This window comes from Aotus nancymaae, unplaced genomic scaffold (assembly GCF_030222135.1).
Source record: "Aotus nancymaae isolate 86718 unplaced genomic scaffold, 86718_ANA_hifiasm-v0.15.2.pri h1tg000076l, whole genome shotgun sequence".
In the NCBI taxonomy this organism is placed as follows: Eukaryota; Metazoa; Chordata; class Mammalia; order Primates; family Aotidae; genus Aotus; species Aotus nancymaae.
This window is the reverse complement of record NW_026988491.1, coordinates 24375389-24625486: the sequence shown is the minus strand read 5'-3', so window position 1 is coordinate 24625486 and position 250098 is coordinate 24375389. Positions and strand designations below refer to the sequence as shown.

The window sequence follows — 250098 nt, the reverse complement described above, 5'->3', positions numbered from 1 at the left end:
TTAATCCCGTTCATCCCCCACTGACTCCCAAATTTCTGGCTTCTAAATCCAGGCTCCTGAACCCAGCTCCTGATGACAATTCTAGCTTTAACCGCCCAGCTCCAGGCCATCCCTTGTTCCTCCCTAAGTAAATGCACCACCAGCTGATCCCCAAGCTTGGAGCTATCCTTGATTCCTCTCTGTCTCCCACACCCCAGATTTAATTCGTCAGCAAGTCGTGTGCATACTACCTTCCTCATTTTTCCCGAATTTGGCCACTGCTCGCCTTCTCCTCTGTTACCATCCGAGATAAGCGCCTACTATGTCTCACCTGGGCAGCAGGTACAGTGGGGAATGAAGATGAGTCAGCTTGGACTGTGACCCCCCAGGTGCTTACAGGTGCTACTAGGAGACACAGGGCCTCTACACCACCAGATGCAGCTACATTTAGGCAGATGGGGATCAGTGATCTCTCAGGAAAGATCAACTTCGAAGTCAGACACTTGAGTTGGAAGGTTCCTGCACTTCAGTGAGCCTATGTATCATGGTTCCCCTGACATGAGGATGTCTAGGAAAAGCTCAGCATTATTGGGACAGGATCTTTGAGTCCATGTGAGCACCAAAACACGGGTAGAAAAAATAAGTAATAGACCTCCAACACTTTTTAAGCTATTGTTGAAATGTTTGTGGATGCTGTTGGGTTCAACCAATACATTATTGAATTGATACTGGCCTCCTGTAGTTACAGGTTTTCTATGACAAATCCTGAAAATACATATAAGGAGGCCACCTAATCTCATGTGGAGAAGGGGTCCTCCTCCTCCGTCGTTGTTTAAAAGAGGCGGTAGGGCCAGACACGGTGGCTCACGCCTGTCGTCCCAGCATTTTGGGAGGCTGAGATGGGCAGATCACCTAAGGTTGGGAGTTCAAGACCAGCCTGACCAACATGGTGAAACCCCGTCTCTATTAAAAATACAAAACTAGCTGGGCATAATGGCGCATACCTGTAATCCCAGCTACTTAGGAAGCTGAGGTGGGACAATCACTTGAACCTGGGAGGCAGAGGTTGTGATGAGCTGAGATCGTACCATTGCATTCCAGCCTGGGCAACAAGAGTGAAACTCCTTCTCAAAAAAAGAAAAAAAAAAAAGGTGGTGGGATGATACCATGGTCAAGAGCCCCTCCCTCCCTCCCTCTTTCCCTCTCTCCCTCCCTCCCTCTCTTCCTCCTTCCCTCCCTCCCTCCCTCCTTCCCTTCTTCCACAGGGTTTTGCCATGTTGCCTAGGCTAGTCTTGAACTCCTGGCCTCAAACGATCCTCCCTCCTCAGCTTCCCAAGGAATTGGGATGTCCGGTGCTAGCCATTTATCCTGGCATGAGCAGAATTTTCACACTGGGTCTAATTTGGCTCCACTCCCCATTAGCCGTGTTACCCTGGGAAAGTCACTGAGTCACCGAACCTCAGTTTCCCTATCAAAGGGGGCCAACATTCATTTCCTCCATTCCTGGGTGATTGTGAGGACTAAGATTTCCATATCTAAGAGGTATTCAGTAATATTTGAAGAATAACAGCTCATATTTATTGAGGATTTGCTCTGTGTCAGGCAATTTAAAAAGTACCATCTCATTTTAATCATCACTCAGCCCTGGATCATGGAAATGGAAATTAAGGCACAGAGAGGTTAAGAAATTTATCCATAGTCGCACAGTCTCCTTATCTGTGTAATGGTCCTCCTAAGTGAGGATTTTTAAATAATAAATGACTGAGGCAGGATTTAAGTCCAGTTATGAGAATCCAGAGTCTGAAATACTACTAACCACAGCTTCCCAAATAAAAAGCTATTGTTTAGGGTGGACCCACAGTCCAAAAAGGGTCAGGCAAAGACCAGCCCCATAGGGGCATCTAAAGGAGCAGAGGACCCCACAGGCTTGTCCTCAGAGGGGCTGATCTGATCAAACATTTCTCCATTTTCTGGAGGAGAGAGTAATAATAACAATTGGAGGCCAAGATGGAAGGATTGCTTGAGGCCAGGACTTTGCGATCAGCCTGAGCAACATAGCAAGACCCCATCTCTACAAAAAACAAATTAGCTGGGCACAGTGGTATGCACCTGTGGTCCCAGTTACTTGGGAGGCTGAGGCAGGAAAATCACTTGGGTTCAGGAGTTTGAGGCTGCAATGAGCTATGATGGTGCCACTGCACTCCAGCCTGGGTGACTGAGCAAGACCCTGTCTGTTAAAAAAAAAAAAAAAAATCAGAAAACAACTGGAGCTAACAGCTTGAATGCTTGGAAGTTGCCAAGTACTCCATCTCAGATAATCCTCATGCTTACACCCACTTTACAGATAAGGAAACTGAGGCACAGAGAGTCTAGGTCTTTTGCCCACAGATACACAGCTAGGATGGGCGGGCTCTGGTCTTAAACATTTACACACCCACCACCCAGGTGGCCACCCACTGGCGACTCTGCCCCTACTCTATTCCCAGCCAGTGTCGGTGACAAGGCATTGCCTGCTGGGAGGGAGGCGGCTGCATTTTTTTGCCTTGTCCAGAAATGTCAGTGCGTCACTGTCACACAAAGTCCTGCCTGTTCACTCCTGTGATTCCCAAGGCACTCTAGACAAGAGTCCCTGCTCCCAGGGTGTGGGGTGGGGGAAGGAGCAGCAATGGGAGGCAGGTTCAAAGCACACAATTAAAATTCCTAAGGGGTCATATGGAGTCTTATTCCACATGTAGAACATTCTTGGTCTCCATATGGCACTGGGAGCTGGACTTTAAGCCTCTTGCCACACCTTCTCCCATCCCATGTAACCCCTGACGTGCTACTGGGTGGAATTCTCTGTGTCCCCAAGACAGCTGGCCCCTCCCTCCCTCCCTCCACCCAGCAGGGCTGCTTGGGATTCCTGGCGCTCCTCTGGGGGCAGGCATGAGTGTGGGCATCCATGGGCCACAGAGCCCTGGACAGCCTGAGTCAGGGCTATCCAAGGGCCTGCTGGCTCAGGCCACACACCTCGTAGGTCAGCACCTGGCAGTGTGTGTGTGTGTCCTGGGAGGGAGCATCCACGTCCACGGCTCCTGGCGGCCCTGGGCTGTTGATGGTCTCAGAGGATAAGGGAGACCAATCAGCTGAGGTTGTGAGGGAGAGAGAGCCGCCTTCACCAGGGGTGTGGGCCCCCTCTCCCGATAAGGGGCTGCTCTTATCTAGGAGCTGAGAGCAGGTAAGGGACTGTCCTTATCCATGAACCGAAAGGCAGATGAGGGAGGACACCAGGAGTGCCAAATCCAAGGAGTCTTCACTTTGGGTCACTTAAAGTTTTTTCTCTTACCTCTTTTTTTTTCTTTTTTATTTTTGAGACAGGGTTTCACTCTGTCACCCAAGCTAGAGTGCAGTGAGTGGTGTGATCATGGCTCACTGCAGCCTCCAACTCCTGGACTCAAGCAATTCTCTGCTCTCAGCCTCCAGAGTAGCTGGGACTACAGGGCCACAGGCATGCGTCACCATATCCAGCGAATTTTGTTTATTTCTTGTAGAGACAGGGCCTCATTCTGTTGCCTAAGCTGGTCTCTAATTCCTGGCCTCAAGTGATCCTCCTGCCTCAGCCTCCCAAAGTGCTGGGATTGCCAATGTGAACCATGGTGCCTGGCCTCACTTCACTCTTAATGGTCTGGGGGAAGGGAGAGGGGAGCAACTGCCCAAGGGCACATGATCTCCAGTTGGTGTGAAAATGTTTTGGAACTAGATAGAGCTGATGGTTGTACAACATGGTGAATTCACTGTGAATATCCCTGAACACTTTAACATAGTTCATTTTATGTTAAACTAATTTCACCTTGATATATTTTTTTTTTCTTTTGAGATGGAGTCTCACTCTGTTGCCCAGGCTAGAGTGCAGTGGTGCGATCTCAGCTCACTGTGAACCTCTGCCTCCCGGTTTCAAGTGATTGTCCCACCGTGTGATGTCTGAAGCCACTCTGCCTGGATTTAAATCTGGGTTCTTCGGCTCCCCCTCTGAGTGCCTTTGCAACTCACTTAAACACTCCAAGCCTTGGTTTTCTCATCTGTAAAATGGGGACAATGATAATAGTCTCTACTCATAAGAGCTTACTTAGCAAGGGTTATTTGGGTGAATGTATATGAAGTCCGGGCCACAGAAACTGGCACACAGCAGGCGCTCACTAGTGGGTCCTGCTTGCCTAGAAGCTGTTAGTGACACCCTGCTTCAACACGGAGAGCTTCCTGGCAGGTGGGAGACCCTGCAAGGGCCTTGTCCACATAGGACTCCCTGACTTGCACTCAGATTTAGCAAGACAGTGGTGCATGCTGGGTGAAGGGGGCTTCTCACTCACCGCTGCTCCTGGAATAAGAGGAGGAGAAGAGAGTTTGAGGACCCCAGAAGGGTGACCAAGACAGCAAATGACCCTTGGAATGGAAGGATGCAGAACACACTGTTGGGATCTGACCCTCTCCCTACACACCTTCCCACTGGTTTCTCAGAAATCCCAGTGGACTTGATTTTTTTCGAGAAATGGAACCAAAAGCAGTATCATTAGTTTGCAGGGTGGAGTTCATTCTGTCCCCAATCCCCATCTATTTTCCCTGGATTCCAGGAATTTGGTTTAGGAGCAAGCATTAACTCTAATCAAAGAGGAGATAACGAGGCTGGGTGGGGAAAGTCTGGCTGCTGCAGAGGTGGTGAGATGGCAATTCAAGAATTGTAGGCGGTCTGGCCCCGCCCCTCACTGTTGTATGCAAATGAAGCCACTGCAGCTGGGTCCCTTTGCAGGCACCACGGCTGCCACACCCCTGTGCAGACCTCAGGCACCTAGCCAACTCTGTGCCAGCCCAGCCCAGCCCACCGTGTGCACTGCCCACCTGCTCCCCCCACTGCCACTGCCTCCTACCCGCCAGCCTCTGCGAGACTGAGAAGCGGCTGGGGACCCCCTTGTTCCCCATTTGCTCCCCTAGTCTTTGGAGCATATGAGGTGGTGGTGGGAGTACGGGGCTGAGTCAGGTACAGGGATGAGGACCCTGCCCAAGGGGCCGCTCCTCTGAACGCCCCATGGCCATCTTTTTGCCAGGTGATCCCTTCTGGGCTGGAGTGGGTGGGTAGAGTATGTGTCAGGATTGGGGGGAAGTCCTGATATCACCTTCTGGAGAACAAAGGGGATGTTCTTGGTTGGAAGGCCAATAGGTTCCCTAGGGGGTGCCCACCCATCACTGGGTCTGAGGGGATGCTGAGGCAGACACAACCGCTGGGAGATGCCAAAACCTACTCTACAGCTTTCTGTCTGCCAAATCCGGGAGAGGAGCCGAGGCCAGGCCTCCAGGCCACCTGGGCTCCCCCTTCTCCCTCTGCCAAGGCCCTAAGAAGCGGGCTAGCCAGGGCGTGACAGGAAGAGGGAATTGGGAGAGGAGCCTGATTCTGCCAGAACCTGGCACGGGGCCTGTACAGCTCAGTACAGGCATCTGCTGAATGAGAAACCTTTTGAAAACAACAAGCAGAGCAGGCCTCTTGCACGAAGCCTTCCCAGGGCTCTCCAGGGCTCCTAGGATAACCCCTCTCCAACTTCAACTCACACCCACCTCTCCAGCTCCCCCTTACTCCTGAGCTGCTCTTTCCCACCCCAGGGTCTTCACATGTGCTGTTCCCTCCTCCCGGAACACTGGTCCCTGTCCCACCTTCCTTCCCCCAGTTCACAGCTTTGTGCTAAGGTCACAGCTGTCAGTCAGTTTCCCAGGAAAGCCTTACCAGATCTCACTGATGGGTCCTCTCGGCTTTTTTTTTCCCCAGTCCAGTAGGTTTCCTTTCCTTAGGATGCAGTTTGCCAAACTGCCTTGAAAATAGAGTCATATGAAATACTATGTTTTAGAAATACAGATTCCTTGATCCTTTCCTATCCCTAGAGTCAGAAGCTCCTAGAGAGGGAGCTGGGTGATATTGAATCACCACCATGGGCTGGCAGCAGAGGGATGCCCCTACCCTAGATTCTGAGCGCCAGGAGGTGGGCACCGCCATTTCTTTATCATTGCAATCCCACCTCCAGCACAGTGTCTGGCATGGGATCCGGCTCAAAACATATTTATTAAGTGGATACATGGCTATAGAATGAATGAGTCACAGTAACTAACTGATTTAATTCCGAGCATACTGTACTTCTTACCCTGCCTACACAAGACTAGCCCACAAGAAGAATGCCAAGGTAGATGATGTGGGCGCCAGGAATCGGAGCTGAGAGAGAGTGGACAGGATGTCAATAAAACCCAAGTGGGGTCCGGGATAGAGGCGAGTATGGGAAGAGGACTCAGCCTGCATAAGGAGCCCTGAGCGGAAGACAGAAGTACCTGATGTATGTAGCTGGACTCACCTCCCACTGGGAGAGCATCTCTCACCTAAGTCGGGTGGAGGCAGAGAATCCGTTACACCTGTGGGGAACTGAAGACCCAGACAGGACAGGGTAACAGCAACAGCAATGAAGATGTACCTTTTGGGCATCTGGATAATGCTAGGCACTGCTTTGAGCGCTCTGCCTGTCAGGTCCTGCAGTCTAGTAGCTGTACCTGCTCCCTCGCTCCCTCTCAAGTTCCTGCCATGCACCGCTTTCCTCTCTTTTCCCTCCCTCTCCAGTTCCTCCAAATGTGAAACTTGGAACTGAAGTATCTCCTTCCACCATGGTATGTCCTGGATTTCAAACAGCTCCCCTCTCCCTGCCAATCTCTGCATCAGAGCCCCTCTCTGTCTGTATGTGTTGATTTCGGGTTCTGCTCTGGGGGCTAGGTGTGGTGGTGGGGCTCCTCCATCTGCTGTGAGAGTGTAGGGGTGAAGGGAAGAGGGACAGGAGTAGCAGAGGGAGCCAGCCTGTTTCCCCAGCTCTCCTGCCTCTTGGCTTCCTACTCTGCAGCCAGGCCGGCACCCACGAGAGACTGCAGCCTGCATTTCAGGATTTCAAGCTTGGCAGGGCGCCAGAGGGGGCCGGAAATGGAAAGCGAGGGTGGGAGGAGCCAGAGGCTTTCCCAGTGCCCTGCCCAGGCTGGGATGGACAGTATCTCTGAGATCAAAAAACCAACTGGCCCACACCCTGCAGAGCAGGCCTAGTCCCTGCCCCTTAATAGGAGGAGAGGGCTGGATCTGCAAAGTCGGAGGAGTGGGAGGTGGGGGCGCTAGCGAGCTGGTGGCCCTTGCTGTCACCGCCCCCCAGGGGTTACTGTCAGACCCCACCCCCGGGAAGACAGAAAGGACGCATTTCAGAGCTGGGTGGGCTGTGCTGATACTGAACGCTTGTTTGTCTGCTGCCCACACTCTCTGGGAATCGCCTTTGTAGCTGGGCACCCCAGGCAGGGGTTGCCACTAACACCAGGCCTGTGCCCATCAGTTCCTCTTCCCCAGAGGGGCAGCTCTGAGAGTGCCCCAAAGGACAAAGGATGGGACTCTGGATGGTGACCTTTGGGGCAGGACAGGGAGAGACCAGGGTAAGCCAGAGCCCTGAACTTTGCCAGGCCTGGTAAACAAAACACCCAAAAGATTTAAAAAAAGGCTCTGAAATCTCTGCCAACCTCTCCCCCTCCCCCCCAGGAGAGCGTGGCCAACTGGGTGACTTGAGGGTACAGGGGGAGTGGGTGAGAGTGTTGGACAGGCCAGGGCTCGCCCCTGCTACTGCGGGGTCCCTGGAGCAGGCGTCGCAGGAAACCAGAAATTCTCAGTCCATTCCTGAGCGCAGTTCTCAGAAGCAGTCTGAGCTCTGCCTTTGCTTTCTCCAGGCTTGGCCCCCAGCTCACATGGGGCCCAGAAAGAAGCCCCCAGCTCCCTGGAAATCCTGGACCCAGGATTTCACAAGACAGCCAGTATCAGGGCTCTACAGAACATTTCCTGAAGCTTTTTTTTTTTTTCAAAATGTGCCCCTGGGTTGGAATTCTCTAGGGTTAGAGAGTTGAGATGTATTCTCAGCCAGGAGGTCACGACACTTCTGACTCTGATGGGGTGGAACAGATTGGGTAGTTGGCATCCTGGATTCTGACTTTGCCCTCTTAATACATGATCTTATTCGAGGCTGGTTTCATGGACATTCAACCTGTACAGTAACACATGGGCCCACCTTCAGAATCCACCTGCACAGTCACACGGGGGCCCACCTTCAGAATCCACCTGCACGGTCACACGGGGGCCCACCTTCAGAATCCACCTGCACGGTCACACGGGGGCCCACCTTCAGAATCGACCCGTACAGTCACACAGGGGCCCACCTTCAGAATCGACCTGTACAGTCACACGGGGGCCCACCTTCAGAATTGACCTGTACGGTCACATAGGGACCCACCTTCAGAATCGACCTATACGGTCACACGGGGGCCCACCTTCAGAATCCACCTGCACAGTCACACGGGGACCCACCTTCAGAATCTACCTATACAGTCACACAGGGACCCACCTTCAGAATTGACCTCTACAGTCACACAGGGGCCCACCTTCAGAATCGACCTGCACAGTCGCACAGGGACCCACTTTCAGAATCCACCTGCACAGTCACACAGGGACCCACCTTCAGAATCGACCCGTACAGTCACACAGGGCCCACCTTCAGTAGGGCTTCAAACTCTATTTGGTGGGTACCATAATATTGAACAAGAAGCTCTGTGTTTTAATTTTGCACTGGGCCCTGAAAATTATGTAGCTGATCCTGGTCTTAAAATACAAAAGGCCGGGCATGGTGGCTCACACCTGTAATACCAGCACTTTGGGAGACCAAGGCGGATAGATCACCTGAGTTCAGGAGTTCGAGACCAGACTGACCAATATGGTAAAACCCTGTCTTTACTAAAAACACAAAAATTAGCTGGGTGTGGTGGCATGCACCTGTAGTCCCAGCTACTTGAGAGACTGAGATAGGAGAATCCCTTAAACCCAGGAGGCAGAGGTTTCAGTGAGCTGAGATCATGGCACTGCACTCCAGCCTGGGCAACAGAGCGAGACTCTGCCTCAAAAAAAGAAAAATTAGTGGCTCTAAAATTTCTATTTAGGAGAAGCTTTGAAGTAAAAGTCTCATTAGAAGTGAGGTCTAGACAATTTATTTTGAAGCTGTACTTGGATAATAAATAATAACAGCATATTCTTAGAGCACTTATTATGTACCAGTCACTATTCTAAATGCTTTATGTGGGGCCAGGCTCAGTGACTCACACCTGTAATCCCAGCACTTTGGGAGGCTAAGGAGGGAAGATACTTGAAGTCAGGAGTTAGAGACCAGCCTTGCCAACATGGTGAAAACCCTGTCTCTACTAAAAATACAAAAATTAGCCGGACATCGTGCTGGGAGCCTATAATCCCAGCTACTCGTGAGGCTGAGGCAGGAGAATCTCTTGAACCCGGGAGGTAGAGGTTGCAGTGAGCTGAGATTGTGCCACTGAACTTCAGCCTGGGCGACAGAGCAAGACTCCTTCTCAAATAAATAAATAAATAAACAAATGACTTTATATGAGTTAGCTCATTTACTCCTCTTTCTTAGCATATCAGTTACATTCTTTTTCATCAGAACTACTTTTCCCATTTTACAGAAACGGAAACTGAGGCATATTAAAATTAAAGAAATGGCCAGGTGTGGTGTTTCATGCCTGTAATCCTATTACTTTGGGAGACTGAGCTGGGAGGATCACTTGAGTCCAGGAGTTTGAGACCAGTCTGGGCAGCAGAGTGAGACCTTGTCTCTATAAATAAAAATCAAGAAATTATCCAGGCATGCTGACGTGCACCTGTGCATCTGTAGTCTCAGCTACTTAGGAGGCTGAGGCAGAAGGATTGCTTGAGCCCAGGAGGTCAAGGCTGCAGTGAGCTGTGATTGCACCGCTGCACTCCAGCCTGGGTGGCAAAGCAAGACGCTGTCTCAAGAAAAGAAAGGGAGGAAGGGAGGAAGGAAGGAAAGAATTAAAGAAGTGGCCTGATAAATCCTAGGCAGTTTGGCTTCACAGCCGTTCACCTCTGCTAGCACTCCTGCTTGTATTTAAAGTGGGTTTCTTGTGGACAACACATAGTTGGGTCTTGATCTTTCTAGTCCATTCTGAGGTCTCTGTCTTTGATTGGTGTTTTTAGACCATTCACATTTAAAGTGATTTTGATGTAGTTGGATTAATACCTACCACATTTGTAACTGCTTTGCATTCAGTGCCCTTTTTTTTACTTTTAAAAAATCTTCTCTTTTTCTGCCTTCTCTTGTTTTCAGAGTTTTATGTGATTCCATATTCTCTCCTTTCTTAACATATCAATTATACTTTTAAACAACTTTTTGGTGGTTGACCTAGAGGTTTTACAATATATATTTACTATCTATCTATAAGTAATCTGAGTCCCTTTTCTCCCTTCCTTTCTCTCCCTCTCTTGCCCCCTCCTCTCCTCCCCTCTCCTCCCCTCTCCTCCCCTCCATTTCCCTCCCTTTTTCTTTCTTTCGAGATGGAGTCTCACTCTGTTGCCCAGGCTGGAGTGCAGTGGCACAATCTTAGCTCACTGAGACTTCCGCCTCCGGGGTTCAAGTGATCCTCCCACCTCAGCCTCCTGTGTAGTGGGATTACAGGTGCTCGCCACCAGGCCCGGCTAATTTTTGTATTTTTAGTAGAGACGGGGTTTCACCCTGTTGGCCAGGCTGGTCTTGAACTGCTGACATCAAGTGATCCTCCTGCCTCGGCCTCCCAAAGTGCTGGGATTACAGGCGTGAGCCACTGCACCAAGCCCTGAGTCCACTTTCAAATAACACTCTAGGGCTTCACTGAGTATGCGCAGTGCCTCCCTCCCTCCTTTATAATGTTGCTGCCATTCACTCTGCATGTGCTGTCATCACCCATAAGCACCGAATACATTGCTGCTGTGATTGTTGGTTTACAGCAGTTATTCATTTCTTGAATCTTCACACAACCATCTTAGGTGGAGACAGTCCTCAGCCTCATGTTACGGGGGTCTATGGACGAAGTTTCTGCAAGTCACAGGGTCACACAGTCAGCGAGTGGCAGAGCTGAGCTTTGAACCCAAGCATCCCTCACACTGCAGGCAGGCAGCCTGCTTTTGTTTAGTTGAAATGCTACCTGTCTTTCAACAGAGCAAAGTTTACTAAAGAGAATTTTGATTCCCCTCCTCTCCTTTTATTTTGAAGCAGGGTCTCACTCCGTCACCCAGGCTAGAGTGCAGTGGCGTGATCTCCACTTACAGCAACCTCCGCCTCCTGAGTTCAAGCAATTCTCCTGCCTCAGCCTCCTGAGTAGTTGGGATTAGGCACCTACCACCACACCCAGCTAATTTTTTTTTTTGATAGGCACATGGTTTCACCTGTTGGCAGGGCTGGTCTCAAACTCCTGACCTCAGGTGTTCTGCCAGCCTTGGCCTCCCAGAGTGCTGGGATTCAGGCGTGAGCCACTTCACTAGACCTAAAGAGAGTTTTAATTTCCATTTCCTGTGGTGTTTTCACTTACTATTGTTCTGCTCAGCATATTATTACTATGGGGGCTTTATAGGGACTGATGGAGACGGAGGGGGCAACCAAAAAAGAATTGGGGTTCTGACCTCATCCACTGACTCCTCCCAGATCACATCCTCATCCTCTTTCTTTTTTTTTTGAGGCGGAGTCTCGTTCTGTCACCCAGGCTGGAGTGCAGTGGCGTGATCTCAGCTCACTGCAACCTCCGCCTCCTGGGTTCAAGCAATTCTTCTGCCTCAGCCTCCTGAGTAGCTGGGACTACAGGCTCATGCCACCATGCCCAGCTAATTTTTGTATTTTTAGTAGAGATGGAGTTTCACCACATTGGCCAGGCTGGTTTTGAACTCCTAACCTTGTGATCCACCCGCCTCAGCCTCTCAAAATGCTGGGATTACAGGCGTAAGCCACCGTGCCCAGCCCACATCCTGATCCTCTAAGGCTCAAGAGTGAGAGGGAGGGGCTCACTATGCCCACCCTGTGGCATGAATCATCAAGGGTTGGGGCATCCCCATGTAGAAACACAGGCATCTGTTCTCCAAGGTGAACACTCTGGGTCTGCAGTCTGGCCTGTAAACCTTTCTCTAGATAAGCCTGATCTGTGGATTCTCAGGCTGTTCCCTGGTGACCCAGGGATTGGCTGTGGGTCTTTGGCAAGAGGCCAGAAGGGGCATTCCAGGGACCTTCCCTGCAGTAGCTGAGCAGGGCAGCACGGCTTTTGGGGGAGGGCAGGAAGGAGCCACTTTCTGTTTGTAAACAGCATCCATATCCCACTGGCATCCTTCCTGAACTCTGCTCCTTTTGGCAGAGAGAAGCAACGTGGACAACGTCTTGGGGCAGGAGCAGGCAGAACTGTCCCACCCAGTCTCTCTGGGGCTGAGTTTCTAGGCCAGTGGGGACCCCCCTGAAAAGGCATCTGGAATCAGACCTCAATTGATTTCTTTTCTTTTTTTTTTTTTTTTTTTTAAATAGAAATGGGGTTTCACCATGTTGGTCAGGCTGGTCTTGAACTCCTGACCTCAGGTGATCCACCCGCCTCAGCCTCCCAAAGTGCTGGGATTACAGGCTTGAGACACCACACCCAGCCGATTTATTTTATTTTCTTTATTTATTTTTTGAGATGGAGTCTCGCTCTGTCACCTAGGCTGGAGTCCAGTGGCATGATCTCGGCTCACTGCAACCTCCACCTCCTGGGTTCAAGCAATTCTCCTGCTTCAGCCTCCTAGTAGCTGGGATTACAGGCATGTGCCACCACGCCCGACTAATTTTTGTATTTTTAGTAGAGACAAAGTTTCACCATGTTGGCCAAGCTGGTCTCGAACTCCTGATCTCGTGATCTGCCCCCCTCAGCCTCCCAAAGTGCTGGGATTACAGGCCTGAACCACTGCGCCTGGGCTAAAGATGATTTTTCAAATGGCATTTTTAATTAGTGGGGAAAGAGTGAATTGTTTACAAAATGGAACAACTGGCTACACATTTGGGGGGGTGGAAATTAAGTCAGACCCCTTCCTTGTATCACAAAAAGATTCCAGTTACATGTAGGAAGTATTAAAAAGTGGACATGGTGAAAGAAAACTCAGCATAATACTTTGTCATACACTTGAGAGTGGGCAGGACTTCCTTGGCATGCCACTAAGTCCAGAAGCTACAAATGGAAAATACTTGCAGATTGACTTCCTGAAAGCAGAAACCTGTATAGCCAAAGACAGCATAGAGCAAGTTGAAAGGCCAACAGTGACTGGGAGAAAAGATTCACAACATTGCAATGGACAGAGGTAAATACTCCTAATTACAGAAAGAATTGACCATCAATAAGACAAAAGGAAAAACCACTTATGCTGAAACTGGGCAAAGGACATGAGCTACCAAGTCACAGAAAAATAGTCAGATCATTGTTCACCCCTAGAAACACTGATCAAAAGAAGCATCCGGGGGAAGGGATTAGAAGTGATGTCATGCACAGAATTGTTGAAGGAATGGAGAATATTTAGTGTGGAAGGAAACAGGTTAGCGCAACACAGTCCAATAAAAACTCTGCCTCAGCCTCTAGAGTCTCATGCCTGTAATCCCAACACTTTGAGAGGCCAAGGCTGACAGATTACTTGAGCGCAGGATTTTGAGTCCAGCCTGGGAAACATGGCCTCTAGAGGCTGAGGCAGAAGGATCACTTGAGCCCTGGGGGTTGAAGGTACAGTGAGCTGTGACCACTGCAATCCAGCCTGAGTGACAGAGCAACACTGTCTCAAAAACACCTAAACAAACAACAACCAAATAGCTGGCATATAGAAAAGGAGTTAAGCCTGCTAAGCACAGTGGAGGAAAAAAAAAAAAGATTGACAGATAAAAATAGCAGGGAGTTACATTTTCATTCAGCACAAGAAAAAACGATAATTTACACTTGTACTATGCAATACAGCAGCCATCAGCACCAAGTGGTCACTGAGCACTGGTCTAGCTGGTCTCGTTGAGAAATGGTGACATGTAAAATACCAGATTTCTAAGATTTAATACAATAAATATGAATGTAAAACATCCCATTCAATTTCTGAGTTTTTTTTTTTTTCTTTTTTTTGAGACTGAGTCTCACTCTGTCACCCAGGCTGGAATGCAGTGGTGCCAACTCAGCTCACTGAAACCTCCACCTGTCAGGTTCAAGAGATTCTTCTGTCTCAGTCTCCTAAGTAGCTAAGATTACAGGTGCCCGCCACTAACCCCAGCTAATTTTTTGTATTTTTACTAAAGACAGGGTTTTACCATGTTGGTCAGGCTGGTCTGGAACTCCTGGCCTCAGGTGATCCATCCGCCTTGGCCTCCCAAAGTGCTGGGATTACAGGCATGAGCCACCTTGCCTGGCTTAAATTTCTTTCTTTTTTTTTTTTTTTTTTTTTAAAGACAGAGTCTGACTCCATCACCAGGCAGGCGTCAGGCTGGAGTGCAGTGGCACGACCTCGGCTTACTGCAACCTCCGCCTCCTGGGTTCAAACAATTCTCCTGCTTCAGCCTCCCGAGTAGCTGGGACTACAGGCGTGCGCCACCACACCCAGCTAATTTTTTTGTGTTTTTAGTAGAGACAGGGTTTCACCATGTTGGCTAGCCTGGTCTTGAACTCATGACCTCGTGATCTGCCAGCCTCAGCCTCCCAAAGTCCTGCCTAAATTTCTAAATATTGATAACATGTTAACATGATCATATTTTAGATCTATTGGGTAAAAGAAAATATTAAAATTAATTTGACTTGTTTCTTTTTACTTTTTAAATATACTTTAAAAAGTAATGTTAACATGTTCACATTATATTTCTGTTGGGTAGCACTGATTAAAACCTCTGTCACAATGGGATAGAATGCTTTGTGGAGTAGTGAGCACCCTGTCCTGAGAGCTTTTCAAGCAAGGTTGGATGATTGGGAAGTAGGGACAACACATGATGACTTCAGAGTTGAGAACTCATAGGTTTCTTTAGCTCCTGGGTCTCTTCGGTGTGCAGGGGCTTCTGGGACCACAGCTAAGTGCATAGCTAGAGGGCAGCTGATCGTCTTCCTGGCAGTGGCCTAGAAAGCAGCTCTCATCCCACACAGCAGGATTCATCTCTTCTTAACGGGAATCCAGCATGAACTACTGTTGGTTCAGGGGGCAAGGACTGGCCGAATGAGAGCCAGACCCTGCCTGCCTTCTGTGCCCTTGTGGCTTAGTCCAGGTCTAGGGGCAGCCCCATGAGGCCCCCATTTTCAAATGCTCCCAGATAGTGTGCAGAGGGAGGACCCCTGATTCCTCTCTGCTCAGCTCCAGGTCCTGGGCAGAGCTCCCACACAGGAGAAGCTCTTGGCTGCCTGAGTGTAGAGAGGCCCTTAGAGTAGGTAGCTTAGCAGATGCAAAGCTGGAAACAGCCGCTTCCCATTCCCTACTGGCTAGACTGTTTCCTCCTTGCAATCTGTGTCTCATTGAGCAAGGATCAACCCAGCACCCCAAGAGTGGGCTGACCAGGCCCTAATGCAAGCTGTGCAACCGAGAACCAGTGTGCATTTTAGTTAATAATAGAAATCCATGAGCAGCAGGATGGCATGGCCAAGGCTCAGAGCCTAGAGGCTCTATTCTGGCCCTGGTGTTCCCCATTTACAATGAGACCTTGGGAAAGTCCCTTCTCTTCTGCTCATTTGTCAGACAAGGGAGGGGGACCCCAAGTGGGCTTCCCAACTCTGAAATCCTAGGATCATTTGATGAATCAGCAGCAGCTCCTCATAGCTCTCCTCTGTGGCATTCTCTTATTTCTCATTGCTAAGTTTATCTGTCCCAACTGGATGAATGCAGGCACATTTGTCAATTGCAGCTCTGGTGTTTTTTTAGTTTAGTTTTGTTTTGTTTTTGAGACAGAGTCTCCCTCTGTCACCCAGGCTGGAGTGCAGTGGAGCCATCTCAGCTCTCTGCAACCTCCACCTCCTGGGTTCAAGCAATTCTCCTGCCTCAGCCTCCCAAGTAGCTGGGACTACAGGCGTGTGCCACCATGCCCGGCTAAGTTTTTGTATATTTAGTAGAGACAGGGTTTCACAGGGTTAGACAGGATGGTCTTTATCTTCTGACCTTGTGATCCAAAGTGCTGGGATTATAGGCGTGAGCTACTGCACCTGGCCTGCAGCCCTGTTTTATTTGCATTTAAGTTATCCAGTCTTCCGGACCACTTTATGAGGTCGAGACCATTATCTCTGTTTTATAAAGGCAGAAACAAAGAACTGTCAACTCCTTATGTAAGTTTGCTATGACTGCCATAACACAGCACTGGGTGGCTTAAACCAGCAGTCCCCAACCTTTTTGGTGCTAGGGACTGGTTTCGTGGAAGACAATTTTTTCACAGATGGGGGCGGGGGGGATGGTTTGGGGATGATGCAAGTGCATTACATTTATTGTGTACTTTATTCCTATTACCATTACATTGTAATATATAATGAAATAATGAGACAACTCATCATAAGGTGGAATTAATGCAAGCCCTGAGCTTGTTTTCCTGCAACTAGATGGCCCCATTTGGGGGTTATGGGGGACAGTGACAGATCATCAGGCATTGAATTCTCATAAGGAGCACACAACGAGAGGGAGTTGGGGGCAGGGGAGGACGGAAGGTTAAGGGGTCCTCCTCAGGGTTCCCAGGTCCACTCCATAGTATGCAGCCAGGGGCTCAGACCCCTCTCTGCCCTTTTGTGGTGCTGACAGCTAGATGAGGGAAATGGTTAAGTGAACAGAAATGTCCTCCTTATCCTGGAAGAGCATGACCCCACTGGAGAGGTCAAGAGGCTTCCTGGAGGCCGTGTCATGGGAGGACGAGAATGCAGCCAGGTGAGAGAGCTTTCTGAACAGAAGGAGCAGCTAGTGGGCATGAGAGCATGTGTTTCGTGAAGGGGCTCCAGGCAGCATCAAGTTCAAAGCTGGGAAGAAGGTGGCAGTCAGCAGGGGCAACCAGGAAGGTCTTGAATGCTAAGGAATGTGCTTAGGAGCTAGGTATGCTGTCAAGCATGGGAGTGCAGCCCAGGGAATTTATCATGAGCAGGAGCTTTGTGATAGAGTGTGGGGGTTGCACCAGGTGGGTGGGTCATCCAGAGCCTTCACCCGCTTGCTCTGTGTTCCCTGCCATGCCTCTAACTCACTCACATCCCTTTCTTCCTCTTCCCCTGGGAAGCCAGGGGGTCCCTCTCATCTATTGTTCAGCCAAGACCCTGAGCCATTCAGCTTCCCAAACCTTGATCTTGAACAATCACTTTGCAAACATGATTTGGAGGAGGCTAGGTCTTCACCACACCAAAACCGTGATGTAATCTCTGTCTTTATAAGTACCTTGCTGGGACCCCCACTGACTGGTGAGGGTGGGTCAGGAAGAAGGATCTCCTCTGGCTGAGTCTCCATAGGAGGCGGCGAATCCAGGAATGCAGTAGGAAGCCTGCTGGAGGCTCAGAGTGGGCTAAACTTTTTTTTTTTTTTTTTTAAAGAGTTTCACTCTTGTTGCCCAGGCTGGAGTGCAATGGCTGGATCTAGGCTCACTGCAACCTCCACCTCCTGGGTTCAAGTGATTCTCCCAGCTAGCTGGGATTACAGATACGCACCACCACACCTGGCTAATTTTTTTTTTTTTTAGATTTTTTTTTAGTAGGGTTTCTCCATTTTGGTCAGGCTGGTCTCAAACTCCTGACCTCAGGTGATATGACTGCCTCAGCCTCCCAAAGTGCTGTGATTACAGGCATGAGCCACTGCACCCAGCAGAGAGTGAGCTAAATTGAGAATATCCTGTAACACAGAACATCCCCCCTTCAAACTGCTTTGGTTAATAATAATAATAATAGCTAATATTTACTGGGCACTTACTTTGTGTAAGTGAATTACAAAATTAACTCATTTACGCAGTAGGAACTATTATTGTCTCTCTTTTACAAATGAAGAAACTGAGGCATAAAGCCACTAAGCCACTTCTCGAAAGTCACTGGTTGAACTAGTCAAATAAAGGAGAATGGGAATCTTTTGCTGAGTATGGAAGATGAAATCTATCTACAGCTTGGAGATAGTTACACCATCAGGTTTTGCTTCATAAAATTAGTGCAGGCTGGGAGAGGTGGCTCACGCCTGTAATCCCAGCACTTTGAGAGGCCGAAGTGGGTGGATCACCTGAGGTGAGGAGTTCAAGACCAGGATGACCAACATGGTGAAACTTCATCTCTTAAAAAAAAAAAAATTAGTGCAAACTGGTATCTTCAGTTTTTCCACACAAACCTTAAAAAATTAAACATCAGATGCTACTGTTTAAATTGAGATATTTGGGCAGGGAATAGTGTCTCACATCTGTAATCCCAGACCACTGGGAGGCTGCAGAGGGAGGATTTGCTTGAGCTCAGGAGTTTGGGACCAGCCTGGACAACACAGCAAGACTCCATCTTTACAAAAAATTAGCTAGTCATGGTGGCATGCACCTGTAGTCACAGCTGCTTGGGAGGCTGAGGTGGGGGAATCACTTAAGCCCAGGAATTGAAGGCTGCAGTGAGCGATGATTGCACCACTGCACCCCAGACTGGGTTACAGAGTAAGACTCTCCTTCTGAAAAAAATAATAAATGAAAATAAAATTAAAATTGAGATTTTTTGATATAAAAATCTGGCTTTTGGGCATTTTTCTTGGAAAACCAGAAATTCTGGTGCCCTGGGCCAGTACATGGCAGTAGTAGTCTAAAGGAAACGGCAGCTGCCCTCCTTACTGGACAGACACATCCACACTCCACTGGGTTCACACTGCCTGGATTGTGCACACATGCAGCAGCTGCCCTCCTTACTGGACAGACACATCCACACTCTACTGGGTTCACACTGCCTGGATTGTGCACACATGCAGCAGCTGCCCTCCTTACTGGACAGACGCATCCACACTCTACCAGTAGATTCACACTGCCTGGATTGTGCACACATGGTGCCTTCCTGCCCTGGGGGACATTGAGTTTTTCTCCCCTGGATAAATGCTGCCATGGAAGGTAGGGTTAGAAAGCCCTTTAGAAATGGACTTTGACGACTTTGACTTTTTTTTTTTTTTTTTTTTGAGATTGAGTGGCCCTGGCTGGAGTGCAGTGGTGCAATCCTGGCTCACTGCAAACCCCGTCTCCTGAATTCAAGTGATTCTCTTGTCTCAACCTCCCGAGTAGCTGGGACTACAGGCACATGCCACCACACCCAGCTAATTTTTGTACTTTTAGTGGAGACGGGGTTTCACCACGTTGGCCAGGATGGTCTCGTTCTCTTGACCTCGTGATGCCCCACCTCAGCTTCCCAAAGTGCTGGGATTACAGACATGAGCCACCGTGCACAGCCTGACTTTTTTTTTTTTTTTTTTTAGCATACATGGAAGTTGAGCCCCAAGAAGATAACCATCTGTGATCACACATCAAATTACATGCAGAAAATCTGTGTATTTTTGTATGTAAAATGTCAGCATGCTAAAGATCACTCTGGGGAACTAGTTATAGTGCAGCTTCCTAGGCCCCATCCCCAGAAGTTCTGATTCAGTAAGTTTTCCCTGAGGCTGGAGTGCAGTGGTGCAATCTCAGCTCACTGCAACTTCCACCTGCCAGGTTCAAGTGATTCTTCTGTCTCAGTCTCCCAAGTAGCTGGGACAACAGGTGCATGCCACAATGCCCAGCTAACTTTTTCTATTTTTAGTAGAGGTGGGGTTTTACCGCGTTAGCCAGGATGGTCTTGATCTCCTGATCTTATGATCTGGCTGCTTGGCCTCCTAAAGTGCTGGAATTACAGGTGTGAGCCACCGTGCCCAGCCAAATCTTTGTTCTAACAAACATTCCCCCAACCCTGTCCCCTCAGTGCGAGAGAATTCTCTCACTGGTGATCCTGGGACCACACTTTGAGAAATATTACTTTAGTCCCTAGATACTCAGAGTAACTGTATTGTGCATTAGTCAGCACCATTGGACTGAGGAGCCCAAAGACTCAAGTTTTCTCTTTGATTCAGAGTGACCATGGCCAAATCTGTCTTCAACTTATTAAATTTAAACATCCCCCAACACCAAGACTATATTTGGGGGCTTTGTTATTTTTTTCTGGAGCATTCAGCTAAGCCTCAGTCACCTGGATCTGGGCCTGAAAACTTGATGGGTGCCTCAGCTCTTCCCTACAGCTGACAGTGCCAGGTCTGTGTGGAACCTGTTTCTGTGCTTGCTGCACAGGTTTGGATGAAACAAACTTCAGGGTGGGATGGGGTTTTAAAGGAGGCAACTTGGCATTCAGTTCTCCCCAGAGCCCAGCTGGACACAGCCCACCCAACCCTCCACCACCCCCTCATGACACAGAGGGCTGGTCTGTGATCATGTACAAAGGCTTGCAGGTAAGCAATCCGACTTACCAGCCTGCCCAGGCAGCGGCTGGGCGACTGCTCTTACAAGCATGGAAAGGGAATTGTCCATTCCCTACTGGGCAAAACACACCCATTTATGAGGAATCAAATCAGGGGTGTGAGTAGGAATATGCTGGGTTGCAAATTCCTTGAGAGGTTGGGTACAGCAGATTGGTCCCTGGTGTCACAGCACCTGCACATGATCACCATTTGTCACCAGAGACGGAGTTTCGCTCTTGTCACCCAGGCTGGAGTGCAATGGCGCGATCTCGGCTCACCGCAACCTCCGCCTCCTGGGTTCAGGCAATTCTCCTGCCTCAGCCTTCTGAGTAGCTGGGATTACAGGCATGTGCCACCATGCCCAGCTATTTTTTTGTAATTTTAGTAGAGACAGGGTTTCTCCATGTTGGTCAGGCTGGTCTCAAACTCCTGACCTCGGGTGATCCAGCAGCCTTGGCTTCCCAAAGTGCTGGGATTACAGGCATGAGCCACCACACCCAGCCTTATTTTTACTTTTCAAACTTTTTGATAAAAATCAAGATGCAAACACATACATTAGCCTAGGCCTACACAGGGTCAGGATCATCGATATCACCGTCTTCTACCTCCACATCTTGTCCCACTGGAAGGTCTTCAGGTGTAATAACATGCGTGGAGCTGTCATCTATGATTAACAGTGCCTTCTAGAAAACCTGCTGAAGGATCTATCTGAGGCATTGTACAGGTAACTTTCTTTTAGAAGGAATACATTCTAAAATAATGATTAAAAGTACAGTAAATACATAAACCAGTGACATAGTCATATATTATCAAGTATGTACCATACATAATTGTATGTGCTGTGCTTTCACACAGCAGGCAATTAGCTGGGCATGGTGGCTCACATCTGTAGTCCCAGCTACTTGGGAGACTGAGGCAGGAGAATCACTGGAACCTGGGAGGCGGAGGTTGCAGTAAGCCAAGATCGCGCCACTGCACTCCAGCCTGGTGACAGAGCAAGACTCCGTCTCAAAAAAAAAAAAAAGATTCTGCTCCTAACTGTAGGAGAGAATTTGGTGCCTTTTCCACTTTTTCCACTCTGGGGCAAAGTTGATGAAAGTCTTTTTTCCTTTTCCAAAACCCAGCCTGAACCAGTTCTTTCTTGAGACAGACTACACTGAGACAAGTTGTCACCAGCAGAGGACAAATACTATGACCTTTATTAACAAAGCTGAATTAACCAAGAGGGTATTTGGAGACCCCAAAACTTTCTGTGTCTGGGTACCCTGTGAGTAGGCCTGCAATTCCTGCCTTCACTGTGTGCATCCTCTGTAAGCTAGCCAACCTATGTGGTGAAAATGCACAGGAGCTTGGTGGTGTTTACCTGCTGCTCCGTTATCACCTCTTAGGTTATATCCTTTAATTTCCAACCTTTTAGATGAGTTTCTGTAACAGAACCAGTGAATCTGGAATGAAATCCTCAAAGTACTTCAAGTGATAATTGTTTTGCTTTTGTAATAGCTTAACACAGAAACCTAGGTTTTCTATATTACAAAAACATAAATGCTAAGAGGAAAAGTAAGTGGAGAGACAAAAGGAGGGGTGGGTAGCAATTTCAGACAGTGGCAAAAGCAGGTCTTCCTGATTGGGGTCCTTTGACCACAGGCCTGAAGGCGATGAGGAGCAAGTCATGTCTCTCATGTTCCATACCTAAGGGCAGAGTATTCCTGGCTGAAGGGACAGCAAGAGCCAAAGCTTTGAGGGTGGTGCCTGCTGTGATGAAGGATGTGGCCAGTGTGGAGTCAGGGATGGAAGAGCAGGAGGCACAGCTAGATCGGGGTGACAAGGGTCTCATAGGCCAGATTCTGGACTTTCTGAATGACAGTGGAAGCTGTTGGGCTTTGAGCAGAGAGTGATATAATCTGTCCTAATTTTAAGGGAATCACTGGCTAACCAGGGTGGTGTTAGAACAAAGTAGGACGCAGTAACAGTGGAAACCAGGAGACCTGTTGGAAGAGTGCTCATGGTGGTGGTGGAGCTGGAAGAAATGAATGGCTTAAACTAAGGCAGTGCCATAGGAAAGTGGAATGAAGGAGCGTGGGATGTCAAATGTAGGACTCACAAGTCTAATCAGGGGGATTCAACGATAACTCATGTTTTCTATTATGGGTGATTGGGTGATTAAATTAGATCTTTTAATGTTGAATTTGACTTGACTATAAGAAATAGCTTTGAAAATGTCTCAGACTCTTGAAAATATAAATTAAAACCTAAGGAGAGATCTGGGGTCCTTAAAACAGTTTTAAAGATAGTTAAAACCTTGAAAGCACATGAGAGGGTTCCCAAGGCAGAGGCTCTTCACCTCTTTCAAGTCTTCATGAGCTTGTAAGAGTACGCCTCTGCCCACAAAATGTTACATTCTGTATCAGAGCTTTCTTCAGCTTCCAAAAGTCTTTTCAGAGACCTCTGCCTGTTTGGGTACCAGTGAAGCCTCCCCTGGGAAAGTGCCTGGGTTTTGGTAGGTTTCTGGGGACATCAGCTCACCCCATACTGAGACAGCAGTGAACAGAGTTTCTAACAAGCTAGCTTTTAATTAACATCAAAATTAGCATTGAAGTTCTTTTATCTGATTTGTTCTGGGTTAAAACAAGTGAGTTGAGGAACAACAGTGCTAAACTGGGGTATAAGCCTCTGGTAACTGCTGGGCATGGTAGCTCGTGCCTGTAATCCCTGTACTTTGGGAGGCCAAGGCAGAAGGACTCCTTGAGCCAGACCAGCCTGGGTAGCCTAGTGAGACCCCATCTCTACAAAAAAATTTTTAAAAATTTGCCAGGTATGGTGGCATTTGCCTGTGGTCCCAGCTACTTAGGAGACTGAAGTGGGAGGATTACTAGAGCCTGAGAGATGGAGGCTGCAGTGAGCCACGATTGACCTACTGCATTCCAGCCTAGGTGACAGAGTGACATACTATCTCAAAAAATAAAATCTCTGGTGACAACCCACCAAACCCCACTTAGTTCCCCTGTGTCCCACAGGTCTGCATTAATAAAGGCTAGCAGCCATACATATATCCTAAAACCTCATGGCTCAACCCAATAGAAGTTGGACTGTAGAGGTCAAATATAATACAGTTGGCTGAGATGAGGGCTTTGCTCCATACTGTTATTCAAGGATCTATGGTGACAGAGGCCCTGACTTCAGCAGGTAGTTCTCAGGCTACCTTGGGCATCAACATCCTAAGTACATGGGGAGAGAGCGGGGGCCACTTGTGGGAGGCTTTGATGGCCTCAACCTCAAAGTGATACACAGCATTTCTCTCCACACCCTCTGGCCAAGACTTGTATTTCAAGAGAACTCGAGAAGTGGAGTCTAGCTGTGTGTCCAGGGTGTAAAGGAAACATTTAGTGATAGTTAGTTGGTCTCAGATACACAAAGGCATGGAAAGACCAGCCTGACATCTGGGGCTTCCCAAGAGCCGGTGCCTTCACGGACTGGAGTTTGCAGGGTGTTTCAGGTAACCCACCTGCAGCTCCTGAGCAGGGTACTCAAGAGCCCACACATTCCAGCTCAACTGACACTTTCCTGAGTCTTCTCTGTCCCTTACCAAGAACGCTGAGCCTAGAACACACTCACCATTCCCCAAAGGAGGCAGGTTGAGCCACACCCTTGCTTTTGCCCTAGATGGACCTTCTGCTTGGAATCCTGTGCTCTTTCTCCTGTTCTTCCTGCAAGCTGTCTTCATTAGCCATAGGAATTATTCCTGATTTGGGCCTGGCACAGTGGCTCACGCCTGTAATCCCAGCACTTTGGGAGGCTGAGGTGGATGGGATCGCCTGGGTCAGGAGTTTGAGACCAGCCTGGCCAAAATGGTGAAAGCCTGTTTCTACTAAAAATACGAAAACTAGCCAGGTGTGGTGGCGGGCACTTGTAATCCCAGCTACTGGGGAGGCTGAGGCAGGAGAATATCTTGAACCCGGGAGGCAGAAGTTGCAGTAAGCCGAGATCATGCCACTGCACTCCCTCCTGGACAACATAGCAAGACTCCGTCTCAAAAGAAAATGTATATATATTCCTGATTCATGTTTCTCTGGGGTGCAGTAACAGAAATTGGCTGTAGGCTGTATAAGCAAATGGAATTATGCAGAGCAGCTCACAGGTGGAAACGGATTGCCAGAAAACCGGGTTTGACAGGGGCAGGAACCTGGCAGCTGGGGGATGGAGTTTGGCCCAGGCAGCAGCCTCCTCCTCAATAAACAGGCCAATACTCACTCCTTGCCCAGAACTGTCTGGCTCAACTCCAGCCATTTTTCCTCCTGGAATCATACTGCTAAGAATCAGAATCCCCGAGAGAAAATTCAGGAGGTCTCAGGTTTGTCAGGATTCTCAAACACACAGGTGTTCAAAATCAAAGTTAACCTCCCAAGCTGGCTTCTCTCCCACTCTTCCGCATCTCTGCCAGTGGTATCACCCCGGCAAGAACAGAAGCCCGTTCTTTCTTCCTCCCTCCCTCCCACATTACCAAGCCCTGTCAAGTCGACCTTGGAATGGCTTTGACCAGCTTCCTCTGACCACCACTCAGCCAAACAGCAGCAACGGCCGGCTCCGTCACCACCCGCCTGGGCAGCCGGAGACCTCTTACCACCCTTCCGGGGTGCCCATGGCCCTCCCAAGAAAAGGCTGAGCTCAGACCGGCCCCTGGTCAGCCTCCTCCCAGCCAGAGCTTTCTGTCACTACCCCTCTAGGTGCTGAGTGGTTCTGCTTCCAGTTCTTGCCTGGAGACCAGGAGCGCCCGGGAGACCCCAGCCCTTTCCAGGCCGCGAGGACCTGCGTGCGCCTCTGCCTCGCCTCCCTGAGTCTGGGCTGCCTCCTCTGTAAGACACATGCCGGCCACACAATGCCGGCCACACAATGCCGGCCACACATGGTCGCTGTGACAGTGGAAATAGCTGGGCGTTCAGCTACTCATTCGACACATTTTTACCAGCCCCTTTGGTACCAAGCGCTGTCCTACACACTGGGCAAACAAGGCCCTGAGTGGAAGTCCTCAAGCTCAAGAAGGAGGCGGGGGCAAAACTGTCAGGCCCGGAAGCTCCTCATCTCCGCCGGATTCTCCCTCAACCTCAGGACGTCCCCAGCACCGCGCCAGCCAGTCCCAGACCCGGACGCCGCCGACCTTCAGGAGCGGCCCCGCCCCTTTTCCCGAGGACACCCAATGAGAGCGAGAGGCCACTTCCGGGGCGGGTCTGCTAACCGCAAGGGCGGGGCATCGCTCCCGCGGAGCGGCCTTGTTCCTCAAGCGGCCGCTGGAGGCGCCAGAGCACGACCGGAGCGTGGGCCAAGCCGGAGGTGAGCGAGGCCGCGCCGTCCTGGGCCCCTGCCCTCCTGACGCGCGTCCGGGCTGCCCCTGACCCTGTCCTAGCGTTCGCGGCAGCACCCAGCTCAAACCAGACCCTTGAATCCGACCCACCACCCTTCACCCGACTCCACTCACCCGACACCCCGTGCCCCCTCCCCCAACGCCCCTCACCCACCTCGCCCCTCGCCCCTCACCCGCCTCGCCCCTCATGCCTCATCCCTCACCCCTCACCCACCTTACCCGCCTCGCCCCTCACCCGCCTCGCCCCTCACCCCTCACCCGCCTCGCCCCTCACCCCTCGCCCCTCACCCCTCACCCGCCTCGCCCCTCACTCCTCGCCCCTCGTCCCCCGCCCCTCACTCCTCGCGCCTCGTCCCCCGCCCCTCACCCACCTCGCCCCTCACCCGCCTCGCCCCTCACCCCTCACCCGTCTCGCCCCTCACCCCTCACTCGCCTCGCCCCTCACCCCTCGCCCCTCACCCCTCACGTGCCTCGCGCCTCACCCCTCGCCCCTCGCCCCTCACCCGCCTCGCCCCTCACCCCTCACCTGCCTCGCCCCTCACCCCTCGCCCCTCGCCCCTCACCCCTCACTCACCTCACCCCTCACTCACCTCACCCGCCTCACCCCCGCCCCTCGCCCCTCACCCCTCACCCGTCACCCCTCACCCCTCGCCCCTCACCCCTCGCCCCTCACTCACCTCACCCGCCTCGCCCCTCACTCACCTCACCCGCCTCGCCCCTCACCCTCACCCCTCACCCCCCGCCCCTCACCCACCTCGCCCCTTACCCGCCTCGCCCCTCACCCCTCACCCGCCTCGCCCCTCACCCCTCACTCGCCTCGCCCCTCGCCCCTCGCCCCTCACCCCTCACCCACCTCGCCCCTCACCTCTCGCCCCTCACCCCTCACTCACCTCACCCGCCTTGCCCCTCACCCGCCTCGCCCCTTACCCGCCTCGCCCCTCACCCCTCGCCCCTCACCCCTCACCCACCTCGCCCCTCACCTGCTTTACCCCTCAACCGCCTCGCCCCCACCCTCACCCGCCTCGCCCGTCACCCCTCGCCCCTCACCCGCCTCGCCCCTCACCCCTCACCCCTCACTCACCTCACCCGCCTCGCCCCTCACCCCTCGCCCCTCACCCCCACCCCTCACCCACCTCGCCCCTCACCCGCCTCACCCCTCACCCATTTTACCCCTCACCCGCCTCACCCCTCACCCCTCACCCACTTCGCCCCTCACCCCTCGCCCCTCACCCGCCTCGTCCCTCACCCCTCGCCCCTCACCCCTCACCCCTCACTCACCTCACCCCCCTCGCCCCTCACCCCTCGCCCCCACCCCTCACCCACCTCACCCCTCACCCGCCTCGCCCCTCACCCGCCTCACCCCTTACCCCTCACCTGCCTCACCCCTAACCCACCTCACCCCTTACTCCACCTCACCTCTCACCCCTCACCTGCCTCACCCCTCACCAGCCTCGCCCCTCACCCACCTCAACCCTTACCTCACCTCCCACCTCACCCCTCACTCCACCTGCCTCACCCCACTTTACTCCACCTCACCCCTCACCCCCCTACCCCTGGCCCCACCTCACCCTTCACCCCATCTCAACCCTCACTCACCTCCCACCTCACCCCACCTCACCCCTCATCCCACCTCACCCGTCAACCCCTCTCCTCACTCCACACCCCTCACCCTACCCCTCTTACCCCACATTTCTCACCTCAGTCTCCCACCCCCTTACATCTCACGTCCATCTCCTCACACCATACGTGCCGGGTCCTGAACTCTATGTACCCTGGGCTTTTCATTCCACACAGCATGGCCCTCTTACCCTTCTACCTCCCACACCTGGGACCCCAGGAGTCCACACCACCTCACATCCCAAGTTCCCAAACATTCTGGCTTCCTCCCATCTGTACTTCAGGACCGGCCCAGACTTTTCATAGCCCTAACTCCAAAACTTCCCTCCCCACATCACATGCACATTCCCTTCCGGAGCACATCTCTTCACCAAGCGTCCCTCTCATCCCCTCACATTTCTTATTCTGAAAGGGATCCCAGACTCTATTAGAAACTCTTTGTACCAGGCAAGACACTCAGACCACAAACCAGACTCTTGGCTCTGACTTCCTGAACCCACGTCTTTCACACCCAAAGTGATACCCAACCCAGACCCCCACACTCCTGCCACCTATCCTAAGCCCTGTTCCACCGTGCTTTGGTGCGAGCTCAGGCCTCTTTCTCCACCCAGTGCCAGTCATCCCAGACAACCTCATCAAGGAAGAAATTTCATGAATTCTAATCCTGTGGCTGCTTCCTCTACATCAGCTCTCACACCCTCTCCCTGGATATACTTTTCAGATCTCTCCCTCCTCTGAGATCCAGTGCCACTCTGGCCACAGCCTCCATCCTTCTAGCAGTCTCATCTTTACCCCCAAATCTACTTGGGGCCACCCCAACGCCCCAATTATAAAGGATACATGTCTTTTATTTCTTTTTTTTTTTTTTTTGAGTCAGTTTTGCTCTTGTTGCCCAGGCTGGAGTGCAATGGCACCATCTCAGCTCACCGCAACTCCGCCTCCCAGGTTCAAAGCAATTCTCCTGCCTCAGCCTCCCAAGTAGCTGGGATTATAGGCGCGTGCCACCACACCCGGCTAATTTTGTATTTTTAGTAGAGATGGGGTTTCTCCATGTTGGTCAGGCTGGTCTCGAACTTCCAACTTCAGGTGATCCGCCCACACTCAGCCTCCCAGAGTGCTAGGATTAGAGACGTGAGCCACTGCGCCCAACCAGGACACATGTCTTTTCTATGTCTCTGCTTAATCCCAACCATGATCTTAACCACTCCTTAAACTACTCTCATACTTGTGCCCTCAGTGTCCATCCACTGCATATATGTCTACGTTCCCAGGCCTTCTACACTCCATCCATTGTTTCTGTGCCGTCCTAGGGTCCTGAGGACACTAGCCATGTGGCCTCAGCCACATGCCTAAGTGCCCCTAGGGAGGCATACAGCTTCGCTAAACCCTTATCATTCTCCTCAAACCAAGAATGTCTGTTGTCACGAGAAGAAACTTTTCATTGCCATTTATGAGGGAGTTGAATTCCCCTGTTGCCATACTACCTTGACATCTACCTACCTTACTCTATCCCTACCTCCTTACCTTCCCTTACCGTCATAGGTTAAAACGACCCGGGCCGGGCACGGTGGCTCACGCCTGTAATCCCAACACTTTGGGAAGCCGAGGCGGATGGATCACGAGGTCAAGAGATCGAGACCATCCTGGTCAACATGGTGAAACCCCGTCTCTACTAAAAAATACAAAAAATTAGCTGGGCATGGTGGCACATGCCTGTAATCCCAACTACTCAGAAGGCTGAGGCAGGAGAATTGCCTGAACCCAGGAGGCAGAAGTTGCGGTGAGCCGACATCGCGCCATTGCACTCCAGCCTGGGTAACAAGAGTGAAACTCCGTCTCAAAAAATAAAAAATAAAAAATAAAAAAAACGACCCTTTACATGTCAGAGACCAGTCCACCATCAGCTACCCTTTCTCTTGATTCTTCAGGCTTGTCTTTTTTTTTTTTTTTTTTTTTTTTTAAGATAGAATTTTGCTCTTGTTGCCCAGGCTGGAGTGCAATGGCATGATCTCAGCTCACCACAACCTTTGCCTCCTGGGTTCAAGCGATTCTCCTACCTCAGACTCCCAAGTAGCTAGGATTACAGGCATGTGCCAACACGCCCGGCTAATTTTGTATTTTTTGTAAAGATGAGTTTTCTCCATCTTGGTCAGGCTGGTCTTGAACTCCCAACCTCAGGTGATCCACCTGCCTTGACCTTCCAAAGTGCTGGGATTACAGGCATAAACCACCTCGCCCAGCCTCTTTTTGTTTTTTTTGAGACAGTCTCATCCTGTGTCATCCAGGCTGGAGTGCAATGGCATGATCTCAGCTCACTGCAACTTCTGCCTCCCGGGTTCAAGTGATTCTCTTGCCTCAGCCTCCTGAGTAGCTGGGATTACAGGCGAGCACCACCATGTCCGGCTAACTTTTTGTATCTTTAGTGGAGACAGGGTTTCACCATGTTGGTCAGGCTGGTCTCGAACTCTTGACCTCATGAATGCCTGCCTCGGCCTCCCAAGTGCTGGGATTACAGGCGTGAGCCACTGCGCCTGGCCTCTTCAGGCTTTTCTATCCAACTAGCTCTTTCCACACAGACTAGAAACATGAAGAATTAAAAAATCAAAAAACCTTCACTCTGTACCACCTTCTAGTTCTCTGGTTTTTTCTATCCTTCCCATCTAAATCTGTATACACTATCCATTTTGTCTAATGATCCATTAATTATTTAATTCATGGAAATCTTTTTACTTTTATGGCTCTCCTGAAACATCTCACCAAGTTGACCAGTTACACCCAAATCAAATATCCTGAATTTACTGAGCCTTTTTTTATTTTGCAGAGGAGATCTTGCAGATCTTGCTCTGTAGCCTAGACTAGAATGCTGTGGCACAGTTGTCCCACCTCAGCCACCTGAATAACTAGGACTGCGGGTGTGCATCACCACACCCAACTATTTTTAAATTTTTTTGTATAGACTATTGTCCAGGCTGGTTTCTAATTCCTGGCTTCAAGCATTTTTCCTGCTTTAGCCTCCCAAAGAACTGGGATTACAGGCATGAGCTACCGTGCCTGGCCTGCCATGCCCAAATATTGTACTCTTTGACACTAGTGTAGTATCTCCCAACTTAAAACAAAATACCTCTGTGACTCTACATTACATTCCAGGTACTGGCATGTTTCTCTGCTTCTCTTTGAAGCAAAACCCACTAGTTTCTACTTCTTCCCTCTCTTTAGAAACATTTAAATCAAGCTCTTGTCCCAGCCACTCCATGAAAACAGCTCTTGTCACGATTGCCAGTGTGACCTCCAGATTGTCAAATCTGGTGGTCACTTTTATTATTATTATTATTATTATTATTATTATTATTTTTGAGACAGGGTCTTGCTCTGTTGCCCAGGCTGGAGTGCAGGGGTGCCATCTTGGCTCACTGCAGCTTCCGCCTCCTGGGTTTAAGTGATTCTCCTGCCTCAGCCTCCCTAGTAGCTAGGATTACAGGTGTGCACTACCAGGCCCCACTATTTTTTTTTTTTTTTTTAGTAGAGATGGGGTTTCACCATCTTGGCCAGGCTGGTTTTAAACTCCTCAACTCAAATGATCCACTTACCTCGGCCTCCCAAAGTGCTAGGATTACAAGGCATGAGCTGTCGTGCCCGGCCCAGTGTCACTTTTTAATCCTAATACTACTTGATAGGCAACACAATTTATTACTTCTTGTTTACTTTCTTCACTTGACTTCCAAAACATCAGTCTCTCCTGGCTCAGCTTGTACCTCACTGGCTGCTGCTTTTTTGTCTCCTTTGCTGGTTCCTCTTCATCTTCCCAGACTCTAAATATTGAAGAGCTCAGACCTCTCCTCCATTTACCCTGATTTCCTAGGTGATCTCAACTAGTCCTGTGGCTGTAAATGTTATCTATACTCCAATAACTCCCAAGTAAGCGTACTTAACCAGGCTTTTCGCTGCACTCCACATTCATATTTCCATTTGGATGTCAGCAAATACTATCGGCTCTGTTTTCATAACATATCCAGAATCTGTTCACATCTCACTACCTCCACTTCCTTTTTTTTTTTTTTTTTTTTTTTTGAGAGGGAGTCTCACTCTGTTGCCCAGACTGGAGGGCAGCGGCATGACCTCGGCTCACTGCAACCTCCGCCTCCCAGGTTCAAGTGAGTCTCCTGCCTCAGCCTCCTGAGTAGCTGGGGCTACAGGTGCATGCCACCATGCCTGGCTAATTTTCGTATTTTTACTTGAGACGGGATTTCACCATATTGGCCAGGCTGGTCTCAAACTCCTGACCTCGTGCTCCCCCTGCTTCAGCCTTCTAAAGTTCTGGGATTATAGGCGTGAGCCACCGAGCCCAGCCACTACCTCCACTTCTAACACTGATCCAAGCCCCATCATCCCTTACCTGGAGTTTTGCAGCTACCTTCTTTTTTTTTTTTTTTCTTTTGTACCCAAGCCTCCATTACCTGAAGCAGCAGCTACCTTCTAACTGCTCTCCTTGTTCCACCCTCTCCACCCATAAGTCTATTCTCATAAAAGCCAGAGTGATCCTTTTAAGTCGTTATTCAAATCATGTCACCTTTGTCAACACCTTTTCCATTGTTTCCTCATGTCACTCAGAATAAAAATCAAAAGTCCTGGCCAGGCACGGTGGCTCACACATGTAATCCCAGCACTTTGGGAGGCCAAGGCAGGTGGATTACCTGAGGTTCAGGAGTTTGAGACCAGCTTGGCCAACATGGCAAAATCCTGTCTCTACTAAAAATACAAAAATTATCCAGGCATGGTGGCAGGTGCCTGTAATCCCAGCTACTTGGGAGGCTAAGGCAGGAGAATTGCTTTAACCTGGGAGGCGGAGGTTGCAGTGAGCCAAGATCACACCACTGCACTCCGGCCTGGAGACAGAGTAAGACTCTGTCTCAAGAAAAAAAAAAAAAGAGTGTGTATTGCAAAGAGAAGGGGCTGAAAGGACCCTCCCTTGACACATTAGAGCCAGCAAAGGAGAGAACCAAGAAAGAACAGGGAAGGAAATACCAGAGGTGGACAAAGTTTGAAGAGAACAAGGTTAAAACATCAAGAGAAGAGGATTTTGAGCAGGAAAAAATGGCCAAATGTCAATGCTGCAGAGAAGTGAAAGAAAAGAAAGACAGAAAGTTCCCTGAGAGTGCCAGTTATTACTTTGGTGAGAGCATTGTCAGTGAGTGGCAGAGACAGATGCCAAATAACAGTGGAGTAAGGAAGACAGGCAAATGTGTGAGGCCTGGCTGGGTAAGGAAGGAGAGGGAATAGCTATAGGAGAGGATCAAGGAAGGTGTTCCAGACATTTCTTCCTCCCATCACCCTCTATTAGCCCCCTGCTGTGCCACCTGCCTATACCTCCCCACTCACTCTTAGCAAATTATTCCTACTTATCGAAAAGCAGGACGGGGTCCCTGCGTATGGAATGACTCCATGCCCACAAAGGTAGCTCCTTTTTAGATCCCAAAAGACCATACACCCTGCCCCTGCACCCTTGTTCTCAGATCTGACTCTCAGGCCTCCTGGAGAGCCCTTTGCTCCTCCCTCAGAATCTCTACCCTTAACAGGGAAGATGGCAAGAGGGAAAATATCATAATTTTCTTTTCTTTTCTTTTCTCTTCTTTTTTTGAAATGGAGTTTCACTCTTGTTGCCCAGGCTGGAGTACAATGGCATGATCTCGGCTCACTGCAATGTCCGCCTCCCGGGTTCAAGCAATTCTCCTGCCTCAGCCTCAAGTAGCTGGGATTACAGGCGCCCACCACCATGCCTGGCTAATTTTTTTTTTTTTTTTTTTTTTTTTTTTGAGACGGAGTTTCGCTCTTGTTACCCAGGCTGGAGTGCAATGGCGCGATCTCGGCTCACCGCAACCTCCGCCTCCTGGGTTCAGGCAATTCTCCTGTCTCAGCCTCCTGAGTAGCTGGGATTACAGGCACGCGCCACCGTGCCCAGCTAATTTTTTGTATTAGTAGAGACGGGGTTTCACCATGTTGACCAGGATGGTCTCGATCTCTTGACCTTGGGATCCACCCGCCTCGGCCTCCCAAAGTGCTGGGATTACAGGCTTGAGCCACCGTGCCCGGCCTAATTTTTATATTTTTAGTAGAGATGGGGTTTCACCATGTTGGCCAGGCTGGTCTTGAACTCCTGACCTAAGGTGATCCACCTACCTTGGCCTCCCAAAGTGCTGGGATTACAAGCATGAGCCACTGTGCCTGGCCAAGATCACAATTTTCTTTTAGAATTAGAGTTTTACAATAGTCCTTTATTCAGCCAACATTTATTAAACACTTGCTATTTTCCTAGCCCTGAGCTGAACCCTAGGAATAGTTCATTGAAAAGATAGCCTCTGTTCTCCAGGACCTCACAGTCTAGTTGGGAAGGTAGAGAGTCCACAATCACAATACCAGCTAAGAGGTACCATTATGAGGGAGGCCCAGGAAGTCACAGGAGAACTGAGTGGAGGCCTCTAACTCTGAATTAAAGGCCAGGAAGCTTTTCCCCACATGTACAGTGGGAACAATGCCACAGTATCTGTGGCCCATTCCTCCCTATTTTATGCTTATCTGGCTCATTCCTTCACCTTCATAGGGTTACAACTTCCCTGACAGCTCTTACAACATTATTAATCTATTTCTCTTCTTTCTTACTCGTCCTTGTATATAAATAGGTAATCATCAAATATTAACAGAATGAATTAATGTATATTAATAAAGATTAGGAGAGGATCTGGAGCGATTTAATTACAGTTCAATATTTTAAATAACAATAGATATGATTTATTAAGTGCTCATTATGGTAAGTACTGTGCTGAATAGTATATAATTTATTTCAATTAATCCTCACAAAACTCCACAAGATATAGGTACCACTAATAATTCTTTTAAAAAATGCAAAACTTGGCCAGGCGCAGTGGCTCACGCCTGTAATCCCAGCACTTTGAGAGGCCGAGGTGGGCAGATCACCTGAGATCAGGAGTGAGACCAGCCTAACCAACACAGAGAAATCCCATCTCTGCTAAAAATACAAAATTAGCCAAGCGTGGTGGTGCATGCCTGTAATTCCAGCTACTTGGGAGGCTGAGGCGGGAGAATCACTTGAACCTGGGAAGCAGAGGTTGCAGTGGGCAGAGATCACGCCATTGCATTTTAACCTGGGCAATAAGAGCAAAACTGCATCTCAAAAAAAAACTTGAAAAAATCATGAAAAATTTGTTGAGAAGATGTATAAAGTTGCCAAAGGTAACACTGCTGATAGGTGGTGGAACCAAGGTTTGAACCCAGGCAGTTCTGTTCCAGAACCAGGACAATCTCTATGGGGCACTGCCTCTAATGCCCAGGAGAATTCTTCTGGAAAGTTAAGAATTTTTAACAATTTTTTTAAATGTGTGAATCATTTCATTTTTTAAAATTAAACTTACCCTCCTTCAGGCTCCCATAGCTTGATATCTGTAATTATTACATTAACTGCTATTTATCTATCTGCTTTTGCATCTGTCACATTCTGGTTTGTCATATGCTATGTGTGACTTACTCCCATATTGCACAAGAAATTCCTTAGGTGCAGGGATTATATCTTTATAACATATCACCACAATAGCTTGCATCTTAGTGGGTACTCAATACAGTTTTGCCAGAATTAAATTCCACTGTTATGTTAACATTATGGCAGACTTTTTCCCTTATGATGATGAAGATATTTTCTGCGTTAATCACTGCAGCCTTCAGCTATGTTTGTATGGCAAGGATGGAAGAAAGGGGAAAGACAACTTTTATGTGCCAAAAGCTATGCTGGGCTCTTTAGACATGTTCCCATTTAACTTTTACAACAGCCCTGTGGAGTAAGTGGTATTGTCTGAATCTGAGAGAATTCCTTGGAGAAATCACTGAGTTATAACCAGTGGAGCTGGAATTGAAATGTGGGTCTGTCTCACTGCAGCTTCTGTGCATTCCCTAAATGGCTGATGCTGACCCCGAGGAAAAAAACTACAACAACATGCTGAAAATGCTGTCAGATCTGAATAAGGACTTGGAAAAACTATTGGAAGAGATGGAGAAAATCTCAGGTAGGATATGTGAACCCAGAAGTATCTGAGTTTCTGAGATAGGTCTCAATCAATTTAGAAAGTTTATTTTGCCAAGGTTAAGGATGCGCCTATGACACAGTCTCAGGAGGTCCTGAGGACATATGCCCAAAGTTGGCAGGAACAGCTTTTTATACTTTCTAGGGAGAGAAAATACATCATTCAGTACCTGTCAGATATAATAGTTTTAAATACTAGTGATAATGGATCATAGAAGTAGAATACGGTATTGTTACAGGAAAAGGGTCCCGATCCAGACCCCAAGAGAGGGTTCTTGGATCTCGCACAAGAAACAATTTAGAGTGAGCCTATAACGTAAAGTGAAAGCAAGTTTATTAGGAAACTAAAGATATAAAAGAATGGCTACTCCATAGACAGAGCAGCCCTGAGGGCAGCTGGTTGCCCATTTTTATGGTTATTTCTTGATGATATGCTAAACAAGGGGTGGATTATTCATGCCTCCCCTTTTAAGACCATATAGGGTAACTTCCTGACATTGCCATGGCATTTGTAAACTGTCATGATGCTGATGGGAGTGTAGCAGTGAGGATGAGCAGAGGTCAGCTCTGGTCACCATCTTGGTTTTGGTGGGTTTTAGCCAGCTTCTTTACTGCAAACTGTTTCATCAGCAAGGTCTTTATGATCTATATCTTGTGCTGATCTCCTGTCTTATTCTGTGGCTTAGAATGCCTTAACCATCTGGGAATGCAGCCCAGTATGTCTCAGCCTTATTTTACCCAACTCCTATTCAAGATGGAGTTGCTCTGGTTCACACACCTCTGACAGTCTGACCTGATATAATAGGCAGTTGTTTAAGGGATGAGATGGAGTCAGGCCTACGGTTTAATCTAAAACAAAACATCCCTGATCAGATCTATTTTGTGAGCTATCACAATCCAGGTCTTTAATTGTGCCTTTTCCTTTTGCTGTATCTGGCATAACATTTACAAGACATATATAATGCTAATACAGTGACAGATGTCATAACGATAGTGAAAAATAGGCATCCAAGAAGGTTATAGGCAGAATCAGAGGGCAGTAAACAACCCAACTAGCCAAAAAAAAAAAAAAAAAAGCCTTGCATACATCATCATATTCTTTGATCAGACTCACAATGTGTTTACCCTCCTTATCAAGGGTTATCTGAACCTTATGATAAATCTTATTTAAGGATTGTAGGACTGACATTAAATCAAAATTCAGGCTGAGGCAGGAGAATCGCTTGAACCTGGGAGGTGGAGGTTGCAGTGAGCTGAGATCGTGCCACTGCACTCCAGCCTGGGCAACAGAGTGAGACTCTGTCTCAAAAAAAAAAAAAATCAGAATCCAATAAATTTAATCTCTCTTTCGGCCAATTTGTCTCCATAAGTATAAAATGCTGAGGAGGGTACAAATCAAATGCAGGGAATATCCGGTCCTCAGTATCTAAATTGTCATAGGACTTGTTAACAGTAGACAAATCTATTTTTCCCACCACTTTTATATGCACCTTATACTGTTATTTGGAGGAGAAAAGGACGTTTTGTCACAGGAGAAGTCGTATAATTTTATAGTGTCATTTTTTTGTCCCTCAGCAGGACTCCCTATGGCCAAGGGCCTTAAGAATCAAAAGACCTGTAGCCAATTAATTGTTCTAGGCCAGATAGGAATGGAGGTGAACAGGCATTCATTACCTCTTAAAATTATTATTTTAAATAAAAAGCCAACAAACAAAACCAAATGCAAAGTTACAAGACTGACTTATTTAGAACTTCTATGTATTGAGCTACTGTAAGCTTGTTTTTATTATAGACTTATAGCAATTAGCTATAAAAATATGAGCATTGTTCTGGGCTGGGTGCAGTGGCTCACACCTGTAATCCCAGCACTTTGGGAGGCTGAGGTGGGTGGATCACCTGAGGTTCAGAGTTCGAGACTAGCCTGGCCAACATGATGAAACCCCATCTCTACTAAAAATACAAAAAAAAAGAAAATAGCTAAACTAATTAGCTGGTGTGTGCCTGTAGTCCCATCTACTTGGGAGGCTGAGGCAAGAGAATCACTTGAACCTGGGAAGCAGAAGTTGCAGTGAGCCGAGATTATACAAAAGAATGAGACTTATTCTGGTCCTAGGCGCTTCAGGAACTGCGGCTTAGGTGCAGACATGGCCAAGTCCAAGAACCACACCACACACAACCAGTCCCGAAAATGGTATCAAGAAACCCCGATCACAAAGATACGAATCTCTTAAGGGGGTGGACCCCAAGTTCCTGAGGAACATGCGCTTTGCCAAAAAGCACAACAACAATGGGCCTAAAGAAGATGCAGGCCAACAATGCCAAGGCCATGAGTGCACGTGCCGAGGCCATCAAGGCCCTCATAAAGCCCAAGGAGGTTAAGCCCAAGATCCCAAAGGGTGTCAGCCGCAAGCTCGATCGACTTGCCTACATTGCCCACCCCAAGCTTGGGAAGCGTGCTCGTGCACGCATTGCCAAGGGGCTCAGGCTCTGCCGGCCAAAGGTCAAGGCCAAGGCCAAGGCCAAGGATCAAACCAAGGCCCAGGCTGCAGCTCCAGCTTCAGTTCCAGCTCAGGCTCCCAAAGGTGCCCAGGCCCCTACAAAGACTTCAGAGTAGATATCTCTGTCTGCCAACATGAGGACAGAAGGACTGGTGTGACCCCCTGGGGCTGCCATCTGCATGGGGCTGGGGTCCTCCTGTGCTATTTGTACAAATAAACGTGAGGCAGGAAAAAAAAAAAAAAGAATGAGACTCTGTCTCAAAAAATAACCCATTAATGATTAGAAATAATAAAACGAGGCTGGGCGCAGTGGCTCACACCTATAATCCCAGCACTTTGGGAAGCCAAGGCGGGTGGATCACGAGGTCAAGAGATTGAGACTATCCTGATCAACATGGTGAAACCCTGTCTCTACTAAAAATACAAAAATTAGCTGGGCACGGTGGCACGCGCTGTAGTCCCAGCTACTCAGCAGGCTGAGGCAGGAGAATTGCTTGGACCCAGGAAGTGAAGGTTGTGGTGAGCCAAGATCGTGCCACTGCACTCCAGCCTGGGTAACAAGAGCAAAACTCCATCTCAAAAAAAAAAAAAAAAAAAGAAATAATAAAATGTAGCAAGGTGACTGGATATAAGATCAATATACAAAAGTTAACTGCATTTTTAAATACTAGCAGCAAAGAAATAGAACACATTATTTTAAGGACCATTTACATGCAGTAACAATAGTAGTACACATACACACACACACAAAGTCTATAGATTACCTCAAAAAAATTTAATAAGAAATGTGCAAGGCCTGTGTACAGAAAATTACAAAACTGACTAAAAGATATTCAGACAAAAATAAATGAAGCAATAGCTACATTCACAATAGAAAGGCTTAATGTGTCAGTTCTTCCCAAATTTCATCCAAGGGTTAAAAGTAGTTCTAATCAAAATCCTATTAGCATTTTTCATGGAACTTGACAGGTTGATTCTAAAATATTTATGAGAGACCTAAGAGTCAAAAATGGCTAAGATACTTCTGAGGAAAACAAATAGGACGGGGGATGTACCCTGCAATTAACAACATTTATTATAAAGCTATATAATTAAACTATAAAGCTCTATATTGGCTTAGGAACAGACAAGTTGAATAACAGAATACAGCACAGAGCAGAGAGGCCAGAATCAAATGTACACATACACATACACAAACACACATTTTTACTAGATGTATATATAAAATAAGACTCCTCCCACCCTATTTCTCTGTTACCACATATACGGTTTATTTCCTTCACAGCATCTTTCACAATCTTGTCTTATATTTTTATTATCTGTCTCCTCCCACTGCAATTGGGATGGAAAACTTCACAAGGGCAGAGTGTGTCTCTCTTGCATACTACTGTATTACCAGTTCTGGCCTAGGAAAATACCAGCACTAAGTGGTGTTCAATAAATATGGAATGAATGAGTTAATTAAAAACGCAAGAGACATATATTTCTGGTGAATTTTATGAGGATGATGAGTCCTTATTTTATGTATTCTAAATTTTTTTCCTTGTATGAAGTGACAAGAGGACTCTACACTTGATTGATAGAGAGTTTTGGTGTCTGATTTGAATTGCCTTTTTGCCCTGTGCTTTGATGCTATGTTACTAGCTTTCTTTTACCAGTGATCACAACTACAGACATAGAAGGACCACCTTGTATTTAAAGAAGGGATATGATCAAGGTCATTTTAAACTACATTATACAACTCTCATAAGCAAGACACATAGGAAAGTTTTCTCTTAGGATAAAAGTGTTTTAAACATTTGATTTGTTTTTATCTTATGATCACTGAATCTGATAACTGAGCATGTTTTCTTTTCTTCTTTAGCCTAGGAAACTCAGAATTCCAGCTGCTATATAGGATTATATGAGATTCATTTCTGTGTATTGCCTTTTCCCTGAATTTTTGCCTTGGGCACCCAAACTCTTTGCCTTGGGTACCCCAATTATTTATTTTATAAGAAGAGTTTATTCTTTTTTTGAGCAAATCTCCTCACTAATATCCAATTTAATTGCCCATAAGTTCTACCTTCTACAAAACACCACTAGAACATGAACACAATTCAGCCAAGCTCTTTACCATTTTATAACAAAAATCACTTTTCCTCTAGTTTCCAATAACATGTTTCTCATTTCTGTCTAAGTCTTCATCTGAATGGCCTTTACCATCCATATTTCTATCCATATTCTGTTCATGGTTAATTATATGTTCTTGAAGAAGATGGAAGCTTTCTCAGCAAATTTCCTCTTTTCTTTCTGAGCCCTCACCAGACTCACCATTAAAACATGCTTCATGGCAGTATCAGCTTCTCATAGCATGCACTTCAGAACTCTTCCAGCCTCTATTCATTACCAATACCAAAGCTGCCTCCACACCTTTCAAGGTTTATTACAGCAACATCCAACTTTTGGGGATGCAGTAACAAATTACCATAGACTGCGTAGCTTAAAAAACAAACATGTAAGCCGGGTGCAGTGGCTTATACCTGTAATCCCAGCACTTTGGGAGGCTGAGGCGGGCAGATCATGAGGTCAGGAGTTTAAGACCAGCCTGGCCAACATAGTAAAACCCTGTCTCTACTAAAAACACAAAAATTAGCTGGGCGTGGTGGCACGTGCCTGTAATCCCAGCTACACAGGAGGCTGAAGCAGGAGAATCATTTAAACCCAAGAGACAGAGGTTAAAATGAGCCAAGATTGTGCCACTGCACTCCAGTCTGGGCAACAGAGCAGTCTGTCTCAAAGAACAAACAAACATTTTGGCCTGGTGCAGTGGCTCATGCCTGTAATCCCAGTACTTTGTGAGGCCGAGGCAGGTGGACCCTGAGGTCAGCAGATTGAGACCATCTGGCCAACATAATAAAACCCCATCTCTACTAAAAATACAAAAATTAGCTGGGTGTGGTGGTGCATGCCTGTAGTCCCAACTACTCCGGAGGCTGAGGCAGAGGAATTACTTGAACCCGGGAGGCAGAGTTGCAGTGAGCTAAGATCACGCCAGTACACTCCAGCCTGGCGACAGAGTGAGACTACGTATCAAAAAAATAAAAAAATTTTTAAAAGCACACATTTTGGGCCGGGCGCGGTGGCTCACGCCTGTAATCCCAGCACTTTGGGAGGCCGAGGCGGGTGGATCACGAGGTCAAGAGATCGAGATCATCCTGGTCAACATGGTGAAACCCCGTCTCTACTAATACAAAAAAATTAGCTGGGCATGGTGGCGCGTGCCTGTAATCCCAGCTGCTCAGGAGGCTGAGGCCGGAGAAGTGCCTGAACCCAGGAGGCGGAGGTTGCGGTGAGCTGAGATCGCGCCATTGCACTCCAGCCTGGGTAACAAGAGCGAAACTCCATCTCAAAAAAAAAAAAAAAAAAAAAAGCACACATTTTGGTCAGGCATAGTGGCTCACACCTTTAATCCCAGCACTTTGAGAGGCCAGGATGATCACTTGAGGTCAGGAGTTTGAGACCAACCTGGGCAACAGAACAAGACTGGTCTCTACCAAAAAAAAAAAAATTATTTTTTAAAAAGTAGCTGGGCATGGTGTTGCATGTGTCATCCTAGCCTCTTGGGAGGCTAAGGTGAGAGGATCGGTCAAGCCCAGGATTTGGAGGCTACAGTGAGCCATGATTTTGCCACTGTACGCCAGCCTGGGCAACAGAGCAAGATCCCAACTCAAAAACAAAACAAGACAAAACAAACATTCATTTTTGGAGGCTGGGAAGTCCAAGATCAAGGTGCCAGCAGATCTGGTATCTGGTAAGAAGTCTCTTCCTGGTTTGTAGGTGGTCACCTTTTTTTTTTTTTTTTTTGAGTAGTTGGAACTACAGGTGCACACCACCACACCCAGATAAATTTTGTATTTTCTGTAGAGACAGGGTTTCAACATGTTATCCGGGCTGGTCTCGAACTTCTGAGCTCAAGCAGTCTGCCCACCTCAGCCTCCCAAACTACTGGGATTACAGGCATGAACCACCTTGCCTGCCCAGTTACCTTCTTGTATTCTCACATAGAGCCTCACATATCCTCACATAGAGAGAGAGTTAGCTCTCATGTCTCTTCTTTAAAGAATACTAATCCCATTCATGAGAGTCTACCCTTAGGACTTAATCATCTCCAAAAGATCCAGCCTCCTAATACCATCACATTTGGGGTTAGGATTTCAACAGGTGAATTTAGGGGGACACATTCAGTCCATAACGTGTGCTAGGCAGTTTACATAAATCATCCAATTAATCTTCACAGTAAGCCATGAGATTGATAGAGTCTCTAAAGATGAGGAGACTGAGATTAATATATATAAGCCACTTGTTCCAGGTCACATAGTTGGCAGGAGGAGAGTCGGGAGGCACACTCTGCTATGGCTCCCAGGTCCCTGCTGCACCACTGTCTGGGTGGTCTGCAGCCTTCCTGTGCCAGAATGATCTGGGATGCTTGTTAGGATCTAAGTTCCCAAAGTGTCCAGTACTTTTTACCTCCATGAAGAGGAACTTTAAGGGGATGTGTTTGCTACGTATGATTGGGTGTTATGCAAAGGGGAGATGACCTTTGTTCTGTATAGTTGTAGAGGGCAGAACCACACCAGCAGGTGGACTATGCAGAGAAAAGGTTGGAGGTGGGATTTCTGCACACTTCGAGTTCACACAAGAAGCATATATTCACCTATAGGCCCAGGGAACGCTACCTTCAAGTTACTCTCAGAGGGAAAGAGCAAGAGAGTCAGTCAATGCATGGATAGATGGTGAAGGACACCTTCCCAAGAGGAGAAGCCCCAGGCCTGGGCCTCAACAAAAGCATAGAGGTGCCCAGGTGGAGGTGGGCAGGCCTAAGGTGACATGAGACTTGGGCCTTGCAGGACTGGGAACCAGCTAGAGTAATTGGGTGCCTCAGCAGGGTCTTGTCCCCCAGATGCTGAGCACAGCTGGAGGTATCTGACTCTTCTGGGTGCCCCAGAGCTGCAGCCCCTCCCTGTGGCCTGACCACACCTGTCTGCTTGTTGCAGTGCAGACAACCTGGATGGCCTATGACATGGTTGTGATGCGCACCAACCCTATGCTGGCCGAGTCCATGCGCCGGCTGGAGGACGCCTTCCTCAACTGCAAGGAGGAGATGGAGAAGAACTGGCAAGAACTGCTCCATGAGACCAAGCAAAGGCCATAGGCCCCACTGGCCCGCCACAGTTGCCATGCCACCATCTGCCTGTGTGACAAGGTCACTGGGGGACGGAGCTGGTGCCCACATGAACAGCTGTATGCACTGTACTTGTTTCTTAATAAACTTATTTTTAAGCACGACCCGAGGACTTATCTTCTGTGCCGTGATCCACCCAGCTGCATATTAAACCTCGTGAACAAAACATAAGTGCAAGCTGCAGATGCTTTCAGTGAATTAAAATGTATTTGGTGCCAGTGGCGCGGAGCATATAATAAAAAACAAAGCAAAAAAAAGAGGGCCCGGTCAGGGACACCCAGGCTGGAGGTTGGAGTGGGCCACAGTCAGATTTATTCACTTCTCTAACATGGGTTTCAAAGTGTGTAAGGGGAGAAAACGCATCATGGATTGTGCTGTGTGTCCTGGACACCATGCGAGGTGTTCACAGCTGCGATCTCATCTCCCACAACTCTCCTGGATGACAGATGTCCACTGTCCATATTTTACAGAAGAGGAGAAAGGGAAGTTGAATGTCTTATCCAAGTCCACACAGCTGAAAGGGGCAGAACTAGGATGATGCTGAGGCTTCATTTAGAGCTGGGGGGTTGGTGAGAAGTGGGGTGAACTTGAGGGGCTGGGAAAGCCCCAAGGCGGCAGAGGGTGGTGAGCCTGGAGTGGGCCTGGCCTGTTGTGGGCTGGGAGTATAGACAGGGGCTGCAGACAGCAGGGCAGCACCAGTGGACCCAGTTTCAGAGGCAAAGGTTCTAGGTCCTTGAGAATCCACAGTGCCAAACAGACCCAGGTGGCTACGTATGGCGTCTGGACAGGCAGAAAATCCCAGAGGCCAGGAAGTTGCCTGGGGACTTTCTTGCTCCCTGTCATGCTAACAGGGCATAGGAAGTCTGAATGGTTTCTACCCCTCTCCTCTCTCGGCTCAGCAGAGCTCCAGTGAGCCAAGTCCTTGTCTGTGGGGTCATATCAGTCCCTGGCTCTAGGGAATGGGAAGTTCCAAAGACAGAGGGGGGTGTGAACAAGCTGAGTGGGTCTGTAAGCAGGTACAGAATTGAGTCAGGAAACAGGATGGATGTGGAGGGATGGGCAGAAAGGAGTCTGGGCTTCAAAATAATTGACAACCTTTAAAGCAGAAGGTGAAAGTCGTCCAGAAACAAGAGCAGGAAGTTCTGATCCCAGCCCCCTCCCTGAGCCCCAGCCTCTCAGATCCACCCCACAGGGTCTCCCTGGAGAGCAGTGAAGCAGCCCTGGTTCTCTGCCTGCCACTCAGAGTGAGGTCTGCAGCCTGTCCTCAGGGGGCAGAGTCAGGATGAATGGACTGAGGACCCCTGTGCTCCCCAAGGGAAAGGGCTGCAGCTCCTTGGCCTGGAACTGGGCAGTTCCCCCAGAGACCGTGAAGGTGGCAGTGACCTGTGGGTTGAGGCAGTAAATGGTGTTGCCCAGGGTGGTGCAGCGCAGGGGTGTGGGGGTGGGCAGGGGCAAGGAGGCAGCCCTGCTCCAGGAGCCGGTCACCGTGTTGTAGCGCATCACGGCAGCGCCCACGCCCCGCAGCAGGTCGAAGCGGTACAGGAAGCCCCCCAGCGCAACGATGTCGCTGGAACGCCGGTGGCTGGCACTGTATGGACACTCGTCCCAGGCATCCTTCACAGGGCTGTACCTGAGCAGGCGGTAGAAGAGGTGACCCCCGGTGACGTAGATGTCCCCACGGCAGGCCACAGCCTCGTGGGCCACAGGGAAGGTGCCTGCAGGGAGGGGCGCCCGCAGCGTCCAGGCGTCTGTGCGCGGGTCGTAGCACTCCATGCTGTACAGGCACTCGCCCCCGATGGCGTAGAGCAGCCCGTCCAGGGCCACCAGCTTGAGCTGGGCTCGGGCCTGCTGCATGGGCCGAACCTGGCTCCAGATGTTGGTCAGAGGGTTGTAGCAGAAGACCTCGTTGGAGCAAACGGCCTTGGCACCGGAGCCACGGATGCCCCCCGCCAAAAACAGGTAGTTGTACATGGTGCAGAGACCGCAGCCCCGGAGCGGGGCCTCCTCGGGCACCTGGGTCAGGGGCCGCCAGGTGTTCTCCTGGGGGTTGAACACGTGCAGGTGCGTACGTGGAGACAGGAGCACAGGGGCCACCACAGGAGGCTCCTCGCCACGAGGGCCCCTGGGGAGCCCTGAGCGACCCCCCTGATAGAGGCTGGGCAGCACGATGACGCCCAGCACCGCCTGGCCCCGGCAGGTCCGCAGGCTGAGGATGTGCTCACGGTCGGCCGCGCTGAGCCGGCGGTAGAGGCGTGGGTCTCCCAGCACTCGCAGCAGGTTGTTGCTCATCAGCGCGTAGGTTTCCTGCGCCAGGCCAGGCTCCCCGTGCTGCTGGGCGAAGGCCAGCACGTCCAGGCAACTGCCCAGGTCCAGCTGCCGTCTCAGGACCGCTGCCGTGGTGGGCGCCAGTGCCCGTAAGCTGGGCTTCTGGGGCCCTTTTACCACCCCCCAACTCCCGGGCCTCTGCAGAAACACCATGAGTTTCCGAGCCTCCTTCTGCTTCTCTGTGAGCGCCCCGCTGCAGCCGGCAGGGCTGCCCACCGCCGCCGGCACCTCCTGCTGGGGGTCCCCTGGGGCGGCTGGCCTGACTTCCTGCTCTGAGGTCCCGGTGATTTCACACCTGCTGCGTTTCCGTGGCTGGGGCACCGGCTGTGAGTGCCTCACAGAGGGGGAGGCCACAGGGCCAGACGGCCTCTGCGCAGGGGGCTGTGCGGAGTCCCTGGGCGTTGCGGCTTGGGGCAGCAAGTCTAGACTCTTCTCCCTGGTTCCCTCTCCTCTTAGGCCTGGGGAAGGGTCTGGGCTGGGCGCTCCCTTGGTCTCGGAGCTTCTTGGCCGTGGCTGACCTCCAGCCTCAACCAGGGCCCCTGTACCTGTCCCCATCACCGTCCCCACTGAAGAAGAGGAACCATGTCTGTCCTCAGAGTGTGTGCAAGTGCTGGGATCCACAGAACTCCCAGGAACCGCCCTTGGGACACTCCCTTGGGGCCTGTCTTGCCTGGGGAAGGGATGGCTTCTAAGCACCATGGCAATAAGGTTTCCCCAGCTGGCTGAGACCTGACCCTCCTGGTAGCGCCTGGGGAGAGCCACACTCTCCTGAGATACAGCCCTTGACCCGCCAGCTGGGGCAGGGGATGTGGCTGGGATTGGGGCTGAGGTGGGGGATGGGGTTGGCACTGAAGTTGGAACTGGGACTGGGGCTGAGGTGAGGGTAGGGACTAGGGCTGGGGCTGGGGCTGGGGCTGGTGCTGGAGTTGGAGTTGGGGCTGAAGTTGGAGCTGGGGCTGGGGCTGAGGTGGGGGTTGGGGTTGGTGCTGATGTTGGGCACGAGGCTAGGGATGGGGCTAGGACTGAGGTTGGAGCTGAAGTTAAGACTTGGGCTGAGGCTGAACTTGGGGCTGGCGCCGCTCTGAGATTTTCTCCCACAGAAGGACCCTGGGTAACCCCCAGGGGCAAAGAATCTGAAGGAGAGGGGGTCGGGAGAGTCAGGGCTTCAGGTGAGACCCCCGGGCCGGGAGTCCCAGGCAAGGAGGCAGAGCGCGGGCAGGGCTTACGGCTCGGGGAGGAGGCGCGGTTGCGGCGGACTGCTGCCGTGGGCCCCAGGTCAGTGGCCCGACTGTCGTCTCTGGAGCCGTAAGCCCCGGCCTCGCCCGCAGCGTAGGCCCCTGTAGCCCCCCGCCCTTGAGAGGAAAGTGAGAGTCCTTGAGGCGGACTCTCCAGCCAGGGGCGCGTGGATCCTGGGGCCGGGCGGGAGCTCCGGGTGCCGAGGACCTCCCTCCTGGCCCAGGGCCAGCCTCCTCCGGGGACGGGGACCCCCGGAGCCTCCCTGCTCCCGCCAGCCTTGGCCCCAGAGCCCTCCGTCTGGGACCCAGGCTGCTGGGCGCAGGGTGCGGGCTCCTGAGCGAGCGGGGATCCTGTGGGGAGGCCGGGCGCGTGGGCGTCCAGGGCAGCGGCCTCATCCACCGCGTCCCACACGCTCTCCGCGGCGCCCAGGCGGAGCTGGTCCAGTTTCCGGGGGCGGCGGACTCTGTCTCCCAAGCCAGCGTCCATCCGCCGTCGCCGGCCCCGGCCTCTCCCCAGCGAGCCCGAGGGCCCCGCGCCCGCCTGCCAGGGGCCGGTGTCCTGTTGCCCCGCAGGGCCCGCGGCCTGGCCAAACGGCGCCTTGACATCACCTGCCTCCGCCTGCGCCTCCGCTTCGCTTCCAGGGTTCCGAGGGGTGAAGTGAATCAGGACGGGGGCTGACATCCCCCCTGCTTCGCTCTTGCCCAGGAGGGCAGTGCCTGGCCTGGGAGGCTGCTTTCCTTCAGCTCGGGGGGCCATGGGGATGGCGCCGCCCCGCTGCTGTCCCAATACCCCTCTACGGGCCTCCTCGCCGGCTGTCTTGAGTGGAAGCGTGGCCATGGCGGCCAGGCCCCCGCCAGGCGCTGCAGCAAGGGCAGGGCTCTGCTGGCTGCGTCCTGGAGGCTCCTGCTTCCCCTGCCCTGGGCTCTGCCCCTCGCTGTCATCACTGACCTTAGACTTCGGTTGCAGGGCCGGCTCAGCTCTTCCTGCCTGATGAGGTTGAGCCCCGAGGGCTGTGGACACTGGTCCTGCCACCTCTTGGTCGCGCCCGGAGCCAAACCAGTGTAAGGCCAGCGCTGTGGCAGCCACCACAGCCAGCGCCAGGAGGGCCAGCACAGCACTATCCCAGTCATTGTCACCATCCCAGTCCCAGCCCCAGAGGGGACTGTCTGGCTCCAAGGTACCCTGGACCATGGTTTGGGGCTGCAGCCCACTGCAAGGGGCCCAATGGCAGGCTGGCAGTGTGTGCAGCACAGAGGCCTGGGCTGGGGCATTGGCCAGTGTCCCGCCCCACAGGCTGCCCAGTTAAGGTGGACCAGTTCTCCAAGGCCTGGGAATGATGGGTCTCTGCTTGCACCCAGGCTTGGAGGTGTCTGTAGGGCCTGGCTGTAGATATCAGGAGACAGCAAGGCTTACAGCAGGACAGGAGCCCAGGGTCTCCTCAAGCCCCCCACCAGCTCCTGCCCTCTTCTCCTCCTCTTAGTCTCCAGTATCCAATGGCCGCATTTCTGAGCTCTGTGCTGGCATCACAGCCAACCTACTTCTTCCTGGTAGACCCTCACACCCCTAAGTTCATCCCACATCCCAGAGTCTCTCCTCTCAGCCTGGGTCCAGCTTCAGGGGGCTCTGGCAGGGAAGGTTTACCCACAGGGAGATGTTATCTCTAGCTTTAGCAATGTGATGCAGCCCTGATGAAATTACCAGAAACCGGAGAGGCTGATTCCATTGTGGGCCAGCAAGGGAGGGGTGGGGGCCATGCCTGATGGTGATCTCTCAGACTGAAGAGGAAGACCCTGGGGCATGGGTCCTGGCAGTGAACATTGTCATTGCAGGGAGGTAGTGAAGGTTCGCATCAGGGCACAGGGAGGGGCATAGAAGGGAGGCTGAAGCTCCCACAGCTCCTCCAGCAGCTTCTGGACTTTCCTTACTCTGGGTTCACTAGACCTGGGATAGGGTTTTCAAGTCGAGAGTAAAAAATAAATGAGATAAATAAAATCCAAACATATTTCTCTCTTCATGACCAGGCTTATTTCAACCCATCTAGACCTTCTAGGACCTCCTGGACCCCCTGCACGCATCGTGACTGTTGTGACTGTGCAGATGAGACTCTCACTGTGCCCGTGGAGAGCCCCAAGCTCAGCCTGCCCCCTACTCCAGTTACTGCATCAGCTAGCACCTGGTATCCCCCCTGTGGACCAGTTGCTCTATTAGCCAGACTTCTGGGTGTCTTCATCTCAATCCTGAGCTGAGGACTTGCCCTTGAGACCATATCCTGGCTGGTACCTCCTTGCCCCAGCTCAGGCCGGCATGTAGGTGTTTCTGCTGGGTGTGAGCACTTGGTCCCTTAGGGAGGAGGCTTGGCTCCTCCATCTGCTTCTCACTTAATCCCATCTCAGGAGTGAGTCTTGGGACAGGTGCCAGGTGGGGCCCAGACATGAAAAAGAGCCTGGAGTCCCTGAGACAAAGATAGGGCTCCCTGGAAAGTACTGTGTGTGTTTCCTCCCTCTGGGACACAGTAGGCCCGGGGATTTCTCCCTTACTCAAGCAGCAAGGAGATGGACTAGGAGTGAGTGTCCCTGGCACCCAGCCTGAACTCTACTGAGCGTCAGGTAACTTGCCTCCCAGCTCCACCCCCCACCCCCGGGACTATTAGATGACAGTGAGAGGGTGAGGATGGGCCCCATACCTTAAGGTGGACCTGAAGTTGGGGGAAGGCTTTCTAGACCCTGCCCTGATTCTCTGTCCCTGTCTCAGGCTCTCCCTCTTGGTTAAGTTTAGGGTGCACAAACCTTCAGAGGATGGAGATGACACCCTCCACCTGCACCTTCTTATAGGCCACTCAGTGCTCATAAGGCAACTCCACCCAGCTTCTGGAGACCCCAGGCTGCTGTCAGAGGACAAGGGCAGTGTCCAGCATGTGATGCCTTAGGACCCCATGGTAGGAGAAACCAAACAGAGGAAGTCATCCCACCAGACTTACCAGGCGCGAGGATGGCAAGCAAGGATGTGCTCAGTCCCATCTTCTGTGGAAGGGAAATGCCTCACTTTGTCAAAATCCAGATCAAGGGCATAACTTTGTCCTTCATGGGGAAATTTCCTATCAGGAAGGTGACTGAAGACATGTCACCTCCCTGAAATACAGGAGTTTTGCCCCCTAACTTCCTAGAGAATTAAAATGTGGCATTCCCAGGCAAAGTGGCCTGAGTAACATAGCAAGATTCATCTCTTTAAAAAGATCCCCCCACCAAAAAAAAAAAAGAAAGAAAAAACCCAAAACCCAAAAACCCCCAATATAGCTCTGCAAAGGTGGCAGGACTTGTAAAGCACAAGATCCCTGGCAGCAGCTGCGAAACACGACTCACTGTTCTGCTTGTGCTATGATAGTATAAATATCACAATTTACTACCAAGCAAAAAAATTAAAATCAAGAAAATGGGCCGGGCGCAGTGGCTTACGCCTGTAATCCTAGCATTTTGGAGGCCGAGGTCGGTGGATCACGTGAGGTCAGGAGTTCAAGACCAGCCTGGCCATCATGGTGAAACCCCATCTTTATAAAAAAAAAAAAAAAAGAAAAGAAAATGGGTCCCAGGAAGGTCGGTCCAACCTTCAGCAGCCTCCTTGGAGCACCCTTCTGATTGCCTGCGGAGGCAGCCCAGCCACTGGAGGAAAGAAACCCTGTCCCAGTCTCTCCAAGGAGAGAAGGACTTCTGCCTAAGACCTAAAGCTGCTGTTTCCTCAGAGACAACACAAGCCGTCAGGGATTGGCTCCATCTGCAGCACGCGCCCCAGGACCACGCCTGGAGGGTTAATAGCAATTTGCGGGTGAAAAATGTGAACCAGCAGCACCTGGGCTGGGAGCGCAAAGCTGGAGACAGGGAGGGCGTGGGGAGCGAGTAAGCCCTCGCCAGCCCCGACAACTTCAGGAGCGAATTTCTCTGCATTTCCAACTGTGACCGCAGGAGGAGGCTGGGATCTAAAACCGGCAAAAAAGTGGGACACCAGGGCCAAGGTGTCGGATCACCTCGAGGTGGAAGGCCGAGTCTGGCAGATCCCCTGAGGTCAGCAGTTCGAGACCAGCCTGGCCAACATGGAGAAACCCTGTCTTTATCAAAAATACAAAAATTAGCCCGGCATGGTGGCGGGCACCTGTAATCCCACCTACTCGGGAGGCTGAAGCAGGAGAATTGCTTGAACCCAGGAGGCCAAGGTTGCAGTGAGCCGAGATGGTGCCACACCACTGCACTCCAGCCTGGGCGACAGGGTAAGACTCCATCTTAAAAAAGAAAATAGAATAAAGGCTTTTATATTTCAAAATCTAAAGACAAATCACTGTAGTTCAGATACTGGAAACTTTCATTTTATTTTAACGTGCAACATTAGACAATTTCAAGTTGTTTTAGGTACTGCACTTGTGTCTTCTTAGGCTTTCTCATCCCTTTTCACCTCCGGAGCTCAGCATCTTCCTCGGCAGCACTTCATTTCATCAGCCCCATGAAATCAGCCTGACTCAGTTTCTCAATAACATGAAATGCAATAGACCACCGCAACCTTCCAGAAGCTCTCTCAGCTGTTTCCATTCTCCCACAGTCCCTTGGTTCTCATTTTACCTCACCAGTTGCTATTCCTCCACTTTGCAGCTGAAAATGTGCCTGGGGCCTGCTTACACAGTGCAATTTCCCATGAATGATGCCCAGTCATTACCATGAGCCTGTGGCAAGCCAGCAAGGTGGCCCTGGTGACAGAAAAAGAAACTGCACCAGGAGCTGGATGTAGATCTGAGTCACATTCCTTACTAACAGCATGTTTTACAACCATGTGTGAAAGAAAAATCTGACTCACAATAAAATTGTCGAGTTTATTTGAGTAAGAAGCAATTTTTGAATTGGGGAACACCTGACTGAAAGAGGTTTAGTATTCCAGAGACAAAATAGCAAAAGCAAGTTTTTATTGGGAAAATGTGGAAGCACAATAAAGAAATCATTTGATTTGTTACAGTTACACAGTTCCTTTCTTTGGTTTATCCTGTTGGAAAGTCAGTAGTTACATAACCATGTTAGTTGGTTACTATGATGCAGTAGGGTTAAAATTTATCTCTATCTAATGTAAGCATTTATCAGAAACGATTCAGCAGGGCATGGTGGCTCATGCCTGTAATCCCAGCACTTTGGGTGGGAGGCCAAGGTGGGTGGATCACCTGAGGTCAGGAGTTCAAGACCAGCCTGGTCAACATAGCGAAACCCCCATCTCTACAAAAATACAAAAATTAGTTGGGCTTGATGGCAGGTGACTGTAATCCCAGCTACTCAGGAGGCTGAGGCTGGAGAATCACTCGAACCCAGGAGGTGGAAGCTGCAGTAAGCCAAGATCGTGCCATTGCACTCCAGCCTGGGTGACAGAGAAGATTCCGTCTCAAAAAAGAAAAAAAAAGAAAAGAAATTACTCTTGCCTGTAATCCCAGCACTTTGGGTGTGAGGCTGAGGCAGGGTAGATGGCTGGTGTTTGAGGCCAGCCTGGGCAAGACCTTGTCTCTACCAAAAACAAAAAACAATCAAACAGACAAAAATGACTCAAGTTTCACTTATGTTTTCAATTTAAACAAGCTTGAGGTCACTTACAAGGCCTAAATTGTTTTGTCTGCTTAGGGATTCTTCAGGCCTGGTCTCCATTTTAATTAAACAGGCCGAGTGCAGTGGCTCACACCTGTAATCACAGCACTTTGGGAGGCCAAGACGGGTGGATCACCTGAGGTCAGGAGTTTGAGACAAGCCTGGCCAACATGGTAAAACCCTGTCTCCACTAAAAATACAAAAAAAAAATTAGCTGGGTGTAGTAGTGCTCACCTGTAATCCCAGCTAAACTTGGGAGGCTGAGGCAGGAGAATCACTTGAACCTGGGAGGCAGAGGTTGCAGTGAGCCGAGATGGTGCGACTGCACTCCAGCCTGGGTGACAGAGTGACTCTGTTTCAAACAAACAAAAAAATTTACTTAAACAAATCCCCACTGGGCAAGCTGAGAGGCTGACCAGATGGTAGAGCTTTACTCTCCATTACCACTGAGTGATGCAGTCACTGGAGTGAAGAGTCGTTTAGAGTAATCACCATCAGCAGTTGCACTGGGGCACAAGGTCACATAGCCATTATTATCCACATCACAGACTACAGCGGATCTGATCTGGACGGCCTTCATGCCTGCTGCCAGGTGGGCCACCTGGAGAGCTCATCAGAATACTTCCTGATGACATAACCAGGGCCATCCAGACGCAGTCTGCTGTAGTGATTGTTCTGAAATTTAAATTTATCTACTTTCAGTTTGCAAGGCTTTGGAAAAGGGAAGTTTTAGTTTTCAGTGAAACTAGGGAAAGTCAGGATTCAACCCAGTTTACAGGGAGAAAACAAAACCTCAAAAAAATGAACAGGACTAGAATTTGATAATACATGCACTGTAGTTTTCTACTGAAATACAATCTCTTTTATGGTCATTCCCATTTTTACCAAAAATAATCACAGTTAATTTTTTTTTTTTTTTGAGACAGAGTTTCGCTCTTGTTGCCCTGGCTGGAGTGCAATGGCATGATCTCAGCTCACTGAAACCTCCGCCTCCTGGGTTCAAGTGATTCTCCTGCCTCAGCCTCCCGAGCAGCTGGGATTACAGGCACCTGCCACCACACCCAGCTAATGTTTTGTATTTTTAGTAGAGACAGGGTTTCACCAGGTTGGCCAGGCTAGTCTCAAACTCCTGACCTAGCAATTCGCCCACCTCAGCCTCCTAAAGTGCTGGGATTACAAGCATGAGCCACCGTGCTTGGCCCTGTTTGTTTCTTTCTGAGATGGAGTTTGACTCTAGTTGCCCAGGCTGGAGTGCAATGGCATGATCTCAGCTCACTTCAACCTCCGACTCTTGGGTTCAAATGATTCTCCTGCCTCAGCCTCCCAAGTAGCCGAGATTACAGGTGCAATTTTGTATTACGCAACTGCCAAGGAAATTTGACTGTTTTGATACAACACTTTAAGATAACAGAATTATGAGTGATACCAGAACATATCAGATTTTTAGAAATTAATTCTGGGACATTTCTATTAATATGTATCAATATAAATGTAACCTAAGAAAGTTAAACATTACCTGTATTTCAAAATGCTTATCATGCAATTTAACATATCAAATAAGCCTAATTAGTTTAGCATCTCTCCTTCATTTATTTTTATTTTTATTTATTTATTGTTTTTTTTCCTGAGACAGAGTTTTGCTCTTGTTGCCCAGACTGGTGTGCAATGGCACGACCCTGGCTCACTGCAACCTCTGCCTCCCGGGTTCAAACGATTCTCCTGCCTCACCCTCCTGAGTAGCTGGGATTACAGGCATGTGCCACCACGCCATGTAGTTTTAGTAGAGACAAGGTTTTGCCATGTTGGTCAGGCTGGTCTCAAACTCCTGACCTCAGGTGATCCACCCACCTGGGCTCCCAAAGTGCTGGGATTATAGGCATAAAAAAGAGAGATTGGCCACACTGGGCCCGGCCAATCTCTCTTTTTAGAAGGGGAGAAAATAAATTCATCTGAGATATTCCAAGGACCCTTCTGGTACCTCCCAAAGTCAATTCGAGGAAAGCTGTGAAAAATGCAAAAGATTTACAACCCTTGAGTAAATAGGATCACAAGCCACTGTGAAACAATACCAAAGTGATAAAAGACTTTAAAGGCAAGTACAGAAAGTTACCTACCTGTAAGAAAAAAAATACTCTTTTTTAATATTGAAAAGATTCACTTTTTGGAAAATAATCAAAGACCTAATAAAAGATAACATAAAGCATAAGAAATTATCTTGATAGGCTGGGCATGGTGGCTCTTGCCTGTAATCCCAGCACTTTGGGAGGCCGAGGCAGGTGGATCATGAGGTCAAGAGATCGAGACCATTCTGGCCAACATGGTGAAACCCCATCTCTACTAAAAAAAAATATATATATACAAAAATTAGCTGGGCGTGGTGGCTCGAGCCTGTAGTCCCAGCTACTCGGGAGGCTGAGGCAGGAGAATGACTTGAACCCAGGAGGCAAAGGTTGCAGTGAGCTGAGATCACGCCACTGCACTCTAGCTTGGTGACAGAGCGAGATTCTGTCTCAAAAAAAAGAAAAGAAAAGAAATTATCTTGATAAAACATGACATCTTTGTTTTCTAGGCCAACTACTTAAAGAAAAAAATCTTGGCTGGGCGCAGCGGCTCACGCCTATAATCCCAGCACTTTGGGAGGCCGAAGCGGGTGGATCACGAGGTCAAGAGATCGAGACCATCCTGGTCAACGTGGTGAAACCCCGTCTCTACTAAAAATACAAAAATTAGCTGGGCATAGTAGCGCGTGCCTGTAATCCCAGCTACTCGGGAGGCTGAGGTAGGAGAATTGCTTGAACTCAGGAGGCGGAGGTTGCAGTGAGCCAAGATCGCGCCATTGCACTCCAGCCTGGGTAACAAGAGCGAAACTCCATCTCAAAAAAAAAAAGAAAAAAATCTTTTATAATCAAGAGTAGACTAACACTCCAAGAAAGCTTCGCCCTTTTAACAGAAAGAAAACCAAATTCTAAGCTAGGTGGGATAGTGCATGCCTATAGTCCCAGGTATTCAGGAGGCTGAGGCAGAGGGGTCACTTGAGCCTAGGAGTTCAAGGCTGTAGTGTGCTATGATTTATGATTACACCTATGAATGTAAACAGCTACTGTACTCTAGCCTGGGCAACATACAAAGACCCAACTCTAAAAAAAGAAAACTGAATTCTAACTTTGTATGAATACATTACTGAGCTTATTTTTTAATGCTATGAATAAAATACCTAATCTTAGTAGTTTGACCACATACAAAATTCCTCCTTCACAGATCCACAACTTTCTGTATCTGTTGAGTTTTTGTCTTACTCATTTTCTTCTTTTTTATTCTAGAACGGTCAGTCATCTTGCTCTAAAACAAAATTACTCATTATTCTAAGTCAATTAGTGCAGGAACAGAAAACCAAATACCTCATGTTCTCACTTATAAGTAGAAAGTAAACACAGGAGTACTGGTGGACATAAAGATGGCAACAGTAAAAATGGGACTGCTCGAGGAGGGGGAGGGAGAGAGGCTCAAGGTTTTCAAGGCTGAAAAACTATTGGGTACTATCCTCAGTACCTGTGTGATTGGATCACTCACACCCTAACCCTCAGCATCATGCAATATACCCAAGTAACAAACCTGCACACATACCCCGTATCTAAAATAAAAGGTGAGAAAAAGACAAAGTGCTGCTTTTCTTAATGCAAACATATACCTTGTATACTTTCCCTGTTAAAAACACATCTTACTTTCTCCACATATCTTTCACATTTATATTCATTTTTCATATACAGTTGTTTCCTTTTACCCTTACTACTTGTAGTTTTAATTACATATATTAATTAAATGTCTTAACCCTTAGGAACCTAATATCTAGTGAAAATTAGGAAGCAAATCACTGAAAATGATTTCGTAATTTTTTTTTTTTTTTTTGAGACGGAATCTCACTCTGTCGCCCAGGCTAGAGTGCACTGGTGCTAACTTGGCTTACTGCAACCTCCACCTCCTGGGTTCAAGTGATTCTCCTGTCTCAGCCTTCTGGGTAGCTGGGACTACAGGCCCATGCCACCATGCCTAGCTAAGTTTTTATATTTTTAGTAGAGACAGGGTTTCACCATGTTGGCCAGGATGGTCTCCATCTCTTGACTTTGTGATCCACCCCCCTAGGCCTCCCAAAGTGCTGGAATTACAGACGTGAGCCACTGCGCCCTGCCCCAGGCAGACATATTGTAACATTCAACAAAACTGTGTTCATCTCAGTTTATTTTTCTTGTTGACAAATTTTGTAACAAATATGAGTTTGATTAACAAATCTAGGTAGAATATCCATTTTTACTAAATCACCAATATTCTTATTTATTAAAGATTAATCAAGCCAAATGAACTTCAAAAGTATTTGGGTTACTTTTTCTCTGAGAAAATACTTTAAAATACTTTTTTTTTTAGACTGAGTCTTGCTCTGTTCCCCAGGCTAGAGTACAGTGACTCAATCTTGGCTCACTGCAACCTCCACCTCCTGGGCTCAGGCCATTATCCTGCCTTAGCCTCCCCAGTAGCTGGGATTACAGGCCACCACACCCAGCTAATTTTTGTATTTTTAGTAAAGACCACTTTTCTCCATGTTAGCCAGGCTGGTCTCCAACTCCTGATCATAGGTGATCCACCCACCTCTGCCTCCCAAAGTGCTGGGATTACAGGCATGAGCCGGCCATAAATACCTATTTTTCTCTGGCCAATGACAAAAATGTCAGAGATAAGTATTTGTCTATTTGTTATTGGGAAAACGAGGAAGCACACTGAAGAAATCACTTGATTAGTTACAGTTATGCTGCTGCCTTCTTTGTCTAGTTGGGAAGTCCCTAGTTACACAATCAAGTGTTAGCTGGCTGCTTATGATTGGCTGGGCTTAAGTTCTGCTTCTGCCTAACATAACCATTTATCGGAAACGACTCCAGTTGTTTCACTTGTTTTCCATTTAGGCAAGGTTGAGGTCACTTCCGACGCCTAACTGATTTTGTCTGTTCAGGGATTCTTCAGGCCTGGTATCACTGTAATATTTAACCCATGAAAGGTAATTATGCTGGGGTTTCACAGTAATCTTTTATAGTTGGGAAATTAAGTCTTCCTGCAATCTGACAGGACCTCACTGCAGATGTCAAATATGAGTCCACCAACGTTAAGGGTCATTGGTGAGGACGACAGAAACCTGAGAAGCTATATTCATCAAACATTCCGCAACCTGCTAACTCACGAAAGTTAGCTGAGAAGCTAAGTGCTGAGCACAGGAGACTGTCGCTGGCTTACGATCAGCGTATCAGAGTGCTTGTTTCTGCCACATCTCCAGCCCAGGAGTGCTGCGGTGCCCTGGAGCTCTTTACCCACGTACACACTCTCAGTCAGGGGCAGCAAAGTTTTTGTGCAAAGAGCTGGATTCTAACTGTCTTTGCCTTTGCAGGTCATATGGTCTCCTGCCACTACTCGAGTCTGCCATTGTAGCACAAAACCCACCTTAAAAAATAGTAAACAAAAGGATATGGCTGCATTCCAGTAAAATTTTATTTACAGACACAGGAGGTGGGCTGGACTTGGTGACCCCTGCACTAAGCGGCCCCATCCATTCCTGTGGCTTGTGCAAGACTCGCAGGTCGGCATCTCTAACCTGGACACAGGAGGTGGGCTGGACTTGGTGACCCCTGCACTAAGCGGCCCCATCCATTCCTGTGGCTTGTACAAGGCTCGCAGGTCGGCATCTCCAACCTGGACCTCTCTGCCGCATCTACCATTTAGCGTCTTCACGGGGTAGGAGAAGACATCTCAAAACTGATGCGCTCACATCAGGACTCTTGCTTTTCCATGGTGCTGGATGTGCTCAATTGTATTCAGCTGCCATTCTCACCTCCTTTTGAAGTTTATTTTCCTGTATTTTAAAACCTAAAATACAAATGCTGCAATGCTATGTTTTGCAGAGTCCCTTGCGGTCAGAGTTCTGGGTGAGGCTGTTGGATTCAGGGCAATTGTGTAACATGTGAAAAGCAGGAATGACCAGAGGCCTCTGCCCTGTGCTGACTCTGCTGGCAAGCAGGGCTGTGGAGACTCAGCCACTGCTGAGGGAGGCCTGGGCACTTTTGGGGTGCTGCATCAGGATCCCCGGCAGGTTCCTGATCTCAGAATCACAGCTACCCAGGTCTCCTCTTAAGCTCAGAAGTCCCAAGGGCCATCTTTCAGTTATTACGCCACCAATTCATCCAGGGATTCTGTAATATTCCTCATAATAAATCCATTTTGGCCGGGCACCGTGGCTCACACTTGCAATCCCAGCACTTTGGGATTACAAAGTCAGGAGATCGAGACCATCCTGGCTAACACTGTGAAACCCCATCTCTACTCAAAATACAAAAAAATAGCTGTGGTGGTGGCACGTGCCTGTAGTCCCAGATACTCAAGAGGCTGAGCAGGAGAATTGCTTGAACCCGGGAGGCGGACATTGCAGTGAGCCATGATTGCACAACTGCACTCCAGCCTGTGCAACAGAGCAAGACTCCATCTCAAAATAACTAACTAAATAAAAATAAATCCATTTCTACCTTAAACACTTCGAGTGGTTTCTGTTATCTGCACAGAATCCTGACTGATATACTCACTGAACCTCTGTTGTCCTCACCTCAGAAAATCTTTATCATAACAGAGTTAGTTCCAATCAGAAGGGAAAACCCACACCAGGAATGTGAACAGGAGAAACATTAACATAGAGAATCTCTACCTAGTAGATGAGGTTAACAGCAGAAGTAGAGAAAAAGAGGACAGAAAGGGATTCAGAGCAGCAGATACAGAATGTTGCTGCGATGGCCAGGCTTCATGAGCAAGGAAAGGTCCAGGAATGCACAGAGCTGCCCCCAGCCCATGGCCCAGCCAAGCTGATGCATCAGATTAACCACCCCATATGGCTTAATATCTAGAAGCCCTTTCATTCTTTTCCTGTTTTAGAATGAACTTTAAATTTGTTTTCCTATTTTTAACATTGGAAATCTAACTGGAATTAAATATTTATATTCACTGAGGAGTTTCTTTCTTTGTTTGTTTGTGACAGAATCTCGCTCTGTCCCCCACACTGGAGTGCAGTGGTGCAATCTTGGCTCACTGCAACCTCCACCTGCCGGGTTCAAGCAATTCCTATGCCTCCGCTGGGATTACAGGTGCCTGCCACCACACCTGGTTAATTTTGTATTTTTAGTAAAGATGAGTTTTCACCATGTTGGCCAGGCTGTTCTCCAACTCCTGACTGCAAGTGATCCACCTGCCTCGGCCTCCCAAAGTCCCGGGATTACAGGCATGAGCCACTGCACCCGGGCTTATCTTCCCATCTTGTTCAGAGGACTACCAGTAGGGTAATGAAAATCTTAAAGTTTTAGCCATCTGAATTGGTAACCTTAACTTGTTCTATTTTATCAAAAACATAATTTAAATCCAACTGTCCTTTTATACACTGGTGAATTTAAGTGTCTATGTTTTACTGTTTTATAACAAAGAATTTCAAGTGAAAAGCCAGAAAAGGTTTGTGTTGTCTATGTTTTTATGTCTATATGTTATTTTAATTTACAAAGAGCTCTGTTTAATTGGCATAAAGAAAAAAAGCAGTTAAATTAAGTAATTTAAGAGCATACAGTTTATACCATTTTTATACTATATGTAAGAAACACAGGACAAACTCAGTGGCTCACGCCTGTAATCCCAGAACTTTGGGAGGCCAATGCAGGAGGATTGTTTGAAGTCAGTTTTATACCAGCCTGGGCAACAAAGCAAGACCCCATTTCTACAACAACAACTGAAATAGCTGAGTGTCTCTATTAAAAGGCAGACAGACAGAATAAAATAAAATAAAAAATCATTATGCCTGTATGATCCTTTTAAAACCCTGCACCTGTCCGACCTCTGCGAAAGTACAACTCCTAACAAATAATGCTGGCGCAGCACTTTGACATGATAGCCAACACCTGTGAAATCAATAAAACGAAACTTAATAATTAACTCCAGGCTGACTTTACCTGACAGCTACTCCTTCCAAATCTCCTTCCAGCTGCTCAGATGTGGTTCAAATGGTTTTGACACCGATTTGAAATTCCTGGCCATTCTCCCAACATGGCACCAAATCAACCTGGACAGGTCCATCTTGGCACCAAGGGACAATCAAAACCTAACCAGAGGATAATTGATCAGTGATGTCTTCAGAGAAAGATTTTTTTTGTTGGGTTTTTTTTTCACTTTTTCTTTAGATTGAGTATCACTCTGTCACCCAGGCTGGAATGCAATGGCACAGTCTCGGCTCACTTCAACCTCTGCCTCCTGGGTTCAAGTGATTCTCCTGCCTCAACTTCCTGAGTAGCTGGGATTACAGGTACACAGCACCACACCCAGCTAATTTTTGTATTTTTAGTAGAGACAGAGTTTCAGCATGTTGGCCAGGTTAGTCTCCAACTCCTGACCTCAGGTGATCGCCCGCCTCAGCCTCCCAAAGTGCTGGAATTACAGGTGTGAGCCACCACACCCAGCCTCAGGAAAAGATCTTCATCAAAAGGAGGAAATGTAAAAATTGCCAATATCAAGATGGAGTTACTTGTGTCAAACCGAAACAAAGTAAGAGGTTAAGAAGGGGTGGGGTCCTTCATGCACACATGCCTATGAGAAGAACCATTACAAAAGTCTCTGAAGGTCTCACATACATATACCTGTAAAAAGAACTTTTTTTTTTTTTAAAGAATCTTGCTCTGTTGCCCAGGCTAAAATGCAGTGGCGTGATCACAGCTCACTGTAAGCTCCACCTGCTGGGTTCAAGGGATTCTTCTGCCTCAGTCTCCCGAGTAGCTGCAATTATAGGTACTTGCTACCATGCCCACGTAATTTTTGTATTTTTAGAAATCGGGTTTCACCATGTTGGCCAGGCTGGTCTCAAAGTCCTGACCTCAAGTGATCTGCCTGCCTCGGCTTTCCAAAGTGCTGGGCTTACAGGTGTGAGCCACCATGCCTGGCCTGTAAAGATAACTTTTGACAAGGATTTTCCAACCTGCACCTTGCTACATGAGTCACAAGGAAGGCTAGCCAGATGTACAAAGAACAGTTGGCTGACACACTGTCTCCACTAATAAACTGATGTCAACTCCTGCAATAAGCCCCTGTAACCAATGTTCTCTTTGCTTCACAACAACTTCTGTGGGCTGGGCACACTCATGCCTGTAACTCCAGCACTTTTGGAGTCCACGGTGGGAGGATCACTTCAACCCAGAATTAAAAACCAGCCTGGGCAACATGATGAGACCCTATTCTACAAAAAATTTTTTAAATTAGCCAGGCATGGTGGTGAATGCCCGCAGTCCCTGCTACTCAGAAGGTTGAGGTGGAGCCCAGAAGGTCGAGGCTGCAGTGAGCCATGATCATACCACTACACTCCAGTCTGGGCGACAGAGCAACACCTTGTTTCAAAACAAATAAATAATAATAAATTTTAAAATAAACAAAAACGTAGGCCAAGGCAGGCAGATCACCTGAAGTCAGGAGTTCAAGACCAGCCTGGCCAACACAGTGAAACTCTGTCTCTACTAAAAATACAAAAATTAGCTGGGCATGGTGGTGCACGCCTGTAGTCCCAGTTACTTGGGAGGCTGAGGCAGGATGATCACTTGAACTCGGGAGGCAGAGGTTGCACTGAGCTGAGATAGCTCCACCTCCCACCTCAGCCCTCAACTTCATAGCTGGAACTACAGGTGTGCACCATCACGCCCAGCTAATTTTTACAAGTTTTTTGTCAAGATGGGGTCTCACTGTATTGCCCAGGCTAAGTTTCTTCTTTTTTAACATTTTGTTTGCTTAGAATTGTATTCAATTGTAATCAAATCATGTGTCATATCATTTTTTCAACTTCTATGCTTATTTTGTGGCCCAATACATGATTGTTTTTTGCAAATATTTCATGGGCTTAAATGGATGTAAAATTCCCTACACACAATTAAATTGAGTGTGTGGTTTGCATTATTCAATTCCTTTATTCCCATCCTTGCTTTTCACCTGCAGATTTGTCTAATTCTAGAATGGTTATACTGAAGCTTGGGTAAGGGTGAGGCTAGAGTTCTGGATGCCCCAGCCTACTGTCCTGCCCATGCCACAGAATCCACGGAGAAGCCCAGCGGCGGCACGGGACGGGGGAGGCGGGGGGGCGGAGCCAGGTTAGGGATAGGGAGGCAGTCAGTCTGGTTGCCAGGAAGCGGGAAACGGCCACAATGGGGTCTGGGAGGTGGGCGGGGCGGAGCATGGGTGTCCAGCCACGTCGCTTTGTTTTCCCACACCAGGAGCTACCACCACAGGTCAGTGCATCTCGGGGCCTCCCCTAGGGGCACCAGGTCCCCCACGCCAGGCCCTCCCCGGGGCACCTTTTCCCAACACCATGAAAATCTCCTGCCCGCCCCCGCTAGGTGATTCCCTTCCCAAAGTCTGGGTCTAAACTTGTCCCCAGCCAGTTCACGACCCTACCTAGCCCTCCCTGGAGTCAGGAGTAGGGTGATGGCCTTGAACCCGCTCCAGCCCCACGCCCATCAGAGCCGGGAAGGAAGCTCCTGTTGGTTTTGCCGGCGCCAGGGATACCGACCAGGCCCCGCCCCGCGCTAATCCGAAGGTTGCGGGAAAGTGCGCTCCCCAAGAATCTGGGGTGGAGGGGCCGCTGCCACCGCCCTCTGTCCACAGGTGCTGCGAGCTGTAAGCGCCTCCCACCCGCGATATGGGCTCGGACTCCTGGGTGGGCCCTTGGCGGCCACACCGGCCTCGCGGTCCCATCGCGGCGCACTACCGAGGCCCTGGGCCCAAATACAAGCTGCCGCCCAACACCGGTAGCAGGGGCGGGCCCGGGATTGAGCGGGTGGGACGGTGCCCGGGGAGGGAAGGGGGAGTGACGGGTGAGGTCTGTGCTCGGGGCCGAACGGGGCCTGAGAGCGGGGAGAGGGGGGGTCTGTGCCGGGGGAGGGTCCGTGTTCCACGTCGGGGTGGGGCTGGCCTGGCCCGGCCCGGCGCGGCGCTGACTCGGATGCTCCCAGGCTACGTTCTGCATGACCCGTCGCGGCCCCGAGCCCCCGCCTTCACCTTCGGCGCGCGCCTCCCCACGCAGCGGACGACTTGCGGCCCCGGGCCCGGCCACCTGGTGCCAGCCCGCATGACCGTGCGCGGCCCCGACAGCGCCCCCGCCTACTCCATCTACGGCCGCCCGCGCCACTCAGCGCCCTTCCCCACTCCGGGACCCGGTCAGCACCCCCAGGACCCTGGCCACCCCAACGCCGAACTGCCTCCAGGGAGGCCCACCTGGGAACCCCCCACCTGAACCCCGAGTCTCCCTCGGATACCCTAACACCGCATATTCGGTACCCCCATATCCGGATCTCAAATCCCCAACCTCGAGCCCCGCGGGGCTTTGACAAATAGTAGCTCAGATTCCCCCCTTAGTCCCAGGGGCACCCACCAGGCCCCCACCCAGCTCCCGCCCCCACACCCTTGATCCGCCTGGCAGGCAGGTACTTCCCGGAGCGAGCGGGGAACGCGACGTACCCCAGCGCGCCTCGGCACACCATTGCTCCCCGAAACTGGGGTGTCCACGCGGAGCAGCAAAGCCCAGGTGAGGCCAGAAAGGCCCATCCCAGCACTAGGGGCCTTCCCACTCCAGGCCGGGGGTCACCCCGCGCCTGTCCGCGCGGACCCACTAGCCCCGAGCCCCGGCTCCTCTCCAGGTCCGGGGGCCTATACTGTGCCCTCGCTCTTGGGTCCGCGAGTCGTCGGCAAAGTCTCCGCTCCAACTTACTCCATCTCCGGCCGCAGAGCAGCGGGCAGCTTCTTCGAGGACCTCAGCAAGGTGGGGGACAGGTGGGGCGGACGCAGGGTGTCCCTAGTCCGCCGCAGTGAAGGCGGCAGCCAGCACCCTCTGCCCTCCCGCAGACCCCAGGCCCCTGCGCCTACCACGTGGTGAGCCCGGGGGTCTACAAGTCCCGGGCCCCCCAGTTCACGATGCTGGCGCGGACTTCGCTCCCCCAAGACAGCACGAAGAAGCCGGGGCCCGCAGCTTACAACGTGGACCAGGTGGCCTGGAGTCCAGGGTCAAGGGTCAGAGGCGGGGCGGGGGGGGGACTGAGGTCGGAGTTATGGGATCAGGGTCCCCGGCGCGGAGGGGACGCCGGTCCCGCGAGCTCAGCGGCGTCTCCGGACCCGCAGCACCGGAAGCCCCGCGGCTGGAGCTTCGGGATCCGGCACTCGGACTACCTGGCCCCTCTGGTGACCGACGTGGACAACTGACCCGCCGGGCGGGCGCGACCCCACACTTGTTTGCTTAAAGTTTCAAAGCCCGCATCGTGTCCACCTCTCTCTCTCTCTGCGCGTCCCAGGGCGAGGCCAGGGGCGGGGCCGAGTCCGAACTCCGAACCCAGCGGGGTGGGGCCCGAGCGGCCGGCGAGGCCCAGCCCCGCGCCACGTCCGAACGTCGAGACCCCACTGAGGGCGGGATGGGCGACGCTCGGGCGCTACAGACACTGAAGGGGCCGCGACGGGCGGGACAGGCCAGTGGTCGCGGCCGCCGACGGCCCCGGGCCGGGAAATCCCGCGTGTCCGGGAGCATCTGGGGATCGGCCGGGACGCGGCGCGCAGGGGTTCGCGGGCGGAGGCGACTGCCGAGCCCCGCCCACCAGACGGCCCCACCTGCCCTCTGTCCTGGAGTGCCGCCGCCCTGCCTCTGGCAGTGCCCCGCTGTGCGCGAACCTCGCTGTGCGCGAAGCCTGCGGTCCCGACTCGTGGACAAGGCAGGGTATCCCGGGCTGGGATCCGGAGCAGGTGGGCGAGGGCAGCTGTCCTGAGCAGGTACGGGCCGGGCTCAGGTCGTGAGGCCGGGAAGCGGGAGCCAGACTCGGACCAGGGCGACACAGACACGGGACCGAGGGGCGGACACCAGGGAGACGCGGAAAAGGGTTGAGACGGGAGCACGCGGCTCAGACATCAACACCGCTCGGCCGCAGGTCCCAGACGTGCCAGGCATCCCCGCAGGCCCGGAGCGATGGCGGCCTCGATGACCCGGGGAACCCGGGCCCCACCCAGGCCTGGTGACCTCTCCAGGGAAGGGACCCAGGGACTTCCCGACCCCTCGCCAGAGCCTAAGCAGCTTCCAGAGCTGATCCGCATGAAGCGAGATGGAGGCCGCCTGAGTGAAGCGGACATCAGGGGCTTCGTGGCTGCTGTGGTGAACGGGAGCGCGCAGGGCACACAGATCGGTGGGTGGGGAGGGTTGGGTGCCCCGATCCTGGCCGGAAGGTCAACCAAGACTGTCGGTCCCTGGGGGTGTTACAGTGCCCCACCGCTGTGGGCTGCCACCCTCACGCATAACCCCATATACCAGGGGCCATGCTGATGGCCATCCGACTTCGGGGCATGGATCTGAAGGAGACCTCGGTGCTGACCCAGGCCCTGGCCCAGTCGGGGCAGCAGCTGGAGTGGCCAGAGGCCTGGCGCCAGCAGCTTGTGGACAAGCATTCCACAGGGGGTGTGGGTGACAAGGTCAGCCTGGTCCTGGCACCTGCCCTGGCTGCGTGTGGCTGCAAGGTTAGAAACCACCTCCTTTCCAGACCAGAGCCTAGGACCCGAGTCAGCAACCAGGCCATCCACAGGCAGCTCCCAACCTCAAGCCTGGCCCAAAGACCCCAAGCCAGGACCGAGGCTTCTCCCCACCCCACTCCCCAGCACAGAGCTTGGGGCCCCTCTGGCTCCAGACCAGGCCCCCTTGGAGCAGGCAAAAGATCCACTGATGGAATGCGGACCCTTTCCCCTTGGGTCCCCAGACAGCTCCCCCAAGGGATAAGTAAGGACTTCTTCCCTCTGCCCCAACCCTTGTTTCCCCCAGGGATGGGTACCAACCTCCTCCCCTACTGACATTTCTCAACCGAGAAAACTTCCTTCCCATTCCCTCACTGGCTGGGAACCCCTATAGCTGCTTAAATACTTTCTAAATCCAGCTGAAGTCCTAGCCAGGGAAGGTGAGGGGATGTATGGGGGTGTGGGGGAGGAGTACCGTGCAGGGTACTCAGCATCCCTGCCCTCCAGGTGCCAATGATCAGCGGACGTGGTCTGGGGCATACAGGAGGCACCTTGGATAAGCTGGAGTCTATTCCTGGATTCAATGTCATCCAGAGCCCAGAGCAGGTACGGGGGTGGGGGGTGCTGATGAGTTCTTGATCCGGGTTGATGATGAAGACATGACACTGGCCAGGATCACTAAAGGATCACTGGTGGATCATTAGGGTCACTATTGAGGTTATCCCTCAAAGTTGCTCATGTCATTGGACCTGGGTCAAAATCATCAGTGGAACTCATCAGGATCATAAACGAGGAGTTGGTCAAAATCACAGATGGTTGGCCGGGCACGGTGGCTCACACCTGTAATCCTAGCACTTGGGAAGGCCGAGGGGGGCAGATCACTTGAACCCAGTTCAAAACCAGCCTGAATAATATGGCAAAACCCCATCTCTCTACAAAATGAAAAAATTAGCCTCATGTGGTGGTGCGCCTGTGATTCCAGCTACTCAGGAGGCTGAGGCAGTAGGATCACTTGAGCCTGGGAGGTCTAGGCTGCAGTAAGCCGTGACCGTGGCACTGCACTCCAGCCTGGGGAACAGAGTGAGACACCCTGTCCCAGCACTTTGGGAGGCAGAGGAGGGAGGATCGCTTGAGCCCAGTTGGAGATGAGCCTGGGTAATATAGTGAGACTTCATCTCTACAAAAAAGAAGGGAGGGGGGGAAAGGCCATTGTGGTGGTGCATGCCTGTAGTCCCAGCTATTGGGAAGTGGAGGTGGGAGGATCACTTAAGCCCAGGAGGCAGAGGTCACAGTGAGCCGAGATTCTGCCAGCTACTCCAGCCTGGACAACAGAGCAAGACTCCTTCCCGGGGGGGGAAGCTGCTGTTACCAGAGATCACTGAGAATAGGGGGTGTTTGATCAGATGCAAGTGCTGCTGGAGCAGGCGGGCTGCTGTATCGTGGGCCAGAGTGAGCAGCTGGTCCCTGCAGATGGAATCCTATATGCAGCCAGAGATGTGACAGCCACCGTGGACAGCCTGCCACTCATCACAGGTGACCTGACTCCATGGCCTGCTTCTGCATGTTACAGGCCCCTGATCTCTGACCTCACAGTCAGGGTCCTCTTGGTCCACTTGTTAGGAGTCACCTGACCGTGTGCCTGCGGGCCCCCCCCCACAACAATCACAAGATGCCTGACCACCACCTTGTGGGGTGGCCTGATACACAGCCCACTAGGTTCTGCCACCCCCATCATAAGGGACTTGACCCTCAATGCTCAGGGCCCCTGACCTCAAAGTCGGCATCCCCCAAGTCTCCCAGGAAGCTCCATGCTCTCCATTGTCTCCAATTGCCTCTACCTCCCCACAAAGCCTCCATCCTCAGTAAGAAGGTCGTGGAGGGGCTGTCCGCTCTGGTGATAGACGTTAAGTTTGGAGGGGCCGCCGTCTTCCCCAACCAGGAGCAGGCCCGGGAGCTGGCAAGGACGCTGGTGAGTGGTGTGGCCTCTCCCTGGGGGTGCGTCTTGATGTGGGTCCAGCCTACCCTTCACCCCTCCCGTCCCCACTGCCTCCCTCCACTCAGCAGCCCTGACTGACCCCAGACCCACCCTTTCCTGCCCGAAGTCCCTCCCTCTCTCATGGCCCCCGAAACTCCTGTGACTTTGGAGGTCAAGGCTGCCTTGGCCTGGGCCTGGGGAAGCCCTCCGTGGCGCCCCTCCCCCAGGCCAGGTAGAAGGTCCTCCTGGCCCCAGGTAGAGGTGTGGCACTTCGCTCGCTTCTGTTCCCCACCCCAATCCTTTCCTGATTTCATCCTGGGGGGCTGGCAACCCCCAGGTTGAAAGGTGCAGAGGAGCTGGAGTTCGATGAAGAACCGGCTGCAGGAGGACCCACTATGTAGGGTCCACACTGAGCCTCTCTCCACAGGTTGGCGTGGGAGCAGACCTGGGGCTTCGGGTCGCGGCAGCGCTGACCGCCATGGACAAGCCCCTGGGCCGCTGCGTGGGCAACGCCCTGGAGGTGGAGGAGGCGCTGCTCTGCATGGATGGCGCAGGCCCGTCGGACCTAAGGGACCTGGTCACCAGGCTCGGTGAGAACGGGGAGCAGGGGAGGGGGGCTTCTCGCCGGGGCCGCCCCCGCCCGGCCGCGCCTAAACCCCGTCCCCGCCAACAGGGGGCGCCCTGCTCTGGCTCAGCGGACACGCCGGGACCCAGGCCCAAGGCGCTGCCCGGGTGGCCGCGGCGCTGGACGACGGCTCGGCCCTTGGCCGCTTCGAGCTGATGCTGGCGGCGCAGGGCGTGGATCCCAGCCTGGCCCGAGCCCTGTGCTCCGGGAGCCCCGCAGAGCGCCGGGAGCTGCTGCCTCGCGCCCGGGAACAGGAGGAGCTGCTGGCGCCCGCGGACGGTGAGCGTCGAGGGAACCCCGTCATCCCGCCTCCGCCATCCCCTTCCCTTCCCCAGCCCCTGCCCCTGCTCCTTCCCGAGCCCCCGTGTCTCAGGCCCTCTCCCCGCAGGCACCGTGGAGCTGGTCCGGGCACTGCCGCTGGCGCAGGTGCTGCACGAGCTCGGGGCCGGGCGCAGCCGCGCGGGGGAGCCGCTCCGCCTGGGGGTGGGCGCGGAGCTGCTGGTCGACGTGGGTCAGAAGCTAAGCCGTGGTGAGCGCCGCCCCCGCCCTGCTGCCCCCGCGCCGCCGACCCCGACCCTGCTCCGGCCGCGCGGCCTCTGACGCCCCTTGCCCTGCAGGGACGCCCTGGCTCCGCGTGCACCGGGACGGCCCCGCGCTCAGCGGCCTGCAACGCCGCGCCCTGCAAGAGGCGCTCGTGCTCTCGGACCGCGCGCCCTTCACCACCCCCTCGCCCTTCGCCGAGCTTGTCCTGCCGCCGCAGCAATAAAGCTCTTTCGCTGCGAAGCCTTGTCCGTGTCTGGCGCGCCGGGGCGGGAACCCAGGGATCCGGAGCCGCGGGGCGAGGGGTGGGGGGGCCGTCTCGGCGAACACGTGAGCTCCAGCGGGCTGCACATTCCGCGCACGCGCGGACCGCCTGTCAGCAGCTGCGCAGGGCGGCTGCGCCCATCTGCGCATGCGCGCAGCTCCGGGGACGCCTATGCCCTGGCTGCGGGTGTGTGGCGCGGCGGATCCCTGAGCCCACGAGGAGTTCGCGGGGCGGAGCGCGGGGAGTCGGAGGCCGGCGCCGACTCCTGGGCCTGGTCCACTGACGCGCGACCCCGCCGCGAGGTGTGGACGCCGGGGCCAGGTTGGGGCGGGAGGGGAGGAGTTAACCGCGGGGACACGCTGGGCTCCGGTTTCCCAGTTCCGGCTGCTGCGTGGGGCTAGCGGGGCTTACCCCGGGGGGGCGCTGGAGAGAGGGGAGAGGCTCCGAGCAGGCACCGGTGTTCTCGCGGCTGAGAACAGTTCTAACGCGCGCGCGGCGCTTCGTGTGGTCCTGGGACCTTTCTGGCCAAGAGGGCGCTGGCTTTGGTGGGCAGGGGACAAGCCCAGAACCGCCCGGGCGCGGTGGAGGGCGCAGTTAGTCCCGAGGAGGGTGCCCCTAGCAGGACAAGCAGTGACGGGGAGTCCTAAGACTTCACCTAGCAAACCTGCCGGGGCCCGTGGAAGGGCGCAAAGGTCACCAACGCAAAGGCAGGGCGTCGGCAGCGAGCCCGGAGAAGCTGCTGGGAAGCCTGGATGTGAGGACAGTGCGGTTTTGTGGCGGGTAGAAGTGTCTGCGAGGAAACGTTAAATACCGGAGGCACGCAGAGTCCGAGCTCCGGCGTAGGTGGTGCAAGTTTTCTGCTGGGAGTGGGGAGAACAGCTATGGTTAGAGGTGGCCCGAGGTGACAGGAAAGTGCTGGAGGAGTCGGTTGCTCTAGGGATTGCAAGCCAGAGTATTACCCACCTCCTTTCAATAAACGGGTTTATTGCAAATAACATGGTCAAGAGTCCAGGCGACGCAGCACTTGGAAGCTTTCAGTCAGCAAGAGGCACACCTGCTGAGGCACAGGTACAGGGCTGGGTGTGGTGAGAGGCTAGGGATCCCAGGTGGAGGACCGGAGTGAGAGGTGTGGTTGCCCAGGTGTGGATGTTTGGTGGCATTCTGAGCTCAGGTGAGCAGTGACTGCCTGTTAAGCCTGAACATGGGCTGGGTCCTTCAAATGGGTGGCTGGTCTCCAGAGTGGCAGGGGCAGCCCAGGTGCCATCTTGGGCCTTCCTTTCTGGCTGCTGACACCTGTGTTTGTTTCCAGGAGCATCAGATCCATGCTGCTGCTGACTCGGGGCCCCATGGCTTGGCACAGGCTCTCTCAGCTCAAGCCCTCAGCCCTCCCTGGGACCCTGGGAGGCCAGGCCCTGCATTTGAGGTCCTGGCTTTTGTCACGGCAGGGCCCTGCAGAGACAGGTGGGCAGGGCCAGCGCCAGGGCCCTAGGCTTCGAACCAGGCTGCTGATCACATCCGTATTCGGAGCTGGAGTGGGTGGGGTCTGGCTGGCCCTGAGGGCTGAGAAGGAGAGGCTGCGGCAGCAACAGCGAATGGAAGCCCTGCGCCAGGCAGCCGTGGGCCAGGGCGACTTTTGCCTGCTGGACCATAAAGGCCAGGCTCGCTGCAAGGCTGACTTCCGGGGCCAGTGGGTGCTAATGTACTTTGGCTTCACTCACTGCCCCGACATCTGCCCGGACGAGCTGGAGAAGCTGGTGCAGGTGGTGCGGCTGCTGGAAGCAGAGCCTGGTTTGCCTGCAGTGCAGCCTGTCTTCATCACTGTGGACCCCGAGCGGGACGATGTCAAAGCCATGGCCCGCTACGTCCAGGACTTCCACCCAAGGCTGCTGGGTCTGACAGGCTCCACAGAACAGGTTGCCCAGGCTAGTCACAGTTACCGCGTGTATTACAGCGCTGGCCCTAAGGACGAGGACCAGGACTACATCGTGGACCACTCCATTGCCATCTACCTGCTTAACCCTGACGGCCTCTTCACCGATTACTATGGCCGGAGCAGGTCGGCTGAGCAGATCACAGACAGTGTGAAGCGGCACATGGCGGCTTTCCGCAGTATCCTGCCTTGAGCCCCACCATTAAACGGGGCACCTTTAATCTGCACGTGTGTGATCTGTACCAGCAGCCCATGGGGGCTGGACAGCCCTCTTCTCTGCACAGACTAGGTGTATGCAAAGTGGCTTTTAGGGGGAAGACGAGATGGCAACATTGCTTTATTAGGCCATGCCAGCCAGGAAGAAACACTGGAGTGAGCAGACACATGGCTCCTCAGTACACATCCCCCACCCCTGCCTCGGTGCTCTCCACTCAGGGCTGGCTCATGGAGGGGGCAGCGTAGGTCTGGAAACGCTTGTGGGCTCGCTGGTGTGTGAGCAGTCTCAGGGACATGGTGTCCACGGCTGTCTCCAGCCCCGGCTGCTGAGTGATCTCCACTGTGTAGTCATTGGCCTGCAGGGCTGGGGTGTCAGCAGGGTCTGAGACTGTTCCCCCGCCCCACCCCACGAATCCCAGCTACTCACCAGCTGCAGGGAGGCCAACATGGAACGGCATACCTCGAAGGCCGGCTGGCCAGCCACCAGCTCCGCAAAGGGACACCACACATTGAGGTGGGCGAACCGTGAGACTACCTGGTCTCCATAGGTGTGGATGTCAAAGGGCACGTGCTGCTCCTGCACAGGGGAGGGGCGCATTGGCTGCAGAGAGAGGCATAGGCCTGCAGCAGGCAGCTCCCGTTCCCAGCGGCCCCGCCTCACCTGCTCCTGGAGCATAGGCTGCACGGTGTCCTCCCAGTCCCTGATGCGCTGGCTCAGCTCTGTCTCCTGGACAAACTTCTGGGAGCTGGCGATGAAGAGCTCCTAGGGGAGGATCAGCAGGAGCTACTGCCTCCTAAGCAGGAGCTTGGGTGCCTCTCACCTACCCCCACCCCCTCTAACCCAGGCCTACCACATTCCTTCGAACCAGCTCCTCATAACTCAGGGACACCGGCACTGCGTCTGGGAAGGGGCAGCTGTGAGCTGAGTGGCTGAGGGGCCACACTCCCCTGCCCCCAACTCCAGTGGCCCCTCAGCACTCCTAGCCCACTGCCCACCTACCAAGGTCAGCAGCTTCTTTGGGGTCTGCTCCCTTGGGCTCCACATACTCCTCAGGCTCTAGAAAGTCATCTGCTGGGAGGTGGGAGTGAACAGCACACAGGTGGCAAGTCAGCTGGCACAGGTGCTGAGCCCCGTTCCACCCCACCCCCTGGTAGGCACACACCTGCTGCCCCCAGGTCTTCCAGGGAATCCTCCAGGTGGTCCTCCTCTGCAGGCCACAGCTCCTCCTCAGCCCTTGGCAGCCACTGCTCAGCCACCTGTCCAGAGAAAGCATCTGTGAGGGACACTGTCATCTCTCATCAGGGCCACCACGGGGTCCTAGATCACAGCTGAGCAGCTGAGACTTGCCTCCCTCCTCTGCAGCTTCCGAAGGGTTTCCAGCTGCTCCTTCACATGTGTCCAGTACAGGACCTCCATGTCTGCAGACAAAGGCCTTCTGAGGGCTCCCTCATCCTTCCCAGGCCCCGTACCAGTCCAGCCAAGGCTTTGGGTGACACCAGGTGGAGGTAGAGATAGGGGAAGGAGAGTAAAACTGTATTCCCTAAGGACCTCAGCCTCACCTGCAAAGGATGGGCCCTTTCGCCGGGACCTCCTACTGTCAGCATGGTCAGCATCTGCGAAAGAACATGGTCAGCATAACTAGGCCAAGAGCTGCCCACAGCATTGGGGATCCTCTTCCACTGGCCCTGGCCCGGCTCCCAGGGACCCAGAGTGTCCAGCACACTCACTCACAGGCTGCCAGGTACCACTGGTGGAAGTCCTGCAGCTTGGCAGCACCCTTCCTCTTGCGCTTCTGTCCTGGAGCCTCCTCCACACAGGGGGGCACAGAGTAAGGCCTACCTGGGGGCAAACGGACTGTCTTTGGAGCCGCCGTGGGATCAGGGTGCAGAGCCCACTCCCATTCCCCTACCTCATGCCCCAGCAAACCCAGCCGGGGATACCTGAGTGGAGGTATCCTCCACCCAATTACCTTTCTTGAAGGGCTTAGAGTCCAAGGAGTCAAAGGGGTCCAGGCTCTGCCAGGGGTCTGGAGTCTCCTGGGTACAGAGCACAAGCAGGCGCTGAGGGAGTTGGGGGTGCACAGCCATCCCTCCCAAAGCCCAGACAAGTACAGTGACAGCCTGGGGTAGGGCCAACCACACTCAAACCCTGGATCACAGAGGGGAACATTCAAGGGAGGGAAGGAGGGAGCCCAGAGCTGAATGAGGGAGTCTTTAAGAGAGCAAGTGTAAAGGGCCACAGGCTGGGAACACTGCAGGGCAGCAGGAGCAAGGGCACAATGGGAGGGCAGCCAGTCCTCAAATCCACCCTTGACAGGGCCAGGGCCCTAACACTCCTACACTCCTACCTTCACATGGGACGCAGGCTCTGGGGCCCCCTCTCGCTCCCGCAGCATGTACCTCCTGGGCAGGGCAGCATTCTGCAAAGACAGTCACAGAGTCCCCACTTCTCCCTTTTCTTTTTTTTTTTTGAGACAGAGTTTCACTCTATCGCCCAGGCTGCAGTGCAGTGGCATGATCTCGGCTCACTGCAACCTCCGCCTCTCAGGTTCAAGGAATTCTCTGGCCTCAGATCCCCTAGTAGCTGGGACTACAGGTGCATGTCACCACGCCCAGCTAATTTTTTGTATTTTTTAGTAGAGACAGGGTTTCACAGTGGTAGCCAGGATGGTCTCCATCTCCTGACCTTGTGATCTGCCTGCCTCAGCCTCCCAAAGTGCTGGGATTACAGGCGTGAGCTCATTTCTCCCTTCTCTACTCAAGGCTCTGGGTACCCCAGAACTCCACCTTGGGTCAACATCAAGAACCCCACAGGGGCCAGGCACAGCAGCTCACGCCTGTAATCCCAGCACTTTGGGAGGCCAAGGCAGGTGAATCACCTGAGGTCAGAAGTTTGAGACCAGCCTGGCCAACATAGTAAAACCCCGTCTCTACTAAAAATACACACACAAAAAAATTAGCCAGGCATGGTGGCATACACCTGTAATCCCACCTACTTGGGAGGTTGAGGCAGAATTGCTTGAACCCAGGGGACGGAGGTTGCAGTGAGCCAAGACCATGCCACTGCACTCCAGCCTGGTTGACAGAACAAGACTCTGTCTCAAAAAAAAAAAAAACCTACAGGGGCCAGACATGGTAGTTGGTACCTACAATCCCAGCATTTTGGGAGGCCAAGGCAGGAGGATCACTTGAGCTCAGGAGTTCAAGACCAGCTTGGGCAACATAGTGAGACCCTGTCTCTACAAAAAAAGACAAAAATTAGCCAGGTGTGGTGTCACACGCCTGTAGTCCCAGCTACTCGGGAAGCTGAGGTGGAAGGATCACCTGAGCCTGGGGAGGTCAAAGCTGCAGTGAGCCAAGATCAGGCCACTACACTCCAGCCTGGGCAACAGAGCAAGACCCTGTCTCAAAAAAAAAACCTTGCTTGTACTCTCTTGGGTCATTAAAAACCCTAAGAAAAACTTTAAAACACACACACACACACACAGAGTGGTCATGGGGTACTCTTTTTCAAAAATAGGAAAAACATCAATTTTGACAAACATTCATGTTATCTACCAATTTTAAAGTTAAGAAATGTTAACATTTCCTCCCATAGGCAACAGGTTGATTTTCTTTTTTAATGAATAAAAAGGAAGGATTTCTTCCTTCTAGGCTGGATAGAGTTGCCCCTGGGGGCGGAGAGATGCAGCAAAGGCCTCGACACCCCCTCCTACCAGCCTAACTACAGAAGAGGCGCCTTGGCAACCAGTGGCCATCCCAGCTAGCCGTGAGCTCAACAGAGCTCAAACCCCTGGACGTCAGTCCACTATCTGAGGAGCGTCAGTTCTGATCAGAGAGGGGAGGAACACAGAAGCTGCTGATCAAAAGGGCTGGTTGCAGAATGGGCTGCAAGACGGGCAGGCTTCTGCCCAAGACCAGCGGCCTGGGGCCAAGGCTGTAGTACTGTCCTCCTTGTGCAAGGTGACTCAGCCCCAGAGCCATGGTCGCCTGGTTCACAGCTCGGGCTCTGCAGGCCTCCGTGTGGGTCCCACCTGCTGCGGGCTCCTGGGCTCCTCGGGCTCCAGAGCGGCCTTGGGGGCCGAGGCCTCAGGAAGCTCTACTGCCTCCTCTGCGTCCTCATGCTCACCCCCGCCCAGGGGCATCGGGCTTTCTGGAGAGGGGCCTGGGCAGGGAGCAAGAGAGTGATCAGCTCCAAGGAGTGTCAAGACCAGACGGCACCAAAGGGACCCTGACGGCCACTCCCTCCTCTCAGCTTTGGTCACTGGAACCCAGAGGATTCAGTAGGTGCCTTGCACCCTCCTCCTCATGCTGGTATGCTCTGCTTGGATCATTTTATTTCTTAGCAAATGTTCCTCTTTAAATGCAGTCATCCACATCTGCCCAGAGAGGAGACCGACGAGGGCAGTCAGAGCGCAGTCAGCGAACCAGGACGGGCTGAGGCTCAGGTCAGGCCGGGGACCTGGGCTCCAAGGCTGTGGCTGCCTCCCCTGAGTGAGGCCTCATTCCCAAGGGCCACAGAAGGGGCATGAGGCTGGCAGCTGAGCGCAGCCCCTTGGAGCCCTGTCCACTGAGTGTTGCCTCCCTGGTCCCCTCTTTGGCTGCCCTGCCAGTCCCACCAGGGAGCTTTCTTCTCACCTGGCTCCTGGGAGAAGCTGAGTGCTGGGACGGGGCTTCTGCACACGGAAACTTCCATTGGCTGCTCCTCAGTCCTAGCATCTGCGAGAGACAGGGATTGGACAGGGTCAGTCCAGCCCCTCTCCAAGATGCTCTCTGCCTGGTGTCCAACAAGGCCCTCCGAGGGGCCAGCAGAAGGGCACAGACCAGCACACTCCAGGCCTTGGACTTAGGGAAGATAGCAGGGCCCTGAGCTGGGCACCAGGTCCCTGGCACTGAGACCGTGTTAACTTGTAATCAAGGCAGAGCAGATGGGTGAAGTAGGCAACCAGAGAGAGGGAGGTCCCAAGACCAGAGCTGGCAAGCATAGGGCGCTCCACAAGAGTCCACTCGAGAAGACCCTTTCCCTCCTTTCCACCAAGCCCCCGCATCCAAGACCTCACCCTTCTGGGTCCTTGGCATGGGGGAAACGCCTGCTGGCTCCATGGGGGACATGCCCTCTGGCTCCAACATGAAGGCCCCTCTGGGGTGGGGGGTGCATGTGTTCATCCTGAAATCCTTCCGGCTGGCCAGGACCTCACCTTGACGGCTGTGCTGGCAAAAACATGCCTGCTGTAGAGACCCCTCCCAGGAAGCCCTAGGCCTCCCTCCCCGTCGCTGGGCTCAGATCCCTACCTGTACAGGGGGTTGTTGTTCTTCTCCATTTCATCAGGGGCTACCAGGGCCATGGGCAGGAGGGGGACGATGAGGACCTCCTGCATAGAGTCCGAGGGCGGGTGAGCAGGCAACCTTCCCCTCCAGGTGGAGAACCCACATGGGGCAGTAACACCATCCCACACCCTATCAGCTCAACACAGCCCCAGGGAAAGTGCTGACCTCACCCCAACCTAAAAGGGGCCAGGGCTCACACTGGGCGCCTGATCGTTCTTCAGATCCACGTTAGTCCGGGAGTCAGGGAAGTCATCCAGTGACAGCAACTGGAGGGAGACAGAGCTCGTGGGGGCGGAGCCCAGGCAAGCACACAGTGGGCGGGGCCGTGTGCCCAAGAAACTCACCTCATCCTCTGCCTCCTGGGGGGCCCCAGAGCTGGCATCCCCATTGGCTCTGTCCTCCTGCACCGCAGAGAGCTGCTTGGCCCGCCTGAGAGAGAAGAGTATCCCATGGGCATCCCAGGAGCTGCAGGGGTCTCCCTGGCCACACACAGGGCCCCACTGTGAGTGGCTCCAGTACTCACCTCTTTCCAGAGATGAAATCAAGGGCCTGGTAGACGAGTGAGTAGAGGTATTCCACCTGGCGACCAGACGCAGGCAGTGAGAACCCAGACAAGAGGGGCCCACCCCCAAGGCCTTCGAGGCCTGGCCACCAAACCTCCAGTACAGAACCACCAATTTTGCCATCAAAAATAATTCTCAAATCAAACCAGGAATCTCATGGCAATTACTTTACTGCTGAGGCCACCCACTTCTCTCCTCTGCCCACAATGGCCCACACAGCCATGAGCGTGGCCTTCTCAACATGTGACCTTGACGACAGTGTGGTGCCCACAGTGTGCCTCACACAGCCCTTGCTGGCCAGGCCCCTTGTAGTTGGCACCCACTCTGCCCATGGCCTGCAGCCCTGCTGCTCCTCCACCCATGGGCTCCTGCCCACATCTCCCCCAGCCCCTCCTCCTTATGTCCTGGCCCAGCCGGGTCCCAGCTTCAGCCACCACGGGGCCTGCAGGACAGAGCCCTTCACACACTTCCTGTCCTTCTCCTCCACAGAACGGAAGCCCTACCAAGAGGGTGGTGGTTGTAGATTTTCAGGGTGCTGACAATGAAGCACCCATAAGTAGGGGACGGGGAAGGGGGTACACATGGCACCCCGGGCTGTTCCCAGGTGCACATAGCAGGTGGTCATTCCCCTGGGACAACACAGCCCAGTGGCACACAAGACCCTCCCTGACCGGTTGTACGATTTTTTTTTTTTTTTTGGGCACGGAGTCTTGCTCTGTCACCAGGCTGGAGTGCAGTGGCACAATCTTGGTTCACTGCAACCTCCTATACCCTGGTTCAAGCAATTCTCCTGCCTCAGCCTCCCAAGTAGCTGGGATTACAGGCACGCACCACCATGTCCAGCTAATTTTTGTATCTTTAGTAGAGACGGGGTTTCACTATTGGCCAGGATGGTCTCCGTCTCCTGACCTTGTGATCCGCCCGCCTCGGCCTCCCAAAGTGCTGGGATTACAGACATGAGCCACTGCACCCAACCAAGATATTAAATTCGAAATTGTTCTTGGTGTTGGAAGGTGTCAAGGAACTGGCTGAGACCTGAGGTGCTAGGGAGGTAGGTCACAGACGGGAGGACCACTGCGCCTGCCCCAGAAGGAGAGCTGACCACGGTCCCACTGGCCACCAAGATGCCAAGAGCAGCGTCAGGCAGGGCCTACCTTCTTACTGTAGACACAGGCAGAGCCCTGGATCAACAACGCTGCCTCAATGAAGTTCATTGTGGTTTTGCCTTCGTCAAAAGAAATACAGATCTGGTCCAGCTGCAAGAAACGACACAAGGGCAGGGAGAATCCAAGGCCCAGTCTGCACGTGCCTCTTCCAGGGAAGCCCCACCCATCAGTGGTCTCTGCCTAGCACCTCTGGCTGGGTCACAGCAGAGCAGCCCCCTGAGATGGGCAGCGCGAGCTCTGCCGTGGGCTCACCAGTTGTCCCTGTATTTCAGTGGGGAGGCAGGTCTCTGTGATTCCCCCTACTTCCTATAACAAAACCCTGTTTTGGAAGTGGAAGGCCCTAGGGCACAGTCCACAAATAACCAGGGCAGCACATCAAGTCCCTCCAGAAGGTACCGGAGGTTGACAGACGCAGCAGGAAGACCCCTGGTGCAGAGAAGAAAAGGGGACCTCAGGGGTCGGAAAGGCAGAGACAGAATGCCGAGGTCACCATCCTTTGAGCAGACAACTCAGGAAACAGTCCAGGTGAGTTGTCACCCTTCCTCTGCCCCACTCGGCCTCCCGGAGCCCCAGCTCCTCTGTTCCCCCTTAAACGTCAGTGTCCCAGGCACTCCACTCTCAGCTTCTCTTCTTCCCACATTCGCATTCCGCCATCCCAAGCCCAAGCTGCCAACCATAAGCCAACAAGCCCCAGACCCATCCTGACCAGCCCTCTCTCCTCAGCTCTGGGGCTGCGCTCACAGCTGTCTGCCCAGATCCATCCCAACCAGCCCTCTCTCCTCAGCTCTGGGGCTGCGCTCACAGCTGTCCACAGAGTACATTCAAATGTCCCCAGACATTTCACTTCCATACTTAACTCAAGATCTTCCCCAACGCTGGTCCATCTCCTATATTCCTTCTCAACAATGACACTTTTTTTTTAACTTTTATTTTATTTTTAGCCAAGGGATTGTCAGTCAAAACTTTTATTTTTAAAAAATGTTTTTGTAACGACGGGGTCTATGTTGCCCAGGCTGGTCTCAAACTCCCAGCCTCCAGTGATCGTCCTGCCTCAGCCTCCCAAAGCACTGGGATTACAGGCATGCGCTACCATGCCCAGCCACAGACGACACTTTGAAGTCCCTGTGCTTTTCCCAGCTCTCCAATTTTGCATATTCATCTGCTTGGAACACCCACCCCCAAATGTCCCCAGGCAAACTCTTCTTCAGAGCCCCCTCCATGCCTGGGATCTCCCTGCCACTCCATTAAAGTGACCTTGTCCCTTAGTGAACCATGAGCAGCGTTAGTGTAATTCCAGCCCTCTGTTCAGTGCTTGACGCTGGTGTCCAATAAATATCTGATGAACGCATGCACACATAATGTCAGAGCGAAGCCTGAAAAACGAAGAGGCTCACCAGACAAATGAAGGGAATGTGAGAGCAGTAGCAGAGACTGGACATGTCTATTCAGGAAAATGAGCACGATATAAACATGGCCAAAGTATAAGGCGTGCTGGGGAGAGGCAAGATTTCAGGCAGCACGGTAGCACCAAGGACGGGGAAAGGCTGGGGGGCCGTCACCAGGGGGAATCACTTCCATTAGTTCTTGAAGGACACAGGTTGTCTGTCAGATCTGGGAGGAAGGGAGAGGAAACAGCAGCATGACCATCTATGGAAGTGTGAGGACCCGGGGGAGTGTTCAGGACCTGAAGAGCTTGGCCAGAAAGACAGGAATGTGGAGGAGATGGCGGCCCTTCTCTCCCGTGACCCTGCCCACAGCCAGATCACCCGCTCCCAGGACAGCGGGCTTCACCTGTCCTCTCACTTCCCCAGGTTGGACCTGCCATCTGAGTCCAAACCCACATGTTCAGCTGCCTTCTTCAAACATAACTTGATGTATTAACCACACCCACACTGAACTCTAGACACCCCCCAACCCACCTGCCCAGAAACCCAGGGGTTCCTCTCTCCAGTAACCCCCATTCTAGCCCCCTCCACTCCCCTTTTGCCTCTGCACTGACAGGGCTCCTTCTGCCCTTCACTCCCTTCCCATCTACTCTTCACACACTGGTCAGTGCCTTTGTTTAGGATTTTGGGTTTTTCTTAAGAGTGGTAGGGAAAACCCAAAATCCTAAATGGAGCTGGTCGGGGGAGGTCTCCATACTGGCCAGCCTCCCTCTCCAGCCATCTGCCCGCCCTCCTCTGCTCGATGCTCCCAATTCTGAACCTTTTTTTTTTTTTTTCTGAGACAGAGTCTCACTCTGTCGCCCAGGCTGGAGCACCGTAGTAGCAAGATCTCAGCTCACTGCAACCTTTGTCTCCCAGGTTCAAGTAAATTCTCCCTGCCACAGCCTCCCGAGTAGCTGGGATTATATGCACCTGCCACCACACGCCCAGTCTAATTTTTGTAAAAACTTCAAACCTTCCAACACCAGGTTCCCTCCAACTAGAACATTCTTTAGCTCACCATAATTAGGCAACTGCTTTCACCCCAAACAAACTAGGTCCTCCAAACTCTCCATAAGACCATAAACCTTTCTTTCAAATCCCTCCTAAGTTTCTAGGGTTTTTTTGTTTTTTGAGATGGAGTTTTGCTCAGCCTGTTGGCCAGGGTGGAGTGCAATAGTGGGTTCTTGACTCACTGCAACCTCCGCCTCCTGGGTTCAAGCGATTCTCCTGCCTCAGCCTCCCAAGTAACTGGGGTTACAGGTGCCTGCCACCACGCCTGGCTAATTTTGTATTTTTAGTAGAGACAGGGTTTCTCCATGTTGCTCAGGCTGGTCTCAAACTCCTGACCTCAAGTGATCCACCTGCCTCCACCTCCCAAAATGCTGGGATTACAGGCATGAGACACTGCACCCAGCCTCTGTTTTTTGGGGTTTGTTTTTGAGACAGACTCTTGCTCTATTGTCCAGGCTGGAATGCAGTGGTGCGATCTTGGCTCACTGCAACCCCTGCCTCCCAGGTTCAAGTGACTTTTCCGCCTCTGCCTCCCAAGTAGCTGAGACACAGGCGTGTACCACCACATCCGGCTAATTTTTTTTGTATTTTTAGTAGAGACTGGTTTTCACCATGTTGGTCAGACTGGGTGACAGAGTGAGATTCCGTTAAAAAAAAAAAAAAAGCCGGGCGTGGTGGCTGAAGCCTGTAATCCCAGCACTTTGGGAGGCCAAGGCGGGTGGATTACGGGTCAGGAGATCGAGACCATCCTGGTCAACATGGTGAAACCCCGTCTCTACTAAAAATACAAAAAATTAGCTGGGCATAGTGGCGCGTGCCTGTAATCCCAGCTACTCAGGAGGCTGAGGCAGAATTGCCTGAACCCAGGAGGCGGAGGTTGCGGTGAGCCGAGATCGCGCCATTGCACTCCAGCCTGGGTAACAAGAGCGAAACTCCGTCTCAAAAAAAAAAAAAAAAAAGACTCAGTCATTAGAATATTCCCAGCCAGGTTTGGTGGTGCACACTTGTGGTCCCAGCTACCTGAGAGGCTGAGGCAGGACTGCTTGAGCACAGGAGTTTGATACCAGCCTGGGCAAGACAGCAAGATCCTCCTCTCTCTTTTATTTTATTTTTCCTCTTGCTCTTACCATATGAAGTCCCTCTTTATTTAAAAACAAAAAAGAACATTTCCAAGTGGGAGCAGAAAGCATGAACACCTTTCACCAAGAAAAAGCTTGGAGAGCCATAGGTTGACTGGTTCAAAAGAACAAGGTACAAAATAGCCTGAAATCAGGCTAAAACAGTGAGCAGAGCCAGGTTCAGAGGAGGAAATCTGGGTTTTATTTTTAGTGCATTGGAAAGCCACTGAGGGGTTTCAGGCAGAAAACAGTGCTGTAGCCGGATTTTAATTTTTTTTTTTTTTTAAGACAGAGTCTCACACTGTTGTCCAGGCTGTAGTGCAGTAGTGTGATCTCAGCTCACTGCAATCTCCGCCTCCCAGGTTCAAGTGATTCTCCTGCCTCAGCCTCCCGAGTAGCTGGGACTACAGGCTTGCACCACCACGCCCAGCTAATTTTTTTGTATTTTTAGTAGAGATGGGGTTTCACCATGTTGGCCAGAATGGTCTTGATCTCCTGACCTCGTGATCCGCCTGCCTCAGCCTCCCAAAGTGCTGGGATTACAGGTGTGAGCCACTGCGCCCGGCTGGATTTTAATTTTTAAGAGTCACACTTGTTGCAGGTTGAAGCACGAATTGGACAGAGACAAAAACAGGGATAAGGAAGCCCAGACAGGAAGGTTTTACACAAATCCAGGCCAGAGACAACGGTGGCCTAGACCAGAGAAAATGGAGAACAGATGAATTCAAGTGATATTCTGGTGGTATAACTGATGGAATTCTGGGTGGTGAGAGTGGGGCTTCACTATAGCTGCACTAAGCTTTTGCCTTTGATTGAACAATGGTGCCATTTTCCAAGATGGGAAAGACTGGGGTTTAAGCAGAAAAATGAATTCCACTTTATATATGTTAAATGAGATGTTTATGTAACACCTGGTGGATGTCAAGAGAGCAGCTGAATATGTAAAGTAGATTTGGAGGAAAGATCTCAGATGGAGGTGCAAATCTGGTAGTTCTAATACAGAAGAGATTTAAAATCATAGGAGTAAATAACACTGTTTAGGGGAAATGTATCAGAAGGTGACCCAGGTCCTGTCCTGAAGAACTCAACACTTAAAAACTGGATAGAAGAGAAAAAGCAGGAAATAAAATAGGGGAAAAAAATCCTACAATCATGTTTCAAAAAGGAACGAGTGGCCAATCCCACAAATGCTAATTTGAATAAGATGACACTTCTAGTGTCGCTTGGATTTAGTAGGATGGAGATCACTGTTGATCAAGACAACAAACATTTAAGTGTATTGGAACCCAGATTGAGATGGGTTGAGGAATGAAAATGAAGTGCAGAAATGGAGCAGAAAGCTTAACAGAGGTCTAGACAGAGCTGTCAAATATGGAAGAAAGACTAAACGCTGACAGGACGGAGCATGGCAACAGCTTGAAATTGGTTTGAAAATCCAAGATTAAAAATCCCTCTGACATCGTGATCCAGACCCGTGAAACACACAAGCATGCACCAATAACTGAAACAAAAGCGGTAATGCTTTCTAGTCTATTCCATTCCGCTAAAAAGTGCTGGTCACCACCCACTGAATCATTCGCAGCTCGCTGACGGGTAGAGACCTGCAATGACAGCTACACGCTAATCTAACAAGGGATGATTTGGGGAGGCAGAGATGGAGTTTGAAAAGCAGCAGCGATCCCGAGAATCAGCGCGCCCAGAGCGCCAAATGGCCACCGGCGTGGAGGCGGCGGGGGGCCCACAGACCCGGGACCAGAGCCCCCGCCCCGCAGCCCCACCCGCCTGCCCACCCCGCTCCACTCCCCCGCCGCCCTCACCTCCTCCAGATACTCGCCCAGCTGGGCAGCCACGTCCACCTCCCAGTTCTTGGTGAGGTCGCGGATGGGCTGCAAGAGGTGGGCGAAGCGCGCCTCCACATCCTCCATGTCCGGGAGGGACCGAGCAGCAAAGGTATCGCAGGACTACCTTCAGAGGGGTACGGTGTCCTCAACCCGCCACTATTTCTCGCGCCATTTTGCTGTTCCCGCCCAGGAAAGTGCGTAGCCGCGGCGCCACGCGCATGCCTATGACGTAACGTGGGTCGAAGCCCGGAGAGACGATCCCCCGCGCTGCGCGGAGGGAGGGCACCGGAAAAGTCGCGGGGCGGGGCCGGGCCGGCTCCGAGGCCGCAGCCAGCGGGAGGTGGGCGGGACTTTGGGGGGGGCGCTGTCGCGGGCTTGGAGGGGCGGGGCTTTGGGCTGCCGCGGGTTTGGAGGGGCGGGGTTTTCGGGCCGCTGGGGATGGGGAGGGGCGGGGCGGGGCCTGGGGCTGCCGCCGGTGGGGAGGTGAGGGGGCGGGGCCTGGGGCTGCAGCCGGCGGGGTGGGGCGGGGCCTGGGGCTGCAGCCGGCGGGGCGGGGCGGGGCGGGGCCTGGGGCTGCCGCGGGCGGGGCGGGGCGGGGCCTGGGGCTGCCGCGGGCGGGCGGGCGCTGCTTCAGCGGGCCGCGTAGCGGACATGGCGGGCTCTCGGCTCCCGCGGCAGCTCTTCCTCCAGGGTGTGGCGGCCGTCTTCATGTTCGCCTTCGCTTCCCTCTACACGCAGATCCCAGGTGAAGGCACCCAGGGTGGGACATCCCCGGCCTCGGCCCGGGACCCTATGTCCTCTTTTCTCAGCACTCGGCACTCACGCTGTCTGGGGTTGGGAGTGAGGTCCGGGCCTTGACGTGGGGTGGGGGGCGGCGGTTCGTGTCCTGCAGGCCGCTGTGGGGGTAGGAAGATGTGCAGTGACCCGTTTCCCGTAAGACTCTGGACTCTGACCTGGGGTAGGGGACAGAACTCTGAGGGGGGTGAGAGAGAGGCTTCATCCCAGACCTGGCGGGGCAGGCAGTATATCGGGCTGAGACTTGGAACAGGGCAGTAGTGAGCTCTGCCGAGTAGGAGGCCCTGACCCAGCTAGTTGGGCAGGCCTCTAACCCTGGGCGGGGCTTTTTACAGGTGCTGAAGGGTCGGGTGGGGGGCGGGGACGGGGTCTAGAGGGACTGTGAACCCCGACCTAGGGGTGGAGGTATGCGCAGGCCCTGACCTAGGCTGGGGTGTCCGCAGGCCCTGACTCAGAGGTAGTCTAGCCTGCAAGGGGTGTCCAGGGCCTGGCCGTGACGTCCCCTCCCACAGGCCTGTACGGTCCCGAGGGCATCCTGCCTGCAAGGAGGACGCTGCGGCCGCAGGGCAAGGGGCGCTGGCAGCAGCTGTGGGAGACCCCAACACTGCTGTGGGAAGCGCCAAGACTGGGGCTGGACACGGCCCAGGGCCTGGAGCTGCTGAGCCTGCTGGGTACACTGCTGGCCCTGGGGGCCCTGCTGCTGAGCCCACTGCGCCACCCCGCCGTCTACCTGCTGCTTTGGGCTGCCTACTTGTCGGCCTGCCAGGCAAGTGGGACCCCTGTCACCAGCTCACTCCACCCCCCCATGCCACCCACCCCGCCTCTGCGTTACCTGAGTCCACAGACACACTCGCTCCCTGACAGCTCCTCTCTCTGCAGGTGGGCCAGGTGTTCCTTTATTTCCAGTGGTGAGTGACTGCTGGGCCTGGGGCAGCAGGAGGCTGGGTGGGGGTGGGGGGGCTCTGCCTCTCCTGGGAGGACCCTCTGAAGGAAGCAGCTGCCTGGGGAGGGGCTCTTGATGCTATTTCCTCTCCCCATAGGGATTCCCTGCTGCTGGAGACTGGCTTCCTGGCAGTGCTGGTGGCCCCACTGAGGCCAGCCTCCCACCGCAAGCAGGCCCCCCAGGGCGGGCGGGCAGGGGCCCTGCCCCATGAAGGCCTCCCCTTCTGGCTGGTGCGCTGGCTGCTGTTCCGCCTCATGTTCGCCTCAGGCGTGGTCAAGCTGACCAGCCGCTGCCCCGCGTGGTGGGGGCTCACTGGTGAGGGGCCCGGCCTGGACCTGGGGCGGTCTGGGGGCTCTGCCAGCCCTGACTCCCACGCTCACCTGCAGCCCTCACCTACCACTATGAGACCCAGTGTCTGCCCACGCCCGCCGCCTGGTTCGCACATCACCTGCCCGTCTGGCTGCACAAGCTCAGCGTGGTGGCCACCTTCCTCATCGAGATCGCTGTGCCGCCCCTGTTCTTCGCCCCCATTCGACGCCTGCGCTTGGCCGCCTTCTACTCGCAGGTGGGTGGGGACCGAAGCTGTCAGAGAGAGGAAGACTGGGCTTGGCCTTCAGCGCTGCTCAGTGTGCCCTGTTAGGGACAGTGTGGCCCTCAGGGACAGGTGGTGAGCGCTGTAGTAGAAGGAGGCACCCCGCAGGGTGGAGGTGTGTGCCTGCCAGGTCGGGCTGTGCCACGGGGCAGGGCGTCAGTCTCCGGGAGCACTGAGAGCCAGGCTGCCCCCAGGTGCTGCTGCAGGTGCTGATTATCATCACCGGCAACTACAACTTCTTCAACCTGATGACCCTGGTGCTCACCACTGCCCTTCTGGATGACCAGCACCTGGCTGCAGAGCCTGGCCACAGCAGCCGCAAGAAGACAGCCACGTGTGTGTGTCCGCCGGCCTGGGCCCGCTCTCCCCAGTCCCTGCCCTCCCAGAGGGGTGGGTGGCACTCTAGCCACACCCCAGTTCTTTGGCTGGGGACCCTTGCTGACCCATGACTATCCGGCCCCACAGCCTGTCCCAAGGCCCTGCTGACCACACTGTCACTGCTGCTGGAACTGGCCGTCTACGGGTTTCTGGCCTATGGCACCGTGCACTACTTTGGCCTGGAGGTTGACTGGCAGCAGCGCACCGTCCACTCCAGAACCAGTGAGTGCCGGCTGGGGTGGGCCAGAGGGCAGGGAGCGGACCAGTCCTCACACCCCCCTCCTCCCCAGCTTTCACCTTCCACCAGTTCTCTCAGTGGCTGAAGACACTGACGCTGCCCACCGTGTGGCTGGGTGTGGCCTCCCTGGCCTGGGAGTTGCTGAGTGCCCTCTGGAGGTACATGGCCCGGAAAGCAGGGAGGGGCACAGGTGTGCAGGCTGGGCCTGATGTCCTTGGGTCCCTGCCCACAGGTGGACCCAGGTGCGGGGCTGGCTGCGGAAGCTCAGTGCTGCAGTCCAACTGTCCCTGGTGGTCACTGCCACCGTGGCCTTGTTCCTGATCAGCCTGGTGGGTAGCACTTTGGGGGCTGGGGGCTGGTCAGAGGTAGGGCAGCTCTGAGGACCACCTACCTGCCTCCAGGTGCCATACTCCTACGTGGAACCGGGGACCCATGGGCGCCTTTGGACCGGGGCCCACCGCCTGTTTGGCACCGTGGAGCACCTGCAGCTGGCCAACTCCTACGGCCTCTTCCGCCGTATGACCGGGCTTGGTGGGCGGCCCGAGGTGGTGCTGGAGGGCAGCTATGATGGCCACCACTGGACGGTGAGCCCTCCCAGGCCGGGCAGGGTGGGGTCCACATCAGCTGCCCAGCTGACCCCAGCCTGCCTGGCAGGAGATCGAGTTCATGTACAAGCCTGGGAACCTGAGCCGGCCACCCCCAGTCGTGGTCCCCCACCAGCCTCGCCTGGACTGGCAAATGTGGTTTGCAGCCTTGGGCCCACACACACACAGCCCGTGGTTCACGAGCCTGGTCCTGCGCCTGCTGCAGGGCAAGGATCCAGGTGCACAGCGAGGCAGGGAGGGGTGGGGAGGGGAGGGAGACGAGGGGGCGCAGAGGGCACTGCAGGGGGCCCATGTTGACCCCTCTCCCCACAGTGATCCGCCTCGTCCAGAGCCAAGTGACCAGGTATCCCTTCCACGAGCAGCCGCCCACCTACATCCGAGCCCAGCGCTACAAGTACTGGTTCTCCCAGCCTGGGGAGCAGGGGTAAGGCCGGGATGCCAGGTGGGGTGTGGGAGCCTGGGGTGCCACCAGGCTCTGAACATCAGGTCCTGCTGCAGCCAGTGGTGGCGGCGCCAGTGGGTGGAGGAGTTCTTCCCACCCGTATCCCTGGGGGACCCAATGCTGGAGACGCTGCTCAGGCAATTTGGGCTGCAGGTAAGGGGGTGTCACGCAGGCTGGTGGAGGTGGCAGGAGTGACCCCAGCCTGCTGGGGTGAACCCAGTGAGCACTTCCTCAACCTCACTCCCACAGGACAAGAACCCACCCCGGGCCCGTGGCGCCAACAGCACCCTGGCCCAGGCCCTCCACTGGACACGTACTCAGCTGTCTCCCCTAGAGGCCCCTGCCCTGCTCTGGGGGCTCCTCGTGGCCGTGGGGGCTGTCAGAGTTGTGCAGGCCCTGCTAGCACCCTGGTCTCTCTGGTCCTCCCCCACGGCACTAGCCGTCAGGGAGAAGCACAGGCCAGCCCCCCAGAAAGACTCTGGAGCTACCTCGGAACAGGCCACCCCTGCCCCCAGCCCCTGCAGCAGCGGTTCTCGGACCACCCGGCGGAAGAAGTAGCTGTGTCCTGAGAGGGCCGAGTCCCCAGGACTGCTCTGGCCTCCAGCAGGACAGGACCCTGCCACCGTGCCTTAGCTGACCCGCAGGGCCAGGCATAGGTTTGAGGGACTGCCCCTGGGGTTTGCGGGGTGTTGCGTTGAGGGCTCTGGGCCCCCCGACGCCAACCACGCCCCTCCCCAGTACTCCCACTACTGCCTCCAGGAAGGGGACACATAACCCAGCTCAAGACCCTTCCCCTGCCCTGGGCTGTGAGTCAGAGGAAGAGGCTGACTCACAGGGGAAAGGAGAAGCACCATCATCTTCATCATTTCCACACCAGCCCATCCTGCCGTTTAGATCTGGGCACCAATAAAGGCGTCTTTTGTGCTTGGCTATGTGCCTGGTGCTTCTTTCCAGGGAGGCCTGAGGATGGGGGTGTCTCCCCTTCCTCAGGCAGTGGGCCTCCCAGGGTGCCATCGGACTTCCCCACGGCATGGCTCCACGGGCACCCTTCTGCCCCAACCTCAGCATTCTCTGTAAAGCGGATTCGAGGGCTGGCCCGTGTTTCCCACTGCCTGACCACAAAGGAGCCTCAGGCCTGGCGTGGCCTGGTGGACCGGTCAGCTCCATACTGCAAGGCCAGTGGTGCAGCTGGCCCCTTCCTTCTCTCTTGTTCCTACTTCTTGGCCTCAGAAAAGGATGGAAGGGCCCAAGTGGGCAAGGGCTGAATAAGAGATGAGGTAGGCGGCTTAGCAGAGGCTCCTCTTCAGAGTGAGGCCAGGGGAGGGGAGCTGGAGCCCTGGGTTGGGACAGAGGAGGGGAGGTGCATCTGACGCCCCAGCCTCCATCTTAGGAAGAGCACAGCAGTGGAGATAGCAGTCAGGGCACCGACCAAGTTTCCGTTTGGGGTCAGGTTATCAATTGGAGGTCACTGCCCACCCTGGAAACTTACAGCACAGCTTCCTCTGCCTCTGGCCCTATCCTCGGTACAGCCCCTGCCTCCTGCTCTCCTCCATAGACCCCTGGATGGCTCCCAATGTACCCAGCTTTGTCACATCGCTGACCTCCGTCTGGCCCACCCAGACAGAGTTCTGTGGTCAAACACAGCCTGTGGCGTGAACTCTCAGATGCCTTCAGGGGCTACTATACGTGGAATAAATGATGGAGAAGTCAGCTCTGGCTTAAAACAGCAATAGGCCGGGCACAATGGCTCACATCTGTAATCCCAGCACTTTGGGAGGCTGAGGCAAGTGGATCACCTGAGGTCACGAGTTCAATACCAGCCTGGCCAACGTGATGAAACATTGTCTCTACTTAAAATATAAAAATTGGCCAATTGTGGTGGGTGCCTTTAATCCCAGCTACTCGGGAGACTGAGGCAGGAGAATTGCTTGAATCCGTGAGGCAGAGGTTGCAGTGAGCTGAGATCATGCCACTGCATTCCAGCCTGGGCAACAGTGAGACTCTGCCTCAAAAAAAAGTAATATGTTTAAAACTCAAAAACCTGTTTCTAGGCTTCCTTATTTTCTAGATGGGGTCTTGCTCTGTTGCCCAGGTTGGAGTGCAGTGGTGCAGTCATGGCTCACTGCAGCTTCAGACTCCTGAGATCAAATGATCCTTCTGCCTCGGGCTGCCACCACCACCCACACTCCCCATGTTGCCCAGGCTGATGGTCTTAGGCCTTTTTTTTTTTTTTTTTGAGATGGAGTTTCACTCCTGTTGCCCAGGCTGGAGTACAATGGTGCGATCTCGGCTCACTGCAACCTCCGCCTCCTGGGTTCAAGCGATTGTCCTGTCCCAGCCTCTCTAGTAGCTGGGATTACAGGGATGCAACACGCCCAGCTAATTTTGTATTTTTAGTAGAGATGGGGTTTCTCCACGTTGGTCAGGCTGGTCTCAAACTTCTGACCTCAGGTGATCCACTTGCCTTGGCCTCCCAAAATGCTGGGATTACAGGAGTGAGCCACCGCGCCCAGCAGTCCTAGGCTTTTAAGCTCATTTTATGAATATCTTCTATGCTTTTATTTTGTTTTCTGTAACAGCTTTCCTGGTAAGTCACATGCTATACAATTCACCCATTTTAATTGTACAATTCATTGGCTTTTACTATATTTGCGGAGTTGCCCATCCATCACCAGAGTCCATTTTATTTATTCTTTGAGACAGTCTTGCTCTGTTGCCCAGACTGGAGTGTAGTGGTACAATCTCAGCTCACTGCAACCTCCACCTCCTGGGTTCAAGCAATTCTCCTGCCTCAGCCTCCCAAGTAGCTGGGATTACAGGCACACAACCACACCTGGCTATTTTTTGTTGTTTTAGTAGAGATGGGGTTTCACTATGTTGGCCAGGCTAGTCTCAAACTCCTGACTTCAGGAGATCTGCCCACCTCGGCCTCCCAAAGTGCTGAGATTACAGATGTGAGCCACCATGCCCAGCCCAGAGTCCATTTTAGAGCCTTTTCATCTCCTCCAGAAGAAACCTGGCCAAGTGTGGTGGCTCACACCTGTAATCCCAGCACTTTGGGAGGCCAAGGTGGGTGGATCACCTGAGGTCAGGAGTTCAAGACTAGCCTGACCAACATAGTAAAACCCCGTCTCCACTGAAAAAAAAAAATACAAAAAGCCAGTTGTGGTGGCGGGCGCCTGCAATCCCAGCTACTCGGGAGGCTGAGGCAGGAGAATCACTTGAACCCGGGAGGCAGAGGTTGTGGTGAGCGGAGATCCCACCACTGCACTCCAGCCTGGGCAACAAGAGCAAGACTATGTCTCAAATAAAATAAAATAAAATAAAAAAACCCACCCTGTACCCTTTAGCCATCGGCCTCTGACCACTCCCTGCCAAGCCCTGAACAACTATTAATCTACCTCTGTCTCTGTGGATTTACCTCTCTGGACATTTCCTGTAAACTGGATCATGTAATGTGGGACCTTTTGTGTCTGGCTTCTTTCACTCAGCATGATGTTTTCAAGGCGCGTCCACATGGTAGCATGTATCAGTGCTATGTTCTTTTTATGGTTGAGTGATAGTCCAGTGTATGGAGTGACCACGTTTTTCCTATCCTTATTCATTCGTATATCCATGGACACTTGGGTGGCTAGCATGAACCACCGTGCCCAGCCTTTGTTATTCTTTTTTAGGTTTTAATTATTTTGTTTCTTTTATATTTTTTTTCTTTTTATGTTATTTATTTTATCTTAGTCATCGAGATTGTTATGGCCATTTGGGTTCCCTTAAACTTCCGTAGCAATTTTAGGATTATGTTTTTGTATTTCCCAAAAAATGCCATTTGTGTGGTTCTTTTTTTTTTTTTTTTTTTTGAGACAGAGTTTCACTTGTCACCCAGGCTGGAGTGCAGTGGCGCAATCTCGGCTCACTGCAACCATTGCCTCTTAGGTTCAAGCAATTCTCCTGCCTCAGCCTCTGGAGTAAGTGGGATTACAGGTGTGCACCACCCCGCCCCCCAGCTAAATTAGTATTTTTAGTAGAGATGGGGTTTCATCATGTTAGGCTGATTTCAAACTCCTGACTTCAGCTGATCTGCCCCACTTGGTCTCCCAAAGTGCTGAGATTACAGGCATGAGCCACTGCACTGGCCCCAAAAAATGTCATTTGGATTTTGAGAGACATTGCACCAAATCTGTAGATCACTTTGGTAGTATTGCTTTCTTAGCAATATTATGTTTCCAAATTCATGTGCTTTCATTTTCTCTCTTCTGTTTTTTTTTTATTTTTGAGATGGAGTCTTACTCTGTCACCCAGGTTGGAGTGCAGTGGCGTGATCACACCATGTTGGCCAGGATGGTCTTGATCTCTTGACCTTGTGATCTGCCCGCCTCAGCCTCCCAAAGTGCTGGGATTACAGGTGTGAGCCACCGCGCTGGGCCTAATTTTGTATTTTTAGTAGAGGTAGGGATTCTCCATATTGGTCAGGCTGGTCTCGAACTCCTGACCTGAGGTGATCCGCCCACTTCAGCCTCCCAAAATGTTGGAATTACAGGCATGAGCCACCGTGCCCAGCCTATTTATATTTCTTAATAAAACATAGTAGCAGGTCAAGAGCTTTTTTTTTCTCCTGCCTCAGCCTCCCGAGTAGCTGGGATTACAAGCACGCACCACCATGCCCAGCAAATTTTTGTATTTTTAGTAGAGACGGAGTTTCACCATGTTGCCCAGGATGGTCTTGATCTCTTGAGGTGATTCACCCACCTCACCCTCACAAAGTGCTGGAATTATAGGCGTGAGCTACCATGCCTGGCCTAAAAGATTTACTTATTAATTTTATTTAAACATAAAAATAAACTCATTAGAGAGGCTGGGCATGATAACTCATACCTGTCATCCCAACTGAGGTGGGAAGCTGAGGTGGGAGGATCACTTGAGCCCAGGGCATCAGAGGTTGCAATGAGCCAAGATTGTGCTACTGTGTTATAACCGAGCAAGTCAAGGAATGCAACACACTCCAAGATTGAATTGTGAGTCCTTTTTTTTTTTTTTTTTTTTTCTGAGACGGAGTCTTGCTCTGTTGCCAGGCTGGAGTGCAGTGGCACTATCTCAGCTCACTGCAATCTCTGCCTCCCAGGTTCAAGCAATTCTCCTGCCTCAGCCTCCCAAGTAGCTGGAACTACAGGTGCACGACACCAGGCCCAGCTAATTTGCGTATTTTTTAATAGAGACAGGGTTTCACCATGTTGGCCAGGATGGTCTCGATCTCTTGACCTCATGATCTGCCTGCCTCTGCCTCCCAAAGTGCTGGGATTACAGGCGTGAGCCACCGCGCCTGGCCATGGGTCCTTTATTTTAGCTGGCGACCGAGAGGTGGCTAACACCCAAAATTCTCTCCGTCCGAAGAAAGAGTTAGGGGGTTTCTTATACCCTGGTTTGAAAAGGGAGTGGGGAACCTAGCTGAAGCATTTTTTTCACAGAAGCAGTGTAAGCAAAAAGTTAAAAGATAAAGGAGTACATGAGAAATAAAATAGTACCAGGTACAAGGGCTAGAGCTGTCATAAAAAGACATATAACTTATAGATATGGGGGCTCTGGGCACTCGACAGCACCTGCATTCCCAGGCTCTGCTTGTACCACTTAACTTGGCCTCTTATCAGCAAATGTATTCCTGGATGTGCCCAGCGTCAGCCTGCCCCAGCTACACACTACAGTTACCTACTTAAAGAGGGGAATAACTAAAATGAAGAAGCTAAGATGGAGTCTGTCCGGCTCAAGAAGCTAACAAGAAGCCTGAACGGCATTAAGCTAAGAGAGTCAGTTTAAGCTGACAAAAAGCAGGTTACCACAACTGCACTCTAGCCTGGGCAACAGAGTGAGACTTTATCTCAAAAAAAGTCACATTCATTAATATCACCATCAATTTCATCAGGAAAAATAGGTTTTTTGTTATTTATTTATTTATTTATTTATTTGAGATAGAGTCCCACTTTGTTGCCCAGGCTGGAGTGCAGTGGCACGATCTTAGCTCACTTCAACCTCCACCTCCCAGGTTCAAGCAATTCTCCTGCCTCAGCCCCCTGAGTAGCTGGGATTACAGGTGCGTGCCAGCACGCCTGGCTAATTTTGTGTTTTTAGTAGAGACAAGGTTTCACCATGTTGGCCAGGCTAGTCTCACACTCCTGACCTCTGATCTGCCCGCCTTGGTTTTCCAAAGTGCTGGGATTATAGGCATGAGCAACCATGCCTGGCCCAGGAAAAAAGTTTTATTTAAAAAAACTTTTTTTTGTAGAGACAGAGTCATACCAGGCTGGTCTCAAACTCCTATCCTCAAGGGATCCTTCCACCTCAGTCTCCCAAAGTGCTGGGACTACAGGCCTGAGCCACCGCACCCAGCCAGAAAAGTTTTTAAGTGTCATGCCAGGTGCGCTGGCACACGCCTGTAAACCCAGCACTTTGGGAGGCCGAGGTGGGCAGATTACCTGAGATCAGGAGTTCGAGACTAGCCTGGCCAACATGGACAAACCCTGTTTCTATTAAAAATACAAAAATTAGCTGGGCATGGTGCTGGTGCCTGTAGTCCCAGCTACTAGGGAGGCTAAGGCAGGAGAATCTCTTGAACCTGGGAGACAGAGTTTGCAGTGAGCCGAGATCACACCACTGCACTCCAGCCTGGGCAACAGAGAAAGACTCAGTCTCAAAAAAAAAAAAAAAAAAAAAGTTTCAGAAGCTGTGAAGTTTACAGTGGCGGACACAGGTTTACCTAAATCCTGGTGTTTGCTCAAAAGTTCAATTTTACCATTTATAAGAAATGCTGTCATTGTTTTCCTTGGTGGGACAGGGTAACCTGCCCACCTCAGCCTCCCAAAGTGCTGGGATTTACAAGTGTGAGCCACCACACCTGGCCAGTTAAATTTATTTCTAAATGTTTAATTTTTTTTGTAGCTATTGTAAATGTGATTGTTTTCTTATTTTTCAGATTGTTCTTAGTGTATTTAGAAGCACTACTGATTTTTGTTATGTTGATTTTGTATGCTGCAACTTTGCCAAATTTATTAATTAGTTTGAACATTTTTGGTGGAATTTCTGTTGCTTTAAGCCACCCAATCTGTAGTAACTTGTTATGGCAGCCACAGGGAACAGTGTGGGGGTCTCGTCACTTCAGGCAACAAGTCGCGCATCACAGACTGTGGGTGTCATGGTGGGAGGAGCCGGGAGTCACCCTGGAAGCCCCTTGCCGTCCCTGCCAAGGATGGGACAACTGAGACCTAGGAAGTAACCCCTCGCTGGACGGCCATCAAATATGCTGAGATTGAATGTTCTTCAGACAAACACAAGCTGACTGCCCCAAGGATGCCAGGGAACCAGCTCTTAGGCACGCTGGCAAATTAAGGGAAGAGGCCAGGAACAGTGGCTCACGCCTGTAATCCCAGCACTTCGGGAGGCCGAGGTGGGCGGATCACTTGAGGTCAGGAGTTCGAGACTAGCCTGGCCAACATGATGAAACCTCGTCTCTACTAAAAGCATAACAAATTAGCCAGGTGTCATGGTGCATGCCTGTAACCCCAGCTACTGGGGAAGCTGAGACAGGAGAATCGCTTGAACCCAGGAGGCAGAGGTTGCAGTGAGCCAAGATTGCACCACTGCACTCCAGCCCGGGCGACAGAGCGAGACCCCATCTCAAAAAAAAAAAAAGTGAGGGAAGGACTGAAACATTGATCTGCCTTTCTTTTTTTTTTTTTTTAGAAAGAAAGAAAAGAAAGAATGAAGAAGAGGAAGAAAAAGGAAGAGAAAGAGAGAGAGAGAGAATGGGAGTATTGCTTTCTTGCCCAGGCTAGAATGCAGTTTAGTAATGGGTATTGAAAACCTCTTTTATACCAATAATTATACTTAATGATGTAGACAGGAAGGAATAAAGGAAGAAAATAACAAACAAGCAGCCAACCAATATTTCATTTAAACCTATGAAATGCTATGCGATTACTGAGGAGTGATTTACTTCCAATTATGTAGTCACTTTTGGAATAGGTGTGAGGTGGTAATGTATGTTTTGTGTATCTGAAGTGGAGAGCTCTATAAATGTTTATTAAGTTTACTTGTTCCGGGTCTGAGTTCAAGTCCTGGATATCCTTGTTAATTTTCTGTCTCATTGATCTATAGAATCGTTAGCTCTTCTTGTTACATTGATCCTTTTGCCATTATGTAATGTCCTTCTTTGCCTCTTTTGATCTTCATTGCTTTAAAGTCTACTTTATCAGAGGTGAGAATTGCATCTCCTGCTTTTTGTTTATTTGTTTATTTTTACTCTGTTCGGTTGGTAAATCTTCCTCCTTCTCTTTGTTTTGAGTCTTTGTGTATCGTTGCATGTGAGATGGGTCTGGATGCAGCATACCGATGGGTTTTGGCTTTTTATCCAATTAGAATATATATAAGTTTAATACTGGCATTTGATGCTAGCTGGCTGTTTTGCCCATTAGTTAGTGTAAATTTTTCATTGTGTTAATGCTCTTTGCTTTTTGGTATATTTTTGGAAAGGCTGATATTGGTTGTTCCTTTATATGTATAGTGCTTCTTTCAGAAGCTCTTGTAAAGCAGGCCTGGTGGTGGTGAAGTCTATAAGTACTTGTTTGTTCGCAAAAGATTTAATTTTTCCTTCGATTATAAAGCTTAGTTTGGCTGGATATGAAATTCTGGGTTGAAAGTTCTTTTCTTTAAGGATGTTAAATATTGGTCCCCACTCTTTTCTGGCTTGTAGGGTTTCTGCTGAGAGATCTGCTGTAAGTCTGATAGGTTTCCCTTTATGGGTAACCTGACCTTTCTCTCTGGCTGCCCTTAGTATTTTCTCCTTCATTTCAACCCTAATAAATCTGGCAATTATGTGCCTTGGGGTTGGTCTTCTTGAAGAATATCTTTGTGGTGTTCTCTGTATTACCTGGAGTTGAATATTACCCTGCCTTACTAGGTTGGGAAAGTTTTCCTGAATGATATCCTGAAGAGTATTTTCCAACTTGGATTCATTCTCTTTGTCACATTCAGGTAAACCTATCAAACGTAAATTAGGTCTTTTCACATAGTCCCATATTTCCTGGAGACTTTGCTCATTCCTTTTTATCCTTTTTTCTCCAATCTTGTCTTCTCGTTTCATTTCACTGAGCTGGTCCTCGACTTCTGATATCCTTTCTTCTGCTTGATCAATTCGACTGTTTAAACTTGTGCATACTTCACGAAGTTCTCGTGTTGTGTTTTTCAGCTCCATCAATTCATTTATATTCCTCTCTAAATTGTCCATTCTCATTAACATTTCGTCAAACCTTTTTTCAAGGTTCTTAGTTTCTTTGCATTGGGTTAGAACAAGTTCTTTTAATTCACAGAAGTTTCTTATCACCCACCTTTTGAAACCTGCTTCTGTTATTGGAACACACTCGTTCTCCATTAAGCCTTGTTCTGTTACTGATGAGGAATTGCGATCCCCTGTAGAGGGAGAGGCATTCTGATTTTGAGTATTCTCTGCCTTTTTAGGCTGGTTTCTTCCCTTCATTATATATTTATCCCTCTGTCGTCTTTGTAATCACCGACTTTCTAACTAGGTCTCTGAGCGGACGTCCAACGTGTTGATTCCCAGCGCCGAAATCTGAGCAATCCACTGCACTGGCCAAAACAGCAGTGTTAAGATTGATGGTGCTTTTCTGCCCGGGAATCTCCAGACTCTGCACCAAGAACTGCCGCGCTAAGGCGCCAGCAAAACCGCTGCGCTGGCCACAAGAGTCGCCCTGGCGACCCGTGGAGCTCCTCCCCTGGGAATCTTTTGGTCCGTGAGCAACAAATATTTGTCTGAAAGTGTGGCATCCTCTCATTCTCTGCGCTTTCACTGGGAGTTACAAGCCTGAGCTGCTAGTGATCAGCCATCTTGGATCTCTCTCCTGATCTGCCTTTCTATACAAACAGTACCACTGTGCAGCCACAGCGCATGTGGGAGGCAGCTTCCATTTCCGCCGGCGGGCGGGGACGGAGAGCCACCCCTGCTGTTCCACTTCCGGGGGATGGAGGACCCAGATGAGCCTGAACACCCGCCACTGCCGCTGCCGTCCGACAGCACTGGGGACAGACGCTGCACGCCTCCTCCTCAAGAAACACCACTGCCTGAAAGACTCTGGGGAAGCCTCTAAATCCACAGCAATGAGCAGAAGTTCCAAGGAAAGTGTTAACAGGTACACAGTCCCCGCAAGATGAATTTCCTGGGACAATCGCTTTTCTTCAGGGATGAATTTTGGAGAAGAGGGAGGGGGAGCCGCTGTGTGGCACTGAGGGCTGCACGCCTGGGTGACAGAACCACGTGGAGAGAAGGGATAGAGCTGCGGAGGGGCCACTCTGCGTGGGGGGGCCCTGGAGAGTCGGTTCAGGGGTGGTGGCCGCAGGTGTTTGCTTTATAGCATTTAAACTGTGCACTTGTTTCATTTTTTATTTATATTTTTTATTTTTTATTTTTATTTTTTTTAAAGACGGGGTTTCACCATGTTGGTCAGGCTGGTCTTGAACTCCCGACCTCAGGTGATCTGCCCGCCTTGGCCTCCAAAGTGCTTGGATTACAGGCGTGAGCCACCGCGCCGGCCTATTTTTATTTTTTAAATTATTTATTTATTTAGAGACGGAGTCTCGCTCTGTCGCCCAGGCTGGAGTGCAGTGATGCGATCTCGGCTCCCTGCAGCCTCCGCCTCCCGGGTTCAAGTGATTCTTCCGCCTTGAGTCAGTAGTCCTAGCCACATGGAAGGCTAAGGTGGAAGGATCGCTTGAGCCCAGGAGTTCGAGATAGCCTAGCAACAAAGTGAAAGCCCTGTCTCTATCTTTTAAAATAATAAGTCTGATTTTAATGTGGCTGGATATAAATCATATCACAACTGGATTTGGAAATTTGGGTTTTATTCTTAACTTTGATGGTAAGCCATTTTAAGCAGAAAGATGATTTTCAAAGTCCAGTATATCTTCTGTGTGAAGAATGAACTGGGAGATTTCATAGTATTATTATTATTATTTTTTGAGATGGAGTTTCGCTCAGTGTTGTAATCTCGGCTCACTGCAACCCCCACCTCCCGGGTTCAGGCAATTCTCCTGCCTCAGCCTCCTGAGTAGCTGGGATTGCAGGTACCTGCCACCATACCCAGCTAATTTTTTGTATTTTTAGTAGAGATGGGGTTTCACCATGTTGGGCAAGCTGGTCTCAAACTGCTGACCTTGTGATCCGCTCACCTCAGCCTCCCAAAGTGTTGGGATTACAGGCATGAACCATGGAGTTTTTTTTTTTTGTTTTTTTTTTTGAGACAGAGTTTCACTCTTGTTACCCGGGCTGGAGTGCAATGGCGCGATCTCGGCTCACCGCAACCTCTGCCTCCTGGGTTCAGGCAATTCTCCTGCCTCAGCCTCCTGAGTAGCTGGGATTACAGGCACGCGCCACCGTGCCCAGCTAATTTTTTGCATTTTTAGTAGAGACGGGGTTTCACCATGTTGACCAGGATGGTCTCGATCTCTTGACCTTGTGATCCACCCGCCTCGGCCTCCCAAAGTGCTGGGATTACAGGTGTGAGCCACCGCGCCCGGCCCTGGAGTATTTTTTAAAGGGACAGAGCCCAGAGGACTTGGTGACTTTTTAGAGCATGTAGGGGTGAGCTAGGTGACTCGTTCCCCAGCTCTAACGTGGGAGCTGGGAGATGAGCAGATGTTTACCATGGCCAGTGTGGTGGGACACACATCTGAGAGCCTGGGAGTTGGCCTCCACCTTGCCCACAGGGTCCCTTGGCCTGGGCCACTCTGCTGCAGTAACACCCAGTAATGCTTCAGAAGCACAGTCTCCTTCCAATTCTTTATTGCCACCAGGCACAAGTGGCCATGAAGGGTGGTGACCCTAAGGGGGCGAGTGGGGTCCCTCACCAAGGTGAACCCTGATGGTGGCTGTCTGCCCAGGGCCAGACCTCTCCAGGCAGGGGGAGGGCCAGGCCTGGCTCCAGCAACAGCTCAGGTGGCGGGACGGTCACCAGCTCAGGATACCAGGGCAGTACTTGTCAATGAGCCCCTGGTAGTAGGGCCGCAGCGTGTCCACATCCGGCAGGTCCGGGCACTTGGTGTAGAGGTCAAACTTGCTGCAGCCAGGAGGGGCTATGAGCCCTGTGAAGACCCCCCCAGTCCCCGCCACTCCCACCACCTGCCCAGAGGTGACTGTACTTGAACTCCTGCACCCAGGGTAGCATGGCCAGGTCCTGCGGGCTGCATAGCTGCTGGTAGTCATTGCCAGTGTGCCAGGGGTAGAAGGAGTGGAACCGGATCATGTAGAAGGCCTGCAGGGAAGGCCACACCCAGCAGCTCATGGGCAGGGCTGCAGGGACCTGGCAGGGCGGGCCGATGGGGTGGGCTCACCCCTCCCCCTACCTACCTCTGGGGGCAGCGAGAACTTGTTGAATTTCATCACCTGGTACATGTACTCTGTAGAGAGAGGGTGTCACTACCAGGCACCACCTCCGCCCCATTGTCCCCCACCGCCCCACTGCCCACCTCTGGCCTCACCATCATGGCCCCAGGACATGAGGACCCTATCGAGCCCACAGTGGGGCTGATACATGCCGAGTTCCGTGCTGCAGTGAGAGACGAGGATGAGTGGGGCTCAGGAGTTGCCTGGGGTGGGTGGGGGCCAGCCCTGGGCAGCGGGGAGCACCTGTATCTTGGATCCTGGAGGTCAGTATTGTCCTGGAAAGTGGAGTTGCAGAAAACCACAGAGGCCTGGGGACGGCATCCGACCGGGAAGGTATCTCCAACGACCGCCCACTGCAGAGGGACAGGTGACCTTGGGGGCACTGGCCTGCCCCACATGTAGTATCCCAGGCCAAGCACCGAGGCCACCCTGACCCCCACCTTGCCTTGACAAACAGATCTCCTCACCCCCCACCACCAGCCCTTACCTGGGGCTCCCCGAACAGGGCCAGGACCTTCCCCAGGTCATGCAGGAGCCCAACAAGGTGGAACCAGTCTGGGAGGAAGATGAACAGGGTGAGTTGGGGAGTGCAGGGGCCAAGACAGAGGACAAGCAGGCTTGGGGGGCTGAGAGCCAGGAGGGGCCAAGGACCTGCTCCCCAACCGAGGCAGGGCTGCTGGAGGAGGCCTGGGACCCCCACTGTCCCCTTCTACCCCTCAGGCCCCTGCATTCTGCTCCTTGGAGGCAGCACCTGCCCCCTCACAGCAGGGCATGGGGGCTCACCCTTGTCTGGGTGGGCCTTCCGGATGCCCTCTGCTGTCTGGAAGGCATGGAAGGAGTTGGGGAAGTCCACATCCGGGTCAGACTCATCCACCAGGCTGTCCAGCAGGTCCACAGCCTCCATGACTGTCATTTTCTTGGAGGAGAAGCCCCCAAACTGGGCATGCTGGGAGTGGAGGAGAAGGCAGCATGGCCCAGGGTCAGCAGGCCCAGGGCCTGTCCGGGGGTGCAGGGAAGGCCCACTGCACAGGCCTCTCCATCCCCTCGGTGCCTGGTGGGCGCATGGGGCTGAGGGCAAGAATCCCTGAGAGGTTGCACGGGGCGGCAAGAAATGCCTACCTTGCTCCTGACGAAGTCCACCGTCTGGTGCGTGTGCATGAGCTTGTAGGTGGTGAAGACACGGTCCAGGAGGGGACCTGACTGCAGGCCAGAGGTCATCGGAGGCGGATGCCACCCCCTAACCCTGCACACGGGGCCCCGTGCCTACCCTCTCCCAGGCAGCCCCACAGGGTGTGATGGGGGTGGGGTTTCCCATAGGGCACCCCCTGGAGCTGTGTGAAGGGCAGGTGCTGCTCCCCACGGTGTGGATGGGGCAGGGCAGGGCGACAAGGAACACACCGTGTAGTTCCGGAAGCTGCCTTTGTCTTTGGCCGCCTCTGGGTCCATGTCAGGTCGGTAGACCAGGGAAGGGTCTGGGCCCTGGGTAGGTGGAGGATTGAGCCCATTTCACCATCATGCCAGCTCCACAAGGAAGCACAGACATTCCCATGGTGGCTGCAGACTCCAAGCCTGCCTCCGCTCGACCTGGTGGGGGACACAAGAGGGCACAGCCTCTCCCACACCATCACCCCGGCCTCCAAGAGTCCCAGGAGCTCTCACTCCTCGGTCCTTATCTGCAGAGCAAATGTCAGCAGACGCCTGCTTCCAGGGTGCAGGGGCCACCATGCCTGAGTGGCCCAGCACCACTCAGGCTGCCCAGCACCAGTGGGAAGAGGGCGGGAGCAGCTGGCCACCAGGAGAGCAGTCAGCGATGCCTCTCTGCATGGGGTTTAGGTACTCACCACCATCACCTTCATCCTGAGAGGGAGCGGCACAAGGGTGGCAAAGTGCAGGCTGGTGAGTGTGTCCTCAGCCAGGCTCCTATATACACCCCAGGTTACATAAGTGACCGTGGTAATGAGTGACCATACACCCTTCCCCTGGCCTCAGGGAGTTAATGTGTCAGCACAGGAGCAGCCCCCAGCAGCCCCACATCCTCTTGCCCTGACCCAGCTTCCCTCCTGTCCTGAGTCGATGACCTGCTTAGGGTTGTCTGTGGACCCAGCTTCCCACTTGCCCGTGGCTTTAAACACCTCTGTGGGGTCCCTCCCCACAGGTGGGGGCTGACCCAAGACCCCACCCTCAAGCACACCCCACCCTGGCCCCTTCCCCACTGCCCCACTGGATGTCAGGAGGTTAAAAACTTGCTCCCAGCACCCATAATTCTGGGTGGGGCAGGGGCTTGTTAAGAAAAGATTATTCTAAGGACTTGTTAAAATGGTGCGAAAAGCTTTATTCAAGAGAGTGGTGAGAGGAGCTCACCTCTGAATTCAACAACCACAGCTGGGGGCTGATGGCATCAAAGGGGTCAGCAGATGGGAAGTTGGTCAGGGGAGCCTTCGAGGGAAGGGGATTCTCGCTAGAGCGGCTCAGCGGGGACCTTGCAGGAGGCCAGCAGGGTGACGAGATCAAGGTGGGAGATGAGGAATTGGATCAGATGTCAAGGGTGGGTAATTCTCCATAAATTGATTTAGCAGGATTCTTGCTAAAACCGAGCTCGGTGGGCCCAGTGAGGACAAGGATGGGATCAGGCCTCGTGGAGGAAAGGAGTCAGGGGCGTCGGCCCAGAGTTTCATCCCAAAGTATCAGGCACTGGGTGAGGGGCCTCATGGAGAGTCGGGGGCAGGCACCAAACCCTCCAACACTGAGGCTGCCCACACAACTTGCCATGCATGAGCCTCGCAGGCAGGGAGGACACCGTGAGAACAAAGTGCCCGGCTGCAGAGCTGGTGTGTGGAGCGTGGCCAGGGAAGTCTGGTAACAGCAGTCAGCTGGGGCAGGAGAGAGGACAGTGGGGAACTGACCTGACTCAACAAGATCCTGGTGCAACTGAGCTGAGAAGGAACCATGGGGAGACCCCAGCGCCCCCCGCTTAAATGGCAACCTGCCCTGGACTCTCCCTCCTTGTCTGACTCCCGATGGCGCTCAGCACTCCCGACACTCCGTCACCCACTTATTCTGCCTTCTGTGTTTGTTTCTTTCTCTCCTCCTAGAACGTCAGCCCGGCGGGGCAGTATCCTCAAGTGTCCCAGCAAGCTTGGGTCACACGTGCTCAGCACGCACTGGCCAGAGGGATGGAGACAGGTGCCGGGAGGAGGCTACAGCCATTGCTCCCAAAGCAGGTGGTGCCTGGCTCAGGAGAAGGTGTCTGGATAGGTTCATGAGGTGGGACCAGTAGGATTCAGAGGAAGGTGTGAGGGAAGAGAGGAGGAGGTTTTTTTTTTTTTTTTTTTTTTTCTCTGCAACCTCTGCCTCCTGGGCTCAAATGATTCTCTTTCCTCAGCCTCCCAAGTAGCTGGAATTACTGGCATGTACCACCACGCCCAGCTAATTTTTGTATTATTATTTATTATTTTGAGATTGAGTTTCGCTCTTCTTGCCCAGGTGGAGTGCAGTGGTGTAATCTTGGCTCACTGCAACCTCTACCTCCCAGGTTCAAGTGATCCTTCTGCCTCAGCTTTCCTAGTAGTTGAGATTACAGGCATGTGCCACCATGTCCAGCTATTTTTGTATTTTTAGTAGAGATGGGGTTTCACCATGTTGGCCAGGCTGGTCTTGAACTCCTGACCTCAGGTGATCCACGCGCTTCGGCTTCCCAAAGTGCTAGGATTATAGGTGTGAGCCACCAGACGGGCCACGAGGAGGTTTTGGCTGGAACAGCAGGAAGTGGTTGCTGGGGAAGGTGGGGGTGGGTGCAGGCACTGCCAGGCCTCCACGTGAGGGCGTCAGGTGGGTCTGGCTTCACACCAGAGGTGACACGGAAGGTCACAGCAGGCGGCCTCCTGAGGGCATAGGGAGGGTAAAGAAAGGCCTTCATGGAGGAGAGAACACTTGGCCCTGACCACAGGCAGGCCCCGGATGGGGTGCCAAACTGGAGTTTGCCTGTCTGGGAGGGTTTTGGCTGGGCTGAGTAGGGGATGCTGAGCTCCTGAGCCCCCAGCTTGGCCCAGGCCCCCCTCCTTCACTCCCCATGCCCCTCCCTCTGTCCTCATGCCCTACACTCTGCTGACACCCTTCAGTGGCCACAGGGCACATGACCCTGAGGCCGAGGCCCCTCTACCCTGTAGCCTCTTGGCAGCCATGCCTCCTGTGCACCTTGGGCCTTGGCACTCCCAAGGCACCCCTTCCCCAAAGGAAGCCCTGCTATCTTCAGACCTCATCTGAGCCAGTACTGCTCCCAGGGAACCTGCCTTGCTGTGTGGCTCACCACCCTGACCACCTCTGCTGCAATCCTAGTGCATCTCCCAGGGCATGGAGGCCTCCACAGGGCAGGACCAGCCTGGACTGTTCCCGCAGGGCCTCTTGGAGCACAGGTCAGTTACCTGGCCTGGTGATCCCCTGAGCTAGGGGAGCAAGCATAAGGCGGCACCTGGGTGGGCACGGCCAGGACCCTCCCACTTGGAGGCAAGAGCTGAGGGGTGGCTCTGTGGGGGAATGTCCTGAGCCCTGTGCTGTGGCCTCTAGAGTTGCGGTGATCATGGTGACCCTCATGGGGTGACCAAGAGGGTGATCCTAGCAGACATTTGCAAATTTAGTGCTGAGCATTTGCCTGGTAGCAGAAGGAACCCTTTCTGAACTCCGTGTTCTGCTGGATGAATGGGAACCTTGAGTGGCACACAGTGTAAGCTCCCCATCCCCCCCAGGCAGACCGGCCGTGGTTCTTGTTCCTGCTGTCATTTGGGGTGGGGCTGCCCTCCCTGGCTCTTGGCAAGTTGACTGCTGCCCCCACACCTGATCCCACTGGTTCCCCATACCGGGTGGTGGTGGGGGGCCTGTATTGCCTGTGGAGTCCCGCCCTTGTCTGGCTGCCAAGGGTCTCACCCCCTTGAGGTGGGTGGGTCTATTTGGGCTGGGGGATCTTGTCCTACCCAGCCCTGCTCTGTCCTGGTGTAGGAAGGGGTGTCCCTGTCCCAGAATGGCTTGGGGTGGCTCCTGAACTTCTAAGGTCGCGGGGTGGCTCCTGAACTTCTAAGGTCCCCTCCCTGGCCTCCCACAGGGGATCCAGGTGGGGTCTCCATGGTCACCTCAGTCTGGGCTCCAGAGTTGGCAGCTGGAGCCACAGAGGTCCCTTCATGACCTCTGGAGGGCCACCATCCCTTCACCCAATCCCAGGGGCCACAGCATCCCTGCCCCCCCCAATCCCTCTCCTGTCCCAAAGACTTGGGGAGGAAGAGGCTGGGACCCTGGGCCAGGCAGGCATGTGGAAGGGCTGGTCATGCATGAGAGCAGGAACAGCCCAGGCACAAGGCCGGGCTTCAGTCTGACTGGACCAGCAGTGGAGGGGCGACTCCGGCTAATTCAGCCTCTCTCCCCTGTTGGCCCAGAGGTGGCCCTGTGTGTTCAGGGCCTGGCTTCTGCTCCATGTCTCTGGGCAGACGCCTCCTCTTGGAAGCCTTTTTAGCATCTGGTGCTGCCACCAGCTGTGTCTGGCAGCCATCCCCCAAGTGTTCACAATTTCAGGGTGTTCAGGCTCCTTGACGTACCAGCACTGCATGTAGACCAGCCTCGGTCTACAGGTGTGCAAGGGTTTATGTGTTCAAAGCTGTGCAGGTATTCTTGCTGCAGGCCCTGCTGTCTGTAGCTCTGAAGGACTGAGCTGGGGATGGGGCCCAGCTGCAGCTCTGGATGGGGGCATAGCACCTTGGCTGGGATGGACAGGGGTGTGGCCCAGCCCCACCTCAGCCATAGCTGTGGGGGCTTCTGGGGTCTAGAGGAGCTGAGTCCTGCCGGCCAGCCGGTCCCATGAGCTGCCACAGGCGGTGGCTGAGATTCTGCACCTGGCAGGTGCCCAGTACACAGCCCACCCGAAGGAGCTGGGCTCGGGGCCTGTGGGGGCCCGAGTGTCTTCGGGGGCCCAAGTGTCTTCGGGGGCCCGAGTGTTGGCGACCACCATCCTGGAGAGGCTGACCCATAGCAAGGGCCAGGCTGGCACCCCTTTGTGGCTGGAGGGCCTGGTGAAGATTCCAGATCACAGGTTGGGGTGCAGGGTGACTGGGCTGCAGGCTGTTGGAAGTCCGGGCTGGGAGCTCCCTGCAGAGGCAGAATGTCAACCCAATGACTCAGACGTTCAGAGACCCCAAACCTACCCACATTTGCCTCTACGTAGGTCTGGGTCACTGCCAGGGGAAGCCCATGGCCCCCAACCACCCACACACACCCTGGAGCACCGCCAGGGGAAGCCCGGTCCCCGGGACCATCTCAGTGGCCTGGGTCACATGTCCCGGGAGCCAGCACCTCCTTGGGCAAAGGGCACCCCGAGGCCCAGCCTCTGCTGGTCACGACTCTTCAGGGCTCAGGGTGACTCAGCCTCTGCTCTCCCTTTAGGGTGGTCACAGGCGGGCCTGGGGATATTGCCAGCCTCCCCTCCCCCAGCACAGCCCGAGGTGAGGGGCTGCTGTGCGTGCGTGCGTGTGTGTGTGTGTGTGTGTGTGTGTGTGTAGAATATTGCCAGCCTCCCCTCCCCCCAGCACACAGCCCCAGGTGAGGGGCTGCTCTCTGTGTGTGTGTGTGTGTAGAATATCGCCAGCCTCCCCTCCACCCAGCACACAGCCCCAGGTGAGGGACTGCTCTGTGTGTGTGTGTGTGTGTGTGTGTGTAGAAGCAACTGCTCTGTGTAGAGAGGCAGAGAAAGAAGGGCCTCTGGCCCTGCTGAGGCGCTGCGGAAGGCCTGGGTGGAGGGGGCCTTCGCGTGGGAGGTGAGCCCTAGCAGTAGGTGGGGGTGGAGGGAGGGCGGCACCCATGCCTCCTGCACTCTGCTTCCCGGCAGCGGGGCCAGAGGGGTGGGCTGGCCCAAGACCCGCACTCACCTGGGTTTGACGGGACGCCCGTCCCCTCCCAGACTGCGGGACAGCACGCTCGGGAGCTGCAGGCAGAGGAGGCTGATGCAACCCAGGGCTGCCGTCGGGATCCGGGCCATGGCGAGCAGGGCTGCAGGGGAGGTGGCGGTGAGCCAGATAGGTTGGGGCAGCCTGAGCGGCGAGCCACCCCCTCCGCTGGCACCTCGGGGAGCCCTCTGCGGTCGGGGGCGCCGGGCGTCCGTCGGGGCGCAGGCCTCCGGCGCGACGCGGGCAACGGGTCTGGGGGCGCCCGCGGGTTGGGTCGCAGGCGGAGCGGGCTGGGCAGGTTGGGGGTCCCACCTGGAGCGGAGTCACGGCCCGGGATGGCACCTCGAGAGCTGAATACGTAGCCTTTCCAGCGAGGGGCGGAGCCGGACGCGCCGACTGGGCGGGTTCCCCCCCCACCAAGCCCTGCCACCTTCCGGGGCGGAGAGGGGGCTGCAGCCGCGTGGTCCTCCGAGTCCGCGGGCGCAGCGAAGGGGCGGCGGAGGGTCCTGTCCCCGCTGGGAGCACTCGGGATCGCGGGGCGCCAGCCTCACTCCCGCGCCTTCGGGACGCAGCCCCGAGCCCGCGGGAGCCGGACTCTCCCAGACTGAAGCGGAGTTCTGGGGGACGAGCAGTCATCCAAGCTGATCCCACGGCTGGGGCGGACTGGGGCCCCCCCCGTCAGCCACTTCCCGAGTCCAGGCTGTCCCACTCTCCAGGGTCTGACCCGGTGGACCCACGGCCTGACCAGCGAGTCTGTGGGGTTCCCCAACGGGCCGGCCATTCCACTCTCTGACGCGGTACCCCCAACCCCAGTCTGTGCTCCTAAAAGGCTCTACCTACCCCCTCCCCCCGCCGCTCCAACCATGGACGAAAGTATTGCATGATTTTTGTAAGAAATTTAAACAAGTGGCCGGCTGTCGTGGCTCACGCCTGTAATCTCAGTACTTTGGAAGGCCGAGGCGGGTGGATGACCTGAAGTCAGGAGTTGGAGACCAGCGTGACCAACATGGAGAAACCCTGTCTCTACTAAAAATACAAAATTAGCCAGGCGTGGTGGCACACGCCTGTAATCCCAGCTATGTGGGAGGCTGAGGCAGGAGAATTGCTATGCCAGGAGGCTGGTGGAGGTGGCAGTGAGCTGAGATCGGGACACTCCACTCGAGCCTGCAACAAGAGCGAAGCTGCATCTCAAAAAAAAAAAGAAAGAAATTTAAACAAGTGAAACGTGAGACTCCCCTCAACATTGCCACCCACTCGAGACCCCTACCCCGGTCTGGGCGGGCGCCCTCTCCTGACCTGCCCTGGGCACACCAAGGCGCGGCCTGTGTGAGGCACACATATCTAGGTGTGCAGATTCTTTCCCAAGAGCTTGTTTGGAGGACCTGGCGGAGGAGTGAAGCTACTCAAAGCCCAATCTTCCATCCTCTTCGACTTCAACGGAGCATGCAACTTCGGGAGGGATGCACGGGGAACGTGGGGGAGGAATGGGACACTTGCCCCCCCAGCCAGCCTCATCAGTGGAATCAACCCTGGTGACCAGTGGGTGACAGGTGTCACAGCCCCATGGCCCTCACATTGGAGACCCCATGCTTTCCTATGGTTGGACCTCCTCCAACATGCAGGTGTTCTATGATTCACTTCATCTGCTATTAATGCGAGATTAGTTGATTTTCAGTCTTTCCATGAATTGCAGCCTTGAGCTCACAGATGTGTCTATAGGACACCTTCCGAGAAGGAGAAATTCTGGTTGAAGTTGAGCACATGTTTATGTTGATAGGTGGCGCCAAACTGTTCTCCACAAAGCTTTCACCTGCCCACTGTCCACTAGTCCTGGACTTGGTGTCACTGGTTCCAAGCTGCTGAGACTGGCCCCTTCTTGGGTTACCTGAGCTTCTCTGCATGTTTGTGCTTCCCCGCCTGTCTCCCCCCACCCCTGTGCTCACCCCCTAGACCTCCTGCTGATGCGCCTTCGGAGCACAGTCAACATTTGCTGGATGAATAAGTTGAGGAGTGCCGAGCACACACCACACAGGCTGATCCGGGAGGGCAGGAATGCCCTGCAGATATTTTATTTACTTATTTTGACCAGCTTGGGGGCAGGGAGTGTGTCACATTTATGGATTTTTTTTTTTTTTTTTTTTTTAGTTAGAGTCTTACTCCATCCCCCAGGCTGGAGTGCAGTGGTGAAATCTCAGCTCACTGCAACCTCTGCCTCCCAGGTTCAAGCAATTCTCCTGCCTCAGCCTCCCGAGTAGATAGGATTACAGGCCCGTATAATTTTTGTATTTGAGACAAGGTTTCACCATGTTGGCCAGGCCAATCGTGAACTCCTGACATCAGGTGATCCACCTACCTCGGCCTCCCAAAGTGCCGTGATTACCCAGCATCTTTTTTTTTTTTTTTTTTTTTTTTGAGAGTCTTGCTCTGTTGCCCAGGCTGGAGTGCAGTGGCATGATCTCAGCTCACTGCAACCTCCAGTTCCTGGGTTCAAACAATTCTCCTGCCTCAGCCTCCCCAGTAGCTGGGACTACAGGTGCGTGCCACCACACCCAGCTAATTTTTTGTATTTTTAGTAGAGACAGAATTTCATCATGTTTGCCAGGATGGTCTCAATCTCCTGACCTCAGGTGATCTGCCTGCCTTGGCCTCCCACGGTGCTGGGATTACAGGGGTGAGCCACTGTGCCTGGCCTTTTTTTTTTTTTTTTTGAGATGGAATTTTACTCTGTCGCCCAGGCTGGAGTGCAGTGACACAATCTCGGCTCACTGCAGCCTCCATCTCCCAGGTTCAAGTGATTCTCCTGCCTCAGCCCCCTGAGTAGCTGGGATTACAGGTGCCCCCCACCACCACGCCCAGCTAATTTTTGTATTCTTAGCAGAGGTTTCACCATGTTGGTCCAGCTGGTCTGAAACTCCTGATCTCTTGATCCTCCAAAGTGCTGGGATTACAGGCATGAGCCACTGTGCCTGGCATTTTTTTTTTTTTTTTTTTTTTTGAGACAGAATCTGGTTCTGTTGCACAGGCTGGAGTGCAGATGGCGAGATCTCGGCTCAATGTAATCTCCGTCTCCTGGGTTCAAGTGATTCTCCTTCCTCAGCCTCCTGAGTAGCTGGCATTACAGGTGCATGCTACCACGCCCAGCTCAAACTCCTGACCTCAAGTGATCTACCCGCCTTGGCCTCCCAGAGTGCTGGGATTACAGGTGTAAGCCACCATGCTGGTATTTGGGGGGTTTTGTTTGAGTGTTTTATTATGGCAGAGGTAAGTTTGACTCTGATAGCAAGGAATCCATAGACAGAAAAAGATGGAGTTTGGCGGTGGGCACTGACAATGAATGGCCTGAGATCAGGAGTGGCGGGGGGCAGAGCCTGTGGTAATGGAGGGAGGGATGGTGTGAGGGATATAAGATGGGGGCTTGTGCTCCCACCCAATAGCTTCTGTATGCTCTCTGAGGAGTGGCCAGTCATCTCAGAGACACTGGAAGTAGGATGAGAGGTTCGAGGAGAGTGCAGACTGGAAGACAGCTGACCAGAAATCAGAAGGCTGGGCAGTAGTGAGGGGCGGCCATCCATCTGAGGTGGGTGCCGTGGCATCACTGTTGGTCACTAGGAGAGCCAACTCTGCGGTCATGTACTAGCCCTGACTTTCCCAGGAACACTGCCAGCCTGCACCAAGATCAATGGTGTGGGAATGTGCTGCTGAGGACCTTTTTGGGTACAAGTGACAGAAACCAACTTGAGCTAGCTGGGGCAAAAAGGAGAATTTCTGGCGGGGCACAGTTTCTCACACTTGTAATCCCAACACTTCTGGAAGCAGATGCAGCAGAATCATTTGAGGCCAGGAGTTCAAGATAAGCCTGGGCAACATATTAAGACCCTGTCTCTACAAAAAATTAAGTTTTAAAAAAGATGATTTCTCAGCCTATGAAAACCAACAATGTGAGAGGAGAGGTATAGTGTAGCCTGTGCCTGGGGACAGGGAGGGGACCCTGGTGGGGTTTCTGTTTGGTTGCTTTCATCATTGTCTTGGGCTGGCTCCTTCCTGCCCATGGATGGAGCATGGATGCCAGTCATTCAGCCAGTTCTTGCAGCAGCCAAACTCTTTTTTTTTTTTTTTGAGACAGAGTCTCTCTCTGTCACCATGCTGGAGTGTACTGTCTCAATCTCAGCTCACTGAACCTCCGCTTCCTGGGTTTAAGTGATTCTTCTGCCTCAGCCTCCTGAGTAGCTGGGACTACAGGTGTGCACCACCACACCCAGCTATTTTTTGTATTTTTAGGAGAGATGGGGTTTCACCATGTTGGCCAAGATGGTCTCGATCTCTTGACCTCGTGATCCACCTGCCTTGGCCTCCCAGAGTGCTGGGATTACAGGCATGAGCCACAGCACCCGGCCCCAAACTCATTTAAAAACAGAACTTCAGGCTGGGTGCAGTGGCTCACGCCTGTAATACCAGCAGTTTGGGAGGTTGAGGTGGGTGGATCACCTGTGGTCAGAAGTTTGAGACCAGCCTGGCCAACATGGTGAAACCCTGTCTGAACTAAAATACAAAAGTTAGCCAGGTGTGGTGGCACACGCCTGTAATCCCAGCTATGTGGGAGGCTGAGGCGGGAGAGTCACTTGAACCTGGGAGACAGAGGTTACAGCAAGTCAATTTTGTGCCACTGTGCCCCGGCCTGGGCGACAGATTGAGACTCTGCCTCAAAAACAAAACAAAATATAACAAGAAACAGACCTTGGTCTGCCATGCTCAGGGGAGTTTCCCTGCTGCACCAGGCTGGCTCCTGCAGCTTCTCTCCCAGCATGTTCTGCCCTGGGCTGTTCATCCCTCAGCCACTTCAGGGGCGGTGCTGGCCAGCCCTGCCATTGAGAGGGGTGGGTACTGTCAGGGATCCTGGGTGATGCAGTTTTCCTAGAGGGCCTCACCCCCCCCCACATTCCATGGCATCCTGTGCTTCACACGCTTAGAACACTTGCTCTTGCAGGCTGGGTGCGGTGGCTCACGCCTGTAATCCCAGCATTTTGGGAGGCTGAGGTGGGTGGATCATGAGGTCAGGAGTTCAAGACCAGCCTGGCCAACAGAGTGAAACCCTGTCTCTACTAAAAATACAAAAATTAGCCAGGCATGGTGGTGCATGCCTGTAGTCCCAGCTACTCGGGAGTCTGAGGCAGGAGAATCACTTGAACCCAGGAGTTGGAGGTTGCACTGAGCCAGGATTACGCCACTGCACTCCAGCCTGGGCAACAGAGTGAGACTTCGTCTCAAAAACAAAAACAAAAAAAAACCCTTGCTCTTTACGGAGCACATGAGCGTGCCTTTTTTAAGCTAATGTGTCAAATGTCTCACTTCACCTAGATGGGGACTCTTCAGCCAGGGACCCCCAAAGGGGCAGGGCCTGAATTCTCTCTCGGTTCCCCATCGGCAGGCTGGCAGCCCCTGAGGTGACAGTCCTGGGCCTCCTCTGACCTCTAGTTTGAAGGGCCGGGTGGGCAGGGCCCAGGCCCCTCCCGCCTTCCTCCAGCTGGACAGCGGGGGGCGGGGAGCCTGGAGACCCGATATCCAGATTGGGAGCTCCTACGGGTGGGGGTTCGGGGCCCTGTGTAGGAAGTCTCGACGGCGAGAGCAGCTGTGGTCCGGGCCCATGCCTCCCGCCGACACCACGGCCGACCCAGGTCAAAGACCTCAGACCTGCAGGACCCGCAGTCCGGGTTCCCGGCCCGAGGCGGGGTGTCCGGGCCCCAAAGTAGGCAGCGATGGGCGGGGCGCGCCGCTCTCGGAAGCCGCCCTCCCACTCGCTGGACCAATGGAGATGCGCGATTTCAGGCCCTGCCCACTCAGGGGCGGGATGAGTGCGCAGGCGCACGGCGCGGCCGGGCGGGCCGGCTGGCTGGGAAGATGGCGGCGGGAGCCCGGGCCACTGCCGCCGCCGCCGCCGCCGCCGCCGCCGCGGAGCGAACCCGGGGTGTCCGGGGTTCGCGGTCCAGGGCTGGAGCCAGGCCATGAGCGTGCCGCCCTCGAGTCCCCGAGCCGCGGAGCCCGCCCGCGCCCCTCGGGCCGCCCCGCGTCCCTCGCCATGGCGCGGCTCGCGGACTACTTCGTGCTGGTGGCGTTCGGGCCGCACCCGCGCGGTGAGTGCCGAGGCCAAGCGCTGAGGGCCGGGAGCCGGGGGCTGAGGGTCGAGGGTTGAGCGCTGAGGGCCAGAGGCCGGGTCTGAAGGTCGAGGGTCGAGGGTCAAGAGCCAGGGCCTGAGGGCTGGGCGCTGAGGGCCGGGTCGGGGGGCCGAGGACTGAGGGCCTGGGGCTGGGCACTGAGGGCCAGGGTCGGGGAGCCGAGGGCTGAGGGCTGAGGGCTGAGGGCCGACGGACGGGGACGGGGCCCGGGCGGGGGCTGAAAGCCAGGGCCGGCTGGGCAGCCCGCGGGGAGAATGGGCGGACGCTGGGAGTGGCGTGGCCGCGCGGGCCTGGTGGCGGCCGGGAGAGAAGCCTGGGCCCGGCCTGCTCGGCCTCCGTGGGGTGGGATGGGCTCTCCCCTAGGCTGGCTGCCGGCGTCTGTGGCTCCAGGGGCGCGGACCTGCGGCTCACCAGCCCGCTCCTGACCTTGGTGCTGCGTCTGAAGCCCCAGCGGTCTTGGCGGGGTGCAAAGAGAGGGTGGAGTTGGGTTTGCTGCATGGAGAAGCGGTGTTTGACTTGAAACTGGGAGGATTTCAGGAGGAAGCGTTGAGAGTAGAGAGAAGAGCATTCCTGGCGACTAGCCTGCCTGTCCAGGCCCTGCACGCCAAGCCGTGGGTGGGGGATCAGCGTGGTGATCGGTGCCCATGCCCAGGAGGTCTGTGTCTGGGGTCAGCGCCCATGTCTGAGAGCCCTTCAGCCCAGGGGGTAGGAGAAAACGGAGCCTGACAATGACATCAGCAACAGCCTGGAGACAGCAGCGATGGCGAGTGTGCTTGGTGTGCCAGGCCCCACACAGCCCTTTGTGTGTATGATCTCACTTCTTCCAGCAGCCCACCGGGGTTGCCCCCATCTGTAGAGAAGTCAGGCGCAGATAAGTTGACTGCCTGGTTTGAGCCGGCTCAGAGAGGCTGGGACTTGCACCCAGGCAGTTAGATCCCAGTTGCAGACCGGCAGTGTGTGGGGATAGCTATATGATCAGGCAGGGTCTGGACCTTGAGTTTGGAAGTGGGATTGAGCTTCCCTTCACAGTTACCCTCTTTCTTGTCAGTCTGGCTGTCACTGTCCCTACCCAGGACCTGGACTTTTCTCCTCTTTGTGTTTCTTCTGCTGGACCCTCCCCACCACACGCTTCCTGAAGCCTCTTTGCATCTTCTTCGTCTCCAGACCCTCCTCAGTGCCCTCTTAGGCAGCACGCACGTCTCTCTGCTGAGGTCTATCCAGGTGTATGTCTTATGGCACTGTCAGTCATGAGCATCTGTTTTTTCCTTTAGAGAGGGAGTTCTCGCTTACAAGGTCTACACAGTCTTCACCCCCCTGTGTGCAGGCTGGCTGTCAGTGTTGTCTTGCCCCACAGAGGGAGCTTGTCTGTACTGAGGTACCTGTGAGGGACATGGAGGAGGCCATACCACCTGGGGCGGAGGGTGCCTGAGGATCCAGGGAAGCAAGGCTGGCTGAGGGCTGCCCTGGTGTGAGGGGCCTTGGGCTGGGTGCCTGGGCAGGGGCTGCAGGAACAGCTGATGATGACCCTGATGATCCTGAGGGCAGTATGGAGAGGGTTTGGGTTGGCAAAGATTGCAGGCAAAGGCCAGGTGGGAGGCATGGTGGCAGTGGGGTGAGGAGTCGAAGGTGGGCAGAGAGAAGAGGCAGAGTGGGCTCCTCCCCATCAAGTTGGCTGTGACATGTGTGTGCTCACTGCTGGAGCCACATGTAGGGCAGAGACCTCTGTGCGTGTGGCCCTTGTGCAGGACAGGGTAGAAGGCTGGATCCCGAGGTGCTCCCCCCACCAAGTGGCAGGAAGGAATGATAAGGTGTCTACTGCAGTGAGGTTGGGGGCGCTGTGGAGCCCTCTAGCCACTACCTTCTGGGGTTGAGCTGGTCAGCTGCTTGCTGGCCTCCCTGCCCCAGGCATCCTTTAGAAGGACTCCTTCATCCCTGTGGAGAACAAGCCTATACACTGGGACCCCGGTTATGGGCTGAGGGCAGAGCCAGGTGGCAGGGCAGGTGGTGGGGGGTGGGGAAGAAGCAGAGGAGCATGGCATGGGGGTCAGTTGTCTCTGCTTTGCCCCTTGATAGCCTTGTGACCTCCAGCCAGTCATTTGGCTCTCTGTGCCTCAGTTTCCTCATTTGGGGATGGAGTGAGTCATGCTAACCTTCCAGGCTGCCGTGAGATGCAATCAGTGCACACATGTGAAGCTGTAGCACGCAGGAGGCCCCTAGAAATAATGTCTCACTAATGAATGAGCAGCAGGTGTGTGGACTCTAGGCACAGACACAACAGGCACTTCTGAGAAGATAGAGGACCCTCACTGTTCTGTCAGGCTAGGACTCCAGGGCGGGGATGCAAGGTCTCGGGTTGGGGATTGGGAGTGGCGGATAGCTTGTCTTGGCCTGGATCTGGACATCCTGTCTGGAGCTGCTGGCTGCAGGACCAGAGTGCTGAGGGTCCACGAGTCCTGCCTGAGGCAGCATCCCAATTACTAATGGTTACCAGCTGGAAACCTCTCAGGAAGGGTGGGGAGGGGCCGTGAGAAGGTAAATGGCTGCTGGCTGTGACCCTTTTACCTCAGAGAATGAGGTACTGGCCCATCTGTAGGCCCCTCACCTGGTGAGTCAGGGATCACCTTCTGTGCCCTGGGGCCGGCATCAGGACTAGACAGACTGCCTCTGCCTGGCTCTTGGCCCAGAAGGGCCCTGATCACAGCATGGCCAGTGCTGAGTTGCCTTTGGGAGCAGGAGATGCACTTGATCAGCCCCTGATCGGCTAGTGGCCCTCCAGCTCCAGTAGCCAAATGTGCATCTGCCTGGGAGGAGGGACTGGACCCCTTGCATCTGAGAAAAAGACCTTTTACCCCATGGCCTCGCCTCTCTCATCCTGACTGATGAGCTGGCTGCATTCTTGAGCTCCATCTACTGTCTCCACCCACGTTCCTGCTCTCTCTGTGGAGCGGGTTGGGGCTGTTTGGGATGGCCTCAACTGCCTCCCAGCCTCCACCCTGCCAGCCAGAAGGAGTCCAAGGCCTTGGATCAGAGCTTCTCTGGTCTGATGGGCAGGGGAGGTTGGGGAGGGTGACTGAGGAAGCTGTAGGGCCCCTGCATGTCCTGCCCTCGCGGCTGGCCCAGGGGAGACATCTGCATGTTGCGGTTGGGTAGGTGTGCTGTCCTTCCTTCTTTTCTTCTCCTTTCCTGTAACTGAGCTCTCCCCAGGCAGCAGAGCTGGCTGGGGCTGGTCGTGTACAGTGGGGATCGTGGTGGGAGAACAGAGGAGACTGCCATCCTTCTTTGCCTCCCCACAGCACGCGCTGGCCTGGGCCAGCCCTCCAGGCGTCAGAGCCTGGCACTGGTGATGGGGTGCTGCCAGCAGATGACAGTACGCAAGGTCTGTGTTCACCATCCCGCCTTTCAGGCCTGCAGTCTACGTGGTTTGTGTTCGCCCGCCCACCCGCCCTGCAGGCCTGCAGTCTGTGGGGCTGGCTGCAGGGACGTGGCTGCAGGAGGAAGTGCTTTTTGAGAGCTTTCAGGACAGGAGCCCCAGTGTTGCCCTTGGGTGGCCCCTCAGCCTCACATTCTAAAGGGGAGGGGACGAGGAGACCTTAGTGCCCTGTGTCACACAGCACACTGTTTGGATTCATCCTGTTGCTGAGGGGCGGAGCAGGGAGGGTACCCTCTCTCCTGTCTAGTCAGAGGTAGAGGCAGCACTCTGGTGGGCAAGGAGCTCAGCTGCTGGAGGTCACTTCTGTGGCCATGGGCTCAAGCGGGTAGGGGACCCTGGGGAGAAATGGCAAAACCCCCACATTCCCCTGGAGGCAGGCCAGTGGCCAAGATGTGTCCTGGCCCCCGACAGCACAGAGCTGAGGTTCAGGCTGGGACCTCAGAGGGTGAGGATGAGGGCTGCTCACAGCCTGGGGCTGCAGGGCCCTCCATGGTGTGTGTGCCCTTCAGGGGCCAGCTGTGTCCTGTCGTTCCTGGGGCTCCAGACGGTGCCCTGTACTTACGACTGAGAAACCTGTTTGTTTGTGAGGTATGAGTATGTTGGGTGTGGGGAGGATGGTCGTATAGCCGACTGTTCATGTTCTACAAGCCCTAATTAGCCTGTGGTCCATCCCAGCCAAGCCAGCAGGTGCACTAGCAGTCACTGGGGTGTGGTGGAGGGAGGGAAGTTCTAGGGTCCTTATAGGCTCTGGACTGGGGCAGAGCATCGAAGGGGAGTGGGGGTGCTCTGTGAGCTGAGACCTGAAGGGCCAGTCCAGGGCAGTCATGGCACAGAGGAGCTCAGGGAGAAATGCCTGCTTGGTTGGCCTGGTCTACTTGGGCTGCTGGGCCAGCCCAAGGACAGTGGAGCTCAGGGCTGGCTCTTTGGAGGGTAAAGCCCTGCAGAGGACTTAAGGCTAAGTGAGAGCTGGTGCTTCACAAGATGAATGGGGTGGAGAGGGTCAAGGTAGACCGTGACTGGCCATTCTCCCCATCCTCCTGGGGAAGGCTGCCTTTCCTGCCTGGCCTGGGGTAGGCTGCAGTGCAGGGACTGCTGTCCCTGTTCACAAACCCCTCTTCCTTCTTCTGCCTGCTGCCTCGTGGCAAGAACTGGGTAAGCCCTGGGTGCCAGCCAGGGCTGGGCCCAGATGGTGGTTTGGGGCCGAGCACAAGGAGGCCTTTGGGGGAGTGGGCGGGGTGGGGGAGGAGCCGCAGCTCGGAGCCTGTGCCTGTGTGAGCTGTGTTTGGGGGTGTGGAGGTAGGTGTGGCACCCGCAGACACCTGGGCCCCCACCCTGTCTGCCGCTTGTTCTCTGCAGGGTGTTAGTGGTGGGAGGGGGAGGGGAGCAGGAAGCTGAGGTTTTGTGAGTCAGAATTGACCCCTCACCGCCCCACCCTCTCCCACTTAGCAGCAACCTGCCCACTGCTGACTTCCTTGGCTCTGTCTCTGTGATCCTGGAGGGCGTGTGGTCTCCCTGTCTGTAGAGGACCCATGGGGTGTGGGCCGTTGGGCTGCTGGGGTTGCTCATCTGTTCCCTGGAGGACAAGGCATGCTGGATGTGGGACTTTGGGTTCCTGGGGCTCAGGGTGGGGGTCCACGAGGGGCTCTGTGTCAAGCATGACCCCACCTTGCCTATCTGGCTCTGCTGCTTCTGCCAGGTGGGCGGCTGTCTTGAAGCCCGTCCAAGTAGAGGATGGGTGCATGCCCCGGGGACCTGTGGGTTATGTGGAGACGAAGGCAAGGAGGCCTTGGTCCTTCCAGCTGCACTTCTTCCATCCTCCACAAGCCCTGGGAGGCCTGTGGAGCCACCCTGCAGCAGGAGCCACACCCTGAGTGTCCCATTGTGGTCCCCACCAGGCTTCCTGGTTTGGCTCTCTAGGGTGTTTACCCCACCAATGTGGACTGGGCCTGGAAACAGTGTCCTGGGTGTGGTAGTGAGGGGAGCAGAGGAGAAGGGGCTTCGGGGATTCTGGGGCTTCAAGGAGAGGAGGAGTCTCTTGGGGAGACCTAGGCCTCTTGGCTTTCCCTGAGAGCCCTCCTCCTGGCCCAGGGGAGCTTAGGCTGTGCTTAGCACCCATCCTATGACTTTTGTACAGGGAGATTTGGGGACAGGGAGCACGCCTGGGTGCAGCCGTCCTCCCACTCTCCTCTGAGAGCTGCTGGATCCCAGTGCTTAGGCGGCCATCCGGACACCCTTTAGTGGTCATCCTGGATCAGTTCTCCATCCTTCCCGTCCAGCTGCTGCCCCTCTGAGTCGTACTGGCTGTGGGGATGGTGTTCTAACAGGCACCTGCCAAACCCCATCTTCTGGGACCTGTACTAGGGACCTGTCTGTCTCTGAGGCAGCCAGGATAGGGAAGAGTTTGGGGCTGTAGGTGCAGGGAGTGTCCCCTAGCCTTGTGGGACTGAGGCTTCTTGAACCCCACACAGACAGCAGGTGGGAGTCCTCCACACCTCCAGCTGGGCCCAGGGCTGACAGGTGACAGGGAGCTCTGGGGAATGCCCACTGTTGGGGAGCTGAGAGCCTAAGTGGAGGGCTGGCTGTGGCAGCAGATGCTGTGGGGGCTGTGGAATAGTCTAGAACTGTTGACCTTCGATGGAGGGGTGCTGTGCTGTGTGAAACTGGGATGGTCAGGCTGAAGGTCTCTGGGGTGGGATTGAGGAATGGAGGTGATAATGGCAAGGGCTTCTCTACTCTCAGGTGGCCTTGGGGTCTGCAGCTGCCCAGCAGCTTCTCCATGCAGACCTATTTTTAGGGAACTGAGGCTGGTCTGGTGCCAAATGAGGGCCTGGTGGGTGGGAATGTTTCCACCCTGGGATCCTCAAGCCTCCTGGTGGGTGGGGGTGGGTCGGGTGCTCTGACCACCTGTTCTCGTCCTCAGGGAGTGGGGAAGGCCAGGGCCAGATTCTGCAGCGCTTCCCGGAGAAGGACTGGGAGGACAACCCATTCCCTCAGGGCATCGAGTTGGTGAGTGGGGGACGTGCTGAGACGGTGCTGGCAGGTGGGGAGGGCAGGTGGGCACAGCCTTGTGCCCGGCCACCTCTGGGCTAGGGACAAGACAGCAGAGCCACTATCAGCAGGTGTGGCTGGCTTGGCCGGCAGGCTCCTGGGTGCATAGTGACGTGCATCACTGTGTCATGTTGTCACTCGCTCGTGATGGTGGGGACCGTTCCCCCATCTCCTGGTCCTTGTCCCAGATGGGCAAGTCAGAGGCTGTTACTCCTTTCACCCGGAGAGACTGAGGCCCAGGAGGCCAGGTGTCACCAGGGTCACCAAGCAAGGAGCTGCCTGTGTGTGTTAGAGCTTCCAGGCCTGACCATGCAGTTGCTAGGGCAGGTGGGCTGGTTCCTGCTGCAGGTGTAGGGAGAGGAGCTGACTGCTGAGCCTCTCTGTAGTTTTGCCAGCCCAGTGGGTGGCAGCTGTGTCCTGAGAGGAATCCACCGACCTTCTTTGTTGCTGTCCTCACCGACATCAACTCTGAGCGCCACTACTGTGCCTGCTTGACCTTCTGGGAGCCGGTGGAACCTTCACAGGTCAGCTTGGGGGCTCCGGGTACAGCACAAGTGAAGCTATGTCCTTGGGCCGTGGCCAACCCCCCCCACCCCTATCTCCACCTGACCCCCAGCAGGAAATCACACATGTGGAAGATGCCACAGAGAGGGAGGAAGAGGAGGATGAGGGAGGCCAGACGCACCTGTTGCCCGCAGCGCCTGCCCCATCTGCCCAGCTGTTTGCACCCAAGACGCTGGTACTGGTGTCGCGACTTGACCACGCGGAGGTGTTCAGGGTGAGGCAGGCAGCTGGGGCGGTGGGGCAGGACATGGGTGCTTCTGTCGGCTGTGCCGCCACTTCCTGCTCTGGTCATTGCAGAACAGCCTCGGCCTCATCTATGCCATCCACGTGGAGGGCCTGAATGTGTGCCTGGAGAACGTGATTGGGAACCTGCTGACGTGCACTGTGCCCCTGGCTGGGGGCTCACAGGTGGGTCTTGGGGGCAGCTGGTGTCTGCATAGCCACAGGCCCTCCTGCTGGGGCCCTGGTAGGCATTTGGAGTCCAGCCAGAGCCACACGCAGCCGGAGGCCTTGGTTGCTCCCTCACGAGTCCTCGTGCTGCCGTTGCTCCCGACAGTCCTGGCCTGCTCACCTGGCCCTCGCACCTGTGCTTTGGGCCTGCGTCTTTCAGCCTCTCTGTCCGCTCCTTTGTGGGTGTGTGCCTGTCTCTGGATGTTGATGTCAGCGTGTTTGTCTGCTCCCTGCTCTGTGCCTGCGTGTGCTGGGGTGTCTAACCGTGTCTCTCTGCCTATCTGTCCTGTGCAGCTGGACTCTGTTGAGGAAGGAGCGGTATGGATTCTTTGTTTCTTCCATCCACCTAGGCCCCATCCCTGCCCCCAGTCAGAGGCAGCCACTCCTGTCCTGAGTTTTCTCTGCAGCTACTTGGGCCAACAGAGAAAGGGCATGGCATTTTCCTCTAGCCATGTTGCCCATCCCAGCCAGTCCCACCTTGGGTCTGTCAGTCAACCAGGGTCTGCCTGGGGCCACAGAGCTCTGGGCTGACTAGATCTGGTCAAGCTACTGAGCCCTGATTCTTCTTTTTCTGCAGAGGACGATATCTTTGGGGGCTGGTGACCGGCAGGTCATCCAGACTCCACTGGCCGACTCGCTGCCCGTCAGCCGCTGCAGTGTGGCCTTGCTCTTCCGCCAGCTGGGTGAGCCTGTCTGTCCCACCCCTGCACGGCTACCCCTCAGGGACTGGTGGTCGGGGGTGTAGGTTCTCACTCTGTCTGGGTGGGGTCCCAGGGTCTTCTCTAAGCTTCTCCTTTTTCTTTAGGCATCACCAACGTGCTGTCTTTGTTCTGTGCCGCCCTCACGGAGCACAAGGTTCTCTTCCTGTCCCGAAGCTACCAGCGGCTCGCTGATGCCTGCAGGGGCCTCCTGGCACTGCTGTTTCCTCTCAGATACAGGTGACCCCTGCCCGGCCCTCCCAGCCCCTCCTCCTGGCCCCTTTGCTCAGCCACATACCCTGGGCTCACTGCGTCCTCTGGGGCCTGCACAGCTTCACCTATGTGCCCATCCTGCCGGCCCAGCTGCTGGAGGTCCTCAGCACACCCACGCCCTTCATCATCGGGGTCAACGCAGCCTTCCAGGCAGAAACCCAGGAGCTGGTAAGGGCTGTGGTTTGTATCCACCTCATGGCCCAGGCCTTCGGGTCCCTGACTGCCGGCTTCCTTGGCCCACAGCTGGATGTGATTGTTGCTGATCTGGATGGAGGGACGGTGTCCATCCCTGAGTGTGTGCACATTCCACCCTTGCCCGAGCCGCTGCAGAGTCAGACGCACAGTGTTCTCAGCATGGTGAGGGGGCACCACAGGGAAGTGGGAGTCTTGGGAGCCTTTAGGGTGTGGCTGCTTGGCATCATGGGGAGTCCAGAGCTGGGGCCAGTGTGCAGCTGTCTGCTCCGTTCTGTGCTGGCAGGTCCTGGACCCGGAGCTGGAGTTGGCTGACCTCGCCTTCCCTCCACCCACGACGTCCACCTCCTCCCTGAAGATGCAGGTGAGGGTTGTTGCTACTCCCACATGGGGACCCCAGGCTCTCAGGCTGCCTCAGTCAGGTCTGCTGCCACTGACACAGAAGGCCCCACCCCCAGGCTGGCCCTGGCTCCTGTAGCGCAAACAGAAAGGATCCTGGGAATAAAGCAGCTGCCAGCAGTTAGGTGTGGTGGTCGTGAATGGTGCAGGCAAGGCAGCAGGGACCCATCAAGGGGCCGGGACTTGGCATCTGGTCACAGCAACCCCTGAGGGCCCTGAGCAGGAGCACTTCATCCACACAGTTTCAGAGGAGCTGGTGGCTGTGTGTTAGTGCAGAATGATGGGAGGGGCAGAAGGACAGGAGCCAGGGAGCCTGGGGAGGCCCCACTCCAGCTTGGAGTCGAGTGGGGAGAAGCCCCTGAGGGGCTGGGGATGAGGGTTGGCAGGGCTGGCTCTCACCTGCACTCAGGTCTCCTCCCAGGACAAGGAGCTTCGTGCCGTCTTCTTGCGGCTCTTTGCTCAGCTGCTGCAGGGCTATCGCTGGTGCCTGCACGTTGTGCGCATCCACCCAGAGCCTGTCATTCGCTTCCATAAGGTGGGCCGACTGGTGGCTGGGGGTGGGGTGGGAGATAAATGCATGGTGGAGACCCCTGAGGGACCGATTTCCTTGTGTCCCCAGGCAGCCTTCCTGGGCCAGCGTGGGCTGGTGGAGGACGATTTCCTGATGAAGGTGCTGGAGGGCATGGCTTTTGCTGGCTTCGTGTCAGAGCGTGGGGTCCCGTACCGCCCCACGGACCTGTTTGATGAGGTGCACCCCCGCCCTGCCCTCCCAGTTTCCTGCCCTGGCTGGCCTTCCTGACCATGGCTTACCTACTCTCCTGCCTATTCACTAGCTGGTGGCCCATGAGGTGGCACGGATTCGGGCGGACGAGAACTGCCCCCAGCGTGTCCTGCATCACGTCCAGGAACTGGCAGAGCAGCTCTACAAGAACGTAAGAGGGTGGCAGGACAGGAGGGCGTCGTACCACCTTGACCCCTGGACCTCTACCCCACACCTGCCATCTTCCTCCAGGAGAACCCATACCCAGCTGTGGCCATGCACAAGGTACAGAGGCCCGGCGAGAGCAGCCACCTGCGACGGGCGCCCCGGCCCTTCCCCCGGCTAGATGAGGGCACCGTGCAGTGGATCGTGGACCAGGCTGCAGCCAAGATGCAGGGTGCACCCCCAGCCGTGAAGGCTGAGAAGAGGACCACAGTGCCCTCAGGGCCCCCCATGAGTGCGTCATGAGGAGGGAGGGGAAGGCAGGCCCCAAGTGTGGCTCAGGATGGGCATGGGGGTCAGGGGTCGGAGTGAGTGTGTTCTGTCCCTGCAGCTGCCATCCTGGAGCGGGGCAGCGGGCTGCATGTCAACAGCGCCCGGCGGCTGGAGGTTGTGCGCAATTGCATCTCCTACGTGTTTGAGGGGAAGATGCTTGAGGCCAAGAAGGTGAGGGCTGTGCAGCCTCAGCCGGGCCAGAGCAGCAGGGTTCAGAGGAGTCCCAGGCTGCACCGCGCCCGTGTGGGTGGTGACCCTGCCCCGGGGCCGCCTCTGCCTACTGGACAGCTAGAGGTGACGGGGCTGGCCGAGAGTAGGTGGGTGCCAGGTCTCCTCTCCTTGATCTCAGTGAGTGGTGGGTCAGGCCTGCCTGGGAGGCCCAGCCAGGGAGCTCAACTTCCATTTTTAGAAGTTGGAAGACCCTTAAGGTTTCACTATTATTACTGTTTGCTTTGCGGTTTTCCCCCTTAGACCTGGTAGGCCCACACACGTCCCGTTCCTCATACTTTAAGGAAAACGGAGCTTGCTCCCTGCTCTTTCGCCCTGTGGTACTCACTTAACACCTCTGGGATCTTTCATGATGGCCAGTTGGAGTCTTGTTTTTCAAGGCTGTGTGGTGTCCTTTTGGGACTGCTAGTTTGGTGATGACGATGTAGCAATAGAACAAACTCCAGGCTCTTCTGTGGCCGAGCCTGTGTCAGGTGAGTCTCTGAGCCACTGGCCAGCCAGGCAGCTCTGAGTCTGTGAGCACAGGGGCCTGGGCCTTGAGGCCTCCTTTGGGAGTGCAATCCCTGCTGGCTCGCAGGTGCAGTGTCTGTGTCCTCATGTCTGGCTTGGTGAATTGGACTTGTGGAGTTGCCGGGCCCATGGGAGGTTTTAGTCTTTATTGGTCAGCAAAGCCCCAGAGTCTGGGACACCCTACCTGAAAGGCATTTCGGTCTCCTGGATACCTGCTGCCCTCCCTGCCTGGGCCCCAAGTGGGTCTTCTCTGTGCCCTCAGCCCATGTCCCCTTTGCCCACCCCCAGCTGCTCCCAGCCGTGCTGAGGGCCCTAAAAGGGCGAGCTGCCCGCCGCTGCCTCGCCCAGGAGCTGCACCTGCATGTGCAACAGAACCGCGCAGTTCTGGACCACCAGCAGTTTGACTTTGTCGTCCGTATGATGAACTGCTGCCTACAGGTGAGGCTGGGCCTCCCATCCTGCCAGTGACATGGTGTGTGAGCAGGGACAGGTGGGGAGACCTGGTCTGCAGGTGAGAGTGGAGGGGGGTGCCAGAGATTCCTGGACCAGTGGGCAGGGGTCCTTGGTCTGCAGGGAACACGGTGGAGAGAATCGTTGTTCGGGCAGGTGCCAGAGCCTGGGGTCTCCTGATCTTGAGCCTCCGAGGCCAGCCCTGTGGAGCTGGAGCCAAGGGTGTCAGGTGCTGGTCTGTGGTGGCTGTGGGGGTGGTGGAGGTGTCGGGGGAGGCGAATGCTGCCTGGGAGGGGAGAGGTCCTGACAGGCCCTTGCTCTGCCTGCAGGACTGCACTTCTCTGGACGAGCATGGCATCGCAGCTGCTCTGCTGCCTCTGGTCACAGCCTTCTGCCGAGTGAGTGCTGGTATGCCCCAGGTCTCCTTTCCAGCCACCTCCTGGCTGCATCCAGCTGACCTTCTCTTCTGGCTTCTGCAGAAGCTGAGCCCAGGGGTGACTCAGTTCGCATACAGCTGTGTGCAGGAGCACGTGGTGTGGAGCACACCACAGTTCTGGGAGGCCATGTTCTACGGGGACGTGCAGACTCACATCCGGGCCCTATACCTGGAGCCCACTGAGGACCGGGCACCCACCCAGGTGTGCAGAGACTCCCTGGGCTGGGGGCTGGGGGCAGCATGGCCCTGGCTCATGCATGTGGTGCTGTGGCAGGAGGTTGGGGAGGCACCTTCCCAGGAGGATGAGCGCTCTGCCCTAGACGTGGCTTCCGAGCAGCGGCGCCTGTGGCCAACCCTGAGCCGTGAGAAACAGCAGGAGCTAGTGCAGAAGGAGGAGAGTACGGTGTTCAGCCAAGCCATCCACTATGCCAACCGTATGAGCTACCTCCTGCTGCCCCTGGACAGCAGCAAGAGCCGCCTCCTTCGGGAACGCGCTGGGCTGGGCGACCTGGAGAGTGCCAGCAACAGCCTGGTCACCAACAGGTGAGGCAGGGATGGGTTTGAGCCTGGCGGAGGCGGGGCTGGGGTGACCGGGGCCCATGGCCATCATCTCTTCCCTGGCTCAGCATGGCTGGCAGTGTGGCCGAGAGTTACGACACGGAGAGCGGCTTTGAGGACGCAGAGACCTGCGACGTAGCTGGGGCTGTGGTCCGGTTCATCAACCGCTTTGTGGACAAAGTCTGCACAGAGAGTGGGGTCACCAGCGACCACCTCAAGGGACTGCATGTCATGGTGCCAGGTACGGGGGTCTGGGCTGGCAACGCCCCCTCGGATGGGTGGGGCTGGGCCCAGAGTGTGAGAACTGCCTTCCCCCAGACATTGTCCAGATGCACATCGAGACCCTGGAGGCTGTGCAGCGGGAGAGTCGGAGGCTGCCACCCATCCAGAAGGTTTGTAGGGGCTGGTGGGGCTGTGGGTGCCCGAGGCTGGGGCTGTGTCTTGAGCTCTTGTTCCTGTTTTCGAGCAGCCCAAGCTGCTTCGGCCACGCCTGCTGCCTGGTGAGGAGTGTGTGCTGGATGGCCTGCGTGTCTACCTGCTGCCAGATGGGCGTGAGGAGGGTGCGGGGGGCAGTGCAGGGGGGCCAGCACTGCTCCCAGCCGAGGGTGCTGTCTTCCTCACCACGTACCGGGTCATCTTCACGGGGATGCCCACGGACCCCCTGGGTGAGCCTGCAGACCCTTCTTGCTCTGTCGTCCCCTTCCTCCGAGGTCATTGGGATGGGTGGGCTTTCCCTGCATCTCTCTCCCTCTTCTCAGGGGTTCTGGGTCCCTGTGGGAAATGGGTCTTTGTCTGCTCCTTCCCCTCCCACTTGGGACCCCTCCATAACTGTGGTACCCTGTGATTCTGGGACCCCCCACTGCCGCCTTCCATGCTTCTGACTGCCTGGCCTGTCCTAAGTCGGGGAGCAGGTGGTGGTCCGCTCCTTCCCGGTGGCTGCTCTGACTAAGGAGAAGCGTATCAGCGTCCAGACCCCTGTGGACCAGCTCCTGCAGGACGGTCTGCAGCTGCGCTCCTGCACATTCCAGGTGGGGCATGGTTCACGGGTGGGGCCCTCGCCCCACGCAGCCTGCTGAACCCCTGGTCTGTCTTGTGTGAACCGTTTTTAAGCCAGTTTCCACCAGTGGCCCTGTTACTCCTGGGTGTCGGGGCCTTCACTGTGGCTCTTGAGTTGGTGTCCACTATTTGTTTGATGTGCAATCTTTGGGTCCTTGTTACTTCCTTGGGGTGCTGACCCTCAGCAAGTCCAGACCTCACCTCACAGCCACTGAGATTTAGAGCTTACACAAATGTGTGCCGTTGAGTGATGTGGGCACAGGCCTTTGCCTGTGACTTGCTTCTTTCTGTGTCATGCCTGAGGGGAAGGGGAGCCTGGCACCATCAGAGTTGGGGAAGTGGCTGAGGGGCCACCCAGACCCCTGAGGGCTTCTTTTTCTGGCAAAGCTGCTGAAAATGGCCTTCGATGAGGAGGTGGGGTCTGACAGTGCCGAGCTCTTCCGAAAGCAGCTGCATAAGCTGCGGTACCCGCCAGACGTCAGGGCCACCTTTGCGTTCACCCTGGGCTCTGCCCACACACCTGGCCGGCCACCGCGAGTCACCAAGGACAAGGGCCCTTCCCTCAGGTATGGATCTGGGTCCCAGGGCCAGGGCAGGTGGGCCTCAGCCATGTGCCTGCCCCAGCCTCCTAGGCCGCTGTACCCCTCTTTGTCCCTCTTTCTCTCACCTTGTCTGACTCTGCGTGCCCCAGAACCTTGTCCCGGAACCTGGTCAAGAATGCCAAGAAGACCATTGGGCGGCAGCATGTCACTCGCAAGAAGTACAACCCCCCCAGCTGGGAGCATCGGGGCCAGCCGCCCCCTGAGGACCAGGAGGACGAGATCTCAGGTGGAGGTGTGGGGTGGAGTCCTGGGTGGTCTCTGGATGCTGACACTCACCAGGGAGGATCAGGGCAGGCAGAGTGGCCTCTGAGTGATGACCCGTGTGTCTGGCCTGCACAGTGTCAGAGGAGCTGGAGCCCAGCACGCTGACCCCGTCCTCAGCCCTGAAGCCATCTGACCGCATGACCATGAGCAGCCTGGTGGAAAGGGCTTGCTGCCGTGACTACCAGCGCCTTGGCCTGGGCACTCTGAGCAGCAGCCTGAGCCGGGCCAAATCTGAGCCTTTCCGCATTTCTCCCGTCAACCGCATGTACGCCATCTGCCGCAGGTGAGTGCCAGCCGGGGGTGGCCAGGGTGGTGGGCAGATGCCTACAGGTCTTCCCTGCCTGCCGTGGGCCTGGGTCACGGCTCCTGGTCATGTAAGGAATGTGGAGGGGGCGAGGGCAGAGGGACGGCCCACTGGGCTGGGGCTTGGTGGGGCTGTGACTGAGCTGGAAGTGCCTTTCACTGGGAGCCACGGGCTGGCTCCTCTTGCCCTGCTTGTGGTATGAGCTCAGAGGTGGGTGGGGTCGCCAGCTGCCTTCACGCTTCTGCCTCCCCGCAGCTACCCGGGGCTGCTGATTGTGCCCCAGAGTGTCCAGGACAATGCCCTGCAGCGCGTGTCCCGCTGCTACCGCCAGAACCGCTTCCCCGTGGTCTGCTGGCGCAGCGGGCGGTCCAAGGCAGTACTGCTGCGCTCTGGGGGCCTGCACGGCAAAGGTGTCGTCGGCCTTTTCAAGGCCCAGAATGCACCTTCTCCAGGTACCTCCCATGTCCTGCCGTGTGCCTGCCCTGCCCCATCCCACCCACCCCTGCCTCAGCTCCTTGTCCTCCCCTAGGCCAGTCCCAGGCGGACTCCAGTAGCCTGGAGCAGGAGAAGTACCTGCAGGCTGTGGTCAGCTCCATGCCCCGCTACGCGGATGCGTTGGGACGCAACACGCTTAGCGGCTTCTCTTCGGCCCACATGGGCAGTCACGGTGAGAGTGCTTGTGGACAGACGGTGGGGGCTGATAGCGCTTGTGGACAGACGGGGCACTTTAGTGGGCTGTAGTGGCATTTATGGTATGGCAGGCAGGCCAGGGAGGGGCAGAAACGTTGCTGGTCATGGATATTTGGGTGTGAGATGAGGATGCCCTCTGGGTGCCTTGGGGCAGAGGTGGGAACCCGTCCAGACCAGGTGTGTCCCCTGACATCCTGCCTGCCCCGACGTCCTGCCCTCTCTGACTGCCCTGCTCTCCACCTCTTTGTCTGCTGCAGCTTCCTGTAGGGGCTTCCGGGTGCTGCCTCTACACGGCTCTTATTGTTTCCCACAGCCTGGAAACATCCCAGATGCTCCTCTGTCCTGTTCCCTCCAGTGTCACTGTTTCCCCTCATCCCCCACCTCCGCCCTCGCCACATCCCCCCATCCAGACTGTCTTTGGAGCCTCTCGACTGGCTCCGCCCGCTGCTTGGCCTCTGTTATTGTGTGTCCTGGTTCCTTGGGCCTTGCTCTAGCTGGCCTTGCTGTCTGTGTCCCCACCACCACGCACACTTGATGCGTACCCTGCACACACTGAGGTAGACTGACCCAAGGACGGGGTGGCAGGTATGTCCCACACTTGCTCCTCTGTCCAGAGCAGCTGTTCTCTGGCTCCGAAGTGGCTTTGGTTTTCTAGATGTCACGTTATGTGGTTATGTTTTACAGTAACCGTATCTTTTGGCCTTCCCACCCCTGCCAGAAACCCTGAGTGGCGCTTGCAGGTGGCGCCCCTGCACCATGCCTGTGCCTCCCACGGAGTCCCTTTTGCATCTCCGACCATCCCCAGTGCCAGTGGCTGCTGCCTCCCAGCATTGCCCTCAGTGGCCAGCAACGCTCAGGGGCTTAGCTTCCTTCAGCTGTAGCCGTGGGTGCTAGTCCTGGCTCTGACCTCTTCACACGGACATGCTGGGCCCTGATTGGCATCCTAAGCAGGCTAGTGTCCTGTCCACACTGTGAGCTGGGTGCCTGCAGTGTGGCCGCTGACAGAGGATGCAGGGTGTGTTGGGCTGGCATTGTGCTTGCCCCATAGTGACCACTTGGTGGATGAGGGGATGTTGCCTTGCGCCTCTCTCAGTCCTACCCTCGGGCTCTGCAGAAGCAGGTGAGCCTAGGGCAGGGCCAGGCACCCAGAGATCCACTGTGGACTCCAGACATCTCCCAGCCCCTTGGGCTGCCACTTCCTCACGTGGCCTCCCTGTGCCTTCGGGCCGCATCGTCTGGACTGTAAGTCTCAGCCTGGGACTCAGATTAGCCTGTGTCCTGGACTGAGCTACTCTCCATCCTTTTGGACTGGGCTCAGGCTCTGAGCCCAACCTCTCCCCTCTTCGGAAAGCCTCTAGGCTGCACCTCTTGGGTGCCTCCTGTTGCTGTGCCCTGGAGAGGCCTCTGCATGCCTGTGTGTTGAGAGTTGAGCTGTGCTCATCACAAGTCCTGGCCCCTTGAGTGGAGGACAAAGGCCAGGGTATGGAGGAGGGACTCAGAGTTGCTCTGAGCTGTCTTGAATGTGAAGAGAGGAGGTGTTCAGAGGAGAGCCTGGGACCCTGGGCCCCCTACCGTACAGTCCTTCTGCTGACCTGGAGTGCTCTGCAGCCTGCCCTGCCCTGGCAGAGAGGCACACAACAGGATGCCTCTTTCCACTCTCCTGAGACTGGGACTTGGGGGCTGATGCCTACTGTCTCCAGGCACCCCAGGGGGCTTGGTGGGACCTTCTGGCCTTTAGGCACCCACATGCTGGGCACACAGAGGCTTGGGGTTAGACCTGAGCCTTCTCTCTGCTGTGCCCCCAGTTCCCAGCCCCAGAGCCAGGGTCACCACGCTGTCCAACCCCATGGCGGCCTCGGCCTCCAGACGGACTGCACCCCGAGGTACCGTACCGAGCCTGTGCAGGCCCGCTCCCCCTTACTTGGTGCTGGTGGCCTCTAGTGTGCACTGAGTTATCGTGGGCACTAATGTCTCCCTCCACACCTGACACTAACGACCCCTTTCCCCAGCCCCAGTCCTTAACCGCCCTGACACGCGAGTCCTGCCCTAGAAACTAACACTGGCTGACACCCCATGTCTCAGCATCTGCGTGTTCCAGTCCTCCTCTCGCACAGCCCTGCTGGGGTTTAATCACCCCTGCCCTGGGAGCTCAGCCCCCTCCCTGGAGGCCGGGCCCAGCCAGGAGGCCTCCCTGGAGGCCGGGCCCAGGGCCCAGGTAAGTGGTGCCCTGGCCCCACTCGGGTGCTTATGTGGCCTCTCCTCCACAGGTAAGTGGGGCAGTGTCCGGACCAGTGGGCGCAGCAGTGGGCTTGGCGCCGATGTGGGCTCCCGGCTAGCTGGCAGAGATGCGCTGGCCCCACCCCAGGCCAATGGGGGTCCCCCCGACCCAGGCTTCCTACGGCCGCAGCGAGCAGCCCTCTACATCCTTGGGGACAAAGCCCAGCTCAAGGTGACTGGGGTGAGGGGCAGGGGCGGGGGCTGGGCAGGGGGCTCAGGGCCTGGACGTGTCTCACGGTGCTCGGCCGGGCTCCTTTTAGGGTGTGCGGCCAGACCCCCTGCAGCAGTGGGAGCTGGTGCCCATTGAGGTGTTCGAGGCGCGGCAGGTGAAAGCTAGCTTCAAGAAGCTGCTGAAGGCATGTGTCCCAGGCTGCCCTGCTGTTGAGCCCAGCCCAGTCTCCTTCCTGCGCTCACTGGAGGACTCAGAGTGGCTGATCCAGGTCTCTGCACTGCCCCTGTCCCTCCCCCACCTTGGTGCTGGGCTCACCGCTTGGCTAGAGCCAAGTGGATGGGTCTGGGTTTGCTTGTCTGACAGTGTGGAGCACTGGAAGGAGGACAGCCACTTCCCGCCCAGGCTCTGGTGCCTGGAAGGCAGCTGGGAGGCCAGGCCTGGCAGGAGGCTGGGGCCAGCTGACAGAGTGGCCAGAGCCTGGGCATGGCTGTCTCGGGACAGCCTGCTGGGCCCAGGTGGGCTGATGACCACATGTAGGATGTGGCTTGTGGTTCTGGGCCTCTGCTGCATTCTCTCGGGGGTGGGCACTGAGAGGACGCTGGCTCAGTAAATACTGGAGGGCTTGAAGATGGGGCCACCGGACGTCTTGAGGGATGGGGACCTTCCTCAGTCCTAGAGGGCTTGGAGTAGGTGGGCCATGGCCAGCAGGCTGCAGGCAGCAGTGGTCAGCATGCCCAGAGCAAGCTGTGTCTGTCCAGTGCTGTGCCCACAGAGGGGCTGTGGACAGGGCCTGCCTTCTCAGTGCCTGTGGACGTGTGGGTCTCTGGCCTGGTCAGGGATGGGGCGGGAGGGCAGTGCATTCCAGAGGTGCTAAGGGCTGCCTGTCCCTGCAGATTCACAAGCTGCTGCAGGTGTCAGTGCTGGTGGTGGAGCTCCTGGATTCAGGCTCCTCTGTGCTGGTGGGCCTGGAGGATGGCTGGGACATCACCACCCAGGTGTGTGGCACATGGGACTGGGGAGGGCCAGGCTCCCGGGCTCCTCGCTGACCCCCCGGCGGTGCTGGCAGGTGGTGTCCTTGGTGCAGCTGCTCTCAGACCCCTTCTACCGCACACTGGAGGGCTTCCGCCTGCTGGTGGAGAAAGAGTGGCTGTCCTTCGGTCATCGCTTCAGCCACCGTGGAGCCCACACCCTGGCTGGGCAGAGCAGCGGCTTCACGCCCGTCTTCCTGCAGTTCCTGGACTGTGTACACCAGGTGGGCAGGCCGCTGTGTGGGTGGGCCGGGGCTGTGCACCCTGACTCCTGACCGCTGACCCACATGGTGTGCAGGTCCACCTGCAGTTCCCCATGGAGTTTGAGTTCAGCCAGTTCTACCTCAAGTTCCTCGGCTACCACCACGTGTCCCGCCGTTTCCGGACCTTCCTGCTCGATTCTGACTATGAGCGCATTGAGTTGGGTATGTGGGGAGTCGGGGCTGGGGCAGCTGCAGGGTCAGGAGGGACCCAGGCTCATGCTGCCCCTGTGTAGGGCTGCTGTACGAGGAGAAGGGGGAACGCAGGGGCCAGCTGCCATGCAGGTCTGTGTGGGAGTATGTGGATCGGCTGAGCAAGAGGACACCTGTGTTCTACAATTACATGTATGCACCCGAGGACACAGAGGTAAGCTGGGGCCTGGGGAGGGTAGGCAGCTCCTGCCTGACCCAGGTCCTCAACGGCAGGCCCATCCCCAGGTCCTGCGGCCCTATAGCAACGTGTCCAACCTGAAGGTGTGGGACTTCTACACTGAGGAGACGCTGGCCGAGGGCCCTCCCTATGACTGGGAACTGGCCCAGGGGCCCCCTGAACCCCCGGAGGAAGAACGGTCTGATGGAGGCGCTCCCCAGAGCAGGCGCCGTGTGGTGTGGCCCTGCTACGACAGCTGCCCCCGAACCCAGCCTGACGCCATCTCACGCCTGCTAGAGGTGCGTGTGGTCCCAGGCACCCCCTCCTCTTGCTCAGACACCAAGGTTCTGCATGTGTGTGAGTTTGTGCACTTGTATGTGTGTGTAAAAGTCTGGTCACCCCTGGCTGTTGGCATGGCCCTCCCATCTCCCCACCATATGAACTGCCTACTGGCCTGGGGTGGCTGTGGCTCCCCAGTTCCCTGCCCCACTCAGTGGGTGCTTCCAGACAGTGACAAGAAGGCCGTCATCAGAGACCCCAAGTCTCAGTGCACAGCCTCCACTCTGAGCACGTGTGTTTCCCCTGACCTAGCTTTGAACAGCTTAGGCAACTCTCGAGGAGTCAGCCCTTAGAGATGACAGTGTTTTACCCCTCTGCTGAGGTGAGTGGGTCACCTGAGGCGATGCCCCAACTCCCTAATGTGAGCAGCCCTGGGTTCTTGCCCTGGAAGCTTGGGGTTGACATTTAGGCCTCTCTTACCCCTCATTGTGCCATCCTTGGTGGGCCTTGACTGAACAGGGCAGAGACGCCTGGGAGGGGAAAGGAGCCTGTGATTGGCTGGTGGTTGGGTCGGTGTGTAGGGGCTGGGGCAGCGTCCTGGCATGGTGCTGCCTTTCTGGGCAATCCAGCAGCCAGAGTCTCCGTAGGGGCTGAGCAGCAGAGGGGTGTGGGCCTCAGACCTAGGCTATGAGAGGACCTGCACTCAGCTCCCTGCTGTTGGCTGTGTGGCCTTAGAAGTTATGTAAGCATCTCAGAGCTTCTGTTTCCTCGTGCAGAAAGTGGAAATGCTGATTCCTGCCTTAGAAGGAGGTGGTGAGGCTTACATGAGTCATTTATTTCAGTGACCTAGCATTGGGGCACAGAATTTGAGGGAGCATGGGAGTCATGGTTTGTGATAAAGGTGACCCACAAGCACAGAGAGCAGTCCCTTTTTCTCTCTAGCTGTGCTCATTGTCTTAGAGTTGGCACAGTCTGACTGATGGTAACGGAGCCACTCAGCTTCGTCATGACCGGCATCATCAGCTTGGTCTGTTACTTTGTATACTATTTTTTTTTTTTTTTTTTTTGAGATGGAGTCTCGCTCTGTAGCCCAGGCTGGAGTGCAGTGATGCGATCTCAACTCACTCACTGCAACCTCCGCCTCCCGGGTCCTGGTTCAAGCAATTCTCCTACCTCAGCCTCCCAAGTAGCTGGGATTATAGGCACAAGCCATCATGCCCAGCTAATTTTTGTATTTTTTAGTAGAGATGGGGTTTCACCATGTTGGCCAGTCTGGTCTTGAACTTCTGACCTCGTGATCTGCCCGCCTCGGCCTCCCAGGCACAGTGGCTCACGCCTGTACAATCTCGGCAGTTTGGGAGGCCGAGGTGGGTGGATCATGAGGTCAAGCGATCGAGACCATCCTGGCCAATATGGTGAAACCCCATCTCTACTAAAAATACAAAAATTAGGCCGGGCACGGTGGCTCACGCCTGTAATGCCAGCAATTTGGGAGGCCAAGACAGGTGGATCACTGGAGGTCAGGAGTTTAAGACCAGCCTGACCAACGTGGTAAAAACCCGTCTCTACTAAAAATGCAAAAAATTAGCCAGGTGTGGTTTCAGGCACCTGTAATCCCAGCTACTCGGGAGCCTGAGGCAGGAGAATCACTTGAATCTGGGAGGTGGGGTGCTGGGATTATAGGCATGTGCCACCTCACCTGGCATACTTTTGTTTTTGTTTTTGAGACAAAGTCTGACTGTTGCTCAAGCTGGAGTGCAATGGCACAATTTTAGCTCACTGCAACCTCCGCCTCCCAGGTTCAAGTGATTGTCCTGCCTCAGCCTCCTGAGTAGCTGGTATTACAGGCACCTGCCACCACCGAGCTAATTATTATTATTATTATTTTTTTGAGACAGTCTCGGCTCACTGCAACCTCCACCTCCCGGGTTCAAGTGATTCTCCAGCCTGTCTCCTGAATAGCTGGGATAGAGGCGCCTGCCACCATGCCTGGCCAATTTTTTGTATTTTTAGTAGAGATGGGTTTTCACCATATTGGTCAGGCTGGTCTAGAACTCCTGACCTCAAGTGATCCACCTGTCTCGGCCTCCGAAAGTGCTGGCATTACAGGCGTGAGCCACCACGCCCGGCCTAATTTTTGTATTTTTAGTAGAGACGGGGTTTCACCATATTGGCCAGGATGGTCTCGATCTCTTGACCTTGTGATCCGCCCACCTCAGCCTCCCAAAGTGCTGGGATTGTACAGGTGTGAGCCACCGCACCTGGCCTATACTTGTATTTTTTACTGGTCTGTGTGTTCATGTTTAAGGTGAATTTCTTGTACACAGGATGTAATTGGGTCGTCTTGCTATCCAGTCTAATGTGGTTTCTTTTATTGGAAAATTTAGCCCATTTTAATTTACTGTAATTACTGATGTAGCTGGGGGCTGGGGTTAAGTTTAGGATCTTGCCATCTGTTTCTTCTTTGTCCCTTTTATTTTTTGTTCCTTCGTTTTCTTTCTTTTTTTTGTTTTTTTAAAACAGTTTCGTTCTTGTTGCCCAGGCTGGAATGCAGTGGTACAGTCTCGTCTCACTGCAACGTCCACTTCCTGGGTTCAAGCAATTCTCCTGTCCCAGCTTTCCGAGTAGCTGGGATTACAGGCACATGCCATCATGCCTGGCTAATTTTTGTATTTTTAGTAGAGATGGGGTTTCATCATATTGGTCAGGCTGGTCTAGTACTCCTGACCTCAGGTGATCCGCCCACCTCAGCCTCCCAAAGTGCTGGGATTACAGGTGTGAGCCATGCCCAGCCCTTCCTTTTAAAAAAAAAAAAGTGTTTTTAGTGTTCTATTATGAGTTGAGCTATACCTCGTTGTGTTAATATTTCAGTGGTTGCCAGGAGCTAGTCATCATCTGTCTTGAAATTTTATTACTCCATTCACACCAGAAGAGCCTTAACAGCGTATTTCCATTCACCCCTTTCCTGTCCTTCTGTTACTGTCACACATTTTACTTTTACATATGACATAAACACCCAGCATGATGATGATGATGATGTTTTTGGAGATGAAGTCTTCCTCTGTCGCCCAGGCTGGAGTGTGTGGCACGATCTTCGCTCACTGCAACCTCCACCTCCTGAGTTCAAGCAATTCTCCTGTCCCAGCCTCCCAAGTAGCTAAGATTACAGGCACCCAGCACTACTCCTGGCTAATTTTTGTATTTTTAGTAGAGACGGGATTTCACTATGGTCTCGAACTCCTGACCTCAGGTGATCCACCTGCCTCAGCCTCCCAAAATGCTGGGATTACAGGTGAGCCACTGCGCCTGGCCCTATTTTTGTTTTAAATAGTCAACTTTGTTTTACGGAAATTAAGAAACAAGGAAAAAGTCTTCTATTTTTGCCATTTTTAACATTCTTCATTCTTTCAGTATAATCTGGTCTGGTTATTTCTCTTCAGCCTGAAGAATTTTTAATATTTCTTGTAATGCAGATCTGCAAGTTACAAATTCCCTCAGCTTTTGTTTATCTGAAAACATCTTTGTGCCTTTCTCTTTTTTCTTTTTTTTTTAGATGGAGTTTCATTCTGTTGCCCAGGCTGGAGTGCAGTGGCGTGATCTCGGCTCACTGCGACCTCTGCTCTCGGGTTCAAGCGATTCTCCTGCCTCAGCCTCCCAAGTAGCTGGGATTACAGCTGCCCACCACCATGCCCAGCTAATTTTTGTATTTTTTTTTTTTTTTTTTTTTTGAGACGGAGTTTCACTCTTGTTGCCCAGGCTGGAGTGCAATGGCGCGATCTCGGCTCATCGCAACCTCCGCCTCCTGGGTTCAGGCAATTCTCCTGCCTCAGCCTCCTGAGTAGCTGGGATTACAGGCACGCGCCACCATGCCCAGCTAATTTTTTGTATTTTTAGTAGAGACGGGGTTTCACCATGTTGACCAGGATGGTCTCGATCTCTTGACCTCGTGATCCACCCGCCTCGGCCTCCCTAAGTGCTGGGATTACAGGCGTGAGCCACCGCGCCCAGCCTAATTTTTGTATTTTTAGTAGAGACCATATTGGCCAGGCTGGTCTTGAACTGACCTCGTGATCCGCCTACCTCAGCTTCCCAGTGTTGGGATTAAAGCATGAGCCACCTCGCCCGGCTGTGCCTTTATTTTTCAAAGGTATTTTCTCTGGTTATACAATTCTAGCTTGACAGCTTCTATTTTTTTTTTTTTCACATTCAGCAGTTAAACTGATGTCACTTTAAAACATATCATTACTGGGCCGGGCATGGTGGCTCATGCCTGTAATCCCAGCTCTTTGGGAGGCCGAGGCAGGTGGGTCACAAGGCAAGGAGTTCGCAACCAGCCTGGCCAACATGGCGAAACCCTGTCTTTACTAAAAATATAAAAATTAGCTGGGCGTGGTGGTTCACGCCTATAATCCCAGCTACTCAGGAGGCCGAGGCAGGAGAATCGCTTCAACCCGAGAGGCAGAGGTTGGAGTGAGCAGAGATCTTGCCGTGGCACTCCAGCCTGGGCCACAGAGGGAGACTCCGCCTCAGAAAAAAAAAAAAAAAAAGATCATGACTTTGTTTTCTGGCTTGTATTGTTTCTGCTTAGAAGTTTGTGTTCATTCTCATCCTTAGAAAGTGTGTATAATGGTGCCCTTTTATTCTCTGCCTTCAGATTTTTGTCTTCGTTTTTGGCTTCAGCAATTTGACTATAATGTGGTTTTTGTTTTCATCCTGCTTGGGGCTCTTTAAACTTCTAGATCTATGGATGATCATTTTTGTCAGATTTAATACATTTTAGGCCATTGCATCTATAAATTACTTTTTCTGCATGATCTCTCTTTCCTCCTGGCACTTTATTTTCCCATAGGTTGCTGAGGCTCTGTTTCCTTTTCCTTAGTCTTTTTTATCTTTGCAGTTCATTTTGGATGATTTCTATTGTCTTGTCTTCAAGTATACTACTCTTTTTTGTTTTTAATATGCTCAAGCCCATCAAATGAATTGTTTTTTTTTAATTTCTTGAGACACGGTCTTGCTATGTTGCCCAGGCTGGAGTGCAGTGGCACAATCATGGCTCACTGCAGCATGGACCTCCCAGGCTCAAGCAATTTTTTTTTTTTTTCTTTTTGGGAGAGACAGGGTCTTCCTATGTTGCCCAGGCAGGTCTCAAACTCCTAGGCTTAAGCTCTCCTCTCACTTTGGCCTCCCAAAGTGCTGGGATTACAGGCATGAGCCACCACCACACCTGGTTCCATCTAATGAATTTAACACTTTTTATTCTTGTAGAGATTTCCCATCTGATCAACCATTATGTCTATCTTTTCTTTTAAATCGAGAAACATATTTACAATTTAAATATATATATATCTATGAATATATATGTAAAAAGATAGGGTCTTGTCGTGTTGCCCAAGCTGTTCTCAAACTCCTGGTCTGAAGTGATTCTCCCTCCTCAGCTTCCCAAAGTGCTGGGATTGCAGGCGTGAGCCACTGTGCCTGGCCTCAGCTCATAGCTTCTTAGTAGCTGCTCTCTGCCAGGCCTTGTGACATCTTGCTTTGCACATGGCAGTTTAATTTGGCCAAAGACTCAAGGAGGTCTCTGTCTAGATTTCTAGAGCCCCTCTGCTGTGGTGCTCCCTCCCTCTTGTGGGCTGCCCTGCAGAGCCGCCTGCACTTGTGCCCCTGGACGTCCTATCTCTTCCTCCTCTCCTCAGCTCAGCAAGCTTCTGTGTGTTGCTCTGGCCCTGCCTCCCTGCACTCTGGCTGGGCATAAAATGGGGATGACTATGGGGCCCACCGAATGTGGTGCCATGTCTTAGGCTCCTGTCTCAAGCTGCCCTGCTTGCCCAACATCTGAAACAACTGCCTCCTCTTGCCCAGTTTCATCACTGCATATGGAGGGAGGCTCTTCACATGGATTCTCTGTCAGGGCTGGAAGTGGCCGTCGGCCTCATGTTTCTCTTTGGAAGTCAGCCGTCAGTTTTGTTGTTGCTCTTTCAAAGAGACCATGTCTTTTTTCTTCTGGTTGGTTTTGGGACTTTTTTCATTGTTTTTCAGCAGTTTTTCTGTCCCATTTTAGGGTGTGTTTTTAACTTACTGTGTTGCAGTTTGTAGTGCTTCTTGATTGTGTTGTTTGATGCCTCTGGTTAGTTTGGGAAATTTTTCAACTGTTTTCTCTGAATATTCATTTTGCCTCTTCCTTCTCTCCCTCTTGCCACCTCCTCCTGTGGCCCAGTTACACATATGTTAGGCCTTTTCATTGTATCTCTTTGCTGTATTTCCCATCCTTTTGTCTTTTCATGCTCTAGTCTGGATATTTCAGTTTGAATAAAATTTTCACTAATTCTCCCCCCAGGAGCTGCAGAGGCTGGAGACAGAGTTGGGCCGACCCACTGAGCGCTGGAAGGACACCTGGGACCGGGTGAAGGCTGCGCAGCGCCTTGAAGGCCGGCCAGATGGACGTGTGAGTGAGGGCGAGTGTGGGTGGCCAGGGTGGGCATGTTGCTGGAGAAATTGGTGTCTGCCCAGCCCTGATGCAAGTCCCACCCTCCTGTTTGCAGGGCACCCCTAGCTCCCTCCTAATGTCCACGGCACCCCACCACCGCCGCTCGCTGGGTGTGTACCTGCAGGAGGGGCCTGTGGGCTCCACCCTGAGCCTCAGCCTGGACAGTGACCAGAGTAGTGGCTCAACCGCATCTGGCTCCCGCCAGGCTGCCCGCCGCAGCACCAGCACCCTGTACAGCCAGTTCCAGACGGCTGAGAGCGAGAACAGGTATGAGGGCACCTCCCACTGCCGCACAGACATCTCTGAGCTGATGTTCTGGGAGATTGCAGGTGCTTTTGAGGAGCTTCAGTCATTTTTGTTTTGAGACGGAGTTTTGCTCTTGTTGCCCAGGCTGGAGTGCAATGGTGCGATCTCGGCTCACTGCAACCTCCGCCTCCTGGGTTCAAGTGATTCTCCTGCCTCAGCCTCCTGAGTAGCTGGGATGACAGGTGCTTGTCACCACGCCCGGCTAATTTTTGTATTTTTAGTAGAGACAGGGTTTTAACATGTTGGCCAGGCTGGTCTCAAACTCCTGATCTCCTAATCTGCCCACCTCAGCATCCCAAAGAGCTCGGATTACAGGTGTGAGCCACCATGCCTGGCCACTTTGTCATTTCTTAGGGTGGAAGGATTTGTTGGGAAGGCCACAATGGTGGCCTAAGTATACACCACCATTAGGAGGGGTTTGGGGTGTGGGACTGGTGGCCACAGCCGATCACAGCCTGCAGTGGCTGAGAGGAGCAGAGACGGGGAGGTTGTGCAGCACCCGTGAGTCTGGAGCCTGGCTGGATCCATCCGCCGGAGAGCTGCTGCTGTGGCTGCTTCTGCAGACTTGCCTGCCGGGCATCCCTCTCCTCATGAGGGCGCCTGCCCTGCTTGTGGGGTGGTGAGGCTGCTTTCCCAAGACCCTGAGGCTGTGGTGTGGGGACACTCCCTGGAGTCTGGAGGGGTATGAGGCACCCTTTACCATCTCCTTTCTGAGCATAGTGTTTCTGGGTTTGTAGCCCCAAGGCTTCTTTGTGGCCCTCCTGGCCAGTGTTCTGGCCTTAGTTCAGTTCTGGGGATGGGGACTCTGGTCTTACTTCCTGGGCTGGGACAGCAGGTAGGGACAACTGCTGGGGCCTGGGCTTGGCTGAGCTGTGACAGCCAGCCTTGCTCTGGAAATGCAGGTCCTATGAGGGCACTCTGTACAAGAAGGGGGCCTTCATGAAGCCCTGGAAGGCCCGCTGGTTCGTGTTGGACAAGACCAAGCACCAGGTGAGTGATCAGGTGTTGGGGGGTACCCATGGGGGAAGGGGCTACCCTGAATCTGTGGCCTCCTCCAGCTGCGCTACTATGACCACCGAGTGGACACAGATTGCAAGGGCATCATTGACCTGGCAGAGGTGGAGGCTGTGGCACCCGGCACGCCCACCATGGGCGCCCCCAAGACCGTGGATGAGAAGGCCTTCTTTGACGTGAGCCTTGGCTGGGGCTTGGGAGAGGGAAGGGAGGGGCTCCGTGGTGTGGGGCTGTGGAGTCAGTAACCCACCCTTCTCCAGGTGAAGACCACGCGTCGCGTTTACAACTTCTGTGCCCAGGATGTGCCCTCAGCCCAGCAGTGGGTAGACCGGATCCAGAGCTGCCTGTCAGACGCCTGAGCCTCCCGGCCCTGCCCGGCTGCTCTGCTTCCAGTCATTACAGACCACTAGGGGTGGGCAAGGCCGCCCCGGCCATGTTTACAGCCCCGGCCCTCGACAGTATTGAGGCCCCGAGCCCCCAGCACTTGTGTGTACAGCCCCTGTCCCTGCCCTGCCCCGCCCCACCTGGCCGGCCCTAACTTATTTTGGCATCACAGCTGAGCACCGTGCCGGGAGGTGGCCAAGGTACAGCCCGCAATGGGCCTGTAAATAGTCCAGCCCCGTCAGCGTGTGCTGGCCCAGCCAGCCGGCTGCAGGCAAGTTGTTTCTAGAACCAGAGTCTATATAAAGAGAGAACTAACGCCACGCTCATGTGTCTGCCTCACCCATGCCCCGGCTGCCCGTTTTTGGCCTGTCCAGAGGGTCCCATCTGCCCCTACCCAGGCCCACTAAGTGGAAGGGTTGGCATCTTTCTTCTGAGCCTTTCCTGGTGCCTGGGTCCTCCCAGCTCAGCCTGCATGGCCCTGGGTGTGGCTTTGCTCTGGAAGCAGGTAGGGCAGGAAGCTTCTTTGGGGCCTTGACTCCTCCCAGGCCTCAAGGATGGTCCCGGGGCCAGCACGGCTGGAAAGGAAGCCCTCATCCCTACCCGGAGGGCGGGGGGGAGTCAGAGCATTGGGTGGTCATTTGCCCCCAGGAGGCTGTTCCAGGTCCAGAGGACACGCAGCTTCTGGTTAGACCAGAGCTGAAGGGATGGAGGCCAGACCCAGGATGGGGGACGGTGGGTTCCCAGGGGAATGAGGGTCAACCGCATCTGGCTCCCACCAGGCAGCAAGCAGCACCTGGCAGAGTGAGAGGGCTCATGCCTACAGGGAACAGACCCTCTCAGTTTTTGGGAATTCTGCCCCAAAGCCCTGTCCCTGTCTCCCTAGGGCATCTGTCGCTGCTCTTTCCCTATTCAAACCTGAGTCCACCAGGCCCAGGGCTTCACCTGTTGAGCCAGTGTGATGGGGCCTGGCCAGGGGTGTGGATGTTACAAATACTGAGAACACCCAAGAGTGGCAGCTGGTGACCGGCCAGAGGGGCTGGTTGGGGGGACCCCTCTCAGGTGGGAGGTAAGCAGCAGGCATGGGCGGTGGGGAGGGAAGGTTATGGTGATGGCAGCAGAGGCAGGGCCCTGCCCTGGTGGGATGCTGAAGCCAAGGATGGCCTTGGGCCCTGTCAGGCGCAGCATGGTCCGACCACGGTCCCACCACCTCCCCGACCCCACAGCCAGTGCTGGGACAGCTGGGGGAGACATGAGGGTGGACTCACTTGAGCCATTGAGACCACCCAGGTCTTCCCCCCGGTGTGACAGGTGGAGCCTGACCCGAGGTTCCTGGCACCTGGAAAACCCACAGGTCAGAGTAAGGGGAGAAAGGACCCTGCCCTGCCTGTTTCACTTTTGTCGGGGAGAGGTGTGGCAGAGTTGGGGGAGAACTAGGAGGGACAAATGCCAGGCACAGGCCAGGGGTGGAGACCCGGCTTGGGGAGAGCTGAGCCGGTTCCCTCCACTCTCAACCTTTTCAGACAAACCCCCAGGGGGACGGGGGGATCTGGTCTTCACCTGCCTCTACCACTCAGCCAGTGAGGACAAGGTGGGGCTTCAGTTACTTGGGAAGCTGGCACAAAAGGAAGTCCTGGGGTTGATGTGTTTGTTTGAGCTTCAGGTGAAGCGGTTCCCACCCCCCTCCCCCAAAAAGAAGAAGCTGTGTTTGCTCAGGTATAGAGACCAGCTGCTGTGATGTGGTCTGTTCCACCTCCACCCATTAACGGGGATGGGGATGGCCCTGGAGGGTGGGGGGGCCATGGAAGAGGTGCTGGAGGAGACACTCCCACCCCTGCACCCCTGGCTGGAAGCTTCACAATACGCGGTTTGTCCAAATGACACGGCTTTTATTGGGAGTTAGTTGTTGTTGGGGGTTTTGGGTGCCCTGTCAGGTGATCAGAACATTAAAAATTGACTCAACGTAAAATAATCTGGACCCTTCTAGAACGACATGGCCATGACCAGTACTGCTAGAAACCAGTCTCCGAGCCCCCAGTGCCTCGCCGTGTCCCTGACCTGCATACCTGTGGGGTCCCCTTGCCAGGCCTAGAGGGCCTTGTGTTTTTAAGGCAGTCAAATCTTTCTTACAGCCTGGTTCAATGCCAGCTCCAAGGGCTACTGGGCAGCTGCAAGGGTCTGAGACCCTGAATGCACTCCTGCAAGTCAGGTCTCCCCAACCCAGGCCCTTGACTCTGCCCTGAGCTTGCAGCTGGATACAAAGTGCAATATAGCTTGGCTCCTGTATTCTTAAAAAAAAAAAAAAAAGTAAAAACAGCCTCCACGTCTAAGCCCTTCCTGGGCCATCAGGTCCTGGCGGCATCTCAGGGTCCTGCTCCCACCCCCCACCCCAGCTCCTGCAGCTCCTACAGCTCCTACAGGCAGAGTTAGCATGCCTGAGACCTTATTGTTGTGCTCCGGGCCTGGGGGCAGCTGAGGTGCACCCTCTGTCCTCCAGCAGGGCCCACTCGGTCAGGCAGGAGAGACGCAAGCTGGACTGTCCAACTGGTTTCAACTGGCAGCTTTACCAATGCAGCATTTATTTCAAAATTAAATTAAATTAAAAAAAAATTGCATCACCAGGTAGTTTTCTCGATTAGGATGCAGCCTGACCAGGGTGGGCCGTGGCCGGGCAGCAGCAGCATCACATGGGGCCATTTAAGGCAGCTCCTTCTGGCGGGGCATCTGTCTTCCTGCAGGAATGGGGGGCGGTTGGAGCCATGCAGGCTTCGGGGCCTGTCCACATCCCCCACCCCCACACTCAGCCTGCTCACCCGTCTTTTGTCACCGTTCCCAGGGTGTCCACCATGGCTGGGGCTGTTGTGACTGCCATGATGGGCCTTAGGGGGGCTGCCACGGCCACTGCAGAAGAGACTGCTGGGGTGGCTATGGCGGGGCCAGCCTTGCTCAGTGCTGTGGTGGTGGCCACGGTAGCCTCGGGGGGCGCAGCCACAGCTGGGGCAGCGGTCACTTCCTTTGGCACAGGGCAGGCAGGGTCTAACAGCTTGCTGTCAGCACACTCGGCCCTGTGTGACAGACATGGGTTCTGGTTATGGGCATCCCCACCCTCAATGCCACCCCATTTCGTGCCCAAGGACCAGGACAAAAGGGTCCAGGTGGCCCCGGAGCCCTGCCTGTGGTCCCTCTCACTCCTGCCCTCTGTGGGGTGGCCCAGGCAGTGCCCAGCTAGGCAGCTCTGCCACCCCAAGTTCCAAGTGCTGGGACAAGCTGCCTGTCCATCAATGACCTCAAACCTTCCAGGCAGCGCTCAGATCCCGCCCGTCGTCAAATGCCTCATTCTCCGAGGGCCCCAGAGGCTCCTGTGCCTTGATCTCTCAACTTCAGCCTTACACTGCCAGTGAGGGGAAACCTCCTGAGGGACGGGAGAGAGGATCCTGCCGGGCATCTAAGGGGCTTGCTCTGGAGGGGATCAGGCACCCTAAGGCCCAGCCTGGCTACGAGCAGCAGATGGGCTGTCTGGCCTCCTGCAGGGCGAGGACACTGAGCGTCTGACCCAGGGAGGGGCATGGGGGTAAGCATGCTCACCTGCAGGCTGGGCCGTCACGAAGGTGCAGGGAGAGCTCTAAGTGGCAAGTTTTACTGACAGCCCGGTGGAAAACAGCAACTTATTTTGCACAATGCTATTCCCTGCTTTTCAGAGCAAAGTTTTTCAGGGGTTGTTTAGGAATAGTGGGTAAAGATTTGTTTTTTGAGACAGGAGTCTCGCTCTGTTGCCCAGGCCGGAGTGCAGTGGCATGATCCCTGCTCACTGCAGCTTCTGCCTCCCAGGTTCAAATAATTCTCCTGCCTCACCCTGCCAAGTAGCTGGGACTACAGACGTGTGTCACCACACCCAGTTAATTTTTTGTATTTTAGTAGAGATGGGGTTTTGCCATGTTGCCCAGGAGCTCAGGCAATCCACCCACCTCAACCTCCCAAAGTGCTAGGATTACAGGTGTGAGCCATCGCACCCAGCTGAGTAAAGGTTTTTTGTTGTTGCTGAGACAGAGTTTCACTCTGATGCCCAGGCGGGAGGGAGTGCAATGGCGTGATCTCAGCTTACTGCAACCTCTGCCTCCCCAGTTCAAGGGATTCTCCTGCCTCAGCCTCCCGAGTAGTTGGGATTACAGGCACATGCCACCACACCTGACTAATTTTTGTACTTCTAGTAGAGATGGGGTTTCACCATATTGACCAGGCTGGTCTTGAACTCCTGACCTCATGATCCACCCACCTAGGCCTCCCAAAGTGCTGGGATTACAGGCAAGAGCCACTGCGCCTACCCAGGTAAGGATTTTTAAGAATTTCAGTGACTAAACTTTAATAAGGCATTCCTTTTTTTTTTTTTTTGAGACGGAGTTTCGCTTGTTACCCAGGCTGGAGTGCAATGGCGCCATCTCGGCTCACCGCAACCTCTGCCTCCTGGGTTCAGGCAATTCTCCTGCCTCAGCTTCCTGAGTAGCTGGGATTACAGGCACGCGCCACCATGCCCAGGTAATTTTTTGCATTTTTAGTAGAGACGGGGTTTCACCATGTTGACCAGGATGGTCTCGATCTCTTGACCTTGTGATCCACCCGCCTCGGCCTCCCAAAGTGCTGGGATTACAGGCGTGAGCCACCGTGCCTGGCCAAGGCATTCCTTCTTAAAGTTTAGACACTGTAATTCTTAAGAATTCTCAGGACTGCCAGGGGTCAGTGAGCAGGGCCCTCTGAAGTGTCAGACCTGCCCCACCTGTGGGGGGAGGATAGGACAGGTGGGGAGCATGCAGGCTGAGCAGCATTGGGTGGTAAGGCTGGGAGGTGCCCTCACCCACCTCCAGGTGGGCCCTTCCCAACCATGGAGCCAGGAGTGACTGACTGGGAAGCACTGCCAGGTGTGAAAGGCACCTTGTCCCCTCCTAGAGTACCTCCCCACTGTTGCCTGGACCTAGTGGGAGCTCAGGCCCCAGGGCCTTTGCAGAGCTGCTCCCTTGCTGGGTGTACCCTCCTCCCCACTTCAAGCCCAGTCCTACCTTCCCCCTCATGCTTACCTGGCCCTGGTATCTACCCCAGCTGTCCTGCCCTCCTGCTAAACTCCCACCCCTGACCCCAACAGCCAGAGGAGGTATCTGTTCACTGACAGATCGCAGGGACCTTCTTCCTGTAGAGGTATGGATGGGGTTCAGCTTGCTGGAGGGGCTGGCTGGACTCCAGCCTCCTTACAGAGAGTACCTCCCTCTCCACTCTCCCCGGGAATGGCTGCTGGGGAGCTCAAGGGAGCCTGGGCCTCTGCCCACCTGCAAGCTGCCTCCAGCTCTCAGGCAGGGTTTGGAGGCCCCAAGTGCAGTCCTGAGGCCCCCCACACCCCATACTGTCCTGCTTCTGAGGCGTCTGGGAATCACAGGCCACCATGAAAGCGGAGCAGCAGGCGTGGGCTCTGCCTGCTGGACTTAGTCTGTGCCCCTCCCCGACCACCAGGGCACCCAGATCCCAGGCGGCTCAGCCTGGCCCAGAGCCCCAAGAGCTGGGCTGTTCTCTCTAATCAGGATCTGGAGTAGGGGCTGCTCCCTGAAACCCTGGGTAGCGGGGGGGGCGCTGTGTGGGACATTGAGGCCATGTCTTCTTGTCCTAACCACTAACAACAGAGAAGACATGTTCTGTCCAAGAAAGATGCCCCCACACTCCTCCACTTCAGTGCATGGGCATCACCACCCCGAGCCAGCCTCTGAAGGGTCACAAGCCACTGGGAAAGCAGTGGAGAAGACCCCTGGCCTGGCCTCAGGCTGCTCCCAGGGGAGCTGAGAGCTGGGGACAGAGCCTGGAAGCCACGCCCTATGTACCCCCCAACACCCCACACACCTGCCGACAGCCGCCTCTGTCCTGGTCACCGTGGGCAGTGGTGGGGCCTCCCAGCCGGGACCCCTGCTCACAGCATCCGTGGCGCTTGCTGCCTTCTGGTCGTCATCCTCGCTGTCAGAGCCGCCAGAGGAGCTACTGTCAGAGGCCAGCAGGGGGGCCTTCCTGGTGGCACACACATTCCAGGCACACGGGGAAGCCGGGCTGACTGCAAAGCAGGAGGCCTGTGCTGTCCAGGGGGGCAGGAGGAGCCACAGGGTGCGGCCACGCTGGCCATAGGGCCCCCACCCGTGTGGCCTGTGTGTAGCACAGACAGCCTCTCACATGCAGCCCGTTGCCTGCACACGTGTGCCTGTGTGGGAACCGCAAGACAAGGCAGACAGGCTCTCACACTGGCGATGCGATCTCCACACAAGCAACCCTGTTTCTCCCCCATGACACAGGGCAGTGTGCCCTGGTGTCACATGAGGACGCAGAGGCTCAGGAAGGGGCCCGCTCTGCCTTGTGTGGTCCTGCCACAGCTCCTTCAAGCCATAGGAGCCCAGCGCCCGTGACACTGGTGTTGGGAGCCAGCTGTCATTCGCCGGAGTGCTCAGCCTTATCTGGGGGAGCTTCTGAGCCTGACTAGGGGGCTGGGGGCCAGGGGCTCTAATCAGGCCCCAGAACGGCTTCCTGTCAACATCCCACCCACACACGTCTCAATGCTGGGGTCCCAGTGCTGCAGACCTGGGCTGTGCCACCTGCTCAGACGGGGCTCGGGGCCAGCCCGATGGCCTTGCTGCCTCCCCATCTGCATGTGGCTGCTCCAGTCCCACTGCTGTAACAAACCCCAACATCACCAGAGACCCAGCAGCACGTGAGCCTTGGCCACCTGCTCCCACTGCCCGCAAGGAGTGGGGCCAGCGGCCTCAGGCCTTAAACTAGGCAAGGCCAGGTGTCTGCAGGAGCCTGGGTACAGCCTGCACTGCTCCTACTCACAGGCTTTCTCGGGGCCTTGGCTGCGGCTGCCCTCGGCATGACTGCATTCTGTGTCCACCGGAGAGCTGCACCTGGGCCCTGACTCGGAGCTGCAGACAAGGACGAGGACAGAATCAGTCCTGGGACAGGCACCTCCTGACCCTGACAGGCACTTCCTGGCACAGCCCCCTCCTGCCAATGCATCCGTTACCAGCAGAAAGGCTGGAAATCGGTGAACTTGGCCCAGCCTTTCTCCTCTGGAGCTGAGGTGCCAGCTGCCCACACACTGGAACCCACATCCCTCACCACTCCTGGGGCCATGGGCGTCGAGTTTGCTGGCTCATCAAACACTGCCGTCCACGTGGCGCCTGCTAGGGGAGAGAGACAGTGGTCAGGCATGGGCAGGCCTGGGGTGCTGCAGGCAAAGGAGAGGTAGCTGCCCCCACCCCCCCCGAGCCCCACAGAGCTTGACAGGAACATGGGGCTGCTCTAGGAGGGAGACCTGGGCAGTACCTATCAGCCCCTCAGAGAGCAACACAGGACAGCTCAAGGGTCCTGACAAGCCACCAACACCCATGAGGCATGTGACCTGGGGCTCAGTCAGGCGCCTGAGGGCCCCAGGCCTCCAGGAGGGCCAACACTGACAGTGTGGAGGTGATACGACTGCCCTCCACACTCTGTCCAGTGTGTCTGCCCAGGATGGCATCCGACAGACTGCAGTTCACCCAGCACCACTGCCCCCTCCCTGGCCTCGGGGATGGAGTGCCTTCCTCCTATCCAGGACGTTCCTGCTTCCCCACGGTGTCACCCTTGCTCTATCTGTTGCCCTCAGCTAAGAGTCGGCACCTCCTAATAGAGATCCCTGCCCCTCCCCAAAGTCCCGAGTGCCTCAGCGCTGCCCTCAGGGTGGGGGTAAGGACAGGGGTCTTAGCAGCAGTGCGGCCTGAGTGGGCTGGCTCCTGCTATAGATGTTGCCCGTGAGGGTGGCGACCAGCCTGTGCTACTGCGCGGGGGTGGGCGTCAGGCCTGTGCCCCGACTGCGTGGGGTGGAGTGGATGATGGAGACTAGGTGGAAACCACCCGCCAGCCTTGGCGACATGGCTGAGAGTGACCATAATCGGGAGGGCAGGGGCAGGAGGCCACCTTTCGCTGGCAGTGCAGCACAGACCCCTACTCAGGACAGCTAGGAAACAGCCGGGGACGCGGGCTCCGGGCTATATTGAGTTCCAGATGCCTCGGCTCCAAATGAAGCCCACAACACCCAGGCCAGGGTACCATGTCCTGTCCCCGACACCCACGTCCCTGGCCTGTGGCCCACAACGCCACCTTCTGAGTCACCCTCCACAGAGGGGGCTTCGTTCTTCCCAGGGGCCGAGGGGGCATGTGCCCCAGGCACGTCTCCGTCTACTGAGCTCGCCTTCCTGTCCTGGCTTCTGCACTCCAGGCCGTTCTTTGAGCAGCTCTCTGAAGCATGGGGGGCTCCAAACCTGAGGGAGATGCAGAGTCAGATGCCTGGTGGCCCAGGACAGACACCTAACTCTGATGGCCAGTGACGACTCCAGGCTGAGGGTAAGCACAGAGCGTCCGGAGTGAGGAGCACGAGTCGCTCCAGCCTCAGCTCTGGGCTCCTCAGTGTCACCCAGGGCCTCAGTGCTCCACCTGCTGTGCTGGGCCCAGAGCTTGCAGGACGGGTGTGCTTGCTCTGTGAGCCAGCGTAACAAACAGCAGGGCAGCTGGGCATCCGACAGGTGTTCTGGGAGCTGCACCTCCTCCGCGGAGGCTTCGGGCAGGTGGGTGGCCCCTGTACCTGGCTCTGGCTGTCACCCGGGTGGCACAGCGTGTGTCACTGTCCTCCCAAATATCCTCATCCTCGTCGTCGTCAAAGGGCTGGATGCGGTCGCTGCAGCAGGCCTCAAACAGAGCTGCGCTAGGCTGCAGAGCAAACCGTGAAGGTCGGTTTCCAGAGGGTCCGTGGGAGACAGGAGGCCCTATCCCCACAGGGCTCCCAGAGGGGCTTAGTTCAGGATGTGGGAGCCCCGGGGCTGGAGGGCAGGATGGGAGGGGCAAGAAGAGTGGCTGTTCCCAGCTCCACAGGGGGGTCTTTCCCAGCCCCACTGCACAGGCCCATGACAGACCCAGCCATGGCACAGTCTGAGCTGCCTGGGAAAAGGCTGATGTCGTGGCCCCACACAGTCCCGTTCGCTCACACTGTCCTCGTCAGCATCGATGTTGAAGTTGATCTCTGCAATCCTGTCAAACGGGGCGCTGCAAGAGCAAGGGGGATGGCCTCAGTGCTCCTCCCGCAGTGCTCATCTGGGGCCCTCAGTGCTCCTCCCGCGGTGCTCATCTGGGGCTCTCAGTGCCCTCACACAACTGGAACACTTGCTGTCTCCTGGGGAACACCAGGCCACACTCCTAGCAAGGCCTTAGGCAGCTGCCCCCATGGGACCCCAGCGGTGAGGAGGGAAGTTGCACCTCATGCAGGGGGCGTCCAAGTAGACTCACTTGATGTTGTCATCCTGGTCTGCAAACTCCTCATCATTGAAGCCAAACTGATCCACGAAGTTGGCTGTCATCTGCTGGATCTGGTAGTCAGAGAAGGCCTGAGAGGGGAGGAAGGGGGGAGGAGGGGGAGGGAGGGGAGGGGGAGGAAGGAGGAATGGAGTGGGGAGGAAGGGATAGGGGGAGGAGGGAAGGGTGAAGGAGGGGAGGGGGGAGGAGGGAAGGGGGAAGGGATGAGGGAGGGAGGGAGGGAGGGACAGGCGCATGTCATGAAGCAGGCCTCTGGCCTGGAGGCTGCTCTTTGGGAACCACAGTCTCTTTAGTTGTTCAGGAGCTTCTCCTCCAGCAAAAGTGGGCACTAAACTGACTTTTCGGGGCTCACAATTTTACCAAAACGGGCTGTGTGCTCATTGCAGTCACATCTGAGATGCGCCCCACGTTCTCTGACTTTCGAGTCCATCTGCTGTGTCCTCAGTAGTCTCATCAAGGTGAAGTGACTTTGGGGTTCTCCCCTCAGACCCACCCGCCTCATATGTGCTCGGAGCCGAGCCCCCTCTCCCCTTTGCTAGTGAGATGCCATCAGAGACTCTGGAGGACCAAGCGCAGGTGCCGAGAAGGGCCCGGCAGGGTGCAGGTGCCGGCCACGCCCTCACCTGCTGAAGGGACAGCTCGTTAGGGAAAGCACCCTCAATGTCCTCGTCCTCACTTGAGGAGTGAAGGTGGTGAGTGCTCACCTAAAACACAGGCCAGATGGGGTGGGCGTGTGAGCCAGCCCAGCACCCCAGACCCCGCCCAGCCCAGGGCCCAGGACCCTGCCCAGCCCAGGGCTCCCAAACCCCACCCAGCATGGCCCTTGTCAGACCTCTGGGCCCAGTAGGCCGTGCTGTGTAAGGAGGTGCCCAGGTGAGGCCAATGCCCCATGGCAGCCCAAACTCCATGTGCAGGGGGCATGTTGTGGGTCTCAGGCATTAGAAGCCCTCTGCCAACAAGCTCCAGCTCCTGGAGTGGGAGGGAAGGGACCCAGGGCCCACACCGGCTCTGCACAGAGGTCCTCAGAGAGCCAGCCCTGGGTATGGCACAGAACAGGGTCTGTGTTACGGACATCGGCCCAGAGGACTGAATGCACACTTGCAGGGTGGGCATGGGTACCCGCGCGCTAGAGGAGCAGGCAGGTGTGTGACCCTTGTGCTTCCCTTGGCCTCTGCCTCAGGGCAAAGGCAGAAGCGTCTGACGGCATCCCAGCACCGTGCGTGCACCGAGGGAGCAACCCCGAGCCTCCTCACCAGGTCCACGGTGTTCCTGCGGTTCGTCTCCGTCAGCGTCTCCTCCACAAAGCTCTCCCAGCGGCCTCGGCAATCCGCAGGGAGCCCTGCAAGGGAAGAGCTGCCTGGTGAGCCCTTGAAAACCCTGTGCTGATGGTGCAGGGTGGCCAGGAGTTCTGGCAGGTGCGCCCTGGTGCAGGAGGATGGGGCGGTGCCACTGTGGTCAACCCATCTGGGGGCCTGAAGCAGGGGCTTTGCTGGATGGGAAGGAGACAGCACAGCTGGTGTCCGGAAGGGCCTGGGGCCACAGTGAGACTGAGGTGCAGCAACCATCAGCAGGGTGTTTCTGCCCTACAGAGACCCCAGTGGGTGGGCATCCGAGCTCTGAGTCTGTTGGGTGGAAGCCCACTCTGAGGAACTCCCAGAAACACAGAAGCCGTGGAACAGAATCTGAGAAAGCAACCAGCTTCCTTCACCCTGCCTCACAGGCCCAAACTCAGCAGCAGCCTACAGGCCTGGGCGCGTGTCGCATCCGTTTTTCCGGGGAGGTCAGAGCCCTGGAAGGATTCATTCACAATCTGGAGACTGTGGGGATGACCCAAGAGCTTTCTCCTTGCCCCTTGCCTCTCCAAACTGCCCCCGCCCTGGGGAGCTGTCCTTGGCCTCTACCTCCACCCATGTTTTGCCCTCCAGGATGTGGGGAGGCTGTTTTGATGATGGCCAGCAGGCCTGACCTCGGCAGGGGCTGCCGGAGCCCAACACAGGAAACCCCTCACCCTATGGTTCAGGGGTGCAGGGAGGAGCATCCAGAGCTTCCTCACCTTACACCGTATAAAAAGGAGGGGCCACGGCTGGGCCTGCCTCTGCCATGTGTGCTGTGCCTGCACCCACCTAACCCACTGAGCTTTTTTTTTTTTTTTTTGAGACGGAGTTTCGCTCTTGTTACCCAGGCTGGAGTGCAATGGCGCGATCTCGGCTCACCGCAACCTCCGCCTCCTGGGTTCAGGCAATTCTCCTGCCTCAGCCTCCTGAGTAGCTGGGATTACAGGCACGCGCCACCGTGCCCAGCTAATTTTTTGTATTTTAGTAGAGACGGGGTTTCACCATGTTGACCAGGATGGTCTTCATCTCTCGACCTCGTGATCCACCCGCCTCGGCCTCCCAAAGTGCTGGGATTACAGGCTTGAGCCACCGCGCCCGGCCTGAGCTTTTAAGAAACAGGGTGCTACCTGCTCCCTGAGTCGTGTGCCACCACATCTCACACCAGAGTGAGAGTGTGAGACTCGCCAGCCACCCGAGTACAGAGTAAAGCTGGCACATGGCCAGGACTGTCGGCACCCAGGCAGGACTCCATGAGCTGCAAGGAGCCTGGCGGCCCTAACGGCTTCTGCACATCAGCTCCAGAGCTACCAACTGCCCCCGGCAGGGACTGAGTCCCCTGTGCCACATGCTGATGCCTGGCAGGGTCTCCACAGATGTCTGCCAACAGAACCGACACACGAGACCCGGGCCCCCTGAGAAGAGATCTGATGTGGGAAGGTGAGAGGACAGAGACGGCTGCACAGTGTATCAGCACAGTCAGCACCTGCTGATGGGCAGAGGACAGCCTCAGGCGGCAGTTCCTTCAGGACCCCGGTGCCCGCAACCAGCAGAAGGGTGACCGGGTGGGGGGCTCACCTCGGATGACCTCGCTGATGTGCGTCTGCACAGGGCCCCGCTCCAGGTTCTGCACCACCGCGTTGGCGATCCGCGTGAGGTGGCCCATGTTCCCACGCCTCATGCCACCTGCTGCCCTGAAAGTAACAGGCACCATTCAGGGTGGCCGGCCCCAACCTTGCCAGACCTGTGACCCAGAGAGCCACGTGGCATAGGCCTCCAGGTTCACTTCCAGAGCAAGTGCCCAGCCCCTGCCCAGCGCCCACACCCCCGGCCCTGCCTCTGGGATGCTTCTGTTTGAGCAGCACCTGCCAGGTGCAGCAGGCTCATCCCAATCTCACTACCCAAAGTGCCACTGAGACAGATGAGGAGACAGACCCTGCTCTCACCCCATTCTACAGACAAGGAAGTGGAGGCAGAAAGGCTGGGGCGTGGCCTAAGCCCTGCTGGAGGAAGCAGTGGTGCAGAAGGTGAGCCCACACTGTCAGCTGCAAAGCTCAGGCTCGGCACCCCACAGGAGGCGCAGGTGGGCGAGACCTCCACACCTGCTGAGCCTCTGCTTCCCCGCAGCTGCACTCGGACCCCTCCCAGCTCCCGTGACTTCCCTCCTCACATCCCCCAGAGCCAGACAGCTCCCAGCAGGACAACCGATGAGAGGGGATGGCCTGGGCCCAGGATCATCAGCAGGACACGTGTCCTGACCAGAGGGAACACCCGTCAAGCAGAAGACACGGAAAGACCCAAGGAATGCGTCCCCGCGTGTGAGTGCTGCGGAGCGCCGGGTCACTGGGGAACGCGCATGAGGGCAAGCCAGCTGGGCAGGGGCCAGGGCAGGGGCCTAGTGGGGATGGGACCGCGTCCTGTCTGCTCCCTGTGTGTCCCCTCCCCAAGTAGTATTTGCAGCTGTCCGCCCAGCAGGAGAGCCCCTTGCACAGCGGCCGCAGAGCGTGGAGCTGCGTCGCACACCCGACGCTGCACCCAAGCCTGCAGTCCCGCACGCAGCATCACCCACGCCTGGGTGAGGTGCATCTGCGCGTTCCTGACTGACCAGGCTGGGTCCCTCTGTGTCTGAGCGGCTCTTACTGCGTGTGGTCGTTGGCTTCCCAGGCCTCCAGGATCCTCTGCACCAGGCAGCACTTCTGGAACAGCTGAGGGCAGGCAGCGCAAGTCAGGGTTTGAAGGAGGCACGTGCTCTCCTCCACCCATCGCCAGACTGGGCAGGGCTGGATGCAGCCATGGAGTCTGTGGGGACTCTGCCCTGTACCTGCTGCACACGCCCGGCCCCAGCCTCCGTGGTCCTCACAAAACACCAGAGGAAGGTGCAGCTCAGGGGCTCATACTGCTGAGCACCCTGAAGATGAAGCCTGAGAAAAGGACCCCTCTCCCTTCTCCAATCCCTGCAATTGCCCCGGACCCCGTCTTCCCCTGGGCCTCCCCTCCATCTCTCCACTGCCCCCCACTCTGGCCACTCCCCCACCCCTTCCTCCGTGTACAGAAGGAACGACTATGGCTGTCAGCACTTTCTCTCCTCCAGGCCCCGACACAGACCACTTCTTGTACCTGGGATGTTTTTCCTGGGCTCCACCTCACACTAGAACATGCCTGTGGCCTTGCTATCTGGGTGAGGGCCCCTGGTTGGCCTGCGTGTCCCTGAACAACACCCTCCCCATCATGTGGCTCCCATTACTGACACTGCTGGCCCCCTGGCGTTTACTCCCTGGACCTCCAGCTGCAGGCCAGACTGGACCCAATCCACCCAGTGTTCACTCCTGCCAGCCCTGCACACAGAAGGCACCCAGGACCCCTGCTAAAGGCAGGTGAGAATGAGACCCGCAGGACCCACTCAAGCCCCACTGTCTATGAGCCTCTGACTAGACACCTGGGGACCCTTTTCCAAGCCCTGCCTCCATGTCAGCTGCACATGGAGGCCTGGCACCCGTCAACACTGAACATGGACACGGTCTGAGTGGGGCGCAGCCCGTGCTGTTGAGCTGGATGCTGCTGGGACTCACATGGGTCACCATCGTGTTGTCGGGGGGGCTAGTGGCAAGCCGGGGGGTCTCCAGGCTCCGGTTCTCATTCTCATGTGGAGGTTCCACCCTGCTGTCGGATCCGCGGGCTTCTGTCCTCTCCTCACGGGCAGCATGGGACAGAATAGCGGCTATGCATAGTTCCACTTGGAAGTGCAAAAAGTTATTCCAGGTGTACTTAAAAAACAAGTCCTGGATAGACAGAGGACAGAAGACAGTTCTTAGATTGGTTTTCTCCGGCCAGCTGAACCACAGAGCAGAGGGAAACTCTTCCTAAAGGTGGCTCCTAACGCCTCAGGAGCCCAGTCTCTGGGCAGCCAGGAAAGAGTTGTAGGCATTTTCCTGAGGCTCATCTCTCTGTTACGGAGCTTCTTCAAATAGCCACTGAGCACTTCCATCTTCTGCCTGTGGGTGTCTTTCTGTCTCTGCTCCAACCTGCCCCAAGGTGAAAAATCAGTCTACTTTCTGTGGGGTTATTCTTTTTGTTTTGAGATGGAGTCTCGCTGTGTCACCCAGGCTGGAGTGCAGTGGCGCGATCTCGGCTCACTGCAACCTCTGCCTCCTGGATTCAAGCAATTCTCCTGCCTCAGCCTCCTGAGTAACTGGGATTACAGGCACCTGCCACCATGCCCAGCTAATTTTTGTATTTTTAGTAGAGATGGGTTTTTGCTATGTTGGTCAGGCTGGTCTCGAACTCCTGACCTCAGGTGATTTGCCTGCCTCAGCCTCCCAAAGTGCTAGGATTACAGGTGTGAGCCACCACGCCTGGCCTCTTTTGTCCTTAAGTTGGAACCTTAACTCATTGATTTGTATCCTCTTCCAGTCTGTCTTTAAAAGGCTATACATTTGCCTGTATACAATCAGCTTTAACTACATTCTGTACATTTTACTATGCAGTATTATCCTTCAGTTATAAGTATTTGAAAAATTCCTTTATGATTTTGTCTTTCTCACGAGTTATTAGAAGTGTGTTAGACTCTCAAGCACAGGAGGATTCCACCCAGAATGGGCAGGCTTGTGCACATCATCCATCACACAAACATGAGACTGTGAGGTGCACATTCAGACACTCCCCAAGGGAGCCCGCACCTAAGCAGCATGGGCTAAAGCCCAAAGGAGGTTCTTTCTGGCCACCTAGGCACTCCCCTGGGGGACAGAGGTGGCTGAATGAGGACAGCTGCTGTCTCTTACCTCCCATGTAGCCTCTTCCAGACCAGGACAGACAGGGGGACATAGGTCTGACCCACTTGCCCTCCACTGCCACCTCTTACACTCCAGGGGCTATGGCAGCCTGTGCCCGAGACCCTCTTCTGCCCCCGTGGAGAAGGAGGACTGTATGGAGACAGACTGGGGTGAGCTGTACATTCCATACCAGGATATGAGCTTGGGCCCCTTGCTCCACACAGCAGGGCTGGAGCTAGAGAAAGGCAGGAGGCTCATCTGCTTGATGTAGTTCACAGAAACCCAGTCCCAATCTTGGCTTCTCCTTCTCTGCCCACGTGACCTTGAGCAACCTTGGAGGAGGCTTTACTGTGTTACCTCATCTATAACGCGGAGTCAGACCTAGCCCTCAACAAAGAAAAGCCCAGACAAGATGGCTTTGCTGGTAACTTCTACCAAACATTTATTTGGTGGTGGTGGTTTTTCATTTCCTGGCGATCAGGTCTACCAAACATTTAAAGAGTTAACACCAGTCCTTCTCAAACTCTTCCAAGAAACTGAAGAGGAGAGAACACGTTCTATAATTCACTCTATGAGGACAGTGTTACCTTGATACCAAAGCCAGACAAGGGCACTACAAGAAAACAATATTCCTTATGAACACTGATGCAAAATACTAGCAAATCAAATTTAGCATCATATCAAAAGAATTATACATCAGGACAAAGTGGGATTAGTTCCTCAAATGCAAGGATGGTTCAACGTATGAAAATCAATCAATACACCACATTAACAGGATAAAGGACAAAAGCCAAACGATCATATCTCAATTCATACCAAAAAAAAAAACCTGATAAAATTCCACATACAGCCAGGTGTGGTGGCTCATGCCTGTCATCCCAGCACTTTGGGAGGCCGAGGCAGGTGGATCACCTGAGGTCAGGAGTTCCAAGACCAGCCTGGCCAACATGGTGAAACCCTGCCTCTACTGAAAATAGAAAAATGACCTGGGCGTGGTGGCAGGGCCTATAATCCCAGCTACTCTGGAGGCTGAGGCAGGAGAATCACTTGAGCCCAGAGGCAGAGGTTGCAGTGAGCCAAGATCACGACACTGCACTCCAGCCTGGGCAACAAGAGTGAGACTCTGTCTTAAAAAAAAAAAAAATTCAACATAATTTCTTTTCTTTTTTTTTTTTTGAGACGGAGTTTCGCTCTTGTTACCCAGGCTGGAGTGCAATGGCACGATCTCGGCTCACCGCAACCTCCGCCTCCTGGGTTCAGGCAATTCTCCTGCCTCAGCCTCCTGAGTAGCTGGGATTACAGGCACGCGCCACCATGCCCAGCTAATTTTTTGTATTTTTAGTAGAGACGGGGTTTCAGCATGTTGACCAGGATGGTCTCAATCTCTTGACCTTGTGATCCACCCGCCTTGGCCTCCCAAAGTGCTGGGATTACAGGTGTGAGCCACCGTGCCCGGCCTCATAATTTCTTGATAAAACACTTAAACTAGGAATAGAAGGAAACGTCTTCCATATAATAAAGGCACCTTTGAAAAGCCCATAGCTAACAACATACTCAATGCTGAACGACAGAAAATTTCTCTAAGATCAAGGAGGCCCACTCTTGCGACTTCTATTCAGTCTTCTCTTAGAAGTCCTAGCCAGAGCAACTAGGCAAGAAAAAGAAATAAAAGGCATCCAAATGGGAAAGGAGGAAGTCAAATTACTTTTGTTCCCAAATAACATTTTTTTTTTAAGAGTATGTATTTCTTTCCTTTTTCTTTTTTTTTTTTTGTTTTTGAGATGGAGTTTTGCTCTGTCACTCAGGCTGGAGTACAATGGTGCAATCTCCACTCACTGCAACCTCCGCCTCCTGGGTTCAAGCAATTCTCCTGCCTCAGCTTCCTGAGTAGCTGGGATTACAGGTATGTGCCACTATGTCCAGGTCATTTTTGTATTTTAAGTAGAGACAGGGTTTCACCATGTTGGCCAGGCTGGTCTTGAACTTCTGACTTTGTGATCCGCCTGCCTTGGCCTCCCAAAGTGCTGGGATTACAGGCATGAGCCACCGTGCTCGGCCTTTTTTTCTTTTTTCTTTTTTTTCAGCAAGGGTCTTGCTCTGTTGCCCTGGTTGCAGTGCACACAGTTGCATGATCTCAGCTCACTGCAGCATTGACCTCCCAGGCTCAAGCGATCCTCCCTCTTCAGTCTCCTGAATAGCTGGGACTACAGACCTGTGCCACCACACCTGGCTAATTTGTAGAGATGAGGTCTCACTATGTTGCCCAGACTGGTCTTAAACTCCTGAGTTCAAGCAATCCTCCCATCTAGGCCTCCCAAAGTGCTGGGATTACAGACACAAGCCACCACACTTCTCCTGATACAATCTTATACATAGATAATTCTCAATATTCCACATAAATTGCTAGAGCTAATAAAGAAATTCAGCAAAGTTCTAGGATACAAAACTGACACACACAAAAAAGCAGTTGTGAGGGCCAGGCGTGGTAGCTCACGCCTGTAATCCCAGAACTTTGGGAGGCCAAGGTGGGTGGATCAGGATGTCAGGAGTTTGAAAGTAGCCTGGCCAACGTGGTGAAACCCGTCTCTACTAAAAATACAAAAATTAGTCAGGTGAGATGGTGGGTGCCTGTAATCCTAGCTACTCGGGAGGCTGAGGCAGAGACTTGCTAGAAGCAACAGGAGGTGGAGGCTGCAGTGAGCCGAGACTGTGCCACTGCACTCCAGCCTGGGCAGCACAGCGAGACTCCATCTAGAAAAAAAAAGCTGCATTTCCATACACTAGCACTGAATAATCAACAACAACAAAAAAAAAAGTAAGAAAACTACAATTTTATATATGGTAGCATCCAAAAGAATTGTCATAAAAGGCTTGTACACTGAAAACAATAAAACACTGCTACAAGAATTTAAAGACCTATTTAAAGTAAAAGGGGCCAGCCATGGTGACTCATGCCTGTAATCCCAGCATTTTGGGATGCAGAGGTGGGCAGATTGCTTGAGGTCAGGAGTTTGAGACCAACCTGGCCAACATGGTGAAACCCTGTCTCTCCTAAACATACAAAAATTATTTTGTGGTGGCGTGCACCTGTAATCCCAGCTACTCAGGAGGCTGATGCAGAAGAATTGCTTGAACCCAGGAGGCGGAGGTTGCAGTGAGATTGAGCCACTGCACTCCAACGTGGGCAACAGAGTGAGACTGTCTCAACAATATAAATAAATAAATGGGAAGACATCTGTGTTCATGGATCGAAGACTTAATATTGTTAAGAAGACAGTATTACATGTGATACTGTGTACAGTGATCTATACATTCAACGTAATCTCTACCAAAATTTCAATAGCATTTTTGCAAAACTTGAAAAACCCATCCCCAAACTCATACAGAATCTCAAGCGATGACTCTGAATAGCCACAACAATCTTGAAAAACAACAAAGTTGGAGAACTCACACTTAACACTTACTACAAAGCTACAGTCACCAAAACAGTGTGGCACTGGCATAAGGACAGACATAAACCAATGAAATCGAACAGAGTACAGAAAGAAACCTTGGCTCACACGGCCAGCTGGTTTTCAACAAGTTGGCTGAGACCATTCATGGGGGAAAGGACGGTCGTTTTTTTTTTTGAGATGGAGTTTTGCTCTGTCACCCAGACTGGAGTACAGTGACATGATCTCAGCTCACTGCAACCTCTGCCTCCTGGATTCTCCTGCCTCAGCCTCCCAAGTAGCTGAGATTATGGGTGCCTGCCACCATGCCTGGCTAATTTTTGTATTTTTTTAAAGTAGAGATGGGGTTTTACCATCTTGGTCAGGCTGGTCATGAACTCCTGACCTGAGGTGATCTGCATGCCTTGGCCTCCCAAAGTGTTGGGATCACAGGCGTGAGCCACTGTGCCCAGCCTAGGACAGTCTTTTCACCAAGTGCTGTGAAAACTGGTAACCCCATGCAAAAGAATGAAGCTGGACCCTTACCTTACACCAGATACAAAAATTAATTCAAAATGGACCAAAGACCTAAACATAAGGGAGAAAACATAAAACTTGTTGAAGGAAGCACAGAGGAAAAGCTTCATGATACTGGATTTGGCAATGACTTTTTGGATATGACATCAAAAGCACAGGCAACAAAGAAAAAAAAGATAAATTGGATTTCATCAAAATTTAAAACTTGCGTGTCAAAGATCATTATCACAGGAGTAAAGGCTGGGTGGCTGGTGGCTCATGCCTGTAATTCCCGCACTTTGGGAGGCCAAGGCTGGAGCATCGCTTGAAGTCAGGAGCTCAAGACCAGCCTGGTCAACATAGTGAGACTCCATCTCTACAAAAAATTTAAAAATTAGCTGGATGTGGTGGTGCATGCCTGGAGTCCTAGCTACTCCGGAGGCTGAGGTGGGAGGATCACTTCAGCCCAGGAGTTCAAGGTTACAGGGAGCTATGATCACTGTACTCCAAGACCCTACCTCTAAAAAAATTTTTTGTGTAAAAAGATAACCCAAAGAAAAGAAGAAAGTATTTGCATATATCTGATAAAGGATTAACATCCAGAATATATAAAGAACTTCTACAACTAAAAAAAAACCTCAATTCAAAAATGGTCAAAGGACTTGGATAGGCGTTCCTCCAGTGAAAATACACAAATGGCCAACGAGCACCCGAAAAGCAGCTCAACGTCACTAATCCTGCGGGGAGCGCAAATCAAAACCACAAGGAGACACCACTTCACGTCCGTATCAGGACGACTATCATCAGAAGAAGGCAAACAAGTGCTGGCGGGGATGTGGGCGGGGATGTGGAGGAATGGGAACCCTGGGCACTGCCGATGGGAAGATAACATGGTGCAGCCACTGTGGAAAAGCTTGGCTGTTCCTCAGGAATTAACCACAGAATTGTCATATGACCTTGCAATTTCACTCATAGGTATTTATCCAAAAGAATGGAAAGTAAGGATGCTCTTCCTTTCAGGTATTTCTACACTCACGAATATAGCAGCCTTATTCACAATAGCCAAGCGTGGAAGCAACCCAACTGTCCACGATGGACAGAACGTGGCCCCCCATGTAACAATTATTCAGCCTGAAAAAGGAAAGAAATTTTGACATACACTACAATACTGAATGAACCTTGGGCACATAATGCCAAGTGAAGTCAGTCAGTCACAAAAAGATAATACTTTATGATTCCACTTATAAACTACCTAAAATAGTCAAAATCAGAGACAGAAAGGAGAATGGTGGTTGCCAGAGGCTATGGAGAGGAAGAATGAATGGGAGTTAGTGTTTAATGGAGAGGGAATTTGTTTGACAAAATGAAAACCCTCTAGATATGGATAGTTGTAATGGCTACCCAAGATTGTGAATGCACTGAATTATACACCTTAAAATAGTTAAAACAGCAACGTTTACGTTATGATATTTTAAAATACATAAAAGAGAGGAAGAAAGTGGAGGAGAGAGTTCTTCTGAAGAGGGAAAGGAAGTTAGGTCTTTTATAATTGCTCCCCTGATGCACACTGGGCTCTGACAGCCAAAGCAGAGCCCAAAACTCCTCAACGCTGACAGAACCTCTAGAGAGACAGCACTTCAGGCCTAGCGCTGAGGCCCACCCTGGGACTAAGCCTGCAGGGAGATTCTAGTAGAGCCCCAGAGCCAGGCAGAAGAGGGGTGCTGCGTCTGCCAACAGGACCCACTAGGGTAGTGCCCCCTGCTCTCAGGGGAGCAGCCCCCGTGCTCTCTGCAAAGAAGACTGCTTCCCTCAGCCAGCACTGCCCGCCCGCCCATTCCTCTCCTCAGATACCCAGAGCATCCTGCAGGCCATCTGTGGGATGGAGGAGCACTGCCCATTGGCTTTGACAGAAACTGTCCAGGTGACCTTCCATTATGGAAGACGGGAGCTTCTCTTTTAGCATGTTTTATACCTAATAACCACTGTGTTTAAGTTCTATGTTGTTAGGTCAGAACACGAGGAAGGAGGTAGACTCCACCCACCAGGGTTAGAAATCTGCCGTTTTCAGGCCAATTCGACAGAAGACTCATCACTTCCCATGAGTCTACTGTGGCGGAGGCACGCCCCACTGCTGCTCCAAGCCCCACCAGGGACCTGTGCTCCAGCCTTGGGACTTGGGACTGGGACCTCCCCTTGGCAGAGCTCTGTCCAAACGCTGAGGCCTTGCTCTGCTGCTCTTGGTAAGTCCACAGGCTGCGCCCGGCGCACTCACTGACACGCAGAGCTGGCTGAGGGCCACTTACCAGCAGCAAGTCCATGGTGTTGAGCCGGCAGAGCTCCTGGTTGATGCTGGGTGTGTTTGTGTGCAGCAGTGCTGCCATGAGGCGGGCGCCATGCAGGCGGGCATTCCCCAGGGGCTCCTCCAGCACACCGATGGTGGTCAGGATCGCTTTCTTCTGCAAACACAGACAGCACCACCCAGTTAGGCCCCGTGAGCAGTGAGGTCACTGCTGGACTCTCTGGGCTCATGCCCACCACTCCAGGGCCAGGGCCCAGCCTAGGGGAGTGAGGTATGTGGTGGGGGTTCCTCAGGGAGGGCTGTCTGCCAGAAGAAATGAAGGGATCAATGAAGAGCCCACTGCTCCCCTCAGGGCCTCACAGAGTGCTCCTAGGATGCTCATGGGCACTCCAGTCTGAGCCTGCAGGGCTAAAGAGCCGTGCACCTCCGTGGGTGAGATGTCCAAGATGGGGCCAGCAGTACCAGTCAGAGGCCAGAACCCCTGGCACGATGCCTCGGTGAGGATGCCCACAGGGCACCCTCCAGGGACATGACTTCAGAACACCAAGTTAACAGGTGTCCTGTGAACACACTTTGGGGAGACTGATGGGAATGCCTCCTTGGATGGGCCACAGGTCTTTTCTTATCCCCCACATTCAGCATAATACATTTATCTTCTCTTCACTGAAGGCTCCAGGCTGACAAAACAGAATCCCAGCACCAAAGGAGCTTACTAGTGGGGCAGGTGGATGTTACCAAGGTGGTGAGTGAGAGGAACTGAGCTGTAGGTCAAGTGGGTGCCACGTAGCAGGGGTGGGCTGTGTCTGGGGAGGGTGAGACAGGATGTGGGGGCACCCTGCCTGTGTCTGGGGAGGGTGAGGTGGGATGGGGGGGCAGCCTGCCTGTCTGGGGAGGGTGAGGTGGGATGGGGGGGCAGCCTGCCTGTGTCTGGGGAGGGTGAGGTGGGATGGGGGGGCAGCCTGCCTGTCTGGGGAGGGTGAGGTGGGATGGGGGGCAGCCTGCCTGTGTCTTGGGAGGGTGAGGTGGGATGAGGGGGCAGCCTGGCTATGTCTGGGGAGGGTGAGGTGGGATGGGGGGGCAGCCTGCCTGTGTCTGGGGAGGGTGAGGTGGGATGGGGGGGCAGCCTGGCTGTGTCTGGGGAGGGTGAGGTGGGACAGGGGGCAGCCTGCCTGTGTCTGGGGAGGGTGAGGTGGGATGGGGGGGCAGCCTGGCTGGCAGTCTGAGCTGGAAGGAGCCTTTGTGGGCTTCACCCTCCTCAATGGGACCCACGCGCCGACCAGTGCTGCTGAATGGGGCAAAGGGCTTCCCCTGCAACCCCCTGGTCCCCTCTCAGGAGCTGAGCATCCCTTAGCTAGGTGCCCCCAACTTGGAGGCTAGGCCTATGGTGAACTCAGGGTCAGCTGCCTGAGGAGGCTGTAAAATGTACAACTCCCAGGCCTCCCTTGCAGAGGCAGAGATGAACGTATGCAGATCGAGGAGGGGAGCAGTCCTGAAAATGTGTGTTTTGGCATCTGCCTGGTGCTTCTCAAGTCGGGGTGTGGGAATGGCCATCTTAAAACACATTCACTCCACACACCGCTTCCTGTGGGACAAGCTGTGGGTTCCTCTCCCTGCAAATCATCCTCTCCTGCGATGCCTCCAAAGGCACTCAACAGTCGCCATGGCCATTTACCTTGGGCGGGTTGAGCAGGAGCTGGTGGAAGTCCTTCAGCCGAGGCTCGATGCCGTGTAGCACGCTGCTGCTGACAGCGTACGACCTTTCCAGTCCCTGAGAAAAGGAGTCCACCAAGCCCTCTGTCCTGTGGGTGAGGAAAGCAGATGGAGACTGGGGACACCAGGGCCCTGCCCAACTTCACCAGCAACTCAGTGCACCATCATCTTCCAGAAAAAGCTCTTTTAACTTTCCCAAAAAGAAATCCTAGGGGAGTGCAACTACTCAAGGTCTCCACACACGATCTGGTGACAGGTACAGGCAGAAGAGAAAGGCACTAATGACCTTCAGGAAAACACTTGCTTGTGACATCAGAGAACACGAAGCCAGGGCAAGTGACACAGGACTCACTGCCCGTTAGCCCCCAGCGCCGGTCAGGGGGCTGCTTGTCCTCCTGCTTTGAAAAGTGTCACTGCTATCCCTGTATCTTCACCGTTCCTGTGTGGTGTTGGTGTTTTTGAGCTAGAGTCTCACTCTGTTGCCCAGGCTGCAGTACAGTGGTGCGACCTTGGCTCACTGCAACCTCTGGCTCCTGTGTTCAGGCAATTCTCCTGCCTCAGCCTCCTGAGTAGCTGCAATTACAGATGCCTGACACTAAGCCCAGCTAATTTTTGTATTTTTAGTAGAGACGGGGCTTCGCCACGTTGGCCAGGCTGGTCTTGATTACCTGACCTCAGGTGATCCACCCGCCTCAGCCTCCCAAAGTGCTGGGATTACAGGTGTGAGCCACCACGCCTGGTCCCTGTGGTGTTTTCAAGCAAGTCTTCTGAGATATTTTTTAAACACTCTTTCCAGCTGTAAAAGTAATACATAATCACATATCACATATTTTTTTAAAGCAATGTGCAAAATAATTATTAAAAATCAGAAAGCCAGGTGCGGTGGCTCGCACCTATAATCTCAGCACTGTGGGAGGCACAGGTGGGAGGATCCCTTGAGCTCAGGACTCTGAGGCTGCAGTGAGATATAATAGTGCCACTGCATTCCCACCTGGGTGACAGAGCAAGGCACTGTCTGAAAATGATAATCATCATCACAATAATCAAGAGAAACAGCTGGCTTATCCCTGTTTTCCTGATTTTTACATGATCCCCTCCATTACAAGCAGAGTTGAGCTTGGCCCTCAGAAGTGGCCCAGCTTTCCTGGGTTTATGAAGATTAAAATATCAATATTCCAGTTGCCCAACTAGAGAAAACGATAACATTATAACTCTACTTTTGGTGAATAAACTAACAAATATGTATGAGGCAGTACTAGAGAGGGAGGGAGGGGAAGTCCTAACAATTTCACTACCAAGGTTAAGTCAATTTCTTGTCATTTTTCTATTGTGCCTTTTTCTTTTACTTTAAAAAAGCACAGGCTATCGGTGTTGGGGGCGGAATGATGTTCTCCCCAGAACTTGGAAATAAGGGTACTATGGCCACCGTGGGAGAGTCAGACATCATCACAGCTCATGATGAAATGGAGCCGACAGAAACGTCCTTCAGACATCAGGTTCCTGCTGGCATGTGGGGAATCTGAATCCACGGATGGGGTTCAAGGGCCAGCAGGAGGCCAGGAGGGAAAGTGGCAGAGAGCACTAATGTGCTCCTTTCGGGACACACCCTACAGGGTCTCCCGGGCACCTGGCAGGCCAACCACACCCCCTGTCCCAACGCCTCCCTCACAGACTCTCCACTCGGCTGTCTTTCCATTTGCGCCTCATGGGCGTCCTCCTCAGAGTTTCAAGTGCTTCAATGGCTCTGGCAGTGCCCAGTCTTCTATGACCTGTGAGGGCAGGACCAGGCCCCACTGTGATCCAGAGCAACAGTTTCAAACACTTTCTGAAATTTCCACCTGGGGTCCAAGAAGGGTCTCTAGCACCTATATCCTCAAACAAACTCAACTTTCACCTGAACTCACTTCTGCTACTATCTAGTCCATCTCTGCCCATTCACTGTCATGCCTCGGCAGGCCTCTGACAGCTGCACCTGCACTGACAGCAGTGTGGGGTCACAGCAAAGGAGCTCCTCCAAGCAAGCTCCACTGTCCCCTGCCCACGTATTGTCCCACGCTTGTGTCCACACTGGACCCTCTCACTACCTCATTCCAGGGGCTGTCTCTGACCATATGCGGCCTCTCAGGGAAAACATCCCTGATCTGTGAGGTCCACCGGCCCATGTGGGTCCCTTCTTGTGAGCCCTGAGGCACAGGGTGCACGTAGGCTGCACTCACCGGCTGCACTCACCACTCTGCATGACCCCCACTGTCTACATACTGACCTCATGGGCCAGACTGGGAGCAATAAAGGGGAGGGGCTTTGTCTCAGTTCTCTGTCTCTTAGGACCTGTTCAGTGCACAGTGGGTGTAGAAATGACACCTGATGAATGGGAAAGTGCAATGAGGCCAGTCACTTGGGAACTAAGGGCTCAGCATGACGCTCAGCAGGTGGTGCTGGCCCATGGGTGCATGGGGCTTGGGAGACAGTGGCGAATGGCACACCCCGACCCTGTGAGGGGGAGTCTGCATGGGAGATAAACACATACACACATAACCGTGCACCAGAGTGGAAACCCTGCAAAACACACACACACACACACACACACACACACACACACACACGAGCTGTGGGGACTTGTCGGAACAGTCCTTGGGGAAAACCTGCTAACCACACCTGTTCCACACACACCGACAAATGCATCACCAGCTGTCCCACACACGCTGACACACACATCACCAGCTGTCCCACACACACCGACACACGCATCACCAGCTGTCCCACACACGCCGACACACGCATCGCCGCCTGTCCCACACACGCCGACACACGCATCGCCGCCTGTCTCACACACGCTGACACACGCATCGCTGCCTGTCCCACACACGCCGACACACGCATCTCCGCCTGTCCCACACATGCCGACACATGCATCACCAGCTGTCCCATACACGCCGACACATGCATCGCCAACTGGCCTCAACAAGCACCTTCGCACTGGAGTGGGAGCACCAGTGACAATGAGGGTCCAAGGAAACTTGAAAGTCAACCTTTCAACAAGGGGAGTCTATCCATGTTATGACTTGCATAACCAAAAATTAAAAACACAAACCACATGATCCAGACTACTCATGTGGGCTGCCGTATCACTGAAGTGTCGAGTTCAGCACTGTACAATTTCTCCTCACAAGACTCACCCAACCCACTTGGTTTCCAGCAAGGTAACACCTGAGTCCCATATCACTGTAGCGTCGAGTTTAGCTCTACACAATTTCTCCTTAAGAGAGAGACTCACCCAACCCGCCTGGTTTCCAGCAAGGTGAGTAACACCTGAGTCCCGCTGACGAGGCAGCTCTCCGTCTTGTCCCCGTCAAACATGTTCTTCAGAAGCTGCTCCACACAGTCCTGCCTGCTGGACACACACAGAGGTCACTGCCTGGCAAAGCAGACACACACACAAAGGAGGCAAGGATGGTCCTTCTTCCCCATGGAGAACCCCAGCAAAACCCTAAACCTGCTCAGGCTCAAGGCCAGGAGCCGGGGTTCTCACGACATTCCAGCTGCTGCTGGCCCACACTCTAGACCTGCCCTCTCTGGAAACAGGCCCCAAGTTAACATGGGCTCTGAACGTGGGGTTCATTCCACAACCAGCTCATTAGAATGTGAATCAGAGGAGGTGGCAGCACATCCTGGTGCTCAGAGCAGGGCTCAGAGATGTCCCCATGACCCAGAAAGGGAGGCCCACCAGCACCACGGCCCACCAGCACTCACGACTCCAGCGCTGTGAGGAGGGGGTCTGGCTCCAGAGCCTCTTGCAGCTGACTGCCCTGGTCTCTGCCCAGCCTAACAATGTCACAGAGAGTCTGAGCAGCATTCGACTGCCTCTGAAAAGACAAGGGAGGCACAGAGCCCATCAGTGTGGAGAAGAAACAGCAGGACCAGCCAGTGGGCATGCAGGGTGTGAGCCTGCCAGTGGCTCCTGTGGGAGATGCGGGACTTTTGTTGTTCAATATAATCGTGATGTTCAAATTCTTTTTCATTTATTTTTAAGATGTGGAACTTTCTCTAAACCATTCTTCCTAAAGATTCCAGACAACAGCTTAATTTCAAAGAAGTCTGTGTCTGCCTTTTCCACGGTCAAAACATGTATCTACTTAGATTTATTTTTTCAGTTGTATTGAACAATCTTCAGGAATTCAAAACAAGGTTAATAATGGTCAGATATGCAATGTGGAAATATCTGAAATACACTGAATATGTGGCCATGTTATTGATACTGTATTTTAAATGTAATAAAAGGAGCTGCTATTATTCAGAACGAGATCTGTGAAGACAAAGGTGGTTAGAGAGAAACACAACCCCTGACTCCCCGCAGCTCTGGCTCACATGCTATGATGAGGAAAAGGAAACACAGGAGTATTTTAGGGAGAAAAGAAAGCAGCCAGGTTGGCTCTGGGGTCTGCCTGTGGGACCCAGGACAGGCCATCAACATGACACCCACGTGCACGGGTGGGCTCTGGTTCTCAGGCAGGGTGGCCTCTCCCATCTGTCTGGTCAGCCCTGTGGGCTAACGGAGAACAAAGTAGGCTGGCCAGGCAGCAGTGAAGGCCTCAGATACGAGTCAGCACCATTGTCAAATTTGCCAAGGACTCTACGGTTCTATGTATAGACAGATATGCGTAGTGCATAGGAAAAGGCCTGCTGGGATATATCCCCAACTCTCAACAGGAATTACCAGAGGAAGCCCCACTGTCACCTTAGGTACTTCCAGGGTAGGTGGCTTCTAGGGGGCCCCTAACGATCCTGTCCTGGAGTTCATGACCCTGTAAGCCCCACCTCTTTTTGTGTGGGCTGGACCCAGCCACCCAGGTCTGAAGAGCAACAGTGAGAGGGAGGGAAAGATCAGCTGCCATGTCGTGTGCTGCCCAGTGGAGATGCCACGTGTGCAACGCTGAGGGAGGCCGCACCGACAGCCCTGAGGAACTAGATGCTGCCAAGCCATCTGTGACCATGGATAGAACTGGCCTCTCCCCCAGTGGAGCGCTGAGATGACTACAGTTTTGTGAGAGACTGAGCAGAAGAGCCACGAAGCCACATTCAGATGCCTGGCCCACAGAAACTAATACTGCTACAGATAAAAAAGACTTGCCATAGCAATAGCTCAACTAAGTTTCAGGGTAATTTGCTATTCAGTTACAGATGAATAATACAATTCTATTAGAATTGTTCTTTGGTTCGTTTATTTTTTTGTGACAGATTCTCACTCTGTCGTCTAGGCTGGAGTGCAGTGGCACAATCTCGGCTTACTGCAACCTTCGCCTCCTAGGTTCAAGCAATTCTCCTGCCTCAGCTTCCTGAGTTGCTGGGATTACAGGAACACACCACCACCATGCCCAGCTAATTTTTGCGTTTTTAGTAGAGATGGGGTTTCACCATGTTGGTCAGGCTGGTCTCGAACTCCTGACCTTGTGATCCACCTGCCTTGGCCTCCCAAAGTGCTGGGATTACAAGCGTGAGCCACCACGCCTTGCTGGTTTGTTTGTTTTTTGAAAACAGAGTCTCACTGTCACCCAGGCTGGAGCACAGTGGCGTGATCTCGGCTCACTGCAATCTCCCCTTCCCGGGTTCAAGTGATTCTTGGTGCCTCAGCCTCCTGAGTGGCTGGCATTACAGGCACCTTTCACCATGCCTGGCAAGGCTGTTCTCAAACTCCTGACCTCAAGTGATCAGCCTACCTTGGCCTCCCAAAGTGCTGGGATTTCAGCCATGAGCCACCGTGCCCATTCTAGAATTGCTTTTATAATACCCATATATTAGTTTTCAGTTAAAAAATAAAAGCCTAGGCCAGGTATAGTGGCTCACTCCTGTAACCACAGCACTTTTAAGAGGCTAAGGTAGGAGGATCACTTGAGGCCAGGTGTTTGAGGCCAGGTGTTTGAAGCCGGCCTGAGCAACGCAGTGAGACCTCATATCTATTTAAACAACAACAAACAGCCTAGAGGCCAGGCATCAGGCCCACTCACCACGTCACCGACTCGCCACGCCACACGTAGCCCACTCGCCACGCTGCCCACTCGCCACGCTGCCCACTCACAACTCACTCGCCACACCGCCCACTTGCCACTCGCCACGTCACCCACTGGCCACGTCTCCCACTCGTCACTCTGCCCACTCACCATGCCACCATTCGCCACGTTGCCCACTTGCCATGCTGCCCACTTGACATTCGCCATGCCGCCCACTCGACACTTGCCTCGACACCCACTCGCCACTGGCCACATCACCCACTGGCCACGTCTCCCACTTGCCATTCTGCCCGCTCGCCACATGTCCCACTCGCCACTCGCAAATATCGCCCACTCGCCACGTTGCCCACTCACCCAGGTGAGCAGGAGAATCGCTTGAACCCAGAGGTGAAGGTTGCAGTGAGCCAAGATCGTACCACTGCACTCCAGCCTGGGCCACAAGAGCAAAACTCCGTCTCAAAAAAAAAAATAACAAAAAAATAACAAAAAAAAAAACCAGCCTATAAGTCAGTGCTTTAATAAAGGAAGAAAAACACCTAACCAATCCTCATCTTAGGAAAGTAATGACTTGCCCCTCCCTCACTCCCTTGGCCCACAGCAGAGGGTGATCGGGAGCTGCAGGCCTGGGGCTGGCATGCACGAAGCTGGCTTGGTAAGCAGCACACTCACATCTTCATCCTCACTAGGGTGGATCAATTCCACAAGCCTCTGGATGACTTTCTCTTCATTCAGCCACTGAAAGAGAAAGAGGCCCTTCAGTGTCTCTGTTCAAGTCCAAGTAAACGGAAGGAAAGCCCTTTGGTATAGAAGTCCATGCACCCCAGTTTTCTGGAATAGAGTCTCTGCCTAACACATCCAGACCCAGAAAGAGCGCATAATGACTGAATTCTGGGAGTGGCCTAAAAGATTATAAGGGGTGACCGCTATCCCTCTGTCCTGGTGGTACCTATGGAAGCTCTGTCTTCAGGACTTATCTCTAAGGATCAGCATGCAAATGAGCCAGACAAGCTGAAGCCCAGAAGCCCTGCTGGATGTTGAAGCCACAGAAGCCTCAGTTGCTCCCTGCCACATCGGGGCCTTCCCAGGATGAGGAAGGGTAAATCTACCCTGGTGAAGCCACAGGAACACTGTGGGGTAAAGCTCAAGGGCGACAGGGACCCAGTGTGAGTGTCGGGGGTCCAGCAGGCCTGGGCCACACTTGGCTCCCCCACTGCACTGCCACCCTGTGCCAAATTCCTTATCTGAAAATGGGATGACCTGTCCCCACGTGGCTTTGTGAGCTGAATCAAGTAAAGTGGCTAAAAGCCTGCCTGGGGTACAGTTATGCAGCTTCCCACTAACAGCTATGACATAGCCACACCGCTAGTGCTGATCCTGTGTCCACTGTGTAAAGGTTGGCAATGGTCAGTCATTCCTGCTGAGAAGCTGCTCCCTGAGGAAGCGTTACTAACCTGAGTCAGAGTGACCGCCTGGATGATTCCTGGCTCCAGACAGAGGGCCTCAAGGTTTACTCTACTCTATTTTAAACCTCACCACAAACAAAGCTGGGCAAACAGCGAGCAGAAGTTTGTGCAGCGCTGATTTCCTGGGCTTATTCGGGTGGCATCCTCCTCTATTCAGGGACTACAGGCACCTGGTCTCACTGACTAAACACCATCAGAATGGACACATCCACACTCCAGGGTAGACGATGGGGCTCTGCAGGGAACTGCTGTCCACCAGGGCTTTCCCAGCAGGCACAGACCTGGACACAGGGCTGGCATCTCACTGACCTTCTGCTCTAAGCCACGGGGCTGGGCGCTAGCAGGGGAAAAGGAGGGAGGCCAGGAAAGTCCATTGTGGCCTCTTCACAGAGCAGGAGGCTGAAGACCGCGGGGAGAAGGGACCTCTCTGCTTTGTGCTTCTGAGCGAGTTGAGTCGGGACAGCAGAAGAGGTACAGGCTACAATCCTTGACAAGAATCCCTAACAGCCCCACGAAGAAATGCATGCTGGGTAGAGAGATGGGGGCTGGGTGCCCTGATGCTCTGAGCTCCTGTAGTTAACCAGCTGGCTTCCTGCAACGCCCCTGCCCTCAGGAATTGGGGGGACTCCTAGACTCACGTGCAGGACTTCCTGCCGGAGCCCGGCTGGCTCCACACAGCTGACCAGGCGCAGCAGCAGGTCCATAAGCGCTGAAGTGCCGATGTGCTTCAACACCAGGCTGATGAACTTGTCCTTCTTCTTCAAAAATGTAATCACCTGAAATCACACACACCTGATAGGCAGGCAGGGCCAACCCTGACAACCGTGAGACGCCTCCTCCAAAAACCCTCATGAGAAGGTTGAACTGTTAATTACATTCTGCAGAAATAACGGAAAGACCCAGACAACATGATAAGCAAGCCCTCTTAAGGGACAGGCAGAGAGTCCTAGAGGCAGTGCTGCGTGTGAGGGCCTGGGCAGGAGGAGGCACAGCTGTGGCTCTGCACCAACAGGACACAGCTGTCCCAGGTGGGGTAGCACAGGCCGCTCAATACCTACTGGTTCAAGTTCTTCCAACAGAAACCAATAGTGCAGACAGAGCTGAGCTGAGCTGATGGCCAACGCTGGCAGCCCCAAGCCAAGAACACAAACCCATGGAGCACAGAGCGCACACGATGCCAGCTGCTGACCACAACCCATGCGTGGTTGAAGGGGAAAGAAGACTGAGGTTTTAGAAAAGAAAAAGAGGCATTCTGTGGCTGGCTGATGACCAGTGCCAACAAGGTGTGGACAGCTAAGTACAAGGACACGGGGGACACGGCACCCATCACGGACACAGTGCGCTGCTCAGATGGCAGATCCTAGGTAACAGCGAAAAGGTGAAGGCTGGGCTTGCTGCAAATTCAGCTCAACTCAGCCTACAGAGGTAAGTGCCTGCTATGTCCAGGCTACTGGGCTGGGGGCTGGGGTAGACCCAGCCCTCCACTGGAAACAATAAAAACAGAGAAGGTGACCTGGCTGCAGGACCTCAGCCTCAGTCCCTAGTGCTGCAATGAGGAGGAAGAGTAGGAAAAGGAGTGGTGAGAAAAGAGGGAAGGGGAAGGAAGATGAGGGGGAGGACAGCATAGGGGAGGAGGAGAGGAGAATGACTCTTCGAAAAGGATGATTTAACTTCTAGAAAGACTAAGGACAAAACAGAAGGTGCAAATACAATATTAAGAATGAAACAAAGGACATCACTAAAGAGCCTACAGAAATAAAAACTATTATGAGAAGTTTGTAGGTTTCTTTTTTTTTTGAGACAGGGTCTCACTCTGTGGCCCAGGCCCAGGCAAGATTATAGCTCACTGCAGCCTCTACCTTCTGAGCTTAAGTGATCCTCCCACCTCAGCCTCCCAAAATGCTAAGATAATAGGCATGAGCCACCACACCTGGCATAGTATGAGAAATTAATAGGAACAATTTTATGCCAGTTTTTGCAAATTTAAAAAATAAATTTCCTTAAACTACTTTCTAAACTGACAAGAAACAAAATCAGAATAGCTCCAGAACATCAAAAAAACCCCACAAAACCTATCATTAATAGGCTCTCTATACAGAGAACTCCAAGGTTTAATGGCCTTACCAATTAATTCTTCCAAACATTAAAAAAAAACCCACCACCACCACCACCCAGGCTGGGCGAGGTAGCTCACGCCTGTAATCCTGGTACTTTTGGGAGGCTGAGGCGGGCGGATCACTTGAGGTCAGGAGTTCAAGACCAGCCTGGCCAACATGGTCTCTACTAAAAATATATAAATTAGGTGGGCATGGTGGTGTGTGCCTACAGTCCCAGCTACTCACAAGGCTGAGGCAGGAGAATTGCTTTACCTTGGGAGGCAGAGGCTGCAATAGGCTGAGATCACTCCAACTCCACTGCAGCCTGGGTGACAGAGCGAGACTCCATCTCAAAAAATAAAATTAAAAAAAATGCTGCACCTCAACGCCTATAATCCCAGCTTTGGGAGGACGAGGCAGGCAGATCACCTGAGGTCAAGATTTCAAGACCAGCCTGGCCAATATGGAGAAACCTCGTCTCAAGTACAAAAGTTAGCTGGGCATGGTGGCAGGTGCCTGTAATCCTAGCTACTTGGGAGGCTGAGGCAGGAGAACTGTTTGAACCCAGGAAGCAGAGGTTGCAGTGAGCCGAGAACATGCCACTGCACTCCAGCCTGGGAAAGAGCGAGATTCTGTCTCCAGAAAAGGGCTGGGAGTGGTGGCTCATGCCTGTAATCCCAGCACTTTCTCTTTCTCTTTTCTTTTTTTGAGACAGAGTCTCACTCTGTCGCCCAGGCTGGAGTGCAGTGGCATAATCTAGGCTCACTGCAACCTCTGCCTCCTGGGTTGAAGCGATTCTCCTGCCTCAGCTTCCCAAGTAGCTGGGATTACAGGCGCGTGCCATCATACCTGGCTAATTTATTGTATTTTTAGTAGAGATGAGGTTTCACCATGCTAGCCAGGATGGTCTCGAACTCCTGACCTCGAGATCCGCCCGTTTTGGCCTCCCAAAGTGCTGGGAGTACAGGGGTAAGCCACTGAGCCTGGCCTAATCCCAGTACTTTGGGAGGCTGAGGTGGGTGGATCAAGAGGTCAGGAGATGGAGAACCATCTTGGCCAACATGGTGAAACCCCATCTCTAATAAAATACAAAAAATTAGTGGTGCACACCTGTCGTCCAGCTACTCAGGAGGCTGAGGCAGGGGAATCACTTGAACCTGAAGGGCAGAGATTGCAGTGAGCTGAGATCATGCCACTACACTCCAGACTGGTGACAGAGTGAGGGAGAGGGAGAGGGAGAGGGGAGGAAGAGTGGGGGAGGGGGAGGGGCAGGGGAGGGAGAGAGGGGGAGGGGGAGGGGAGGAGAGGCTCACTGCAACCTCTACCCCCAGGTTCAAGCGATTCTCCTGCCTCAGCCTCCCGAGTAGCTGGGATTACAGGTGCCTACCACCATGCCTGGCTAATTTTTATATTTTTAGTAGAGATGAGCTTTCACCATGTTGGCCAGGCTGGTCTCAAACTCCTCACATCAGGTGATCCTCCCACCTTGACGTCCTAAAGTGCTGGAATTACAGGCATAAGCCACTGTGCTGGGCTTTTTTTCTTTCTTTCGTTTTTTTTTTTGAGACAGAGTCTCACTCTGTCACCCAGGCTGGAGTACAGTGGCCAGATCTCAGCTCACTGAAAGCTCTGCCTCTGGGTTCAAGCGATTCTCCTGTTTCAGCCCCCACGAGTAGCTGGGATTACAGGCATGTGCCACCATACCCAGCTAATTTTTATATTTTTAGTAGAAATGGGGTTTCGGCATGTTGGCCAGGCTGGTTTTGAACTCATGGGCTCAAGTGATCCACTCGCCTCAGCCTCCCAAAGTGCTGGGATTAGAAGAGTGATCCACTGCGCCCAGCCAAGGATTTTCTCCATAGTATTTCATACAACCTCATGCAAATAAATCTCAATCAAAATTTGAACTAAAAAGATACCACTCAGAATAATACAAAGATATCAAATACCTAAGAATAAATCTAGTGAAAGATGCTTAAGACTGCTATACAGAGAATTACAGCGTATTCCTGAGAAATCAAAGCAGCCTGAGCTACCAGCTTTGCTGCTGTGGTGTAAAAGGGGCCCTGGACACGAGCTGGAAATGGAAGTGGCTGTGCTTCAGTAAGACTTCATTCACACAATTCATGGCTGCTTCTGACCTGTGGACCATAGTTTGCCAGATGCCAACTACAGCCAACGCAAACCTCATCAAAATTTCAGTAGGTTTATTTTTGGGGGGCAGAGTAGGGAGGTGAAGAATTCTAAATTTGCTTATTCCAAAACAATCAAGAAAAAAAGAAAGCAAAAATTTAAATAATAGGAAAGAAAAAAATAAAAATAAACAAAATAGGCCGGGTGCAGTGGCTCGCAACTCAAAGTAATCCCAGCACTCTGAGAGGCTGAGGAGGGTGGATCACCTGCGGTTAGGAGTTCGGGACCAGCCTGGCCTACATGGTGAAACTCCATCTCTACTAAAAAATACAAAAACTAGTGGAGGGGAGTGGAGCACACCTGTAGTCCTAGCTACTTGAGAGGCTGAGGCAGGAGAATCGCTTGAACCCGTGAAGCAGAGGTTGCAGTGAGTTGAGACTGCACCACTGCACTTCAGCCTGGATGACAAAAGCGAAACTCAGTCTCAAAAAAAGAAAAAGAGGGCCGGGCGCGGTGGCTCACGCCTGTAATCCCAGCACTTTGGGAGGCTGAGGCGGGTGGATCACGAGGTCAAGAGATCGAGACCATCCTGGTCAACATGGTGAAACTCTGTCTCTACTAAAAATACAAAAAATTAGCTGGGCATGGTGGCGCATGCCTGTAATCCCAGCTACTCGGGAGGCTGAGGCAGGAGAATTGCCTGAACCCAGGAGGTGGAGGTTGCGGTGAGCCGAGATCACACCATTGCACTTCAGCCTGGATAACAAGAGAGAAACTCTGTCTCAAAAAAAAAAAAAAAAAAGAAAAGAAAAAGGCAAAGAATCGTAAAAACAATCTTGAAGAAAAACAAAATGAGAGGAATAACTCTATGAACTATCAAGACTGATAAAGCTACGTTGTGCCAATGTCAATTCCAGGTTTGGGTATCACGTAGAACCACTGGGTGGAGGGTACACGGGAACTCTCTAGACTATTTTTGCAAATTCTTGTGACTCTATAATATCTCAAAACATTTTGTAAAACTTCAAAACAGTCAAACTAAACTATTAATTCATTGGTCTAAGGCAGGGTAGTAACTGAGGAGAGGGGAGGCAGTGATGGGGCTGGCACCGGCAGCCTCTGAGCTTCTGGGACCTGAGTGGTGGCTACTCAGCTGCTCGCTCCGATGGCACCCTGGGCTCCACCCAGTGTTGTGCACTCTTCTGCATTTGTGTTAAGCTTCAAAATAAAAGGTCAAAGAACAATGTCTACGGTGCAAATATTGATCAGTATAACTCCCAAGGATCCATAAGGAAAAGGTGCCAACTGAAGTGCAATGACACATTCTTGCCTGCTGAGAAAAATCTCACCTAGATGGAGGGCGTTGGGGGGATGCAGGGCAGCAGAGCTGGCTCATCCAAGTCCTTCCCACAGCCCAGTCCTACCACATCTGTGTCTGCAGAGCCTGTGCCCTGAGAGTGTTCATTACCTTAAAGGGCTGTTAAAAAACAAAGAGAAGAATGTGAGACCGAGCTCATCAGAGGCCCAGGATACCCGAGGTAGCTGCTACCTGGCCCCTCACAGAAAACACCTGCTGGACCCCATACTGGACACCACCACCAAGATGAACTTTAAAACGACTGCAGTTCTAACAAACCAACTCCGAGAAATGTTTTATGAGATAATCAAAGTGATTGAACACTGTACACATATTTGATGAAAGTAAGAAATTATCACAAATGTTTTAGGTGTGATAATGGTATGTGGTCATGCTTGTAGAAGAATTCTTATCCTTTAGAAAAACACACTGAAATAAATACAAAATGATACGATGTCTGGGACTTGCTTCACAATAATCTGGGGTAGGGGGTGGAAATAAAGGGATATAGAAGAAATGTGATTGGCCACAAAGAGATGATGTGGAATCTGAGTGACGGAGACATGGGGGTTCGTGAAATAATTAATCTGTAGACGTTTGAAAGAATTCATAATGAAGGGCTCGGAAAATGCAGACGGTCCTTTCACTAAAGCCCCACCTTTGGGCTATCTCCCACAGTTTCAGGAAACACAGGGGGAAGGCTTACAGCATCCCTGCCTCACTGCTGGCCCTGAGAACAAGCCAGCTGCTGGGTGATGGAGGCAGAGCCCGGGAGGGCGTTGCAGGCCACTCTGCGGGGAGAGTCAGACAAGACCCATGTCCAAGTGAACAAGGCAATCTGTGGTATTCAGCATATGACACTACTGTATGAAAATAAGTCTACTGGGAAAAAAAACTTAAGAGGTACATGCATTAAATCATCAAGAGTAGCCATCTCCAGAGATGACAGAATATCGGTTTACATATTTCTGTATTGTTTGAAACTCACATACAAGTGTTAAACATCTGTCAATAGAAGAATTTTTAACAGTTCAGTTCATATTACTTTAATGCATTCAGCACTAAGTTAATGGGAGATGGGAGAAAAATATTATATGAAGCAGTAAAATTATAAAGAAAATATCTGAAAGGGGCAGAGGAGTAAGATCAGGGTATAGCAAATTACAAGATACACAATTCTAGTCACTGGGCTGCAAGGGCCAGGCAGTAAAGGTTTTCACAACTTCTTACCACCACCTCACAGCCATGACAATCCCCAGCCCACGCCACGGCCCACACCACAGCTCCCATTCCACTGCCACTCACAACACACACGCTAAATGTCCTCAAGTGGAACAGTGGCCTTTCTGGGACTGTACTTTCTTAGAGCTCCAAGCAGACATGAAATACTGGTTAATTCCCTGACTGAATGTTTGATGGTATAAAATAATTATACTTAATATTTTTGGAATGTGATCATGAAATTCTAATTACATTTAAAAGAAAAAAAAGTCCTTATTTTAGAGATACACAGCTGGGCGTGGTGCCTCACACCTGTAGTCCCAGGACTTTGGGAGGCTGGGGCAGGCAGATCACTTGAGCCCAGGAGTTCAAGACCAGCCTGGGTAACATGGGGAAACCCCATCTCTACAACAAATACGAAGAAAACCTAGCAAGGTGTGGTGGTACATGCCTGTAGTCCCAGCTACTCAGGAGGCCAAGGTGGGAGGATCACCTGAGCTTGAGAAGGGTAAAACTGCAGTGGGCTGTGATGGTGCCAGTGCACTCCAGGCTGGGCACACAGTGAAAGCTGTCTCAAAAATAAATAAATAAATAAATATACACACTGAAATATTTACGTAAGAAATAATCTGGTGTCTGGGATTTGTTTTAAAATACTTCCGTCAGGGATGGGCGGGTGGAACATGACACAGCCAAGAAGACTGGCCAAGGCAGACCACTGGGTGCAGGCACAGGTGCCACCACACCTCTCTACCTGTGTGTCCACAGCCTGGAGGGGCAGAAGACAAGGTCAGGTCACATGTGAGGCAGGAACAAGGATGGACTCCAGGAAGACCCCATTACAGCTGGGGTCTCTCCTCTCCTCTCCTCTCACATCACCCACACAGAAGAAGCCGCAGACCTGAGAAGGCGGATGTCCAAGGTCCTGCCATGACGCCTCAGGACCTCACACCTGCATCTGCACCTGCTTGGTGACAGGACAAGATGGCTACTTTGGAGCCCTGTGCAGCTCCTAGGGATAGCAGGAAGTGCTGGTTATTCCAGAGCCAGTCATAAGAAACACTCCCCCACTTTTTTTTTCCCCGAGATAAGAGTCTCACTCTGTCGCCCAGTCTGGAGTACAGCGCACAATCTCAGCTCACTGCAACCTCTGCCTCCTGGGTTCCAGTGATTCTCCTGCCTCAGCCTCCCAAGTAGCTGGGATTACAGGTGCACATCACCACACCCAGATTAATCTTTGTATTTCTAGTAGAGACAGGGTTTCACCATGTTGGCCAGGCTGGTCTCGAACTCCTGACCTCAAGTGATCTGCCCAGCTCAGTCTCCCAAAGTGCTGGAATTACAGGCCAGAAACATTCCTTCAAATTCCAGCTCTCAGATTAGCAAAACCCACACTGCTCCACACGTGTTGCACGGAAGAGTCACAAATGCTGTTCCCATGGCCTGAGGATGAGCCGCACAGCCAGGCCCACAGCAGGACACATCAGCATCCATCATGACAACGCCCCAAATCACACAGGCTTTGCATATTATTTACCTGTTCGGTTTTTCTTGCAATGAGATTGCCAATGGTCTTGCTGAAAAAACTGGCGAGCAGAGGATTGAGAGGCGGCTCATGGCCCAGGAAATCATACAGGAGGCTCAGCAGGCTCTCGTCCCCACCGAGGCGGTCGCTGATCTGCGGCACATCACAAGTCAGAAGCTCACAGGCTGTGTTTGGATATCTAAAAGGGCACAGTCCAAGCACTGGAGGTGAAATTAGACTTCTCCAACTTTTAGGAATCTGCTTACATAGTCTGCTTCTTAGGAAGCAGATCCAAGTGATAAAAACAAACACTATAGACCTCAGAACAGAATAAAAACATGACTCTGTGTGACCCGCTGATATTTCTGACTGCTAGACATTTTTTAACATACTTCCCACGCTCCTCATGCCCTATACTCTGATACCCTACATTTTCTGACCCTCCTCCCATTCTTTAAATCACCTTTCTTAGTCTTCTGGCTTTTCTTCTCTCCAGGCCTTCGTACTTACCTGTCAGGTCTCTCATCTCCCGTCTACCACACTGTTTCAGTGAGGCCACATCCACATCTGCAGCCATGTCCATCTCCCTCTCCAATGAGCCTCTCCTCTCCCTCCAGGCAGTGCCCCTTCCATCAACAAACACAGACCCAATCCATCCCCAGACACACCCCATCAGCAGCTCAGGAAGCAGTGTGAGGGATGAGGCACTATTCAAGAACTTTATGACTAAGAAATACCAATACCTGTGAATAATGTACTTTTCATTTGATTAAAAAGACCAAACAGAAAACAATCCTTAGCTCAGTGCATCTAATCCCACAATGACATCACTGTGCTCCCTCTTTTACACCTGGTAGACACAGGTGGGTGATGGCCATCACCCTAGGAGAGGCAAACCCCACAGCCCAGGCTGCAGCCCTCAAAAGCAGCCCCCACAGCAAGGCCTGGCACCTGCCCCTGCCCCTAGGAATGCTGGAGAGGAGCACAGGGCCCAGCAGGCAGGAACCCAGTGGGAGCGTCCTGTAGGAATGGTTGTCTCAGACAGGCCTGCCCTGACACCAGCAAGTGATCTGTCCTCTCTCATCTGGGTTTTCTCACCTTGGGAGGCCAAGGTGGGTGGATCACTTGAGCTCAGGAGTGCGAGACCAGCCTGGGCAACATGACAAAACCCCGTCCCTACCAAAAAAAAAAAAAAAGAGAGAGAGAGAAAAATCAGCCAGGTGTGGTGGCAAGTGCCTGTAACCCCAGCTCCATGGGAGGCTGAGATGGACAGATGGCTTGAACCCAGGAGGCAGAGGTTGCAGTGAGCCAAAATCATAACATTGCACTCTGGCCTGGCTGGCAGAGTAAGACCCTGACTCAAAAAAAAAAAAAAATGCCAGGTGCAGTGGCTCACACCTGTAATCCCGCACTTTGAGAGGCCAAAACAGGTGAATCACTTGAGGTCAGGAGTTAGAGACCAGCCTGGCCAACATGGTGAAACCCCATGTCAACTAAAAATACAAAAATTAGCCAGGCGTGATGGTGCATGCCTATAGTCCCAGCTACTTGAGAGGCTGAGGCAGGAGAATCGCTTGAAGCTGGGAGGCAGAAGCTGTAGTGAGCCAAGACCGCACCACTGCACTCCAGCCTGGGCAAGAGAGCAAGACACTGTTTCAAAAAAAAAAAAAGGGAGCCGGGCGCAGTGGCTCACGCCTGTAATCCCAGTACTTTGGGAGGCCAAAGCGGGTGGATCATGAGGTCAAGAGATCGAGACCATCCTGGCCAACATGGTGAAACCCTGTCTCTACTAAAAATACAAAAAATTAGCTGGGCATGGTGGCACGTGCCTGTAATCCCAGCTACTCAGGAGGCTGAGGCAGGAGAATTGCCTGAACCCGGGAGGCAGAGGTTGCGGTGAGCCAAGATCGTGCCATTGCACTCCAGCCTGGGTAACAAGAGCGAAACTCCGTCTCAGAAAAAAAAAAAAAAAACAGCTACTCAGGAGGCTGAGGCAGGAGAATTGCCTGAACCCAGGAGGCGGAGGTTGCGGTGAGCCGAGATCGCGCCATTGCACTCCAGCCTGGGTAACAAGAGCGAAACTCCGTCTCAAAAAAAAAAAGAATGTGGAGGTGACATCACCTGCCCATGCTGGTCGCACATCAAGTGTGTGCTCGAGGTCAGCTGCTATGACCTTCCTTCTCTAGCCAACATGTGGCCAGTGCCGGGCAACAGAGGCAGCACTAAGCCAAGGTGGTCACTGCAACTGGCTAGAGGGGGCCTGGGTTTGAGAGACTACAGGAAAACAGCTGGCCAAGCCTGGCAGCTGACCAAGTGTGGAAAGGGAAGAAACGGAAGGACCTCGGCTGGCTGTGGGGTGGGTATCCCTCATCAGCCCAGACAAAAAAGTGCCACTTTTAGAGCTCTAAGGAACAGCACCTGTAAGGGCAGGTGGAATGTAGAGACCTGCTGGGTCAAAGAGTGGCCCAGCAGGCTCGGGTTTAGGGGAGAGGACATGGTTGGGGCCCGATGGAGGCCCCCTCTCTGCCCACAAGGGTGCTGCAAGCTGGGTCTGTGGGCAGAGAGGGGGCCTGAGAGCTGGGCACAAGGGGTGGGGAAAGCCCAGGCTCAACCCCTCACTAGCCAACCTTTCTGGCCTTTAGTGTCATTATCTGTGAAATGGGGCAGGCAGTACCCACTTTGTGGGATGTCAAAGGGGCTGGCCAACAAGTACCTGGCATAGTGGACAACACACAGCCCCTCAGGGCAGGAGGACCAGAGGGCAGGAGAAGAGGGCCAGGTTGGCAGCATCAAAGGCCACAGCAAGGCCGAGGGTCTACCAGATCTCTAACACTAAGACATGGTGCACGGGGCAGGGGAAGAAGTCACATCTCATGGGGTGAGGAAGAAGATCAAAGGTGAGGAAGCAGAGAAACGTACAAACCATTCCTTGAAGAAGTATTTTAAGAGCACAGGAAACAAACTGAATTTTTTTTTTTTTTTCCTGAGACAAGAGTCTCACTCCATCACCCAGGCTGGAGTGAAGGGTGAGATCTTGGCCCACTGCAACCTCTGCCTCCCAGGTTCATGTCCTGTCTCAGCCTCCCGAGTAGCTGAGACTACAGGCACGCACCACCATGCTTGGCTAACTTTTCTATTTTTGGTAGAGACAGGGTTTCACCATGTTGGCCAGGCTGGTCTCAAACTCCTGACCTCAAGTGATCCACCTGCCTCGGCCTCCTAAAATGCTGGAATTACAGGCCTGAGCCACTGTGCCTGGCCCCAAGCTGATCTTTCTACACATGGACAAACGTATGCACACATGGCACAGACCAAGCTATAAGATGCTTACTCTCCAGATGGAGGCACTAAGATTTTTTCCTTTATCAACATTTTACAATAATTCTTCAGAAAACAGGTATTCCTCTAGTAGTTTTAAAAACTTGGCTGGGAGCGGTGGCTCACGCCTGTAATCCCAGCACTTTGGGAGGCCAAGGAGGGTGGATCACGAGGTCAAGAGATCAAGACCATCCTGGCCAACACGGTGAAACCCCGTCTCTGCTAAAAATACAAAAAAATTAGCCAGGCATGGTGGCACGCGCCTGTGGTCCCAGCTACTCGGGAGACTGAGGCGGAAGAATCACTTGAACCCAGGAGGCGGAGGTTGCGGTGAGCCGAGACGGCACCACTGCACTCCAGCCTGGTGACAGAGCAAGATTCTGTCTCAAAAACAAAAAAACAACTTATACAAGGTACAGAAATTCCAGTCAAACATAGCAGATGGAGCACAGAGGCGTGTTGATATTCCCTCTCAAATAACACAAAGAATTAAAAAGGCAAGAAAAGAGAAGCAGAAACGATGAACCAGGCCTGGAGGACCGAAGCGGCTGGCCATGTGAAGACTGACTTGGCACAGGAAAGGCTGAGTTTCAGGCCACAGAACTCCAGAGAGGCCTGCACACTGAATCAGCGGCCAGCAAGGGCAGGGTGGGCTCAGTCGGCCAGGGCGGTGGGAGAGTCCTCTTCCCAACTTAGCTCCCGGGATACTGACAGGTCCATGCCCAACAGGGGAGAGCTAGAAAGATTCTTTTCTGGGAAAAATAATGGGACGAGAAAAGTCAACTAGTGTCCTCTAGGCTTGTGGTGAGCAAGCCCCCCACAGATCCTAAACTCTGTGCAGGAGTTAGGGCCTCACTCATGAAAGCATGGGGCTGACCAAGCAGAAAACAAGGCACTCAGGAGAGCGAGCGTAGAGAACAGAAGGAAACTCTTTTAAACTATAGTATTCTCAGAGATGACACACTAAGACTGTGTATCCAAGAATAAGAACTGGAGGCTTTTATTAAAATATCTGAGAATAAAAAAGAGCTCTTCGAAATTAAAAACATGACAGATGTTGGGCACGGTGGCAAGTGCCTGTGGTTCCGAGTGCTTGGGAGACTGAGATGGGAGGATCACTTGAGCCCAGGAGTTTGAGTCTAGACTGGGCAACATAGCAAAACCTCATGTTTAAAAAACAAAAAATCATGGTAGAACTTTCAAAAGTCAATAAAAGGATGACAATTTAAAAGATGAAGAAATCTCTCAGATGCAGGCCACAAACGCAAAGTACAAAACATTAAAGGCAAAAATAAGAAAAGCATTAATTCAAGTGATCTAACACCTGATTAGAAGTCCCAGAAATAGAAGAAGGAAAACATCAAAGAAATAAGAGAAATTGCTCTCTGCTAATGACGTGAATTTACAGACAAAGAGTTTAGCGAGCCCAGTACAACAAATGAAAATAGTGAGTATCTACTGTGGACCTCAGTGTGAACATGCAAATACTATTTACTGCTGAGTTGATCTGTCTACTCAGGGTACATCTGCTTACTTATATTAAGTTTTCCCTTAGAATTAGTAGTTCTTCTCACTGCTCTGTTTGCTTGATTTTGTCCTTATCTATTACCAAATTCTCCCAAGCTCTGACTATGACACTCTCCTGGCTCAGTGATCCCCTGTCCTGACCCAGAGAATAGTCCACATTATTGGGAAATTTAGGAAAAATAGGGCTTAGAAAAGAACCTAAACACCCTCAGAGAGGAAAGAAAACAGGTGGCACATGTGAGCCAGGAGCTTGCTGCATCCGATGTGTGAGACTAGAGGACAACACGGAGGCTCCCAAATCCCAGGGGGTGATGCCCAGTCTGAACTTCCAATCAGAGGGTCTCAAACACATAAGCCTGATGCCCTAAACATTACCACCCACTAACTCCGTCTCGGGAAGCTGTTAACAAGTACAATTTACCACAGGAAGCAAACCAAAGAAGAGGAAGAAGCCGTCACAGGAGACGGACAGTGGAGCTACCAGAGTGGGGATGGAGGGTCCAGGAACTGTTACCGCGGAAGTTCCCTTCCTTCCAATGTTTCCTTTGGTGGAGACGCCATCTTCCTTTCAGTTCTGCCCTGAGTGCAGCAAGTCTCTCTGGGGTAGGGTGCGCTTCCTGGGGGTCGGCTGTGACTCACTGCTGCTTCCCACTGGGTGAGCGGTTCTAATTCTGCAGTCAGGAATGAGGAACCCCACAGCTCAGAGTTAAAAATGACACTACTTTATGAGTAATGAAAGTGACAGCTTGGTGTCTCTCTACTGGCTCTTCTGTCTTATTTCTCAAATAATCCAGATCTTGGCAAGCAAACCGAAAAGACCAGGAGCATCCACAGGGCTCTAGGGCTGACCATGTGAGTGCTGTTGCCTCTGGCCCTAGGGTGGCACTCTGCTGTGGCCCATGCGGGCAGCGCTCTGACTCTGGAAGGTGACCAGCTGTCTCACAGCCACAGTGGTTTTTCAGCCAAGGGCTGGTCCGTAGAGGCAGGGCTAACTGCATGTCAGGACTTGGGAAGAGGCAGCATGTGGGCCTCACCTGTCTGGAGTAGCCCCTGGCTTTAAGCAGGGTCAGTGGCTGCTATCTGATCCCAAACCAAGTGCGGCTTCTCTTGAACACGCACGGCTCAGGCAAAGTCTCCACTTTCAAGAAGAGTCCTCCCATAATTCAGCCTGTGGTCACGGAGGCGTTCTGCCACGTCTGTGGGAGAACCCTGACCTCCCAGGCTAACCGGTTGCGGGAGGAGGTGTTGAACCTGGCAGTGCCACCTAGGCAGGGAGTAAGAGAGTCTCAGAAGCACAGGCGCTGGTCCGTATAAATAAAGCCTCTTAGAATACAGCCACATCCATTTATTTACTCTTTTCTGTGGCTGCTTTCATGCTACAACTTCAGAGTTGAGTCATTTCTACAGACCTTACGACCTGAAAAGTCTGAAGTATTTATTTATTCCCTGTCCTTTCATAGATAAAGTCTGCCAACTCGTCTACATACATATTCATATCTTCTCCATCTTTTTTTATTTTTTAAAGAGATGCCAGTCTCACTGTGTCACGAAGGCTGGAGTGCACTTACTCTTCTCAGGCGTGATCATAGCACAGTAGAGCCCCAAACTCCTGGACTCAAGCCATTCTCTCACCTCAGCCTCCCAAGTAGCTGAGACTACAGACGTGTCGCCATGCCTGGATCTTCTCCACCTCTGAAAAAGAATCTTGATGCTACTTCTTTCTTTAGCTACCACTTTATCCATCCATTCATCCATCCATCCTATTCCATTTCTCAAAACAAGGTGTTTTTGTTTCTGTTTCATTTTGTTTATGTGGCTGGCCATGTGGAGCGGAAAGACTAGAGAAGGAAGAAACCCTGATATTGTGACCAATTAGGTGTAAACACTGCTGCACCTGACTAGCCACAGAAATAGTGTCTTCTGTAATCCTAGCACTATCCTAGCACTTTGGGAGGCCAAGGCAGGCACACTGCCTGAGCTCAAGAGTTCAAGACCAGCCTGGCCAACAATGGTAAAAACCCTGTCCCTTCTACAAATACAAAAAATTAGCTAGGCATGGTGATGTGCCCCTGCAGTCCCAGCTACTCAGGAGGCTGAGGCATGAGAATTGCTTGAACCCAGGAGGCGGTGGTTGCAGTGAGCCAAGATCATGCCACTGCACTCCAGCCTGGGTGACAGAGAATCTGTCTCAAAAAAAAAAAAAATCTTAATGTGTTTCTAAAAATTTATTTTTTTAAATAAAAATAGAGATGGGGGCCAGGTGCAGTGGCTCATGCCTGTAATCCCAGCACTTTGGGAAGCCAAGGCGGGTGGATCATCTGAGGTCAGGAGTTTGAGACCAGCCTGGCCAACGTGGTGAAACCCTGTCTCTGCTAACTATACAAAAATTAGCTGGGCATGACAATGCATGTCTGTAATCCCAGCTACTTAGGAGGCTGAGGCAGGAGAATCACTTGAACCCGGGAGGCAGAGGTTACAGTGAGTCAAGGTCGCGCCATTGCACTCCAGCCTGGGCAACAGAGCCAGACTCCATCTCAAAAATAAATAAATGAAGATAGGGTCTCACTATATTGCCCAGGCTGGTCTTCAACTCCTGGGCTTAAGTGATCCTCCCACCTCAGCCTCCCAAACTGCTGAGATTCTAGTGTTAGCCACTACACCTGACTTTAATGTTTTTTATAGAAGTGGTATGTGCACATGCTTTAGAAACTCAGACAGATGTCAGGGCTGGTGAAGAAAGGTCCCCTAACATCCCAAGTCACGATCCTCAGAGGAAAACTCAGACACATGGCAGGGCTGGCGAAGAAAGGACCCCCAACATCCCAAGCCATGACCCTGAGAGGCAATCACTGGATTCTTTCAGCAGTTTTCTCCAATGTTAATCTCCATGTTTCTAAATAATACACACATACATTTCTTCTTCCCTTATCAATTTTAGACATTATGAATTAACTTCCTAAAATGGAAGGCAAAGCTTTCCCCACCACCCAACTTCCCTCTCCCTTTCCCTCCTCCAAAGTTATAGGGTAATGTAAATGGATATCCTGTGTTTACCTCATAGGAGTAAGTTAAGCACTGCTTACAGCTGAGCTGGTTTGTTTATTCAGGGCATCTCTGCTTACTTATGTAAGTCTCCCCCAAGTTCATAGTCCTCTGGTTCCGTACTTATCTACTAATGATCTCTCCCAAACTCTAAGACTCTCCTGGCTCATTGACGCTACTGGGGTATTCCTGTCCTGGTCCAGAAGACCCATCCCCACTCTCCAGCCCCCATACCTGCCTCTCAGCTCTAATTTGTCACCAAACTGGGCCACATTTGGGAGTGGGAGGAATGGGGGCTATCAACAGTTATGCTGACACAGCAGGTGTGACCAGCACACCAGATACCACAGCAGCTGCTGGCTGTAGCCGCCCCACCATAAGCCCTCAGCTCCTTGCCGGCAAGGCCCCGCTCAGGCTGGAACTCTCCTCCCCATGCCAGCTCAGCTCCCCTTGTCTGAGAGGACCTGCCTGACCACTCCTGACCACCCCCTGCCACAGGGACACCCTGGGTCCCTATCCTGCTTTATTTTCCTTCTAAGACAAAAGCCAGCAAAGAATTTCTGTAAATGGCTAGATAGAAATTATTTTTGATGGCCCCTGCTAGAGCTGCTCAACACTGCATGAGATGTAGATGAGTGTGGCTGTGTCTAACGAGACTTCCTTGGTGGACACTGAAATGTGAATTTCATGTCTTTTTCACGCATGTAACAAAATATTCTTCCTTTGATTTTTTTTCCCCTAACCATTTAGAAAGGTAAAACCAGCTGGGCACAGTGGCTTACACCTATAATCCCAGCACTTTGGGAGGCCAAGGTGGGTGGATCACTTGAGCCCAGGATTTGAAACCAGCCTGGGCAACATGGCAAAACCCCGTTTCTACAAAAAAAATACAAAAACAACTTAGCCGGGCATGGTAGCACCCACCTGTAATGCCAGCTACTCGGGAGGCTAAGGCGAGAGGATCACGGGACTGAGAGGCACAGAATGCACTGAGCCGAGATCGTGCCACTGCGCTCCAGCCTGGGTGGTAGAGTGAGACCCTGTCTCCAAAAACTAAACTAAAAAGCCAGGCACAGTGGCTCACACCTGTAATCCCAGCACTTTGGGAGGCCAAGGTGGGCGGATCACTTCAGGTCAAGCATTTGAGACCAGCCTGGCCAACGTGGTAAAACCCCGTCTCTAAAAAAAAAAAATTAATTAAAAAAAATAATAAAATTAAATAAAAATTAAATATGTAAAACCATTCTTCACTCACAGGCCACAGAGAAACAGGACATGACCTGCAGGACGAGGTTTGCTGACCCATATGTATAGCCCACTTCCTGGTGAGGCATCAAGGGAGACACTGTGGACCACGTGCTCTTCTCAGAGCTGCACCGCAGGAGCTGGGGGGCTGGCTCCGCCCCGTCCTCCCTCTCACGCCAGCCCCATCCTTGCTTACCCTCTGTCCTGACCCAAGGTCCTGCGGCTCCAGCCACCTCACTACCCTGCCCCTTCCCTCTGTGTCATCTCCCAGCATCCTGGCCAGGGCTGAATGGACATTTCAGGAAAAACTTTGAGAACAGACGGTACCACGAATGACAACGATGTTTCTCCTTCAAGCTTAAGACCCTAAATGAAGCAATTCCCAGGACTGTGGGGTCAGATACTGCATCTCTCTCCTGCCGGGCTGTTTCGTAGACCTGGAGCCAACCCTGCTGACAGCGTGGCCGCATGCTACGACGCCACCCGCATCTCTATCACGGGATCCATCTTTTTCCCAACATACTGACACTCAAAACACTCTGACCTGTACCAACTAAAATTAACTTTACTTTTAACTCAGAATGAGAAAATGCAGGCACAAGAGAGTAAAAATTCCTTTTTCTTTAAGACAGTGTCTCGCTCTGTCACCCAGGCTGGAGTATAGAGGCACAATCATGGCTCACTGCAGCCTCAACCTCTCAAATTCAAGCAATCCTCCTACCTCAGCCTCCCAAGTAGCTGGAACCACAGGTGTACGACACCACATCTGGTTAATTTCTAAAAAAATTTTTTAGGCTAGGCACAGTGGCTCACACCTGTAATCCCAGCACTTTGGGAGGCCGAGGAGGGCGGATCACAAGGTCAAGAGATCGAGACCATCCTGGCCAACACGGTGAAACCCCATCTCTACTAAAAATACAAAAAATTAGCTGGGCGTGGTGGCACGCACCTGTAGTCCCAGCTACTTGAGAGGTTGAGACAGGAGAATTGCTTGAACCCAGGCGGCAGAAGTTGCAGTGAGCCAAGATCACGCTACTGCACTCCAGCCTGGCGCCTGATGACAGAACAAGACTTTGTCTCAAAAAAAAAAAAAAATTTTTTTTTAAATAGAAAGAGGGTCTCGCTACTTCGCCCACTTTGCGGGGCTGAGGTGGGTGGATTAACTGAGCCCCTGGTCTCAAATTCCTGGGCTCAATTAATCCACCCACCTCAGCCCCTCAAAGTGCTGGGATTATAGGTGTGAGCCACTGCACCCAACCTCCAAACTCTAAAACATCATACCCCATGGGTATTATGGGAATGCCTTCCTCACTTCTCAGATGGAGTGGATTTTTTTTTTTTTTTTTTGAGACAGAGTTTCGCTCGTTACCCAGGCTGGAGTGCAATGGCGCGATCTTGGCTCACCGCAACCTCCGCCTCCTGGGTTCAGGCAATTCTCCTGCCTCAGCCTCCTGAGTAGCTGGGATTACAGGCACGCGCCACCATGCCCAGCTAATTTTTTGTATTTTTAGTAGAGACGGGGTTTCACCATGTTGACCGGGATGGTCTCAATCTCTTGACCTCGTGATCCACCCGCCTCGGCCTCCCAAAGTGCTGGGATTACAGGCGTGAGCCACCGCGCCCGGCCCGATGGAGTGGATTTTTAAGGCTTGCTTCTTCCTCAGAAAGCCCCAAGTCTTGCCATCCTCAGACACTGCCTGCGGCATCCCCACAGTACTGCCTGGTATACTGGCCCATCAAAGCTTTGGTACATACTTGAAGCGGACCTTCTCCTCCATGTCCAGGGGTGGATCCTGTGTGATGAGGCTCACCAGCTCCTCCATGCACTGCTGCCTGCACAGGAAGTCCAGCAGCTTCTGGTTCTGAGCCTTACACTCCTGCAAGATGTCATCTTCATCCATTAACTCCTGCAGCGTCACATGCTCCTTGTCCAGCAGCTTGTCAACATGGGACGTGGTGTTCAAGTCAAACTTCCAGAACATCGTGATGGCCACGGAGCTGCAAGTGAGGGCAAAGGGGTCATTTCTGGCCTCCGCAAATCCACCCTCAGCAATACTAGACCCCAGTCCCAGAAGCCCAGCCCCAGCAGGATCACACAAGATTCCCAGAGCACAGGATGGTGGTAGCTCCAGTAACCATTCTCATCAGACCTCTCCAGGTTGGAGTCACAAAGTTAGCACGGTCTTCCCAGCTACTCAGCAGCTCTGAAGCTGCATCCTCCAGCTCCAGGACCTGCCTCTCCAGGTTCTCTTCTGGGCTGACCCGTTGTCCCTTGTCCTCCTTCTCCACACTGTCCTCCATCCACCAGAGTGCTCCATATGCCCCTCAATGCTCTTGCTTGCTCTGCAGTTGTTGGGTGAAAGCATCCAGGTGTCTCTCATGTCTCAGGGATGCTTTCCATCCTGAGTGAACACTGGACATCTCCCCGCCGAAAGTCACACATTTGTTTGTGAGCAAACTCAGCAACTCAAACTCAAGATGACCCTGCGCTCACTCCTCTGCCACCCGGCCCCTCCACTCATTGTCCCCACCTTGTGGAATCACACTCAGGGTTATCTCTGAAGCAGGCACCTCCTTCCACATACACCAACTAGACACAAGGTCTTGCCACAGCCCCCTGAGGAATCATCACCGATCCAGCCCCTCCTCTGCTTCCCAAACATCCCAGCTCTGGCTGGCTTTGCCTGGACACACGAGGTTTGTCCTCCCTAGGGCCTCACATGTCATTCTGTAAGCCAGGGCTGTACAGCAACAAAGTTTTCATTATTGTGATAGAGAAAACATAAAGCCTACATCTTTAACAAAGTTCAAACTTTATTGTAAGATTATAAATCTTTTCAATGTTACATGAAACATTATTTTAAAAATTACAGTAAGAGTAGATGGAATTTATCTTACCTAATATTTTTACTTAGAAAAAGAAAAGGCTGACCACAGATACAAATGCCCAGGTGTGTCTGTCCGTAAAGCCTGTGCTGCCCTAGGACCCCTGACATGGGAGCCTCTGCCATCCAGTCACATTCCCACAGTCTCTGGTTTGCGGTTTCATTTATTTTTTTTTTTTTAGTAAGTATTGCCCATGTAATCCACACCCACAGTTTGTGCTGTTTCAAACTCGACGTGTGCACATCCTCTCACCTCAGCTTCAAAACCTCTCCTGGCCCCAGAGGCCTACTAGGCTGCTTTCTACAGCATGCCTGCAGGTCCTCTGGGCATCTCCTGGGTACTCCTGGACCCCACCCGCACTACAAAGACACTGAACTTTTCTTCCCACACAAACTGCACTTTCCCACTTGTATCATTCTGCACAGGCTCCCCAGCTCCAGCTAAGGGTGAGGTCCTGCAGCCCCCAACCTATACACACCACTCCGGTGGGCACTTCTCATGGACTTAGATATGAAGAGCCCAGAGATGGCGCTCTTAAGACCCCAAAATGGGACTGCTTTGACTTTAGCACAAGGGACTTCATATATACACTGATACTATATTCAGTTTTGATTTTGGGGTGGGGAAGTTTCATATATATATACATATATATATATATATTTTTTGTAAAGACAGGAATTCACTGTGTTGCCCAGGTTGGTCTCTAACTGCTGAGCTCAAGTGCCTTGCCTGCCTTGGCTTCCCAAAGTGCTAGGATTATAGGCATTGAGCCACCAAGCCTGGCCTGCATTCAGTTTTCCTTCTGAGTCTTAAGATCTTCCTTATGCTTTCCTAAGGGGAATGGATACTTATGAGTGGTAGCAGCAAACTTCAGAGGACCAGAAATAATGATTCCTAAAAGCACTTTCAGGAAGAGACAGCTGCCTCCACACACGTACTGGATGCCCCTCTCTCCTAAATGCACTACCAGATGTCTCACGTGCTGGATGACACACAATCCAGAGAAAGAATTGAGTCCCACCTTGCCAATGCTTTTTTTTTCCCCCCAAAATCAGAACTTGCAAGACAGGACAGTTAGAGGCGCCTTTTGGGCAGTTCTGTTTCTAGCCACAGAATGGTAGAAGGCTGGGTGGATCACAAGAGACCATCAACCAAATAGGTCTTAAACTTTTCTAGCAGAATCATTTAAAACGACTGGATTAATCCAAAAGACCAAAAATAAAAATAAAAATACAAGGAGGTAAGTCACAAAAACAGGTGAGACAGAAGAAAAATAGCAAGATACCAGACACAAATTCAACCACTTCAATAAGTGCATTAAATGCAAATAATCATTTCAATTAAAGACAAACATTGTCAGACTGGATTTTATTTTTAGAGATAGTGTTTTGCCATGTTGCCCAGGCTGGAGTGCAGTCCAACAATCAGCTCACTTTGGGCTCAAGCAGTCCTCCCATCTCAGCCTCCCAAGTAGCTAGGAGTACAACCAAGCACCATCATGACCAGCTGTTTAAATATTTTGTAGAGATGGGGTCACAGTATGTTGCCCAGGCTGGTCTTGAACTCTTGGCCTCAACTGCCTTGGCCTCTCAAAGTGTCAGGATTACAGATGTGAGCCACTGCATCCGGCCTGAATTTTTTTTTTTTTTTTTTTGAGACAGAGTTTCACCGTGTCACCCAGGCTGGAGTGCAATGGCGCGATCTCAGCTCACTGCAACCTCCACCTCCTGGGTTCAAGCGATTCCCCTGCCTCAGCTTCCCGAGTAGCTGGGATTACAGGCGTGTGCCACCACACCCAGCTAATTTTTTTATTCTTAGTAGAGATGGGGTTTCACCATGTTGGTCAGGCTGGTCTCGAACTCCTGACCTCGTGATCCGTCTGCTTCAGCCTCCGAAAGTGATAGGATTACAGGTGTGAGCCACTACACCTGACCCTAAATTTATTTTATTATGTTGCTACATACATAGCATTGTTATGTCTTTTTTTTTTTTTTGAGACAGTTTCACTCTTGTTGCCCAGGCTGGAGTGCAATGGTGCAACTGCAGCTCACTGCAACCTCTGCCTGCCAAGTTCAAGCTATTCTTCTGCCTCAGCCTCCCAAGTAGCTAGGATTACAGGCATGTGCCACCACACCCAGCTAGTTTTTTTGTATTTAGTAGAGACGGGATTTCACCATGTTGGTCAGGCTGGTCTTGAACTCCTGACCTCATGATCCGTCTGCCTCGGCCTCCCAAAGTTCTGGGATTACAGGTGTGAACGACCACACCTGGCCTGTTATGTCTTGATTAATTCTTTGATCATTTTGAAATGTCCTTCATTGTCTCCGGCAATATACCTTGTTTTGAAGTCTGCTGTGCCTGATACTCACATAGTGCATCCTTCTTATGATTCATGTTTGGTATATCCTTTAACATCCTTTTACTTTCAACCTACTTGTGTCTTTATATTTAAAATGTTTCTCTTGAGAAACAGCATATGGGCCAGGTGTGGAGGCTCAGGCCTATAATCCCAGCACTTGGTAGGCTGAGGTGGGTGGATCACCTGAGGTCAGGAGTTTGAGATCAACCTGACCAACATAGTGAAATCCGGACTCTACTAAAAATACAAAAATTAGCCAGGCATGTTGGTAGGCGCCTGTAATCCCAGCTACTGGGGAGGCTGAAGCAGGAGAACTGCCTGAACCCGGGAGGTGGAGGTTGTAGTGCTCCAAGATAGCACCACTGCACTCCAGCCTGGGTGATAGTGTGAGATTCCATCTCAAAAAAGAAAAAAGAAAAAAATCTCTGTATAACAAGAACATGTCTATGTTTCTATCAACTCTCCCCACATTCTAAGAAACACTCAAAAATGATCACATCAGGCTGGCATGGTGGCTAACACCTGTAATCCCAGCACTCTGCAGGTCCAAGGCAGGCAGATCACTTGAGGTCAGGAGTTTTGAGACCAGCCTAGCCAACCCCATCTCTACTAAAAATACAAAAATTAGCCAGGCATGGTGGCACACACCTGTAATCCCAACTACTCAGGAGGGTGAGGCAGGAGAATCATTGGAACCCAGGAGATGGAGGCTGCAGTGAGCAGAGATCTTGCCACTGTACTCGGGACTGGGTAATAGAGCGAGACTCCATCTCAAAAAAAAAAAAAAAAAGATCAGATCAGAGGCATCCTTTAAGAGTTCACTGCAATGGCACTGGTTTAGTTACAGCTAATTTCACTGTCAAAGAAACTGGTATAAACTGACTCCAGAACATTTACTCAGATAATATTGTGAATTTTTCTCCTACCTGCGCAACTACACCCTATCCTCCATAGAGACACTAGCATCTTCCTGGTTAGCCCCTACCCACAGGGAAGGCCTTAAATTTCCTTCCCTAAATGACCTCAAGGTCAGTACTGGCAGTATCTTCAGAAAAAACAACTGGTTCATGGCCCAGCTTGTTGATTTAAGACATTTCTGGTTATACCTGGAGTATCAACCAAGCATAAGGGCTCCTCTCACATCCTGACACCCCATCCTCCAGAGTCCATCAGGGATGTCACGCACAGTATACGCAACCTCTTCTAGACGCTTACCCAATGCTAAATGAAAGGAACCTGAAGTTCAGCTTCTTTACTTTTTTCAGGATGGCATATCCATCAAACAGAAGGTAGATTTCAAACAGAAGTGTTGCCCATATGATCATACAGTTCCACGAGAGAGCCCTTTAAAAAAGAACATTCTGTGATAGAGACTGTTGCTAAGAGAAAATGAGAATCTGAAATGCCCTATTACCTGTCTGGCCACAAACTTTTTTTTTTTTTTTTTTAATTTATGGATATTTTTGAGGCAGGGCCCTGCTCTGTGAGTCAGGCTGGAGTACAGAGGCCTGAACACAGTCACTGCAACCTTGAATTCCTGGGCTCAAGCAATCCTCCCGCCTCAGCCTCCCAAAGTGCTGAGATTTTAGGCATGAGCCACCTTGTCCAGCATTTTGGCTTTTTTTTTTTTTTTTAAGATAGGGTCTCGCTCTGTTACCAAGGCTAGAGTGCAGTGGTGAGATTCTGGCAGACTGCAGGCTCAACCTCCCAGGCTTCAGTGATCCTCCCACTTCAGCCCCCCAAGCTGGGAGTATAGGCATGCACCACCACACCCAGCTAATTTTTGCACCTTTTTTTGTAGAGACGAGGTTTTGCCATATTATCCAAGATGGTCTGTTTTAAATCCTAAACTTCTTTTTTTTTTTTGTAGAGACCAGGTCTTGCCGTGTTGCCCAGGCTGGTCTTGAACACCTGGGCTCAAGCAATCCCACACCTGCCTCAGCCTCCCAAGACGCTGGGATTATAGCATCAGCCACTGGAGCCCAGCCACCATTTTTTTCTTTTAAAGATTATGATCAAAGTCCTAGCTCTGTGGTGTGACCTGAGGCCAGTTACATGATCTCTCATGCCTTGATTTCCTCACCTAAAAATGCAGCAATAAACACCCCCTGTGGTGAGGATTACTGAGTTATTTCACATAAAGGACCTAGCACGGTTCCCAGTACATTTCATTATCAGGACCCTCAGTGTAAAGAGATGGAGACAGCGATAAGTCACTGTGCTCACAGAGGCCATGCTGCGTGGTGGCAACCAGGGCCCTCATACCTCTCTTCCCTCTTCCACCTTCAGGGCATCACACTGGCAGCTCAACTCAAACGTGGTGGGAGTATTAACACCATGGAAATCAGCAAGTGTTACAAACCAGGAGGTTTTATCCTCCCCTAGAAAGCCAGTTGTTAAACATTTACCAACATACCACTGGACAGGCTGAATGCTTGATTTCCATTTGGCCCGAAAAGAAACACCAATGTGACCCCATGAAGCACAATGAATATTTTTACAACCAAGGAACAAACAAGACTATGTCTATCCTGGGCATAGTCCACTGGGAAAAAGACCAGGAAAAAAAGTCAAACTTTAAAAAGCGGGTGGAGTGGGGCAAACAGGTTAAGTAAAAATCCAAAATCAGAAGTGAAAAGAGGCCAGGCACAGCTCACGCCTGTAATCCCAACAATTCAGGAGGTCAAGGTAGGAGGTTCGCTGGAGCCCAGGAGTTCAGGACAAGCCTGGGCAACACGGTGAGACCCCATCTCTACAAAAACAAATTTTTTTTTAATTAGCTGGGCATGGTGGTGTGTGCCTATAGTCTCAGCTACATGGGAGGCTGAGACAGGAAGATCACTTGAGCCGAGGAGGTTGAGACTGCAGTGAGCTATGATCATACTTTTTCACTCCAGCCTCAGTGACAGAGCAAGACCCTGTCTCAAAAATAAATAAATTATTTTAATACATAAGTAAAGTTCTCAAAGGCTGCTTCTTCCCAAACAGTCGTAAGGTACCACAGAAGAGCAGAGCAGATAGGAATAGAGGCCCTGGATCTACACCCTCCACCTGTGACTCCGGGCAGGTGTGGGAGAAGCTCTACTTGTCCCGTTTCCAGTCTCCCTTTCTTCAACAGGACAGAGGTCAGCTGGGTACACGGCCACCCTTCCAAGCCTAACTTTTCCAGCCTTCTTTACAGCCAGTGTCATCATGTGACTAAACTCTGGTCACTGGGATGGGAGTAGAAGTGACACCGGAACCTCGAGCTCTTACTGTGTTACCTTCCTTGGTTCTGTTTCCTCCGCCTAGTGGGAAACCAAGAACCATAAAGACCCTTCTAAATCCATGAGTGGAAGCCACAAGCTGAGGAAGGCCACCTGCCAGACCAGACTGTTAGATGAGAAAGACATGTGCTTGCGCCTTGCTCAAGCCATTGTTCTTTGGGACCTCGTCGTCGCAACAGCTTAGTTTGTGCCTTGCTACAATTTGAGCAAGCTTTTTTACCACCCTGAGTCTATGGCTTGTATATATAACCCCTTTCAAAACTCATGTGAAAACCTAATCCCCAGCTGGGCGTGGCGGCTCACATCTGTAATCCCAGCACTGTGGGAGGCCAAGGTGAGTGGATCACCTGAGGTCAGGAGTTTGAGACTAGCCTGGCCAACATGGCAAAACCCCATCTCTACTAAAAATACAAAAATTAGCCAGGAACGAGAGTGTGTGTTTATAATCCCAGCTACTCAGAAGGCTGAGGCACAAGAATCGCTTGAACCTGGGAGGTGGAGGCTGCAGCAAGTCTAGATTGCGCCATTGCACTCCAGCCTGGCTGACAGAGCAAGATTCTGTCTCTAAAATAAAACAAAACAAAACTTAATCCCAATTTGACAGTATTGAAAGGTAGGGCCTCCAAGAGGTAACAGGATTAATCCATTCATGAATTGATGAGTTATTACGACAGTGGAACTGGTGGCTCTATAAAAAGAAGAGGTCGGGTGTGGTAGTGAGGGAATGTGTTCTCTTTCCGGGTCCACAAGGGGGCATAGTTTTAAGGGCAAGAAATTCCCAGCGCCATGCCCTCCTCCCATCTCTCTCCATCCGGGAGATTTAATGGTTTATGTTTAAATTTTGTGGGCGCGGGAAGAAACTAAAAGTCAATCACTCCAGCGGAAGTTCTTTTTTTTTTTGAGATGGAGTTTCGCTCTTGTTACCCAGGCTGGAGTGCAATAGCGCGATCTTGGCTCACCGCAACCTCCGCCTCCTGGGTTCAAGCAATTCTCCTGCCTCAGCCTTCCAAGCAGCTGGGACTACAGGCGTGTGCCACCACGTCCAGCTAATTTGTTTTTAGTAGAGACGGGGTTTCACCATATTGACCAGTATGGTCTCGATCTCTTGACCTTGTGATCCACCCGCCTCGGACACCCAAAGTGCTGGGATTACAGTCGTGAGCCACCGCGCCCGGCCTCCAGCAGAAGTTCTAAGGAAGTCCTTTCATTGGCCAGGGGTCTTACAGAAGGTGGGGGTTCCTCTCAGGTTAAAAGTCCCCTTCTTCCACACCCCTTCGGACTCCATGTTTGGGTCCCCTTCCACGAACACTCTCTCACGGAAGCCATCTTTCTTTCTCCTGGATTCCCTTCTGGGGTCCCCTTCTACACTCTCTCGTGGAAGCCTGTCTTCCCCTCCTAAACTTCATCTCTCTCTCTCTATTCCCTTCTACTCGGTGTGGAAGCTGCTTTCCTCTCCTGGATTCCCTCTTTCTGGATTCTCTCACTCAGTGTGACAGGAGCTTTCCTTCTCTGGTTTTCCGCCTCTGGTAACTCTTCTCACTCAGTGTGAGAGTTTGCTGTTTCTCTTTCCTTCTCCTGTTTCTCTCTCTAATAAATCACCTTCTAAAAACACTTTTAAGTCCGGCATTTATTGCACACTGCACTGTGGTCCCCTCTCTCATTCTTGAGAGGGCAGGAGACCAAGAACCTGGAGAAATGTCCTCTCAGGGGAGCTGAGGCCACTCTGAACCCCAATATAACAGTAGCCCATGCCTGTGATCCCAGAACTTTGGGAGGCTATAAAGGCAGGAGGATCACTTGAGGCCAGAAGTTTGAGACCCGCCTGCTAGACATGGCAAGACCCATCTCTATTGAAAACAAAACAAAATCAGCTGAGCATGGTGGTGTGCACCTACAGTGCCCGCTACTCAGGAGGCTGAGGTGGGAGAATCACTTGAGCCTCGGAGGTTGAACTACAGTGAGCCATGACTGTGCCACTGCACTTCCAGCTTGGGCAACAGAATGACACCCCATTTCTTAAAAAAAAAAAAAAAGAAGAAGAAGAAGAAGAAGAAGAAAGGCCAGGCACAGTGGTTCACACTTGTAATCCCAGCACTTTGGGAGGCCAAGACAGGCGGATCACGAGGTCGAGATCAAGACCATCCTGGCCAATAAGGTGAAACCCCATCTCTACTAAAAATACGAAAATTAGCCAGGTGTGGTGGTGCATGCGTGTAGTCCCAGCTACTCAGGAGGCTGAGGCAGAAGAATCACTTGAACCCAGGAGGCAGAGGTTGCAGTGAGCAGAGATCACACCACTGCACTCCAGCCTGGGTGACAGAGTGAGACTCTGTCTCAAAAAAAAGAAAAAAAGGAAGAATGACCTGAGCTAGTACATTAACATACTCAGCCCCCATGCCATGTGATGCCCCATGCCACCTCAGGCCACCACGGTGTCCCCAGCTGCAAGAAGGTCTCCCCACCAGATACGCCTCTCAACCTTGGACTTCTCGGCCTCTGTTACTATACAAAATAAATTTCTTTTCTTTATAAGTTACCCAATTTCAGGTATTCTAAGTAGCAGAAAACAGACTAAGACACTGAGCTTCATATAAAATGATACTATTTTCTTCAGAAGGCTACAGGAGTTATGTAATGTACCTGGCATATTATAAGTGCCCAACAAATCATACTTGAATTTACTAAATGAATGAAGAAAGGATGTGATGTCAGTGACACATATTATGAGCTCAAAAGTGTTCATCCTTCTCCTTTTTAAGTTAATTTTTAACACCCACCCTCTCATTTCCCAGTAGCAGAAAGATAACAGCCCCATACGGCTGCTTGTCTTAAGCACAGCAAGAAAGAAGGAAGCTGAGGAAGCTAAGTCCTGTGTATTCTCCATCATAAACAAGAAGGCCCAAGGAACCCACTGAGAGCAAGGAGAGAGGGAACAAGACATGCTGAGGGGCCAGAGCTTAACGCTGCCTGGCACTCCTTCCTGACCACCACTTACCAAAAGAGAAGCAATCTCTCTGCTATGTTGTTATTCTCTGGTTTAGAATTCTGTATTTGGGAAAACATGGGCAACTCTAAAAATAAAAATTAAAAACTAAACTAAAATATACAATCAATTCTTTACCCAAACAGTAGAATATGACTTCCAAAAAGACTCATGATGAAAACACACTCTGTTATTCATGAGACCAGAACCATCAGCAAAAACCAGTACACTTGGGCAAACCAGAGCTGATGGGCACCCTACCAATATAAAAACCTCAGCATTTCAGCTTTCAAAACAATGTCTTAAAACAAGATCTTTGATGCATGGAATAAACTGGAATTCTTCAATCACATCTTAAGTATTCATGGACCCCTTTGTTTCTATATAATTTAAAAATCAGGCCAGGCGTGGTGGCTCACGGATGTAATCCCAGCACTTTGCGTGGCTGAGGCAGGCAGATCATGTGAGGTCAGGAGTTCAAGACCAGTCTGGACAATATGGTAAAAACCTGTCTCTACTAAAAAAAACAAAAATTGCCGGGCGCAGTGGCTCAAGCCTGTAATCCCAGCACTTTGGGAGGCCGAGGCAGGCGGATCACGAGGTCAAGAGATCAAGACGATCCTGGTCAACATGGTGAAACCTCGTCTCTACCAAAAAATACAAAAATTAGCTGGGCATGGTGGCATTGGCCTGTAGTCCCAGCTACTCAGGAGGCTGAGGCAGGAGAATTGCTTGAACCCAGGAGGCGGAGGTTGCGGTGAGCTGAGATTGCGCCATTGCACTCCAGCCTGGGTAACAAGAGCGAAACTCCGTCTCAAAAAAAAAAAAAAAAAACAAAAATTAACTCAGCATGGTGGCACATACCTGTAACCCCAGCTATTCAGGAGGCTGAGGCAGGAGAATCACTTGAACCTGGGAAGTGGGGGTTGCAGTAAGCTGAGATTGTGCCATTGCACTCCAGCCTGAGTGACAGAGTGATACCCTATCTCAAAAAAATAAATAAATAAATTAGCTTGTAAATTTCACCCCCCAAAACACACACCCTCTGCTGATGATCACGGGTTTTTTATTAGGATTGCATTGAATTTCTAGATCAGTTTGAGGATAACTGGTATATTTATATTATTTCATTTTTTGAGACGGAGTCTCACTCTGTCACCCAGGCCGGAGTGTAGTGGCGCGATCTCGGCTCATGCAACCTACACCTCCCTGGTTCAAGCAATTCTGCTGCCTCAGCCTCCTGAGTAGCTGAACCTACAGGCACATGCCACCATGCCTGGCTAATTGTTTTTCTATCTTGGTAGAGATGGGGTTTCACCACCTTGGCCAGGATGGTCTCAATCTACTGACCTCGTGATATGCCCACCTCGGCCTCCCAAATTGCTGGGATTACAGGCATGAGCCACCTACCCCAGCTGAGAACTGATATGTTTGTAACAGTGAGTTTTCCAATCCAAAACCAGGGTACATCTGCTCATTTATTCAAGTGTTTAATTTCTTTCAAAATTGTATAGTGATCTCCATAAAGGTTTTACACAGCTTTTATTCAATTTATTCCTAGGAACTTTTTATTATAAATTTTAAAATTAATTTACTTTAAATTAATTTATAATTATTTAAATTATTTACAGTTAAATTAAATAACTACTACTGTATGCACTACTTTTTAACTTCAGTGTGTTTGTTTTGTTGCTGGTACACAGTAAGTTATTTTTGTTTGATTTTTTAAATCCAGACAATTGCTAAATAATTATTGACTTTAGAGCTATTTGGGTAAAGCACTGACTGTATTAGAGCTTTGGATCATTTTGAACTTTCTACATATATAATAGTGTCATCAATGAATAATAGTTTGTTTCTTTCCTTTAAATTTTTTTATCTTTTGGCTGGGCATGGTGGCTCAAGCCTGTAATCCCAGCACTTTGGGAGGCTGAGGCAGGCAGATCACAAGGTCAGGAGTTTGAAACCAGCCTGAGCAACATGGTCTCTACCAAAAACACAAAAATTAGCCAGGCGTGGCGGTGTGCACCTGTAATCCCAGCTACTCAGGAGGCTGAAGCAGGAGAATCACTTGAACCCAGGAGGCGGAGGTTGCGGTGAGCCAAGATAACGCCACTGCACTCTAATCTGGGCTACAGAGCAAGACTTCATCTCAAAATAAAAAAAAAAAGAAATTTTTTTTTTTTTTTTTTTTTTTTTTTGAGACGGAGTTTCACTCTCGTTACCCAGGCTGGAGTGCAATGGCACGATCTCGGCTCACCGCAACCTCCGCCTCCTGGGTTCAGGCGATTCTCCTACCTCAGCTTCCTGAGTAGCTGGGATTACAGGCACGCGCCACCATGCCCAGCTAATTTTTTTGTATTAGTAGAGACGGGGTTTCACAATGTTGACCAGGATGGTCTCGATCTCTTGACCTCGTGATCCACCCGCCTCGGCCTCCCAAAGTGCTGGGATTACAGGCTTGAGCCACCGCGCCCGGCCAAAAAAAGAAATTATTTTATCTTTTTATCATCTTTTTCTGATTTATTGGGCTCACTAACACTTCTGTCACCATCTTCAAGTGGTAAAAGCATGACCTCTGTCTTCTTTCCATTTTCACAGGTTTTCAATATATCAATAGCACCATTTAGTTAATGGTTGCTAAATAATTTTCTGCAACTTTTCCTTACAAGAATAAAGGAAGTTCTACTACATTCCTCTTCATTAATTTGGAAATTGTACAGTTTCTATTCTTACAATAATTCCTTAGAACTTGTAAACTGCACACTTAGGACAACTATAGTTAATCCCTATCCTAGTCTGCTGTAGTTTAGATATGGTTTCTTTCTTTTTTTTTTTTTTTTTTTTTCAAGAGATGGGGTTTCTCCATGCTGGTCAGGCTGGTCTTGAACTCCCAACCTCAGGTGATCCGCTCACCTTGGCCTCTCAAAGTGCTGGGATTACAGGCGTGAGCCACCACACCCGGACTTAGATATGGTTTCTTTGGCCCCACCAAGTCTCACCTCATGTTAAACTTTGACGCCCAGTATTGAGGTGGGACCTGGTAGGAGGTGGTTCGGTTGTGGGGGCAGATACCTCGTGAATGGTTTGGTGCCACTCTTGAGGGAGTAACTTGAGTTCTCACTCTTTTTTTTTTTTTTCTGAGACACATTTTCACTCTTGTCCCCAGACTGGAGTGCAATGGCGCAATCTCAGCTCACTACAACATCCACCTCCCAAGTTCAAGCAATTCTCCTGCCTCAGCCTGCTGAGTAGCTGGGATTACAGGCACTCGCCACCATGCCCAGCTAATTTTTGTATTTTCAGTAAAGGTGGGGTTTCACCATGTTGACCAGGCTAGTCTTGAACTCCTGACCTCAGGTGATCCACCTGCCTCGCCCTCCCAAAGTGCTGGGATTACAGGTGTGAGCCACCACACTCGGCCAGTTCTCACTTTTAGTTCCCCAGAGAACTGGCTGTTGGAAAAACGCCTGGCATCTTCTCTTTCTCTCTTCCTCTCTGTCACCACAGGGTCTCTACGAGCTAGCTTCCCTCTGACTCCCCTTGAACGTCCGCCATGAGTGGAAGCAGCCTGAAATTCTTACCAGAACCAGAACTGTGAGTCAAATAAACCTCTTTTCCTTATCAATTACACAGCCTCTGGTATTCCTTTATAGCAACACAAATAGACTAAGACACTACTACAAAGACTGGAATGTACTAACTTCCTTTACTCTCCTTCATGACTTATATGTTAATATTTTCATGTATTATGCAATGCTACCTTGATTTTACCCCATAGATATTATTATATTACTAAACAATTAATGGGGTTTTTTTGGAGGGGACCAGGTCTCGGTCTGCCACCCAGGCTGGAGAATGGTGGCATGATCATGCAGTCTCAACCTGCAGGGCTCAAGTGATCCTCCCATCTCAGCCTCCTAAGTATCTTGGACCACAGGCATGTGCCACCATTTTTATTTTATTTTATTATTTGTAGCGACAAGGTCTCCCTATTGGCCTAGGCTGGTCTCAAACTCCTGGGCTCAAGTGATCTGTCCAAAGCGCTGGAATACAGGCAGGAGCCACTGCACCCAGTCCATGTTAATTTAAATTTGCTCACATATTTGCTTCGCATTCTTTTTTCAATTTCAGTTCTTCCATTTAGGATCACTGTTTTCTGCCTAAAGCTCATTCTTTTTTATTTTATTTTGAGACAGGGTCTCACTCTGTTACCCAGGCTGGAGTGCAGTGGTGTGATCTTAACTTACTACAACCTCCACCTCTGGGCTGAAGTGATACTCCCACCTTAGCCTCCCAAGTAACTGGGACTACAGGCATGCACCACTGCTCCCAGCTAATTTTTGTATTTTTTTGTAGAGATTGGGTTTCACCATGTCACCCAAGCTGGTCTCAAGCAATCTACCCTTCTCAGCTTCTCAAAGTGCTGGGATTATAGGCATGAGTCACCGTACCTGGCCCCTATCCTTGAGAATTATATTTAGTAAAGGACTGTGTTTCTGCTGCTACAACAAAATATTTTAGTCTGGGTAATTTATAAACAACAGAAAATTATTTCTCATAGCTCTGGGAGATGGGAAATCCAAAACCAAGGCAGCAGCAGATTTGGTGTGTGATGAGGACCTAATTTTCATAGATGGTGGCTCCACTGTGTCCTCACATGGCAAAAGGGACTAACAGACTCCCTTAAGCCTTTCTGTAGGCACTAATCCCATTCATGAGAGTGGAGCTCTCATGACCTAATCATCTTCTAAAGGCCTCAGTTTTTTTTTTTTTAATTTAATTGGGACAGGGTTTAACTCTGTCACCCAGGCAGGAGTACAATGGCACAATCACAGCTCACTGCAATCTCAATCTCCTGGGCTCAAGTGATCCTCCTGCCTCAGCCACCCAAGTAGGTGGGTCTACAGGCATGCCCCACCATGCCCAGGTAATTTTTTTTTTTTTTGGTAGAGATGGGGTTTCACTATGTTGATCAGAATGGGAGGCCCCACCTCTTAAAACTACTGCATTGGGGATTAAGTTTCAGTATGAATTTTGGAGGGACACAAATATTCAACTATAACAGATAATCTTTTTTTTGAGATGGAGTTTTGCTCTCGTGGCCCAGGCTGGAGTGCATTGGTGTGATCTCGGCTCACTACAACCTCTGCCTCCCAGGTTCAAGCGATTCTCCTGCCTCAGCCTCCTGAGTAGCTGGGATTAAGGGCATGTGCCACCAAGCCTGGCTAATTTTGTATTTTTAGTAGAGACAGAGTTTCTCCATGTTGGCCAGGCTGGTCTCAAACTCCCAACCTCAGGTGATCCACCTGCCTCGGCTTCCCAAAGTGCTGGGATTACAAGCATGAGCCACCACACCTGGCCTATAGCAGATAATTTTTTTGAAAGATAATTTTTCCTGATATAAAGATAGACGTGAGGAATTTTTTCCCTTTCAGCACAAAATTACTCCACTGGCTTCTGGTTTCCATTGCTGCGCTGAAGAAGTCAGTCATCAGTCTTACCACTGCTCAGATTAAGGTGAATCTGTCTTATTCTTCAGGTTTAAGATCCCTCTTTGTCGTTGGTGCTTTGTAGTTTTCTCTCCTTTGGCTAGCTATAAATTTTCTTTTGATTTAACGTTTCTTTTATTTATCCATTCATTTGTCTTCACAAATCTACAGACTTCACCAATTCTGGGAAATTTTAGTCTTTATCATTCCTAATAATAAATCTGTTCCATTCTCTCTTTTCTCCTTACAGAACGTTAAGTAAACGTACATTAGACATCTCCCCTTGATGCCCCATGTTCTAGTCTCTATTTCCCATCATTTTCTATGTGTTTCATTCTGGGTAACTCCTTCTGACCTGTTTTCTGGTTCACTGATTTTCACTTCACTGTATATATTTTTTATTAAACCCATACACACTGAATTATTATTATTATTGAGAGAGGGTCTTGTTCTGTCACCCAGGCTGGAGTGCACTGGCACAATAATGGCTTGACCTCCTGGGCTCAAGTGATCCTCCCACCTTAGCCTCCCAAGCAGCTGGGACTACGGGTGTGCAACCACCACACCTGGCTAATTTTTAAAATTCTTTGTAGAGACAAATTCTCACCATGTTGCCCAGGCTGGTCTTCAACTTCTGAGCTCAAGTGATCTCCCTGTCTCTGCCTCCCAAAGTACTGGAGTTACAGGCATGAGCCACCACACCTGGCCTGAATTTGTGATATTGGATATTTTATTCTTTATTTCTAGAAGTTCTATTTGGTCCTTTTTCAAGTTTTCTAGATCACCATTTTTTTTTTTTTTTTAAAGACAGGGTTTCACCATGTTGGTCAGGCTGGTCTTAAACTCCCGACCTCAGGTGATCCACCCACTTTGGCCTCCAAAGTGCTTGGATTACAGGTGTGAGACACCGCACCCGGCCTAGATCACCTTTTTTTTGTTTTGTTTTGTTTTTAAGTGGAGATGGGGTTTCACCATGTAGGTCAGGCTGGTCTCGAACTCCTGACCTCGTGATTTGCCTGCCTCGGCCTCCCCAAAGTGCTGGATTACAGGCGTGAGCCACTGCGCCCGGCCTAGATCACCTTTTTTTTTGTTTGTTTTGTTTTTAAGTGGAGATGGGGTTTCACCATGTAGGTCAGGCTGGTCTCGAACTCCTGACCTCATGATCTGCCTGCCTCTGCCTCCCCAAAGTGCTAGGATTACAGGCGTAAGCCACCGCGCCCGACCTAGATCACCTTTGATTGTTTCCTACAAATATTTTTATGTTGTTAAATATTTACTTCTTTAAAAATAAGGACAGGCCTGGTGCAGTGGCTCACGGCTGTAATCCCAGCACTTTGGGAAGCCAAAGTGGGCAGATGGCTTGAGGCCAGGAATTTGAGACTAGCCTGGGCAACATGGCAGAGGATCACTTGAGCCCAGGAGGTGGAGGATGCAGTGAGCCAAGATCACACCACTGTACTCCAAATCCAGGCGACAGAGTAAAACCCTCTCAAAAACAAAAAAAAGCACACTTTTTTAATAGTCTGTTTCTAATAATCCCAATATCTGAAGTCTTTGAGGAAGTGTTTCCACTGGTTTTTCTGTTTTTGTTTTCTGGGAGTTTTTTTGAGACAAGGTTTCACTTTGTCAGCTGGGCTGGAGTGCAGTGGTACAATTGCAGCTCACTGCAGCCTCAAACTCATGGGACTCAAGCAATCCTCCAGTCTCAGCCACCCAAGCAGCTAGGACTACAGGGACGCACCACCACTCCTCGCTAATTTTTTACTTTTTGGGGAGATGGGGGCTCCTTTTATTGCCTAGGGTAATCTTGAACTCCTGAACTCAAACAATCCTCCCAACCCAGCCACCCAATATGCCAATATGCTGGGATTACAGGCATAAACCACCACATCTGAACTGTCTGCACTGGTTTTAACTCAGGGTGGCTTATTGTCTTGTGTGCTTAGTCATTTTTGTCTGTGTACTATTAATCACTGTCCTTAAAAAATATCTGCAGGTTAGGCCGGGCGTGGTGGCTCATGTCTATAATCCAAGAACTTTGGAGGCCAAGGCGGGCAGATCACCTGAGGTCGGAAGTTTAAGACCAGCCTGACCAACATGGTGAAACCCCATCTATAAAAAAAAAAGAAAAAAAAATCTGCAGGTGGATCACTTTAGATCAGGAGTTCAAGACCAGCCTGGCCAACATAGTGAAACCCCATCTCTACTAAAAATACAAAAATTAGCCAGGCACACGCCTATAGTCCCAGTTACTTGGGAGGCTGAGGTAGGAGAATCACTTGAACCTGAGAGGCAGAAGTTGCAGTGAACTGAGATTGTGCCACTGCACTCCAGCCTGGGCTACAGAGCAAGACTCCATCTCAAAAAATCTGCAGGGATTCTTTGTATCTTAGGATGAAGGTAACTTCTTCTAGAGAGGTTTCATCTTTGTTCCTGTCAGATGACTAAAGGCATTACCAAGCCAGAAACACCTTGAATTAAATTCATGCTCAATTTCCCTGAACTACCAGGCAATGTAACCTGGGCTAAAAATCCTCACAAAGGCCAATAAATAGCCACAATTCTCAGAAACAGGTTTTATCCCTTTTCATCTTTTTGTGTTACGTTTAGTAAAAAGACAACCAGGTGGGAGCAAGGAATGGTGTGAGGGCAGACTAGGGGCATGTGTGCCCTAGTCTAGTGTGCCCTCACACCTTGAGGATACAGCCGTTCAGAGTTCCATCAACATGGGGTCTCCTTTCGGCTATCTGCCTTGAGATGGATCAAGCTTAACGACTGTTTTTTTCACCCAAAAATCCTCTAAAATCAAAGCCCCACCTTGTCTAGATCAGCAGATGCCCTCAGGGCAAAAGCAGATTCCATCCTATGGTGCTTAAATTGCCTTTCTCCGTTATTTTCAGTTAGATTTTTATCCGAAAGTTTTTTTGTTTTTTTTTTTGTCAGTTCTTGTATTTATTTTTTTAATCTAACAATTGTGGTTGTTTTTCTGGGGTAAGTAGAAGGTAGTTTAAACAACCTAGTCTAACATTCTCAGAAACAGAAAACCTTTCCATTTGTCTTGCAAAATTCACTGGACACACCCTTTTTTTTTTTTTTTTTTTTTTTTTTGAGATGGAGTCTTGCTCTGTTGCCCAGGCTGGAGGCAGAGGCGTGATCTTGGCTCACCGCAACCTCCACCTCCTGGGTTCAAGCAATTCTCTTGCCTCAACCTCCCAAGTAGCTGGGATTACCGGTACACACCACCACACCCAGCTAATTTTTTGTATTTTTAGTATAGACCAGGGTTTCATCGTGTTAGCCAGGATGGTCTCAAACTCCTGACCTCGTAATGTACCCACTGTCACCCAGGCTGGGTAACACTCCCAAAGTGCTGGGTTTACAGGCGTGAGCCACCATGCCCAGCTTGATATGCAATTCTACAATAAAATTTATATTCTCTCATTGCTTTGAGGAATTATTCTACTGGCTTCTATTGGCTTCTATTCATGCTGATGAGACATCTGCTGTCAGCCTAGCTAATATTCCATTTTAGGTCATCTGTCTTTTACCTTTACCTTAGTACCTTCTTTTTGTCTTTGGTGCTATACAATTTCAGCGCATGGGTGTGGGTTTGTTTTTTTCTAAAAATACTGATTGGGACATATTGTGCTTCCTACACCTATGGATTTATGTCTTTTATTAGTAACTGAAATTTCAAAGCTATTAACATTTGAATAATACCTCTCTTCAATTTTCCTGATTTTTCCATTCTAGAATTCCAACTACATATTTACTACCATCAACCATCACTGATCTCTTGGGGCTGCACTTTGGATAATGTCTTCACTATGTTTCACTTTACTAACTCCACCTTCATCTGTGTTTAATCTGTTTAAGCCATATACTCAGTTTTGGTGGTGGTGCTTTTTGTTCCTCTGCCTCCGGGGTTCAAGCGATTCTCCTGCCTCAGCCGCCCAAGTAGCTGGGATTACAGGCACGCACCACCACACCTGGCTAATTTTTTTTTTTGTATTTTTAGTAGAGACGGAGTTTCACCATGTTGGCCAGGCTGATCTTGAACTCCTGCCCTCAGGTGATTGGCCCACCTCAGCCTCCCAAAGTGCTGGGATTACAGACATGAGCCACCATGCCCAGCTGGTGGTAGTATTTTTTTTTTTTTTTGAGACAGGGTGTGGCTCTGTCACCCAGGCTGGATGGCAGTGGCACGATCTTGGCTCACTGAAACCTCCACCTTTCGGACTCAAGCCATCCATCCACCCAGCTGGGTTATCTTAATTTTTAATGCACTAAAGTGCTCACAGAAATTATATTTGGCCACCAGGCGGGGTGGCTCACACCTGTAATCCCAGCACTTAGGGAGGCCAGGTGGGTGGATCACAAGGTCAGGAGTTCGAGACCAGCCTGGAAAATATGGTGAAACCCCGTCTCTACTAAAAATACAAACAAAATTAGCCGGGCATGGTGGCACACACCTGTAATCTCAGCTACTCAGGAGGCTAATGAAGGAAAATTGCTAGAACCCAGGAGGCGGAGGTTGTGGTGAGCCGAGATCGTGCCACTGCACTCCAGCCTGGGCCACAAAGCAAGACTGTGTCTCAAAAAAAAAAAAATTATATCTGGCCAAGCATGGTAACTCACACCTATAATCTCAGCACTTTGGGAGGCCAAGGTGGGAGGATCACTCAAGCCTAGGAGTTCAAGATCAGTCTTGGTAACACAATGAAACCCCACCTCTGAAGAAATTGTTTTTAATTAGCCATGGTGGTGCGTGCCTGTAGTCCCAGCTACCTAGGAGACTGAAGTAGGAGGATCCTTTCGGCCTAGGTACACGTGATTGTGGTGAGCTATGATCACACCACTAGACTCCAGCCTGTGACACCTTGTCTCCAGAAAAAAATAAAGAAATTATATTTATTGTAATTGACTCAGCATCTAACTGAACTGCAATGGGAGAGCCTCGTAAGAGCATCTAATATTGCTGGAAGCAGAGGTCCTTCCCTCCCTTTTTCATTTTCTACATATCTGTGTGCCTTGAATGGCAACTGTGACAGTGTATATGCTGTATCTCACATGTTCCCTGCAAGTGAGGGAGAACATATACCTCGTTACATATGTGCAAGACTGTCTACATTTTCTAAGAATTAAACTTTGGCTTGGAGAGACCAAGTGACCTGCTCAAAGACACACAGAGCATCTCATAACCAGACACAGGAGGATCAAAAACTAGCAAAAGACAACAGACCAAAAGCACATCTTCTAAACTACATTTTTCGCTGTCACCCAACTTTGAACTTCCACCTATACAGTACTTTTGTATAAATTACACAATAAAACAGAATCAAACTGAAAAAGAAACTTATCTTACCTTCTGCGGAAACCTCTTGTTTAAATCATGTATTCAGGCAAAATAGAAAAACATTTGTGGATTTTTTCTTGGAGTATATGCAGCTTTAAGAAAAATTTTTTTCATTCAATGGAAGATTTATAAACTCTTTACCTGAAATATAAGAGGAAAAATCTTATTTTAAGTTCTTCCTTTGTAAAGTTAACTTATCAAAATGGCAAGCAGAAGGAAAAAGACCCTGGGCGCAGTGGCTCACGCCTGTAATCCCAACACTTTGGGAGGCCAAGGCAGCAGATCACTTCAGTCCAAGAGTTCAAGATCAGCTTGGGCGACATGGAAAAATCCCATTTCTACCAAAAAATACAAAAATTAGCCGGGTATGGTGGCGCACGCCTATATTCTCAGCTACTTCAAAGGCTGAAGCGGGATCACTTGAGCCGAAAGGCAGAGGTTGCAGTGAGCTGAGATCATGCCACTGTACTCCAGCCTGGATGACCAGAGACTAACCCCATCTCAAAAAATAGTAATTATTATGAATTTTTAAAAATAAAGCAATGGAAGAGCATTTATCATCTGTCCCTTGAATATAAAGTTTCTCTTTGATTTCATAATTAACAAGCAAACATGACAGTTAAAATTATATATTTTTTCATAAAAATACTTTTTTATATTTATATATATACATATATATATATATATATATTTGCTTTTGTTTTTGTTTTCTGAGACAGAGTCTCGCTCTGTCGCCCAGGCTGCAGTGCAGTGGTGCAGTCTCAGCTCACTGCAACCTCTGCCTCCTGGGTTCAAGCAATTCTCTGCCTCAGTCTCCCGAGTAGCTGGGACTACAAGCGCCTGCCACCATGCTCAGCTAATTTTTTGTATTTTTAGTAGAGATGGAGTTTCACCATGTTAGCCAGGATGGTCTCAATCTCCTGACTTCATGATCTACCCGCCTTGGCCTCCCAAAGAGCTGGGATTACAGGCATGCGCCACCACACCCAGCCAAAATGATGTATTAAGATATATATATATTTTTTTTAAAGAAGGTAGTCTCTTCAGTGAGGATGTGTGTATTTTTATAAAAATTTAAAGAAAATAAAATAAAGAAGGTGGTCTCGCTATGTAGCCCAGGGTGCAGAGCAGCAGCTATGCACAGTTCCAATAATCGGCATGGGAGTTTCTGATGTGCTCGATTTCCAACCTGAGCTGGTTCACCCCTCCTTCAGCAACCTGGCAGTCTTCCATTTTTGGGAGGTCATACTGATGCCAAACTTAGTGTGGACACTCATTACAGCCCTCAAGTGACCCTCCTGCCTCAGCCTGTTGAGTAGCAGGTATTACAGACACAAACCACTCTGCCTGGCTATAACTTAAAAATTCCATTTTATAATTTTCCTAGTCCCAGGTGAAATAATGTATTCAATAATTTTTGGGATGGGTGAAGTATTATGTTTAATTGGAGTTGTCAGGTATGAAGTCCTTCAGAAAATAAAATTTCTGTTTTAAGAGGTCTGATTTTTAGCTCTTGAACCCATTGTCATTTAAATTTCCAATAATGATTAAAATTATTTTAAAATTAGAATTGCCAATACCCTGACCTTTAAAAAGGGTTTCTTAGAAATAAGTCCTACATTTAAACTTTTTTTTAATCTATGTATAGTTCTGTACAGTTAGTATCTGAAAAGCATTTTGAGAGATCAGTGAAAAGCTAAACATTTTAAATTTAACATGAATACACTTCTTTTTGATTTAGAAAACAAAATCTTTCAAAGTAAAAAAAAAGTATTGCTCACTGTTGAAGTTGGGTGATGAGTACAAAGATGTTATGTTTTTTCTACTTTTGCATATTTTTACATTTCATATAAAAATCAAACAAAAGGCGGGACATGGTGGCTCACAACTATAATCCCAGCACTTTGGGAAGCCAAGACAGGAAGATCACTTAAGTGCAGGAGTTTAAGACCACCTGGGCAACACCACGACACCTCGTCTCTCCTAAAAAAATTTTTTTAATTAGCTGAGCATGGTGGCATGCACCTATAGTCCCAGCTACTTGGGAGCCTGAGTGGGAGGACTGTTTGAGCCCAGGAGTTCAAAGCTGCAGTGAAAGGCCAGGCACAGTGGCTCACACCTGTAATCCCAGCACTTTGGGAGGCTAAGGTGGGCGGATCACTTGAGGTCAGGAGTTCGAGACCAGCTTGGCCAACATGGTGAAACCCAGCCTCCACTAAACACAAAAAATTAGCTGGGCACATGCCTGTAATCCCAGATACTCGGGGGGCTGAGGCAGGAGAATTGCTTGAACCCTGGAGGCAGAAGTTGCAGTGAGCCAAGACTGTACCACTGCACTCCAGCCTGGGTGACAGAGTAAGAATCCAACTCAAAAAATAAAATAAAATAAAACAAAATAAAAGGCTGCAGTGAGCCAGGATCACACCACTGTACTGCAACCTGGGCAACAGAGTGAGACCCCATCTCTAAAAAAATAAAAATCAAACAAAAAAGATACTCAAAATGGTGCTAGTAACCCAGGATAAGTCAGTGTTACCTTCTACTACAGGTAATACTTTTTGTATCTTACATTTCCTGATTAAAATTATTATTTATTTATTTATTTGAGACAGAGTCTCGCTCTGTAGTGCAGTGCTGTGATCTAGGCTCACTGCAAACTCTGCCTCCCGGGTACTGGTTCAAGCAATTCTCCTGCCTCAGCCTCCTGAGTAGCTGGGATTACAGGCACACGCCACCATGCCCAACTAATTTTTGTATTTTTCGTAGAGATGGGGTTTCACCACATTGGTCAGGCTGGTCTTGAACTCCTGACTTCATGATCCGCCCACCTTGGCCTCCCAAAGTGCTGGGATTACAGGCGTGAACCACCACACCTGGTCGATTAAAATTATTAAGCTAAATAACTCAAAATGGACTGTTCAGCCCACTTTTCTAGAACTTTATACACAGTTTCAAAATAATGTTTTCATGATGTTGACCTTGGGCCTGTTTATTCTAATCTTGAGTCAATGATTTTGTAGCATACATCTTCTTAACAAATTCTATTCAGTGTCAGCTGGAGGAGGAATGGGTGGGTGTCTGTATCCCTAAACAGCACCAGCATTGGCCAGGTGTGGTGGTGCATGCCTGCAGTCTCAACTACTAAGCACTGAAGTGGGAGGATTCCTTCAGCCTAGGTGTACATGGTGCTGGTGAGCTATGATCACACTAATGCACTCCAGCCTGGGTGACAAAGTGAGACCTTGTCTTCAAAAAAACAAAAACTAAAGAAATTGTATTTATTGTAATTTATTCAGCATCTAATTTGACTGGAATGGGAGAGCCTAGTGAGAGCATAATATTGCTGAAAGCAATGGTCCTTCCCTCCCTTCTTCATCTACTTAACTGTGTGCCTTGAATGGCAACTGTGACAGCATAGGAGAGGGACGGGCAGCTCCAGACCCACTTCTTAACAGGCACATCCTAAGCGTCCACCACCATCCTCCGCTCTCCGCTCCCCTGGCAACATCGCAGCCTCCTACACTCTCCTACTGCAGGGTATAAGCCTTCTTTCGCCAAGACTCTGTCTCAGGAGGGGAGAGTCTTCAATCGCTGTCTTCTTAGCACATAGCTCTTGATTTTTCTAGGGAAACTTCTTCCAAGTCCTATCCCCAACAACTTCCCTAAATATACCAAATTCTTTGATGTCTACCCAGGAAAAAGCTGCCTCTGCTCTCCTATCCAGGCATCCCAACCAGAAAGTGGGTCAGCATTCTGCTAGGTCGCCATGAATACTTATACACAAACTTAAGCTTTCATTTAAAAAAACTGCTTTTTATACTTTTGCTTATGGCCAAAATGAAACAACAGACGAGATTTACCTTCCCGTCTTCAACAACTGAAAAAAAAAAAAAAAAGACGACACAGGGAAGCAATGATTTTCAAGACCCCTGAACGAAGGGAAACAAGCCGGGGGCGGTGGCTCACGCCTGTAATCCTAGCACTTTGGGAGGCCAAGGTGGGTGGATCACCTGAGGTCAGGAGTTCAAAACCAGCCTGGCCAACATAGTGAAACCCATCTTTGTTTAAAAAAAAAACAAAAAGAAGGGAACTAAACGGCGGGAGGGAGCCCTGTGACTGATCAGCTTCTGCCTGAAAAGCCAGGCCACAGCCCAAGGTAGAGCCAGGTGGAGGCTGGGAGTCCAGACAGTCCAAGGTAGCTAGAGTTCACAGGCAGAACACCAGAGAGGGCAGAGCTCAGAGCCAATGCTGAAGACCTACAGAGGACACCTCCTGCCTGGTCTCCTCTCCGGCCGAGCACTCATCAGTGCACACGTGGAAGGAAGGTATCCAAGCCAGGGAAAGCATCACTCAAAAATGAGAGGGGCCGGGCACAGCAGCTCACTCCTGGAATCCCAGAACTTTGGGAGGCCGAGGCAGGTGGATCACGAGGTCAGGCGTTCAAGACCAGCCTGGCTCACACAGTGAAACCCCATATCTACTAAAAAATAAAAAATTAGCCAGGCATGGTGGCATGCGCCTGTAGTCCCAGCTACGAGGGAGGCTGAGGCAGGAGAATCACTTGAACCCAGGAGGCAGAGGTTGCAGTGAGCCAAGATAGCGCCACTGCACTCCAGCCTGGGCAACAGAGCAAGACTCCGTCACCAAAAAAAAAAAAAAAAAAGAAGAAGAAGAAGAAGAAGAAGAGAGGGGAGGGGCCGGGCATGGTGGCTCACACCTGGAATGCCAGTACTTTGGGAGGCTAAGGCAGGTGTATCACCTGAGCTCAGGAATTCAAGACCAGCCTGGCCAACATGATGAAACCCTGTTTCTACTAAAAACACAAAAATTAGCTGGGTGTGGTGGCAAGTACCTATAATCCCAGCTACTCGGGAGGCTGAGGCAAGAATATCACTTGAACCCGGGAGGAGGAGGTTGCAGTAAGCCGAGATTGCACCACTGCACTCCAGCATCAGCAACACAGCAAGATTCCATTAAAAAAAAAAAAAAAAAAAAGATGAGTGGGAACAATCTTCAAAGCTCACACAGAGCCCAGGATACTTCCTCTTCCTGCCAGTCACAGAGGAAAACCTCGAAATTCTCAAGGCTTTGGACATAATGCTTAGAAGACATTTGCCTCAGTGGTGGAGCAAAATTAGCCCTAGACTAAAAATTACTCGGGTTCCACCTAACAGAGGTTAAATGCAAGACCCATCAAAATCAAACTGTTTACAAGTAATTGAACCTCATCCCAGAACAAAGGTCAAGAATATATTTACAGGAACACAAAAATGCTCAGTATTCAACAAGATAAAATTCACAATGTCTGAGCATCTGATCAAAAAGTACTAGGCATGCAAGGGAGCATGAAAAGAAAAATCTTAAACCATAATGAGAAAAAACAACACAAAACCAACCCAGAAATGACACAGATGAATTAGTAGATAATGCTGGTACACGGGCTCATGCCTACAATCCCAGCAGCTCAGGAGGCAAGGTGGGAGAATCACTTCAGGCCTGGAATCTGAGGCTGCAGTGAGAAAGGATCACACCACCGCAAACCAGCCTGAGTGACAAATCAAGCAGGACCCCATCTTTAAAAAATAAATAAATAATTGATAAGGGCATTTAAATAGTTGCTATAAATGTATCTCATATGTTCAAAACCCTAAAGGAAAGATTAAGTAGGGACATGGAAGATATACAAAGACCCAAAAAGAATCATAAAAAAAATTTTTTGTAATGCCTCACCTTCTAATACCATCACACATAAAAACATCCTTAACCCAAAAGAAGTTAGAAAAAGACAAACAGGGAATAAAGAATACACTGTACTTCACCTGTAAGCCTCTACACAAAGACACATTAAGTGAGACCTCCACACAGTATAACTCTGGTTCTCTTTCCTCATCCCCACCCAATTCTGTAACCACACCGAAACTCACTATCTAATACGCTCTCTGTACATATTCTGCACCGGCCTCTCCCAGCTAACACCTTTACACACGCAGTCCCTCTGACTGGAACGCCATCTTCCCACTTTCTCTATTTGGCAAACTCCTGCCTGATCTTCCTATCTGAAGTTCATCTATAGCCTTTGTCAACTTTCTGAGTCCTTCCTCAGTGCTCTCACAAGACTGTTTATACCTTTTAGAGAATTATAACTCAGTTTTAAACATTTTTAATTATGACATTGTTAAAATATGTTGAAGTCTAGAGAAGAGTATAATATCCATGTGATGAGATTTAACAAATGTTAACATCTGTTTGTATATGCCTCCTCCTTAAACAAATGTTTCTAAGACACTAAGGAACCCAGCAACTCAACCCCCTTCTTTGCAGACAATCAGTAACTTGTAGTATCCATAATTTCATTCTTTTACTACTTATATATCTAAAAATGGTACACTGCTTTAAAAATATTTTAAAGCTCAATCTTACAATTTTTGAAAAGTATCTACGTTGACATATGTAGTTTAATGCCTTCATTTTAAATGTCAAAGATACTGTTCCTTTATATAAAAAGGTTGCAGGTTATCTAAACATTTTATTTTCTTTCTCTCGTTCTCTCATCTTTTTTTTTTTTTGAGACAGAGTCTCACTCTCGCCAGGTTGAGGTGGTGCAATCTCGGTTCACTGCAATCTCTGCCTCTGAGGTTACCTCAGCCTCCCAAGTAGCTAGGACTACAGGCTCATGCCAACATGCCTGGCTAATTTCTTGTATTTTTAGTAGACACGGGGTTTCACCGTGCTGGCCTCGATCTCGACTTTGTGATCCACCCTCCTCGGTCTCCCAAAGTGCTGGGATTACAGGCGCAAGCCACTGCAACCGGCCTTTCTTTTAAGATGAGGTCTCCCTCTGTCACCCAGGCTGGCATGCAGTGGCACAATCTCAGCTCACTGCAACCTCCAACTCCCAGGGTCAAGGGATCCTCCTGCCTCAAGCTGGGACCACAAGTACAGGCCACCACACCCAGCTAATTTTTTGTATTTTCGGTGGAGACAAGGTTTATTATGTTGCCCAGACTGGTCCTGAACTCCTGAGCTCAAGCGATCTGCCAGCCTCGGCCTCCCAAAGTGCTGGGATTACAGGCTTGAGTCACCACACCCAGCCTGAGTATCTGGAATGTCTCCTTTTGCACAGTGTGTTTCTCAGCTTTTATTTGCCTGGTAGTGGAACTGCCGAGTCACAGGGTACTTTCAACTGCAGTAGATACTACCCAACTATTCTCCACAGTGCTTTACTAACTAAATCAATTTGTCAAGTATTCCCCGTTCCCCCAAACTGCCTTTTCTTAGACTTTTTCATTTTTGTTATTTTGATGAACATGAAGTGGAATTCTCACTATAATCTGCATTACCACTATGATTAGTGAGACTACCTTTTTATGGGTTTATTGGCCATTCAGGTTTCTTCTGTGAATTATTTGTTTATACCTTTGCCCGTTTTTATACCGAGTAAGCTCTTACTGCTAAGCAAGCTCTAACTTACTGTTTAAGAAATCTTCATGTAGCCTAATTATTAGTCCTCTGTGGATTATATGCATGGTAACCATCTTCTTCCAATCTGTGGCTTATCTTTCAATTCCGTCTTAATTCTATCTACAGCACCTTTTGATATACGTGTCTAATTTTTTGTTCTTGTCTGTTTTCGAGACAGGGTCTCACTCTGTCACCCAGGATGGAGTACAGTGGCACAGCTCACTGAAACTTCTGCCTCATGGGCTCAAGTGATCCTCACACCTCAGCTTCCCAAGTAGCTGGGACTACAGGCATGCACCAACATACCCAGCTAATTTTTTTGTAAAGACAGGGCTTCGTTATGTTGTCCAGCCTGGTCTCAAACTGCTGGACTCAAACGTTCCTCCCGCCTCAGCCTCTCAAAGTGCTAGGATTAGACATATGCCATCACATCTGGCCTGGAAGGGTTTAATTTTAATGTAGTAAAACTGTCATTTCTTTTTCCTTGACATTTTGTCTTATTTTTACAAAATCCTCCTCTATCATGAGAAAAGATACTCTGTACTTCTAAAACTTTTAAATTTTTATTTTCATATTTATATCTTAAATCCACTTGAAATTTTAGTAAATGAGCTAAAAGAAAATCCAATTTCCCCCCAGAAAAGCTGGTCAATTTCCCAGCGTATTTACTAAGCAGCACTTTCTTTCCTCATTGATACACACTGACACTTCTAGCATATACCAAGTTCCCATTTATATAGGGTACTTTTCAGGCTATTCATTCCACTGGCCTCACAAGTCTGAAAATCTGGGCTAGGCGGGATGGCTCACACCTATAATCCCAGCACTTTGGGAGGCCAAGGTGGGGAGATCACCTGAGGTCAGGAGTTTGAGACCAGCCTGGTCAATGTGGTAAAACCCTGTCTCTACTAAAAAATACAAAAAAGTTAGCCAAATGTGGTGGCGCGTGCCTGTAATCCCAGCTACTAGGGAGCTGAGGGATGAGAACTGCTTGAACGTGGGAGACAGAGGTGCAGTGGGCTGGGATCGTGCCACCACACTCCAGCCTGGGTAACAAGAACAAAAACTCCATCTCAAAAAAAAAAAAAAAAAAAGTTTGAAAATCTGTTACGGCAATTCCCTTCATTTTTTTTTTTGTTTGTTTCTCTTATCCCTTCTTATTCTTTTACATACTTGTCTTGGTTATTCTTCACCCTTTACTCTGTATTCTTACAAGTGAGTTTTAGGATCTTAGGATCAGCCCCACAAATTCCATGAAAGAAACTGTTAGGATTGTGATTGAAATTACAGCCAATTTAGAGATTAAACTTGGGGAAAGTAATATTGTTAAAATAGTGAATCTAGGCCGGGCACGGTGGCTCACGCCTATAATCCCAGCACTTTGGGAGGCCGAGGCAGGTGGATCACGAGGTCAAGAGATTGAGACCATCCTGGTCAACATGGTGAAACCCCGTCTCTACTAAAAATACAAAAATTAGCTGGGCGTGGTGGTGCACGCCTGTAGTCCCAGCTACTCGGGAGGCTAAGGCAGGAGAATTGCTTGAACCCAGGAGGCAGAGGTTGCGGTGAGCCAAGATCGCGCCATTGCACTCCAGCCCAGGTAACAAGAGCGAAACTCCATCTCAAAAAAAAAAGGAAAAAAAGAAAATAGTGAATCTAGAGCCTGGCATGGTGGCTCATGCCTGTAATCCTAACATTTTGGGAGGCTGAGGCAGGCAGATGACTTGAGGTCAAGAGTTCAAGTCCAACCTGGCCAATGTGGTAAAACCCCATCTCTATGAAAAAAAAAAAATACAAAAATTAGCTGGGCATGGGCGTACCTGCCTATAATCCCAGCTATTCAGGAGGCTAAGGCAGCCTGGGTTCATTGCTTGAACCCAGGGTGCAGATGTTGCAGTAAGCTGAGATTACATAATTGCACTCCAGGCTGGGGAGGAAGAGTAAAACTCACCTCAAAAAAAAAACAAAAAAAGTGAATCTTTCTAACAATTCAACATAATCTTGCCATTTACTCAAGTTTTATTTTGTGTTTTTCAGGTGTTTTTTTTTTTTTTTTGAGATGGAGTCTCGCTGTCAGCCAGGCTGGAGTGCAGTGGTGTAATCTTGGCTCACTGCAACCTCCACTTTCTGGGTTCAAGTGATTCTCCTGCCTCAGCCTCCCGAGTAGCTGAAATTACAGGTGTGCACCACCACACCCGCCTAATTTTTTGGTATGTTTAATAGAGATGAGGTTTCACCATGTGGTCAGGTTGGTGTATAATTTTTAAAATTTTCTCTATAAAGGTCTTGAACATTGTTTTTGTTAGACACATTCCTAGGTTACCTACAGTTTTGGATACTATCACAAACTGCATCTTTTTAAATCAGATTTTTGGCCAAGCGCAGTGGCTCAAACCTGTAATCTCAGCACTTTAGGAGGCTGAGGTGGACGGATCACCTGAGATCAGGAGTTTGAGACCAGCCTGGCCAACATGGTGAAAACCCGTCTCTACTTTAAAAAAAAAAAAAGCTGGGCATGGTGGTGGGCACCTGAATCCCAGCTACTTGGGAGGCTCAGGCAGGAGAATTGCTTGAACCCAGGAGGCAGAGGTTGCAGTGAGTGAGATTATGCCACTACACTCCAGCCTGGACTACAGAGTGAGACTCCGTCTCAAAAAAAAATACATAAAAATAAAATAAAATCACATTTTCGTGATTCAGAAACTTCACTCTCACTAAAGTCTCCTGGATTTTCCATGTAGAAACCTGAAAATTCTGCATAATTGTATCATTTTTATTATTTCTTATCTTACTGGAGATGGAATCTCATTATGTTGCCCAGTCTCAAAATCCCAACCTCAAGGGATTCGATTCTCCCACCTTAGCCTCCCAAAGTGCTGGGATTATAGGCATTAGCCACCACGGCCAGCCTCAATTCTTGCTTCTTTTTCTTTTAACTAGACTGGCTAGGACCTCCATTGTAAAAGTGAACAGAAACAGAGTAAACATAGACTCTTACTTTTTACTGCCATTCTGGGAGCTGTTGAAGCTCCAACCCAGGCAGTATGGAGAAACCAAATACAGCATCCTTGGGCATGAGACCCTACAAGCCCATGCCTTTAAGTAAAATCACAGCCTAGAGTAAAGGCCATGCCCTATGGCTAAGTGCCAAACAAAATAGGCCCACCCTACTGAAGAATAAAACGAAGCCTGAAAGGACCAAAAAGATCTTCCAATAATTTATCCACCAGAAAAAAACTCAAGACCATAATCCAGATGCCAATATACAAATAAAAAATTATTAGACATATAGAGAAGTAAAAACTGTAACCACAGCTGGGCGTGGTGGATCACAACTATAATCCCAGCACTTTGGGAGGCCGAGGCAGACGGATCACCTGAGGTCGGAAGTTCAAGACCAGCCTCACCAACATAGAGAAACCCCGTCTCTACTAAAAATACAAAATTAGCTCAGTGTGGTGGCACATGGCTGTAATTCCAGCTACAAGGGAGGCTGAGGCAGGAGAATCACTTGAACCCGGGAAGCGGACGTTGTGGTGAGCCAAGATGGCACCACTGCACTCCAGCCTGGGCAACAAGAGCAAAACTCTGTCTCAAAAAAACAAAAGGAAGGACGGACGGAGGGACGGAGGGAGGGAGGAGGGAGCGAGGGAAGGAGGGAAGGAAAGACATACATGATCATATTAAAAAAAACTGACAGTATTTTCTTATCATATTAAATTTATAAATTAACTCTAGGAGAATTGACACACTACAAGAATTGTCTATCTAAAAACAGTATATCTGTCTATCTGTTAAGTCTGATTTGGGGATCTTTCAAGAGTATTTTATAGTGTTAGTTATATAAATGAATACATTTCTTACTAGGCTTACCAGATACAGTTTTTAAAAGGTCTAGGATACTCTTAAAAAAAAAAAAGAAAGAAAGGAAAAAAGCCAAGAAAGTTTGAAAGCTCCTTTCTTTTTAGCTCCATAAACTTGCCATTCAAACATGAGTAAAAAGAGATTCTGGGAAAACCACACAAGAGAAACTCAAATTTAGAGAAAATGATATAAGATACCCACCCTCAGGTCTATGATTAACCCAAAAGGGCCATGATCTATGACACTTGTCTCCAGGAAAGATATACATGACATTTCCAGAATCCTCTCTACTTGTGTGGAGGGAGCGAGCACGTGTGTGCACACATTCCAGGTGCTACCACTCAGCACCACTAGATTTTTTGTTTTCTTTAAACATTTTCTACTCTATTTATCTGTCTGAGACAATGTGCCAAAGGGAAGAACTTCTCCCATTCTCAACAGCTATTGGAGGGAGCCTCGTAAGGAAAATTAACTCTTTCATGCATTAGGTGCAATGAAAAGCAATGTTTTCACATCCAAGCAAACATCACACACTAGTAAGATAAATTAGCTTACCACATCAGAGAACTGAAACAAAGTTTTCAGGAGTAAATTACTACTAGACACTCCCAGGACTTAATGAAATAAGACTGGCCAACTACCCTAGGCCAAAGTTTCTTTTCTTTTTGAGATAGAGTCTTGCTCTGTCGCCCAGGCTGGAGTGCAGTGGTGCAATCTTGGCTCACTGCAACCTCCACCTCAGCCTCCTGAGTATCTGGGATTACAGGTGCGTGCTACCACGCCAAGCTATCTTTTCATACTTTTAATAGAGACAGGGTTTCACCGTGTTGGCCAGGCTAGTATCGAACTCCTGACTTTAAATGACTCACCTGCCTCAGCCTCCCAAAGTGCTGGGATTACAGGCATGAGCCACCGTGCCTGGCCCAAAGTTTATTTTCATACCTCTTCCTTTCTGAGAGACAAACAAATAAAAGGTCTCATAGAGACAGAATGTTATAAAATCTAGATCTCTGGGCCAGGCGAGGTAGCTTATGCCTGTAATCCCAGTACTTTGGGAGGCTGAGGCAGGTGATCACTTGAGGTCAGACGTTTCAGACCAACCTGGTCAACAGGGTGAAACCCCATCTCTACTAAAAATACAAAAAATTGGCTGGGCCTTGTAGCACGCGCCTGTAGCCCCAGCTACTCCGGAGGCTGAGGCAGGAGAATCGCTTGAACCTGGGAGGCGAGGTTGCAGTGAGGTGAGATCACGCCACTGCACTACAGCCTGGGCGACAGAGTGAGACTCTGTCTCTAAGTAAATGAAATAAAATTAAATCTTGGGCCGGGCGCAGTGGCTCACGCCCGTAATCCCAGCACTTTGGGAGGCCGAGGCGAGTGGATCACAAGGTCAAGAGATCGAGACCATCCTGGTCAACATGGTGAAACCCCGTCTCTACTAAAAATACAAAAAATTAGCTGGGCATGGTGGCGCGTGCCTGTAATTCCAGCTACTCAGAAGGTTGAGGCAGGCGAATTGCCTGAACCCAGGAAGCGGAGGTTGCGGTGAGCCGAGATCACGCCATTGCACTGCAGCCTGGGTAACAAGAGCAAAACTCCGTCTCAAAAAAAAAAAAGAAGAAATAAAATAAAATCTAAATCTCTGAGCTGTTATATTAAAATCCATCCGCTCACTCTCTGTTCAGTTTTCCTACTCCCCTCAAAAAATTATACCTACGGCCAGGCACCGTGGCTCACCCCTGTAATCCGAGCACTTTGGGAGGCTCAGGTGGGCAGATCACGAGATCAAGAGTTCAAGATCAGCCTGGCCAACATGGTGAAACCTCGTCTCTACTAAAAATATAAAAATTAGCCAGGCGTGGTGACATGTGCCTATAGTCCCAGCTACTTGGGAGGCTGAGGCAGGAGAATCGCTTGAACCCAGGAGGCATAGGTTGCAATGAGCCGAGATTTCACCACTGTACTTTAAAATGTATTTTTAAAAAAGTACCTAAATCTAATCACACTGTCAGATGCAATTACTTATTCACAGAAAATATGAGAGAAAGAAGAAAAAGTTAAATGGTACCAAAAAAATGCACTCAGCCAAATCCAGAATATGGGAGAGTTTAGAGGACAGGACAGCCCAATTTCTCCAACAAATCAATACATGGAAAAATGGAGGGGAATGGGGTGGAATACAGAGCTGTTATAAGAGATGTAAGAGAATGTGATCAGGGCCGGGCATGGTGGCTCACGCCTGTAATCCCAGCACTTTGGGAGGCCGAGGCGGGTGGATCACGAGGTCAAGAGATCGAGACCATTCTGGTCAACAAGGTGAAACCCCGTCTCTACTAAAAATACAAAAATTAGCTGGGCATGGTGGCGTATGCCTGTAGTCCCAGCTACTCGGGAGGCTGAGGCAGGAGAATTGCTTGAACCCAGGAGGCGGAGGTTGCGGTGAGCCGAGAACGCGCCATTGCACTCCAGCGCGGGTAACAAGAGCGAAACTCCGTCTCAAAAAAAAAAAAAAAAAAGAGAATGTGATCACAAGAAAATGTGATACTTGGACCTTGTTTCAAACAAACCAACTAGGCCAGGCAGCATGGCTCACGCCTGTAATCCCAGAACTTTGGGAGGTCAAAGCAGGTCAATCACTTGAGGGCCAGCAGTTCAAGACTAGCCTGGCCAACACAGTGAAATCCTTTTTTTTTTTTTTTTTTTTTTTTTGAGACGAAGTCTTGCTCTGTTGCCCAGGCTGGAGTCCAATGGTGTGAGGCTCACTGCAACCTCCACTTCCTGGGTTCAAGCGATTCTCCTATCTAAGCCTCCCAAATAATTAGGATTATAGGCACACATCATTACACCCGGCTAATTTTTGTATTTTTAGTAGAGACAGAGTTTCACTATGTTGGCCAGGCTGGTCTTGAATTCCTGACCTCAGGTCATCCGCCCACCTCGGCTTCCCAAAGTGCTGTACAATGGTGTATTATTCAGCCTTAAAAAGGAAATAAATTCTGACACATCTACAACATGGATGAATTCTGAAGACATAAATACTGTATGATACCACTTACATAAGGGATCTACAGTCGTAAAATTTGGAGACAGAAAGTAGAATGACAGCAGCCAGAGGCCACAGGGAGGAGGGAATGGGGAGTTATGGGTTTAATGGGGACAATCTCAATTTGAGAAGATGAAAACGTTCTGGAGATGGATGGTGGTAATGGTGGCACAACAATGTGAATACACTTAATGCCACTAAACTGTTCACATAAAAATGGTCAAAATGCCCCCCCACCCTGTCCCCGTGAGGGGGTGGGATGGGGTTTTAAAAAAGTGGCTGGCCGGGCTTGGTGGCTCACGCCTGTAATCCCAGCACTTTGGGAGGCCAAAGCGGGTAGATTACAAGGTCAGGAGTTCTAGACCAGACTGGCCAACATAGTGAAACCCCATCACTACTAATAAATACAAAAAAAATTAGCTGGCCATGATACCTCCCAGCTACCTGGGAGGCTGAGGTAGGAGAATTGCTTGAACCAGGACCCAGGAGGCGGAGGTTGCAGTGAGCCAAGATCACACCACTGCACTCCAGCCTGGACTACAGAGCGAAACTTCATCTCAAAAAAAAAAAAAGTGGCCAAAATGGTAAATTTTATGTTATGCATATTTTATTTACCACAATTAAAAAAACAAAAACCAGGCCAGGAGTAGTGGCTCATGCCTATAATTCCAGCACTCTGGGAGACGAGGAGGGAGGATTACTTGAGCCCAAGCATTTAAGACCAGCCTGGAGAACATAGGGAGACCCCATAATTAAAAACAATTTTTTTTTAAATTAGCCAGGCATGGTGGCATGTGCCTACAGTCCCAGCTGCTGGGAGGCTGAGGTGTGAGAATCAATTAAGTCCAAGAGGTCACGGCTGCAGTGAGCTGTGATCATACATCACTGAACTGCCGTCTGGGCAATAGAGGGAGACCCTATCTCTAAAAAAACAAAAAAAGAAAAAAAAACGAGACCTTGGGCAAATCAATTAGTCTGTCCACACAACATCTACCTCACATACTTACTATGGGAATTAAAATTAAAATATCAATGTAAAGGGGCTTAAACCAACATCTGACACATGTAAAGCCCTTAATACACGTTAGCTGTTAATTATTAACTCATGAAAGCAACTACAAGAATCAAGTAACCATAGAGTTTGAAAATCGTTGCTTGTTTGCAGGAGGACTAAGGGATGGGGAGGGCTGTGGATAAAGACAGATGTTCCAATTAGAAGCTCTACATATATTTAGTACTTTGTTAATTAAAAATTCACTTCTCAAAGGATTCACTTCTGTAAGAAAATAATATATAAAACAAATTTGAAATTATAGAGGGAAAAATTTTCTGGTAAAATAAATAAGTAAATGGAACCAAACTGATGAGGAAATTGCAGACTGGATCCCAAAACAAGTGCCCATGGAGCACACTGAATGGTTGGATTCCTTCCTCAAGCCTGGCTCCCGTGGAGCACGCTGAATGGTGAGATGAGCCCGGTTCTAGTGCGACTCCAGGCCAGTCCGCAAGAGCAGAAACAGGAGCAAGACTGACAGGCTCATGAGCAGCAGCTGCGGAAAGTGGAGCTGACTTCTCCATTCTGCAGGTTGCCACCTCCTGCCTCTACTATATGCCCTCAAGAAGAAGAGCCAAGAAATGCCATGAACAAGTAGAGAACTTTCCTCGGGAAAAAGCTTTGCATGAGCATTGGAAGCACTCAGGCCTAGGCTAACTCCAGACACCAGGAATATGAAAGGGAATAAAAGGAAGCTTGCTCCACTCAGGGGTGAACATACTAAAGGATTCTAACTCTGAAGTGAAAGCCTTTCTTAACTGTGGCAATGGAGAAGTACCCAGTCACCCGACTGCTGATTCTCCTGCCACATCCTAAAGCACAGATTGCAACTTAAAGGCCTGCAGAACCAGGCAAGACACTAAGTGTCAGGAAGGAAGCTGGATGGAAGACAGCAGGCAGAGGGAAGGCGGCGGCAGCAGAGAGCATGTGCCCACTGAAGGGAGCAGAGACAGGCCCGCCCCAGCAACCACGGTCGTGCAAGGACACAGCGCACCAGGATACGTCTGCTTCTACAAGAAATGACAGAAATCCAGATTTTTTTTTTAAATCCCCAAATTGTCACATTTATAATTAATTTAACTTTCTTAATACTATGTGGACCAATACTATGCAGGACAAGTAAAATGCATCATCAGGCCAACCACGGCTGAGGAGCCAGAGAGCCAGCCAGCCTTCTTGCCCTCCACTGACCCGGGGTCTTAATATGGTGAGGCTACCAGGACACAACACCTTAAACAACAGACAATTATTTCTCACAGTTCTGGGGCCCAGAAGTCCAAGGTCAAGGTGCTGGCTGATTAGGTTGCTGAGAAAGCCTGTCTTACCCACTTTTAGACTATTGCCTTCTCCTCATGTCCTCAAAGCAGGGAGAGAGAGAGCAGGCTGTCTGGTGTATCTTTGTATAAGGGTATTATTCCCATCTTGAGAGCCCCACCCTTGTGACTTCTAAAGGCCTCCCTCCAAATACCACTAAATGGAAGTTAGGATTTCAACATATGAATTTGGGATGGACACAATTCAGTCCATAGCACCTTGCCTGCCTTGGAACCCTTCCAGGAGCTGAGGATGGGAAGAGACCTCCATGTGGAGCATGTGCTCTGCAACTGGAACACAGCAAGGACTCTGCGACGGGCTGAAAACAGCCTGCTTATGTCGCTGCACATTCCAAGATAGCAATTCTCCTCCCAGCAGCGTAAGCCCAGCTGGTCTCCCATCAAAGTCTCAGAAAGGTGACTTTGACACACAGCCCCACCGGACGGCTATCAGCCCCACGCCAGGTTCTCAGTGTCTCCTGGCTTTCAGAAGAGTATCCTCCTGGCTGTTACACAGGATGAAGGCTCAAGTGAAAACTGAAAACCTCCACCTGCTCACCACTAGCAACCATGGCAGCTCTCCCAGGTAAGGACAGAGATGGCCAGCATTATGAGGATGCACATTCCTCATCAGCAGTGCTAAGGGCCCTGGCCCCAACTCCTCCCCTTCCTGGAGACCAAGGTAAACCACCCCCAGCAGCCAGATAACCTCTTGAGCCAGGCAGGCCTGACCACGTCAGGGGACTCCCTGACCACAAAGGTCCAGCATAAAGTCCAGTTTCCATCACTTAGCAGCTCTGGAACCTTGGCCAAGTGCCTGCTGCAAGTGCACTGCAGGTAAAAGTGTGACTCCAGGCTGGGCGCGGTGGCTCACGCCTGTAATTCCAGCACTTTGGGAGGCTGAGGCGGGTGGATCACAAGGTCAGGAGATCGAGACCATCCTGGCCAACATGGTGAAACTCCATCTCTACTAAAATACAAATAGTTAGCCAGGCATGGTGGCGCATGCCTGTAATCCCAGCTACTCAGGGGGCTGAGGCAGGAGAATCACTTGAACCCGGGAGGCAGGCAGAGGTTGTGGTGAGCCGCAATCGAGCCACTGCACTCCAGCTCGGGTAACAGTGCGAGAATCCGTCTCAAAAAACAACAACAGGCCGGGCGCGGTGGCTCAAGCCTGTAATCCCAGCACTTTGGGAGGCCGAGGCGGGTGGATCACGAGGTCAAGAGATCGAGACCATCCTGGTCAACATGGTGAAACCCCGTCTCTACTAAAAATACAAAAATTAGCTGGGCATGGTGGCGCGTGCCTGTAATCCCAGCTACTCAGGAGGCTGAGGCAGGAGAATTGCCTGAACCCAGGAGGCGGAGGTTGCGGTGAGCCGAGATCGCGCCATTGTACTCCAGCCTGGGTAATGAGCGAAACTCCGTCTCAAAAAAAAAAAAAAAAAAAAAAAAAAAACAACAACAACAAAAAGGCGTTGTCAAACAAGCAGAAAACAGCACCAAAAAGCAGCAGGGAGGAAACTGGGGCAGTGAACAAAGCTGAAGTCCAAACAAGAAGCACAGAAAAACTAAGAGCCAAGAAACTGACTTTAGGGTTCCAGCAGCCACAGGAAGAGGGCAGCAGAAGCTGGCTGCATCCCCACACTCAAAGCTCAAAGCCCAACAGCAGGTAGTTTCCTATCAACCCTAGTTCACAGATGAAAAGCAGAGGTCTCAATAATTACATCACTAGCCCAAGGTCATGGGCTAATTGTCTGTTCTAGAACTTGAACCCAGATTTGGCTGAGAGCAAAGCCCATGTTCTCAGTCTCCACATGATAACCAGATTCTGGCCAAGTCAATGAAGGAAAAAAGGAGTTATCAAAGGAAATCCAAAAGGAATGACCACGACTGAAAGTGATGACAGGAAGACATTACCCAGGACCAAACTTGTCCAGGAAGGGCATCATAGCAAAGAGCTAAGAAAGGGTCAGAGCAGAGTTCCACGGGCTTAGGGATGATGGAATCATAACGAGAAAGAAGTCAAGTCTTCAAAGTGGAACAGTCGGCGCCAGGCATGGTGGCTCACGCCTGTAGTCCCAGCATTTTGGGAGGCTGAGGCAGGTGGATCACGAGGTCAGGAGTTCAAGACCAGCCGTCTCTACTAAAAAAAAAATACAAAAATTAGCTGAACGTGGTGGCAGGCACCTGTAATCCCAGCTACTCAGGAGACTGAGGCAGCGAATTGCTTGAACCCAGGAGGCGGAGGTTGCAGTGAGCCGAGATCGCGCCACTACACTCCTCCATCCTGAACTACAGGCACATGCTACCATGCTTAATTTTTTCTTTTGTATTATTGTGCAGAGACAGGGTCTCATTATGTTCCTCTAGGCCAGTAATGTACTTTAAAAAGTGTCTGAGTCGGCTGCTTTTTTTTTTTTTGACACGGAGTTTCACTCCTGTCACCCAGGCTGCAGTGCAATGGTGCAATCTTGGTTCACTGCAACCTCCGCCTCCTTCAAGCAATTCTCCTGCCTCAGCCTCCCAAGTAGCTAGGATTACAGGCGCCTGCCACCATGCCTGGCTAATTTTTTGTATTTAGTAGACATGGGGTTTCACCATGTTGTTCAAGCTGGTCTCAAACTCCTGACCTCAAGTGATCCACCTGCCTCAGCCTCCAAAACTGCTGGTATTACAGATGTGGGCCACCACACCCAGCCTCTGAGTCAGCTTTTCTAAATAAAATTTTATTGGAACATAAAGAGAAACACACACACATTCCTGGATGTCAGATGAGCAAAAAATAAAAATAAAAAAATGAAACAAACACACACATACATACAAATGCCTGATACATAATCAGTTATAATTATTCCAAAATTTATTATTTTAATTTTTTGTTGTTTCTCTATTTTTCTAGGGAATCCACTAAAAACCTTTTTTTTTTTTTTTTTTTTTGAGACGGAGTTTCGCTCTTGCTACCCAGGTTGGAGTGCAATGGCGCAATCTCGGCTCACCGCAACCTCCGCCTCCTGGGTTCAAGCAATTCTCCTGCCTCAGCCTCCCAAGTAGCTGGGACTACAGGCGTGTGCCACCATGCCCGGCTAATTTTTGTATTTTTTAGTAGAGACGGGGTTTCACCATGTTCACCAGGATGGTCTTGATCTCTTGACCTCGTGATCACCCACCTTGGCCTCCCAAAGTGCTGGGATTATAGGCGTGAGCCACTGCACCCAGCCCCCTAAAAACTTTTTTAAATGAAACATTAAAAAGTTAGCCTTTCCCTTAATAAAAAAAAAAAAAAAAAAGAGGGAGAGGCTTTAGAGTCAAACTACCCCTACCCGGGGTACAAATCTTGCCTGTAACACCAATTTGTTGTCTACCCCAGTTTCCTCATCAGAAGACAACACAGGCATACTTTGTCTATGTGCTTCACAGATACCATGTCTTCTACAAATTAAAGGTTGGTAGCACCCTTGTGTCAAACAAGTCTGTGGGTGCCATTTTCCCAACAGCCGTGCTTACCTCACATCTCCGTGTTGCATTCTGGTAATTCTCACAATATTTCAAACTTTTTCATTATTGTTTTATCTGTTACGGTGACCTGTGATCAGTAACCTTTGATGTTCCTACTGTAATTGTTTTGGGGAACTACAAACCCTGCCCATACAAGACAGCAAGCTTAATAAATGCTGCCTATGTTCTGACTCTAATATCAAACGGCCATTTCCCTGAGTCTCTCTCCCCACTCCTCAGGACCTACTCCCCGAGACACAACAGTAATAAAATTAGGTCAATTAATCCTGTATGAAGGAAGAGTCACATGTCTCTAATTTCAATCAAATGCTAGAAATGCTTAAGCTGGAGAGAGATCCAAGATGGCTGATCATTAGCAGCTCGGAATTGTAGCTCCCAGAGAAAGCGCACAGAACGAGAGGACGCCACACTTTCAGACGAATTTTTGTTACCCACGGACTGGAGGATTCCCAGCGGAGGAGCCCCACAGGTCGCCACGGCAACTCTTGTGGCCGGCATGACAGTTTTGCCGGCGCCCCGATGCGGTGATTCTTGATGCAGAGTAAACGGGACTGGGTCCCCTTTTGGTCGACGTTTAGAGCTCCGGGAAGGCAGAGTCGCCCATTTACCTGATTGAAGAAGGGACTCAGGAGGGAGACCAGACCGGAGATTCCCGGGCAGAAAAGCACCACGAATCTTTTTTTTTTTTTTTTTTTGAGACGGAGTTTCGCTCTTGTTACCCAGGCTGGAGTGCAATGGCGCAATCTCGGCTCACCGCAACCTCCACCTCCTGGGTTCAGGCAATTCTCCTGCCTCAGCCTCCTGAGTAGCTGGGATTACAGGCACGCACCACCATGCCCAGCTAATTTTTTGTATTTTTAGTAGAGATGGGGTTTCACCATGTTGACCAGGATGGTCTCGATCTCTTGACCTCGTGATCCACCCACCTCAGCCTCCCAAAGTGCTGGGATTACAGGCGTGAGCCACCGCGCCCGGCCCACACCACGAATCTTAATGCCGCTGTTTTGGCCGGCACAGTGGGTTGCTCGGATTTCGGCGCTGGGAATCAACAACTTGGACGTCCACTCAGAGACCTAATTTGAAAGTAGGCAATTACAAAGACGACAGGTGGATGAACTCACAATGATGGGAAGAAACCAGCCTAAAAAGGCTGAGAATACCCAAGATCAGAATGCCTCTCCTTCTACAGGGGCTCACACTTCCTCATCAACAAGAGAACAAGGCCTGAGGGAGAACGAGTGTGTTCCATTAACAGATCTAGGCTTCAGAAAGTGGATAATAAGGAACTTTAGTGAGCTAAAAGAACATGTTCTAGCCCAATGTAAAGAAACTAAGAACCTTGAAAAACGGTTTGACGAAATGCTAACGAGAACAGACAACTTAGAGTGGAATATAAGTGAATTAATGGAACTGAAGAACACAATACGAGAACTCCGAAATGTACAGGCTTTAACAGTCGAATTGATCAAGCAGAAGAAAGGACATCAGAGGTCAAAGACCAACTTAATGAAATGAAACGAGAAGACAAGATTAGAGAAGAAAGTAAAAAGGAATAAGCAAAGTCTCCAAGAAATATGGGACTATGTGAAAAGACCTAATTTACGATTGATAGGCATACCCAAATGTCATGAAGAGAATGAATCCAAGTTGGAAAATATTCTTCAGGATATTATTCAGGAAGACTTTCCTAATCTAGTAAGACAGGACAATACTCAACTCCAGCTAATCCAGAGACCACCACAAAGATATTCCTCAAGTAGAACAACTCCAAGACACATAATCGCTAGATTCACTAGGGTTGAAATAAAGGAGAAAATTCTAAGGGCAGCTAGAGAGAAAGGTCACGTTACCCATAAAGGGAAGCCTATCAGACTCACAGCAGACCTCTCACCTTAAACCCTACAAACTAGAGAAGAGTGGGGGTCAATATTCAATATCTTCAAAGAAAAGAATTTTCAACCCAGAATCTCATATCCCACCAAACTAAGCTTCAGAAGCGAAGGAAAAATAAAATTTTTCGCGAACAAGCAAGCACTCAGATTTCATCACCACCAGGCCTGCTTTACAAGAGCTTCTGAAAGAAGCATTACACACAGAAAGGAACAACCAGTATCAGTCATCCCAAAAACGTACCAAAACGTAAAGAGTATCTCTATAATGAAGAATCTACATCAACTAATGGGCAAAATAGCCAGCTAGCATTAAATGACAATATTGAACTCACAAATATTAATATTAATTCTAAATTCAAACAGATTAAATGCCTCAATCAAAGACACAGACAGGTAAATTGAATAAAAAGTCAAAACCCATCCATACGCTGTATCCAGGTCTATTTCACAAGCAACAACATACAAAGACTCAAAACAAAGGGATGGAGGAAGATTCACCAATTAAATGGAGAGCAAAAAAAAAAAAAAACAAACAGCCGGGCGCGGTGGATCACGCCTGTAATCCCAGCACTTTGGGAGGCCGAGGCAGGTGGATCACGAGGTCAAGAGATCGAGACCATCCTGGTCAACGTGGTGAAACCCCGTCTCTACTAAAAATACAAAAATTAGCCGGGCATGGTGGCATGCGCCTGTAATCCCAGCTACTCAGGAGGCTGAGGCAGGAGAATTGCCTGAACCCAGGAGACGGAGGTTGCGGTGAGCCAAGATCGCACCATTGCACTCCAGCCTGGGTAACAAGAGCGAAACTCCGTCTCAAAAAAAAAACAGGAGTTGTAACTTTCGTCTTTCACAAAATTTAATAGTAACAAAGACTAAAAGAAACAAAGAAGGACATTACATAATGGTAAAAGGATCAATGTAACAACAGGAGTTAATGATTATAAATATATATGCACCCAATACAGGAGCAACCAGATACATAAGACAAGTTCTTAACGACTTATAAAGAGACCTGGACTCCCGCACAATAATAGCAGGAGATTTTGACACCACATTGTTAATACCTGAAATAAGTAAACTTAGTGAATATTTATAGAATTCTCCACCCCACATCCACAGAACATACATTTTTCTCAGTATCACATTACACCTATTTTGAAAGTGACTACATAATTGGAAGTAAATCACTCTTCAGCATTTGCATAGCATTTCACAGACTTAAATGAATTATTGGTTGGCTGTTTGTTATTTTCTTTCCTTATTCCTTCCTGTCTCCGTTGTTAAGCACAATTATCGGCATAAAAGAGGTTTTTAATACCTATTTTTAGATTGCATTCCAGCCCGGGCAATAGAGCAAGAATCCTGTTCTCTCTCCCCCTTTTTCTCTCAAAAAAAAAAAAAAAAAAAAAAAAAAAAAGAAATGCTTAAGCTTAGTGAGGAAGGCATGTCAAAAGCCGACAAGCCAAAAGCTAGCCCTCTTGCACCAGTTTGCCAAGTTGTGAATGCAAAAGAAAAGTTCTTGAAGGAAATTAAAACTGCTCCTCCAGTGCACACACAAATGATAATAAAGCAAAACAGCTTTATTGCTGATATGGAGAAAGGTTGCTTTCTGCTTGTTTGGAGACAGGGTCTCACTCTGTTGCCCAGGCTGGAATGCAGTAGCACAATACAGCTCACTGCAGCTTTATGTCCCAGATTCAAGCCATCCTCCTGCCTCAGCCTCCCAAGTAGCTGGGACCAGAGGCATGTGCCACCACACTCAGCTAAACTTTTCATATTTTGTAGAGATGAGGTTTCACTGTATTACCCAGGTTGGTCTCAAACTCCTGAGCTGAAGTGATCCTCCCCCTTCAGCCTCCCAAAGTGCTGGGATTAGAGGTGCGATCAACCATGCCCAGCCTGCAGGAAGTTTTCATGGTTTGGAGAGAAGACCAAACCAGGTACCACATTAAGCCAAAGCCTAACCCACAGCAAGGCCCTCATCCTCTTCAATTCTATGAAGGATGAGAGAAACAACAAAGCTGCAGAAGAAAAGCTGGAAGTTAGCACAGGTTGGTTCATGAGGTTTAAGAAGCCACTTCTATAACATAATAAAATGCAAGGTGAAATGGCAAATGCTGGCCAGGCACGGTGGCTCACGCCTATAATCCCAGCACTTTGGGAGGCCAAAGATCACTTAAGGTCAGCAGTTCGAGACCAGTCTGGCCAACATGGTGAAACCCTGTCTCTACTAAAAATACAAATATTAGCCGGGCACGGCAGCAGGTGCCTGTAATCCCAGCTACTCGGGAGGCTGAGGCAGGAGAATCGCTTGAACCCGCAAAGTGGAGGTTGCGGTATCCCACCATTGTACTCCAGCAAAACTTCGTATCAAAAAAAAAGAATAGTAACAGAACTAGAACTAGAAGCAGAGCCTAAAGATGTGACTGAATTGCTGCAATCTCGGGATAAAACAGATGAGGAGTTGCTTCTAATGAATGAGCAAAAAAAAGCTGTTTCTTTTTTGAGACAGAGTCTTGCTCTGTTGCCCCAGGCTGGAGCGCATTGGTGCAATCTCGGCTCACCACAACCTCCGCCTCCTGTAGTCAAGCGATTCTCCTGCCTCAGCCTCCCAAGTAGCTAGGATTACAGGTGTGCGCCACCATGCTCAGCTAATTTTTATATTTTTAGTGGAGACAAGGTTTCACCATGTTGTTCAAGCTGGTCTCGAATTCCTGACCTCAGGTGATCCGCCTGCCTCGGCCTCCCAAAGTGCTGGGACTACAGGCATGAACCACCACACCCAGCTGAACATGGTTTCTTGAGATGGAATCTACTTCTGATGACGATACTGTGAACACTGTTGAAATGACAACAAAGGATCTAGAATATTTCATAAACTAGTTGACAATGCAGAGACAGGATTTGAGAGGACTAACTCCAATGCAGAAAGTTAAACTGTGGGTAAGTGCTATCAAACAGCACTGCATACTACAGAGAACTTTTTCATCAAAGGAAGAGTCAATCAATGCGGCAAACTTCACTGTCGCCCAGGCTGGAGTGCAGTGGCACCATCTTGACTCACTGCAACCTCTGCCTCCCAAGTTCAAGCAATTATCCTTCCTCAGTCTCCCAAATAGCTGGGACTACAGGCACACACCACCATGCCTGGCTAATTTTTACATTTTCAGTAAAACAGTTTCACCATGTTGGCCAGGCTGGTCTCAAACTCCTGACCTCAAGTGATCCACCTGCCTCAGCCTCCCAAATTGCTGAGATTACAGCCACCACACCCTTCAGCAACCACCACCCTGTTCAGCCGGTAGCCATCAACCGTGAGGCAAGATCCTCCTCCAGCAAAATGATTACAACTCCCTGAAGGCTCAGATGATTAGTACCATTTTTTGGCAATGAAGTTTTTTGGTTGTTTTTTTTTTTTTTTTTTTTTAAGATAGGGTCTTGCTCTGTTGCCAAGGCTGGAGTGCAGTGGCGCAATCTCGGCTCACTGCAGCCTCAACCTCCCAGGTTCAAGCTATCCCACCTCAGCCTCCCAAGTACCTGGGACTTCAGGTGTGTGCCATCATTCCCAGCTAATTTTCATAATTTTTGTAGAGATGGGGCCTCATTATGTTGCCAGGGCTCTCAATAAAGTATTTTAAATTAAGGTATATACATTGTTTACTTAGTCATAATGCTATTGCACACTCAGACTGCAGAACAGTGTAAAACATAACTGTTATATGCACTGGGAAACCAAAAAAATTTTTTTGACTCACTTTATTGCAATACTCATTTCATTGCAGTTGTCTGGAACCAAGCTATAGTATCCTGAGGTATGCCTATAGTACTTATAAATAGCCATTTCCAAGGCTTTAAACATTATCCCCATGCTGACAGTTGCATACCTGCAGCTTAACCTCTCCTCTGGGTTCCAGATTCTTCTGCAAGATACTTTCTCCCTAGTGACCCTTGGACTTCTCAGACTTCCACTACTTTCAGCCAAGAGAAAGCCTTGCCTTCTTCCAAAGTATAACGCCCCCACCCCTACCACCACCCTAACTCGGCTTCCCTATTTCAATAAACAGTGCTACTGTCCACACGTGCATTTCATCAAAAAGCCTAGAAAGGTTGAGGGGGCAGAGAGGAAAAAAGAGGCCAAGAAATCACCGAGTCCACTCATTCTTTCACACCCCACTTCTAATCTATCAAGTCCAACAGCTCTACCTCCAAAATATCTCCCTAAATCCACCATCAAGGTCTAAACCATTACTATCACTACACCCACCTCCCAACACTTCAACTCACCCCCGCCTCCTGTCCATGTGCCAATATTCATATGATCATGGCACTCTCCAATTCAATCTCCAGCCCAGGTTTCCCCCACAACTCAGACTCAAGGCCCAACTCCCTACTAACACCTGCAAGGAATGGCTTAATTAGAAGACCAACTTTCCAGCCCCGGTTCCTGCCTCTTTCCCTTACCCTAAGCACATCAGACTCCCCTAGGTTTCTGGGGGATATCCAGCCCTTTCCCACCTCAGGGCCCTTGCAGGTGCTGTCCTCTCAGCTGGAAGACTCTGTCCCTCAACTTCTCTCATAGCTAGCAGCTTCTCACATTCCAGAGATTAACTGAAATGAGTTAGAAAAGTCAAAGGGGGAGAGATACATGCACCTATTATGTACCCACAACATTTTAAAGTAAAAAATAAAAATAAAAGGAAGATAAACCAGAAAGGAATGGACATCAAAAATTGCAGGGGCACTGAGAAGCCAAGAGCACAGAGAGGGACCACAGAAGCTAAGAAGCAGAGAGGGACCGTGAGGGAAGAAGAGTGGATGAAAGAACAAGACACAGGAGAACAGTCTAGGAACAAAACCAGTGGGTACAGTGACAAAGTGGGGGCTGCAGTGAGAGGCAGGGACTAGATGGAAGTGACTTGGGGGAGCTGGTGCTGACAGGGCAGGAATGAGCAGCAAATCGGGAGAAGTCAGTAACAAGAGGGTGGACAAAGCAGGCAGGTTAGCTGCAAGTACATGGAGTGGCAGGTGGGGGATGGTAAGGTGCACGGGGAAGGAGACAGGTGTGAGGGAAGAGATGATGGGATGGAAGGAACAGGGCAGTGTGGGTTAAGGTGAGGTTAGATGACTGGTGATATCTGAAGCAGTGATGGGGAGTGTGACGGGAAAGAGGAGTGGTGAGGGAAAGAGGAGGAATAAGCAAAAGGAGAGTCAGTGAATGGACAAGAAGGGTGATGCCAGTGGGCACTGAAAGTTCTCCCACCAACAGGCAGGAGAGAAGCACTGGGGTCACTAACAGCAGGGCAGGACTAATGGGAAGGGTCCCTGGTCCCTAACAGGTAAGGGATAAAGGAGGTCACATAAAAGAGGGGACAGACACTGACATCAGGGGAGAACTGATGGGGAGGGCCTTGGCAGGCACTAACACAGGGGTCCTGATGGCAAAGAGGAGAAGGACACGACAGGCAGGACGGGGGAGACACTTCTGAGGGAAACTTACTGGCGGCGGGGTTCACTGACAGAGGGCACTGGCACTGACAGGAGGTAACAGAGAAGATCAATGACAGATGGGGGCATCACTGACAGAAGGGGTCACAGAGCACTGGGACTGACAAGGAAGGGCACTGGAAGGGGAGGCACCATGCAGTCAGTGACTGACAGGTACGGATGGGGGTGCAGGCACTGATGGGATGGGGGGATGTGACAAAAAGAAAAGAATTGCCTGGAGGGGGCACTGGCTGATGGGGGACACTGACTGCCAGGAGGGGACACTGATGGGGGGCAGACTGGACTGATGGTGGGGAACACTGACCAATAGCAGAGGTACCGACCAGTAGGGGGACTTACCAATTAGGGGGCACTGACCGACAAGAGGAGCATGACGTGCAAGGGGCACTGACTGGTGGGGTGAGGGGACACTGACTGGTGCAGGAGGCACTGACTGACAGGAGAGGGACAGAATGAGGGCACTGACTGTGGAGGGCATTGATGGGGGAGCACTGACAGCAGGGAACTGACTAGGGGGTCACTGACTGGAAAGGGTACTGAGCGGGGAAGTGACTGGGGGGAAATGACTGGGGGGGAACTGACTAGAGAGGGTACTGAGGGGGGAACTGGGGGGGAACTGACTGGAGAGGGTACTGAGGGGGGAACTGACTTGGGGGGCAGCGACGGGGAGACACTGACTGGGGGAACTGAGGGAGGAACTGACTAGGGGGGAACTGACTGGGGGGCACTGACTGGAGGGGGGAGCTGACTGGGGGGGCACTGACTGGGAGGCACTGACTGGGAGGCACTGACTGGGGGGGAGCTGACTGGGGGGGAGCTGACTGGGGGGAATTGACTGGGGGGGAGCTGACTGGGGGGAACTGACTGGAGGGGGAGTTGTCTGGAAGGGAACTGACTGGAGGGGGAGCTGTCTGGAAGGGAACTGACTGGAGGGGGAGCTGACTGGAAGGGGAATTGACTGGGGGAACTGACTGGGGGGGATTGACTGGGGGGAACTGACAGTGGGGGGCTGACTAGAGGGGACACTGGGGGGAGCTAACTGGAAGGGACACTGACTGGGGGGCACTGACTTGGGGGAGCTGACTAGAAGGGACACTGACTGGTGGGGAGGAACTGATGGGGGGGCACTGACTGGGGAGAGCTGACTGGAGGAGACACTGACAAGGGAGGAACTGACTGATGGCAGGAGCTGACAGTGGGGGGCCCCCACTGACTGGAGGGGCACTGACTGACTGAGGGGGAACTGACTGGAGGAGGAACTGACAGGGGAGGGGGGCACTGACTGACTTGGAGGGGGAACTGACTGGAGGAGCACTGACTGGAGGGGGCACTGATGGGGGGAACTGATAGGAGAGGGAACTGACTGTGGGGGCATTGACTGGAGGGGGCACTGATGGGGGGAACTGATAGGAGAGGGAACTGACTGTGGGGGCATTGACTAGAGGAGGCACTGATGGGGGGAACTAACTGGAGGAGAACTGATAGGGGGCACTGACTGGGGGGTAACTGACTGGAGGGGGGAGTGACTGATTTGAGGGGGCACTGACTGGATGGAAACCAAGAGGCACTGACTGGAGTAGGCACTGACGGAGGGGAACTGACTGGGGGGCACTGACTGGAGGGGGAACTGGCTGGGGGGCAATGACTGGAGGGGGAACTGACTGGGGGCACTGACTGGAGGGGGCACTGACTAGGTGGGAACTGACTTGGGGGGAACTGACTTGGGGGGCACTGACTGGAGGGGGAGCTGGCTGGGGGGCAATGACTGGAAGGGGAACTGACTGGGGGCACTGACTGGAGGGGGCACTGACTCAGTGGGAACTGACTAGGTGGGAACTGACTTGGGGGGGACTGGGGGAACTGACTGGGGATCACTGACTAGGGGAAACTGGAGAACTGACTTGGGGGGTACTGACTGACTTGGGGGGCCTGACTGGGGGGCACTGATTAGAGGGGCACTGACTTGGGGGAACTGACTGGGGGTGCACTGATTGGGGGAAACTGACTTGGGGGCACTGACTTGGGGGGAACTGACTGGAGGGGCAACTGACTTGGGGGGCACTGACTGGGGGAACTGACTGGGGAGCACTGACTAGGTGGGAACTGACTTGGGGGGAACTGACTTGGGGTAAACTGACTGGAGGGGGAACTGACTTGGGGGGGCACTGACTGGAGGGGGAATTGACTGGGGGAAACTGACTTGGGGGCACTGACTGGAGGGGAAACTGACTGGGGGGCACTGACTGGAGGGGGAACTGACTGGGGGCACTGACTGGGGGGCACTGACTTGGGGGGAACTGACTGGAGGGGGAACTGACTGGGGGAAACTGACTAGGGGGGCACTGACTGGGGGCACTGACTGGAGGGGGAACTGACCGGGGGTGCACTGATTGGGGGAAACCTGACTGTGGGGAACTGACTTGGGGAGCACTGACTGACTGACTGAGGGGGCATTGACTGACTGGGAGATAACTATCTGGAGGGGGCACTGACAGACTCGGGGGACGTGACTTGGGGGGCACCGGCTGACCGGGAACCGGGTCCGAGCGGCGTGCGGCCGCACTTACCTGCCCTGCGGGCCGGGCGTCGCGGCAGCTCCTCGGAGGCCCGTGTGGAGGCCCGAACGGAGGCCAGGGCGCTGGTGGAGGCAAAGCCCAGGCGGCCTGGGGCGGGCCGCACACACATGGGCCCGGCCCGGGGCGCAGCGCCTACGGACACCGGCGCGGCCGGCCGGCGGCTCGAGACCGACTCGGGGCCGCGGGCGGCACTCGGATCGCTCCAAAATGGCGGCAGCGGCGCACGAGCGCGCGCTCGGGGGGGCGGGGTCTCCGCGCGGGGCGCGCACGCTCGCTGCCGGGGGCGGGGCCGCGCGTGTGGGCGGGGCCGGGACGTGACCCAGCTCTCCCCGCCCCCTGGAGTGGGGAGCTAGGTGCTGCCCGCGTGGGAGCACGAGAACTTCAGTGTGCTGAGTCCCGGCCACGGAGGGGTGTCTGCCGCCTTGGAGTGGGTGGGGTAGGGTTGCAGCTTTCCCCTTTTACGTTTCCCTCTGAGGTATTGGCTAAAGTTTTGTGCAAGCATAATTTTCTTTTTCTTTTCTTTTTTTTTTAAAGACGGGGTTTCACCATGTTGGTCAGGCTGGTCTTGAACTCCCGACGTCAGGTAATCCGCCTGCCTTAGCCTCCAAAGTACTTGGATTACAGGCGTGAGCCACCGCGCCTGGCCTGCGTAATTAATTTTCTCATAGCCACAAAACAATCCTCGAGTAGCCTGATGCATTTTGAAAGTCACACACCTGGGGCAGAGGTTTCCCGCGTGCCCCGGGGAAGGGCCTGCTCCTCTGGCCCTAACCTCCTGCCGCAGGCCCCTCCCAGAGGCCAAGGGGCGTGAACACCCCCCACCGCCTGCAGCAGGAGCGGGCTCAGTCCCAGGCGCCAGGCCAGGCCCCTCCCCGTCCCGTGTCCTGCGTGGACCCGGAGCACCTGAGCCGCCTCCAGACACTGTTTTCTCCACGTGCCCCACGGGTTCTTGCACGGCATTTTGCAAATTAAGTATATGCCTATTTAACAAGAGCTGGAATTGTTTAATTCCATCTAACTAATCTCTAGAATGATCACTATTATTTCGGATGTCAGAGCAAGCCGTGGGTAAATGTTGGGAAAACATAGGACACTTAAGAGATTACTAAACCTTTTTTCCTGTTGTCTGTGAATACATTCTCTGAGCTCCACATTCACCGATGCTCTCTGCGAAAGCGTATCTGGGCCGCTCAAATAAATATTCAGTATTTCTCCTTTGCCAGCTGGCGCCGTTAGGCTTTATCGGTAGAGGGCGCCAGAGAGACGTTGCAAGAGGAAAAGGGCTTTGCCCTGCGGCTGGAGGCCCCGGGGTTCCCTTACGCCCATCTCCTGCCCTGGTCAGCAGCACCCTCCTCAGCGAGTTTTTTTTTATTTTTTATTTTATTTTATTTATTTTGAGATCGCTCCTCTGTCTCCCAGGCTGGAGTGCAGTGGCGCGATCTTGGCTCACTACAACCTTCATCTCCCAGGTTCGAGCAATTCTCCTGCCTCAGCCTCCCGAGTGGCTGGGATTACAGGCGGCTAATTTTTGTGGGTTTTGTTTGTTTGTTTGTTTGTTTGTTTGTTTTTGTTTTTTTTTCTTTTTTTGAGACGGAGTTTCGCTCGTTACCCAGACTGGAGTGCAATGGCGCGATCTCGGCTCACCTCAACCTCTGCCTCCTGGGTTCAGGTAATTCTCCTGCCTCAGCCTCCTGAGTAGCTGGGATTACAAGCACGCACCACCATGCCCAGCTAATTTTTTGTATTTTTAGTAGAGACAGGGTTTCACCATGTTGGCCAGGCTGGTCTTGAACTCTTGACCTCGCGATCCACCTCTCGGCCTCCCTAAGAGCCAGGAAGACAAGCGTGAGTCACCGCGCCCGGCCTCCTCCATGGTTTTATAGCAGATGTCTCTGGCGAGCCTTTCCCCAACAACAGCTTTTCCCGTCGTATCCAAAGGGCAGATTTCTGGCAGGTTCCGTTGAAGGAACTTCCAGGAAGTGGGGGTAAAGAAGCCTCAGCCTCACAACCTAGAAAAGAGACGCCCTGCATTCGGTAGGCTGTGCCCTTCTGTAGTCGCTGCCCTAGCTGTGGTCTCCTTTGCAGAAGCTGGAGGTGCTGCTACTGAATTGAGCTGCAGAATGGGGACTGGGGCCAGGGTTATCAGATGTGAGCAGTGCCCCTACCGCCCTTTTGCGGCCCTGAGCACATGCAACTCTCTGCCTGATCTTGATACCCTTCCTGTGCTCAGCCAGTGCACCTGGGCTCAGCAGGAGCCCCTCTCCGCCTCTCACACCCACACTGGATTCATCAGCAAGGTTGTTCCCTCCACTGCAACATGTGATAACTCCATGTTGGAAATAGATGCTCGGTGCTGCAAAGAAAAATCAGCATTGAGACAAAGGATCTTTCAGCAACGCAATTTTTACTTCCTAGACTGCAGGCAGGGTATCCTTGCTAGCCATCTTGCCACGAGAATACAATGAACAAAGGAACACCCACAAATGTATTCCTTATGCATTTGGGGTCGTCCTTACTGCTGTGTCTGATCTCCATTGGCGGGAGCCAGACCTCACGATCTAAACTAAAACCCGCCGGGCACAGTGGCTCAAGCCTGTAATCCCAGCACTTTGGGAGGCCGAGGCGGGTGGATCACGAGGTCAAGAGATCAAGACCATCCTGGTCAACATGGTGAAACCCTGTCTCTACTAAAAATACAAAAAATTAGCTGGGCATGGTGGCGCGTGCCTGTAATCCCAGCTACTCAGGAGACTGAGACAGGAGAATTGCCTGAACCCAGGAGGTGGAGGTTGCAGTGAGCCGAGATCACGCCATTGCACTCCAGCCTGGGTAACAAGAGCAAAAACTCCGTCTCAAAAAAAAAAAAAAAAAAAACTAAAACCCAATTGGCTAACAACTTAAAACTGTTCTAAACAGGTAAAAGCACTGGAGAGCTGGGACATGCCTGTGAGCATGTCCAGCTCAGATAGCTTGGTTAAAGTATAAGGACACACAGTGTACTACGTGCCTGTAAGCATGGCGTCTCTAACAGCTACATAGGTTAGGGCTTAACAAAGTTAACAAGAAAGGAAACTTTAAAAAGGAACTTTCCTACTTCCCACACTCCACTACCAACATTCTGGTTCAAAACCAGTTTCTCTCACCTGACTCCCAGTAGTTTCCTATGGGGGCTCCCTGCGTCTGTCCTGGAGCACACTTGCTGTAGGTCAGCTTGCTGTCATCAGCAAAGCAGCCAGAGGGCTCCAGTTAAAATAGATCCAATTGGCTGGGCAAGGTGGCTCACATTTGTAATCCCAGCACTTCGGGAGGCCTAGGCAGGAGGATCGCTGGAGCCCAGGAGTTTAAGAACAGCCTGGGCAAAAAGCGGGCCCCCTGTCTCTACAAAAAATTAAAAAATTAGCCAGGCGTGGTGATGAACCTGTAGTCCCAGCTACTTGGCCAACTGAGGCGGGAGGATTGCTTGAGCCTGGGAAGTAGAGGCTGCAATGAGCTGTGATCTTGCCGCTTCATTCCAGCCCAGGTGACAGAACAAGACTCTGTCTCAAAAAAGTAAAGGGCCAGGAGTGGTGGCTCATACCTGTAATCCCAGCACTTTGTGAAGCCGAGGTGGGCAGATCATTTGAAGGCAGGACCAGCCTAGCCAACATGGTGAAACCCCTTCCCTGCTAAAAATACAAAAAATTAGCTAGGGTGCTGGCAGGCACCTGTAGTCCCAGCTACTTGGGAGGCTGAGGCAGGGGAATCACTTGAACCCGGGAGGTGGAGGTTGCAGTGAGCTGAGATTGCATCACTGCACTCTAGACTGGGTGATAGAGTGTGTCTCTGTCTCTAAATAACAAAATAAAATGAAATAAAATAAAATCGGTCAGATCACGTCTTCCCTGCCCCCAGGAGCTCCTGCCTCACAGGCTGAACAACAAAGCCCCTCCTGTGAGCTACAGGGCCCTACCTGATCTGAGCTCCCCTCTCCCACTCCCTGTGCTCATGGCTTCCAGCCCGACGACCTCCTGCCACCGGCCACTGGCTGGCGCTGTCCCTGCGTCCCCATAGGCCCTTCCTTGGTCATTGCTGCACTGGTGACTGGCCGCTGAGGTCTTCACTGCACAGTGCTCTTCCCTGCCCCAGTTTCCCTGGTCACCGGGTTTCAACTCTCTCACACACCACACCACACACACCCCCATGCACACCTCACACACACATCACACCGCACACACCACATCACACCACACACACCCATGCACAGCACACACACCCCACACACATACCACACACCCACACACCACACACCACACACACATACCACACACACCCTCACGCACATCACACACAAACTCACAGCACACACCACACACAAACTCACACCATACACCACACACAAACCCACACACACCACACACACCCCCATGCACACCACACCACATGCACCCCAGCATGCACACCACACCACACACAAACCCACCCACACCACACACAAACCCACACACACCACACCACACACCACACCACACACACCCCCATGCACACACCACACGCACCCCAGCATGCACACCACACTACACACACCCCACACACACCACACAACACACACTACACCACATGCATACCACACACACCACCATGCACATCACACCACACACACCCCACCACGCACACCACACCATACACACCACACCACACACCACACACACCCACACACACACCACACACACCACACCATGCACACCACACACACCACAAGCATACCATACACACATACACACAACCCTACACACCACACACACAACACACCACACACACCCCACACACACCCATACACATACCACACACACCACAAACACACCACACATACCACACTCCACACACAGCACACCCCACACACATCACACACACACCCCACACACCCATACATACCGCACACCACACACACCACACACACCCACACAACACACCCCACACCACACACACCCACATACCCCATACACCACACCACACCACACACACCCCCATTTCACACCACACACACACCACACACACCACACTAAACACCCAGCACACACACATCACACACACACCCAAACACATCACATACCACACGCCCAACACACTCCACACCACACACACATACACACCACATACACCATACAGCACACACACCACATACACACTCCACACATAGCACATACCATACACATACTACACGTCACACAAACCCCACACACTGCACATCACACACACCACACAACCCCACACACAGCACACACTCCACATCACAGACTACACACACCACATGCTACCCACCACACACGCCACGCACCCCACACACTCCACACCACACAAACACCACACACACACTACACACCCCACACACACATATACAACACACACTCCACATACCACACACCACACATACTACAAACCACACACATGCCACTTACCACACACTACACACACCACACACAGACACCACAGACACCACCACACACACCACATACCACACAGCACACACATATCACACAGACCACACACTACACACACATACCAGACACACCACACACACCACACATACACCCCAACACACCCCACACACACTACACACACCACACACACACTGCACCACACACACATACCACACCCACACCCCACACACACCCACACACCACACACACACTGCACCACACACACACCACACACACACCCCCCACACACCCCCCCCACACACTGCACCACACACCACACACACATACCACACACACACCCCACACACACCCACATGCCACACACATCCCACACATTACACCCACACACCCACACATACCACACCCACACCCCCACACATACCACACCCACACCCCCCACACACACACCACACACACACTGCACCACACACACCACACCCACACCCACACACACATACCACACCCACACCCCACACACACTCACACGCCACACACATCCCACACATTACACACACACACCACACACACACCGCACCACACACACCACACACACCCACATACACATAGCACACCCACACCCCACACACACACACACTGCACCACACACACCACACACACATACCACACCCACACCCCACATGCCACACACACCCACACACACACAATGCACCACACATACCACACCCACACCCCACACATTACACCCACACACCCACACATACCACACCCACACACCACACACACCCACACACCACACACACACACTGCACCACACACACATGCCACACCCACATCCCACACACACCCACATGCCACACACACATCCCACACATTACACCCACACACCACACACACAGCCCATGCCCACACACACATGCACACGCCCACACACACAGTTCACCACCTTCCCTACTTGGTTTATCCTCCTTCAAAATTTCATCACTAGGGCTGGGCGCAGTGGCTGACACCTGTAAGCCTAGTACTTTGGGAGGCCGAGGTGGGCAGATCATTTCAGGTCAGGAGTTCAAGACCAGCCTGGCCAATATGGTGAAACCCCATCTCTATTAAAAATACAAAAATCAGCTGTGTGTGGTGGCGGGTGCCTGTAATCCCAGCTACTTGGGAAGCTGAGGCAAGAGAATCACTTGAACCCAGGAAGCGGAGGTTACAGTGAGCTGAGATTGCATCACTGCATTCCAGCCTGGCCAACTGAGTGAGACTCCGTCTCAGAGAAAAAGATTGCATCACTAGTTACAGTTCACTAAAGGGACAGAAACCACAGAATGATTTCAACAGGGAAAGTTTGGTATAAAAATATTTTCAGCTGGGCGCGGTGGCTCACACCTATAATCCCAGCACTTTGGGAGGCCGAGGCGGGTGGATCACAAGGTCGAGAGATCAAGACCATCCTGGTCAACAAGGTGAAACCCCATCTCTACTAAAAAATACAAAAATTAGCTGGGCATGGTGGCGCATGCCTGTAGTCCCAGCTACTCGGGAGGCTGAGGCAGGAGAATTGCTTGAACCCAGGAGGCAGAGGTTGCGGTGAGCCGAGATCGCACCATTGCACTCCAGCCTGGGTAACAGGAGTGAAACTCCATCTCAAAAAAAAAAACCAACCCACTTTGGGAGGCCGAGGTGGGTGGATCACGAGGCCAAGAGATCGAGACCATCCTGGTCAACAAGGTGAAACCCCGTCTCCACTAAAAATACAAAAATTAGCTGGGCATGGTGGCACAGCCTCTAGTCCCAACTACTCAGGAAGCAGGAGAATTGCTTGAACCCAGGAGGCGGAGGTTGTGGTGAGCCGAGATCGCACCACTGCACTCCAGCCTGGGTAACAACAGCAAAACTCCGTCTCAAAAAAATATGTATATATATTATCAACAAGAAGAGATTAATTATAAAGTAATAAAGTTTCAAGAAAGGACAGTCTGGCCTGGGCAACACAGTGAGAGCCTGTCTCTACAAAAAAAAAAAAAAATTGTTTTTTTGAGACAGAGTTTCACTCTTGTTGCCCAGGCTGGAGTGCAATGGCGAAATCTTGGCTCACCAAAACCTCTGCCTCCTGGGCTCAAGTGATTCTCCTGCCTTAGCCTCCCAAGTAGCTGGTATTACAGGCATGCACCACCATGCCCAGCTAGCATTTTTAGTAGAGATGGTGTTCCTCCATGTTGGTGAGGCTGGTCTCAAACTCCTGACCTTAGATGATCTGCCTGCCTCCGCCTCCCAAAGTCCTGAGATTACAGGCATGAGCCACCACACCCACCCTCCACCTGTTAAAAATTTTAAAAATTGGCCGGGCATGGTGGCTCACGCCTGTAATCCAAGCACTTTGGAGGCCAAGGCAGGCGGATCACCTGAGGTTGGGAGTTCAAGACCAGCCTGACCAACATGGTGAAACCCT

The 250098-nt window shown here is 51.9% G+C and overlaps 11 protein-coding genes and 1 pseudogene across 28 annotated transcripts; 7 read left to right on the top strand and 5 right to left on the bottom strand.

Moving 5' to 3' along the window:
* Nucleotides 1-25538: 25538 nt before the first annotated feature.
* On the top strand, nucleotides 25539-43175 carry SYCE3 (synaptonemal complex central element protein 3). The gene is made up of 3 exons (XM_012434404.1): nucleotides 25539-25615; nucleotides 35206-35332; nucleotides 42884-43175. The coding sequence occupies exons 2-3, from the start codon at nucleotides 35224-35226 to the stop codon at nucleotides 43039-43041; spliced, it is 267 nt and encodes an 88-aa protein (XP_012289827.1). The 5' UTR covers nucleotides 25539-25615; nucleotides 35206-35223; the 3' UTR covers nucleotides 43042-43175.
* Nucleotides 37428-38087, top strand: LOC105704886 (large ribosomal subunit protein eL29-like; annotated as a pseudogene).
* Nucleotides 43176-44310: 1135 nt separating the features above from the next.
* KLHDC7B (kelch domain containing 7B) lies at nucleotides 44311-47823 on the bottom strand. The gene has a single exon (XM_012434338.2). The coding sequence runs from the start codon at nucleotides 47821-47823 to the stop codon at nucleotides 44311-44313; it is 3513 nt and encodes a 1170-aa protein (XP_012289761.2).
* A 15067-nt stretch (nucleotides 47824-62890) lies between these two features.
* Nucleotides 62891-64580, top strand: CIMAP1B (ciliary microtubule associated protein 1B). Of its 3 annotated transcripts, none has more exons than XM_064368279.1 (6): nucleotides 62891-63079; nucleotides 63355-63487; nucleotides 63751-63855; nucleotides 63968-64089; nucleotides 64173-64313; nucleotides 64446-64580. In XM_064368279.1, exons 1-6 carry the CDS (start codon nucleotides 62971-62973, stop codon nucleotides 64562-64564), a joined length of 729 nt encoding a protein of 242 aa, XP_064224349.1. In that variant the 5' UTR covers nucleotides 62891-62970; the 3' UTR covers nucleotides 64565-64580. The 3 variants fall into 3 exon arrangements, with proteins under 3 accessions (XP_064224349.1, XP_064224348.1, XP_012289792.2); XM_064368278.1 differs by having other exon boundaries at nucleotides 63284-63487; nucleotides 64173-64337; XM_012434369.2 differs by having other exon boundaries at nucleotides 62931-63079; nucleotides 63284-63487.
* Nucleotides 64581-64992: 412 nt separating this feature from the next.
* TYMP (thymidine phosphorylase) lies at nucleotides 64993-69616 on the top strand. The gene is made up of 11 exons (XM_064368315.1): nucleotides 64993-65084; nucleotides 65240-65491; nucleotides 65617-65819; nucleotides 66318-66416; nucleotides 67214-67343; nucleotides 67661-67779; nucleotides 68213-68375; nucleotides 68459-68689; nucleotides 68784-68939; nucleotides 69028-69169; nucleotides 69334-69616. The coding sequence occupies exons 2-11, from the start codon at nucleotides 65278-65280 to the stop codon at nucleotides 69614-69616; spliced, it is 1740 nt and encodes a 579-aa protein (XP_064224385.1). The 5' UTR covers nucleotides 64993-65084; nucleotides 65240-65277.
* On the top strand, nucleotides 69460-71370 carry LOC105704876 (protein SCO2 homolog, mitochondrial). The gene is made up of 2 exons (XM_012434374.2): nucleotides 69460-69517; nucleotides 70525-71370. The coding sequence occupies exon 2, from the start codon at nucleotides 70538-70540 to the stop codon at nucleotides 71336-71338; it is 801 nt and encodes a 266-aa protein (XP_012289797.1). The 5' UTR covers nucleotides 69460-69517; nucleotides 70525-70537; the 3' UTR covers nucleotides 71339-71370.
* On the bottom strand, nucleotides 70174-84001 carry NCAPH2 (non-SMC condensin II complex subunit H2). Of its 3 annotated transcripts, XM_064368277.1 has the most exons (21): nucleotides 83792-83879; nucleotides 79813-80029; nucleotides 78407-78508; nucleotides 77213-77268; nucleotides 77034-77118; nucleotides 76887-76955; nucleotides 76654-76733; nucleotides 76422-76567; nucleotides 76000-76080; nucleotides 75396-75526; nucleotides 73710-73781; nucleotides 73332-73398; nucleotides 73094-73201; nucleotides 72922-72975; nucleotides 72710-72780; nucleotides 72525-72618; nucleotides 72362-72433; nucleotides 72213-72262; nucleotides 72023-72124; nucleotides 71789-71938; nucleotides 70174-71717 (listed from the first exon to the last, which is right to left on the bottom strand). In XM_064368277.1, exons 2-21 carry the CDS (start codon nucleotides 79855-79857, stop codon nucleotides 71577-71579), a joined length of 1776 nt encoding a protein of 591 aa, XP_064224347.1. In that variant the 5' UTR covers nucleotides 79858-80029; nucleotides 83792-83879; the 3' UTR covers nucleotides 70174-71576. The 3 variants fall into 3 exon arrangements, with proteins under 3 accessions (XP_064224347.1, XP_012289795.1, XP_012289796.1); XM_012434372.3 differs by lacking the exon at nucleotides 79813-80029 and having other exon boundaries at nucleotides 83792-84001; XM_012434373.3 differs by lacking the exon at nucleotides 79813-80029 and having other exon boundaries at nucleotides 72362-72430; nucleotides 83792-84001.
* Nucleotides 84002-84465: 464 nt separating this feature from the next.
* On the top strand, nucleotides 84466-88738 carry LMF2 (lipase maturation factor 2). The gene is made up of 14 exons (XM_012434371.3): nucleotides 84466-84560; nucleotides 85123-85376; nucleotides 85490-85518; nucleotides 85651-85868; nucleotides 85940-86118; nucleotides 86340-86481; nucleotides 86611-86745; nucleotides 86814-86919; nucleotides 86994-87090; nucleotides 87163-87345; nucleotides 87416-87584; nucleotides 87679-87790; nucleotides 87865-87961; nucleotides 88058-88738. The coding sequence occupies exons 1-14, from the start codon at nucleotides 84467-84469 to the stop codon at nucleotides 88364-88366; spliced, it is 2124 nt and encodes a 707-aa protein (XP_012289794.1). The 5' UTR covers nucleotide 84466; the 3' UTR covers nucleotides 88367-88738.
* A 10889-nt stretch (nucleotides 88739-99627) lies between these two features.
* On the bottom strand, nucleotides 99628-102177 carry MIOX (myo-inositol oxygenase). The gene is made up of 10 exons (XM_012434335.3): nucleotides 102086-102177; nucleotides 101643-101723; nucleotides 101364-101444; nucleotides 101028-101190; nucleotides 100732-100799; nucleotides 100488-100597; nucleotides 100340-100407; nucleotides 100209-100258; nucleotides 100001-100113; nucleotides 99628-99918 (listed from the first exon to the last, which is right to left on the bottom strand). The coding sequence occupies exons 1-10, from the start codon at nucleotides 102098-102100 to the stop codon at nucleotides 99810-99812; spliced, it is 858 nt and encodes a 285-aa protein (XP_012289758.1). The 5' UTR covers nucleotides 102101-102177; the 3' UTR covers nucleotides 99628-99809.
* A 396-nt stretch (nucleotides 102178-102573) lies between these two features.
* Nucleotides 102574-107259, bottom strand: ADM2 (adrenomedullin 2). Of its 2 annotated transcripts, XR_010339325.1 has the most exons (3): nucleotides 107150-107259; nucleotides 105827-106373; nucleotides 102574-104125 (listed from the first exon to the last, which is right to left on the bottom strand). XR_010339325.1 is itself a non-coding variant. In XM_012434337.2 (2 exons), exons 1-2 carry the CDS (start codon nucleotides 107257-107259, stop codon nucleotides 106022-106024), a joined length of 462 nt encoding a protein of 153 aa, XP_012289760.2. In that variant the 3' UTR covers nucleotides 102574-106021. The 2 variants fall into 2 exon arrangements, 1 of the variants encoding a protein (XP_012289760.2); XM_012434337.2 differs by having other exon boundaries at nucleotides 102574-106373.
* Nucleotides 107260-113240: 5981 nt separating this feature from the next.
* SBF1 (SET binding factor 1) lies at nucleotides 113241-141638 on the top strand. Of its 5 annotated transcripts, none has more exons than XM_021668695.2 (41): nucleotides 113241-113295; nucleotides 119688-119773; nucleotides 120202-120339; nucleotides 120435-120593; nucleotides 120677-120787; nucleotides 121407-121512; nucleotides 121635-121767; nucleotides 121860-121968; nucleotides 122044-122157; nucleotides 122279-122356; nucleotides 122813-122926; nucleotides 123011-123139; nucleotides 123225-123323; nucleotides 123404-123608; nucleotides 123705-123817; nucleotides 124673-124822; nucleotides 125164-125232; nucleotides 125314-125472; nucleotides 125545-125813; nucleotides 125897-126069; nucleotides 126147-126220; nucleotides 126298-126493; nucleotides 126729-126856; nucleotides 127272-127450; nucleotides 127576-127712; nucleotides 127826-128033; nucleotides 128310-128506; nucleotides 128584-128721; nucleotides 130550-130627; nucleotides 131012-131193; nucleotides 131282-131461; nucleotides 132087-132188; nucleotides 132260-132445; nucleotides 132520-132646; nucleotides 132718-132848; nucleotides 132920-133150; nucleotides 139465-139572; nucleotides 139670-139881; nucleotides 140823-140910; nucleotides 140979-141110; nucleotides 141195-141638. In XM_021668695.2, the coding sequence occupies exons 1-41, from the start codon at nucleotides 113241-113243 to the stop codon at nucleotides 141291-141293; spliced, it is 5682 nt and encodes a 1893-aa protein (XP_021524370.1). In that variant the 3' UTR covers nucleotides 141294-141638. The 5 variants fall into 5 exon arrangements, with proteins under 5 accessions (XP_021524370.1, XP_021524369.1, XP_021524372.1 ...); XM_021668694.2 differs by having other exon boundaries at nucleotides 120432-120593; XM_021668697.2 differs by lacking the exon at nucleotides 130550-130627.
* A 2222-nt stretch (nucleotides 141639-143860) lies between these two features.
* Nucleotides 143861-242313, bottom strand: PPP6R2 (protein phosphatase 6 regulatory subunit 2). 9 transcript variants are annotated; one of them, XM_064368267.1, is made up of 25 exons: nucleotides 242227-242313; nucleotides 212018-212149; nucleotides 196127-196255; nucleotides 191422-191664; nucleotides 180547-180733; nucleotides 172841-172978; nucleotides 171409-171474; nucleotides 168485-168597; nucleotides 168009-168122; nucleotides 164697-164823; nucleotides 163029-163181; nucleotides 155579-155788; nucleotides 154650-154714; nucleotides 153588-153703; nucleotides 151932-152017; nucleotides 151302-151382; nucleotides 150652-150749; nucleotides 150282-150411; nucleotides 149954-150078; nucleotides 149473-149633; nucleotides 148358-148514; nucleotides 148168-148256; nucleotides 147193-147397; nucleotides 144129-144380; nucleotides 143861-144047 (listed from the first exon to the last, which is right to left on the bottom strand). In XM_064368267.1, exons 3-25 carry the CDS (start codon nucleotides 196234-196236, stop codon nucleotides 143999-144001), a joined length of 3075 nt encoding a protein of 1024 aa, XP_064224337.1. In that variant the 5' UTR covers nucleotides 196237-196255; nucleotides 212018-212149; nucleotides 242227-242313; the 3' UTR covers nucleotides 143861-143998. The 9 variants fall into 9 exon arrangements, with proteins under 9 accessions (XP_064224337.1, XP_064224340.1, XP_064224339.1 ...); XM_064368270.1 differs by having other exon boundaries at nucleotides 150354-150411; XM_064368269.1 differs by having other exon boundaries at nucleotides 150652-150731.
* Nucleotides 242314-250098: the final 7785 nt, after the last annotated feature.

Coding starts and splice junctions, on each gene's coding strand:
- NCAPH2 (XM_012434372.3), bottom strand. CDS start 83,899: ATGGAGGATGTGGAGGCGCGCTTCGCCCACCTCTTGCAGCCCATCCGC. Junction 76,734..76,886: donor AGAACGATCAGGCGCCCAGT/GTGAGCCCTGGC, acceptor GACTCTATGCAG/GAGGTCCTCATCGTCCCCCT. Junction 76,568..76,653: donor AACAACAACCCCCTGTACAG/GTAGGGATCTGA, acceptor TTGCCAGCACAG/CCGTCAAGGTGAGGTCCTGG.
- LMF2 (XM_012434371.3), top strand. CDS start 84,467: ATGGCGGGCTCTCGGCTCCCGCGGCAGCTCTTCCTCCAGGGTGTGGCG. Junction 86,482..86,610: donor CCGCAAGAAGACAGCCACGT/GTGTGTGTCCGC, acceptor CCGGCCCCACAG/CCTGTCCCAAGGCCCTGCTG. Junction 87,962..88,057: donor TCAGGCAATTTGGGCTGCAG/GTAAGGGGGTGT, acceptor TCACTCCCACAG/GACAAGAACCCACCCCGGGC.
- KLHDC7B (XM_012434338.2), bottom strand. CDS start 47,823: ATGGTCCAGGGTACCTTGGAGCCAGACAGTCCCCTCTGGGGCTGGGAC.
- SBF1 (XM_021668694.2), top strand. CDS start 113,241: ATGGCGCGGCTCGCGGACTACTTCGTGCTGGTGGCGTTCGGGCCGCAC. Junction 126,221..126,297: donor GGCTGCCACCCATCCAGAAG/GTTTGTAGGGGC, acceptor GTTTTCGAGCAG/CCCAAGCTGCTTCGGCCACG. Junction 140,911..140,978: donor TGGACAAGACCAAGCACCAG/GTGAGTGATCAG, acceptor GGCCTCCTCCAG/CTGCGCTACTATGACCACCG.
- LOC105704876 (XM_012434374.2), top strand. CDS start 70,538: ATGCTGCTGCTGACTCGGGGCCCCATGGCTTGGCACAGGCTCTCTCAG.
- MIOX (XM_012434335.3), bottom strand. Junction 100,800..101,027: donor GAAGGCCCACCCAGACAAGG/GTGAGCCCCCAT, acceptor TCTTCCTCCCAG/ACTGGTTCCACCTTGTTGGG. Junction 100,259..100,339: donor CATGTCCTGGGGCCATGATG/GTGAGGCCAGAG, acceptor CTCTCTCTACAG/AGTACATGTACCAGGTGATG.
- SYCE3 (XM_012434404.1), top strand. CDS start 35,224: ATGGCTGATGCTGACCCCGAGGAAAAAAACTACAACAACATGCTGAAA. Junction 35,333..42,883: donor AGAGATGGAGAAAATCTCAG/GTAGGATATGTG, acceptor TGCTTGTTGCAG/TGCAGACAACCTGGATGGCC.
- ADM2 (XM_012434337.2), bottom strand. CDS start 107,259: ATGGCCCGGATCCCGACGGCAGCCCTGGGTTGCATCAGCCTCCTCTGC. Junction 106,374..107,149: donor GGGCGTCCCGTCAAACCCAG/GTGAGTGCGGGT, acceptor CTGCCTCTGCAG/GGAGCTCCCAGCCCGGACTT.
- TYMP (XM_064368315.1), top strand. CDS start 65,278: ATGGCGGCCTCGATGACCCGGGGAACCCGGGCCCCACCCAGGCCTGGT. Junction 65,820..66,317: donor TGGCTGCGTGTGGCTGCAAG/GTTAGAAACCAC, acceptor CCTGCCCTCCAG/GTGCCAATGATCAGCGGACG. Junction 66,417..67,213: donor TCATCCAGAGCCCAGAGCAG/GTACGGGGGTGG, acceptor GTGTTTGATCAG/ATGCAAGTGCTGCTGGAGCA.
- CIMAP1B (XM_064368278.1), top strand. CDS start 62,971: ATGGGCTCGGACTCCTGGGTGGGCCCTTGGCGGCCACACCGGCCTCGC. Junction 63,080..63,283: donor CAAGCTGCCGCCCAACACCG/GTAGCAGGGGCG, acceptor GGATGCTCCCAG/GCTACGTTCTGCATGACCCG. Junction 63,856..63,967: donor CGCGGAGCAGCAAAGCCCAG/GTGAGGCCAGAA, acceptor GCTCCTCTCCAG/GTCCGGGGGCCTATACTGTG.
- PPP6R2 (XM_064368267.1), bottom strand. CDS start 196,236: ATGATCATATGGGCAACACTTCTGTTTGAAATCTACCTTCTGTTTGAT. Junction 168,123..168,484: donor CTCCTCACAGCGCTGGAGTC/GTGAGTGCTGGT, acceptor TGTGTCCAGCAG/GCAGGACTGTGTGGAGCAGC. Junction 164,824..168,008: donor CTGGAAACCAGGCGGGTTGG/GTGAGTCTCTCT, acceptor CCTCACCCACAG/GACAGAGGGCTTGGTGGACT.